General features: G+C 38.7%; 3 protein-coding genes and 3 pseudogenes across 9 annotated transcripts; 5 read left to right on the top strand and 1 right to left on the bottom strand.

Moving 5' to 3' along the window:
- Positions 1-7,317: 7,317 nt before the first annotated feature.
- Positions 7,318-86,994, top strand: STK38L (serine/threonine kinase 38 like). 2 transcript variants are annotated; one of them, XM_028113189.2, is made up of 15 exons: positions 7,318-7,406; positions 42,840-42,957; positions 60,770-60,914; positions 64,371-64,422; positions 70,334-70,456; positions 70,699-70,782; positions 77,490-77,613; positions 79,211-79,365; positions 79,730-79,832; positions 80,012-80,073; positions 82,434-82,551; positions 82,964-83,087; positions 84,270-84,365; positions 86,399-86,490; positions 86,597-86,994. In XM_028113189.2, exons 2-15 carry the CDS (start codon positions 42,951-42,953, stop codon positions 86,722-86,724), a joined length of 1,413 nt encoding a protein of 470 aa, XP_027968990.1. In that variant the 5' UTR covers positions 7,318-7,406; positions 42,840-42,950; the 3' UTR covers positions 86,725-86,994. The 2 variants fall into 2 exon arrangements, with proteins under 2 accessions (XP_027968990.1, XP_027968991.1); XM_028113190.2 differs by lacking the exon at positions 42,840-42,957 and having other exon boundaries at positions 7,329-7,406.
- Positions 71,380-77,281, bottom strand: LOC114216575 (large ribosomal subunit protein P1 pseudogene; annotated as a pseudogene).
- An 8,771-nt stretch (positions 86,995-95,765) lies between the features above and the next one.
- Positions 95,766-196,555, top strand: BMAL2 (basic helix-loop-helix ARNT like 2). Of its 5 annotated transcripts, none has more exons than XM_028113217.1 (17): positions 95,766-96,020; positions 132,197-132,347; positions 133,831-133,932; positions 144,412-144,453; positions 147,605-147,762; positions 154,685-154,764; positions 156,172-156,264; positions 158,278-158,395; positions 159,244-159,387; positions 177,694-177,934; positions 178,289-178,395; positions 178,527-178,677; positions 179,841-179,899; positions 180,638-180,746; positions 192,918-192,996; positions 194,649-194,757; positions 196,109-196,555. In XM_028113217.1, the coding sequence occupies exons 1-17, from the start codon at positions 95,990-95,992 to the stop codon at positions 196,240-196,242; spliced, it is 1,908 nt and encodes a 635-aa protein (XP_027969018.1). In that variant the 5' UTR covers positions 95,766-95,989; the 3' UTR covers positions 196,243-196,555. The 5 variants fall into 5 exon arrangements, with proteins under 5 accessions (XP_027969018.1, XP_027969021.1, XP_027969020.1 ...); XM_028113220.1 differs by lacking the exon at positions 196,109-196,555 and adding an exon at positions 195,117-195,365; XM_028113219.1 differs by lacking the exon at positions 133,831-133,932.
- Positions 188,492-189,460, top strand: LOC114216619 (small ribosomal subunit protein uS2 pseudogene; annotated as a pseudogene).
- Positions 196,556-201,693: 5,138 nt separating the features above from the next.
- LOC114216589 (secreted frizzled-related protein 3 pseudogene) lies at positions 201,694-202,646 on the top strand (annotated as a pseudogene).
- Positions 202,647-248,794: 46,148 nt separating this feature from the next.
- SMCO2 (single-pass membrane protein with coiled-coil domains 2) lies at positions 248,795-276,678 on the top strand. 2 transcript variants are annotated; one of them, XM_088025574.1, is made up of 10 exons: positions 248,795-248,810; positions 253,158-253,296; positions 255,839-255,956; positions 261,481-261,617; positions 262,807-262,956; positions 265,928-266,018; positions 269,102-269,158; positions 270,816-270,872; positions 271,888-272,063; positions 276,480-276,678. In XM_088025574.1, the coding sequence occupies exons 1-10, from the start codon at positions 248,795-248,797 to the stop codon at positions 276,676-276,678; spliced, it is 1,140 nt and encodes a 379-aa protein (XP_087881700.1). The 2 variants fall into 2 exon arrangements, with proteins under 2 accessions (XP_087881700.1, XP_087881701.1); XM_088025575.1 differs by lacking the exons at positions 248,795-248,810; positions 253,158-253,296 and having other exon boundaries at positions 255,861-255,956; positions 265,928-266,016; positions 269,049-269,158.
- Positions 276,679-288,358: the final 11,680 nt, after the last annotated feature.

Consider the following 288,358-nt stretch of genomic DNA (forward strand, 5'->3'; position numbering starts at 1 on the left):
TGTAATGTTAGTGAATTTCTAAGGTCAATGAAGATCATTTTCAGGAAACTGAAGACACCAAACAAATTTCTTTTTTTTCTTTTAGAACTTGATGTTAAAAATTTTAAACTGTATCTAATATAGCGTGTATCATCACAAAATATCATAGTGTCTTGTAGTTTTCCTTTCTTGTTATTTATTTTATTTATTTTTAAAGATTTTATCCATTTATTTGACAGAGAGATAGAGAAAGAGCACAAGTAGGCAGAGCGGCAGGCAGAGGGAGAGGGAGAAGCAGGTTCTCCACTGAGCAGAGAGCCTGATGCGGGGCTCGACCCCAGGACCCTGGGATCATGACCTGAGCTGAAGGCAGACGCCTAACTGGCTGAGCCACCCAGGCACCCCTCTTTTTTCTTTTTTTAAGATTTTATTTATTTGACAAAGAGACGCAGCGAGAGAGGGAGCACAAGCAGGGGGAGTGGGAGAGGGAGAAGCAGGCTTCCCGCGGAGCAGGGAGCCCGATGTGGGGCTTGATCCCAGGACACTGAGATCATGACCTGAGTTGCAGGTAGATGCTTGACTGAGTGAGCCACCCAGGCGCCCCTGCAGTTTTCCTTTCTTTTTTCTTTTTCTGAATATAACTTAAATATATTGTATTTGGTAAAAATTAGAAGTTAGGAGTAGTAAGAATAATTATATATATATATTTACATTTTTATTGTTATGTTAATCACCATACATTACATCATTCGTTTTTGATGTAGTGTTCCATGATTCATCGTTTGCATATAACACCCAGTGCTCCACGCAGAACGTGCCCTCTTTAATACCCATCACCAGGCTAACCCATCCCCCCACCCCCCCTCCCCTCTAGAACCCTCCGTTTGTTTCTCAGAGTCCATCGTCTCTCATGGTTCGTCTTCCCCTCCCATTTCCCCCCCCTTCATTCTTCCCCTCTTGTTATCTTTTTTTTTTTTCCTTGCTAAGAAACTGAAACTGTCGGCTTTTCTTTAGGAGGTGGGGATAAGAGAATCCTAATAGTTAGCATTTGGACAGTGGTTTTCCCATAACCAGTACAATTTCACTCGCCCAATATACAATGTGTGGTAGTCATTGGTACAATTGCCAAATATTTCTGGTTTTCTCTCTTTCCTGGAGAATCAAAAGATTCTATCACCTGGCTCCCTTTTATTTGCATAGGCCCATGCAACGACTTCTGACCAATGCGTTGTAAGAAGAAACCTCTACGTGAGACCCTCCAATCTTCTTTTCCTTCTGGCATGAGGACTAGCCGATGAGCTAATGATAATGTTCAAGACGATGGCTGCCCTACCGGCCCCAAGGCCTGAGTGCCTCCAATGAGCAAAGCCTTACTGACGACCTACAAAGGTCATAAAGCATAAACAATAAATAAATCCACACCATCTGAAGCCACTAAAATTCCATGATGGTCTGTTACTGCAGCATCACTTAGCCTCATCTTACTCATGCACTAGATTTCCTATTTCACAGATGGAAAATCCACTGTATCTGTATCTCCATTAATATCAGGAATTTCTAAGAATCAATGGAAAGCAGCCAAGAATCAAAACAGGAAAAGTCCGACAGGGAATCTTTTTCTCTTCATGGATGTTAACATCACCAAAATTGTTCCTTAAATTCAAAGAATCCATTTGACTTGTAGTTGACAAGAGAAAAGAGGGTTCCATTCTGAAATGTGTGTTTTTGTTATACTGCTGAATATTATTATTAGCAGAAATGGTAATTAACTTGAACTGAATGTGAATAGGTTCTGAGTCCTACACTAGGTGCTTAATTTATCTCATTTAATTTCGCTTAAGCCTCACAGTGATCCTAGGAGGTAGCTATTGATACTGAGATCTTTCTATCTTCAATCTAGTATTATTTCCATTATGACAACGGGTTTTATTGGTCTTAAAGTGCTTTTACCAGACGTAATTATATTTCATCTTTGTAGCAACTGTTGTGTTGAAATTCTTCACTTTGCAGATGCAGAAATAAGACTTCAGATAACTTTTTTGATCTGTCCTAGATCATACAGCTAGTAACAGAACTAGGTCCTTGGAATTAAAATCCGGTTTGGTTCTTTATTACCCTTTGCAGAGCAATAAACATAACGCAAAGAGATAGTTCAACATAATGTATTTTTTACTTTTCCTTAATGCTTCTCTTCAGGCATCTGATTTACATAGGTGCTTTTCACTTTGGGGGAGAAAGATCCCAAATCTGGGAATGCTTTAGACCCTTAGTGATAAATTGTTTGCCATTTAGTCAAGCAGGTTAACAATTAAAGCAGGGATCAATTAAAAGTCATTGTTTCCAGGTTTATAAAGTGCTTTGGGGAAGACAGTCTGATGAGAGTTCTGAATGGATTGTCATGTGTTTGATCAAATGGTCCAGGGAAAGGCCCTGGAAGCTGACAGAACAGAGCCTTTATTTTCAAAGAAACTCAATTACACTTAGCCTGGCTGAGCTAGAGCCCCTTTGAAAATCAGGACTATGAGAAGAGGAGCCAGGAATCAAACACTCTCAAGGTCAAACTGGAAAGGCATTATTCCATAAACTTCTCATTTTTTTCCATAGTAAGAAAAGTAATGGATTTCCATCAGGACAGCCTTCATGGAAAACTGAAAAGCACTTATTCTTTCTCTCTCTCCTTTAAAAAAAATTTAAAAAATCTACTGGCATAACATTGTACATCATAGTTTTTTTCTCATAATCACACTGAGAGAAAACTTTTATTTTAGTGTCTTTCTTTTCAGTCTTTAAATATGCATATGAACGTGCATATTATGAATGTCTATATATATACACATGTTATTTTTCAAATAATTTTCACACAAAGGATATTATTTTCTTGGCAACCTGCTTTAAAAGAATTCTCAAACCTAATAATATATCTGAACATCTTCCCATGTTAATCATTGATCTACTTATGATTTCTAACACATATGTGCTATTACACTGTACGGATCCACCGTAATTTATTGCACTGACCCCTGCCTTTAGGCATCTGGGTTAATTCCAACTTTTCATAGTTATGAATAAATAATGCTGGGATAAACATCCTTGAAAGTAAATTTCCCCTTATTTCTTGTGTCTTTGAGGTGGTATAGTCTTAAACCCATTTAAAGTACGGGAATTATCATAACAATAATAGCTAACATTCACCGTGCATGTTGTAAGTAGGCAAGTGACTTAAAACAAGTATCTCTGTCTCCAGATTTCTTGCTTTTGCTTTCGCTCAGTAGTGCTTCTTTTGTCTACTATTGGGAATCTGAGTGGTTGCCTTTCTCATTCACTATCTGGGATGACCTGAGCTAAGTCACTATAGCTCCCTGAGCCTCAGTTTCATTAACTGAAAACTGGGGATAATAGTACGCAACTCACAGGCTTATTGTAAGAATTAAATGAGATAGTACAAGCAAAGAACACAATGCTCGACACACAGACTCAGTAAATATTAGTTGCTCTTTAGTCTAAACGTGGAGTGAATCAGGAATTAACATTACTCTTTTATTCACACAGAGGAGAGTGCTCAACCAGGTTGTCTTAATAGTCTCTTTTTTAATCATAATTTCTTACTCTTTAAAAAAAAATCTCCATACCAGTTACATCTCCATTATCATTGTTACTGTTTGTGTCTTTTCTTTTTGTTCCTGAATTAGTCTTACCAAAGTTTTTCCTACTTCCTTGACTTTTCAAAGAATCACCTTTTGGTTGTTATAGGTCAATTTCAGTCTTTTTTAAAAAATTCCCTCTTGTGGGGCGCCTGGGTGGCTCAGTTGGTTAAGTGACTGCCTTCGGCTCAGGTCATGATCCTGGAGTCCTGGGATCGAGTCCTGCATCGGGCTCCCTGCTCAGCAGGAAGTCCGCTTCTCCCTCTGACCCTTCCCCCTCTCATGTGCTCTCATTCTCTCTCTTTCAAATAAATAAATAAATAAATCTTTTTAAAAAATTCCCTCTTGTATTAATTTCTGCCTTTATATTTTAGAACTGTATTTGAATTTGTTAATAATAATAGAATTTACACCCATTTGAAAAACAGTTATATCTAGGATTGATTATGTTTTGATCTGTAATACATGGTGCAGATAAGGGCCATGGACCCCTCGAAGGGATTCCGTACTAGTCTTTACATCCTTCTACATTCTTTAGATTTCTTTTCTTTTTCAAGTTAGAGTTAAGAGCTTGGTTCATCTGTTTTTACATTTTGCGTATTCTGTTAAATGCATTTAAAGCAATAAACTATCCTCCAAATACTGCTTTGGCCATATCCCGCAATTACAAAGCTGCATATATAGAAAAGCAGCTTTACTCACCCAGTGGGAAGATTTTATTAATAGTTTCCTTCTATTATTATTTACTGCCATCATTTGGCATTCATTGGTTACTTACTATGAGGCAGGCCTAGAAGAGTAAAGGTAATACTATAGAGTCACTTTGGCCAGGGAGCTTACGATTTCAGCTTACATGCTGAAAACAAAAATCAGGTGAATTCTGAGAGCTGTAGAAGTTTTCACCCACAATTTTTCTCACTTTCCAGCCTAAGATTTTTGCCTATCTATGTTTAGCATAGATTTGGAGAAGAGGGATTAAGTGAAAGAAAGGGGATAAAAATTCATGTTCAACTGTAGGTTAATAAAGTTAGCAGTGGCCATGGTCTATACCTGTTAACTGAGTTTATTACCTGGACTTTAATTCTAACGTCCGAGAGAGTTGATAGTAAGAGTTTTGGAAGAACATACAAATAATCTGTTATTTAGGCAATGAGTTCTTACTCTGCGTCTATGAAATTTGATGAAAAAGTAAATATATCCATAATATACATACTTATATTTTAACATATATGTATATTTATATATTTTTTCACTAAAGTCCAACTGTAAATGAGCATTTCTTCCATTATGAATGTAACCAGCAAACCACAGTAATGTTAGCAACCTGTGACTTCACCCCCAAGAGAAATCACACATATTTTCTACCACATTAAAGTTGTTGCAGACATCTAAAATATTGTTTATGTGCTTCGCTACTGCAAAATTACTGTAGGTCTTGATCGTGTTATTTAATGCGTTAATAAAGACACAAATATGTAACTGTTATCTTTGTGTAATAAATTACCACCCAGATTAGGGGCTTAAACAACAAATACTTATTATTTCACGTTCTCGGTGGGCCAGGAAGCTGACATGGTTCAGCTGGGTCTGTGGCTCAGGGTCCTTTCCCAGGCTGCAATCAAGGTGTCCGCTAGAGCTGCTCTCTCCTCAAGGCTCACCTGGGAAAGAATCTGCTTCCAAGCTCACTCAGGTTGTTGGCAGTTCTTCATGGGTTGTTGGACTGAGTGCCTCAATCCTTTGGTGGCTGCTGACCAGAGACCTCTCTCAGTTCCCTGCCAAGTGAGCCTCTCCATAAGATAGGTCACAGCATGGCAAGCTGGTTTCGACCACAGCGAGCAAGGGAGAGAGCAAGGGAGGACAGCAAGATGGAAGGCAGATTCTTTTTGTAACTTACTCATGATATGTGACATCCCATCAGTTTTGCTGTATTTTATTTTTCAGAACTAAGTCACTAGATCCACACTCAAGAGGAGGGGGTTGCACAAGACAGGAATACCAGAAATGAGGATTATTGGGAGTCATTTTAGAAGCTGCTGATCACATAACTATATCAAAAATTCCCTTTTTAGTATTTTGATAACTATATGTCAATAAAATCGATTTCCTTTGTAGCCCTAGACAGTTTATTTTATGCATTTAAGAACAATATTCTGAGAAAGGTCCCCAGATTTCACCAAGCTTCCTGAAGGGCATATGGCTCTAATTTATTTCAGTTTAGGCACTTTCAACAACTTCCTGTGGGAATTTGTTTAGAATAGCCTCAGTTTAGAAACTGGAGGTCAAAGCTTTAGCCTCCATATTATCCTACTCTGATACCCTGGACTAGTCCATATTACTCCCCAGTGTTATGAAAAATGTATGGCATATTTGAGAGCATAAATTTGCTATAGAACACTCCATAAACTGTTCTCCATTCTACTCATTTGAATTAATATATGTATGTGTGTGGTGGAGGGAGAGAGGTGTGGAGGGAGGGAGGTGTACAGGCCTCTGTCAAGCATGTTTGATCACAATTAAACCTCCTTATACTCATATATGGCAATTGTTATTTGAGTCTCAAAAGGACCATATATCAGTGGAACTGATTTCCTCGGGAATACACTAATTACCAAAGTAGTGCTTTTTCTGTTACTAAGCTATATATTTGAGAAAGCACAGGGTGTAAAAAAAAAGAGAGAGAGAGAGAGAAGTGATGTCATGATGCTTCCCTACCTCTTTTGCATCTATCACTTCCTCTTGGTGAAACTAAAGATAATTATGTTTTCTGCAAGCACAATACCAGCTTTACATATTGTCTTAGTAGTCTCTAAAAGCCAAGGGTATTTTGTAACACCTCCAGTATTCAAATTGAAGATAAATTTGTTGACAATAATTAGGAACGATTCTCTTATTTGGTTTGCCCAGTAACTTTTTTTCTCCAAAGTCAAATGCATCATCTTTACAAAGCCATCCCTTTTGAGTCATAATGCAGGGATTTCCCTCCTAGTTCTCAGATCCTACATAAAGCAGCCCAGTACTGTCAGTTTAGATTTTCCAAGACAACCTAAGCAAGTTTTTCGCGAATGCCTCCAAGTTTTCTGTGGCTTTTCCAATTTGAATCCAGTCTTTGCAGTGGAGTCACGGTGAGATGGAAAAGGGTCAAGGAACCTGGGTGGCTTCTAGATCCCACAGCTACAGATTAAGCAAGTTGGTCAGCCAAACCATCTTTGTTGGCCACCCTTTCCTAATCTGCAAAATGTGTGGATTCGTGGGGATTATCTCTAAACCCCTTTCCATTTCTTTGCATTACATTGTGACTTATTCTTTGCATTCTTTGCATTACATTGTGAAGTATTAAGAAAAAGTCTGTCACTTAGGACACGTGGGCAACACACTGGGCACTCTCACAAGAACCAGCTGTGGACCAGCTTTGAATAGAGAAGAGGTAAGTTAGGTGAGGTTGATGAATGAGGGAAGTAGGACTGTCCAGTCCACTCCTCCAGGGCCATCAAGAATTCACCAGGAGTAGGTGGGTGGGGCAGACGAGCCGGCGTTGACGACAGAAGACTACTTCCGGCTGTGGTGCGTATGACGTCAGGGCCGAGTCTGACCGGCCCAGCCACCGAGAAGCCGAGGAAGGAGGGCTCGCGAGAGTTCAGGAAGGCCGCCCCGAGATTCCGGAGCAGCCGCGGGTGCCACCTCCCGGGGGCGGGGCGAGGGCGGAGCGGGCAAAAGGGAGCGGACGGGCCCCGGACCGGCTGCGGACCGTGCGGAGGCTGAGCCGGCCGCGAGCGCGACCGGAGGCAGGTGAGTACGCGGATGCGGCGCGCGGCGCTTGCCGCCGCGGCTGGGGGGCCCCGCTCGCTGCGCCGGCCCCAACTCTGCGTGCAGGAGGCGGAGGAGATTTTCTGTGTCTTTGGGTGTCCAGGGATAGCCGGGCTAATGTCGGGGCTGGCAGTGTCTCTCCGGTGAAGCTCCAGCGACGGCCTTGGCCCTCTTGTTCCCCGAGGGGCTACTAGCCGCCCGTCCCCGGAGAAGTAGCCCCGGGCTCCGGGAGGAATCTTTGTGCTTCCCTGCTCCTCTCCCCTTCCACTCCTCGGCCCCCGAGCACCCCGATCCCGGTCCCTGCCTGGGCTACATAAACAATAACAAATGTCACGGAACCTCTCCTGGTGCCCCCCTCTCGCCCGTCCCGTGCCCTCCAGCCGATGTCACCGAGAAGAAGGATTCTAGGCATGGCTCAAATTGTGGGGGCTGCTTGTGTACCATTCCTAAAAACTGATGCGTCAGATCGCTAAACATTTCTCAGATCGACACAGTAAAGCCTCCCAGCTCTCAGAAGCACGGAGTGTTCAAACGCCGGTCTCAAAAATCTGTCCCTACCCCTGGCACCGTAGACCCTCTTTTCAATATCATTTTCTCCCACTCCCTTTTTTTCTCTTTACTGTCGGGGGCAAACGAGTGGTTGTTTGGTAAGGGAATAGGAAAGGTTGTACCCGATCGAGTAGGAGACGTTTCATCTTTAAAAAGTTATCAGGTTGACAGCAAAGGAACAAACTTTATTTTCAAAACCAGTAGCCTCCCGTTTACTGATGCTGCTTTTGTTTTGTGGGATCCCTTTTCGGGTTGCAAGTTTGGAGGAAGGATATTAAAAGAAATGGGGGAGGAGGGGCGGGAAGAGCAGGAGGTGCTGGAAGTGGTGGCTTGTCCAAAAACTGATGCTGTTGTTCTCACTTGGTAAAATGCAGAACCAACGTTCTTGTCGGTTTCACATAACTTGTGATAAGTTTTGATAGAAGCCAGTTACTCGGAAAAGGCGTCAGTATTAGCTTTCTTACGGCTAAAGTCTAAGGAAACAACTCTTAAGTGTTTTAATTTATGCCTCCTGGTTTTAAGATGGGAATGAGACTTTGTCTTTTAGGGGGTGGGGGTGGGGGCTTAACTTGTCAGGTCTCCCTACTTTAGGGCGGGATCTATTGTTGCTTAAGCCCAATTTTACTTACCCAGTGCAGATTTTTTGTGTCAGTCATATATGTATATAAGATACTGGGAACCTCTTTGTGTTTGACTGACCTTTCTTTGTATGCCTCAGGATATATAAAACAATTAAGTTTACTATACTCTACCCGGTAGCTGAGAGGTATTATAGGTGAATTAGCCATCATTGTGACGATTTGAGGAAGATAAATTAGTTCAAAATATGATGTTAAATTGTGATTACATTTGTTCATTGCATGGGTTCATTAAAGTACTTTTGTGTGAAAAATCCTCATCTAAAAAAAAAAAATATTGGTTTGATGTGGCGGAACTTTGTGTTTTTCTCCTGGTTAAGATGGCTGATAATGTTTTCCATTTGGCTGGGTTGTGTTTAGGATGAGAAATAAATTGGGTGTAGTTTTTGTGTAGCCTTTGAAAGGCCCTGCCACTGAGGAATGAAAAAAAATTAGACTTGGAAAAGCCACTTTAAATGGGTGCAATTCTTTTTCAGCTTTCTGTTTTTTAGTTTGTTTTAAAATGAATCAAAGAATAGAGACTAGGAAAATTTGTGCAAATGAATAGGTGTCCTCAGCAGTTTTTATGCTGAAAAATTAATTTCAAAAGGCAGGACACTATAAAAACAAAGGAAAATTTGTAGAAAATGCACTCAATTCAGCCATTTGTTTTCAGAAAAGTTCTGTTCTCTCACAGTAAGGGCCACATCATTGTGTGAGCGAAGTTGGGTAATACTTTAGAAAGTGCTTTCCCAGTGATCCGGAATGAGTTGGAGGCTTGTTGTGTGTGTGTGTGTGTGTGTGTGTGTGTGTGTGTGGCACTTTTTTTAAGAGGGAAAAGAGGGCACAAATCAAAGCCAGAAAGATTTGCATCTCAGTGTAATGTTAAAATGATTTTATTTTACATAAATAGTGTAGGGTGAATCAGGCACGCATACTGTCTTCTAGCATCCCCAGGATTACATTAAAATCAGCAGATGGGCAAGTTATGATTAGGTTAGACTTGACATATGCAGAAAGTATGCTACTGTATTTTTATATTAAAAGTACCATAGGCTTTTTTGAATGAAATAGTGCAAGTAAGCTTGTAGGCATAGACATTTTTAAAAAATAAATTAGTTTAAAAAATATTCTTAGCAGTTTAAACAAATTAATCCTTCTTTCCTCCCTCCCTCTCCCCACAAAATTTCGTTTAAGTCTTAAGAGATCCTATTTAGCAAGGTAAGACCGGTATTTAAGTGCGCTGGTTACATAAATCCCCTGTCTCCAGGTAAAGGTTTGCTAATTGACACAGTATGATTTTTCAGAACCTTTAGAGAGAGGGAAAAGAAGGACAACAGTGAACAATATTTGCTGTCTAGTGCAGTCAGATGAGCTGTTGTCTCTATCTTCAGAGAGATACAATCTAATAGGAGGGAAATGTACCCAAATAACTGTAATACACATGCATTTTGTGGAGAAGCCTAGGAGGGAGGGATTAAATTCTACTAGATCAATTAAGGAAGGTTTTGAGTAGGGAAAGGCATTTGTATAGATGATCTGGATGATCTAGTCATGATGATCATAATAAGTAAACACTTTATATAATGCTGATTGCTGCCAAAACCTTACATGTACTAATTTACCTGGGTTTAATTCCTGTAACAACCATACGGAGTAGGTATTTTTTAGTATTCCCATTTTGCAGACAGAGTAACTGAGGTACCAAGACCAGATAACTAGAAAATGATAGAACGGGTTCCAGCCCAAACATTCTGGCTTATACCTGTGTCCTTGTGCTTCATCTCTATCCTTATTTTCTCTTCCATTCTTGATGGTCTTTTTCAAAAAAATTGATTTAGGAAAATACATTTCTCTGGCACATAGATTTAGGGCTCAATTTTCTAGAAAGAGCTTCAAAATAAAGAACACCCAGGTAAGTAAGTTATTTTTGGAATGTTAGATAATCAATTTCAAAAAGTTGCTCTTGGTGCAAATTAAATGTAACCATTGAGTGGGACTCTTGATAAATTTGACATATTACCTAGTACCATACCCATAGGATTTAGAAATAAGAAATTGTAATTAAATTAACTCCTTTGCCTAATGGAATGTTTGAATCACTGTATATTTTGGCTTGTAATTTAAAAAAAATCACTTGGCACTGGGTATTTTTTGGACTGAATTGTGAGGTTGGAATTTAGTTAATGATTGGTAGTCTCAGCCCTTTTAGTTTTTATTTCCACAAATAGCTAAATATATTATGCCTGAATCAGGGTTTTTTTTTTTTTTTAAGATTTTACTTTTAAGCAATCTCTACACCCAACGCAGGGCTTGAACTCACAACCCCAAGATCGAGTTGCATGGTCTACTGACTGAGCTAGCCAGGCGCCCCATGAATCAGGGTTTTGAATAGAGTGTTGTACATGTATAAAATGAGAGAAGTTCAATCACTGATACTTTCTGTTAGGGCACCTTTGAGAGCTCTTTTGGGATTGTAAAATAAAAGGTGCCATCAAAATGCACTGTGCCTCCTATAGACCTACTCAGTAAACGCTTCTTTGTTGAATGAATGTTGCGAATGATTTTATTAATGAAGTTTCAAGAATAGTTCACATTTGCTATTGGTTATCAAAGTACTGGGATCACAATAAACGCAACTGGATTTAAAGTTTAGGAAGGGAAAGTATATCTCGGCAGTGATTGGGTACTGTCTTATCAAGATGCAGACTCTTCAGCTCCTTTGTGTCCTGATTGACCAAACTCATAATAGAGTTCCAGAGGCACATTTTCTGAGGTTGAATATAGTTAAGTGTTCTCTCCTTGTCCGAGTCAGGTAGAGTGTAGAAAACCCCCACAGTAGGTAATTTATGGTTGATGAGCTTAAAACCCAATAGGAGGGGTGCGTGGGTGGCTCAGTTGTTAAGCGTCTGCCTTTGGCTCCAGTCATGATCCAAAAAAAACCTAATAGGAAAAGTAGAAGAACTAAAGCCAGTATTTAAAGCTCATATATTTATATTATTACAATTAGACAAAAGTGGCAAAACAAATTTAAATATATATGTATTTGTAGATACATATCTATGTATTTTTACACAGCTTAATAGTGATGGCATATTATTTCCATTTACCATCACCTGATTGACAAAATTTTTAGGATCTTCAGCCCATAATTTCATGCATATACTTTTAAAAAAATTTATGTCTTATAAAAGATTTTATTAGAGAGAGAGAGAGAGAGAGAGAGTGCATGGGGGGAGGGGCAGAGAGAGAGGAGGAGAGAGAATCTTAAGCAGACTCCACACCCATTGTGGAGCCCGACTATGGCTCTGTCTACAACCCTGACGACATGACCTGAGCTGAAATCAAGGGTCGGATGCTTAACTGACTGAGCCGCCCAGGTGCCCCTCATGCAGATACTCATGAGACAATTATGCTTTGTTATAAAAAAAAGTTAACATTTCTCTAAGTACAGGTTTGGTTTTGAAAGGTTATTCTTAGTAAAGAGGAGTGTGATCTGGTGCCTTAGAGGGAAACCAGATTTACTCTCACCTCCTTGCTGGTAGAAATTTTGGAGCATCTTTTCCCCAGTAGACTAGTTTTGTCTGTGTTGAACATCCACTGAGACAGGTAGCTTCCCTCTTAGATGATGTCTGTACAGGTCTTAGAGAAGATCTTAGCTGTGACAGGTCATATGGTGAGCTAACCATTCACACTGAGTTGGGTAAATTCAAAAAGGCCTTGAACTTCGGCAGTTTTGTGGTAGTAGCACTTCTGCTATGCTCAGCTTTTAAACCGTTCAACAAGCTCCTTGCCTTCTCCTGAACTAACACCAGACCAGTTGACAACCCAAACTGATGTTGATTCTCTGGCCACACATGCACCTTTCTTGTTTTCCTTGTCTTTTGCTGATTCTTACTGATTCCACAGGTATAGACTTTATTACAACTGACACAAGTCTGATCCCGTATACACAGGCAGCATCCAGTGTTTTCCTACCTCTTATATCTCTTACCTTTCCCCTTATTTTTTTACCTTTTTATAATTACTTGCTATCTCTACATCTGATTCCTAATTTTGGAACACTTTCCTTACTTTTGCAGTTACTGAAGATGATGGAGTTAAAAATATTTAACACCTAAAATCAGCCACAAATACAACTTCCCCAGAATAAAGAACAAGATGACAGAAACCTAAATGACTGTGCATGGTTGTTAATGCCATCTATTTTTGGCAAGCAGAGTTGGTGTGCCTTTGCTATGGAGCCTAGCTTGCATTCTGTCTAGGAAAAGTTAAAAAATTGAAAGTTTGGAAACACGCTTCTGTACACATCAATAAGCACTTTTTGGGGGGGGGGGTCCTGCTCTCTCTCCATGTGGTCATTGCTCTTCTGCGTTTATGACTTTGAGGTTTTGGCTATAGTTCTGTAGATTCTTCAGCAATCCTGGAGACACAGTACGTCATTTGTACATTTAATATGAAAAATGCTTTGTGTAATCTATGTTTCTCAAACTTTGTATCCCAACAGGAATTTATAGATTTAGCTCTCTGTCACCTTCCCTTCTGACATGTTCTTGGCTCTTTTTTCTTCCTGAATGTAACCAATTAGTGTACAGGTCTAATAATAATTTTATCAACAGTAATCACTCATTTCTCACTTACTATGTATAAGACATAACGCTAAGGACTGTATATTAATATCATCTCATTTAATCCCTGCGGCAACCTTATGAGTTACTATTTCTGCTTACACATGAGGAAACTGTAGTCTTTGGAGGAGTGACCAGGGTCATGTGGGGAGATAGTAAGTGATGGAGTTAGAACCTGATCCCTGAGATACAGTTTGCTTTCTTTTGTATTGCTTTATTTTATTTAAAAAATGTCTCCTCTGCTGTTTAATTTACTTCCTTCATCTAGTCCCACCTGAATTTTCTTTCTTCCCTTCCTCCCATTTTTAGGAATTATTTACAGTTTTGCATGTCAAACATAAATCTTTTTAGGAGAAGTATACAGAAATAATTCAACTCAACTCATATTTCCTGTAGAGGGGGACTTGCTCTTGGAGAGAGCTTATTGTAAGAATACTAGTTGTAGCACCTTATATTGGTACTGTGCTTTAGAATTTCCTAAAGCATTTTTTTTCCCCACATATCCTCCTAGAAATCCTCCCTTTAACTCAGGTCCTTAGATTAAAAGCTGCTACAGGCACTTTCCTAAGGACTGTGCAAAATAAGTTAATGAGACACAGTTCCTGCCCTCAGCAATTTTAATGCTGAAATAAATGATATAATCAAATGTTCTGACTTCAAGCCAATTAAGAGCAGGTAAATACATTACAGCACAGCATTTTCTTTCTTTTTTTTTAAATTTTTTATTGTTATGTTAATCACCATATATTACATCATTTGTTTTGGTGTACTGTTCCATGATTCATTGTTTGTTCATAACACCCAGTGCTCCATGCAAAATGTGCCCTCTTTAATACCCATCACCAGGCTAACCCATCCCCCTACCCTCCTCCCCTCTAGAACCCTCAGTTTGTTTTTCAGAGTCTATCATCTCTCCTGGTTCGTCTCCCCCTCTGACTTACTCCCCTTCATTCTTCCTCTCCTGCTATCTTCTTCTTTTTCTTTTTTCTTAAAATATGTTGCGTTATTTGTTTCAGAAGTACAGATCTGTGATTCAACAGTCTTGCACAATTCACAGCGCTCACCGTAGCGCTGTGTCTATCACCCAGCCACCCCATCCCTCCCACCCCCAACCACTCCAGTAACACTCAGTTTGTTCCTGAGATTAAGAATTCCTCATATCAGTGAGGTCATATGATACATGTCTTTCTCTGATTGACTTATTTCACTAAGCATAACACCCTCCAGTTCCATCCACGTCATTGCAAATGGCAAGATCTCATTCCTTTTGATGGCTGCATAATATTCCATTGTGTATATATACCACATCTTCTTTATCCATTCATCTGTCGATGGACATCTTGGCTCTTTCCACAGTTTGGCTATTGTGGACATTGCTGCTATAAACATTGGGGTGCACGTACCCCTTCGGGTCCCTACATTTGTATCTTTGGGGTAAATACCCAGTAGACAGCACAGCATTTTCTTAAAGGGTGTTACAGTTTTGAGATTTGAGCTTCCTTTTTGGTCAAATTTGAGAAGTTGGAATTTTAGTTCTGCATTTTAAATCAAATTTCAAAGTCCTCCATTCTTGTGATTCAGGTGAATGGTGGTTAAGTTGCTGCCTACCTCATCCTGCATACAACTGTGGCATTTAACTAAAAGGATTACAGTGAAGGATTGGGGTGGAGGGAAGACAGATAATCATTTCAGAAGTGAAATTGGGAAATGGAGATCCTAACGAGGGCTTGATGAAGTATCTTAAAGTGTCACTATTGTAGGAAATTGGATGTCAACTTTAGAGAATGAACAGGCTACATGTATTGAACTCTGGCAAGTTGTATTATTTGAGAGATCAGAGAGCTTATTCAATGATCTATCTTTAAAAAGTGTATCTTGTGCCAGTATCTTGTTTTACTAAATTTAATTTTTACTAAACTGGATATTTTTTCTTAGTTAAGCGTTTGCCCATTGAGTTGGTTCCAGTGTGGGAACACCACTGTGCTTCACTGTTTTTGGGTATTTGTCAGCAGAGGCTGGTTGCCTGGTTTACAGTGCTAGGGAGTTGCCTTTTGTTGTGTTTTTACAATAGAGATCCATTTCATTTGGACACATCTTTCAAATCTGGTTGAGGATATTCTCCATATGTCCACTATTATCTAGCCAAACCAAAAAGACTTTTTCTATTTTTGTGGCTAGAGTGGAAAAATTTCCATCTGAATTGCATGTATTTGGCCCATTGATGTTCTTAATACTGGCAAATCCTAAAGGAATCACAGACTCATAATGTTTTAGTGAGGTTAATCATCATAATTCAACGTTTATCGTCTATTTGCAGGGCACCATGTGAGGTACTGTGGCAAAATAGAGATGAGTATAATATATTGCACTTCCACTTAGAAAGGCTCCATCCAGCAAGAGACATAATGTATGGGTACAAATAACTGTAATTCAAATAGAAAGTGATACGTGAGTGACAGGTCGCTGTGGGAGCAGAGGAAGGAGGGATTGCTTCTGGCTGGAGAGATTAGGAAGGCTTCCCATATAAAGTGAAATATGAATTGGCTATTTAAGAGTGAAGGTCAGGCCAGGCAGAGGGATTAGCATGAATTGGATATATCTCTATAACACCTGGTAAATTATGTTAATTATTTACTTCTCTCTCTGCCCTGGTTGGATTTAAGCCCACTGAGCTTTGAGAACAGGTGTTTTTCAGAAAGCTTTTCATTCTTGCATCATCAACTGTTCAACCTGATACATTTAATTAAAGTCATACTTTAGTAACATTACAGTGGCAGTAGTGTCTTTGGACTGGATTCAAGGGAAGAGGGACCAGCAATGAGAAGACCACTGAAGAGACTATTTTTATTTATTTTTAAATTTTCTTTATTTGAGTATAGTTGACACACGATGTTACATTAGTTTCAGGAGTACAACATAGCGATTCAATAACTCTATACATCACGCTATGCTCACCCTAAGTGTAGCTACCACCTGTCACCAACACAATGCTATTACAGTATCATTGACTGTGTCCCCTATGCTGTTTGTTTCATCCGCATGACTTACTCATTTCCTAACTGGAAGCCTGTGCCTCCCACTCCCCTTCACCCATTTTGCCCAGCCCCGCCCCTCCCCTCTGGCAACCATTGGTTTGTTCTCTGTATTTATAGGCCTGATTCTGCTTTTTGTTTATTCATTTGTTTTTTAAGATTCCACATATGAAGGAAATCCTATGGTATTTGTCTTTCTCAATCTGACTTATTTTGCTTGGCATAATGTCCTCTAGGTCCATCCATGTTGCAGATGGCATGATCTCATCCCTTTTTTTATGACTGACTAATATTCCATTGTATGGACACACAATATCTTCTTCATCCATTTATCTATGGATGGACACTTAGGTTGCTTCCATATCTTGGCTATTGTAAGTAATGCTGCAATAAACATAGGCGTGCATGTATCTTTCTAAATTTGTGTTTTTGTTTTGAAGACACTAAATGATCTAGGAGATAGATAATAAAAGTTCTAAACTAGGTGGGATTGGAAAAGAGAGACTTGCATCTTGAGACCTAGGAAGTTCTTTCACCGTGTGAATTACCTGTGAGGTACATGTCATGGGCCAGGAGTTACAGTGATGGAAGGACATGGTGCTCCCCCAGGCAGCAGGCAGGGAACTAGAGAGCCACACTCGCAGTGTAGACATGATTGCAATAGCACATAGCAGTTACAATGAAGGAGCAGTAGGAGGGGCAGCTAAGGAAAAGGAGCACCTATTTGGGAAAATCAGAGAAGCCTTCCAGGGAGGTGGTAGTGTGTGAACTTAGATTTGAAGGGTGAGTAGGAGTTTTTCAGGCCAGAAAGCAGCAGGAGGACATGATAGCATAGAGATCTAAGAGACTGTGTTATTTTAGTGTTGGGACGTGAGGCTAGTAGGAAAAATGGACTTCTCTTAATAAAATAGCATTTTATTTGCCATGCTTTTTTTAAGTCTTCTTTTTTAAAGATTTTATTTATTTCAGAGAGAGAGAGAGTATGTGCTCACGCATGAGCAGGGGGAGGGGCAGAGGAAGAGGGAGAAGCAGACTCCCCTCGGAGCAGGGAGCCTGATGCAGGGCTCAATCCCAGGACCCTGGGATCATGACCTGAGCTGAAGGCAGATGCTTAACTGACTGAGCCACTCAGGTGCCCCTGCCATGGTTGTTTTTGTTTTTTTTTTAAATATTTATTTTATCCAGCTCTAGCAATCTGAGCTTTTGTGAGGAAGTATTTCTATTGCCTCTTAGAGTTTAGCGGAAGTACCTCTGCTGTGCTTCGCACTCCCAGCCTGCAAGTATACTGCCAGTAATAAATTGCCTCTTGCTTCCATTTTGTGAAATTAAGTAGAAAAGGTAATGGGAGACAGAGAGAGAAAGCGATCCACTGAAAATTTTTTCTCTGATGAACGCCCAGAACCACCAGGGTTGTCTTATAAAGAGAATACAGCTTCGACGCACAGTTTCAAGAGCACTTGATTCAAGGAAGGGGATTGTGGTAGGAACACAGTTATTTACCTTTCCCATAAAGTTTTATGGAACCCGTGAAAATTTCCCAGAACTGTAATATCGAGTGCTAAAGTCCCTTTGTTCTGGTTCTAGCCTTGATTTTTTTTTTTCATCTTCTCTACTCTGACCCTTACTATACTTTATAACTTAGCATGACTTAAACTTTAAATGGTGTCGAACGTGGACTCTAGTTTACTCCCCTCCCATCTTTTCTGGGCATTCCGAAACCTGCATTGAGGTCTCCCTCTGCCCTTCCTGCCCCTTCGTGCCCTTCCTCTCTTCTCTCTGTGTCCCTGTCTCCCCTTCTTTCTCTCAAAATAAATAAATATAATCTCTTAAAAAAAAAGCTGCATTGGCAGATCATGATTCTGAACTGTGTGTATGTAATCTATATTAGACAGCCAGAGCTAGGAAGCCAGGTTTCTTTTTCACATAGGTTTTTTTTTTCTACAGCCATTTATTCTGTCTTGTGCATTGGGCCACTGAAACAGAATACAGTTGTTTTCGAAGGACAACCAGAAAGTTCTTTAGAATTATATCCACTGTATTCTAGGCTGGGACTTGGCAGCTGTGTTAGCTTTAGTGTCATTAGCGGTAATCATAAAAGTTTCTGGGCACTACCACGAGGAACGTGAAAGAGAAGAGGGACAAGAAAAAGGTGGCTTGCAGGTATCGGGGGAGCTGGAGCTGGAGCATAGGGTAGGAGCTGGAGAAAAGGTTAAAAGGGGTCAAATACCTCTGACACCTGTTCCAGGTGCCACTTCATGGGACGCGTGTCATATTTTAAGATGAGTTGAACCGCCAGTAGTCATGTCTGAAAATACGCTGGGTGTATTGTTATGCCAAAAATGACTGTTTTAATCAGATATTTCTGGATTTAATAAAAACAGAATTTGTGTGTATACCTGTGCCTCTGTTTTTAGTATTGAGTAGAGAGGGAAACAGAAACCAGCACATTTTAAATATTAGTCAAAGTTACAGTACATTGCTGAAAGGTAGTAAAACATTTAAGATTTAAACCCACAGATTATGTATGTAGCCCCCATCAGGCAGAGGTGGTAGAAAGGGAAGGGAAGCGTAAGTAGGAACACATGGTTGGATAAAACTGCATTTTCAAACTACTCATATAACTGGACCCACAGAAGGAAAAATAGGGTAAGAGATTAGATGTAGAGTGTGGTCTCCTGTCCAGGTAAACCAAGTACGTTTCACTTTCAGGAAACAAGAAGCTTTAATTCTTCAAAACGTTTTTCTGTGACTGGCTAACAAAGCAAAAGAATAAGAATAAGCACAATTTTAGTGTTTCTGTAATGGAGAGGTTATTTCTCAGATTGTGAGGAATACTGGATTGAATGAAAGTCTCTGGCTCATGCTCAGAGCTGAAAGCTGCTGTAGAGGTCAGATGGACTCCCTACTGTGCGTTCCCTCTAATCCTTGGCAAGGGGTCGGCTAGTCTTTGTCTACATATTCTAGTTCCTTGCTAGAGGCAAGGAATTCAGCAGTTTACAGGTTACCTAACTTTCATTCCTTTCAGGGGCTGGTGTTCTCTAGCCTTCTGCCCCCCATCCTCCTTTCTTCTCCCTCCACATGCTCTGGTTGCTGGATGATCTCATGTGCCCTGACGTCATTAGGGACCACTCTGTCACGATCACTTCCAAATCTGTGTATCTTGCTCAGACCTCTTCTGAGCTTGGGACTCCGTTGTCCATCCCTTTCCTAGCATACTTAATATTTAAGGTGTAGACCTTACTTTTCCAGCTCCATAAATGTGAATTGTGTGTGCCCAGAAATAGTCAGGAGTATGGAAATTTACTTACGTTTAGCAAGTGACCAAGAGACCGCTATATAAACACAAGAATGCCAGTTAATGAACTTATTAATATAACTGTGAGTAGAATGGAAGCATGCATCATTTGGTCAGTACACTGTTACCCACTAGGACAGCCTTCATGGGAAGCGTTGCTAAACCATGATAGCCTGATGAAGCGTCTTTTTTATAAGGATGCATCTGCCCACTGCTGTTCTGGATATGGGCAGCCCATTTTAATCTCGGACAGTGTCAGAGGAACACAGGCAAAATTTTGTATGTTAAACTCCTGCTTTCTTTCCCCCAGATTAATATAACAGTGTTCTGTTAACACAGTTTCTTTAGCCAGAAGAAAACAAAATTGACAACATTTCAGCTTTCTTTTCTTTCTTTTTTTTTTTTTTAGATTTTATTTATTTATTTGAGAGAGAGAATGAGAGAGAGAGAAAGAGAGAGAGCATGAGAGGGGGGAGGGTCAGAGGGAGAAGCAGACTCCCCGCTGAGCAGGGAGCCCGATGTGGGACTCGATCCCGGGACTCCAGGATCATGACCTGAGCCGAAGGCAGTCACTTAACCAACTGAGCCACCCAGGCGCCCTCTTTCTTTTTTTTTTTTTTAAAGATTTCTTTATTAATTTTGGGGAGGGGAGAAAACATGAACGGGAGGGGCAGAGGGAGAAAGAATCTCAAGCAGACTCTGTGCTAAGCATGGAGACCAATGTGGGGTTTGATCCCACGACCGTGAGATCACAACCTGAGCCAAAACCAAGAGTTGGACACTTAACTGAGACACCCAGGTGCCCCACAAAGTTTCAGCTTTCTTAATTCACATTCCAATACTGCCTCCCAGAAACTAGACCCTGTTCACTTTTGATTGGTGTGGGTATTCCAGATATTTTCAGCCACACATTTTTTTTTTTGGATTACTTATATTGATAACTAATTTCTACTGCTCTATTTGATTCATGTTGATATTAGTCCTAGAGGGTGATTTGATTTTCAAATTACGCATTTTGCTTTGTCCCTTTGTACTGACTATAAGGCATTGCCAACTATTGCAAAGTTCTCCAGGTATGAGCTAACCAATGCAGTGTACAGTATGACATTTACCTTCCTTGTTCTTGACCTTTTATGTCTATGAGCTTAGCCTATTATTAAGATTGCATAAATTTTGGGGATAGCCATTTCACATTTTTAATTTATGTCAAGTTTTGTTCAACAGAAATCTTTAGTTGTTCTTAATGTATATAACAGTTTGTCACCATATATGATAGCATTTAGTTTTTTTGAATCCAGATATAATTCTTTACCTTTTCTCTATTAAATTTCACTGGTTAAAGTTAATCTTCTGTTAAAATTGTTTTGGATTGTGACTCCACTGTGCCCCGTTTGATTATGCTCTCCAGATTCCAGTTCGGGATAAGGACTTTGAAAAGGATAACATCTGATAAGGACAGAACTGTATCCGGTTCATTGGTAATATAATTGCCTGCCCAGCGAGTCTCGCAGAACTTACTTAAGAGCACTCTGAGTTTTGTTGCTTCATCAGTTATAAACACATCCAATACTCAGCCCATTTTTCTTCATCTGTCTCCCTTCCTCCCACTAAAAAAAATTGGAGAGTGGGGCTTGATTGGTACCTTTCAGAGTCACAGAGATTATTTGTCCTTTAGATTCGCCAACAAAAGAAATACAGTTACTTGGCAAGACTTGTTCCTCCTGAATCCGTGTGGATTTTTAGTGATCATCCATCTTTGCCTGTTCAAAAGCCATCTGCTTTATTATCTGTTCTAGAATTTTCCTCAGGCTGGATGATAAGCACAACAGTGAGTGTTTTGTAACGTCCCTGTTCTTTTGTAAAGTTCATGTTCTTTCCTCATTTTGAGAGATGGGGCAGTTCGTCTCTTCAGCGCAGCTCTCTGGCACTCAAGAGTTCTTCCGCGTGCTTAGAGCACGTGGGTCTGAGATTCGCAAACCGATCAGCTGGTCAGGTGAGAAGATTTGCAGGGCGTTGGGGGCAGTTGTCTTATGGCCTCCTGTGTCCCGGGCTTCCGCTCCCTGGTTGGGCATCCACGTTTGGCCTCTTGTTTCCCACCCTCCGCTGAGAAGAGAAGTGGAGCTCCACTGGTGGGTGGCGGGTGGGCACCCCACTGGGAGTTCTCCTCTATAACACAGGGCTTGTACCTCCCCAGCAAGGATGTCATAAAATAGAAATATGTAAGCTGTAAAGGGGTACGCAAGTGTAATATTTTTTAAAAAGCAAAACAGAAGTGGTTTTTCTTTTATCTTTCTTTTTTTGTTCCTGCCCTGTGTTAACTACACCATTTCCCTGCACCAACTTACCCAGGCCAATTGCATATTTTCCCTTCCAGGTGGGAATTCAGAAGCTGCTTTTGTAGCCCTTGATGGGCTACAATTTCTTCAGTTCAGCTCATTGTGGGCACATCTGGCTTCCTGATACCATCCTCTGTTTCTTTTATACGCATCCATGTTATGTGTGCCTCCGCTCTGTTTCTCTTGTCTGCGTCTTTAAAATCTAAGTTCATTGAGGAGCTCTTTGTGCAGCCAGTCTTTTCAGAATCTTTCCCTTTTCTCTGTTTTTAATCCTTTGCGGTTTATAACCAGAGTTCTGTTTTTTTCATACCTAATCATTTTAAGTTTTACTTTTTTCCCACATGACTAGGATGAATAGGGGTAATACTGTTTGGTTATACTTTTCTTCCTCATGTTTTTCTGACTCCTTCTCTTTCTTTAATTCTCTCTCTTTCAGCTTTCTTTCCTGGATACTTCTAGTGATAAAATTTTAGGAATTATTTACTCTAAAACCTAGAAGTTTATTTAAGATTTTATTTATTTCTTTATTTTAGAGAGAGAGAGAGAGAGAGAGAGATCATGAGCAGGGAGAGGGGCAGAGGGAGAAGCAGGCCTCCTGCTGAGCAGGGAGCCTGATGCGGGACTCGATCCCAGGACCCTGAAATCATGACCTGAGCCGAAGGTAGACGCTTAATGACTGAGCCACCCAGGTGTCCCTTCCCCCAGGTTTTGAAACCACTTTTACTCACCTCATTCAAACTTCCTTCTCAAGGGACACAAGAGACAAACTGCCCCATCTTTCAAAATGATGACCTTATTTAAAATGTTAACGCCTCCCTCAGTCCCTGCACTTTCTATTCCCTCCCCAACTAGAGTGTAAGCTTCATAAGGGCAGGTGTTTTATGTCATCTGTGTCCTTACTGCCAAGAGCAGTACCTGGCCTATCTATAGTGGATGCTAGGTAAATATTACTCAATCAAAGCTAGTTTAACTAGAGTTGTATTCTTGAGAGCTTCCTAAAACATATCATGCAGATTTCCTTTTAAAGTCTCAGGCAAGATTTGCTTTTATTTTCTGTGAACTTTCTGTAATTTGTGTTCTCTAATGTCCCACATTCCCAGCCATTGTAACAAAACTTCAAAATTGCTGTCAGGTTTCCCAGTACTTCCATTTAGTCAACTAATTTCTTCTCATGGTCACATTTATATCTAGAATGTTTCTTTCCCTATTTGAGAGATGGAAGGCTTAGCAAGGCATTTATCAGATGCCTTGATTTTTAGCTGTGGAAGAATTCTAGCAGATATCCCAAAAGTTGAAGTCTCCATCACAGCTCGATTTATTTCTGTGTCAGTTTCAGTCTCTAGAATATTCCAAATCGGCAATCCTTTATGCTCTACCTTTCTACCATTGCTCTATTCCAGTTCAGAGTCCTATCCCATCAAATCCCAGTGATGCTTAATGGTATTGTATTTACGTATTTGTAAAATGGTAATTTTCTTTCTTTAATACTTATATTCTGGGATTGTGTTCGCAGGAACCTAATACCACATTGTTGCTAACACCCTTTCCATTTGTTTTTCTGCAACAAATAATTTGCTAGACCTTTCTCATTGTCATTTTTTTTTTTCAGAGCATGACCAGCTTCTTTCATAGTTACAATAATATCTAAACTTTTCCTACCTCTTCTTCGATTTTAAGCTTAAAATCCACTTGATCAATGAATCAAAATTACTTAGTGACTTCTGGGAATATATCCAAAGGAAACAAAAACACCAACTCAAAGATGTCTGCACCTCCATGTTCATAGCAGCATTATTTACAGTAGTCAAGACAACCTAAGCATCACTGATAGATGAATGGATAGAGAAAATGTCTGTGGGGGCACCTGGATGGTGCAGATGGTTAAGCATCCAACTCTTGGTTTGGGCTCGGGTCGTGGTCTCAGGATTGTGAGATCGATCCTGGTGTCGGACTCTGCACTCAGTGTGGAGTCTGCTTGGGTTTCTCTCTCCCTCTCCCTCTGCTCCTTCCCCTATGTGCACTCTGTCTCAAATAAATACATATTTTAAAAAAATAGTATATGTGCTGCCGAAACAAGCACCATATTTTAAAAAAATAGAAAAAAAATTGTGCATGCATGCGCACACACACACACAGTGCAATATTATTCAGCCTTTAGGAAAATGAGGAAATCCTACCATTCACAACAATATAGATGGACCTGAATGGTATTATGCTAAGTGAAATAAGTCAAACAGAGGAAGACAAGTACATAGGATCTCACTTATATGTGGAATCTAAACCAAAACAAAACAAACTCAGAAAAAAAAATGGTCAGATTTGTGCTTACCAGAGCTGGGGGGGGGGGGGGAAGGGAAGGATAGGAGAAAGGTGGTCAAAAGGTACAAACTTCCAGTTACAACATAAGTAAGTACTAGGGATGGAAGGTACAACATGACGACTGTGGCTAACACTGCTGTGTGGTATATAGGAAAGTTGTTCAAAGAATAAATCCTAAGAGTTCTCGTCACAAGGAGAAAAAAGTTTTCTTCTTTTGCTTTCTCTATTTATTGTATCTGTACGAGATGATGGATGCTAACTAAACTTATAACAGTGATCATTTCACAATATATGTAAGTCATACCGTCATGCTGTATACCTTAAACTTATGGAGTGCTATATGTCAATGATATCTCAGTAAAATAGGAAAAAGATTACCTAGTGATTAGAAAAGGCTTTGGATATACCATTTTAACTGTGTGGCCTGGAACAAATGAAATGACTTACGTCTCCTAAACTTGTTTTTGTATCTGTAAAAGGGGGAAGGGATGGGAGCTACAATAAAATCATGCCTGCTTCATAATATATTTAAATATTTTCATCCTCGTCTCAGAATCAAGTGACATGAAGATAATGATGATGAACTTTTATATTTGTTTTACTGTATTTGCCAGACATGGGTTTAAGGGCGTAATATATTAACATAGGGCATATCTGACGTTCGGTGTGTTTATTAGCATGTGCTCAGCCCACGGAAGCAGTCAGCAAATGCTAGCTCTCACTAGCCACAGCAGCAGTTCTCTTTGTGAACACATACATTTCTTAGTTTTTGCAATGGAAAACATCAGCCAAAAGTCTGTTACAGATGCCTGTATGCTGAGCTATGAATCAGGCATCCATCTGCCATCATATCATCCTTTAACACTGTCCAGTTGCTAAAAGAAAGCACAAGAACCATCACAGTAATCCCTTCTTATTTTAGTGTTAAGGTCCAGACAATAATAATGCCTTTATTGACAACCCAGGCATTACACTTTGAAATTGAATGCAAATTATTTCTTTAAATTTATTTGTTTTATTTTTTTGAAAGATTTTATTTATTGATAGAGAGAAGAGCACAAGCAGGGGGGAGCAGCAGGCAGAGGCAGAGGGAGAAGCAGGCTCCCTGTGGAGCAGGGACCCTGACATGGGGCTCGATCCCAGGACCCTGGGATCATGACCTGAGCCGAAAGCAGACGCTTAACTGACTGAGCCACCCTGGCGCCCCAAATTATTTCTTTAAATTTAAAGAAAAACCTTAACTTTTATAAATAGAAATGTTGTTGAAAACTGGTTTCTATAATTTATATTTAGTGAATTCCATATATGTTTTAATTGACTTGGCACAAAATGAGTAAGTTAAAATACCTCTTCTAAAAGGGAGAAAGCATTACAGAGATTATGGTAAGTGTTGATAGGTTAAGCGTTCTAAAACATTACCTTTTCCATAGAAGAAAACTCATAAAGTCATTGAATAGTCAGGTTCTGAAGTAGCTCCTAATTTCATAATGATGTGGATATGGGTACTTAAAGTAGACTCAAACAATATATGTTGTATATGAACTCTATTTTAATGTGATACTTTATATCCATTTCACCCTGTATTTAGGAAAGGTCAGATAATAACAGATGATGTAGAAAGTCCTTTGAAGACTCTTAAAGAACTTCATAAATATGGGCACTACTACTCTGCACATGAAAAATTTCTTATCAGTTGGCAGTTACCATCTCTTAACCAGTAGCAGCATGGCACCTGAGATTTGCTGATTTATGTAATAGCATTTTATGAATAGGTAGGACTATGCTCAGGTCTTTTGTTTTAATAGGCATTTCTCTTTGATGTTCACTCCAGTCAAAGCACTCTTTCAGAAGACCTAGCACCTGTTCTCATGGAGAATAGAAGGCGTTTGAGATCCTCATTACTATCCCCTTGGAAGAGACTTTGAGAACCCCAATTATCATTCCCTAGAACTCTGTCTCTGTTGTTCCAGCTTTGGAACATGGGGACCCCCTGTCATCACTACAGTGTTATATCTAATTGGACTTCCTAGTACTGTGCTGAAATAGTCTCCTGCTATATTCCTTAGGAGGGTGTTGACCTGCCCAAATTGCTACAATGTATGTAGCAGTGTATATAACATAGTGAAAGAGAAGTGAGGGCTGAAGTTGATTACTTCAGTCAACAAGTATTAGCCCTTTCTTTTTGTTGTGCATCCTGCTAAATGCTGTGGGGGACATAATAAGGTATGGCTCTTGTCCTCAAGAAATAGGGAATGTAATAGATGACTAACATACATGACAGTAAATCCACTTTACACAGGAGTATGGAATTAAATGCCTAACTGTGAGATTCATAGTAAGTGCTAGACAGGTTCTGAAGTGAAGCCTAAATGAGGTTGGAGAAATCAAGAACAGCTTTGTAGAAGAGGAAAAATTCATGAGGTTCTTTAAATACAAATAGAGGGGGAAAGGAAGGACTATTTTTAAGATATTCCAGGGTTTGGTGTTAGGGTTGATTATGGTATGTCTGTTGGTTGATGAGGGAGGAGACTGGCGAATAATGGAAAATAAAGTTAAGTAGTTAGGGTGGAGCCAAATTATGGGGTTTAATAAAAGCCAGGCAAAGAAGTTTAGATTGGAGTGGCAGAAAGGAGAAGGCTTTAAATGTTTTTGAGCCAAGGAATGACATCATCCAAGTTCTATAGAAGGAGCAGCGGTTTACAGATGGCAGAGAATGGCATCAGGAAGACCCCCCTGGAACGCTGCTGCAGTTATGTCACTGACATTGTGATCGGGGCCTGGACTGATGAGATGATGGAAATGAGAATGAAGAATAAGGTGGGATGGGAGAGAGACTTGGACAGTTTGTTAATGAACTTGAAACAGGAGAGGGAGAGTTGAATTGCTTTCCAAGCTTTCTGACTGGAAGAAAGGTGGGTGCCATGGACAGAAATGGGGTTGGCTGTGGAGGAAATGTATACATTTACTTTTGGACGTAATTATATATGAGTCATCTGTAAGGTGTTTAGGTTGAAATGTTCAGCAGAGAAATATGAGACAGCAGGTTGGATGAAAAGGTAGGGTGTGTTACTCATCCATGGAGAGTCTTGCGTAACAGCAGGCTAAAGGATGAGGTCTCTCAGAGAGTTCAAAGACGGAGGTTCAAGGACTGGCTTTCATGGATAGCTTCTAGTAGATAAATCTGAAGGGATCCTCGTATTCGTGTTGATTGAAATTACTTTAACAAGTAATTTTTCCCTTGGTGATAAAAGGCATGTCAAGCTATTTTAGGAAATTATAAAATTCAAAAAGGTATAAGGAAAAAAGATAACCATTAACAGTACTTGATTGGTTTTCTTTCTGGTCTTTTTCTTTTGCGTATAAAGGGATAGGAAATAGATACATACATATATATACATATATATGTATACATGTGATACATATATATGTATATGTTTATATGTATATACGATTGTGTACTACTATGGGCTTTTGTCACTTGCTTTTTCATTTAACATTGCATCATGATAATTTTCCCATGTCATGAATGGCTGCTTAAATACACCATTCTTAAAGAACTGCATTTTCTTTTTTTTTTTTTGATTCTTTTTTTAGAACTGCATTTTCTTTTATCATTTGGATTTGCCATTATTTAATCACAGTTCTATTGTTAAACATTTAGATTGCTTCCAAAATTTTTTTGGAAATTTTGTGCTTTCTCTGAAAGCTGAGATGTCTGTATCTCTAGCATCTAGGAGAGTGCCTGGACACAGTAGTTGCTTAATTTAAAGAAAGTTCTTTGTAGAATGAAAGAAGACCATTAAATACTCAATTCCTCTGACTTCCTTAATTCTAATTCCATGAGTACTCAGGAACTGTCCATAGAGGTCTGGCTGTAAGGAGAGTATTGGCCATGTACGGCCATAAACAGACGTTCTTGTTTCTGTCACAGCAATTTGTCATTCTCTATTAGAAAATTTGTATTCTGATTTCTCTTGAGGCTTATATTAATTTTTGTTTGCCTCTAAAAGATGGAGCTACCTTATTGATGCTGATAAAAATCAGATTTCTGAGCCTTTAAGGCTGTGGATTAGGCCTAGGTTGTGGTAAATCACCAAGAGCCCTCTGAAGAAGGCAGTCTGAGAGTCTTCACCTTATAAAAACCCATGGCAGTACCACATTTCCACATTTGAATCCTGGTGGTACCCTGAAAGGACAGATGTTTGACTCTTCTCAAATAATATTTTAATGTTTTTGAGATACAAAGACATTGTGTTCAACAACTTTTTCTTTCTTTCTTTTTTTTTAAAGATATTATTTATTTATTTGACAGAGAGAGACACTGCGAGAGGGAACATAGGCAGGGGGCGTGGGAGAGGGAGAAGCAGGCTTCCGACTGAGCAGGGAGCCCGACATGGGGCTCGATCCCAGGACCCTGGGACCATGACTTGAGCCGAAGGCAGACGCTTAACAACTGAGCCACCCAGGCGCCCCAACAACCTTTTCTTTAAAAATATATTTCACTGCCACCCAGAAGTTAGTTTTCAAGAAGAATAGTGTATGCAAAAGTTTATGATGGTCGTCTAATCATAAAGAAGTTTTAAAAATGTGCAGTGTTTATATTATCTTTCAAAGAGCATTATCATGTTATTTTCCTATGGTAATAAAAGCATATTATGAAGAATTTTCAGATTCAGTTCATAGATTCATTGTACCTAGGAAAAACTTTAGTAGAAAATTAGAGAATTTCTAATTTTATAGATTAATAGAAAAACCTTTTAACCAAGAGATCTGATTTGAAACCTAGATTTTTGTGCTTGACTCTACCTAAATCAAATAAAACCCTCTGCCTATTAATCTACCATGGCCCTAAAAGCTGTAGAAATACTTCTTTATATTCCATCTAGATCTTTTCTTTCGTACTTTGTGCCTACCTCATGTTTTGCCTTTTATCACAAAGCTGTGTTCATGTTCATATAACATAGAATGGTGGTTCACTTAGTTCTTAAGGGTTCTGTTTGGTTATGGGTTTTGCTTCCGACTGTCCAGGGTTTGGCTTGGACAGGTCAATTACGGAAGACTTAGACATCTAAGTACCTATTTACTAGACTATTTTCTCCTGCTCTCACTTCAGTCTTGGGGGTAGAATGTGTATCTAGAATGACCTCTGTATTATAAAATGTTTCCCAATTTGTATTATATGAAACACAGGTCCTAAAAGAACCACTATGTAATTCACCATGTTAAAAGATTCCAGAGTCAAAGAGTTGGGGAAATTCTGTTTGTTCTTTAGGAGATTTACTTGTTTAACCCATTATTCCCCCAATTTATTTCACTACTGGAACCCATTTTCCTTCAGACATCTAATAAGAAGTGTTTTGTAGAACACACTTGGACAAAAGATGCTTTATATCGTTACTTTGTTGTTTTTCTGCTGCAGGTTTTAAGTTATTTCTTACATTCTTTTTCCTAAATAGTTACTTTCCTAGTCTGAAATGTCTACATTGTTTCAATGATGAGTTCGTTATGTAGACTTACCCACAACTCTTTAAAAAAAAAAAAAATTTTTTTTTAAGTAGGTTCCATGCCCATGGTGGAGCCCAATGCAGGGTTTGAACTCATGACCCTAAGATCAAGACCTGAGCTGAGGTCAGGAGTCAGATGCTCAACCGACTGAGCCACATAGGCACCCCCACAACTCTTCTAAAAGGAATATGTTAAATTGTTTTTGTTTAAAGTGTATTATATACAAGAACATAAAATGTATCTGTGCAGTAATTTCCATGGAGGTTAAGAAATAGAACTTTACCAGTATCCGGCAGCTTCCCACATGCCTTTTCCTCTCTCAGTGGTAAACCAGTTCTTTCATTTTTGTTAAGCATCCCTTTGCTTTACTTATAGTTTCATTACCTGGGAGTATATCCCATTGAGTGAATATTATTTTTTAGTTTGTTTATTTCTGAACTTTATATAAGTGGAAACAAACAGTGTATATTCTGTGACTTGCTTCTTTTTTTTCCAACTTTGTTTCTGAGATTCATCCATGTAGTGGTACTTAGATCATTTTCACTGCTATGTAGTTTTCAATTATATGACCATACCACACTATTTTTTTTGTTCCACTCCTGTTGATGATCATTGTGTTTTGTTGTTGTTATTGTTGTTTGTCTATGGGGACAGTGCCCAATGACCATCATTAAGTAATTGTCCCCTGTACTCCATGTGTATCTTTTTGGCATATGTCTTGGAATGTAGTTGCTTGGTCATTGGGTATGTGTCTGTTCAGCTTTACTGAGAAGTATCAAACTGTTCCCCAAAGCAGTGTACCTTCATCAGCAGTGGATAAGAGAGTTCCTATTGTTCTACTCCCTCAGCAAAACTAGATATTGACAACCTTTTAAGTTTTTGCTGATCTAGGGATATGAAATGATAGCTCATTGGGGTTTTAATTTTCATTTCCTTGATTAGAATTGTAGTTGAGCATCTTACATTATATTTATGGACCATTTGTGTGTTCCCTTCTGTGAAATTCCTGTTTGGGGTTTTTGCTCTCTTTATTTTTTTTGTTTTTTTAATTGACTCATAGAAATTCTTAATGTATTTAAGATATACTGTTTAGAACAGTGCCTAATACGTAGTAACAAGTATATAAGAATAGCTATTCATACTATATTATCTTTGTTGTATTTAATTCTTTATTTTTAAGTGTTGCAAATATCTTAATCTAGTTGGTGGCTTATTTTTCATACTGTGATGCTAGTGTGTTGTTTTCTACCTTAGTATTTTAATATTGTAAATTTTAATATGCATAATTTTAATATGCATGAATTGTTTTTTACAAAATCTTGACTACATATTCATAACCATGGCATATTCATGGTGGATGTTATATTTCATAACCTATAATTTTTCAATCTTCAGTACCATTTTTTTTGTTGCTGCTATTTTTTCTTAACCCCAGGAAAAATGAACCTATTTAATCCCCTGTTCAAATTACTATAATTTTATTTCCTATATTGTAGCCTAGTTGTAGATGCATCTGTCTCTCCAAGTGTATTGTGATTATTTTGAATACAAAATATTTTTGGCTTCATAATTTCAAAAATTTAATACTTGTCACTTAGGGACTGCTTGAAATCTGTAACAGCTACCCATAAGAGATACAAATGAATCCTAAACTATGATTAAAGTTGAGTCCTTATGATGTCAAATCACAGACTTAAGTTCTTTGAATTATGTAACTTGCTGACCAAACTGTCAGTGTATCATTTTCTTTAGCTTAGTGGTAATTCAGAGATCTAATTATCTTTCAGTAGATTTTCCACATGCTGGAAGGATGGCAAAGGGACCTGTTAAGCAGTATAATTGTCAACTACAGTGGTGAGAGAAATGATAATAACAGTTTCTTCACTTATCATGTGTCACGTACTTTTCTAAATGTATTACTTGTATTAACTCACGAGAACCCCTTTGGTGGATGAGGAAACCAAGGCCCAGACAGATGAATTTACTTCTCCAAGATCAAACAGCTAACAAGAGTGCAATCAGGGATTTAAACTCAGTCTAGTTGCAGAGTCTTAGAAGTAGATTCATAAGATGTTCATCAACTGGTATCTGAAGAATTACTTTTTAAAAATTAATATTTGGTTTAAGAGAAGAATTCACCTAAAACTGTTCTGTTTTTTAATGTGATGGTGCAAGAATGGGAAACACATTTTCCATGTGGTAGATGGGATCGAGTACTTTTAGGTTAAGAGAATTTTCCTCCTCATAATCTTTATTTTGGATTTAAAACATTCTCATTGGTTCCTGAAACAGTTTTCTTTAGGTTGCTATTATTGCTTTGGCTATTGGTTATTTCAGATATATTTTTCACTCAGTTGTGGTTTCTTTATTCATTTCACTGTAGATTAAGTACTTAGATGAATTAAGGTCAGTGCATTTCCTCTAAAAATTATAGGGTTATATGACTAAGTGAAAAGAATGAAAACAAATTATAGCTTCTTACCCATTCTATTTTGAGTAGAATTAGCAGAGTTGGAACAACCACGTATAGGAAAGGTAGTTAGTACTGAGGTGATTGGCTGCAGTGTATTATGCTGATGACTCAGCTAGGGTGTGTATCTTAATGGAAAAGTTTTAAAACTTCGCTATGGGATTTAAATATTATGCTTTTTCCTCTATTGCTTCCCCCTCAAGGAAGGACTAGGAAGGTAGCTCTTTTCCCTCCCTTGTATGGTCATACTAAAGGATTGCAAATTAATTAGCCGCATTCAAGGCATCACACAGATTGAATTCCATATTTGTCTTCAGGGAAGTCCAGATTTCTGTTTGGGGTGACTGAATCTGTGCTTTGTGAGACTGTGTGCAACTTCCTTGTATTCAAGGGCGGGATCATCTTGTCAACAGCCAGATGCCTTATTAGTCGTAAGTCATTAAGAAGAAATGAGCCCCCCAAATGTAGTTTGTTTTTATCTTTTTTTTTAATTTTTTTTTTTTTAAGATTTTATTTATTTATTTGACAGAGACACAGTGAGAGAGGGAACACAAGCAGGGGGAGTGGGAGAGGGAGAAGCAGGCTTCCCGCGGAGCAGGGAGCCCGATGCGGGGCTCGATCCCAGGACCCTGGGATCATGACCCGAGCTGAAGGCAGACGCTTAACGACTGAGCCACCCAGGCGCCCCAATGTAGTTTGTTTTTAATGTTTCTCTCTACGCTTTTTTTTTTACCACCTCCGCCCCACATACATACAATGCATCAGAGAAATATTGCACCTGCTTGTTACTTGGCAGTAGATTCTGTGAGGATTAATTGTAGACATTGTTTACTCTGTGGGTTGGGGACAGAAAATTGCTCTTTAACCTTTTCCCAAGTCTCTGATAAGTACTGAAAACTTTGGCGGTTGAATGTGGCCTGTAGAAGAAACACATAAATAAATATTGGGAAAACAAAAGTAAATGCACACATTCGAAATTTGGAAAATCCTGTTTTCTAAATTAGCTCCTTTTATGATTTGAGTTAAAGGTGGTTTTTTTTTTTTTTTAAGATTTTATTTATTTGACAGAGAGAGACACAGCAAGAGACAGAACACAAGCAGAGGGAGTGGGAGAGGGAGAAGCAGGCTTCCCGCCGAGCAGGGAGCCCGATGCGGGGCTCGATCCCAGGACCCTGGGATCATGACCTGAGCTGAAGGCAGACACTTAATGACTGAGCCACCCAGGCGCCCCGAGTTAAAGGTAGTCTTGATGTGTCAAAAAGAAACTTTACTGTCTTCTGCCTTTTTTTGTTTTTTGTTTTTTTAAGAACCTTACGACCTTTGTGCTATGCTGACAGACATTTCGTGTTTGATTTGATTTGTTTTTCAACAACAGTGGGGATTTTCTACTTTGCTGATTCCCATGAAGTGGTTATGATTTCTTTCATGAAACAGGTGCAGTGTTAGAGGTGGAGTGTAGAGGCCCTGAACCAGGAGCCTAACTTGCTGGTTCCATTTCTAAATGTGTTACCTTAGGCAAGTTTTGTTAACCTTCTGAACCTCTCAGGTTTTTCATCTTTAAAATAGGAATAATAATACCTGCCCACCTACCTCACACGGTTTGGGAGAGGCAGTCAGGCCTATAGTGGCGGAGTCTGGGTTACTGACAAGCTTGTTTTGGTTGTATAACATCGAATAAGGTACACATCTTCTCTGAGACCAATTTTTTTTTTTCTACTGCAAAATGGCAGTAATTTTATGTACCACTTCTTAGGGTTAATGCAAGGGTTAACCTGTTAATAAATAAAATGTTAAGCCTGGCACACAAATCTTTTTTTAAAGATTTAATTTAATTTATTTATTTATTAGAGAGAGAGAGGGAAAGAGAGAGCAGGAGCATGGGTGGGTGGGGGAGGAGCAGAGAAGGGAGGGAGAGGGAGAAGCCTCCCTGCTGAGCACATCCCAGGACCCTGAGATCATGACCTGAGCTGGTTAGGTGTTTAACACACTGAACCGTGCAGGCGCTCCATATCGGGCACATAATTAATGTTCAGTTACTTATTATGAATTATACATTTGTTATTGTCAATGACATTTGGGGTGATATTAACATTCTTAGAGTTCTAGGTTTGGAATAGAATAAAACTGACAAGTTTTGATGTTTAGTACCACAGGCTTACTGCTGAGAAAATCTGAAATTATAAGAAGGTAATAATTAAAGGGCATAATTTTCTAATTTCAGAGTAATAGTCGTAACAGCAGGACATCGTCCAGATGATCTGCTTTTCTGTGCTTTACTTTTTGTTTAAGTAAAGATAATGGTTGTTGAGGGGAAAACATTGCTTTTGTTTTGTCAAAATCGAAACAAAAGTTTATATGGTTTGTGGTACCCAGTACTGACTGAGTACTTCTAATACTTTTCTTAGAAGTGCCCTTTTTGGTACTTAAAAGGTACTATGTAGTTTATAAGGGAAAAAATATCTTCTATTATAGTCTACACAACAAATTAACTATCCACTCTATTATTTTAAGAAATAGCAATAAGGGTTATTGCTGATATTGCCTAAAAGTTTGGGGGGATGGGAGGAGGGTTATAGAGGGTCACAAAAATCACCTGAAAAATATTTTTCATCTTTCCTTACTTGTGCTTTTTATCAAGTCATTGTTAATATGACCACACAGTACTGTCCGTTTCATTAGTTCATTAAAACTCATCACAGTAGATACATAACCCGCATTTATTAAGCATCTACTATGTGTTTGGCACTGTGCTCGAAGCTGGTACCCCACTTGATGAATAGATACTGTTATTTCATGCTGTAGCTTGTATATTATCTTGAAAGATGGGGAGAGAAATATAGTAGAGTACCTAAAATCTGCATTTCTAAAGCTGTAACAGTATCTCAGTAATCTCCACTAATACTGCCTTGGTTCAAGCTCTCATCATATCCTGCTGGGCCATTGTAGTACGCCTAACTACCAGGTAAACCTCCCTTCCCTTCTTTTACTCCCTCCTCTGTTCCCCAAACACCAGGAACCATCACCAAATCTATATTCCTGCTCCAACAGTTCATCTAAAATGGAAATGGGACTGCATCATTTCCAGGCTTACAATCTTTAAAATGCCTTCTTTATCACTTTTCAAGATACCATCCAAATTCCTTGGTATGGCATTCCTGGCTCTTTTCAGTCTGGTCCCTACTTTCTTATCCAGTGTCATCTCCTGCCACTTAACTTTCGCCTTCTGCTTATGAGATTATTTACAATTCCCTACTCTCTAACACTGTGAGGGCCTTTGGCATTTTCAGCTCCATCGTCCCTATCATCTCACTTACATTGTATTGTCATTTATTTATACATCTGTCTCCCATGATTAGATTGGATCTCGAAAGCAGATTCTGTGTCATTTTACTTTGTATTCTACCCACATGTAGCACTGCCTGGCACATCGTACGCATTCCCAGAGTGTTTGTCAAATATGTAAATAAATGAGGGATCAAAGAAGCTCCCGCTTGGCCATACTATATCACTAATAACATTAGCAGTTCTTAATTGTGTTGTACAGTAACTATAAGTCAGTTTTAGAAATCCAGTGATCATGTTATAGTTAAAAGGGAACTTAATATTATCTCATCCAACCCTTTCATTTTTTTTCAGTTGGATAAACTCAAAATCAAAAGCTCAGATAAGCTCTGACTAGCGGTCGTGTCACGACCGACCCTGGCCTGGCTGCCCGATCCCCTTGCCACAAGGGGCCTAACACATTGAAATGGGGCAGGACTTTTAACGTGGTAATCATTCAGTCATTTATTTTAGTTTGGGATTTTCTTCCTAAAAAACTTTATTGTGGAAAAGTTTAAATATACACAATAGGAGAGGATTATGTATTTCCACGCACCCTCACCAGCTTGAACAGTTAAGAAAGCATGACCAGTCCTGTTTCATCTGTACCCCCACCTACTCCCTTCATATTACCTTGCCGCAAATCCTCGATGTTACATTGTTTCATCCGGAAATATTTTAGTATGTATGGGATATGTTTTTAATCCTTTAAATATAGATCTCCCTGGTATTCTGGGAAGTCATGATACTTCAAAAACAGAATATTGAAGGCTCCCTGAAGACCTGGGTCTGGAAATCTGGTGGCCCCTCCTGCTGAGTGGTGGTCTTGTGCCCTGGTGCCCTCTCCTCCCCTTACCCAGCTGTTCCCAGGCCCATGGCCTTCACTGCTCCCTTCTCCCTGAGCCTCCGTTGTCCCTGGAGAGTGTGCTTTGTTATTGAAACTCTGTTAGATGGAAGTGGAAGGAAGACAAGAGATGGTGATGATATTAATAAGGAAAATAGTAGAAAATAAGATACTCTATATATGTATGAAGTTAAGTAGCTTTAAAAAAATACATCCACAAGAAACCTTTAAAATTCCTTGGCATCTTTGTCGTTTTTCTTAAGATTGCATTATAAACTAATAGTTGAATTTTTTATTAGGAATTATTATAAACATACACAGTTGCAGAGAAAAGTATAAGGAACATCATGTGTCTGGTGCACAGATATTAATATTTTGCCAGATTTGCCTTGGATTTTATTAAGTAACAAAACATTAATAGAGTTGGAGATGCCTTCTGTACTCTTTCCCTCCTTCCACAGAAATAACCATTATCCTGGATATAGAATTTTTATTGTTCCAGTGCATGTAATATTGAGTAGTGACTTGCCTTTTAAAAAACCATTTTGCCTCTTCCTTTTGACCCTCACAACTCTTAAAGTACGTGGGGAACTATACAGAGTATTTCATGTCTAAAAATGCACAACCCACCAACCTTCCCAATTTCACTTAATAAAAGCTATAGAGTATGAAGTGATGTTTTATGCTCTACAGTGTATCTGATTAGAAGCAGAGTTCTGAGGCTTGTGTGTGAGAACTGTTCACACCCTGCTGTCCTCTCTGCTTAATTTAAAGTACAAATAGTTACCTTTAAAAAGCATAAACAACATGGAGGACTGAAGGGAAAGAACCTCAGAGGGTTAAATAGTCTTAACTTCCAGATTTTAGTGAAACTGCTTTAATACCAATCACAGGTAAGTTTGCTACTCCTTTTCAAAGACAATACCCTTCCTAACATAATGCTCACTGGTATGTCAGTGTGGTAAAGAAATCACTGAGATGTCTTGCTTTGCATTATCTAATAATGATTTTTAAATTAAATAACTGTAGAGTTTGCATATGATTTAAATTAAAAAAAAAAAAAAAGGTTCCATCCTAAGTCCTCCCAACCAATATTCCCAGCTATGTTTAGCAGTTGTTTTTTTTTTTTTTCCTCCTTGGGAGGAGATACAGTGTTCATCCTGTTTATTCAACTAAAAAAAATTTTTTTTTCCTTTTTTTTTTTTTTTTAACAAATCTAGTGCTGGTAAAATTTTCTGACTCAGTAATTTTGGAAAGAACTACCTCTTTCCACAAATAGATGAGCCCACATACTAGGTCTTCTGAGTGAACTAGTAAATTTCCATGATGTTGGGAAACTGGGTGGAGGTTTTTGTGGATGCAAGTCCTATGGAATAGGGACTTTTCAGGTCGCAGAGAGGGGAATGGAATTAAGGTTCTGCTACCGAATAGTCCCTCGAGCCACAAAGCATTGGGATTTCCCATTGGGTTAATCTCTTGCAGGCCACAGTTTGCGCACATCATGGGGAGTAGCTTCAGGAGGAACAATGGGTGATGCTTGCCTATGGGGTCTCGGTCCTTCTATTAGGGTGTTGTAAGTTTGGCTCAGTCTTGATTTATCAAGCAAATTGAGATCATCACTATTTTTCTTCACATGGACTTTTAAATAGATGTCATTAAGTTTTGATTACTGTGAAGCATTCAGTGAAGCTAGAGCCGAGCTACCCAACCTACTAGTTTTTATTGGGCACTGCAGCCTGCACCCATATTTCCCTGTTCTGAAGCCCTGCTTATATCACAAAGGCCCACCCAGGCTTATTAGCCACATGCACTGATTGCTTCTATGAGTTAGTCTTGCTCTGTTCGAAAATATTATGGGATCTTAGAGTGCTCATATCATCTCTTACTATTGGCGTCTCTTCCTACTAGCAAAGAGTCAGGTGTATATCAGGTGATAATGATGCCAATTATTTGATCAGCCTTACCTGAAACCAGTGGAACTATGGCTTAGCTGGTTTCTTCTATTTTTCTATATTTGGCCACCCCAAGGCCCTAACTGTCTTGCAAACACCACTTAATAGGCTTATTGAATATCTTAGTTTGTTTTCTGTAATCAGTAACAGACACTGTAAGTTTGGATGCAGCTTTTTAAAAAGGACTATGAAAAACTGCAACCTTCAGTCTGGATACTTGTCCCCGAGGTGGCAGAAATACCTTGGCAAAGAACTGAAATCAAAATGGTAATTTGAAGCCCAAGGCTGATGCTGGGTTAGTTTAAACCATGTTTTTCCCTATTTTCAAAAAGACAATACATGGGGCATCTGGTGGCTCAGTTGGCTAGGCATCCAACTCCTGATTTCGGCTCAGGTCATGATCTCAGAGTCATGAGATTGATCCCTGCATCGGGCTCTGTGCTCAGCAGGGAGTCTGCTTCTTTCCCTCTGTCTCTCTTTCTCCCCATCTGCCCTGCCCCCTGCTCGCATGCATTCTCTCCCTCTCTCTAAAATAAATACATCTAAAAAAAAAAAAGATAATACCCAATCAAAATCCCAACAATATTTTTAATTAAACTTTATAAGCAGATTCTAAAATTCATATGAAAAAGTGTGTAAAAACTTGGGGGAGGGGAAACAAGGGTAAAGGGGAGAGGCTTGCCCAAGCAGGTGTCAAAAAATATTTTACAGCTCTGAAAATAAAATAGTTTGGTTTAGATGTGAAAATGAATGGATGGATGGATGAATAGATAGATTGATCGATAGATTAATGGAACAAGGAAGAGTCTCAGAATGGACTCTGACAAGATGGTTATCTAGTGCAAAAGTTCTGTAGGTGGTCATACTTACTCCTAAGTCTTAGTGCACGAATTTTTTTCTTAGTTTTTAAAAAATGTCCACTAGGGGTACCTGGCTGGCTCAGTCGGTAGAGCACATGACTCTTGATCTCAGGGTTGTGAGTTTGAGCCCCATATTGGGTGTAGAGATTACTTAAAAATAAAATCTTAAAAAAAATTAAAGGTGTACAACATGATATTTAAAAAATAATAAAAAATTTCTGCTGTATTCTTAAGTATGACTTTTTAGTTTTATGAAAGCTTAGGGTGCTATTTTTCCACACATTTTATAATGGAAAGAGGTGAGGGAAATCAAATTTATAATAATGAGCATGGTGCTTTCAGGAACAGAGTACTCTGTAAAGCGGGGCTTACTCATTTGAAAATAAAAGCCAGATGAGAGACAGTATAGTTAAATGGGTTGTGAGCTTGGGCCCTGATACAGGGCAGACTAGGCTCCATTTACTAGTTGTATGTCTTTGGGGTGGCAACTTAACAAACTCTCTGTTTCCTCATCTGTAAGTCTGGAAACATCTACTTCACAGAATTTTTGTGAAGATGAAACATTGTCATGCATGTGGAAAAAAAAAATCTTTTTTTTTTTTAAAGATTTTATTTATTTACTTGACAGAGAGAAACAGCGAGAGAGGGAACACAAGCAGGGGGAGTGGGAGAGGGAGAAGCAGGCTTCCCACTGAGCAGAGAGCCCGATGCGGGGTCGATCCCAGGACCCTGGGATCACAACCTGAGCCAAAGGCAGACACTTAACAACTGAGCCACGCGGATGCCCTTCTGTTTTTTAAATTCTTAAATAAATACGAGTCATCAAGATTTCAGAAGAGCAGCTTTATTCTCAAATCAGTTTCACGGTTTTTTTGAGGGAGACAAGCAGTTTTTCCCTTAACAAAATGGACTGAAAATTTAAGAAATTTGGATTATGGAATGATGAGAATCAAAGGAAATCAGTGCTGATTCTAGCTACCTTTTTCTTATTTGCTAGGAGAATTTGGGCGAGTTAATTGCTGCAGTTGAAGTTCTTCATTTTTATGGAGCACCTCAGAAAAATAAAAGTGTTTGAATTTCAGTAGGAGAGATTTAGGTTAGATGTAAGAAGAACTTTCTGATTGTAAGGCTGCCAAACAGATAAGAGAGACTCCTTTGTCACCACTGTGGAGACCTTTCTGGCTTTCTGAGGTTATTTCAGGGCTCCTGGGAACCCATCTAGAAGCAGCTTAAAGGTGGACTTCAACCCTAATATGGCAACTTTGCTGGGTTTCTGACTGCCACTCAGTGTTGGTTAATCCTCCCGCTCACACACTAAAGCATTCTGATACTTTCCCCCTATTTAGACAAGTAAATGATGACAGCATAGTATAGACAAATATGTATTTTAAATAATCTGTGAAATAATTGCAAATGTTCCCAAAAGATAATAAAACTCCTTAAACAGTTTGTACAGCTGTTTAGGTGAGAGAGTATGTTGAGTGGGGGGAAGGTTAACACAGCCTCGTTTCTGGGAGGATAGGCTAGTTGATTCTTTTAGTTACTGTAAAACCAGGAACTATACAGTGCTTTCAGATTTATTAAGAATAAATAAGGCGATCATGTAAGAAGAGACCAGTAATTCTTTTGGGTTGTCTTTAGGAGGTTAACATTTATTTTTGGCTTTAGCTTTGTTGAAACTAGTTGAGTCTGATCATAAAGGGTAGGAGTGATGTTAGAACAATAGCCCTGGAGTCAGACAGGGTTCAGAGCCCAGCTCTGCTACTTTCTAGTCCAGGGCCTCTGGCAAGTAACTTAACCTCTTGGAGCCTCAGTTGCTCATTTGTTAAATGGGGAAATAGTACCTACCACATACAGTTGTTGTGAAGATTGAGTGAGGTGATGTACACAGTATTGTCTGGCGTGGAGAAGGTTAGGTGCTTAGTGGTGGTAGTCATAAGCCACTGTGATGACAGTGATAATAATGACAATGACATTGGTTGGTTGCTTCCCAGAGGATCATTATCTATGCTGGGAAGTCTTCTGCTGAAGAGTAAATTGGCTTTATTTTAAAAAAGAAATTATATATGCTGGTCTAAATAAATAGGGTCCAAACAATAGGGTCTTTTTGTTTTCACTATTTTTAGATTTAATTTATATTCAAGTTAACATATTACTTTCAGGGGTAGAATTTAGTGATTCATCAGTTGTATGTAACACTCAGTGCTCATCACATCACGTGCCCTCCTTAATGCCCATCACCCAGTTACCCCATCGCCCCACCCACCTCCCCTCCAGCAACCCTCAGTTTGTTCTCTATATTTAAGAGTCTCTTATGGTTTGTCCATCAGTTCTTTTCTTAAATTCCACAAATAAGTGAAATCATATGGTATTTGTCTTCAAATAATAGGGTCTTAATGTCACATCCCAATAACAGAAAATCTTACTTAGTCTGGAAAACTCTTTCTACTTACATCTTCAACCTTTGAGTTGTGTGACAGTAGTTTTGATTTGATCTTACTGATTTGTAGGAAAGTGCCCTGCTTCTAATGTAATAACTACAGTTTCTACGTGAACTAAAGCATTCTTTGACTTTTTTCGTAGTTGGATAAACTGAAATTATTTAAATATTGGCGTTAAGGTATGATTTAAGCTATTTAACATAGCTAAAAATGGTCTATGATAATTATATTGTGAAAATATAGTCTCACTCTGTTAAAGAATGAATTTTTCAATACAAAAGTGGGCAAGGAACTTAGGCAGCTTAGAAAAGAAGAAATAATTATTTAAAATATATGAAAATATGCTTACCTCATTTTAGTCAGAGGAATGCATAAGCGAAAGTAGGATTTTTTTTTTAACCCATCAGGCTGGCAAAGATTAAAAAGATGGACAGTGCCCAATGTTGCCTCTTTCACGTATCTGTAGATGGTCAGTTGGTACTCCCTCTCTGGGAAGGAATCTTGCATCATGTATCAAAATTTAAAATGTGAATATTCTTTGATTCAGCAATTGCACATTGGAAGAATATAATAAGGAAATAAGAGATAGAGTGCACAATCTGTGATCGGAATATGTTCACTGCAGCATTGCTAAAAATACGTCCCTAAAATGGGATCCATCTAAGCATCTCTTAGTGGACATCGGTTTAAAACTATGGCACTACAGAAAACGGAGAGCGCTATGGTCACTAACTTCAGAGCCTGGTTCCACCACAGTTAGCTGTATGATCTTGGGCAAGTTACTTGATCCAGTTGAATCTTTCTTTCCTCCTCTCTATGTAGTAATAGTAAAAGCACACGCTTTTTAGGGTTCGTATAGGGGTACATGAGATGATACACATAAAACACAAAGCAACTCACTGTATGTTGGAAAATGTTATTACTGTATGGTCCTTAAGATAAAGTGGGTCTGTTTATGTTAAAATAGTAAGGGAAAAAGGGGGTAACAGAGCAGTTTATATGAGCCCATTTGTATTAAAACCATCTGTGTGTGTGTGTTTGTATACACATTAAAGTTTGGGAAGGTCATCAGAACAGTTGATGTTCAGTGAGCACGTGACTAAGGCCGAGGCACTGTTCAGTGCTCTAACATCTATCAGTCAGCCACTTTATTAAGATTTGTTAATATGTTTTAAGTGCTTGGAACAATACCTACACTTTGTAAACAACTTAATTCTCACACGCCGTCATTATCTCTGTTTTGTAGATAAGGACACTGACACCCTGAGAACTCTCAGAGTTCGTCAGTGACAGAGCCAGAATTTAAATCCGGGCAGTGGAACGCCAGTCTGGCACCCAGCAGTTAAAACTGGATGGTATGGGAGGTAGGAGTGCGAGGTCACTTTCACGTTGCAATTTATATACTTTTGGATATTTTCACATTTTTACAGGAAACGTTTGCTTTCATTAATAGAAGAAAGATATTTCCAGTTTGGAAAGAAAAAAAAGTGCATTTTTATATTTTAGAAATCTTATTCCATGTTACAGAATACCTGTGGCAGATTCCAGGCATCTGAATATATGTACACTTAGCTTTGCCCTCATGCTCAGGTGTCATGGACAAGGAGTACGCATGATTCCATGTAGTATATAAGATTTTTGAAAACCTCACTTGGGGGTTATTTTTACAAGGAAATAATCATAGATAGAGGTAGAGTCCCAGGCTGAATTTAGATCACTTCATGGTGGTTAACTTGTGTAAGCGAAATCCTAATCGCTTTGAAGAAGGCTTTAGTCATAATATTTTGGTTTTTAGAAAGTTTGGAGTAAAAATGTCATTCTTCAGTTATCTGAAAAGCAGGCAGAAACCAGTTATTTTGATCCACAGACCTGTAATCGTAAGACAGTAAACAGTGATTTAGCGGTGGACTTGGACATCAGTGTTAGAGCTCATAGACACCATGTAGACCTGACCTTGGCCCTGGCTGTCAGTGTCCTGAGAGCCAGCTTCTCCACAGGGTAATATGGACTCCTAGAGCTGCCACCGCACCATGGACTCTCCTGTTAGGCTGGGAGCTCCACCTGAAGGTCGAGTGACTGGTTCTAGTCCAGGCTTTTCCACCAGATAGCCAAATGACTGTGGGCCGCACTTTGTAAAATGAGGGAGACGGATTAGATAATACAGCTTCTGTTTTTGAGTTCTGTGATTCTAACAGTCTTGTGTGTTGGTGAACTAAATTTGCCACCTTAGACTGTTAGTGAAATCCAGAAAAATGCTGAACAGAATTGAACTCATAAACTGATTTATGGGAGGATTTGCCAGTATACTCACTTGAATTACAGGATATCCTTGATGACAACAAACTATACAGTTTACTTTTTATTCCATCTTAGGCATTTTTTCCCTCGCCTATATTTTTTTCCAAAAAAACCAGAATTGTGTTCTAACGATCACAAAAGATCACAAGTGAGTAAAGTGGTATGACCCCATGTGATACTTAGCTAATCAGCTGTTCAGATATCAATTATAAAGGTTAGTAGCACTGAAAACGTTTTTTTTTCCTGCCTTAAAGATTTGAGTGTCTTAAATGAGGTGGAGTACCTTCTGGATTTTCTCACAGTTGCAGAAGGCAAGTGATCTGTGTGTTTAACACAATGTCTGAATCTTATGAGTCACATGGTATGTCTGCTTTTAGCTGGGAGCAGTTTTTGTTGGTCACTTGTGATCGTCAAAAAGCCTCTTGGGAGAGTTTAAATGACTCAAAATAACTAAAAGTAACTCAGAGCTACTTACATCTTAAAATTGTAAGCTTGGTGATACCATGTTTTATTTTTAGTCTAATCCAATTTTTGCCCTCAAAAAGCATTGCTGCTTCTGGCTTTTACGATGTTAAATCAGTCTGATCTCTTTCAGTGAGTGGTTGTTGTTTCAAAAAGAACGGCAAATGAGATAACGCAGTAATAATTTTTAAAACTAAAATTAGGGAATATAAAAGGAATTGGTACAGTGGAGGAATCCACATCTCTCTTGAACCTCTTCAGTGACTTAGAAGCTTTGAATATTTTTGCGTGAATGGGAAAATTAAACTATGAGTTTATCTTTTTAATCAGATTCATTTTGGGGAAATTTGTATTTTACATTCTCACTTAAACTTAAGCCTATTTTCAGGTTTTGTTTTGGGTATGAAGGTCAGTCTGTTTCTCTCTCTCTCTCTCTCTCTCTCTCTCTCTCCCCCATTCCCATTCCCATTAGACGCTTACTTTTAAGAAAGTGAAAGGCAGGAGTTCGAAGATAAGCAGCTTCTGCCAGTTGGGCCACTGAGTGATGTATGTGTGTGGGCTGCTCTGCCAAGCTTGTTCCTCCCCTTTCCTTTACAGTGCATCACACCACCTCTCACCACTTCACTGGTGTTCTCTGGTCACACCAAACCTTCACCTTTTAGCACAAAATAGGCGTTTTTGGTTGTACTGGTGCTTTGAATCCGGCTGTATCTCCTTTAAAGAAGGAGTAAGGGGAGTGGGGATCTTTGAAGCTAGAGCGCTCATTTTGTCTCTTACGATTTTGGAGTAGTTCCCTTACCTTAAATAAGACTTGAAGTTAATTTAAGATTCATGCTGCCCTGTTTTTTGATTTTGAGATGGGCCTTTGGCGTCCCCAGTAGACAAGCTATTTAAGAGAGTGACAAACAGTTTTAGCCCTTGTAAACATGCACAAGTATAAGCCACTAAAAATCTGTTTTCCTAAAAAGAAGTGCAAGATATGACTGGAAAACTTTTCAGAATTCTCATTAGTCTTGTGGTTTGTGTTTAATTTTATTCTATGACTCAGACTCTTTTTGCTGTTCTTCATTATCCTCCACTAAACCAGAACTAAGAATTTGGTTCATAGGAAAAAACTCCCAAGTACAGTGGTACCTGGGAAACCACCTTTGTGGGCTGAAGAATTCAGTTTGATTCCCTTTTACTGCTCACACATCTGCCCTCACACAATTCCTCTGACGTACTTTTTTTTCTTATTATAAAAATCATTGTTTTCTCATTGTAGAAAAATTGGAATATTTAAAAGATGATAAAGGACAAAATTTATCCATAATTTACCCCCTTTTTTCCCATATTGTTGAGTTCATATTTTACGTGTAGATAGAGCTTTGTATCTTGTTTACTTTACTTCATATTATTTCTCATGTTAAATTTTTTGGGGGAAATTTTCTTCAGTGTTTCTGTGGTATTTTATGCTATCATCATTCCATCAATCATTTCACCTAATTTTAAACGCTTGTTTTATTTGCTATTTTAAATAATGCTTTGATTTAAAAACAACTCTATAAATCTTTGCTGCAATTTTTATTACTTTCTTATGATAGATTCCTAAAGGTAAAATTATTATGTCAAAAAACCCTACAAAACCTTAAGGTTCTTAATACAAATTACTATACTCCCTACCGGGAAGGATTATATTCCTATCAATTAACATAAGCACAGGGAGTGATATCATCAAGGTGGTGATTATAGATTGTTTCCAACTTCAGCCTCCCTTGTAAGAAGACCAACTAGCAACTACCTATAGACAACACCACTGTAATAATCCCAGAACCCAGGTATGAGGCTGAAGCAACCCCCTGTATCACAGAGACTGAGAAGGGCCACATACTCTGACCTCATTGCCCCCTAGGCCGGCACAGTGCTGTACTGAGAAGGCCCCCCGGGCCTATGTTTTTTCCAGTGGGAAAAAGAGCCCAACGTGGACATCCAGCTCCTCTGGCATTATGGGGATACATCCAGGGATGCCCACTCAGGTCTTACCTCACAGGGCTCACTGGGAAAATCTGCAGGGCTCTACTCCTGGGGATCAGATAGACAGAGAAGGAGGCTGGGTTTCTACCACCCGGTGCTCAGATCTTGGTGGACCATATTCCTGCTTACAGTGGTGCCTGAGCAGAGACCCCAGCCAGCTGCTCTGCTGATCTGCAGTGCCAAATCAGTGGCCTTGTTTATTAGGGAGCTTGATTGACAGCTCTGCCTTATTTGGGTCCCCAGCCAACAAGCTATACCAAGTATGGAGCCTGTTCTATGGCCCCACACAGGCAGGGAAGCACATTCACAACTCTGTTCCAGTGCTGAGTATAGCCTCCATTCCTACCTGGCCGAAGAATCTGTGCAGCCACAGGGCCTATCCTACAACCCCACTTGGGCAGGAAGCCAAGCCAGCAGCCCTGGTAAGTATACTATATTAAGGATAGCTTCTGGCACTGCCTAACCAGGGAATCTGAACAGTGAGCCTGGACAGCCTTAGAGCCCAGTCTATAGTACTGTCCAGTTGCTCAGCCCACACGACAGTCCTGCCCTGCAACAGAGCACAGCCTGTGGCTCTGCCTGATTGTTAAACACAGCCTGCTTCCTCTCCCAGGCGGGGAGCCCAGCCAGTGACCTGTCCAAGTGGGAGCGTAGCCTGCAGCCTCACCTGATGAGGAAGCCTGGACAGCAGCCCTGTCCATTTGCAGAGCACGATCTCTAGCCCATCTAACTGTAGAACACAGACAGAGCTCCTCCCAACCAGAGAACTCAACCAGCGATCTTCTCCAACAGTGGATGGAGCACAGCCAACAGCTTACCTGATTGTGAAGTGCAACCTGAGACCTTGCCCAACCTTGGGGCACAGCCTGTAGTCTGTTTGATTACAGAGCATAGCCAGAGGCCCTGTCCAACCACAAAGACCTGTTTGCAGCCTCCCTCAGCATGGAGTCCAGCCAGCACCACCACCCAATCAGGAAGCACAGTCTGAGACCCCATCCAAACAGGAGTGATTGCAGACCCCAGGCCATAGCCCTGCCCAATCTGGGAATCCAACCAGTGTTACCACCATGCCAGGGAACACAGTCTGTGACCTCACTTGACCAGATGTAATTGTAGAATCCAGCTAGTGGCCCCACCTGACTGTAAGCACAGCCAGCAGCTCCACCTGATCAGGGAGCCATCCCATTGCCCTTGCTTGAATGTGGAACCCAGCCAGCAGACGCACCCAACCACAGAACCCGGTAGTTGCACTCACCCTAACTTCAGAGCATGAGCAGTGGCCTCACGCAACTAGAGACCCTGATAGGAAGCCCTCCCTGCCCATAGATACTACCAGCTGATCTGTCCAGTATTCCAAGCTGAGCTGACTGGTGAAGGTCTTTCCATGCTGAACCTATAAAATCTGGGGGAAGAGACCAATTACCTAAATGGCAGATACCAACACAAGGAATCAAGGAACATGAAGAATCAGGTAAACATGACACCACCAAAGAAAACTAATAAAACTCCAATAATTGACCCTAAAAAAATGGGGTCTGTGAACTATCTAACAAAGAATTCAGAATAATCCTCTTAAAGAAGCTCAGTGAACTACAAGAACACACAGACACACAACTAAATGAAATTTAGAAAACAGTGCATGTACAAAATGAAAAGTTCAACAAAGTTTTTGATAGAAACTATTAAAAAAAAACAAATCCTAGAACTGAAGAATATAGTGAATTCAAGAATTCCATTGAGAGCTTCAACAACAGATTTGACAAAGTAGAAAAAAGAACTAGTGAATTGAAAGATAGGTTATTTGAAATTATCCAGTCAGAGGAAAAAAAAAATGAGTGAAGAAAGTCTACAGAATTATAAGACACAATTAGGAGATGCAAATATGTATTATGAATATGTATATTATTATGAATACCCAGAAGAGAAAGGGACAGAAATCTGTTTAAAGCAAGAATGGCAGGGGTACCTGGATGGCTCAGTTGGTTAAGCCTCTGACTCTTGGTTTCGGCTCAGGTCTTGATCTCAGGGTCATGAGATCAAGCCCTATGTTGAGCTCCACTCTCAGCACAAAGTCTGCTTGTCCCTCTCCCTCTGTTCTTCCCCCTCCCTCTGCTCTTCCCCCTGCTGTCTCTCTCTCAAATAAATAAAGTCTTAAAAAAAAATAAAGCAAGAATGGCAGAAAATTCTCCAAACTTGGGGACAGAAATGGACATCCAGATTCAGGAGGTGCAGTGAATCTCAAATAGATTGACCCCAAAAGGGCTATACCAAGATACATTGTAAATTGTCAGAAGTCAAAGAAAAAAGAGAATTTTGAAAGCAGCAAAAGAAAAACAACTTGTTTCTACAAGGGTGCCCTCATAAGACTATAAGCGATTTCTTAAAAGAAACTTTGCAGTCCAGAGTAAAAGGGATGATGTATTCAAAATATTGAAAGAGAAAAAGCCTGTCAACCAAGAATACTATATGCCCTAAAGCTGTCCTTTACAAATGGGAGAGAGATAAAGACTTTCCAAATCAACAAAAGCATTGCCCCTGGACCTAATTTACAGGAAATGTTAAAGTTGTGTTCTTCAAGTAGAAATAAAAGGATGCTAATTAACATCATAAAAACATATGAATGTGTAAAACTCACTGGTCACACTCTTTTTTTAAAAAAAAGATTATGTATTTATTATTTGACAGAGAGAGAACAAGCAGGGAGAGCGGCAGGCAGAGGGAGAGGGAGAAGCACGCTTCCTATTGAGCAGGGAGTCTGATGCAGGACTCGATCCCAGGACCTTGGGATCATGACCTGAGCTGAAGGCAGATGCTTAACCAACTGAGCCACCCAGGTGCCCCCATTGGTCACATTCTTAAATATTAATGGTGGCACATAATTCACAACTCTAGTTTAAAAATAAGCATCTTAAAAATAAGCATAACTCCAATAATTTATTACTGAATACACAATATCAAGGAGATGTAAATTAAAACACCAGTAACCTAAAATGTGAGGGGTAGAGAAGTCAAAGTATAAAGTTTCTGTCAGCTATTGAAGTTAAGTTGTTATTAGCTTAAAATAGGATGTAAACTAATGATATATGTTGCTAATTGAACATAATAATAAAAAAATAGGATGTTATCAATGTAAACCTCATGATAATCACAAAAAAACTATAGTAGAAACACAAAAGATTATCATAAAAGAGTCAAAGCATACTGCCAAAAAAAGAAAAAGTCATCATTCATAAAACAAGTAGCAAAAGAGGAGGCAAAGAAGAAAGGATATACAAAACAGAAAACAACACGATGGCAATATTAAGTCCTTACCTGTCATTAATCGCTTTAAACATAAATGGATTAAATTCTCCAATCAAAAGACACAATGGCCGAATGGATTAAAAAACAAGATCCAATGATGTGCTGTCTACAAGACACTTATTTAAGCTTTAAGGACACACATAGACGGAGAATGAAGGGTTGGAAAGTCATTTCAAGCAAATGGTAACTGAAAAAAGCAGGGGTAGTTAAACTTAGACAAAATAGACTAAGCTAAAAATGGTCAGAAGAGACAGAGAAGGTCATTATGTAATGATAAAGGGGTTAATTAAGAATATATAGCAACTGTAAATAATTATGTACCTGACATCAGAGTGCCTAATCTATAACACAAATACTAACAGAACTAAAGGGAAATAAACAGCTATGCAATAATTGTTGGGGACTTTAATACCCCCTCTCAATAATGGATAGATCATTCAGACAGAGAATCAATAAGCAAACAGCAGATATGAATAACACTAGACCAAATGGACCTAACAGACTAAAATAAAACATGCCATCCAACAGGCCACAACACAAGTCTTAAACAAACTCAAGAAGACAGGAATTACATGAAGTATCTTTCTGACCACAATGGTGTGAAACTAGAAATCAATAATAGGAGGAAAGCTGGAAAATTCACAAATACATGAAAATTAAACAACACACTCCTCGACAACCAGTGGGTCAAAGTAAAATCAAAAGAAAAATAATTTTTAAAAATGGGACAAGTGAAAATGGAAACCCAGCATACCCAAACTTATGGGATGCAGCAAAGGTGGTTCTAAGAGTTTATTGTAAGTTTATAGTGATAAATGCATACATTAAGAAAAAAGATCTTAAATATCATAACTTTACTCCTCAAGGAACTACAAAAAGAAGAATAAATTAAGCTCAAAGTTCGCTGAAGGAAGGAATTAATAAAGACCTGAGAAGAAATAAGTAGAGATAAGGGAAACAATAGAAAAGTTTAACAAAACTTTTGGTTGGTTTTTTGAAAAGGTAAACAAAAGTGAGAAACCTATAGCTAGACTAACAAAGAAAAAAAGAGAGGATTCAAGTAAAATTAGAAATGAAAGAGAAGATATTACAGCTGATCCTGTAGAAATACAAAGGATCATAAGAGACTACAGTGAACAATGAAACGCCAACAAATTGGATAGCCTTAGAAAAAATAGATGATTTCCTGCAAACATGCAATCTACCAAGACCAAATCCTGAAGAAATAGAAAATCTGACCAGACCAACACTGAGTAAGGAGATTGAATCAGTAATCAAAAAATCTCCCAGAAAAGAAAAGCTCAGGATGGAGGTTAATATATATAAGGAACTTATGTAACTCAATAGCAAGAAGAGTAAATAATCTGATTAAAAATGGACAAAGACTGGGCGCCTGGGTGGCTCAGATGGTTAAGCGTCTGCCTTCGGCTCAGGTCATGATCCCAGGGTCCTGGGATCGAGTCCCACATCGGGCTCCCTGCTCCTTGGGAGCCTGCTTCTCCCTCTGCTTCTCTCTCTCTCTCTCTCTCCCTGTCTCTCATGAATAAATAAATAAAATTAAAAAAAATGGACAGAGACTTGAATAAACATTTTTTTTCCAAAGAAGATATTCAGATGGCCAACAGGTAGATTAAAAGGTGGCTAATATCACTAATCACCAGAGAAATGCAAATGAAAACCAGTGAGGTATTAACTTCACGCCTGTTAGAATAGGTATTATCAAGAGATAGCAAGTGTTTGTGAGGATGTGGAAAAATAGGAACTCTTATACACTGTTGGTTGAAATATAAATTGGTATGGAGTTTCCCCCCCAAAACTAAAAATAGAACTACCCTATGTTCTAGTAATTCCATTTCTGGGTATGTGCAAATGAAACGAAATCATTGTCTCGAGATAGCTGCACCCCTGTGTTCATTGCAGCATTATTCACAATAGCCAAGGCATGGAAGCAACCTAAGTGTCTACTGATGGATGAATGAATAAACAAAATGTGGTATTTTGATATAATAGAATATCATTCAGCCATAAAAAAGGATAGCCTGCCACTTGTGACAACATGGATGGACCTTGAGGGCATTATGCTAAGTGAAATAAATCAGACAGGAAAAGACAAATACTGTATGATATCACTTATATGTGGAATCTAAAAAAAATTGAACTCAGAAATAGCAGTTTGGGGGTGCCTGGGTGGCTCAGTCCATTAAGCAACTGCCTTCAGCTCAGGTCATGATCCCAGGGTCCAGGGATCGAGCCCTGCATCGGGCTCCCTGCTCAGCAGAGAGCCAGCTTCTCTCTCTCCCTCTGCCTGCCTCTCTGCCTATTTGTGCTCTCTCTGTCAAATAAATAAATCTTAAAAAAAAAAAGGAAAGAAATAGCAGTTGGGTTGGTGGTTGCCATGGGCCCTGGGGTAAGGGCAGTTGGAGGGGGAATGGGTAGAGGTGGCTAAAGTGTACAAAATTTCGATTATAAATTCTAGTCATGTACTGTACAGCATGGTAACTATAGTTAACAATACTGTATTGTATATTTGAAAGTTGCTAAGAGTAAAACTTAAAAATTCTCACCACACACACCAAAATTGTAACTATCGATGTGATAGATAACTAACCTTACTGTGGTAATCATTTCATGATTTATGCATATATTGTATGTATGTATCAAATCATTACTTGGTATGTCTTAACATTACACAATGTTATATGTCAATTACATCTCAATAGAGTTAGAAAAAAACCACACTTTACACAAACACAGATGGTATATGAGAAGGTCATCTCATGATAGCCTGGACCAAGAGGGTTTCCCCCTAAATTATGGCTGTTTTCACATAGGAAACATATATTATTTTAAAGTTTCCATATCTTTGATTTACTTGGGAAAATTGAACATTTTCTAGATGTTAGCTGTTTTTATTTATATATTGTCAATCAGTATTATTTCTTTATTATTAGGGTCCTTATTTTCCCCTCACAACTTTAATGTTTAAAAAGCTGTGTTATAAGTTTTTCATACGTTTTAAGAAATGAATTTATTTTTAACATATAGCTTTATACTTCAATAAATACTTTTAACATACACTGTTATTTTGCAGTTTTCCCCCAAAATACTGTCTTTTAATCTTGCTTGATATCCATATATCCATATATGTATATTCCAAATTTTTACATAATGATATGTAGCACTATTTTTATTGTGATGATTTTTTTTTTAAGATTTTATTTATTTATTTGACACAGAGAGAGACAGCGAGAGAGGGAACACCAGCAGGGGGAGTGGGAGAGGGAGAAGCGGGAGCCCGATGCGGGGCTTGATTCCAGGACCCTGGGATCATGACCTGAGCCGAAGGCAGACGCTTAAACACTGAGCCACCCAAGTGCCCCTTATTGTGATTTTTTAATACAGTTCCTGTCAATTCAAAGATCAGATAGTTATTCATCTATATTTTCTTGTAATTTTTTTGAAGTTAAACTTTTCTTTTTACTTTGTTTCCCCTTTTCTTTCCGTTTTTTTCCTCTTTACTTTTTATGTTCACACTTTTGAACCATTTGAAATTTATTTTGTCCCTTGGAGTGGAATGAACATCTGGCTTGCTTAAATAGATAACCAGTTCCAACACCATTAACGGAATAATTCTTCCCTTCCTTCCACAATCTATGATTAGATTTCCTCATAAAAAGGCTAACTTTTTTTTTTTTTTGAATCAAGGTATTCCTAGGTATTTTATGAATGTTGTTCTCATCCCCTTCTCTTTGCTACTTTTGGGAACAGGATTATTTTTTTCATTTCTAAATGTAAATCTTTAAAATTCACATTTTAAAGCATAAATTTTAAACTGAGTCTGGTGATATAACTCAGACCGAATCAGACTTGAACTTATTTTCTTTCCCTACCAACGTAGCTCTTCTCATAATTCCTATTATTAATGATATCACCATTTACCCGCTCATCCCAATCTGAAACCCAGAGGTAATTATAGATTTCAGTCTTTCCAGCTGAATATATGAGCCCCTCTTTTAATCTTTTCTGTGCTACTATCTTAAATTGGGCCCTCATTATTTTATACTAAATCAAAGATTGTGATTTCAGATGTTTACCAGAAGGAGTCAGGTAATAAAATGTGTGAAGGATGTTGGGCAAAAGGGAGTAGAAAGTTGGTGGACTTGGGCAAGATGTTCTCTCTCGCAGGGGGGCTGCTGCTTTTCTGTTCCAGGCAGTCATGTGGGCTTATATTTGACCGAGCTGCTTTTTCAGGAGGACCAGAAATCTGAATTCTTAAGTGAAACCTTCATATTCTAAGTCACAGTGCAAGCCAAACAAAAATATGACTGCAGGCCACAAGTTTGTAACCCGTGACTATTTCTTATGGCGTCCCCCCAACCTGATTTACATTCCTTCAGTCTGGTCTACTCCCAGCCTTTTCGCTGTCCTCCCCGTACTAGCATCCTGTATCTGAGGTACCAGTCACATAGGATTTTAGAGGTAGTTATGTAATTGAACCAACATGAGTTAGCTCCTTGGTGACTTACAGATAGAAACTACATCAGGTAGAGTTGTCATACAAAGTCACCTTTATTTGCAGCAGATAAGGAGATCATGGGGAATAACTTCCAAAGCTGTGATTCCCCAAGCAAGTGTGAATGGGTTCCTTTTATTTAGGGTTAGGATGAATATTTATAAAGGGGATCCTTGTCATTGTATGTACAGGCAGGCATAGGGTCACACGTGTGCCTCAAGGAAACATGCCTATACATACATTGTATGTTATGTTAATGAGGCTCGTGCTCTTCCTTGGGTGGGGAATTTAGCATGATAATGAGGTAGAGGTCGCTGTTGGTCACTACCTGGTCCATTTGCACATGCACCTATGTGAGTCGGTGGATAAGCTCAAGCTGGTCTGGGTGGCCTGGGCCTCTGGAGCTCTTCCCCATGGCAATTGTTATAGCTTGAGGGGTAGTTTTGGTTTCCATCATGGGATGCTTTGCCCATTGGGTCTTTTGCCTGAGTTGAGAGATAACCTGGAAATAAGAACTTAAGGAAAATGGGGCACAAAGGTAGGTAGGTACATGCAGGTAGGCAGCAGAGTTCAGGTCTTAGGGTCTTGCTGGTGACAGGAGTTTTAACTGCATTAAAATATGTACCATTCTTAGGAGAGTTCTTGATACTTGGGTAATAAGCCCTCAGGAAATGTCATTTGTTGGCTGTTACTTTTCACTTGGCTAAAAGCCCTGAAGGGCTCCCATTTATGCTTAGTATACTTTAACATGGCAGAAAGGTATTTTATTATGACTCTTTACCTGTCCTTTCACCTTCATCTTCTGCTGTTTCACTGAATATACTCAAGCCATGTCTACACTCTTGTGTGTCACTCTGTTTCACACCCTTACACTTCCTCCTCTGCCCTGTTCATCTGACTTGTGAACCTTTAGTCCTTCCCACCCACCCTGAGATTCAGTTCAAGTATCTCCTCTTCTGTGAAACCTTTGACTACTCTTAAACCCTTGGAGAGCTAATTTCTCCCTTCTTTGCATCCCCATAAGATTGTGAACTCCCTAAGGCAGGGACTAAATTTTATCCATCTTAGTATTCTCAGTAACGTGTGCAGTGTTGGCACATAGTGTAAACCCACAGGATATGTTAGTTGGAAATGATCCAGTCAGTAAGAGTGAGTGCTACAACTTGAGCCTTCACCTGACCGAATTTCTTGCTCTTCTGAATGTACTGCCCAGAGGAAGGAAACTGTGGCTGCCTGAAGCTTAGGGACCAGGCGTATATAGTATCCAATCTGAGGACCTGTCGTAGCTTAGGGCATTATGGTTGCATTTTCTAAATGCATTTAGAAAAGTTTTCTGGGGTGCCTGCGTGGCTCAGATGGTTAAGCCTCTGCCTTCGGCTCAGATGGTGATCCCAGGGTCCTGGGATCGAGTCCCATATCCGGCTCCCTGCTCAGCAGAGAGCCTGCTTCTCCCTCTCCCTCTGCACCTGCGCCTGCTCATGCTCTCTCTCTCTCTCTCTCTCTCTCTCTATCTCTCTGTCTCAAATGAATAAATTTAAAAAAAAAATCTTTAAAAAAAAAAAAAAGAAAAGATTTCCTACTCCAAGGCAGTACGGTAGCATTAAGGATACTCGTTCCTCAGACATGTAGTATGTGGAAATTAAGGTGAAATCCCCAGTGAAGTAGTGTGTTTTGCCAGTCAGGTAAAGCAGTTCTGTTTTCCTACTTTAGAAGTTTGATGGTAAATGGTTGGAGACACCACATCTATTTATAGGTAGCTTGAGTGCCAGATTTGTTATCTCCTTTCCCCAGGCTTGATAAATGAAAGAATGTTGGACTTAACTATTGGTAGCGTCTCCATTAATGAATAGGGGAGTCTGGAGAAAACACGTGAACAGGAAATTCAAGGGCACCTAGTGTTGTTTTTATCAGTCCAGGAATTCTAGACTTGCAAATTGTATCCTGTTCTTTTTCTGACTAAAGAAAGGGCTTCAGTAAAAGACAAAGGACAGTGTTAAATCCATTAGAGGAATAAATTTGCAATATAATAAGTGCCAGTCATCTACATCATTCTTTGTAATAATTTGGTCACTTCTGTTCTTGGTTTTGTTTAATTTGAAAATTTTAAAGCCTATTTGTGTCTGATTAGAAGGAAATTATTTTTTCTTGTTTTTAAAGCTAATTTCTAAAGGATAGTATTTAATCAAGACTAAGGGTGTGGCTTTGGCTTTTTCTGCAATTATATCTCTCAAGTAGGGTTTTTTTCCTGAAGTTAATGTAACATTAAATGATTCTGTAGTTCTTAATCCAAAGGACACTATTACATATGAAACATGTAATTTCAACTCCATTAAATTTGAGTTCTGTTACCATCATTTTTTGAATGCCTACTGTGTGCTCTGCACCTTGCCAGGTGTTGTAATACTTTCATTACAAAGACGAATACAAAGGTGAATAGGTTTTGCTCTGATTTGTGTTTTAAACACAGTATACGTACTTGCAGGTATATATGTATAAAGCAGAGTGGAAAGAATTAATCATGATTAGATGATATAGTGTCTGGAAATTGTTTTTCATTACTCAACATCCACCTTTGGATTTTGGAATTGAACTCATTACATCTTCTTATGATGGGAGAAACCTGATTTTGTGTTTATCCCTCTTTTATAAAGATCTCAGGTTCTTAACATTTTTATCTAAAAAAACCTCATATTGCTCTCTACTGTTGATGCACACAATTACTGATGTTTAGAATTCCCTAGCAATTTTTTTTATGTTTCACAAAAGTGTCCCTCAAAGTTTTGCTCAGTAATAATTCTGCCCATATCTAGCTCCTCAGTTTTGCTTCATTCTGGGAGAGCCCAGTCAGCAGGAGAGCTTAATGCTGGCCATCTCCAGCTACTTTAAAGTACCGTGGGCAAGATAGTGATCTGTCTTTTATTTATTTATTTTTAAGAATCTGCCTTAGTCTGATGCCATTAAACATTTAAATTAAATAATGGTTCTCTTTGTTTTGATGCCATGCTCACCAAGCAATCTTCTGATCCTAATTAAGGCTTTATACCTAGCTTGCCTACAAGGATGGAATACATTTGCCAGAAGATGCAAGTCTCTGTTCCTTGTTGCTCTTATTGTGTAATTCAATAAATTGCTATTATGTCATACATATCAGTCCCTTGTGAACTCTGTTAGGCTAAAGTAGCTTCCAGAATTTGATTGCTCTGGGTCTCTGGAAGCTGAAGGCCAGAGCTTGCTCTACGAGGTCCCTTGGCAGCCAGTCAGCTGCCTTATAAGGCCATTCCCTGAGTTCATCACACATCTTTCTTTCTGACTTTACAAGCATTACTTAGGTGTTATTTCTTTGTGCTTTATTAGGAGGCACCACAGAAGATTTTGGTTGGTTGGTTGTTTTTTCACCACTCACTTTTTGAAAGGAACGTATAGACTTTGGACAGCCATAGTTGGGTCTTGGCCTTTTTTCCTCCTAGGAACTGGCAAACCAATTTGAAAATTCCTTATCAGGTACAGATCTTCTGGACAAATGAGAAAACACTATGAAATCCCTGGGTATTGCTCTGTGTTGGAGCTTCTAAGTTTTTTGCTCCCCCCACAAATGTTGAAAAAAAGTTACAGGCACTTCTTTGTGTTTGATGAGAATTATCTATGAACTTAAATTTCATATGCCTAAAGGAAGCTCCTTAGGATACTACTGCAGATTTTATATCTATCCCCTTTTTGAGGATTTAAGATGCATATTAGCATATTAAAGGTGCTGAGAAGTCTTAAAATCAGACACTTGTTTAACTCTGTTTAATTTTAATTTCCTAAATTTATTTGAATTCCTCAACTTCTAGTCCATCTTCCTCAGCCTTCCCTCCATCCTCAAATCCCAGTTATGTGGGGTTCAGGGTGTCTGCTGTATACCCTGCCTGTTCCACTTTTCCTTCTTTGACTTTTCTACATCTGATCCTGAAATACAGAACGTGAATCCATTGATTCTGAGGTTTCTAAAGATGGTGTGGCGGCATTGCCTTAGATAGCATTCCAAGAAGAGTGAGATCTGAGTACTCAAAAATCATTTGGCCATGATAATTGTTGAGTTCTATTTGTTTTTATTTTTTATTGTGAATATTATTGAATAATATTCATTATGTTAAAGGATTTAACACATTAAAAAATTGAACTAGGTGCCTCAAATAATGTCTTACATTTGTATAAGCCATTGTGGCTTTGCTGTGTATCATCTCAGATGGCCTTAGACTACGCCTGTGAACCAGACAGAGCAAATATTATAAAATCCCTCTTGAGTTCAGTGTTCTAGTGATTCGAATAAGACCTTACGATCATTAGCAGCAGGGTCTGGTTTAGGTCTCGAAATTCACACTTTTGTGAAATTGCTGACTCCTAGGTTCAGTAATTTCTTTTCCTATAGTTGCGTAGTAGCCAACCTTTATAGTGTACTTTATTTTTTGCCAATTGTTTCAGCTCTTCCTCCACCCCCCCATTGACAGGTTGACTCATTCATCCATTAAAGCCTACTATGTGTCAGATACAGTGCTATTGTGGTAAACACTCAAAAATGAATGCGGAAAAGTTCTTGCCCCAGAGGTGCTCCTAGTTTAGTGGAAGAGAGAAATGAGGGCTTAAATACCAGTATCTGAGATATATTGGTGCAGGTGCTAGGCAACACACATGGAAGAATACCAAATGTTATGCCTCTTTCGGTAGCGAATGTTAGAGAAGTCATCACAGGAAGACTTGAGCTAAAGTGGATCTTAAAGGTCAAAAGTGATTGGGGATAGGTCATGCAAGGGTTTGGAGGCAGGAAAGAGCTGAGTATGTTGGGAGAAGAGGGGGTGGGGGTGAGGCAATAGAGAAGGCTAGGCAGGCAAGTTGGAGACAGCACCTGGAGTTGGATCCTGACTCCACAGCACACTAGCCTTGTGACCTTTCTGAGCTTCAGTTTCTGTTGTGAGGAGGAAATGCGCTCGTGCATAGGAAGCGCCACTCTCTTAAATCCTCTGGAGAAAAAAGGGAGAAATCAGTGAATCAAATATCATACGATTCCTGATAGGCACAACCATTCAGTGTCTGTGAGTTGCCTTTGTTTATCATGCCAAGCTAATTTGATTTGCTATAGGCAGTGAGGAGAAGTGAATGATTTTTAAACAAGTGACACGATCAACTTCTTGTTCTAAAAATCTTTAGAGTAGTCAGCAGAGGCACAAGTTTGTGAGGCTAAAATAATAGATTCATGTTTAGACATAATGACTTTGAAGCTTATGCAGTACATTGAGGTATAAAGCCAGTAAGAGGGCAGTGGAACCGGGAATTTGCCTGAGTTAAGTTGTATACTTTCAGCCTATACTCGACTTGCTTGACATTGAAGAATAAGAAAGGTCTTTTGGTTCATTCCATTATCCCTGGAGTCTACTGAAGTTCAGGTCCATACCTGGGGTCTGTATCTTCATGTAATTAGGGAGAGGTGGGTGTTGGGGAGTAGGTATCAGGTTTGGGGGAATGCTTTCCAGCTAATAGTGCAATGTTGGATGCTCACTGTTGGCAGTCTGGATCTTCTCTAGGTCTGTTATGATCTCTATCCAGATAAGCAAAAACCTCTTTACTGTATGAAACCATTCTAGTCTTTTTTGGTCCTGATGTAGACTGTAGGAGACAAGTCTCTTAGGGTCAGTGCCTACCAGTAGCAGCCACCACAGTTCAGTCTGTCCCCTGCCCCCCCGCCCGAAGCAGCCATTTTGCTACATTCCTTGTCTTATTGTCCAAATTATCTTCTTCAAACCAGTACTTCATTTGGCTGGCCCAGTGTTTTTTCGAAGATGGCACTTGAATGGCTTTGAGTAGACACACGTTGCCCAGTTAAGGTCCCAAAACATCCCTACCGTCACCTGCCTTGATTCATTTGTCTTTTCTGCCTGATTCCTGTGGACATTTGAGTGTCATTTGGATATGAAATGGACCTCACAGTCTGGAGAAGTACACCTGACCTTGTTACAGCACTTTCTGAAATGACATAGAGTTCAGAATGAAATAGGGCAACAAGGGCTCCATTCAAAGGGGCTTGTTTTTAAAAGTAGTTTACCCGTAAAGCCTATGATATGTAAGAATTGCTTCAGACTGATGTTTGTGTGCAGATTTGATGCACTGCTTCGTGTTTCCTAGAATTTATATGGCAGAAGTTATTTCTTACTATTTAACTGGCCTGCATTAACTCTACGGAGACTTATGTTTAGTGCAGGCATATGCATTAACAAAATCTTGTGGATTTTATTTAGTGATCAATAAAACAAAATAGATCGAACCTCTTGTTTTGAATGCTTGTTGACTACAACCTTTTGTATAAAATGTGCCCATGTTGTGTGTGGACTGGTGCTTCTTGACTCTTAGCCCTGGTGGTGCTAACACAAAAATAATTTCTATTGCTTCCTCCTTCTTTACTAGCATTGTGTTATTTATAATGTGAAAGACTTGGATGTCTTAACTGTTAGGGTAGAATTGTGCTGAGCAGAAATTAAACCATCTCCAGAGTTTATTGTGAGGGATAGAAAGTGTTTTTCTACTGAACAATTTGTGTTTATGTGTTGTTTCAGTTTCTGTTACTATGGCAATGACAGCAGGGACTACAAGCACCTTTCCAATGAGCAACCATACCCGGGAAAGAGTGACTGTGGCCAAGCTCACGTTGGAGAATTTTTACAGCAACCTAATTTTACAGCATGAAGAGAGAGAAACCAGGTATAGTAAAGGCTGGTCAGAATTTTCTGTTTGTTTTAATAAGCCGTTAGGTTGCAAGTAGGGTGTAAACGTGTTGTCCATTAATAATATAAATATTGTGGATCCCTGTATGCTGTTTTTAGGTTTCCTATACTGACAGTGTCTCTAGTTATTTTCGCAGAATGGTTTCTTGTCCTGTGCACCCATATGCTTAAATCACATGTCAGCTGATATCTTCAGTAAAACATTTCTAATCATGAAATTATGATATATCTTTATACTTTATGAATAATTAATATTATTAATTATCCAAAAACATGTATAGAGTGTAAGTGGAGGGAGAAGAATAAAAAGATGAACGACGTGTTATTTTGCCTTCAGAAAACTCTGAAGAGGGAGATAAGGCCCATAAATATTACATGAAAGAGTGAACAGCATCACTAAGAGAAGGGCAAAGAAGGGAGAGATTGCTTTTGACTAAAGTAACTGGGAAGGCGTCATAAATGGTAGGGGCATTTATCAGGGCTCTCAAGGAAGAGTATTAATTATACATGCATTAATGGGAGAAGAAGGAGATAAAGGAGCAGGAGGAAGGATATTACAGACAGAAGAAACCGCCTTTGGTGCTGGGTCAGGCAGGAGCCAGTCTAACTCGAGCTGGATTTCAGCATTTCCTGGGAGCCTCAGATGCTTTGTTAATGTAGGTATTCTCATGGGAGTAGAAAGGCTTGAAGATTTTTGAACACAATCAGTGATCATGGGTGTTTCTCTAGAAAAGTACTTCAGTTGTGATGTACAGAATGGATTGTGGGTGGAGAAATAGGAAACAGGAAAGGCTAGTGATGTAGTCCAGGCACATAGAAAGAAGGCTTGAATTAGGATCGTGACAACAATAGAATAGAACTTAGGAGCAAGAAAGATTGACAAAAGTGGTGCCTAGCTGGGTATGAAATGTTGGACAGGTCTAACTACCGATCAGCCAAGCTGAGCAGAGAATTGAACTAGAAAATAAAACTTAAGTGATTATTCTGAAGTCAGCCTAGAGACACAGAGTCGGAAAATATGAAGGAGAATAGTGAGTAGAGCTAACATCTCTAACCAAAGTTCCTAAAGGAAGAGAGGAAAGAGGCTGGAGTGGAAGCAGGTTAAACTAAATTCACCATCAGCAAAACTTCCAGAAGATTCAATTTAGGCTGAAGGAAAGCGATCACAAACAGATCTAGATGTAAATGTGTGGATAAATCTCAACATGAATAGCATAAAAACAAAAACAATAATGATAATGTCTTATACCTTTTTTAAAGTAGAATTAAAATATTTTCCAGGAGTGGACTATCAGTCAGGAGGGAAGTAAGTATAATTAAAGTGTTCCTAGAGATCTTTGTATCTCTGCAATAGAGGTACAACATACAGAGGGGGTAAGGATTGATTCATTTCAGACTAATACAGTTTATAAATTCCAAACTAGTAGAGGGGAGACAATAGAATGAGGAAAAAGTCCTGGTTCAAAATAAGGCAAGGGAAAAAGAAAAACTAAAACACCAAAAAGTCGACACAAATAGAAACCACACAATCAGTTAGAAATGAATCCAAACATATGAGTAATTATACTAATTGTAAATACAATGAAAGTCTCTGGAAATCATCCAATCACCAAGGGAGAGTGAACAAAGTAGAAGAGAATCAGGCAAAGAAAGACTGCTTTTTCAGGAGGCAGACACTGAAGTTATGCATCAGAATTTTGAACGCTCCTTGTCTTTTCCTGATGAAATCTTTCAGTAATTCAGTTTTGCCCTCTATTTCCAAACAAAGGAAAGTAAGAATAAAAGTATCTGCTGTTATTTCAAGAAGAAAAAAAAAAAAGCAGTCTCAGCTTGGTGCCATGGAAGTCGTATTTCATATTTCAGCTCATATTTTCTAAAAGCTTATACTTTAGGACTACATGTGATGAATTTTTAAGGCTTAACTAATTGGATAAATACATAAGCCAAATAAAGTACCAATCAGAACAAAATGTCCAGGGCATTTAGGAGGAACACTGTTTTCTTTGCAGGTACAAGAGAAGCCACAGGTCTTCTCGTTTAGATATGGTAGAAACGGATGAAGGTTACTGCCTCTCTCTCCAGAGTAAGGGATGATTTCATGAAGTGTTAGTCTTGGCAACAGTGAGGGAAGGGGGCAGTAGAGATTTGACAGAAAAATGAAGTTGCCTATATACTCATGGGCCCTCCCAGATTAGTGGTCCTTCTCCACTGTGTATTCTGTCTGCAGAGGAGAGCACTCAAAATCCTTCAACGAGCAGCTCTGCAGGGCCCAGAGGGGCATGATGGCAGGCACAGAGCTTGCTCCATTCTGAGGGTTGGGCTTTGGAAAACAGTGTGTAAATAACAGATAAAAATCAGCGTGATAAGCATGAAGGTGTCTATTACAAATGTTGAGGAAGTAGGCAGGTGTCATTACCATTGGGGTGCTGATTTATGAGCAGCTTTAGATATTTTTGTTATGAATTTTCCATAAGAATAATGGGTTAGGAAAGAGCTTACCTATGGACATATTGTAAATGACAAATGCTAAAAAATGTATACGATGATTTCAGTCCTCAACCCTTATATTCCCGTGTAGGTAAATCCTGGAAAGTTAGTCTTATTCTAACATATTCCAAAACTAACTAGGAAGAGCTCTGTCAGGTTTATCTTTAGGAAAAACCAATACAGTAGAAGTAAAATAATGAATATTCAGTTGGGAGTGAGTTGCACAATTTGTATCACAACCATCTCTGTAGTTACTAGTTACTTCATCCACCCAACCCCTCCCCTTCTCCTCCCCATCCCCCTGCAGTGCTGTGCTTAACTAACTCCGGCGGTGTCATTTAAAAATGACGAATAACTGGACTTGGCTATACCTAGAAAAGCAAATGTTCTGGTGGTTACTTTTTTTTTTATGTACAGTTTTTGAAGAATTAGAATAAAATACACTCAATTGCATTGAACATTTTTTCTTGACTAATTAGGAAATCAAGCTTAGACTTTAAATGAAGGACTTCCGTAAGCTCATTTAGCTAATAAGTATTAGAATCAGGGTTCAAACAGGGATATCCACCTTAAATATTTATACTTTTAGTCACTGTAGTTACTTTTATATGCTTCTAATGTAAACACTGATAAATGTTAATGATTTTGGTGGTTTGAATATTAGACAACAGATTTTCCTTATTAAAACATTAGTCACCTTTGCTAATCATTGATTTAAGCAGCGTTAGAAGCAAATTTTTTATTTGGCCAATATGAGAAAGTGAAATCTGGGTTGGGTTTATATTTTGAGAAAGAAAACTATTTTTAATAATTATTTTGATTCAACTTGATTTTTTTTTTTTAGCATAGCAAACCGAGTCGTAAACTCAAATAAATAAGTGAACATTTCTTAAATGGGAGTAGTTAGGAATGTATTTAAAATTTAAATTATTTTTTCTTTGAAAAGGCAGAAGAAATTAGAAGTGGCCATGGAAGAGGAAGGATTGGCAGATGAAGAGGTAATGTTAGCTGTAATTACTGTGACTGTAGTTAATGATACCATGTACTTGAAAGTTACTAAGAGTGGATCTTAAAATGTTCTCACTATAAAAAAAAATTACTTATATGAGGCGATTGGATATGTTAACTAGCCTTATTGTGGTAATCATTTCATGATATGTATGTGCATCAAAACATCACATTGTAGACTTTAAACTTGCAGTGTTATATGTATGTCAATTATATCCCAAGAAAGTTAGTTGGGTGGGGGGTACTAATTACTGTATAATGGCAACTCCAGTGACTTTTTCATTTATTGATATAAGATAATTTTATAACTTAGGTAATGTGGATTTCATCATTTGAATATGGGCTTCTTACTTTGTTGCTGTGATGGAGATCTTTAAAAGGAGGCAGCTTTTTATTGTTTTAAATCCGAGAACATAGATTTAGTGAACAGGGTCTACAGTATCCTAAGTGCATGGAACAAGAAAAGTGGGCTCCAAGAACAATCAGTGAATCGCCAAATCTCCTCACATTTTTTCCTGAATATTTCTTAAAACCATCCAGTGCTCTAGTCCAGTGCCTCTCCCCTTCTTTAAGTTACTGTGTGTTTCACTTGAAGAAAAACTGCCCCCAGCTGGGCTCTCTTCCTGCATTCTGGGCCCCACTCCCACCCCCAGGTTTTCTGCACACTCCACCCAGAGTTCTGTCTAAAAACGGGTTTGATCACATCCCTCTTTTGCTTAATACCCTTCATTGGTTCCCGGGTACTCTCGGATGAGGGGAGGCCTTAACATTAACGTGCAAGAGCCTTCACAGTTTGGCCTCTGTGTTCTCGCTCTACCCTCATCTCTTGTCCCCCACCCCCATGCTGACCACCACTACTGAGTTACTTTAATTTCCACGCTCTTGCCTGTGGACCTTTCATAGGCTATTTCTGTCGCTTAGCACTTCCTTACTCTTGCCCAATTCCCTTTATTCTTGAGGAAACTCTGGGCCTCACTTCGGGCCTCAGTTCCACTAGGAAATCTTGCCTAATCTCTTGAGGTACTCTTCCTACATTCTGCATGAACACCGTTCCTATCCCTGCGGCAGCTCTAAATATCCTCTCCCCACAGTAGAAACTCCATAATGTCTTATTCAGCTTTATACCTCCACGGATGGCGGAGGGCTATAGGTATAATAACTGTTTGGTGACTAAAGACACAATGACCTTTCCCTCAAGGAATTTACCAGTTACAAGGAGAGATGATGTATGTGTGTGTGTAAAAATACATATACATGATAGAATGTGGCAAACTTTGAAAATACAGGGATTTTCTATATAGGATGGATCAGAAGAGGTTTCATGGAAGAGGTAGCAATTGATTTCAATCTTAGAAAAATAGGTAGATTTACATTAGAATCAAAAGATAAATACAAAATAATTGCAGAACAATGAACTATAAAGGATGCGATAAAGGAAATAGCAAGGTAAATTGACAGCACCTATGGAAAGGCTAGGCTGGTAGTAGTCTACTAAGAAATGTACACTTTGTTTTCTAGGCAATAGGGAAATACAACTGAGATTAATTAGCTTAACAGTTTTCAGTGATCAGAAAAAAATTTCTATACTTTAAGAGTGGTCGTCCAAATGGTGATTTGAAATCAAACCATTATTTAATCTTCCCTGTACCTTTCCTAGGACTGTTCCTTTATTTTTCTGCTGGCACTGTTCGAATAAAATGTTTTATGATTTGTACCAAACGTGGTTACCTTGTTAATCAGTTGACTCAATCTAGAAAACCCAAATTATTTGCCTAAAATTACTATGATAAATGTTTTAAAAACTCATTTAATTATATTCTTTAAACTTTAAATGAGAAAGGTAGCGATTTAGATCTGTATTACAATCAATAAAGAAAAAATAAAGCTAAGCAAACCTTTTCTTGTTTATTCATTAGTATTAAAAACTTTCTTATTAATAATCTTATAATTGTATTAATGTATATTGTACATCATTATATTTACATATTTCACATATATATTTGTAATATATGTATAGAAATCTTAAGCATAAGATCTTAATTGGAAATCTGGAGGGAGAAATTATAAAAACAGATGCTCAGGGGGTCAAGCAGGTAACATGAATGAGGGAAGCTGGCCGGGTTGTTTTTATGACATCTTAGGTTATATATTCTTTTGATCCAACACACTTTGTTTGCACATTCAACTCCTAAGAATATTTTTTTTCACTTCCAGAAAGAAATAGACTCTTTTTTTTTTTCTTTTTCTGAAATATCTGATCCTCACAGTTTATCTTTTGATAAAGACATACCCCTTTTCAACTTCACTGAAAGGAGACAGGAGCACCAGCCCCAGTCTACTCGTCACCTGATGACTGGCATCAATGGTGGAGACTGTGACCAATTAGAGACCTGATGTCCATCAAAAGGGGACTCACTGCCTCTTTGGCCCAGTGTGGCTGAGTTCCTGTCTTTCAAGAGAGGCTGGAAATCTGGACTTCTGTGTGACATCACCTGCTTTTTAAAAATATTGGCAAATAATTCAAGTGTTTTAAAACCAACTTGCAGGCCAAATTAAGTACATCTGTAGGTTGAATACAGTTTGTAGCTTTCGGTTCGCAACCTCTGCTCTGCACCAGGAAGTGCTAAATACATTTAGAGCTATTTTCTTTAATTCTTCTAATTAACTTGTAGAAAATGTGATATGATTTATATCTAAAAATAGTGGCCCATAATAACTATAAAACTTCTAAAACTTTTTTGTGAAGATATTTTAATTCCACAAATGCTTGTTAGGCCCTATGCTAGGTCTTAGATTATGTCAAATTCTACAGAATAGATACCATCTCTTAAACCTTGATATAAAATATGTTATAACTATCATTGTGTGGGGTGGATTTTTCTTTTTAAAGGTTCTATTTATTTGAGAGAGTGGGAGGAGGGTCAGAGGGAGAGGGAGAGGGAGAAGCAGACTCCCCCGCCGAGTAAGGAGCCTGACGTGGGGCTCGATCCTGGACCCTGGGATCATGACCTGAGCCAAAGGCAGACGCTTAACCGACTGAGCCACCCAGGTACCCTGGGGTGGATTTTTTAAAAAATAAAATTGTTTTATAAAAAATGTAGTTTTAAATTGAAAACTAGTATTTATCCTTAATTCATTCAAAATAGAAAATCTTTGTGAAATAATTCGTGAAAGTTATTTGTGAAAATTAAACCATGTGATGTGGTCATGTAGAGCATATATGCAGAGGTGGAGTTGCCAGCTGAACTCTTTCAGATCTCAGAACTTCTGTGTACACTGCCTGTCTTATATAAAACCTGAGCATCCCATAGATCGAGAATTTGAGGAACACCCATTTAAAAAGGAATGGAGAAAGGAAGAAAACGATGTATGTCTAGTTTCATCTCACTTAAGAAAATCCCATCAGACATGGAATATTATTCACTCTGATGGAAAAACAAAATAAATTTAAGCTGCAAAAGGGAGCCATGAAATGTTAAGCCTGCCCACAGATTTTGTTGTCCTCTTTGGCGAGAAAGGATATAATTACCACAAAAATGTTACTTGTTTTTCAAGGCTACTTAATCTACACAAGCAGATACATCAACATGTTTTTTCCATCAGTATATTTTTTTGACTTTATTAACTTTTTTATTTTAATTCTCAGTATAGTCAACATACAGTGTTATATTAGTTTCAGGTGTAAGTTTCAGTGATTCAGCAATCCTCTACATTACTCAGTGCTCATCATGTCATCAATATATTTTTTTAAGATTTATTTATTTATCTGAGAGAGAGAGAGCGTGTGCAGGAGGAGCAGAGGGAGAGAGAGAGAGTCTCCAGCTGAGCGCAGAGCCCTACACGGGGTTCCATCTGACAACCTGAATCAAAACCAAGAGTCTGATGCTTAACTGTGCCACCCAGGTGCTCCATCAGTCTATTTTTTAATGCTAGCTTGCTTTACCTCCCTCTGGACTGCAACACTGATTTGAAGACTAATATCATGGGGGGGCGCCTGGGTGGCTCAGTCAGTTAAGCTCTGGACTCTTGGTCTTGGCTCAGGTTATGATCTCAGGGTTGTGGGGCCTTGGGCTCCACTCAGCGGGGGGTCTGCTTTCCCTCTCCCCCTGCCCCTCCCTCGCTCACATCCACTCTCTATCTCTCTAAAATAAAAATAAATCTTAAAAAAAAAAAGACTAATATCATGGAATAGGTTTTTTTTTTTAAGTAATGTAACAATGGTATAGCGTGGTCTCATTTTTGTAGAATTATGTGCTCCGTTTACTTGTGATTCTCCCTTTTTGCCATTAAATAGCTGTGCCCCAAACTACATAAACATTGTTTACTTGCTGCATTACACAAGCTATTAAATATTAGTGAACATTATTTTCTTTAGTGGCCTCTCTTCTGTTGATTTTGAGCATGATTATGAAAGTGTGTAATGAGATCATCTTTTCCATTCAGATTAGACAAGTTTCTGAAACTACACCCAACCATACTCCATTTTATAGTCCATAAAGTCATAGACCCAGAAAGAGTTTCAGAATTCTTATATTTATTCATTTATGTAATTGAAACAAACCTCCCGAAACCTCTTTATTGCTTTGAAAGACATGATATTATAGTGCCACCATGTGGCCTTTTTAATTAGTCTTAAGCTGCTTTTTTGGGCTTGGCCTTTTGGCTAAGATCAAGTGTTGTTTTACTATAGTAATTCAGTTATTTTTTTTAAAAAAATCATTCAGTGGGCATTTTTGAACAAAAAAATAGTCTGTTTCCACCACTGATGTGCCTGAGTGTGTAACTTCCTTCAGCTGTTTAAAGATGTTTAAATCGAAGATAAAATTTCTTGATTGCATCTTCTTAGATTAATTTTGTTGGAAGTTTCAGAATTCCATTGCACTGGGATGCGCATTTACCTATTTCCAATTGATTGATAGTTTGCCATCCCTTTCTGAAAACAGATATACACAGGAATAGTGTAAGACACCATTCAGTGGTTATACCTTGAGCTGCATTTAAAAGCAGTGTTTCTGAGCTGCGATGGCCATGTCGACTTGCCTTTCCCTCAGAATGGAACTCCTGAAAACCTGGTAGGGTTCAGTTGACCATGAACAGGTGCTTAATTTTTTTGATTTTGTTTATTTCCTACTATATGTGACCTTTACCAGCACCTAACAGAAGGTCAACAGAGTTTTGTTTGGTCAGGGGGGAAATGACGTTTAGAACAGTGAAGTGAACGCCTCTTCCAAATATAACCTTCGGGTATTTCATAATGTTTCTTATCAGCGTTTGTTATTTTTTGGTGATCTTTGGAGAGTGCATTATGAAATTCCTGACTTGAATATTTTAATGAATTCTTTATTATTATTTTGCAATTTTATATTCTTAGGAAGTTGTGTGCCAAATCTCAAAGCAGTTTATTAAAATTTATCTAGGAAAAAATTCTATCATAAGTAAATCTCCATGGAAACACTGCTGTGGTATTATTTTGGTGTCCTAAATCTCAGGAGTTGTGACAGCACAACCTGGAAATTAGGGAATTGAAGCAAAGTAGATTGCCTGACTGTAAAATTCATGATCAGAATACTATTAGCATTTCCTAAAGCTTAACTTTTATGTATGAATTAAGTTAGCATATACATGAAATACGAGATAAACTTCACTAAGATGAAATATTAAAGGAGTCCACCTCAAGAATAAAGATTTATCAGTTGGTAAAAGTAAAAAATGTTTTCTTTAGATTGTTTTATTCTTTCCATGCTTAACAAATACTCAACTTTGGTAAATAAGTTCTAACATTCGTATATAATATTTAAGATACTTTGCCCCCATTTTACTTATCTTATCTTTTAAAACTACAGGCTTCCTTTAGAGCAATCTAAATTTAGAATCATCCTTTTAAATTGTCTTTTTTAATAGAAAAAGTTACGCCGATCACAACATGCCCGAAAGGAAACAGAGTTCTTACGGCTCAAGAGGACCCGACTTGGCTTGGATGACTTTGAGTCTCTGAAAGTTATAGGAAGAGGAGCGTTTGGAGAGGTTACTTCCTTTTTAAAGACACTGCTGTTGAAAATATGTAGCTTAAGATAGTTTAAAATAGGTATTTCAATAGGTTAATATGTATTAAAATAGTTTAATGTATCAGAATAGTTTAAGAATTCCTAAAATATAAGCAATGGCAAATTGCAACACTGATCCCTTTAAAAGAACTTACCTTTTGCTTCTAAATCAATAGTAGTGACTGTTTACCATTGATAGTATGGTCAATTTTTACACTCTAGGTGCGGCTGGTCCAGAAGAAAGATACAGGCCATATCTATGCAATGAAGATATTGAGAAAAGCTGATATGCTTGAAAAAGAGCAGGTATGAGTTCTTTAACACATATAACCGAAGGAATACCACTGACTAGGTGTTAGAGTAAATGTCAATATTGGAATTTGTAAAAAGGAGTCAACACATCTTACTGTATATGGTCTATTAATTTTTTGGTAGCCTGTTTTATTGTTTCTCGATTCTTATAGTTAAAATTTCTTCCAAATTTATAATCTGAAAATGTATTAGCCTGTTCAGCCTGCCATAACAAAATACCAAAGACTGGGTGGCTTAAACAACAGAAATTTATTTTCTCACAGTTCTGGAGGCTGAAAGTCCAAGACCAGGATTCTGGCACGGTTTGATTCTAGTGAGGTGCTCTTCTGGCTTGCAGATGGCTTGCTGCCTTCCCACTAAGGCCCGCATCGCCTATCCTTGCTGTGTGCACAGAGAAGGAAAGGGAGCTCTCTGGTGCCTCTTCTTAAAAGGACACTATCCGCCTCTCCTTCTATGGCCTCACTTAACCTTAATTACTTCCTTAGAGCCCCATCTCCAAATTCAGTCACCCTGGGGGTTAGGGCATCACTATAGGAATTTGGTGGAGGGGGACAATACACAAACATTTAGTCCATAACAAAATACCTTCTTTTCTGACTTCAGTGAAAATAAAGGACAGTTCTCAGCTTCCTTAATCCCTATCACATATAAACAAGACCAGTCTCCTGTGAATTGGCTGATTTTACATATTTCCAAAATCTGCAAACCACCCCCCTCCCCCAATTTCATACTCCTGGACTCTCTATGTTTGCTGTGACTTAATGCAGCTTAAGGGTAGGCCATAAATCCGAAAACAAAAATAGTATTATTTATGTATTCCCCTCTGTTTCTGGTCTGGGTAGAAGCTCTGTAGAACCCTAAATGGATTACATATGCTAGGGGAGGACTCAACAACAGAGTATAGAGGGAGGATGGCCCCTCTACCTAATGCTCTACTTCAGTCTTTTAGTCCCTGCCTAAAGCTTACTTAAGAGTTCAGCTTTTGACTGAACAGGTTACAGAAGAGGTTTAGTGAAAAAGACCAAAGTGCACGTCCTCATCAGACTCCTCTCTGATTCTCCTCTCTTTGCTTCCAATTCCTTCTCCTCAGTGGGGGCAGCCTTGGTGGAGGGGGCGGGACCTCCTGCTGGGGCAGCATCAGCCGCTGGGGAGGCTCCACCAGCCCCTTGCTTGCAGATGAGGCTCCTGATGTTGATGTTGACACTGGCTGGGGGCCTTTGTAGACAAACCTGGCCAGAAAGGTTCAACTTTTACACCCGCTGCTTTAATGAGGGCATTGATCTTATCCTCCATGACTGGAGGATGAGGGCTGAGTAGATGCAGGCGAGCCCGAGACAGCGCCGCGGTAGTGTGGGTGAGTGCTGTAGCCGCAAGGTGCTAACCGGAGGAAGTGAGAGTCTCACCCAACACGGTCCTAGCTTCCTCGGAAGGACCCAGGAAGGACCCAGCACCTTAGCCGCAGCTGAGAAAAGTCCCGCCTAAAACTTACTTAGTTATTACAGCAGTATAATATTGGTTTTTATTTAAATATGCCCCCCCCCCTTGAATTTTCACTGCACTCTTTCACTTTATTTCTATTTCATGCGTTCAACAAGTATTTATTGGGGGCCTATGATGTGCCAAATGGGCCTGTGGTGTTCTGGGTAACACATAGATGGGATTAACAGGACAAACCCGATCCTTATTTTTTTCTAGTAGTGGGGAAATAGGCAGGCAGCTATTTCAAATAGTCATGATTGAGAAAGACTACAAAGAAAGTTTTTACAAAAGGATGAATTGATGCAATTGATCTGGGTTTAAGAGGAAGAATTAGATCAGGGAATGTTTCTCTGAAGAGAGAATATTTGATGAAAGACTAAATAATGAGAAAGAATGACAGATAAAGATCAGGTAGAACAAATATCCAGGCAGCAAATGCAGAGGCCCTGAGGCAAGAATAATCTTGGCCCACTTAAAGAGAAAGAAGCCACTGTGGCTAGAATTCAGTGCAAGAAGAATGGTGGGAGAGGTAGACAAGGATCAGATCCCAGAGCTCTGAAGGCCAAGGTAGAGCGTTTGGGTTTTATTCCAAATGCAATGGGAGGACGCTGTTGTTTGAGGGGGAATGGTATGTCTGATTGATGTTTTACAAAGATGAATGAGTCCCTTTGCTTGCTGATGGAGGAAACAAGAGGTGAATCAGAAAAGCCACCTGAGAGACTGGTGTACCAATTCCAGCCAGGATGTGATTGTGGCTTATAGCAGAGAAACTGAAGAAAAGTCAGATTAAGTATGTGTTTTAGTGGGAGAGCCAGCAGGATTTTCTGTGATGTCCTGTACACTGGGGGATGAGACGATGGGTAAGGATAGTGAGGGGAAAATGGCAGAATCAGGATACTACCTAGAGTTTTATTTAGGAATGGGACACATTATGGTGTTGTTTTCTGATTTAGAAAAGACTGAAGAAAGAACAGATTTGGAGATAGTGGGAATGAAGGGTTCTCTCTGTGGTATATTAAGTTTGAGCTGCGTGTTAGATCCAGGAAAAGATATTAAGTTCACAGTTGGCTGGAATCTGGAGAGACGTTTCACTAGAATTATAATTTGGAAGCCACCAATATATTGATCATATACTGGGGACAAGATGAAATTGCCTAGAAAACAAATATAGTAGAGAAGGAAAGAGGGCGTGGATCCAAGCCGTAGGGAACAATAGGCAGAAGAGAAACCAGCAGAGGGAACCAAGAGGGAACATCTAATCCGGTAGGGGAAAACTGGGAGAACATCGTGTCATGGAAGCCAAGAGAAGAAAGTGCTTAAAGGAGGAGGTAGGTGGTCAACTATGTGGAATGCTGCTGAGAGAGTACAAGAGGAAGACAAGCCAGTGGATGTCACAATATGGAGATTTTTTAATAACTTGGCAAAGACATTGCCAGTGGATTGCAGGGCAGAAGCCTAACTGAAATGGTGAGAAAGAAAACGGGAAGCAAGAGTGGGGAATGTGAGTGCAGATAAATCTTCCATGTGAGGCAGAACAAAGAACAGATTGTTTGTTTGTGTTTTTTTTTTTTTTTTCCCCCAAAGAACAGATTTGTAAAGTGAGACTTAGGGTAAAAAAGGATTTTTTTTTTTTTTAAGACAAGAAATGTTTTGATGCTGATTAGAAGAATCCATTAGAAAGAAAAATTGAAGATGCAGGAGAGAGGGGACGGATAACTATAGGAATACACTGGAAGACAGAAGAGTTGATCTTTGAGAGGAGTGGACAGTACCTATCCATTAAAACAGGAAGGAGAGGCAGAGAAAATGGGAACAAATGCAGGGTGGTTGATCTGGCAGCGTCAGGTGCCAAGTTCCTGCCTGAGTGCAAATAAGTGAGGTCATCATCTCAGAGTAGAGAGGGACAGCTGGCTTGCTGGAGGTGTATAGAGAGAGAATTTGTGAAACAGTCACAACTATTGGCTTAAAGGGTGGGAGAGCAGACTTGCTGCGGAAATGCAGTTGAATACCCATTGACATTTGCAATCCTGAATGTACAGTGAAACCTGTTGGCATAGTTGGGTGACCTTTCTGTAGTAATACTTAGTTGCTCTGGGGTAGATAGAGAATAGACCGAAATTTGAGTCTAATTAGGGTTGGTGTTTTGCCAGGCAAATACAATGGAGGAAGGGGACAAGAGAGTTCAGAGTGTTTGCAAAAAGAGTGATCAGAATGATGGAATCTAGGCTGGGTAGAAAAAGAAATGAGGTTGTGAGGAGAGCAAAAGAGAAAAAGTTGTAGAATCCATGGAAGGAAGATTGAAATATAAGAATAAGAGATCTGGAAGGATAAAAGGTGGAAATAGAGTTCCTCAAAATGGAGATTTTAGAGGGGGTACAGTTATTGGTGATGAGAAGGCCAAGACGATTACCATGGGTGGCTGAGGTGCAGTGGTGGAAGAGATCATTGCAGATGAGAAAGAAGTCAGTAGATAGGGCATTTATTTGATGGTTCACCTTATGGATGTTGAAATCTATCCATGAGTGGAGAAGCTAGAAAGGAAGTTGGTGAGCCAGGAGCTGAAGTCATGAATGAGTGAGAGGGTGGACCCAGGAGCTCTCTAAATGATAGCCATGAGGATAGATGATGGGTGATGGAGTTGCCCAGTGTGCACTTCAAAGGAGGTGCAGAGAAGGAGAGGGTCACAGTGGTACAGAAGCAGCAGAAGAATGAGCAGGAAACCTACCCCCTCGCCAAGTAAGGCATGAGAGGAGAGCAGGTCATTCCTGAGAACTCACTGTGCAGGAAGACAGAACTGTCAACAGCCTGGTTTCAGTTAGAATGACAAGGTGAAAGAACCATCCAGAGGTGAGACGATATGGGACTTTTTTGAAGACACACTGATTCCAGAGGGAAGAGGTTGGTTTGGAACTCGAGGAAGGTCGAGGTATTGAATTGTATTAGAGAATTACAGATAATGATAAGAATAAAGGTCTGGGTCAAGATGTAGAGCCTCAGAGACAAAGAGATAAACAGGATCTAACTAAGCCGTCTGGGATTAGTCCTGGATAGGGTTTTGGCGGAGGGACAAAGGGAGCAGTTCGTTCCAGCTATAGTCTTCATCTTACTAGCCAACATGTGGCTACCAGGCACTTGAGTGTAGCTAGTCTGAATTGAGATATGCTGTAAATGGCAAATATATACCAAATTTTGAAGACTTCGTACAAAAAAAAATCTCAGTAATTTTTGTATTCATTACATACTGAAATGATAAACTGTATATAATTAAAAATATTTCATCTGTTTCTTTTTACTTTTTATGTGACTACAAATTTTAATTTATGTTTGTGGCTTGCATTGTATTTGTGTAATTTATGTGACTAGAATTTTAAATTATGTTTGTGGCTTGCATTGTATTTCTGTTGGACAGCACTGATCTAGAATATTTTGCCAGAAGTTGAAGAGTTTCTGACCACTGTTCGTTCCTATGCAGGGAAAATCTCACTGGAGCCCAAACATCAAGTCTGTTTTGCATTTTGTTATTGTTTTCCCCCTATATAAATTAACCTGCATTTGCTACCATTGAATTTCATTTTAGAAAACTTTTTCCCACTCAATTCTAATATGTCATTATGTGAAGTGTTTATTACATTTACTTTAATACTAACCAGTTCACAAAGTAGCAACTTATCTTCCTGATATTGTGGTACCAGATTACTATGTACGATAACTTCCTATTCTTTGAAAACATAGGCCCATTTTGAAAACATCCTGTAATCTGACTTCAAGATATTTAAAAACAATCAAGCCAAGTTGATGACATAGTTTTTCCTGACAGCAGCAGATGCAACATCAAAGGCTTAATGTTTTTCCTTTATTAATCTTAAAATGCTTTGTTGAAGGAAATAGGTAGGAATTTTGATACCATTATTCACTTTATGAAACAGATCCGGAGAAATTCTGAGGTTTTTTCATGCCCGAAAGCAAGTTCTTAGTTTTCAACTGTTTTTCCTGTGCTTTGATCTCAGAGCATTTATTGTACCAGGTAATAAATACAGTAATCCCAAATATGACATTTTAAGCAGATCATGTTTCATTACCATGAAAAGGCTTAGGAAATCTGGGTTCTCATGTGCTTTGGGCCAGAGTTCATAATGATGCATAATGAGAACAGCAAAGGGATAAAATCAAATATTATTGTTAATCTTTGAAGAGAAAATGTATAAATATATTAATGCAAAACATCTGAAAATTGATTATACCAACCCAATAAATTACTCAGTTTATACAATTTTCCAGTCTATAAAATGTTCATATGAAAGTATCCCTAGTATAATTGTATGTCTGACAAGTCAGCAGCAAAACCCCCAAAAGTTACACTAATTTGCTGTAGATCATGTTAATAGATATTATGGAGGTTTTATATTTAACAAAATAATATAAAGTTATTATAATTGACAGGATAATACAAAGTTATTATAAATGTTTCTGCTTGTTAAAAAACAAAACAAAACAAATGTTTAAAAACCACATAAGGCCCCCGTTTTTTTAACTAATAGCCCTTAAAAACAGTTTGCTGAGGACCCTGACTTTGTCATACCAACCTGTTAAGGCATTGCTTACTACTTTTAACTTTCAAAAGTCAGGCCAGGGGCACCTGGGTGGCTCAGTCAGTTAAGTGTCCGACTGTTGGTTTTGACTCAGATCTTGATCTCAGGATCATGATCTCAGGGTCATGAGATCTGACCCCATATCAGGCCCTGCGCTCAGCATAGAGTCTGCTTGAGATTCCTTCCCCCTTCTTCTCCTTCCGCATCTGCTCCTCCCCCTGCTTGCTCTCTCTCTCTTTCTCTTTCAAATAAATAAATAAATAAACAAACAAACCTTAAAAAAAAAAAAAAAAGACCAGGGGCTGAAATTTATATAACAAAGCCAGGATCCTTGGCGAATAAGGATTCTGGTTGGAAAGTTTTTGGACTAAGCATTTTTCTACCTCAGAGGCCTCAGCTTTCTGTAATGTACCTGTAGATCCCATCTTTTCAGGCCTAAAGATAAACTCTAAAATACACCATTTCCTGAGGTTCTCCATATATAATGAGGATCTGAACATGCGTATATATTTCAAATCTTTTCTAAAACTCCCCCTTTTCCTTCATGACTGTTAAGGAACTGGATGGTAAGAAATAAACTTGAAAAAATGTGTAATGTGTTGCAATTATTTTTTTCAAAATACATTCATCTAGGTGGCCCATATCCGAGCAGAAAGAGATATTTTGGTAGAAGCAGATGGTGCCTGGGTGGTGAAGATGTTTTACAGTTTTCAAGATAAGAGGAACCTTTATCTGATCATGGAATTTCTCCCTGGAGGTAAAAACAAATGTAATAGGATGGACAGACTGAACGCAAGCACATCTTTATATGTAATTATTATCCTGTTGGTTAGGTTTACTGTCCTGTTCCTAGCAGTCATGGTTTTCCAATAGTTCCTCCCATAATAATGCTAATTTTTTACCACAAATCAGATTATTTTGAAGGAATAATAAATCCAGCATATTTTAAACATTACCGGTCTGGGCTTACGGGGTATAATTAGTTAGATTGTTGCAGGTCCAGAATTAGGAACAATAAGTCACTTAAGAAAGACAAACAACCCAATGGGCAAGTGATAGACGATATATAGAAGAGAAGCTCTGGCAGGTCTATAAATATATAGGAAAATGTTCAACTCTGCTCATATTCAGGGAAATGCAAATTAAAACAAAAATGAGCTACCATTTCACACATATCTGATTAGTAAGAACATTAAGAGTCTGATGAGGCTGTGGGAGAAACTGGCCTCTCTTGTATCTAAATTAATCTCTACTCTTAGAGCAATTCATAGATACCACTGAAGTTGAAAGTGCATGCGTCCTACAATCCAGCAATTTTACAACTAGTGTATTCCCTAGAGATTGTCCCGGACACATGCACAAGAGACCTGTGAGACCACTGAAGCATTGTTGTGATAGTGAAAAACTGCAAGCAAGATAAATGCCCATCAGTAGAATGGATAAATAAAATGTGGCATAATTATGTGCTGAAATATTTTACAGTAGTTAAAAGTTGGGAGCTCTATCCCTTTCAATAAGAAGATCTCAGGAACAGTGGAATAAGAAAGCAAGCTGTAAAATTGTATGTACAGTTGATACCATTTATGTAATTTTTAAAAAATTTCAAAGACTATAATTTCATAGATTAAGATACATGTATCTGAAAACATATTTTAAAAATAAGCTAGAAAGAAACCCACCAAGCCAAGTCCATGATAATGGTTACTCAGCAAAAAGGGAAAGGGGAATAAATAAAATGGGATAGAGGACAAAGAACACCTTTCCGTGTTTTAAGACTCGATGTATTATAAAAAATATTAACAGTTGTCAGCTCTGAGTTGTAAGTTCACCATTGTTTATTCTTTGCCCCTTTTTAAAGAAAAAATTCCTTGAAAGTAAAAATATCTTTTAGTGGGACAATGTTTTACTTTTGATGGGCTCCATTGTTTATTCTTTGCCTCTTTTTAAAGAAAACATTCCTTGAAAGTAAAAGAATATCTTGTAGTGGGATAGTGTTTTGTTTTTGATGGACTGAAGAGCTCTGAACATTTTTGAAACTTGAATTTGAAAGAATATATCCCGTTTCCAGGTGTGCTTCCTCTGATTCATTTTCTCAGTTCAGCATATTTTCCTCAGCTACCTATTCGGGATGTTGAGTGGTGGATATTACTTCATTATCACCTGCTTTCTATCTTAAAAGTCATTAAATGTCGTGAAACTTCTGCTAATGCAATGACACTTTTTTTACTTGGCTCCAGAGATGGTTGGAGGTATACTGGGTGGGTCGCACAATGCAAAAATCAGGCATAGGTTGTATGAATACAGAGGAAGCTTGAGGTGTTTCTAATACATGATACTTGGTTTCCCTTATGTAGGTGACATGATGACATTGCTAATGAAGAAAGATACCTTGACAGAAGAGGAGACACAGTTCTACATTTCAGAGACTGTTCTAGCAATAGATGCAATCCACCAGTTGGGTTTCATCCATCGGGATATTAAACCAGACAACCTTTTATTGGATGCCAAGGTATGTGAAGAAACTGGTGAATTATTGGGTTGCTGATTCTTTAATGGAGTAATGGAGCTGATTTTGTGATTGAATGGACAACTACCATTTATATTATTGCTCAACTACGTGATGTCATAGAATGATGCGATGAGAGAAGACTCTGGAGTGAACTGACATCAAGGGAGGATGGCCGTCTTTATCTTCTTCCATTTTCTACTCGTAAAAATCGTCATCAAATATTTATAATTTTACTTATCACCTGTAGGAATTCTTATACTGCTAAGAGTTTTTATAATGATTGCATTTAAAAGAAGAATTTATAATTAGGCTTTTGTTTCAAAGTTAATATAATCTCTTGATTTTACTGGATTTTTTTTTTTAGGGTCATGTAAAATTATCTGATTTTGGTTTATGCACGGGATTAAAGAAAGCTCATAGGACTGAATTCTACAGAAACCTTACACACAACCCGCCAAGTGACTTCTGTAAGTCTGATTTTTTTTTCCTGGGTAACATAGTGTAGCCGGTTTAATGCAGTATTGTTGAGCACTGAAAGTTCTCTTCCTCTTCTCCTTAAACCAATGTATTTACGTGTATATTTGTGAATTTGTTTTTTGGTGGAGTTTTTTCCCTCATGATTACAATTCTCTCTTATTGAAATTAGCATTTCAGAACATGAACTCAAAGAGGAAAGCAGAAACATGGAAGAAGAACCGGAGACAGCTGGTAAGTTAGCCATGTCTTTAAGAAAGGTTGCCCTGGTTCTAAAATTTCATTGGCTTTGGTTGATCATTTCCTATCTTCACAATGATTAGTACTTACTTTGTAGCAGTGATAAAGCTGCTTCCTGGGTCACATAGTTCTTTTAGTTTGTAACCTTTCCTTGCCTGGAAAGTAAATGCTGATTTTTACTTCATGATTTAACTTTATAGCATTTTATGGCTCATACCTATGATTAAGTAATCTGTCTACTAGTAATTAGCACAATATAAAACTCACAGAGGTGAGTGTGATTGTAGTGAATGCCTTGTGTGTTCCATTTTTCATACTTGTTCTGAAACAACAAACGCCAGTCAGCATAAGTAAGGTGGTTGTGTGTTTCTAAGAACTTCTTCATGGACAAAGTAAATAGGAAGTTTGGCATGTTAACAGATAAAACAGAAACGGAAAGCAGACTTTACCACAGATAAATTTAACTACTCTTTTTAAGGACAGTGGGATAAAACTACTTTTGCCCCACACTATTTCTCCTTTATTACTTAGTGAATATAAGAATTGCTTGCCCCTTTCCCTCTTCCCTTTATCCTATTGCCTAGGTCCACGAACATTCTCAGGGTTAGGAATGTGCCTTTTGACTATGTTTTCCTGATCTCTTGTACAGCCCGGTACATACAGACACTATAAATACTTGTTAAATTCAACCAAGTGATGAAAGGGAAATTAATTCAGCATTCCCTCTGAGTACTGGGTGAGGTAAATAGACTGAAAGATAATAGTCTGATACACTCTCCAACCAAATAATAAGACCTTTGCATGGGTGAACTCATTCTGTCAATGGCCTGAGTAATTAACTGCAAGCTTCCTGTGCTTGTAAAACATTTCAGTGTTTTTAAAAGTTAAAAAAAAAAAAGTTTTAAAACTATGGAGCTATGAATTAATGACAAAAACTTCCTTCTACTTTTAAATGTGCCATTTTCAGATCAGATTTTACCACTGAGAGAAGAATTGCAGTATTTCCTACTTTTAAGGGGAAAAAATGAATACTGCTTAAAAATATGGTGGGAATTCGACTTACAGAGTATTCACAGGTGATTACTGCTGTCATGTTTTATATTCTTGTGGACATTATCATGACTTCTATCAATGTTTATTTACCAAGGGAGAAGTAGAGGGGATTCTTAGTATTTTGGGTAGGAAATCCTTTAGATCTTGTATCCCCCCCCCCAACTAAATGCCAATCAGCAACCTCCCACTCCCACCCCTCAGGTCCTTGAAATGACAAAGTCTGCTGGCACACATTTTCAAGTGGTCCCTAGCATGCTGCCTTAAATGAGAACTACTGCCTTAAAGAAATCATTTTTGTAAGATTTTATATGCATTAAGAATGAAATACTCCATTGCTTTCTAATGGATAAGCAGTGCCCGGGAATTAGGTTTATAATGAAAATACCTGACGTTTATATATACAGTAGGGTTGTAGTTTCTAAACCACATTCCTTTTCTTGTTTCATCCTCCTATCAACTGTGTTAGGACTATATTATTACTCCAGTTTTCTGTAAGCAGAAGCTGAGGCTCAGATGGGTTGAATCACTTGCCTGAGAACATGTTAGTTGTGAGTGGTGGACTCAGGCCCACTGGGTTCAACCTCTTTATTCTTTTTGAAATGGATTGTTAACCTTAAAAATAAAACAGTTATTTTACCAGCAAAAATGGGTTTATTCAGGAATAACAGAGAATTGCAATTTGGGACAGGCAAGCTGTGGCAAAACCATTGGCAACTCCAACAAAAAAGAAGAAAATTGGTATTTTAAGAGAAGAAGGAGGATTTGAAAGGAGCTGTTTTGAACAAAAGTCCATTGGAGAAAAGCAAGAGTTGAGGGTGGTGAAGGTCTCTCCTTGGCTGAGTTGCGGGGTAGTTGCTTTCTCATAGGAGATGCAGTGTACATCTTTCCCTGTTGGGGCCCATAATTGGTGATTCTTTCCCTGTTGATGATTCCTCTGTTGGGGTCTGCAATTGACAGCCCCTCCTGTAACTGACAGCGGGTAGTACAGTAGTGTAGCTCCCCCTTCTAGCATCCCGGGTCCATGTTAGTGAGCTGTCCTTTTATTAATTTTCACAGGATTTAGGGCTAAATATGTAAATAATTTAGTTGAGCTTCTTCGGTGGGGGGTCAGAAATCATATCTTAAATAACATATTATCTGACTTGGTACCTGTCACTAAGCTCTCTACATGATAAACATGCAAAACAATTATTAAATGAAAATTTAACAGCTGTATATATTGCTTTTTCCAGTAGTAAGCCATACTCAGATCGTTCAACATATATTTAAGAATGCTGGTTTGATAAGCTCTTCCTTTGCAGGCATATTCCACAGTTGGGACACCAGATTACATTGCTCCAGAAGTATTCATGCAGACTGGTTACAACAAATTGTGTGACTGGTGGTCTTTGGGAGTGATTATGTATGAAATGCTAATAGGTATGTCTTATCATTTGTTTATGTACATCCTATATAAATTTCGTGAGTGCCACTGATTGAACATATTACAGATCTCATGGGCTAAAATCACTGAGCTCTTTGACATCCCCCACTGTCAACAATGATAAATACCAGTGAGCTCTGTAGAGATTCAGGAAAAGGGTATTTAACCAGAACTTCCATGTGTCAAAATTGTATCTACATGGTCTTTCAGATAAACGGGGTGATGGTTTGAATCCTTTTATTTTATTGCCTTTATTAGCAATTTTATTATAAATTGATGAATGGTGACATTTTTTATTGTTGAATAGAGCACTTCTGGCTAATTCTCTTTTCCTATGGCACATACACAGTAGATAGAGTATATTTGATTATTAAGGATGATAAAACTTGTGTTTTATCTCATATGCAGGATATCCACCTTTCTGCTCTGAAACTCCTCAAGAAACATATAGAAAAGTGATGAACTGGAAAGAAACTTTGGTATTTCCTCCAGAGGTACCTATATCTGAGAAAGCCAAGGACTTAATTCTTAGGTTAGTGGTTAAATCCCTAGAGGAGTTTATGGTATTTTAAAATTTTACAGGTTATCTAAAAAGATCGAATTGCCCATTTTACTCTCGTGGGAGGAAAAGGGACCACCACTGAGCTATACAGTCAAAGAGATCAATAAAGAAAATGTGTTTTTTAAAAACTGCAAACAATTAAAAGGAAGCATGCAGTAAAAAAAAGTAAGAGTTAAGAAGAGGGAAGGTGTCTTGTATCATTTCAAAGGTCACTCCTGTTGATGCAACCATGCAATGACCCTATTTCATTAAAGAGAAAAGGGAAAATAAATTGTTAGTAGCAGTTCATATCACAAGTCTATCTATGAAATTGTTTCTAAGCAAAGGATTCCATTCTATTTCTCAACTAAGATGAAGTTTGGTATTGTTGTGAATGGCTGCAAGGAATATAAATTGGGACCACCTAGGAGAACAGCTAATTGATGGTATATTGTCAAAAATCTTTAAACTGTATATGACCTTTGACCCAGTGATTCTAGGAATTTTTTTTTTTTTAAGATTTTATTTATTTATTCATGAGAGACAGAGGGAGAGAGAGAGAAGCAGAGGAAGAAGCAGGCTCCCAAGGAGCAGGGAGCCCGATGCGGGACTCAATCCCAGGACCCTGGGATCATGACCTGAGCTGAAGGCAGACGCTTAACCATCTGAGCCACCCAGGCGCCCCAATTCTAGGAATTTTCTTATGCAGATAATTAGATGTGTGTAAAGATATAGGGAGAATATGTTTATCATATGTTTTTAGTAATGAACAATTGAAAACCAAGTGTTCAACAAGAGTGGACTGGCTAAATAAACTGTAATATTTCCACATGCAAATTTTAGAATATGAAGTTATAGAAAAATATACGATGACTTTGGGAAGTTTTCTCAGTATATTAAATGACAAGAATTGCCCTAAAACAGTAACTACTGTACTAACACGTATTTTAAAAAATTGCAATAAAAGACTTAAAGGAAATGGCTTGAAACTGTTTGCAGCGGCTCTCCCTGTACAGGGCAATTACAGAGGATTTCTGTTCTCTCCCACATTTCCCACAAGAAACAGAGCGGACTTTGGTAAACAGAAAAAAACGAAATGTTTGGGGAAAAAATGCAAATAGGGTACTTTAGATGTAATTTGCATATGATCCTTTCTCTGTTTCCATTTTCTAGATTTTGTATTGATTCTGAAAACAGAATTGGAAATAGTGGAGTAGAAGAAATAAAAGGTCATCCTTTTTTTGAAGGTGTAGACTGGGGGCACATCAGGTACGCTCGTAGGCTCTGGACGGGAGAGGTTTAAGTAAAAATGTTTGTTTTTTACTACGTTTAGCAATGAATTTGTCTTTGATTCTGCTAAATACAAGAAGTAACACTGTTACGATAAGCCCTCATGTTTGTCCTGTTCTATCATAATGTCTACTGTTCCTCTTTGTCCTATACCATCTCCTTTGTAAAGTCATAAGAAGACATAGTCTCTTTTTTAAACACTGTGGGAAAAGGGAATTGATGCAAGTAACTTTCAAGAATTTGCCTGTTGTTACTCGTAAGCACAACTACTTTGTCGTTGTTACCTGTAAGCATTGGCCTTTACTCAGTTTGTGACCAAAGTACCTTCAGTAGATCTGTGACAGTACTGAAACAAAACCGGCCGTGCTGTTTTCTCCCTCCCCTTTGCACTTAGAATAAAGTGAAGGCAGCGTAACTGCTTTCAGGACTGTGGGGTGTGGCTCTTCCCTCATCGGCCCCAGTGGCATCTTGTATGGCCCTTCCCACTCCTCCCACCTCAGGGCTTTACCATTTGCTCTTCATTCTGCCTGAAACGCTCTTCTCTCCCCACTCCTTCCTGTCCCCACTCCCGCCCCACCGTGCCAGCTCCTGTTCATCCTGCGAGACAGCTAATGGGTGACTCGCTCCACACAGGCCTTTACTGGAACTCCCACTGTGTGCCAGGCACTCGACCTGTTGTAATAGTAACTCATTTTTTTTTTTTTTGACCACTTATATGTCCAGCACTGTTCCAAGTAAGGGCTTTATGTGCATTTTTTCTCTCATCCTCATAATACACCTTAAAAAATAGGTACTATTATGATGTCTCTTTTACGAATGAGGAAGCTAAAGCACAGAGAAGTAATTTGCCTACAGTGCCACAGGTAGTAAATAATCTAGCTAGAATTTCTAACTAGAATTGGACCCCTGGGTGTCCTGGTTCTTAACTGCTATGCCGCATTATGCGGTATATACCTCATCTCATTGAACGGAACAACGATCCCCCACTTCTTACAGTTGGAAGGACGCTTAGAGCTCACTAGTGCAACCTCTTGCTTTGATAGTAAGGGAACAGTCTCAGAGCAGGGACTAGCCTGCCTAAGGTCATGCTGCTAGTTAATGACAGGAGATTCCATCTTAGGACACCAGAGTATATGGTTCTTGTCACTAAAGTAATATAAATTTATTAATTTACCACATTAAGTATAAATAAGTTGGAATGATTCTGAGAAAAATACTCAGGCTTTTAGATAACAGGCTTTGTTCACTTGTCACCTAATACATCCATTTAAGTGTATTTGTGAAAAAAATAGAAGCAATAAAAAATGGATAGCTTCTTTTAGCTATTTCTATTTTTAAACATTTTTAGCACGATAAGGTATTTTCATGACTGATTTTTTTTTAACCTAATCTCCCTGATTCCCTTAAAATTTATATGACAGAAGGTTTTGGATTTAGATTTCATTGCAAATGTGTAGTCCCTTTGCGCTCCTTAATTTCCCAAAGGGTTTTTTGTTTTTCAAGTGTCTTTATTTTTTAAAGTAATCTCTACACCCAGTGTGGGGCTCGAACTCATGACCCCGAGACCAAGAGTCAAATGCTCTACCGTCTGAGCCAGCCAGACGCCCCCCAGATGACTTTTAATTTATGGATCCTCTAGTAGAAGAATTCTGTTCCTGAGTTACTTAGCTAGGATCCAGTACCCACAATAGCCAGCATACATTACGTAATTATAAAATTGTTTGAACAAAATCTCTTCTGTTCTACTTTCCCTTTCATTAGCTCTTATTTTTCCCCTTTAAACAAAACAGCATGAGAAAGTCTGGGTACAAAGAAATAAAAATTCCAAGTAAATGGTCTTGTTTTCATAAAATATTATAGTCAACCATGACATCCACTTAACAGTCTTCAGGTCCACAATAAATTTCCTTGGCTCCTCTAATATCTATAGAACAGCAAGCAGAATTATTTTTGGAAAATTAAAGAGTTCAAGAAAATTTACCATGCTACAACTCAATCCTTTTTTTTTATAGGGAGAGGCCAGCAGCAATCCCTATAGAAATCAAAAGCATTGATGATACATCAAATTTTGATGACTTTCCTGAATCTGATATTTTACAACCAGGTAAGATCCTCTATGACACAGCTAACACTGTTCACCGTCTGTAAAGATGCCGACATGTTCACTAATGAAATTCCTTCGCTCTTGGTTAATTTTCCTGTCTTTCTAGTGCCAAACACCACAGAACCGGACTACAAATCCAAAGACTGGGTTTTTCTCAATTATACCTATAAAAGGTTCGAAGGGTTGACTCAGCGCGGCTCTATCCCCACCTACATGAAAGCTGGAAAATTATGAATAAAGATCACGTTCTCCCACAACCCAGAGAACTCAGGTAGCTGCATCACCAGGCTTGCTTGGCGTAGATAACAATACACTGAAATACTCCCGGAGACGGTGGTGCTTATGACTACAAGAGGAAATTCTACAGGACTAGGATTTCTAAGACTACTACAGGAATTGGTTGGCAGTGCCAGCTGGCTTTCTTTTTTTTTTAATATTTTTTTATTTTTGTTAACTTTATTATACGAAGGTACTGGAATAAAAGAAACGTACATCCCTTTGTAACTGCACTGCCTACACGCGTATTAAGGTCCATTCTGCCTGTGTGTGCTGTGGCTTTGTACTGTAACACCTCTGATCAATTCAGGAGAAACATATCATTTAAAGCAACATAGGCTAACCAGTAGGTAACGCTGCAGTATTGCTGTTTTACTGCAAATCTTATGGGTCTAGATAATCAAAAAAAAAGCCATCTTCCATAGTCGGTGTTAGAATACTTGCCCTACTGGTTTGGACATCTATAGAATGAATAGATAGGAAGACAATTTCTGTAATGGTTTTAAGAAATTTTAAAAAGGAAATACACTGGTTATTTAAAAAATAGAATTTATCATCATGTTATTTCACAAACTGCACAGTCGGGAGTGACAAGTTTATAATAGGGAGGAAGTTTAACATCTTCACTCAAGCACTCCACTAATATATTTACTTTGCATTCAGAAATACTGATGACCTTTATATACGTAGTCTGTATACTCATAGGGAGATGTACTGTATTATATAAAATGTAAAGTTGCTTTTCTTATGACGAAAGGACTTCTTTTTTAACAAGAGGACATGGCATTATTTTGATTTGATTATGGTGAGTTGAATTTAAGAAATGACCATGAAGGCTGCCTGTAGAACTGGTGTATTTTTATTAAACTATTTTTTTAAATGTCAAACTTCTGATCATGGAAATGGACTTGTAGAGAACAACGAGCTATCTACTTTGGTTTTCTAGAAAGTTGTTACATATCATGGCTGGTTAACTTTTCTTTCTTTTGGTGAAAATTTTTCCTTTGATAGTACTTGTATTATCGTGCCATTATTTTCTTACACTCCAAATGTACCAAAGATCCTGAACAGAGTGGATATTCACAATTGAGAATTTTCCTTTCCTGTGGGAATGCCATATTCAGACACGACAGATCTTTGATAGAGGTCAGCTTATTCAAGGGCAATATTCGTGTTCAGCCACATCACTGTGGTTAACGTACGTGGAATTACGGAAGTGAATGCAGGCGGAGGAGGGGGCGGGCATGGGGGAGGTTGTAATGAGGATGGGGGTGATGATGTCAGCATAAAATTCTTTAGCTGTTTCCTGAAGAATTAAGTCATCTTTTCTAGCTCAACATTTTATTCTGAAATGACTCTCTGAGGTTTTGGTTTCATAACTACTAGTTAAGGAACAATACTTTATCAAAGAATGGCCTAATGTTTGTCTTAACTGTTAATTGATAAAGAGTGTTTTAAAGATACAACAATTATAACCATGATCTGTGATCAAAATCGAAAGTGATGGTTTATTTGTAGCTATGTTCTTCTTAATGGGGAAGAACTGCCCAGGATCATTATGCAAATCTGCAGAAGCTTTTGTAAATGCTGCCACTAGGTAGCTCCACGATGTTTCAACAAGGCCATCCTGGTTGGTTGGTTGGTTGGTTGGTTGGTGGTTTTTCTCCCCCCTGTTCTCTCTCTTTTCTTCTTCTTTCCATTCTTTCTAGTATTTGTTTGGTACTTACTATGGGTTCATCTAATAGTTCATCTCCATTTTTCTCATTTGGATCATGTGGCTGAGTATCTAGGAGAGAGAACTATTAAAATTTTGGGGTTATCTCAATTTGACCAACTCTGGTTCTTCTAATTATAACTCCCTCTAATTTTAAAAAATCTGTAACTGCTGCTCAGTTTTATGAGATTTTCTCACCCCAACCTCATCCCCTCTTTTTAAAAAAAAAAAAAAAAAAAAAAAGGACTGTTTTGCTAGTGTGATAGTGAATGAGTAAGATAGGAGGAAACTGCATCATTCTCTAGTTATAATATGGTAATTATTCTAGTATAGAAAAATGTCATTAATTCAAGTTGACAGGGGTGGGGGGGTTCATATAATGGAACTGAATTACCTAAGTTTGCTTTTTAATCGAGTAAGAGGAGAGCATATTGGTTTTCATCTCCCTCATTTTTATTAGCAGGAGGAACTTGGAAATAGTTATGATTTCTTGGCAGTGGAAGGGCAGTTCTGGAAAGTTTACTTTGTTTAGAGTCTCATTTTTCCCTGGAGTTAACAGAGTGATTCACAATCTTTGGGGTTTCCTTCTCGTCACAAGCATTTCTTAAGTGCCTATCTAAAAGCAATTAAAGACTGTGTCTGCCCTTTGGAAGCTAAGAATTTGATTCATGATGCAAATTAGCCAGATAATTTGCAAAGTACTCTTGAGATTGAATTTTCTCTATTATACACTTACCATATTTCAGGTGAACCATTTAATTTAAAATGACAAAACCCTATCTAATCAACTGGGCATAATGACATTTTCTTTAAATTAGACTCTATTTTGAATTAAAGAGTTTTATTATAAACTGTGTGTTTTGGTTTTTCTAAGTATATAGAAAGCTTGTATAATTCAGATATATTGATTTCCAGATTTAATGTAGACTTTGACTTTTTTATTAAAAAAACCTTTGTATTAAAGCAAGTTACGTTATTTTTCTTTTATGCTTTTCTTACTAACATAGTTTAAATCTTTAAATTTATTGAAGCATAGTGCTATCTGAAAACAAGGAATTTCTTATAAATCAACCTTTTCTGAGTGAAATGGCTGATTTAATAAGCTAAGAGTTGAATGGAAAATAACATGTGGAAACTCCAAACTTCCTTTGGTTGCTAAGGCTTAAGATACGGTTTCATTTATTTCTATAATGGCATACTACTTCTGTTTTTAAAACATCTGTATATCTTAGTGTAAGTCTGTAAATTTAAAAATATTTTTAAATTCATTTATTTTTGATGTTTTATTGTAGACAACCTTTAGACAATCAAACAGTATCTACTGGTAAAAGAACCAGCTATCCATCTCTAAGTTAATGAGTTGAGATTTTAATCAGGAGAGAGGTCCCCTAGCAACTAAACACATTTGCTAGGAGGTGTTAAGTTTCAGAACATTCAGAACAACTGTTTTGTATAACGATGACGATTTCTTCTCGTCTTTATTTAACATTTATTTTCTCTTTAGAAGTGCACTTATTTCTGAAAAGTTTTAATGAAACACTTAGAACAAACATAAATACAAAACACTTGGGACTCCTAGATATATTTTAGATTTTTATGAAAAAAATGTGAGGGTATATTGCCACTTTAAGAAGAAATGAAGTAATAAAAATAGTTCTTAGTTATTTTTTAAAAAGCAATATAAATTATTCAGCAGTTGTCTAGAAAAAATCATCAGGCTGTCAAGTTCTGTGTTTAGTTACTGAATTTCAAAAAAATGTTTTGGTGGCATGAGGCCTTTTTCATTGAAGGTAAGAAAAGAATAAAAACTATGTTTATAATATTTCTGTTGGTGAGGTGTTTTGGTTTTATATTCAAGTTTCGAGACAGGTGTTATCCAAAACTCAAGAAAGACTCTTCTGTAAATATATGCAACCTTCACACTTAAATATCACATCAAGAATGCAATATTTGAAGTTTCAATTGTATTATGTTTAAACAATCAAGATAGTTGTACAGGTTTGTACATAACTACCCCAAAATCAATTTGCAAGCAGAATTGAAATTGAAAATGCCTCAGAATGGCATGGAAACTAGTAGTGAGAGTGGCCTAGGTACCCAGGTACCATTACGTCCTGTCCCGTGGCAGACACTGGTAAGCAGTCATGCTACTCTTTCCACCACGCTCAGAGGGGGCCAGTCAGAATCCTGCTCATCCTAGAGGTGTGCTCCTAACTGTTCCTGACTTACATCATCTCAATAATGCCATTGTTAAGACAAAACAGTGAAAGCACTGAATGTGAAAATTTGGACATTGGAGCAAACTTGGAGACTAAGTGCATCTTCTTTCAAGAGCATTTTCTGATAAAAAGAACTTACATGTATACAAAATGCTTTCACGTACACTATTCATTTTGGTTATTACCACTACTCTGAAATAAACATAATTATCCTCATTTTACAGATGATGAACGTGAGGCTGAGCATGAGTCACCCAGACACAGGTAATAAATTGCTCTTGAACCCAAGTCCAGTGCTCCTTTATTCCCCCCACATCATACAGCATGCTTCAGTGACAAATTGCCTCATGTGCTTCTACACCTCAGAAAAATACATGGGGAGCTAGTGGCAGATTTGTCACTTTGGGTACTTTGGACTGCAAGTGTCTGAAGACGCAAGTCAAGATGGCTTCAACAATAAGGAAAATGATTATCTCGTACAACATGAAGACACAAGATAGGGAGCTTCCAGGGTAGTCAACTTAGCAGCTCAAAAACAAGAACACAGGTTCTTTCCATTTTACTACTTTTGTCATCCTCGGAGTGTTAGCTTTGTCCCTTGTCTTGTTTTTCAGAGGGGCTAAATGGCTACAGAGACTCTAAGCATCAAGTCTTTCTACAACATGTAAGTCCCTAGAAACTACTTCTTGTGCACCCTCTTTTTTAAGATCAAGGAAGATCTTTTCTAGAAGCATTCTAAGCAAAGTAACCTCCACATTTTAATGGCCATGATTATGTCGTACATCCATTCCTACAACAGTACCTGGCCTGGGATGGACTTAAAACTAATCAGGATTCACATCCCTGGTACTAGGGGGAGGCTTACCTAAGCACACAGCCACCTGATACCAGAACCAGTTGGAGTTCTTTTAACAAGCTCCCAGGTAATCAAAAGGGTGCCACACATTTTTGTAGCAATGGTTCTTACCTTAAGCCACTATACCTGGATTTTCTTGCTGGTTCTCCCATTGCTATGTTTGAGCTGGAGGCTGATCCATCAACGTCCTTCCTGGCCCACCAAAAACAGGAGTACTAAGTACCACTGTGCTGGACCACAGCTCAGCTACTGCAATCCCAGTTTTCTTGTCCTTTGGAGAACCAAAAGTAGGGGTGGGTCTCTGGACCTCATACAGACAGAATAGATGTATGGCTCAATGACCAGAGTTTGGTCTGTTTAGTACTTTTGCCATCCCTCCCAACTCCTAATCATCTCTTCATTGATCCGTCTCCCCCACTGCTGTTACACCAGTAATAGAGACCCTCATCGATTTATTTCCCCAAGATCCAGCTAGGAGTGGGGTGGCCTAATTATTGGCTCAACTGCTTTGTCTAACTTGAGCAGATGGGCTTTGACTAATAGAAATCCAAACATTTCTCAGGTGAGATCGTGCTAACTACCACGATATTATCTTGGAATTGCTCTACTGTTCATATTAAGATGTTCCTTATCAAACTCTTAAGCATAGGATGACTTTTTTTTAAGATTATTTTTTATTTGGAGAAAGAGAGAGTGGGGGGGCGGGTAGGGGCAGAGGGAGAGGGAGAATCTCAGGCAGACTCCCTGCTGAGTGCAGAGCCCAACGCAGGGCTCAGTCTCACAACCCTGAGATCATGACTGGAGTCGAAACCAAGAGTCAGACGCTTAACTGAGCAACCCAGGTGTTCTAACATAGGATGACTTTAAGTCTCTACCAAAGGGGAAACCCATAACAGGAAAGGGAAACTGTCCTTTGCCTTTCTCGTCCTCTTGGGTAAGATAATCACGAACAGAACTTGAAGATCACTCCTGCCCAATTCCATACGATATGAGGAGGACTGAGGAGGACCTGGGTTACCATACTTGTTTTAAGAGTGTCCAAAACTTGAAAAAGTAAAAATTAGTTCAGCTTTTGAGACTTATACACACAAACAAATCTAAGGGAAAAATAACATTAAGCAGTAACTCCATATATAAAGAGATGTCTGCACAACCATTCCCTCGGGCTTGTCCTATGTTTGTTCCTTTTTGTATTTTTCTCAGAATTTTAGTTTATTGCTACTTCTGGCCTCTGGCTAGTGGAAATACCCAACTCACCCCCACAACAATCTAGGCTTAGGAAACCTGATTTTTGACAAGCTGAAGCAATATTTCCTAGAGTACTTAAAATGTCTCAAAATCAACTGATTTTGAAGTAGGGATTGAGAACTACTAGCTCATAATCTCTAGGGGTGGGTATGAAATTCTGTACATTATCATGCACATCCAACTTTGGGAACCACGGAGCTAAGGAGAAAAGGACACTGGCTGGACTCTTCCGAAATGAAATAATACCCACCTCATCAGTTGCTGTGAGAACGTCTATACGAAGTGACGGGGGCACAGCGGGTGCAGTACAAGTCAGTGCTATGGCAATGCCTGGCACATTGTATGCGCTCTAGAAATATGTGTGAACAAACGAATTAAATAACTGCATTTTTGGTGGGCAGCCCTACTTTCCATCTAAAGCTGATCTCAAAATGTTCTCATTTTTAATAAAAACATAACTCAAAAGCATTGAAAAGGAACGTAGCTTTACTAATTTTGTTATTTTCCAGGGAAATAATGTAAGAGGGTTTGCATTACACAGTGAAGTTCCCTTAATACCCTTTTAAGAGAACTTTCTCAACTTTCCACTCCCCGTTTACTCTCCCATGAGTAAACTCTCCTGCACTTACCTTCTCTGCATTCTCCCCCCCTTCATAAGGCAAGCTCAAGCTGATCTTCCCCATACCAGACACCTACTATAGGTCCATCTATTCATCCAAACTCATTTGACCTCCCTGTTTGTCCCAGCTGCGCTCCCACTCATCAACCTGCTTAGCAAAAACAAGGATCTTCCCCAGGATGGACCCCACCCCTATAGAATGGTGGGGGTGAAGGGACAGTGGCAGGGAAGAAGGGGTAGTTTTAAATATCAATAATTTAGTTATTTTCCCCAGTCCCTTAGGAGCTCATTAATGGGTAGTTATTTTTATATTTATGCATCACTGGAAATAGTATCTTCAATGTAACAGCACGCTGAAGCAGGTGGATTTTTTTTTTTTTTTTTTTTTTTTTTTGCCCTGGACCAACTAAAATATCTAACAGGTCTTAAGGAGCCCTCAAACTAAATTATATTGTTACAATCCCAGCAGGAAGTTGACAAGTATAGGAATTTATAGTTTTGAGGCAGTGGATACTAATTCCAGTACTGTTCTTGCCTGAGTACTTGGCAGTGAAGCAAAATTAGGAAACTAAGGTCACCCTGGGATTAGCAATGATTCCCGAAGAGCTACACTATCCCTTGGCTTTGGTGAGAAAAGGACATTGACCAGAAGGAAATAGATCATATGTTCTGCAAGTTATGTTTCAAATCACTTCTGTTACATTTTGCTCAAGGAGAAAATATTAGAAAATCACTGCCCGTAAATGAGAGATTACCTTCCTATCCATCTCTCAAGATACTGGTTTTCTATCTCTGTTTTATCCTATGAGGCACAATATAACTACTCTTTAAAAAAAAAAAAATCCTAGGAAGGAAAGCTCCAGAGCATAAAGAAAAAGTAGCAAGTAGAATTTAAACTTGAACATTAAGGGGGAAGGCATGTTAAGCTATGAGAGTGACTTGCCCCCGGAGAACCCTGTGGCCTCTTCTCCTTGAGCATTATTACTTCCTCCTATCGTATTAAGGTTCTGGATTCCTTTTCTTTGGCTTTCAAGCTCGAGTGGGAGTGAATCATCATTTCTAAGAAATGAGGACTGCAATGATTCACCAGCAAGCTTACTGGATACCATGGTATGAACGTCTAAGAAGATCTGGCTTTTACAGTCTGGCTTCTCCCATCCACTGAGTGATCCTGGCCCCAGTACTCATCTCTGAGCCTCTATGCATATGTACATAGTCTGTACTGTACATTTTAACCAGGGTGCTGCTTCACCAGGAAAGTGACATTTAACACATGCCCAGGTCTTTCAATGCCTCCCCACTTGGTAAAACATCCCCAAACAGCGCACATGTATCCGGAAAGCCAGGTTTGGACATATTCAGGGAAACCTACGCCCGATTTAAGACTATTTGCCAGGCTTTCTGTGGAACTTCTATTTTTGAGCTGCCAGCAGAAGCTGATGTTGGTGGATTTCAGGTAGAGCTCCCAGTCAAAGCTGGGATTGAGATGTTTCAAGAATGGTTTTGATGAGGGAAGTGCGTTGGTGTGCTTTACTGAGGGCAGCCACAGTTCTTAGCACCTCCTTCCACCTCCAGCCGGTAAAATCCCTGTCCCCACTTCAGAGGGCAGCAGTTTCCCCTGGTCATGCCTACTTCTTCCCCGGGAACGCTGTCCCAATCCCCTTGCCCAGGTTTGGCCTGAAGTAGCCCCCAGAACACATATGCAGCTAGTTAAGGCGCTATAATGAAGTCATGGTAGGAAAATTAATAGATTTGGGCGAGTTGATGCAAAGCTTTAGTGTTCTCTCTGCGGCTCCTTTCCTCCACTACCTTCCTCTACTAGACAAACTGTGACCAAGGAACGGGTCCAGTGGGACCAGTGGGCGGGGAGAGAAGCAGCTTATTCCGCACAGGATGGAGGGCTGTCAAATGATCCTCAGAGGATCTTGCTTCTGGATTTACCCAACCTTTGCGGGAGCCAAAACCGCTTTCTCAGTGACCCCCCTCTCTGTCACTTCGCTTCCTTGTTTCTGCCCCGAAGCCCTACCCTCGCCCTTCTGTGTACCAGTGAAGTTTCTCTTCCCGCTTCCCCTCCTCCCCCAGCACCCCCACCCTGCAATGATCTCCATTCATCCTTTACCTTTTACCCCAAGGGAAACAACTCCAACCCTCAGAACACTCACACAACGAATCCTTAAAGTGATCGTGGAAACCTGTTTTTAAAAAGCCTGGTTCCTGAAAGGCGCAAGGTGCTGCCTCGCCAGCCTTTCAGCGCTGTGCCTCCAGCCGCAGGGGTCGGGGGCGGTGCCGCCGTGACTCCGCCCACCACCCGGTCCCTTTCTCCGGCTGGGAGCCCCACGGCAGGCCAGTCCCAGGCCGGTGGCTCCGCTGTCCCGGCCGGCCGGGCTGCAAGTCGGCGCCGGCTGAGCGCCCAGGGGCCGCGGGGGTGGCCGCCGAGACGCGTGGCACAGCTCCCCGGGCGCCCGCGTCCGCGCGCCGGGGCCGCCGCCTGGGCCGGCGCAGGGCGGGCCCGGAGCTCTAGATGCCGCCAGTCCCGGGGCTGCGGAGCCGGCCGGCTGGTTCCTGCGATGGCGGCGGAAGAGGAGGCTGCGGCGAGAGGTGAGGCTGCGGGCGTGCGGCTCCAGGTGGGGGAGCGGCGTCGCACACGCGGGAGCATCCCGGGCCGGGCTGGGGGCGAGCGGCCCGCGCGCCGACGTTAGGCGGGCACAGTGTGCGCAGGCTTCCCTCCGCCCCCCCCCCCCCGGCACCTGCTCCGATTGGCTCCCGGACCAAGGTCGTCGCTTGGGGGCACAGGTGCTGCGCGGCATCCAGCCAGTCCTCCCGGGGAGTAGGAGGTGGGGAGTGCCCGTGCTCGCCGCCGGCTTTCGCGTTGCCCGCAGCCTCATTTTTGGTGCCGGCTGGACCTTTAGGCGAAGGTGAGTTGGCGAGGGACCAGCCACCTTATAATGGCGAGCAGCCTCCCTCGGCCGACCACCGGGATCCCACTTCGTCGTCTGTAGGGATTGTTGCGTGGACTTCTTAGATTTCCTCTTTTGTATGAAGCAGTTGTCATCAGCCATTGAAGGGACTCGGGTTCTGCGAGCCTGTAGCCTCTGTACTGGCAATACTCAATTCTCCGTAAACCGTTTCCAAAACTGCCCGGTCCTGGGGCGGGTAGGTGGGCAGGGAGCGCGTGGAGGCAGGTCCCCCGCACCTCTCGCTCGAAAATCACGGATTGCACCGCAGCACCGGTCCGTGAGCGAGAGGCGGCTCTCGTCTTTTACTGTTACTGCGTTAGGAAAGCCATCAGTGGAATGTTTGTGTTCTATTTTAGTGGAGTTTTTGTGAATTGAATTGCAAGAGTGCTATTTCTTGTTCCTTTCTCTACTATACACTGGCAACATTCCGTGGTCTCTTCCATGGGACTAGTCGCAATTATGGGACGGTTATAAAATATCTGTTAAGTCAAAAGGGAGGCAGGAAAAAAGATATAACTAAAGGAACACTGGCAGAATTTCAGGGAAGCAGTTGATTAAATCCGCACTTGCCTTTTGGAATATGGCGATGAGTTTTGATTCTTCTCTGAAATACAGCAATGAGAAGAGGTGCTTTTGAAAAATCTAAAACAGTTATGGGAACTTGGATTATGGGGAGATTTCCAACATTCTATCATTTGAATGTGTGCGGTTTTTCTGGATGATATAAAGATGCGAGTAAGCACTGTTTGGCAAAGAGAAGGCAGTATGTATGGTGTTAAGCTCAGTCGTGTCACTGGGGTTATTTACCCTTAGCCTTAGTTTCTTCATCTGTAAAATGGGGCTAATTATAGTATCTGTCTTATAGGATTGTTAGGATTAAATGAGATATAAATGCATTTAAGTACATTTAAAGTGCTTAGCCCAGTACTTGAGAAATAGCAAGTCCTCCATAAACATTAGCTTAATACAATTATTATTTTTTTAAAGAATTTATTTACTTATTTATTTGACAGAGAGAGACACATCCAGAGAGGGAACACAAGCGGGGGGGGGGGGGGTGGGAAAGGGAGAAGCAGGCCTCCCGCTGAGCAAGGAGCCCAATGCGGGGGCTCCATCCCAGGACCCTGGGGTCATGACCTGAGCCGAAGGCAGACGCTTAATGACTGAGCCACCCAGGTGCCCCGCTTAATACAATTATTAATTTACAGCTCCCATTTGCTTTGTGAAGTTAATGAGTCTTGTCTGGTTTTTTAAAATGTCATCCCACACAAGTCAAAATTAGCCAAACTGAAGGAATAGTTGGACTGTACTGAAAAAAGAGAAACACGAAAATGCACCTTACTCATTCAGAGTGGCTTTCACCACATAAGCCTTATGGACTTATAAGTTTTCAAACAGATGGTTTATTGCTATTTAGCTGACTATCAAATGTGCAGTTGGGAATGATTAAAATTAATCCTTCTTAGATAAGAGTAGCAAAGTTTCAGTAGGAGCTGGGAGGGCCAGCATTTCTTGAGGTCCTATTATGTACCAAGCATTTCATAAGGGATACCTTCCTTAGTGTCACAACAGCCCCGTGATGTAGGTGGTGTTACCTCCATTTTGCAGATAAGAAGAGAAAACAGGCTGGCCCACAGTTCACAGCCAGAGTGCCAAAACTGAAGTTAACATCTGTGCCTATGGGCCATGCAGCTTTTCTTCCTTTCCTGTCTCACTAGGTGGCGCTAATGAGCAACTAGCGCACTTTTCAGACACCGTCTTTAGCTAAAAAGGGTGAAAAAAATATGGTTACAAGTTCCCCCATCCCTGGAGGGAAAAACACAACAAAACAGGTCTCTATATCACAATCCATGGCCATGTTTTCCTTACACAAAATTCCTGAGGATTTCTTTTCCCTAGGCAGTTTGACATTAAGACCCTGGTAATACTACAAATCTAAAAGTGGTGGTGGGGAGAAACCCCCCTCCCCCATGGTGGTTACACAGCTAAAAATAACTTCAGGGCTGATTGTGAGAATAGCCACCAAAAATCAGCTGGTGCCTTACATAATTGCCTGCTCAATTTTTTGACAGGCTTATGGTAAACACCAAGATTGAGCAAGCTGCCAAGTGACTGGGCGTCCTGGTAAATGATTCCAGAATCCTTAGAGTCAGGGAGAGGGCAGTCTTGCAGGAGCAGCGCATTTTCAAGACTGACTGCCAAAGATGGTTTGGGTCTCAGCATTTGTGGGGCAGCTTTTTCACGTTCCCCGTTCCTTACCGTGGCATGTTTTCACCTGGGAGGTTATCAGACCACTCTTTCTGAGGTGGAGTTGTAGTTCTGCAATTATCGTGGCTTAAATTCATTTTTGTGACTCAGAAATAAAAAATCATGTGCCAATCAACTTTGCATAAGCTACCGCTCCTGGCCTGGATCCTTAGGCAAAGTCTCAGCCTGAGATGCATTACTCAACATAAACCAGGATGGACTAAAACTGCTTTTCACATGTTGGGGAAGGCGGTGGGGGGTGGGGAAGGGGACTGAGAGGAATGGAGAGAATGGGGAGAGGAAAGAGAGAGAGGAGGGGTGGAGTAAAGAGAGAACAGGGGGAGAGAGGGTAAAGGAGCAAGACGGAAGGAAGGTAGGAAGCGAGGGAAAGAGATGGGGAGACAGGAAGGGCGTAGAGGGGAGGGGAAGGAAAATGAGAGGGGGCAAGGCAAGGAGTTGGTGGGGGGAGAAGAGTGAGCGGGGAAGGGAAAAGAGGCGGGATGGAGGTGGGAGAAGGTTGGGAGGGTAGGGACTGCCAGCCCATCAGAGTTTGACTCCAGGAAAAAAGAAAAAGTAATTTAATGTTTAAAATACGTAGGGAGGGGCATCTGGGCGGCACGGTTGGGTAAGCATCTGACTCTTGATTTTGGCTCAGGTTAGGATCTCAGGGTCCTGAGACTGAGCTCCACATGGGGCTCTACGCTCAGTGGGGAGTCTGAGATTCTCTCTCTCTTTCTCTTTCAAAATAATAAGTAAAATAAAATATATAGGGAAAGCCAAAATATTAGCATAGGAAACACAGTCATTTCACTTTACTTTTTTCCTTGTGACAAGACTCCCTAGTTCTAAAAAGCATGATCTCTTTCTGTGCTGTGAACATTGATTATTGCATCCTTTTGAAATCTCTCCCTTTACATAGTGTTCAGGAACTCATAAAGAAGGTAATAACATCTCATTCTAGTAGCCCTGATTTCAGTCGTCTCATTTAGTTGAAGACCTTCAGTTTTCCACCATGGCAGCTGAGTGACGCAGGTGCCTGGGATCCGGGTCATGAGTCAGCATCAGGACCGTCATCAGCACTATCGGGGACTCAGTGACCAGGTGCCCTACAGGAGACGGGTGTACTTGAGACATCTGCCTGCTCTGTGAGACAGTGACGTCCTGTCCTGGTTTCTGCAAGTCTCCTCCCTGGAGTGGCTCTCCTCACCCCCAAATCCCAGCCCTTCTATACCCTGCCGGCCTCACCCAGTGCCTCCCTCCTTCCTACTGGCAGGAGGCTGTGAGAACTTAATTTAAATTCTTATTGGTGCTGGTACTACAGGTAGAAGATATTCTCTGCAGTAGCTTGTAGTATTTCTGGATATTTACTGATAATTTATGAAGCACTTAGCTGTGTACCTCCCGCCCCGCCCCCCCCCCCCCCCAGTTTTCTTCTCTTACTTATGTGAAGTCACATTTACTGGTCCCTCACACATACTATTTAAATTATATCACTTTAGGCTATAATATCTCACCCACCCCCAATTTTTAAATTTAAAATATTTTAAGGGGTGCCTGGCTGGCTCAGTTAAGCATCTTACTCTTGATTTCGGCAAAGGTCGTGATCTCAGGGCCGTGAGATACAGCCCCTGCACGGGGCTCTGCACTGGGTATGGAGCCTGCTTAAGATTCTCTCTCTCCCTCTCCCTCTGCCCCTCCCCCCTAATTTTTAAAAAAAATTTCTTAAAATATTTAAATCAGTCCAGTTATATAATCTTAAAACTCTAATTTGAAAATACTTAAATGTTGTCTGGCATGATAGGAAATTTGTCATTTATCCAAGTACATTATTGGTATTTTGTTTCTCTAGTTTTTAAAGTTTAAATCTCTAAATAATATCTTTACAGAGAGATAAAAACAAAAGCTGGAGGAAAAGGAAATATGGAGAGAATCACTCTTCCAGTCAACATGGTTTGCATTACAGGATATTATTGAAGGTCAAGATTATTGCCATAAAACAGTAATTGCTAATGTATTCAAAGTGTTTTACTTATAAAGAAAATGCTTTACTTATTTATTTTTTTTAAGTAGATAAGAAATACACTTTACCCTATGTTCCAAATATATCACAGGGAAAATGGAGAATCATCCACTGGCTTTCTCTCTCCATTTTGTCTCCCTTATATGTCCTATAATCTGTTATGTGAGGGAATCTGCCTTTCCCCATATTTTTCTTAAATTTAATTTAATTTTATTATGTTACATTATGTTAGTCACCATACAGTACCTCATTAGTTTTTGATGTAGGGTTCCATGATTCATTGTTTTCCCCATATGTTTTAAACTTTGCTACCTCCAGGCGATGCTCAGGCTATTGGCTGCTCCTGGAAGGATCCTGCCCTCCCTCCAGATACTCATGTGGAAGTCTTATGTCCTCCTGAAGGCTGAGCTCAGGTGTCACTGTGTTTTTACTTGCCTGTGGGGGAGGAGATCTGGTGTATAGGGAAATGAACATGAGCTTTGGAACCAGGCCATTGGGAATGTGACCGCCAGTTTCATTATTTACTAGCCATGTGACCTTGGCCAAATTATTTAACTGCTCTGAGCCCCAATTTCCTTGTCTAAAGAATGGGAGTAAAAAATGCCTAACTTGGAGGGTTATGTGGGAATTAAATGAGATGATTACAACCAGTTTAGTGAAATCTGACCTACAACAGATGATTTCCCCCCTTCTTTTCATGCAGTCTTCCCACAATCTCCCTTCCCCCAATGGAAATGCTTCTTCCCTTCTGTTTTTACACTGTGTGTGTGTGTGTGCACGCGCGCACGCACGTGCGTGCACGCACGTGCCTATTAAAACAATTGGCCTGCTTGCCACAAGTTATTTAGGTAGATTTCTTAGTTCCATTCCCATCCTAGGAGAGCAGGGTTGATTCTTACTCATCTCTACAATCTCCCAACTCCTTGTACCTATTAAATGCCAAATGAAGGTTTGTTGATTTTAAATGAATGATTGGTCTAAGGCATGGACAGGGCTGGTTCATTCATAAACTATCCATTAAATATACACTACTGTACTAAGCAAGCTAAGCACACTACTGTACTAAGACGGAGAAATGGATACAGCCAGAAAAAAGATTCAAGAGCTTATAAACAGGCAAAAAGCAGTTAAAATATGTGTAAGACAAGATAGAACCTAGTAAGATCTATAGTTTAACGGCTAGGAGTGAGCCTCCCCACCCAAAGTTGGCAGAAATTATATCTAGTTCACAGGGCAAGGACTCACTTTCAGAGAAGGTACCAACTTTAGTATCGATGGATAGAGAACTCTTGGGGAGGCAGTGAAGAAGATGGTCTTTGAGGACAGAACACAGGAACGGTATGGAAAGCCATTGGAAGAACTGGTGGTGGTATTTTTTTGGCTTTGGATAGGAAAAATGGAAAAGGAATTGATCGGTGAAGTTGCATTGTTCATGTTGCTGGGGGCTTCCCCTCCCACGCCTGTGGTGCAGCGCAGACAGTGGACCCAGAAAACCCACGGTATACCGGCAGTGATTTGCCTGCTCTCCAAAAGGAAAGATCCATGCATCTTCCTTTTGGCCCCGGTCACCAACAGAGCTTCTATGTCACCTCGAAAGACTAATTGTGGCATATTTCTAATCAGATAAAAAAAAAAGCACAAGTCCCGGTTCCTGCCAGGTGATTGGCTCTTAGGTCTTAGCCTTTACTGTAAATCCTTTGGACCACTTCTTTCTCTCTTTCATCTTTTCTTCCCTGAAAAAGCAGCTGCTTCTGTTTTTAGGTCCATTTCACAGTCATCTGAAAAGCATCGTAACTACTATTTCATTTATTCTCATTATAGCCTCTTGGGAAGCAGGTCTCTAGACTTCTAATGGCCTTTCCTACGTTGTTCCACTGTCCCCGTCGCTGATATACCCTCGGGAGGGATGTGTGCTCCAGGTGTGCTCTCAGACGCTTCCCTGCAGTTCCGTGGGACCAAGCTGAAAAATACCCTCAGCCTTGACTTCTAGACTTCCAACATAAACACTTAGTGAAGGTTTGTGAACCAAAAGGAATCTAGTGCCCAGCACATCTGAACATGCTGCTAATGTGAAGAGAGCACTCATGGAAACACCCATGTGTGATAACCTCACAAGGTGTTCTTATTTTGATTCAGATACAGTGCGGACGATCTCGGGTTTAGAAGATACTTAAAAGCAGAAGTTCTAGGGGCCCCTGGGTGGCTCAGTTGGTTGGGCATCTGCCTTCGGCTCAGGTAGTGATCCTGGGGTCCTGGGATCGAGACCCCCATTGGGCTCTTTGCGGAGAGCCTGCTTCTCCCTCTGCCTCTCTCTCTGTCTCTGTCTCTCATGAATAAATAAATAAGATCTTAAAAAAAATATTAAAAAAAGCAGAAGCTCTATATACATTAAAGTACCTCTTCACCTTTTTTCCTTAGGAGAGGAGAATATAAAAAGAATGGACAATTACTGAGCTAGGATAGTTCCAAAGCCATGTGTATTTTACAGAAACACAGATTTTAAAAGATCAACATACAGTAGATAGAATTGAAATTGAACACTTTATGAAGTAGATATTGATATCTAAATGAATACATGATTGTGAAGATTAATACTTGTTTTGTCAAAGATCTAGAGAAAATATTGAAATGTTGAACACAATTTCCAGCTCTGCATGTATTTCTTCCCAGCTCCCCGGTTGGAGCATTGGATGTCCTGAGTTACGAGGTAGCCCAGATAGGCTGTGTTTGCACTGCCAGGGAGGCCAACCCTATTGCTCTAATAGGTCATCCCTTCTGTAAGATTTATCCAGACAACCACACTCACCTAGAAAAAAAGAGACCAAACCCAATTTTCCATGCATCCTGCTGCTGGTAGCTTCTTAGGACAATTCTCCTTTTCTTTAGTTTTCAGCCTGAGTTCAACTAGCCCTTTTGGCTCATCAGTTTCTTTCAACAATAATCGTAGCTACCTCTGGGACATGTGTTTGGTTGTAAGCAAAGCAACCTGGACTTGGGAGGGGGGGTTCACATTCACACTTTAAATTGTAGAAGGCATCGAGGACAAATGATCTATCAAGAGGTTTAAAAATAACCATTTAGTAGCTCTTTGTCTAGGAAGAGCCCGGAAGCAGCTTTAGATTCTGATCATCATTGTAACAATGACATGTGAGGCCTAGATGGAATTAATGTCACAAATGTCACTTTGAGTTTTATTACTTTTAAAACTCCTATTGTGTTTTAGTTTGTGGAACTTGAACAGTTTGCCTGTTGCAGTATAATGCTTTCCCCTCTCCCCCACTTTGAAAGGGTCTTTTTCTAGAACAGTCACCATTCAGTGAAAAGATACACAAATATTTTTGTGAACACTGATGATTATTTTTCTCAAAGTTAAACTGAAGGCGTCTCATTTTGTTAATGCTTTAGTTGTCAGGAACCATTGTATCTTTTTTAAAAAAATTATCCACATTTATTAACAAATTTTAAGTAGTTGAGATACAATATTATGCAAGTTTCAGGGATACAACATAGTAAATCATTGACAATTATATAAATTACGAAATGCTCACCATGATGGGCGCTTCTCTCATACAAAGTTATTATAGTTATTATCAACTATATTCCCCATGCTGTGCTTCTCATCCCCATGACTTATTTATTTTCTAGCTGGAAGCTTGTACCTCTTAATCTCCTTCACATACTTCACGTGTTCCCCCCTTGTCCCTCCCTTCTGGCAACCACTGGTTTGTTCTCTGTATTTATGAGTCTGTTTTGTTGTTTGTTGTTCATTTGTTTTTTAGATTCTCCATGTGAGTGAAATCATATGGTATTTGTCTTTCTCTAATTTATTTCACTTAGCCTAATAAGTGACTAATAAGGACTTTCTAGGTCCTTCCATGTTGTTGGGAATGGCAAGATTTCATTCTTTTTTATGGTTGAGTAGTATTCCATTGTTGTGTATATATACCACATCTTCTTTATTCATTCATCCATTGATGGACACTTAGGCTGCCTCCATATCTTGGCTATTATAAATAATGCTGCAATAAACATCATGATGCATATATACTTTCAAATTACAGTTGACACTTGAACAACATGGGTTTGAATTGTGATGGTCCACTTATACACAGATTTCTTTTAAAAGATTTTATTTACTTGAGAGCAAGAGAGAGCACACGAATTGGGGGAGAGGGAGAAGCAGGCTCCCGCTGAGCAGGGAGCCCAAAGCAGGGCTGGATCCCAGGACCCTGGGATCATGACCTGAACCAAAGGCAGACGCTTAACCGACTGAGCTATCCAGGAGCCCATATACAGATTTTTTTTTTATATGTATAAATACAGTACAGTACTGTAAATGTATTTTCTCATGATTTTCTTAACATTTTCTTTTCTCCAGCTGACTTTATTGTAAGAATACAGTATATGATACATATGACATACAAAATATGTGTTAATCTGGTATGTAGTTTATTGGTAAGGTAAGTCAACAGTAGGTTGTTAGTAGTTGTCACTGTAGAGTCAAAAGTTATATGTGGATTTTTGACTGTGCAGGTGGCCAAGCCCCTAACCACTGTGTAGTTCAAGGGTCAGCTGTAGTGTTTTCATTTTCTGGGTAAATACCCAGAAGTGGAATTAATGGATCGTATGGTATTCTTATTTTTTGAGGAACCTCCGTACTGTTTTTCCTAGTGGCTGCGCCAATTACATCGCCACCAGTAGTGCACAAGGGTTCCCTTTTCTCCACATCCTTGACAACACTTGCTATTTCTTGTCTTTTTGACACTAGCCATTCTGACTGGTGTGAGGTGGTATTTCATTATGGTTTTAGTTTGCACTTCCCTAATGATTAGTGAACATCTTTTCATATGTATTAGTCATCTGTATGTCTTTGGAAAAATGTCTGTTTGGATCCTCTGCCCATTTTTTAAATCAGATTATTTATTTTGTTCGTGTTGAGTTGTATAAGTTCTTTATAAATTTTGGGTATTAACCCCTCATTGGATATATCATTTGCAAATATCTTCTTTTGTTCAGAAGGCTGTCCTTCATTTTGTTGATTTTTTTTTTTCTGTGCAAAACCTTTTTAGTTTGATGTAGTCCTGATAGTTTATTTTTGCTTTTATTTCCCTTCCATGGGGAGACAGATCCAGAAAAATGTTGCTAAGGCTGACATCCAAAGGTTTACTGCCTGTGATTTCTTCTATGAGCTTTATGGTTTCAGGTCTCACATTTAGGTGTTTAATCTATTTTGAGTTTATGTATTTTTTTTGGTTTGGTGTATGAAAGTGGTCCAGTTTCATTCTTTTGCATGTAGCTGTCCAGTTTACTCAACACTGCTTATTAAAAAAACTGTTTTTTTTCATTGCATATTCTTGCTTCCTTTGCCATAGATTAATTGACCATATAAGCCTGGGCTTATTTCTGGGCTCTCTGTCCCATTCCTTTGACCTATGTCCGTTTTTGTGCTGGTACCATGCTGTTTTGATTACTAGAGCTTTGTAGTATATCTTGAAACTGGAGTTGTGTTAAACCTTCAGTTTTGTTTTGCTTAAGATTCCTTTGGCTGTTCAGGGTCTTCTGTGGTTCTACACAAATTTTAGCACTATTTGGTCTAGTTCTATGAAAAATGCTGTTGGTATTTTGATAGGAATTGCATTGAATCTGTAGATTGCTTTGGGTAGTATAGACATTTCAACAACATTAATTCTTCCAATCCATGAGCATGGTATAGACCTAAAGTACAGGTCTTTCACATCCTTGGTTAAATTTATTCCTAGGTATGTATGTATGTATGTATGTATGTATGTATGTATTTATTTATTTATATGCAGTGATAAATGTGATTGTTCTCTTAATTTCTCTTTCTGCTAGTTTGTTATTAGGGTATAAAAATGAACCAGATTTCTGTATATTAATTTTGTATCCTGAAACTTTACTGATTTTATTAGTTCTAATAGTTTTTTGGTGGGGTCTTTAGGGTTTCCTATATGTAGAATCATGTCATCTGCAAATAATGACAGTTTATTTCTTCCTTACCAATTTGGATGCTTTTTATTCCTTTTCTTTGATTGCTGTGGCTAGGACTTACAGTATTGTGTTGAATAAAAGTGGTGAGAGTGGACATCCTTGTGTTGTTCCTGATCTTAGAGGAAAAGCTTTTAGCTTTTTACCATTAAGTATGATGTTAACTGTGGGTTTGCCATATGAGGACTTTATTATATTGAGGTATGTTCCCTCTATAACAACTTTTTTGAGGGTTTTTTCTTATGGATTGTGTTAGATTTTGTCAAATGATTTTTCTTCATCTATTGAGATGATCATATAGTTTTTATTCTTAATTGTTAATGTGGTATATCATGTTGATTGATTTGTAGACATTAAACCATCCTTGCATCCCTGGAATAAATCCCATTTGATCATGGTGAATGATCCTTTTAATGTATTCTTAAATTTGGTTTGCCAATATTTTGTTGAGAATTTTTACATCTATGTTCATCACAGATATTGGTCTGTATTTTTTTGTTATAGTGTCTTTTTCTAGTTTTGATATCAAGGTACTGCTGGCTTTGTAGAATAAATTTAGAAACATTCCTTCCTCTAATTTTTTAGAATAGTTTGAGACAGATAGGTATTGACTTTTTTATTTTTTAAAGATTTTATTTATTTTAGAGAGAGAGTATGAGCTGGGGGAGGGGAAGGGAGAGAAAGAATCTCAAGAAGACTCTGTGCTGAGCACAGAGACTGGTGCAGGGCTCGATCTCACAACCCTGAGATCATAACCTAAGCCGAAACCAACAGTTGGAGGCTTAACCAGCTGAGCCACCCAGGCACCTCTCTATTTTAAATGTTTGGTAGAATTCACCTGTGAAGAAATTGGATCCTGGACTTTTGTTTCTTGGTTTTTTTTTTAATTATTATTGATTCTATTTCATTACTAGTAATCAATCTGTTCAGCTTTTCTCTTTCTTCCTAATTCAGTTTTACAAGATTGTGTGTTTCTAGGAATTTATTCATTTCTTTTAATGTGTCTGATTTGTTGGCATACAAGTTTTCATAGTAGTCTCTCATAATTGTTTGTATTTCTGTGGTGTCAGTTTTACCTCCTCTTTCTTTTCTGATTTTATTTGAGCCGTTTTTTTCTTGATGAGTCTGGCTAAATGGTTATCAATTTTCAAAGAACCAACTCTTGGTTTCATTGATCTTTTTTATTGTTGTTTTTAGGGTATTTCCCCCCCCCATTTCATATTTTCTGCTCCGACCTTTACTGTTTCCTTCCTTCTACTACTTTGGACTTTGTTTTTCTTTTTTCTAGTTCCAGTAGGTATAAGATTAGATTGTTTGAGTTTTTTCTTATTTCTTAAGGTAAGTGTGTATTGCTCTGAACTTCCCTCTTAGAACTGCTTTTGCTGCATTCCAAAGATTTTGAATCATTTTGTTTCCATTTTCATTTGTCTCCATGTGTTTTTTTTTTTTTTAATTTCCTCTTTGATTCTTCATTGACCCATTGGTTGTTTAGTTACATGTTTAGCCATCGCATGTATGTGTTTTTTTTATAGTTTTGTTTTCTTGTAATTGATTTCTAGTTTTATAACATTGTAGTCAGAAAAGGTGCTTGGTATGCTTTCAGTTTTCTTAAATTTATTAACCCCTGTTTTGTGGCCTAATGTATGATCTGTCCTGGAGAATATTCCTTGTGAACTTGGAAAAAAAGTATATTCTGCTTTTTTTGGATGGGATGTTCTGTATATATCTGTTAAGCCCATCTGATCTAATGTGTCATTCGAAGCCACTGTTTGCTTATTGTTTTTCTGTCTGGATGATTTCTCCATTGATGTAAGTGGAGTGGTAAAGTCCCCTACTATTATGTATTTTTGTCAGTTTTTCCCTTTATGTCTGTTGATATTTACCTTATGTATTTAGGTGCTCCTATGATAGGTACATAGATATTTACGATTGTTCTATCCTTATGTTGGATCAATCCCTTCATAACTATGTAATGCTTCTTTTTGGTCTTTTGTTACACTTTCTTTTTAATCTGTTTTGTCTGATGTAAGTAAGTATTGTTATCCTGTTTCCTGTTTCCAGTTGCATGGAACATTTTTTTCGATCCCTTCATTTTCAGTCTTTATGTGTCTTAAATCTAAAGTGAGTCTCTTGTAGGTAGCATCTAGATGGTACAGCTACATTTTTTCACCCCATTCATTCACCCTGTGTTTTTTGATTGAAGCATTTATTCCATTTACATTGAAAGTAATTATTGAGAGATTTGTACTTGTTACCATTTTGTTAATTATTTCTTGGTTGTTTTTGTAGTTCTTCTGTGTTCCTTCTTTTCTTTCTCTCTTCACTTGTGACTTGATGATTTTAGTGTTACACTTTTTTTTCCATTAATTTTTTTGTGTATCTGTTATAGGATTGTGGTTTGTGGTTGCCATGAGGTTCCTCTCTAACATCCTATGTATATAATAGTCTATAATAAATTGGTCACTTAAGTTTGAACACAGTCTAAAAACACTACATTTATTTTTTAAATTTTTAAAAAAATTTTAAACTTTACAGCACATGTGGGGCTCATATAGCTACCATCCATCCCATCATATTACTGTTACAATATCATTGACTGTATTCCTTATACTCTGCTTTTTATTTCTGTGACTTATTCCATATCTGGAAGCCTGTATCTCCCTCTCCTTCACCCATTTTGCCCAACCCCCCGCCCCCTCTTAAGTTCATTCTCTCTATGTTTCTGATTCTGCTATTTATTCATTTTTTCTTAGATTTCATTTATGAATGGAATCATATGGTATTTGTCTTTCTCAGTATGACTTATTTTGCTTAGCATTATACCTCCTAAGTCCATCCATGTTGTCTCCAGTGGCATGATCCATCCTTTTTTATGGCTGTGCAGTATTCCATTGTAGATATATACTACATTTTCCTTTTCCATTCATCTACTGATGCATACTTAGGTTGCTTGCATGTCTTGGTTATTGTAAATAATGCTGCAGTAAACATAGGGGTGCAGATATCTTTTTTAGTTAGTGTTTTCATGTTCCCTAGGTAAATACCCAGTAGTGGAATTATTGGATCATATGTTATTTATATTTTTAATTTTTGGAGGAACCTCCATACTGTTTTCCATAGTAGCTGCACCAGTTTGCTTTCCCACCAACAATGCACGAGGGCTCCTTTTTATCCGCATCCTTGCCAACACTTATTATTTCTTGTATTTTTGATTTTTGCCATTCTGACAGGTGTGAGGTGATACCTCATTATGGTTTTGATTTGCATTTCACTGTTGACAAGTGATATTGAGTATCTTTTCATGTGTCTGTTGGCCATCTGTATGTCTTCTTTGAAAAAATGTCTATTCAGGTCCTCTGTGCATTTTTTAATTGGATTGTTTGGTTTTTTTGGTGTTCAGTTATATAAGTTTTTTATATATTTTGGACATTAACCCTCATTAGATATATCATTTGCAAATATCTTTTCCTATTCAGTAGGTTGTCTTTTAGTTCTGTTGATTATTTTTTGCTGTGAAGAAGCTTTTTATTTTGATGTAGTCCCAATAATTTATTTTTACTTTTGTTGCCTTTGCCTTAGGAGACACGTGTAGAAAAATGTTGCTATGGCTGATGTCAGGGAAATTACTGCCTGTGTTCTCTTCCAGGATTTTTATGGCTTCAGGTCTCATGTTCAGGTCTTTAATACATTTTGAGTTTATTCTTTTTTACGGTGTTGGTAAGTCATCCAGTTTCTTTTACATGTAGCTGTCCGGTTTTCCTGGCACCATTTATTGAAAAGACTCTCTTTTCCGCATTGTGTATTCTTGCCTCCTTTGTCATAGATTGACCATATAAATGTCAGTTTATATCTGGTATCTCTTTCTGTTCTATTGATCTATGTGTCTATTTTTGTGTCAGTACCATGCTGTTTTGATTACTACAGCTTTGTAGTATATCTTAAAATCTAGAATTGTAGTATCTCCAGCTTCATTATTCTTTCTCAGGATTGTTTGAGTATTTGGGGTCTTTTGTGTTTCCATATAAATTTTAGTATTATTCTAGTTTTGTGAAAAATGCTGTTGGTATTTTGATAGAGATTGAATTGGATCTGTAGATTTCTTTGGGTAATATGGACATTTTGACAATATTAAGTCTTTAAATCCATGAGCATGGAATATCTTTCCATTTGTTTTATCTTCACCTGTGTTTCTTTCACACATGTTTTATAGTTATTTGAGTACAGGTCTTTCACCTCCTTGGTTAAGTTTATTCCTAGGCATTTTATTCTTTTGTGGTGTAATTGTAAATGGTGTTGTTTTTTTAAATTTCTCTTCCTGTAACTTTGTTGTTACTGTATAAAAATGCAGTCAGTTTCTGAGTATTGACTTTGTATCCTGCAACTTTACTGAATTTGTTTATTACTTCCTGTAGTATTTTGGTGGGGTTTTTAGGATTTTCATTGTATAGTATCATGTCTGCAAATAGTGACAGTTTACCTTCTGTCTTACCAATATAGATGCTTCTTTCTTTTTTTTGTCCAATTGCTGTGGCTAGGACTTTCAGTACTATGCTGAATAAAAGTGGTGAGAGTGGACATCCTTGTCTTGTTCCTGACCTTAGGGGAAAGCTCTCAGTTTTTCACCATTGAGTATGATGTTAGCTGTGGATGTGTCATTTATGGCCTTTTTTAATGTTCAGTATGTTCCCTCTAACCCCATTTTGTTTAGAGTTTTTATCATGAATGGGTGTTGAATCTTGTCAAATGCTTTTTCTGAATCTATTGAGATAATGATATGATTTTTATCCCTTGTTTTGTTGATGTGGTGTATTATGTTGATTTGTGAATATTAAACCATTCTTGCATCCTGAGAATAAATCCTACCTGATGGTGGTGAATGATTTTTTTAATGTAGTTTGCTGATATTTTGTGGAGAATTTTTGCAACTATGTTCATCAGAGATATTGGCCTATAGTTTTTTGTTTTTTTTTTTTTCCTCTGATGTCTTTGTCTGGCTTTGGTATCAGGGTGATGCTGACCTTATAGAATATACTTGGAAGTTTTCCTTCCTCTTCTATTTCTTGGAATGGTTTGAAGAGAATAGGTATTAACTCTTCTTTAAATGTCTGGTAGAATTCACCTGTCAAGCCATCCGGTCCTGGACTTTTATTTTTTGGTAGTTTTGTTTACCAGTTCAATTTCATTACTTGTAATAGGTCTGTTTAGATTTTCTGTTTCTTCCTGGTTCAGTTTTGCAAGATTGTATGTTTCTAGGAATTTATCTATTTCTTGTAGGTTGTCCAGTTTGTTGATATGTAATTTTACATATTCTCTTATAATCCTTTGTATTTCTGTGGTGTCAATTATTACTTCTCCTTTCTTGTTTCTGATTTTATTTGAGTCCTTTCTCTTTTTTCCTTGATGAGTCCAGGTAAGGGTTTGTCTCTTTTGTTTATTTTTTCAAAGAACCAGCTCTTGGTTTCAATGATTTTTTTTCTTCCTTTCTTTTTTTTAGTCTCTACCTCATTTATTTCTGCTCTGATCTTTATATCCTTACTTCTACTCACCTTGGGTTTGGTTTGTTCTTTTTTTTTCTAGTCTCTTTAAGTATAAGGTTAGATTTTATTTGAGTGGTTTTTGTTTGTTTGTTTGTTTCATTCTTTTGTATGTAGCTGTCCAGCTTTCCCAACACCATTTGTTGAAGAGAGTGTCTTTTTCCTATTGCATATTCTTTTCTCCTTTGTCGAAGATTAACTGACCATATAATCATGGGTTTATTTCCGGGGTCCCTGTTCTGTCCCATTGATCTATGTGTCTATTTTTGTGCCAATACCATACTGTTTTGATTACTATAGCTTTGTAGTATAACCTGAAATCTGGAGCTACTCTTTTATACCATTGCTTTTTACAGAAAGAATAAAGAAAAAATAATAATAAAAGAAAAATATAAAACAAAAGAGAAAAATAAAATAGGAGTGGAAAAAAAGAGGAAGAAAAGGAAGAGAAAAAAAAAGAGCAAGAAATAAAAAACAAAACAAAACTGACCACAATTAAAAGCAAGAGAAAATTTAAAAAGTTAAATACAAAACAAAAGCAAACAAAAGAAACACAAAACCATGGCTTGTTCTGTGCCCCAGCACCACAGGGCAGCTGGTGTGGACTTGTGGATCCTGGGCTCCCTGATGTTGCAAGCTCATCCTGAGCTGGACCCTGCTCAGTGTGGGCTTTTAAGGTGGGGGGGGGGGTGTTTCTGTAGTTCCTTGGCACTTTTAAACTGTGGTTTTTCTCTTGTGCCTCAGCACAACCAGGGCTGATGTGTGCTTTAAGGTACTGGGCTTGTTGTGGTCACAAGCTCCCTGTGATAACCGGACCCACCAGTTATGGCATTTGGACCTGCCCTTTGTGGCATCCAGACCCTGCCTTGGTCTGTGCTTTAGGATGGAGCAGAGAGAATATTCCCACAATTCTTCAGCCCTTTTAAACTGCTGCTTTTTTTCTATGTTCCCGTTCAGTGGGCTGGTGTGGGCTTGCAGATCCTTGGCTTCCTGAGGTCACAAGCTTTCTGTGATGATCTGACTCACTGGTTATGGCGTTGTGACCCACTAATTATGGCATCTGAACCTTTGCCTTATGATGTCCGGATCCTGCTCTGGTTTGAGCTTTTAAGGTAGAGGGGGACAGAGTGTTCCCACCGCTCCTCAGCCCTTTTAAACCTGGCTTCTTTTTCTGTGCCCCAGCATGACTAGGGCTGGTGTGGGCTTGTGGACTCTAGGCCCACTAAAGTTGCAGGCTCACAAAGATGACCAGACTCACCCATTTTGGCATCCGGATCCTGCTCCAGTCTAGGTTTTTAAGGTGGGGTGGGAACATCAACTGTGCCCTTCTCCAGGTTCTCTAGACTGGAGAGTGTTCTGCAGCTCCTCTGTCTATGGGAGGAGGTGAGCTCAGGATCCTCCTACTCCACCATCGTCCTTAAACTGCAACCATTGCGTCTTTTATAGGTTCTCTGTGGCATCTGGCATACCTAGTCATGCCTGATTAATATTAAGCATGCACCATGTTTTCTGTTTACTCACAAACTGCAAGAATTATGTTTTCCCATGTGTAACAATGATATGGGTGTAGACCATCCAAATCTAAGTATGTTTTTGTGCTTTTTGGAAAAACATGCTGATGTTCAAAAAGCTAAACCCTGTATTCTTTTTATGCATGAGGATCAATCTGGTCTGGAACAAGTTAGGGGACTTTCCAGTTTCGACATGGAACTGAAATTCTGATGAAGCTCTGTTTCTTACTTTTGCCTATTCCTGGATTAGGTTATAATGCCTATGAAATGTTGGCTTTTTCCGGAATGGTCCTAGTCAGGGAAGCATTCTTCAGTGCTTATATCACTCTGACTATATTCTGCATCACAACTGAGTGGTTTTCCATGACTCCGATTTCCTCATAGTCATAATGGGTGTTTCTCCTACCCCTTGGCTCCATTTCAAAAGTTTAGCATAGTCTGGTCTCCAGAGCTTTAACCTTTTAACCTCTCCTTCAATTCCTGCTAGACATTTGGATGTGTTGCCATTTCTGTGAAGTGCTGATGTCCAAAACTGAACTTCTTCTGTTGGGAGGGAATGTGAAATAGTGACCTACTTTTGGCTTTGAGAGGATCTGAACTCTTTTACCTAATTATTGTGTGATGTTTGGCACGTGTATCAGTTTGGGTTCAACCAGAGGAAGAGAACTAGTAGGAGATGTGTATATTAAGAGGTTTATTGCAAGGAATTGGCTTATGTAACTGTGAGGGCAGACTGGGCAAAACGAGAATCCCCAGGTCAGGCTGTGAAGAAAGGCCAGCTAGAACTCTCAGACACAGGCTGAAGCAGCTGTCCATAGGTGGAGTATCTCTTTGGAGAAGGCTTAGCTCTGTTTTTAAGGTCTTTCAACTGATTAAATCAGACCCACCCAGATTATCTAGAATAATCTCCCTTATTAAGGTCAACTGATTATGGCCTTTGGACTTGAATCACATCTGCTAAATACCTTCCTGGCAACACTTAAGTGTTTGAGTAACTGAGGACTGTAGCCTAGCCAAGTTGACACAGCAAAAAGACCATCACAGCACGTTACTTCACTTCTCTAAGCCTGTTTCCTCATCTGCTAAACCACCACTGGAGGGTTGTTGTGAGGATTGTATAAGAAGGTAGGCAAAGGGTATAGTGCCTTGCACTTAAGGATTCAGTAAAGGATTATTCTATTTTTTGTGCTGGTGGCAGTATGTATGGGGGGGGTTGGTGACAGTGGTGGCTGTGGTCTCACCTACAAAAGTGCCTTAATCCCGGTTTTTGTCACTTTCCTGATCATTCTGCTTCATTGCGGTGGTTGGCTTCCTAACTGGTATTCCTCCCCAAATTTCTTCTCTTCCATCTTCATTTTTTTTCCCTCAAGGCTGTAATAGAAGCTTAAAGTAGCTCACTACTCTCCATCTCTGAAAAAAAATGTCTTAACTGAAATTCAGATACACTATGTTCAATGCTTTCCTCAATGTATCCGTCAATACTACAACTCCCTTTTCCAGAAAGCCCCCACCTCCTTGCTAAAAGCTAGTGGAATAGAGGACTGCCTTCTCCAGTGGCATCAAAATTCATTCTAGTATATTCTATTTTTTTAAATTTCTGTAGTAATTGAGAGTGGACGTGCATGAGAACTGTTTCTCTGTAAGACGCTGTTGTATTTACTTTTTTCTCTCATTTAAACTGCAGTATAACACATGGCTGGGCAAATAATTGCACACCCTGAGTCTCACTTTCCTCTGCTGTCTGGTGAGTGACTTGGACAAGATGATTTCCTTTGTTCCTTTTGCCTCCTCTTAATCTTTTATTGTAAATTAAGAAAACCAGGTATCTTTTTAGGATTTTCTCCAAAAATTTTATACTAATTTTTATCTTTAAGATCAAAAGCGGTTTGTTTTTTCCAGATCAAAACAGATACATAATAGGCAATACTTAAATATAGTTGAACAAATAATAAAAATTTACCTGGGAAAATCTTTCAGGTCCCCACTCCATCAATAAGAAACGATGTGTGGGGGCGCCTGGGTGGCCTCAGTCACTTAAACATCTGGCTCTTGGTTTCGGCTTCAGTCATGATCTCAGGGTTGTGAGATGGAGCCCTGCATCAGCCTCTGGGCTTGGTGTGGAGTCTGCTTGAGATTCTCTTTCCATCTCCCTCTTCCCCCCTTCTCTCTCTCTGTCAAAAAAACAAAAAACCGAAAACCAATGTGTGAACAAATGAATGCAGCTAGGAACTGTTATAGTCTATAGGAATGACATCTTTGGCATTGAATGTCACACAGGCAAGCAAGTGGGCCATATTCCTCATGGCTTAAAATGAGCCAGGGTGGATCTGGTTTCCTGTGGGAGGGGCCAGAGATTTCCCAGGCTTGCTCAGGGCAAAGGCGTTCCAGAGCGTGTATGAGGTAGGATATGCATTTGCTTATATTGCCCTGTGTACTAAAAAGAGCCTTAAAATGAGCAGGTGCCCTGGACCTCATGCACAGTGTATACTGAGGCTCCCCATATCTGGTTATGAGGGCACAGTGTTCAGAGTGGAACACAACTGTTGTTCCACTTGTATGGGTGTGAATGGGAGAGAGATAGGAAGTTTATGGCTTCCAAACCCTAGAATGAACTCAAAAACCTGTTCTCCAGTTTGTAGCACAACCAGGTAGAAAGGACATGGTAGGAAAGAGCTAGTGTATTCCCCTCAGCTGTGATCCTATCACGTCCTGCATATCATCCCAAGAGTACATATTCATCAAGCTACTTCGAAGTAGACATTCTGCTGTGGGGGCTAGGAATATGATATTGACCCAAAAGACTGCTCCTTCATGGAACCTAAAATCTAACAGGTCCTTCCGTGTATCCTGGAGTTCCACCAGGTATTAACCCAAGGCTGGAGTGCTGTTGGGGATGTGGTAAAATGGAGGGGAAGGACAAAATTGGGAAAAGGCATCATTTAGGCATATCAGTGAATAAAAGCTAGTGCACAATCTTGAGGCGACAAGGAATATGGCCCACTCACTTGCCTGTGTGACATTAAATGCCAACAATGTTATTCCTATAGACTGCAACAGTTCCCAAGTGTTTTTTTGTTTTGTTTTTAGAGCGAGATGGGGAGGGGGCGCTGAGGGAGAGGGAAAAAATCTTAAGCACGCTGGCATGGAGCCTGACGTGGGGCTCAATCTTATGATCCTGAGATCATGACCTGAGCTGAAATCAAGAGTTGGCCATTTAACTGACTGGGCCACCCAGACACCCCCACAGCCCCCGAAGTTCATTTAAGATGTGAAGCCCAACGCGCTTCATTACAACCCGAACAACCTAACCCCTGAGGCTCTCTGACACCGTGCATTGTTCACAGTCTTACTCCCAGAGCACTTTCCCCAACCCAATTAACTCAGTTTTCCTGTCTGCTGAGTGATTCTCTGAGTCCATTCTAACCATTCAGAGCTCTTCCCTAGTGTCAACATTTTGCTTTCCGCTGTAACTCTTACTTGGGCTCTCACTTTGCCTACACTGTATTTGATCACAGCGAGTAAATTTCCGGCTGTTCTCTCTTTGGTTTTTGGTTCCACGCGCCAGCCAAACATTTGGTTTGACGATGTAAATGTCATGCCGGTCACTTTTGCAGATGGCATATTTTGAGGAGGCTTTATTCAATTTGTTAGATATAATCTGAATCCAAGAAGATGCTGTTAGGGTGGTGCCAAAGAAGATTAAACTTAACCAATAAAAGGGCCAGTACCTAAGTATTTAAAAAAAAAAAAAAAAAAGCAGATGTATGAAAGGTAAAGAGGTAGCTTAACAACAGCCCGTAGAAAAGACAGATTTAGGTGTACTCAAGGAAAGCCCTGTTCAGGAGTCAGAAGACTCACGGCAGTCTGTCCTCCGTCAGTGTCTGGCTGTCTGAAAAAGGGCAAAGAACTTAATCCACTGTGGAACTCTTTTTCTTTCTTGGAAAAAGAGGGAGTTATATTAGACCATCTGTAATACCAGTTACAATTCTAAAATTACACTGTTGATTCATTCACTTATATAAAGGCCCAATATATGAAATAAAAGCTAATGCAGTCTTATAAATAACAACAGTATGTCAAAACATTATCAGTAAGAGTTCTGCTCCCCTCTCTGTGGGCCAGACAACTCCCAGATGTTATGTTCTGATCATTCCACACATCAAAGGAAGTTTTTGGTTAAAGTCTGTCCAGAGAGAGCAACCACGCTAGTGACAAGACATCCTATATGGGTGATGTTTGAGGGAGTCACATGGTTTGGTTTAGCGGGGAGAAGAATTTAGGGCAAAAGTATGGGATATTATGGTTGTCAACCAAAGTTTGAGGGGTTCTGTACTATATGGACTGCGTCAGATGACACCTCCTTCATGAGGCCATTATAGAATGTTGTGACCCAGACTTCTCCACTTTCCGTTCTCGCTTGCATTTGGGTTATTCCTCTAAGACTCAGTTATTTGAGAGCAAACGCCATGTTGTGCTCATCTTTGCATTCCCTCGAGCTTCTAACACTGCATTGTACAATAGTAAGTATGCAAATACTTGGCGACTGAACTGAAAATTTACTAGACTTTTTAGGTACAGGATCAATGGTTAGAAATTAAAGTGATATTTTGGTCTTCTGAGGAGTAAACTTTTCAAAGATTCAAAATGTCGTAAAAGTATACACTTATGGTGAGATAGCACACACAATGCATTCACTAGAATGAATCAAATTAAGAAGGCTGACAATGTCCATTGTTGCTGAGAATGTGAAGCAACTGGAACTCTCATACACTGTTGGTGGAAATGAAACAAAAAAAACACTTAGGGACACAGTTTAGCAGTTTTTCAAAAAGTTAAACATAGACCTGTCTTACAATCTAGTCATTCTGCATCTAAGTACTTACTCAAGACAAATGAGAACGTTTGTCTACACCAAGACTTGTACATGACTATTTGTAGCAGCCTTGTTTACAGTAGTCAAAGACTGAAAACAAGCCAAATGGCCATCACCAAGTGAATCAAATTGATGAACGAAATATGATACCCACCCAAAGGAGTAAGCAATAAAAAGGAGGAAACCACCATTACATGCAACAACATGGATGAATCCCAAAATCATTATGGGGCAAAGAAGCCAGCCCCAAAGGGCATATATGGTATCATTCTCTTTACAAAATACGTAGAAAATGCCAAAAACATCACTCTGCCTGGGGTTGGGATAGAGGGAAGGATGGACTGCAAAGGGCATGAGGAAGCTTTTCTCCAGTTTAGTTTATATGTGTTAATTTTATGGTGGTTTTGATATACAGAAATTTTAACTTTTTAATGTCATTTCTTTCATGGCTTTTACCTTTGGTATATCCTTCAGAAGTCCTCACTTTAAGATAAATATTTACAGATGTTTTTTCTTATACCTTTTATGATTTTATTTCCCTACAGTTAACTCATTTATTCATTACAAGTTTATTTTTGATAAATAGGGGGAAGTACAGATCTAATATTTTCTGAATAGTTAGGAATTGACCTAATATGAGTTATTCAGTAATCCATCATTTTGTCAATTATTGAGTGTGGGTAATGTGTCAGGGATTGTGTTAAACTGGGAATAAAAACATGGTCCCTGCCCTTAAGGAGTTGTGTCTAGTGAGGCAGGCTGACTAGTTAAAAGATAATTATAGTGAAGTAGAATAAGCTTAATAATGGTATCAATTACAAAGTGCCACCATATTACATAGAAGGGGCCCTAGTGGGATGGCAGGTTTTAGGGGCAGCGGGCAGAGAAGACTTCTTGTAGGAGTTAACATCTGACCTATGTCTTGACAGGTACGTTTATGTTACTCTGATTTGGGAACAGCATTCCAGGCAAGGGACAAATAGGCCCAGGGAGGCAGAGCCATGAGGGACTGAGATATGACTGGGGAGTGTCACCCAGTGCCCTGTGGCCGTTGCCTGGCTCATGAATGAGAGGGCAGCACAGGGTGAGCCTGGTAGGCAGACTGTGCTGTGCTATGCAAGATTTCCTATTACATGGCCTCTTAAGCTCAGTGGGGAGTCACAGTTGGATTTTGAGCAATGGAAAGGAATAATTAAATCTGTTGTGCAGCAATCACACTGCTAGTGGTTTGCATATTGAATAGTCTCTCATAGCACACAGCTTTTAATTCAAGCAGTCATCATAGTTTTGAATTATGTATCTGATTATTGATTGTCTCACATTACCTTCTTCAGAAGGGGTGGAGGAAATTTATTTTTTACTGATTGGAGAAGGATTTTCATGTGGAAATCTGAAATGTCTGGCACTATATTTCCTTCTTTCTTTCTTTCTTTCTTTCTTTTTTTTTTAAGTAGGCTCCACACCCAGCGTAGAGCCCAATGTGGGGCTTGAACTCACGATCAAGACCTGGTCGCTTAACTGACTGAGCCACCCAGGTGCCCCTCTGACACTGTATTTCTGATTTAATCCAGCTCCGCAGTCAACCTGACAGTTAATTTGACTTGGACCTTAGTTATCTTTAACATCATTCCATCTGACCATGCACAGGGTTGGAGATAGGTTCACATCTGTGTCTGTTTGGATCTCCTACTTTGCCATAAGCTCATTATACTCAATTCAGATAAGTACTGTACTACCTGATATCCCTCCAACAAAACTTCACAGATTCTAAAAGTCTTCAACATTTATCTCATTCTTTTTCTTTTCTTTTTTTTTTTTTTTTTTTAAGATTTCTTTATTTTAGAGGTGGGGAGGCATCATTTCCTGATCTGTTAACTTTACCCCCAATTTTTCCTATTAATATATTTTAAAACAAAGAACAAAAAACATAAAATTTAATATTTTACACAGTATTTACCATTTCACAAATAATTTGGAAACATTGTATTTAAAGGCTGTATAGTAGGCCACGGGGCGCCTGGGTGGCTCAGTTGGTTAAGTGTCTGACTCTTGGTTTTGGCTCAGGTCGTGAACTCGGGGTCGTGAGGTGGAGCCCCGCGTTGGGCTCCAAGTTCAGCAGGGAGTCTACTTGGGATTCTCTCTCTCTGCCCCTCCCTGCACTCACACTCTTTCTCTCTCTCTAAAATCTTTTTCTTAAAAAAAGAAGGGCTGTATAGTAGTCCATCCCATGATTACACTTAGATTTTTAGTTCCCTTGTTTGTTGATACCTTTAGGTTGTTTTCAGGTTTACACTGTTGAAATATTTTAATAAATTTCTATGTACAAAAGTCTTTATATCTTTAATAATTTTAGGGTAAATTCAGAGAAATAGAATTGCTGGGTCAAAGGATAGAAATATTCTTGTGTCCTTTGATAGAACTTTCCAAATTGCCTTTTAGAAAGTTTATATCAATTGTTATTCCCACTAGAGGTATATGAAACTCTGAGAATCTCTATTCTTACCTCCTCTTCTCCAAGGCTCCTTTGCCAGTAAACAATTTGTCAGGATTGATCAATTTGATAGGGGGAAGTATCTCTTTTTTTGCTTCAGTAATTCTCAGGTTATTTGTAATGTGGTCAGCCCGATTGTGAAGGAACTTATGATCAGGGAGTTGTAGAAGCTAATCACTCTCTTGTGTATTTCAGAACTAGGAGAGGAGGTTGGTATTATTTGAGCCTCCTTGCCATTTTCAGAAATGATTCCCCACTGTCACTTAATTATTTTCATTTAGGTTTTCTGTTCGTTTCACCCTCTTCTATCCTCATTTTAATCATCTATCTCTGGGATGTTACCTCTGTATATTCTTAGACATTTTCCTCTCCTGTGTACTCCCTGATGCCATCCTAGGTGACTTTGGTCTTTCTTCTCTTTTCCGCATGTTCTGTCTTCACGTCCCTGCAGCACCCCCTGTGGCACATCTTATGTCGACCCTCGAATCAGCTGGAAATGCTTTACCTATGAATCCCCAAGTCTGAACTTCTCCCTGCTCTTACTTATACAGACATTCCAGCCACCTGCCTGTTCTTTCAGCTCCTTCGGGGTGTCTCTTGCTTTCCTACCCAGCCTGTACACTGTGACGGACCATTTTACTACGATGCAGACATCATTTATTTGTCCTTTGACCTTCTGCATACTTCCCTGGCAAGGGACTGACTTTGGGCAAGTGAAACCATCTATTTTCTCTGCTTTGATTCTCCAGCTATTGTGTAATCATGGACAAACTCACGTGCCAGCAAAGCTCCACATCCACAGCATCTAGGAGCGTATGGTTTCCCCTTTACCATTTGGAACTCAAAGAAAGGAACAGAGTCTTAAAGTAAAAATTAACAGAGAAAATAAGGCTAAACGTGTTTTTGTTTATGAAGTCTGAGATAGCTATACTTTGACCCAGGGTCTTCTACCTGGGTTTCTTTCTCACCATATCTGAGCCTTCCTCCCCTGAGAAACATCCTCAGGACTTACCTCTTAGATATTCTTTTTTTTTTTTTTTTTTTTTTTAAGATTTTATTATTTATTTGTGTGAGAACGAAAGCGAGAGAGATCACGGAGTGAGAGGGAGAAGCAGAGTACCAGTTGAGCAGAGAGCCCGTTGCGGGGCTCCATCCTAGGACCTCGGGATCATGACCTGAACCAAAGGCAGATGCTTAACCGACAGAGCCACCCAGGTGCCCCATCTTTTAGATATTCTTGCTACTTTTGACATCATGGCCAAGAGAATAAAATTTCCTCCGTACATAGGGGAGATTGATCCTTCTGTGATGTTTCAACATCATATCTGGGACAGGTGGTGGTGGATCCACAGGTGGGGTCCTGATCCCCACTTGAAAGGGTTTTGGCTTTCTCTGCCTGTGCGTTGGCATCAAAGCCTTATTTTCCCGGCCCAGCTGGAAAGGGTTCAGAGTGCGGCTCTGAGTGCAAGCTTCATTACAGAAATAAATAGAAATCCAGCTAAGAAGCCAGCCATTCCGGTTGGGAAAGGTGGATGCATTAGGATGAAAGTTGTAGCTTTTAACAGGAAGACTAACTCCTAGTAGGGAGGACAGTGCAGATGGTACCCCCACCCTTCTGAGGCTTGCCCATGAAATGAAGGGGGCTGAGATGCAGCGCTAGGCCACTTCATTAGCTCTCTGCCACCTGGAAATAAAGCTCTCACTCCTCAGTGGGACATCCAGGGCCCTCTGGGAACAACTTTTCCATCTTGATTTCCTAATGTTTCACACTGTGTGCAGCCGTACTGATGTACTTGCTATTCCCCAACAGTCCACATATATATTCCCTTTTCTTGCTCAGTTGTATGTATGTCTTACAAAAGTAAGACACAATACTTACACAATTTTGGAACAATACAGAAAAGTAGAACAGGAAAAAAATCCTTTGATTGGCCATTCAGACAAAACACCTGAAAACATTTCACTGTGTCTCCTTCCAGGTTTTTTTTTCTCCCCTGCATATATATTTTCTTTGTTTCTTGTTTTTATGTAGTCTCTGTCTTTCATCCTTTTTTTTTTTTTCTTAAGATTTTATTCGACAGAGAGAGCGAGAGAGGGAACACAAGCAGGGGGAGTGGGTAGAGGGAGAAGTAGGGAGCCCAGTGAGCAGGGAGCCCAATGTGGGGCTCGACCCCAGGACCCTGGGACCATGACCTGAGCCAAAGGCAGATGCCTAACGACTGAGCCACCAGGCGTCCCTTTCATCCTGCTTTTTAAAGGAAACATTACATACCCATTTTCCAGGTTGATAAAACTCAGATGCATCATTTTCAGTTTATGTTATTCTTTATCAACAATAGCAGTTTATGTCTCACAGTTCTCCGACTGGAAGTGTGAGGGTTCCAGCAGAGTCAGATCCTGGAGAGGATGCTTTTCTGGTTACAAACTTCCTGCTGCGGCAAGAGAATGAGCTAGCTCTCTGGCATCTGGATAAGGGCACTAATTCATTCATGAGGGCTCCGCCCTCAGACTCTAAATACCTCCCAAAGGCCCAGCTCCTAATACCATCACATTGGGGTTTAGATTTTAACATATGAATGGGGTTGTTGCAGGAGGATAGTCAGGTAGTATGCAAGGGTCCCTCTGTTGGGTCTGCAACTGAGGAGTGGTAGGGTATCAGAGCATTGCTGCTGAACCTCCTGACTCCATTATTGTGAGGTTTCCCACTAGTTTTTACAGGGGCAAATACCAAGTAAAGCTTTGCTTCAAAAGCAGTAACCAAATGGAGATACAAGAAGATAAAACATTTTCCTAGAATATAACTTAGAATTGCTTCTCGGTCTTCCTTCTTCCAAGCCACACCTGGCACCTGATGGAATTGGGCAAAGATTGTACTAGATTAAGGTAGTATTAGATTAAAGTAGTCCCCCCAGTAGTTTGGAGGACAGAATATCAAGCTAAACAGCCAAAATGAATGTTTCCTATAGACAAATTTAATGTAAGAAGTAGAGAACTTAAAATAGAAAGGATGCATATGAAGGGATGGGGGAAGCTGTGATTTTCCATGAAATTCAATTGAATTGAAAAATAGAATGGATATTCTTAAAAATCAAACTAAAGAAGATCAAACAGAAAACTGCCTCATGATAACAAAAAACACCACTCACCAAAGATGTTGCACTTTGCAGCAAACAGAAAGGAGTAGCAGAGATGCCAGCAATACAGCCCTCTTATCATGGGAAGAGACAGTAAATGTCATTGTTTTTGACCTACAAAAACAGAATGCTAATTTATTAGTGGATGCAAAATATCTCTATCCGAAGGCCTTGTGTAGGCATCCATATGGTGTCCTTTATTTCTCTCCTGTATGTAAACCCACATAAAAACCCTGCTTTTAAATCCAAATTCTCCTCCTCTGCCAAGGTCACTGAGGCTGAAATCATGGGAAAACCAGGTTTTCATGGGAGCCATTTTTCTGTAATAGTAAGGTACGTGTTAGAGTCTGAAATGGAATACTTTTCAAAAATAGTAGCAGTATGAAGGGTCTGTCGACACATTCTGTCTACGAACAGATGGGAACTTGGAAAATGATACACTTAGGCCCCTGTATCTTTACTATCCCCTTTTTATCCCTATTTTGAGTAAGATATTTTGCTGGCTTAAGAGACAAATCTGGCTAAACATCTGCTCCTCTTCAGGGTTTGGTGGGATGTTTGGATCGACAACTCAAGGAAGGTGGTCACTGGGAGACTCTTTCCTGCCTTTTCTAATCATGGTAAAAAATTCAGAGGTAAATAAATCTTGAGGGACTTTCATGAAATCTCAGTGAATCTAAGCCCCATCCTTATTGAATTTTCTAGATAACCTGTGTTTCTGCAGGGTGAATAATGATCTGGGGGTCCGGTTTCTGGTCAGATACCAGATATTTAGCGTGTGTTTTGTTTCATATGTGAGAAGGTAAAATTTACATTGAAAAAGTCCAATTTTACCCATCAAACTTGTATGCGGAGACTCATTTTCTAAAACTTGACTCATATGTATTCATTGATTCAACAACTGAACGTCATTGTTAATGATGGCGTAGGATCTTACTGAATGCATTTATTTTGCCACCTGTTCATGATGTTCTCTTAGCCTGAAAAAATGCTGTTGTTACTGCCTCCCCCCAAATAGAATTAAGTGTTCTTCTGTCTGTGTTCTTGTAGGGTAAACTCATACCTGTCTCTAGATCTAATTTCACCTACATGTGCACAAACATATTCAGGATTATAAGCTTCTTGACAGCAGGTTACATTAGGCTCTTAATACATACTATGAAATAATAGAATGTTTTTTAATCTTTCCTGAGCAAAAGCCTTTTCATAATTTGTGTATAGTACTACCTATAGATGGTCTTTGTTCTTGAATGGTACCAATTGGTACTTTATCTATTATGTGACTAAGCATCTTACAGTAATATGTTAGTGATTATCTTACAATAATTTGTCAGTGATAAACGGTTTTTGATTTTCTCTTGTAACGCATTACCACAAACCTATACAACAGTTACCGCTTGTTGTTCTAGAAAGCTACTTCAGATTGCCAAGTCCCATGTCACACAGTACCTTTTTTCCAACAATCAAGTGTATTTTTCCCTCTGTGGGGAAGAAGTTGGTAAAAATGAAGTAATGGAAGGAAGTAGGCCTATTCGTTTGTGAAATAGGCATAGTGGGGAACCGCATATCCCTTATTGTGGGAATTTTATCATTTCCAGCAGTCTAGGAGGGTAAATCTGTTAGTTCAGATATCACATCTCTTTCAGTTTCTCTTTTGCATGTCTGGGGTTAATGAAATGCAGTTCATTCTTTCAACAAACCCTATTAGCGTGTGTCAGGCACTGTGCTAGGATTTGGGGAGAAGAGATGAAATGGTTCTCACAGCTATCCATATTGGAGCTTATAGCAGATCTCCTAAATCTTTCTTCTGCCTCTTCTTTTGCGTCTATGAGCTGAACACCTTTTGGAATCCTGAAGAGCGGGATCTCAATGAAGCAATAAAAAGTGCCGGGAGCAATAAAACTGAAAAGTGTGGGTGTTTAGCACTGAGTAGAACACAGCATCACTTTTGTGGCATTCTTGACAGAAGTTCATAATCTGAATTTAGTTATGAGTGAATAGAAGACAAGCTTAAACTGGGTGACATTCTATACAACTGGCCAGTACCCTTCAAAACCTCAAGGACAAAAGACTGAGGGACTGTTACAATTTAAGGGAAATGGAAGACATATAACAGACCCTAAATATTTCATGTGATCCTGGATTGGATCCTGGACCAGCAGAAGGACATTAAGGGGGGCAATTAGCAACATTTGAATATTCCTGGTCTTGAGGTTAAGTAAGACATTACCTTTTGGGTAATTTGATTTGAGGCATGGATTCTCAGAAATTAAGAAGCAAATGCTTACATTGCACAAATTGTTTTTAACACAGAGTTATTCATAGGTTAATTTATATTTTATATAAATTTTAACATAGAGCACACTACTGCAGTGAAGGTACGTAGTGGGACAAAGTTTCTAAGTTGTATGAAAAATATTTTTTTTCCATCCTGCCATTGCCTGCCTGTGAATGTGTGTGTGCTTGTGTGTATGGGTAGATGTATATTGTCTTTCAAACACAACATCAGATTCTAAATTTGAACCCTTCATAACTATGAGCCTAAACCAAAGGGCTGCTTGTTTTCTCCTGCTTAGGATTCTGAAGCAGCTGCTCATTTCCCCCAGTTTATTTTCATCTTTGAGGAACTGATACTAAATGGCAGACCTTTAAAATAATGTTACTTTGATGACCATCACCAGGGAGATACATGTAGAATGGAGTGAGATGTAATGCTAATGTCATTTTAAATAAACCACAGAACCGCCTTTATAAAAGACAAGCATACTATCTTTGTTCAATCTAAATTGTGAATTATTTTTATTGAGTTAAATAACATGTATTACCCAACTCTACATCAAAAAACCTAAAAATCCAATTAAAAAATGGGCAGAGAACCTGTTAGGAGTTGGGGAAGAGACAGTAAAATATCCCCCAAACTGAGAAGACACTTTGAGACTGGAAAATGAAGGAGGCCACTCCGTAGAGTTTACACAGAGTTTTATTCAGGTAACTGACTGACACAGAGGAGATCGGGCAGGAGGCGATCCGTGGTAGCTCTCACAAAGTCCAGACCTTAGTCCACAGCTTTTATAGAGCGAGAGGACAAGCAGAAGGGCACTGTAGTAGGATCAAAGGGTTCACATGCACCTCAAAGGGCTTGCATGCACCTAGTTGACAGCTACCCTTTCATTAGATCTTGTGGCATCACCTGTGCATCAAGAAAGAAGGAAGACTGTGTTATCTCTAACAGATTCGTGAGAGGCCAAAACAAACCTGCCCACCATCCCAGTCTTGGCTGACATCTCTAAGGTATGTATATTAATCTCCAACGGGCCCAGAACACACAGCCCAGGAGAGGTCATTGAGCAAACATGAGCAAGATGGAGGGTCAAAGATGGAGTCAGTATCGTCAGCACTCCTACAGAACTTGAATAGACATTTTCCCAAAGACCTCCAGATGGCCAACTGACACATGAAAAGATGCTCAATATCACTAATCATCGAGGAAAGACATGCAAATCAAAACCACAATGAGATATCACGTCACACCTGTCGGGAATGGCTAAAATTGAAAGACAAGAAATAACAAGTGTTGGTGAGGGTGTGGAGAAAAAGGAACCCTTTTTTGCACTGTTGAATACAACATAAATTGGTACAGCCATTGTGGAAAACAGTATAGAGGTTCCTGAAAAAAATTAAAAACAGAAATATCCTATGATACAATAATTCCTGTACTAGGTACTTACCCAAAGAAAATGAAAACACTGGTTTGAAGAGATATATGCACCCCTATGTTTATTGCAGCATTATTTATAATAGCCAAGATATAGAAGCAACCCAAGTGTCCATTGATAAATGAGTGGATAGGAAGATGTGGTGAATATGTATATACACACAGACATAAAAAAGGATGAGATCTTGCCATTTACAACAACATGGACAGATCTAGAGGGTATTATGCTAAGTGAAATAAGTCAGATTGAGAAAGATAAATGCCATACGGTTTCATTCATATGGATCTAATAAACAAAATAAGTGAATAAACAAAAGCAAAACCAGACCTATTAAATACAGAGGACAAACTGATGGTTGCCAGAGAGAAGGCAGTTGGGTGAATGGGCAAAATAGGTAAAGAGGAGTGAGAGATACAGGCTTCCAGTTATGGAATGGATAAGTTACAGGAATAAAAGGTACAGCATAGGGAATACAGTCAATGGTATTATAATAGCATTGTATGGGGACAGGTGGTAGCTACGCTTAGGGTGAGCATAGTGTGATGTATAGAGATGTGGAATCACTATGTCGTACACCTGAAACTAATGCGATATTGCACGTCAACTCTACGTGCGCAAATAAAATTTTTAAAAGTAGGAAAAGAGTATTATAGAAATGTATTAATAAAGTGTTATTTTTCTGGAAAAAAGTAACATGGATTTTCACCATGGAGAAGTGACAACTTGATGAAGAAAGACAATATCAAAATATTGAAGCATATACCTTCAAAATGAGTTATATAAAAGCAGAATTAACTTTCAATTCCTAACACATGGTCTCATCTTGTAAGTAAGTGTATGTGGATGCTGAAAGTAAATTGGGAGGTTAAAAATGAAATCTTCACTCTTTAAATTATGAGTTACCTTCTAACAAATAAAAATCTACATGAAGGCTGAATTGTTTCCAAAGAACAGATCTTTTCATCCAGAACTAATTAGTCCCACTAACCCATATTTTCCTTTTGTTTACAGAAAGCCCTCTTCTTTGAATACACTTCTACTGACATAGCAAACTTAAGCTTGATGGAACATAGCTTATTATGGGGCAATACTCCCCCACTCATTAGGGAACATACAAATAAAGACCCTTAGAGCTTTAGGTTTTGATTTTTGTGAAAAGAACATTATTTTGCAGCCTAAAGATGGTCTATTTCTTATTTTAAAGGTTAGGAAGTAGGATTGTAATGTGGAGATCATGCTTCCTAGAATGAGAGGCCAAAAAAAAATCTTTATTTTTGTTTTGAACTTATGTGAGGGAAGCAGTGTGCTTGCTTATGTTGGAGGACTGGAGGTGGGCGGGAGGGGTCTAGTATTATATATACCAGGGTGAACTCTGGTTCAGTGTTGATGAATTTTTCCTATTGATTTGTCATTTATTGTAAGAAACTCCCCACATTTTTCTGTGGAGACAGATGGTGTTCTGCCATTCAAAGTCCATTGGATTGAAGTCTGGAAGCTGAAATCAAAATTAATCTCATGTGGTATCTGTGGTGATCCTGAATCCTTCCCATTAAGAGAGTCTAAGCCTAGAAGTCTTCGAAAATCATAAATCAGAAACTTAATTCCCAGGTGGCCAAAAATCATTGATAAAATTATTCTCCCCACTTTTTTATTGTGAAATGTACTGTAACTTACTTAAGATTGTAAAAGTTATATGTGTAGTTTAAAGAATTAAAAAAAATCTGTGAACTCACACTGGGGTGAAGAAATAGAACATGAATTCTTAGAAGCCTGTGTGTGTCCTTCACTGATTGCATCCAGATGCACCTTTTCTTCTCTCAAAGAGAATTCTGACTTTTGTGTTAACTATTCCTTTACTTTTCTATATAGTGTAGCTACCTCTATGGATATTGCTAAAAAATATTGATTAGTTTTACTGATTTTTGAACTTTATGTAATTTTTTTTTTAAATTGTGCTGTGGGATGCCTGGGTGGCTCAGTTGGTTAAGCTTTGGACTGTTGATTTCTGTTCAGGTCATGATCTTGGGGTTGTGAGATGGAGCCTCATGTCGGGCTGCACTGGGCATGGAGCCTGCCTGGGATTCTCTCTCTCCCTCTGCCCCCCCATCTTTTTTTAAAATTAAAAATAAAAAAAGTGCTGTATGTTTTTAGCTATGACTTTTTTCCCCCCAGAATCACTAGTTTGAGATTCATCCATGTTGATATCAGTACTTCATTCATTGTTACTGCCATTAATATTCATTTAGTAAATAAACAATCCATCTGTTGAAGGAGATTTAGTTTCCAGTTTTCTGAGGTTTTTATTTTTGTTCTTCAGTTACAAGCAGTGCTGCTAATGCATTTCTTGTATATGTCTCCTAATATGCATGGAGTTTTTCCCTTGTACCTAGGACTGGAATACTGAATCACATGTTATATGGAATAGTCAACTTTTTTAGGTAATACATAAATGGCTTCCAAAGTGGTTGTACCAATTTATGTTCCCACCAGCAGAGCAGAAGACTTCCCATTCCTTCACATCTTCACTTACACTTGGTGTCCTCAAATTTCTCCATTGTAGCTGTGGGATGGGTATACCACTATAGTTTATTTTGGATCTTCCTAATTGCTAATGAACTCTGCTTTGAATGTGTTATTTGTGTATTTCTTAATTTTTAAAGATATAGGGACTTTCTAGTTATCTTTTTGTTACTGGTGTCTAGCATAATTACATTGAGTCAGTAAATGATGTAGGATGTCATTCTTTTGAAACTGTTAAGACTTACTTGCTTTTTGTCCAGTATATGGTCAGTTTTTATAATGCTCCATGGGTGCCCCAAAACAAACAGTGGATTTTGAACCTGCTAGGAATAGTGGTCTATAGATGTCTATTACACCAAGCTTGTCCATTGTGTGGATCAGATTTTCTACATCATTGTTTCTGAATGCTTGATCTGTCAGTTACCGCTAGAGGTATGTTAAAAATCTCCCACTCTTGTAGATTTATTGCATTTTCTTTGTTAATACTTCTTATATATTTTCAATCTATTTTGTAAATTACAGATGATTTTAAACTTGTTACATCCATTTTAATATGAGAAATATAGTTATTCAGGGAGGCCCACTTTTGGACTATAGGTTATTTTTATTTCAGTGATTCTGATTTTTATATTTTATAAAACATTTAATAAACCACACTTTATACAAAAAGGATTTTATTATCATATTTAGCAATTTAGGGTTAAAAATATTCACATCCTTTGATGTTATTCTGAGATATTATCTAAATGAAATAACCAGTAGATGAAAAGCTTTATGTACCACAATACATATTTGTGATGGTTAAAACAAACATAGATTGTAACAATAGAAGAATGTTTAAGTAGCAGGGCACCCAGTTGGTTAAGGTACCGACTTTTGATTTCGGCTCAGGTCATGATCTCAGGGTCATGAGATTGAGCCCCTCATCACACTCCACACCAAGTGCAGAGTCTGCTTGGGATTCTCTCTCTCTCTCCCTCTGCCCTTCCCGGAACTTGCACGTGCAATCTCTCACTTTTCAATAAATAAATAAATAAAATCTTAAAAAAAAGAATGTTTAAGTAGCTATGACACATCTACATGAGTGTGTATTATATAATCATTAGAATCATTTAAAAAGAATTTTATATATAATGCTTGTAATACGAATAAGTTATCACAGTGATTTGTAAATAAAGTAGAATATACTGTACACTATTATTTCAATTACTTAATGACAACTTTGGAAAAATTCTTAAGGGAAATACCTCTAAATAGTAACATCAATTGGTGACATATGATTTCCCCTTTCCTGTTTTTTGTGTTTTCCCTATTTTCTACAATTCTTTTACAATTAAATGGGGGAAATAACCTTAAAAATATGGACTAACATACATTTCTAACTAGTATTTAAGTGTACATATTTGTCTTTCATTCTATTTTATGTTATATCAATATAATTGATATATTATATTGTTATAAAATATCAAGATAGAAAAACCACTTAAAACGTGATAGGGGGTGCCTGGGTGGCTCAGTCATTAAGCGTCTGCCTTCCGCTCAGGTCATGGTCCCAGGGTCCTGGGATCGAGCCCCGCATCGGGCTCCCTGCTCCATGGGAAGCCTGCTTCTCCCTCTTCCACTCCCCCTGCTTGTGTTCCCTCTCTTGCCGTGTCTCTCTCTGTCAAATAAATCAATAAAATCTTAAAAAAAACGTGATAGGGATATGTATAAAGTAAAAGTTAATGTTAAAAATAGATGTGCTATTGGGCTTTTTCTCTCACAGACAGAATACTGACTGAAGAGAACCAGTGCATTTCTCCTGTGGTTTCCAGTCATATGAGCCCATGGACAAAACCAACAGCTATTGGATCCCTCTGCCCACATGTGGTGGAGTTCCCAAGAAAACGAAAAGGAAGTGATTCAGACCCATCCCAGTAAGTGAATTTATTCCTCTAACCCCATGAAATCTTTCATTCTAAGGACAAAAAGAAAAGATTTCTTTTTAAATCATTGATGATTTTCAGTTACATGGTAACATTTGGATAGGGACAATTATTTACCCACCCAGCTGCCACCTGTCACTGACTGATCTGTAACTTTTTCATCCACCTTTGAAGTTTTCAGTTGGAGTCTGAAAGACGGGAACATAAGGTTAAGTTGCTTAACATTTATGGTTACAGCAAAATACTTAACCTTCCTAATTGAATTGCTTAACCATGAGGAGAACATCTTCCTGCATGTTTCGCTTAAAGTAATAAACACCATGTTGCTTCTTACCTTATCCATCATTTATATAGTAACCAACCCTTGGTCATCTGTGGCCAGTTAAAATCATCTAAAACTCTTGTTTTCCATGTTTATTAAGCCAAGTAGATAATAAAGTCAATGTTGAGGATACTTGGTATCTCCTTGTTTTTGTTGCTTAACACAGCTTGCAGCCCCAAATATTCGTTAATAAACACCCCAAAGCTAGGGTTTGTATGGTGAAGATGGTAAGGCAAAGTAAATATTATGATCTAGAGTACTCCATTTTAGGCTGGTACTTTACATAAATGAGAAAGTTGATGACAGTCTTCATGAACGAAGGGAAAAATTTTGAGTAGGGGGACAAGAGTACGTACTAGTACAAACTAGCTCTTTTTAAGTCTGTTTTTCCCAGTATACTTTATGATTTCACTAAAACTCCTAAGACAGCAGTGTCACTGTTATTCAAATGTAAGTACCGCACTTCCCAAGCCACATATAAATGACTTGAATATTATCTACTATTTTGGGTTGTCCATATTCTCTTAGACTCTTCTATTAATGTGAATGATCATAAATAACTACAACTGACGAAGTGACTGTCTAGAACTGTTTACTGTGTTACATCCTAAATTATCAGTTTGCAGTCCCCACTCAGCTCAAGCTCAAAGTGATTGTAAGTCCTTTTTATTTTCTTTTTCTTCAGAATCATAAGCACCATTGTTCTTTCTTAGTATCTAAATAAGATTGTGGGCTGTTGAAATGGAGCCGTGAGTACTAGAAGTAACAGTTTTATGCCACATAGCGGGCATGGTTGAGACCTCACAGTGGTTTGGGGAGTGAATGGGAAAGTGGGGTCCATGGTAGGGGAAGTAATAGAAACATGCAAAGTACTGGCAGGTAGTGATTTTTTTTTGGCAGAAGACAACACTGAAAATTAGCCAATTGCCCACAGTTTAGAAAATGAAGAAGCCAGGATGCAGAAATATCAAGCGGCTTGCTGAACATTACACAACTAGTTAGATCGTTAGTGTGGTACTTTCTTCGCTATACCCTGCTTCCTGTCTCTCTGCAGCTGGACAGCGTAGGGGACTTTTGGCACATGGGGGTAATCATGCTGTCCATTTCCCAACATGTATGGGGAGAGGTGACCCAAGACCTCCTTCCTTCCAGGTCAGGAATCATGACAGAAAAAGTGGTGGAAAAACTCTCTCAGAATCCCTTTACCTATCTTCTTTCAACAAGGATAGAAATATCAGCACCCAGTGGCAGCAGGTAAGTGCTGGACTTCCATTTAACATAATTCCTACCTGAAGAAGCTGTATAATGGCAGTAGACAGAGAGTATATACCCCACTGATTTGCTCATTACCTACCGTAGAGCTTCTCCATTCTGCCGCAATCCTTCTTTCATTCCACCATTTTCCATTCCTCTAATGAAATGATTGAGGTCAAAGTACTTTATGGGTTTTACAAAGTGCTGACTGTAGAGCATCCTTCCCAGAGACTCAGGGCATGAAAGCCAGTCATTAGACATGAAGTTGATTTCCTTGGTGGAGCCCCAGAATATTGGGTATTTTTTTTAAAAGATTTTATTTATCTGACGGAGAGAGACAAAGCGAGAGCAGGAACACAAGCGGGGGGAATGGGAGAGGGAGAAGCAGACTTCCTGCGGAGCAGGGACCCTGGGATCATGACCTGACACAAAGGGAGACACTTAATGACTGAGCCACCCAGGCACCCCTTTTGGCTATTTTTAAACAAAGAAGAATGCATGAGAATGTTTACCATTTCTTCAGTGCTCTTGGTTTTGAGTGGAGAGCTGATTCTTTTAAAAGGGTCATTGATGAAGATTCCCTGGAATGTAGCCATTAAATATTTCCTGAGTACCTACTATGTGACACCCAGTGGACTAGGAGGGAGAAATACAGATGAGACAAAAGAAATGTGTACCAATTAGAAAGATACAGATAATTATTACACATTATGATAACTGCCATAATACACACCCTGGATACCATGGCAACCAAGACAGTTGGGCATTTAAATAAGACTGGGATTGGGAGGGTATCCCATTGTGTGTGTCTATATACACACACAACCTCTGCTTCCTGCAGAGGTTGACTTAAGGTAAGTTTTAAATGAAGAATGGAAGTGAGTCATTCAGAGCAGGGGTAGAAAAGGTATTTTAGGTAGAAGGAAGAACTGTGCAGAGGCATCGGGCATGAAATATGAAATAGCACTCTGCTATTCAGGAAACAAGTGGCTGGCACAATAGAGCAGAGGTGGGTGAAATGAACATGGACTAGGTTAAAGAGATCTGTTGAACTAAAGAATATAGAAATTATCTTGCATGCAGTCAGGAAAACAGAAGGATTTTAAGCATGAGAGGACTTGTCAAATTACATTTAAACAAAAATTGTGGGCCTTCGGACTTTTTTTATTTGGTAAAATACATATAACATAAAAATTGCCATTTCAACCATTTTTAATGTACAGTTCAGTGGCATTAGTCACAGTGTTGTACAACCATTACTGCTGCCTATTTCCAAAACTTTATTACCCCAACTAGAAACTCTGTATTCATTAAATAATAATACATACTCTACACCTCGTTTCCTTCAGTCCCTGGTAACCTCTAACCTACTTTCTAGCTCTATGATTTTGCCTGTTCTAGATATTTTATATAAGTAGAGTCATGCAATGTTTGTCCTTTTGTGTCTGTCTTATTTCACTTAGCATTGTATTTTCAAATTTCCTGTATGCTATAGCATATTTCAGAAATTCATTCTTTTTATGGCTAATATCCCATTGTGTGTGTCTATATACACACACAACATTTTTGTAACAATGTTACATTAATATCAGGTGTACAACCTAATCAACTTTTTTTATACATTATGCTATGCTTACCACATAAGCTATAATCTGTCACTGTACACTGCTATTACAATATCATTGACAATATTCCCTATGCTGTGCCTTTTATTCCCATGACTTATTCATTCTATAAGTGGAAGCCCGTATTTCCCACACCCCTTCACCCATTTTGCCCATCCCCCACCCTCCTTCCCTCTGGCAACCATTAATTCTCTGTATTTATATGTCTGATGCTGCTTCTAGTTTATTCATTTGTTTTTTTAGATGCCACATGAGTGAAATCATATGGTATTTGTCTTTCTCAGTCTATTTCACTTAGCTTAATACCCTCTAGGTCCATCTATGTTGATGCAAATGGCAAGATCTCATCTTTTATATGGCCATGTAATATTTTTTGTGTGTGTGTGTGTGTGTACACTACTACTTTATCCGTTTGTCTATTGATGGACACTTAGCTTGCTTCTATATCTTGGCTATTATAAATAATGTTGCAATAAACATAGGGTTGCATACATCTTTTTAAATTAGTGTTTTGGTTTTATCGGGTAAATACCCAGTAGTGGAGTTCTTGGATCATATGGTATTTCTGTTTTTAATTTTTTTTTTTTAGAACCCCTCCATACTGCTTTCCACAGTGGCTGTACTAATTTACGTTCTCACCAAAGTTCACGAGGGTTCCATTTTCTGTATATCCTCTCCAACACTTGTTATTTCTCATCTTTTTGTTTTTAGTTATTCTGACAGCTGAAAAGTATTATCTCATGGTTTTGACTTGCATTTCCCTGATGATTAGTGATTAGCATCTTGTGTCTGTTGACCATCTGCATGTCTTTGGAAAAATGTCTATTCAGGACCTCCGCCCATTTTTATTTATTTTTTATTTTTATTTTTTTAAAGATTTTATTTATTTATTTGACAGAGAGAGACACAGCAAGAGAGGGAACACAAGCAGGGGGAGTGGGAGAGGGAGAAACGGGCTTCCCGGTGAGCAGGGAGCCCGACGTGGGGCTCGATCCCAGGTCCCTGGGATCATGACCTGAGCCGAAGGCAGACACTTAACGACTGAGCCACCCAGGCGCCCCCTCCGCCCATTTTTAAATCAGATTGTTTGCTTTTTGGGTATTGAGTTGTATAAGTTCTTTTTAATTTTGGATATTGACCCCTTATTAGGTATGGAATTTGCAAATATCTTCTCCCATTTAGTAGGTTGCCTTGTTATATAAAAGTTGCACAACGGCTTTTTATTTTGGTGTAGGTCCAATAGTTTATCTTTGCTTTTGTTTCCCTTGCCTTAGGAGATATATCTAGAAAAATACTGTGACAGCCAATGTCAGAGAAATTACTGCCTGTATTCTCTTCTAGAATTTTTATGGTTTCAGTTCTCACCTATAGGTCTTTCATCAATTTTGAGGGGTTTTTTTTTGTGAACGGTGTTAGGAAGTGTTCCAGTTTTCCCAACACATTTGTTGAAAAGACTTTCTTTTGCCCATTGCATATTCTTGCCTCCTCTGTTGTAGATCAATTGACAATACACATCTGGATTTATTTCTGGGCTCTCTATTCTGTCCCATTGATCTATGTGTCTGTTTTTGTGCCAGTACCATACTGTTTTAAATACTATAGCTTTGTAGTGTATCTTGAAATCTGGACCTGTGATACCTTCAGTTTTGTTCTTTTTCAAGATTGCTTTGGCTATTTGGAATCTTTTGTAGTTCCATACCAATTGTAGGATTTTTCATTTTAGTTCTGAAAAATGCTCTTGGTATTTTGATAGGGATTGCATTGAATCTTGACATTGCCTTGGGTAGAATGGACATTTTTTTATTTAAATTCAATTAGCCAACATATAGTACATCATTAGTTTTTGATGTAGTGTTCAATGATTCATTAGTTGCATATAACAATATTCTTTAATTCCATGAACATGGAATATCTTTCCATTTATTTGTGTCATCTTTAGTTTCTGTCATCAGTGTCTCACAGTTTTCAGAGCATAGGTCTCTTACCTCCTTGGTTAAGTTTATTCCTAGGTATTTTAGGCTTTTTGGTGCAGTTGTAAATGGGATTGTTCACTGAAAATCTCTTTCTGCTAGTTTGTTATTAGTGTATAAAAATGCAGTGGATTTTGGTATTTTAATTTTATATCCTGCAACTTTACTGAATTTATTGGTTTTAATAGTTTTTTGATGGAGTCTTTAGAGTTTTCTATATGTAGAATCATGTCATCCACAAATAGTGACAGTTTCACTTCTTCCTTACCAGTACGATTGCCTCTTATTTCTTTTTCTAGTCTGATTGCTGTGACTAGGACTTCCAATACCATATTGAATAAAAGTGGTGAGTGGACATTCTTGTGTTGTCCCTGATCTTAGAGGAAAATCTCTGAGACCTTCACCACTGAGTATGATGTTGACTGTGGCTTTTTTCGTATATGGCCTATATTATGTTGAGGTATGTTCCCTCTAAACCCACTTTGTTGAGAGTTTTTATCATGAATGGATGTTGAATTTTGTCAAATGCTTTTTCTGTATATATTGAGAAGATCATGATTTTTTTAAAAAGATTTATTTATTTATTTTAGAGATTGAGAGCACAAGCAGGAGGAGGGGCAGAGTGAGAGGGAGACAAGTAGAGTCCCCATTGAGCAGGGAGTCCTACATGGGGCTTGATCCCAGGACCCTGAGATCATGACCTGAGCTGAAACCAAGAGTTGGACGCTTAACTGACTGAGCCACCCAATCATCCTGAGAAGATCACATGATTTTTATTCTTCATTTTGTTGATACGGTGTATCATGTTGATTGATTTGCAAATATTGACCCATCCTTGCATCCCCGGAATAAACCCTGTTTGATTATAGTGAATGATCTTTTTATTGTTGAATGTAGTTTTCTAATATTTTGTTGAGGATTTTTGCATCTATGCTCATCAGAGATATTGGCTTATAGTTGTTTAGTTTTTTTGTTTGGTTGGTTTTTCTGTAGTGTCTTTGTCTGGTTTTGGTATCAGGGTAATGCTGGCCTCGTAGAATGTATTTGGAAGCTTTACTTCTATTTTTTTGAATAGATTGAGGAGAATAGGTATTAACTCTTCTGTAAATGTTTAGAATTCGCCTGTGAATCCATCAGGTCCTGCACTTTTATTTTATTTTTATTTTTTTTCTTTTAAAGAGAGAGAGTGTGAGTGGGTTGGGGGAGCAGAGAGGGAGAGGGAGAGAGAGAATCCTAAGAAGGCTCCATGCTCAACGAGGAGCCGACATGGGCTCAGTCTCACAACCCTGAGATCATGACCTGAGCTGAAATCAAGGGTCAGATGTTCAACTGACTGAGCCATCCAGGTGCCCCTGGTTATTTTTTTTTTTAGTTACAGATTCAATTTCATTACTAGTAATTGGTCTGTTCAGATGTTCTATTTCTTCCTGATTCAGTTTTAGAAGATTGCATGTTTCTAGGAATTTATCCATTTTTTCTAGCTTGTCCAATTTTTGCCATATACTTGTGTAGTATTTTCTTATAATCCTTCCATATTTCTGTGGTGGTCTTACTTTTCCTCTTTTGTTTCTAATTTTATTTATTTGGATCCTTTCTCTTTTTTTCTTGATGAGTCTGGCTAAGGGTTTATCAATTTTGTTTATCTTTTCAAAGAACCAGCTCTTGGTTTTATTGATTTTTTTTCTTGTCTCTACATCATTTATTTCGCTCTGATCTTTATTATTTCCTTCTACTCATCTTGGGCTTTGTTTCTCTTTTTCTAGTTCTTTTAGGCGTATGGTTAGATTGAGCTTTTTTCTTGGTTTGTTTGTTTTGAGGTAGGCCTGTATTGCTATATATTTTCTTCCTAGAACTGCTTTTGCCACATTCCAAAGATTTTGGACTATTGTATTTTCATTTTTCTATATGAATTTTTTTATTTTCTCCTTGATTTCTTTGTTGACCCATTGTTGTTTAGCCTCCATTTGTTTGTGGGTTTTTTAGGTTTTTTTGTGATTGATTTCTAGTTTCATACAATTGTGGTTGGAAAAGATGCATGGTATGGATTTCAGTCTTCTTAAATTTATTGAGACTTGTTTTGTGGCCTAACATGTGATCTATTCTGCATAATGTTTCATGTGCACTTACAAAGAATGTGTACTCTGTTATTTTTAGATGGAATGTTCTATATATGTGTGTTAAATCCATCTGGTCTAATGTGTTGTTCAAAGCCACTATTTCCTTATTGATTTTCTGCCTGGATGAAATACCCATTGACGTAAGTGGGATGTTAAAGTCCTCTGTCATTGTATTACTGTCAGTTTCTCTGTGTTCGTTAATGTTTGCTTTATGTATTTAGGTGCTCCTGTGTTAGATACATGAATATTTACAATTGTTCTATCCTCTTCTTGGATTGATCCCTTTATCATTATGTAATGGCCTTCTTTGACTCTTGCTACAGTCTTTGTTTTAAAGTCCGTTTTGTCTGATATAAGTATTGCTAACCCGGATTTTTTTTACCCCACTTCCATTTGCATGAATATTTTTTCTATACTTTTGCTTTCAGTCTATATATGTTTTTAGGTCTTTTGTAGGCAGCATTTGTTTTTTATCCATTCAGCCACCCCATGTCTTTTGATTATAGCATTTAGGGCATTTACATTGAAAGCAATTATTTGTAGGTATGTACTTATTGCCATTTCTTTTTTTTTTTTTCCTGGCTGTTTTGGTAGTTCTTCTCTTGCTCTCTTTGTGATTGATGTGTTTCTGTAGTATCATCTTTGGCTTTCTTTTTCCTTTTTTTGTGTCTATTATAGGTTTTGGGTTTGTGGTACTATGAGGTTCATATATAACATCCTAAGTATATAGAACTCTTTTTAGTTGATGGTCATCTAAGTTCAAACACGTTCTTTAAAAAAAACCTTATTTCGCCCTTTCCTTCATGTTTTACGTATATGCTGTCATATTTTATATCTTTGTTCACCATTTTCTAACATCTAATTATGGCCATTTCTTTTCCACTTAAGTTCCTTTAACATTTCTTGTAAGGCTAGTTTAGTGGTAATAAAATCATTTTGGGGGGAACTCCAGTTCTGAATGATACCCTTGCTAGGTAGAGTATTCTTGGTTGTAGGTTTTTCCCATCAGTACTTTGAATATATCATGCCATTTTCTTTTGGCCTGCAAAGTTTCTGCTGAAAACTCAACTGATAGCCTTGTAGGGTTTTTCTTTTTTTTTTTTTTCCCCAGATAAAATTTTATTCAGAAGGCTAATTTTGAGTGCTGTGAATTATGTAAGACTGTTGAATAACAGATCTGTACCTCTGAAACAAATAATACATTATATGTAGGGTTTTTCTTGTAGGTAACTTTTTGCTTCTCTTTTGCTGCCTTTAAAATTCTCTCTTTATATATTTATTTTTAAAGTAGGCTCTGTGCCCAATGTGGGGCTTGAAGTCATGACCCTGAGATCAAGAGTAGTATGCTGTACTGACTGAGCCAGCCAGGTGCCCCCAAAATCTCTCTTTATCTTTAACCTTTGACATTTTATGTGTCTTGGTTTGGATCTCCTTGGGTTCATCTTGCTTAGAACTCTGTGCTTCTTGAACCTATATATCTATTTCCTTCCCTATGTTAGGGAATTTTTCAGCTATTACTTCTTCAAATAAGTTTTTTCCCTTTCTCTCTTGCTGCTTCTTCTAGGTCCCCTATAATGAGAATGTTTTTTCACTTGATGCTGTCTAAGAGATCCCTTAATCAACCTTCATTTGTTAATTATTATTTTTTTGTTTCGTCATTCAGCTTGTGTGCTTTTCACTAGCCTGTCTTCCAGATCGCTGATATATTCTGCATCCTCTAATCTGTTGATTCTCTCTGATGCATTTATTTCAGTTACTGTATTCTTCAATGCTGATTGGTTCTTTTATTATTTTTTTTATCTCTTTATTGGAGGTCTCACTGAGTTCATTCACTCTTCTCTCCAGCCCAGTGAGCATCTTTATGATCATTACTTTAAATTCTTTATCAGGCATATTGTTTATCTCCATTTCATTTAGCTCCTTTTTCTGAGGTTTTGTATTGTTCTTTCTTTCGGAGCATATTTCTCTGTCTCCCCATTTTGCCTGACTTCCTGTGTCTGTTTCTATGAATTAAGCAGAATAACTACTTCTAAATTTGAAGGAAAGGTCTTGTGTATGGTCATCCCCTATGTAGACCTTGTGTGTTTGGTGATTTTCACTGGCTGGAGATGTGGCTGGCATGGGCTGGGTGTCCCAGGACTCCACACAGTGGGCACCCTGGCAGGATAGCTGAAGTGGGTACAGGTCAGTGTGGTCCCTGGGCTCTCCCTGCAGCAGGTGCCCTGGCAGGATAGCTAAAGCTAGAGTGGGTGCATGCCGGGTGTCCCAAGGCTCTACATCCAGAGGGAACCTTGACAGTATAGCAGAAGCTGACATGGGTATTATTCGGAGTATCCTGGAGCTCTCCACACAGAGGGCACCCAAGCAGGACAGGTGAAGCTGAAGTGGGTGTATCCCAGGAGATCCCAGGGCTCTCCATGCAGTGGGCACTGTGTCCCAACAGCTAAAGCTAAAGCTGTTGCAGGTCAGAGTGTTTCAGGTTCTATATGCTGAGGACACTCTGGCAGGATGGCTGAAGTGAAGGTAAGCTGGGATTTCTGGGGGCATTGTTTTCAGGGGGTGATCTGGTGGGGTGGCTGGAGCTGAAGCAGTGTGTGGACCAGGAGACCCTTAAGTTCTTTGTACAGGGGGTGCCCTGGTAGGATAGCTGAAGTGGGTGCAAACAGGTATGTTCTAGGACTCTCTGTAGAGAGAATGCCTTAGAGGGGTGTCGGCTGGAGCTGAGGCAGGGTACATGCCTGGCCAAGGAGGGGTCCTGGGGTACTCTGCACAGCGGTTGCCATATATCACATTTTGTCTCTCCATTCATCTGTTGGTGGGCATTTAGGTTGTTCTTATCTTTTGGCTACTGTGAATAATGCTATTATGAACATTGATGTACAAGTATCTGTCTGAGTCCTTGCTTTAAATTCTTTTTGGTATATACCTGGGAGAATTGCTGGGTCATATGGTAATCCTATGTTTAGTTTTTACGGAACCACAGAAACTGTTTTCGACAGTGGCTGTACCATTTTACATTCCCACCAGCAATGTGCGAGGGATCCAGTTTCTCCATATCCTTGCTGACATTTGTTATTGTCCATTTTTTAAAAGAATATAGCTATCCTATCAGGTGTGAAGGGGTACAGACTTACATTTTCAAAGAATCACTTGGGAAACAGCATGGAGGATGGGCTGGAGGCGGAAAACCCAAGAGGCAGAGAAAATAGCTGAGAAGTTCTTGCTAGGGATTGTTTACTGACCATTGGTCTAAGAAGGTGGTCCTGGACAGCAGTGCATGGGAAGGGAAGGACATGTTATGACACACTTAAAAGAGAATTCATGATTGTTGGTTAAAGAGAGCAGGCATACAAGAAGTGTTCAAATTTTCTGACTTGGTTACCTATGTGGAGGATAATATTATATGCTGAGATCACGGGATAGATGGTGAATTCAGTTTTTGATGCAGTAACAACATGGTAATTCTGGGATCTTCAACTGGGCAGTTGGATATGAGAGTCTGGAACTTAGGGGTGATGCCTGGTCTGGAGATAGACATTCACACATCATTAATGTTCAGAAAGCCATTGTAGTGATTGGCATGAATTCAGTCACTGGGGGAAGTGTATGGAGTGGGAAGACTTGGGGGCTGAGGATATACTCTGGGGGCACTTGGGCCTAAACCCTGTAAAGGGAGGAGGGAAATCCTACCCCAAATGTGAGAAGACATGGTTCTGAAGCAGGAGTAGTATCTCAGAAACCAAAAGAAGAAGATTTTAAAAAGAGGAAGGCATGAAAAGGAGCAAATCTGGAGAATGTTTTGATAGTATTTGCAATTACCTAGGTTTGTGCTGCAAACAAGAAATGAATTGTTTGGCTAATACATGATTGTGCCTTTTTTTCTGTTCTACCAGGGACCATTAAACAATAGTATTTTTGGATTTCATAAGTACAGTAGGTTTGAATTTCACCATTTCTTTTGAGTTTTTTTTTCTTGTAGTTCAGTTGACAGTGTTATATTAGATTTGTGTGTATGACATAGTGATTTAACAATTCCACACAGGACTCAGTGCTCACTATGATAAATGTACTTACCATCTGTCACCATATGATGTTATAATATTATTGACTATATTCCCTATGCTGTACTTTTCATCCCTGTGACTTATTTATAACTGGAATTTTGTACCTCCTAATTCCCTTCACCTATTTTGCCCATCCCCTCATCTACCTCCCCTCTGGCAACCACCAGCTTGGTCTCTGTATTTAAGAGTCTATTTTTGTTTGTTTGTTTTGATACATTTGGAAATATATTTTTAAAAATATGTATTTTTAAAAACTACTCAGCCTGCATAATTTTTAATGTGGAATGTATTCTGTCACCATCAGTATATTTCATTCTAGTAGTGGTCTGGTGGTAACTACATTTCTTAAATACACATATACACACACGTGTGTGTATATGTGCATATATAGACACACACATTTAATATTATTCATATGAAAATTATATTTCTCAGGATTCGCATGAGATAATTTTTGTTCATTGTCAGTTAACAGTTTTTGTTGCCCTGTTGGGGATGATGTGCCTGTCAGCCTTAGGAGGAGAACTGCCACTTGTGTTGACAATAATAATCACTTCCGGTCATTAGGAGCTCAGGGTAGCATTTCTAACGAATGACTTAATAGAAATTAAGAGGATGGTACTTAATCTCACATTTATTTTCTTTCAAGAATTACGTAAAAGCTGTTTCCTGTAGTTTGACATTTTATTCTGCTTTTTTGTAGAATGGAAGATGGTGAACAACAAGGAAAAGTGAAGTCCTTCAGGTACATTGAACCACTGAGATTGATAGATGGTGGGTGGAAAAGGTTGCACCAAAGTAAAAGGTGACGTCAAGATAGAATTGATTCATGAATATTAGGTTTTTCTCATTTGGTACCTGTTACCTTTTCTTTCAATTTGAATAACATTTTGTCTTAATGTGCCTTTAAATTTTTCTTAGAGGGACTGTTTATTAAAGTATTTCCTTTAAGCCCTAGAGCAAAGCTGATTCATGCCATAAACAAATAAAAATTACTTCTGAGGAGCATCTGATTGTTAGGAATTCATCCTCATAAATTCTTTGGCAATTGTTTCAACATATTCTCAACGTCAACAAAAATTTTTCTACAACTGGCAACATGGCCAGATCTCAGTTTTGCTTTTCCTTCATTTATTCTGGTTTTTGATATGATTTACAAAACACTGACAGGGGTCAAAGTGGCAGTAACAGTACACAGAATTAAGAGCCAGCCCCTGCTGCTAAATTATCAAGCAGAGAACCAGCCTCTGGTAAATAAGGCTTTCTCGAATACAGTCCTCCGGTATTCTTTTCAGGTGCATCTCCTTCAAGTAAAGTGCCTTATTCAAAAACTAGCTATTTTGCCTTCCTCTGGGTTTTCTAGCTCCTACCATCATCATTCATTGTTCTCCACAGGGCCTTGCTCCCACCCGTTCTCACTCGTCTCTAACACCCTGCCTCTGAGACAGAACACCCCATCTGCTATGCATTCCTGGAAACAGGCATCTCTGCCCATTGCTCGTGTCTGTTGCTAGTGGGTAATACTGGTAGAAATGAGAGGTGATAACTCTAGCAAGAGGATAACTATAACATTCTTCTAATCATAAAATTTTAATCTAAAAATTACTCTTGAATGGACCAAAGCATAAGTATATAACTAAATTTTATGTGAATGTACATATAATTTGAATTCCATCCAGTTCACTCAAAAGTACATATTTTGTTCCAGGAGTGACGTGACCCAAGGGTGAATGGTTGTGGGGAGGCGGGGGACGGGGAATATTATCTCCATTGGTTTTCATTAGTGTTCTCCCCTCCCCCACTCTTTTATGTGGAAAAATTACATTTTCTTTCATCTGATTTAAAGTTGCCATAAAGACAGGTCAGAGCAAGTGTCCTTCTTTCCCATCAGACTGTCCTTTTTAAACTCTTCTTATGTGGAAATTCTGGAGGTGCCATGATCTGAGTGTTGTAGGAGAAACAGACAGATGTTTACAGTTAAGTGTGAAGAGTAGAAGAGCCTAACTCAAATGTAAGGTACAAATAAAAGATAGACATTTTCCCCCTACATTTTACCATCTATGAAAAAGGTCTTATCAATGCCCTCTTCCTGTTAATTGGCAATGTTTTTCTTTCCTTGTGACGTTTTAAATAATACTGAATTTTCAACAGATGGTGACTTAGGTCTGGTGACATGGTCACGGTGTAAAAGATACTGAGACAACTGAGAGAGGAAGGGGCTTCCTCAGGTAGTAGTCACAGATGGTTTCCAGGAAGAATAACTGAGCTGGGTGTTGAAGAAGGAAGAGGGTTTTTCCAATATAGAAGGGAAGGACATTCTAAGCTTAGCAAAGAGCAAGTCAGAGGAGATGTGAGGTGACTTGGCATGTGTGAGGACCAGCAAGTCGTTTGGCATTGCTGCGGAGTAACATGTGGAGCTGTAGGGAATGCACGGAGAGAGGAAACTGGAAATGAGGGCACAAACCAGGTCACGGAGAACCTTGGGGTGTCACGTGGGAGTTTGGCCCTTCCTCTTAGGCAGTGAAAATACATGTTAGCAGTTTGATGCAATGGAATTAGACGACTTTGTTTTTTTTAGAGTGATAATTCTGGAAGTCGGGGTTTGTATAGACTGGAAGAGGAAGGTGCGGGAAGTATAGCAAGTTAAAAGGCTTTTGGGGGTGGTGCAATGAGCTGTCACCTAAGGAATCAAGGTGGGGACGGAGTGGATGGGGAGGAAGACAAGACCTATATAAGAACCACTGAAGAACTAGAACCTATAGGAGTTTGTGATTATTCAGCTCTTCAGGGTGAAGAAGGAAGGGTCTAGAATGAGCCTAGTGATATCAGCAAGATAAACTCTACAGGAGTAAATCAGGGGTAATGGAGGAAGGAGGAATAAAATGAGGTAAATTGCAAGGAACGTCTTCAGTGTGGGCTTACTTGAGGTTTAAAGTACTTGTGAATCATTTAGGTGTGTAGTTCAAGTTCTGAAGGTCAGGAATGGGGTGAAGTATGAACGAGATAGAGATTTAATAGTAAGTAGCTTATGAACAGCTGTAAAGCCTTTGAGAGATAGTGCTATCTCAGGGTGAAGCTATAGGGTGAGGAAAGAGTAGAGCCAAGTGGGGAATCTTGGGGACACTGCTATTTAAGGAAAGAGGAAGAGCTGATAAAGAGACTAAGGGGACTGAGCAGAGCAGGGAGGACAGAGGAACAGGAGATGGTCACAGGAGCCATCGGAAGAATGAGGAATGTCCATCAAAATTCAAGGCAGGGATCGGCAAGGAGTTGCATAAAATAAGGATGACCTCTGCTAAAAAGAATGTCAGTGGGGCAGGGTTTGTGGCAGGTTGGTTTTAATAGATGGAAAGGTGCCTGCTTGAGAAGTGAGAAGAGTGGTGATGGTGATCTTCCAGGAAGCTGGCTGAGAACAGAAGACAGTAGCAAGGTAAAAACCCCTAGGACTGGGGAAAGGCGGGGGTTTTTTTCCCCAGAGGGCAAGATTTGCACACAGGTGCAGCCCCATGGGAAGCTGCTGTGGAAGAGAATGAAGTTAAGATGCTGAGGTGAATACCGTAGAACAGTGATCTGTAATAAGAGGAAGAGTTGGGTAGCCTTCTAAGACTGAGGGAGGTTCTAAAGCTACCCATGTGGCTCTCAGACACATCTTAGTTCTTGAAGGTTTCTGGAAATAAGATAGGGAGGAAGGAGCAGGGGTAGTTGGTGGGATGAGAGACGAGCCCCATTCCTGCGCTCAGCAGCTCCCTCCTCTTCCCTGAACCACGAGTGCAGGGCCAGAGTTGGGAGGGACGTGGGTGTGCTTTTGCCGGCCTCCTCAGGCTCCAGCCAGCGCCTCCCGGGTAACTCTGAGTCTGCTCGATGTTAAAAATAAAGGAGGTTCGTTTCCTTCTTAGAGAAGCTCATAGCCAAACCGAAAAGCGGAGGAGAGATAAAATGAATAACCTGATTGAAGAACTATCTGCAATGATCCCTCAGTGCAATCCCATGGCACGTAAACTGGATAAACTTACAGTGTTAAGAATGGCTGTCCAACACTTGAAATCTTTAAAAGGTGAGTTTGGAAATGGCTTCTGCATTTGTTTTGTTTTGTTTTTAAAGATTTTATTTATTTGAGAGAGGCCGAGATAGCGACATAGTGACAGAGAACATGAGCAGGGAGGAGAGGGAGAAGCAGGCTCCCCACTGAGCAGGGAGCTTGATCCCAGGACCGTGGGATCATGACCTGAGCCGAAGGCAGACGCTTAACCGACTTAGCCACCCAGGCACACCGCACTTGGATTTGTGAAGTCCTCCCTGTAATTGAGATCCTGGATTCATTTGTTTTGCTGTTGTTGGCTACTGAAATTCTATACAGATGTGTCTTTCAGCTTTATAGGCATCAGTTTGTTTATAGGCATCAGTTTGTTTATAGGCATCAATTTTGATGCTTGCTCATATTCTGTATGTGGAGAGAATACTAATCGGGGTATGGAAAATCTTGGTTTCACTAAAAGCTTTATCTTAAGTGCACACAGTATGTCTACATTTGTGTCACCTTCAATGTCTTTCATCAATGTCTTAGAGTTTTCAGAGTACAGTCCTTCCACTGCCTTGGTAAAATTTATTCCTAGGTGTTTTATTCTTTTTGATACCGTGGTAAATATGATTGTTCTCTTAATTTCTCTTTCTGCCGGTTTGTTAATAGTGTATAGAAATGCAATGGATTTCTGTATGTTGATTTTGTATTCTGCAACTTTACTGAATTCACTTATTCTAATAGTTTTTTGGTGGAGTCTTTAGAATTTTCTATATGGAGTATCTTGTCATCTGCCATGTATCTTGTCATCTGTCATGAGTATCACTCATCTTATAGTGAGCGTTCTCCTTCCTTACCAATTTGGACACCTCTTATTTCTTTTTCTTATCTGATTGCCGTGGCTGGGACTTCCAGTACTATATTGAATAAAAGTGGTGAGAGTGGACATTCTTGTCTTCTTCCCGATCTTAAGAGGAAAAACTTCCAGCTTTTCACCTCTAAGGATGAAGTTAACTCTGGGTTTGTCATTTATAAAGCATTTATTATGTTATGTTCCCTCTGTACCCACTTTGTTGAGTTTTTCTGAATGTTGAATTTGTCACATGCTTTTTCTGCATCTGTTGAGGTGATCATATGATTTTTATCTTTCACTTTATAATATGTGTTATGTTGATTGATTTGCAGATACTGAACCATCCTTGCATCTCTGGAACAAATCCCACTTGATCATGGAGAATGATCCTTTTAATGTATTGTTAAATTTGGTTTGGAAATATTATGTTGAGGACTTGTGTTCATCAGGGATATTGGTCTGTAATTTTCTTGTTTAGTTAGTGTCTTTGTTTTTCGTATCAGGGTAATACTGGCAACATAGAATGAATTTGGAAGTTTTCCTTTCTCTTGGAATGATTTGAGAAGGGTAGGTATTAACTCTTCTTTAAATGTTTGGTAGAATTCACCTGTGAAGCCATCTGGTCCTGGACTTTTGTTTATTGGGAGTTTTTTGATTATTGATGCAATTTCATTGCTGGTAATTGGTTTGTTCAGATTCTTCCCGATTCAGTTTTGGGAGATGGTAGGTTTCTAGAAATTTACCCATTTCTTCTAGTTTGTCCAATTTTTTTTGCATAATTTATGTAGTCTTTTTTAATCCTTTGCATTTTTATAGTGTCGGTTGTAATTTCTTTTGCATTTCTTTTTTTTTAAGATTTTATTTATTTATTTGACAGAGAGAGACATAGTGAGAGAGGGAACACAAGCAGGGGGAGTGGGAGAGGGAGAAGCACACTCCCTCCTGAGCAAGGAGCTTGTTGCGGGACTCAATCCCAGGACCCTGGGATCAAGACCTGAACCAAAGGCAGACACTTAACTGGCTGAGCCACCAAGGCTTCCCACTCTTGCATTTCTGAATTTGATTCTTTGTCTTGATGCATCTGGCTAAAGTTTTAACAATTTTATGTCTCTATTTCATTTATTTCCACTCTGATCTTTGTTTTTTTTCTAGCTCCTTTAGGTATAAAGTTAGATTGAGATTTTCTTCTTTCTTGAGCTGGGTCTGTATCATTATAAACTTCCCTCTCAGAATTGCCTTTGCTGCATCCAGGAGATTTTGAGCCATTGTCTCTATTTTCTTTCATCTTCATGTATTTTTTCCTTTCCTCTATGACTTCTTTGCTGACCTGCTGGTTGTTTAGTAGCATGGTTTTTTTGGCCTCCACACGTTTGTGTTTTTCCAGTTTTTGTTTGTGTGTTTGTTTTGTAATTGATTTCATTTCACTGTTGTAGTCAAAAAAAGATGTTTGATTTCAGTCATTTTTTTTTAAATTTCAGGCTTCTTAAATTTATTGAGACTTGTTTTGTGGCCTAACATGTGATCTATTCTGGAGAATGTTTCATGTGCACTTGAATGTATAGTCTCTTGTTTTGGGATGGGATATTTTGTGTGTGTATATCTGTTAATCCTGTCTATTGTAATTTGTCAGTCAAAGCTACTGTTTCCTTGTTTTCTTTTGGATGATCTATCCATTGATATAAGTAGGGTGTTAAAGTCCCCTACTATTGTATTACTGTTAATTTCTCCCCTTATGTCTGTTAATGCTTGCCTTATATATTTAGGTGCTCCTATGTTGGATGCATATTTACAATTGTGATAACCTCTTTTGAATCAATACCTTTATTATTATGTAATGGCTTTCTCTGCCTCTTGTTACAGTGTTTTAAAGTCTATTTTGTTGTTATAAGTGTTGCTGCCCCATCTTTTGTTTTGCTTTCATTTGCATGGAATATCTTTTTCCATTCCTTCATTTTCAGCCTGTGTCTTTACCTCTGAAGTGAGTTCTTTGGAGGCAGCATGTAGTTGGGTCTTGTTTTGTTATCCATTGCATCACCCTGTGTTTCTTGATTAAAGGTAAATAAATGTAATGCTCCAGAGTAATTATTGATAGATACATACTGGAATTTGAAAAATTGTTTTCTGTTTGTTTTTGTAGTTCTTCTCCATTCCTTTCTTCTTCTTTTGGTCCCTTCCCTTGTGATTTGAGGACTTTCTTTAGTGTTATGCTTGAATTTCTTTCTCTTTATTTTTCGTGTATGTATCATAGGTTTTTGGTTGTAGTAACCTTGAGTTTCATATAACTTCCTAAGTGTATAGCAGCCTGTACCAAGTTGATGGTCCCTTAACCTTGAACACATTCTAAAATACTACATTTGTACTCCTCATCTCCACATTTTATACATAGGCTGTCACATTTTATATCTTTTTATTTTGTGTATCCCTTAACTAATTTTTGTAGATATTATTTTACTACCTTTGTCTTTTAACTGTCATACTAGCTTTATAAGTGGTTGATCTACCACCTTCACTCTGTTTTTACATTTGAAATATTTTTTTGCATAATTTTCTTCTAGTCTTGGCCTTTTCTTTTCTGCTGAAGAAGTCCCTTTAACAAGAAAGATAATTTAAATCACCTTCCTTAGTCTTCTACATGCGGTAGAACAGTGGCTCCTTGTACTCCAACCTGCGGACTATGTGCAGACCTGGAGAGTAGGCAGTGGGGAAAGAAAGTACAGCCTTGATCCCTTCAATGCCAAGCAGAACAGCACAAGTGTGGGAACACTGCTTGGCAGGCTTCCTTTTGGGAGTGTGACAGGAGGTATCATTTTCCTAGTGATCCCTTGTGAAACAGGATTCTCTTTTACCCACAACTGGATCTTGCATAAGTTGTATGCAATATTTCCCTTAAATCTTTAAGCAGTGAACATTTGCAGGCCCTACTGAGGTCATTTGATTGCAACCCTAAAATTACCCAACAATTTTCACATTCGCAATGCCCGGATGGAGAAGGACCTAAGGGAAAAGTCATGAATCCATCAACTAATTCAACAAACATGCACCGAGCATCAAATAGGTTCCTGTCTGTGCTGGGAACTTGAAAAGGGAGGAACAAGATCTCTGCGCTCTTGGGATTCACAGTAGGCGAGGGAGACAGACCCAGGTAGAGATCATTAAAATCCAGGGTGCCAAATGCTACAGTGGAAGTAAGAGTGGGAGGAGCAGCAAGAGAAGCTCAGTAGGGAGGACGTACTGTCTAAATCCAGAGCAGATTCCTTGCACCAGAGCACAGGTTTTTGTCATTGGCCCTTCTGAGGCGGTCAAGGACCCATCACCCACCCTGAGCATACCCTTAAGTCAGTGCTGCCCACAAGTGAGAGGACTTAAGGCAACTGGGTCTGCCTGCATTCCAGGGCCCTTATAGGAGTAGACCATCCAATTTGCTCCGCAAAAGCCTGGACCCCAAATCATCGGAGGGCTGCATGTGGATCATGTTATTTTGGTCCCTACATAATTACTTTAAAGACAAATAGATCGTGAAATGAATTTTTGTAAACTTTAAATAGTGCTTCTGAAATTATCTGGGTGGAGGACAAGTGTTTCCCACCCCCCACCCATTATAAAGTACAGTTAATTCCTGGAAAAAATGATCATGGGCTGGGGTGGCACAACAATGTCACATTTCCATAAAAGTATCTGAAAATGCCTTTTTAAAAAGGATTGATCGATTGGACACAGAGGGAGAGCATGTGCCTTTGCACAAGCAGGGGGAGAGGGAGAAGCAGGCCCCCTGCTGAGCAGGGAGCCCAAAGCAGGGCTCCATCCCAGGACCCTGAGATCATGACCTGAGCCGAAGGCAGATGCTTAACCGACTGAGCCACCCAGGCGCCCCTAGAAATGCTTGTTCTTCATTTCTGTACTCACCTGCCACAGTTTGCTGATGACATTGGTCTGCAGACAGCACTTGGAGTAGCCCTTCTTCTCAGCATGTGCCTTCAGAGAAACTGTGGGCATTCTATATGTGTAGTCATATTACTGGGGCTCATTGGGGTGCAGTGGTCCATGCATGTAGCTCCCAGAGGCAAACCTCCTGGGTTCAAAGCCTGGCTCCCTGACTTAATAGCGGTGTGACTTATTCAAGTCACTTCACATTCTGATCCTCAGCTTCCGTAGCCATAAAATAGGGACAGTGCATTTACTGGTAGGGTCGTTAAGAGTAAAGAGTAACACCTATACAGGGCAAGCACAGAGTTTACTCAGGGTGGGGGTGGGGGTAGCAGGAGGAGGAATAGTTACTGTGATTTTGATCATTTTAACCTAATGAACACTGTAATAAAGGTAAGTGATCATGTTTCCTTGTTTGTTATCTCTCAGGGCGCCTGGGTGGTTCAGCTGGTTAAGCGTCTGCCTTTTGCTCAGGTCACGATCCCGGGGTCCTGGGATGGAGCCCTGCATCGCATGGGGCTCCCTGCTCAGCGGGGAGCCTTTTTCTCCCTCTCCCTGTGCTCCAACCCCGACTCGTGCTCTCTGTCAAATAAATAAAATCTTAAAAATTTTGTTATCCTCATTGGCCCATGCACAAAATATCACAGCATGCGTTTTATTAACACACCTCAGCCTGGCTTTGGCTCTGCCCTTACCCCCACCCCCCATTTCTCCTTAGCACGTCCTCGCTCACTGCCCAGGCTCGCCCGTTCTGGCTGATGGACATGGACAGGGTTTCCCCAGCATACTTCTGCCAACCTTCGGGCCAGACAAGCAGATAGCACTGCCTTGCTCAAATTGATTTATGGCTGTACCCTGGTCTGGAACTCGGTCTGTATCTTTCTGCTCTTTCTCAACTCCCTTCCACCAGTTGCTATGTAGTCCTTTATAATAACAAGAAATCATTTGAGGGAATTCTTGGAGACCTACCTAGAAGGTAGATTTCGACAGGGATTTTCATTTGCTTATGCCAGGCTTATAAGGGTGCTACCGGTCTGAAAAAAACTTTATCAAGTAAGACCATGAGGTATTTTTTATTTTCTGGGGTTTTTTTCTCCTCCAGCACTTAGGTATTTTGTGAGTTTGAGCTGCAAAGCCATTCAAGGGCCACTGTGTGGTTAAAATGTCCCAGGGTGGGGAAAACAACAACAAAGACCTCTCAGGGTATTAACCCATCTTTCTCTTGCAAAAGCAACTTTACTTGCGGTCCTCAGGAAGAGGGGCTTGGGGTTAGGAGAGTTGAGAAGTATAACAGAGGGAAAATTGATTTACCTGTGAATTACCCTTGCCTGGAGGTTACCTGGGGACAGGGCACCTTGGCTTGGTGGGCTGTCCCTTGCGCCCCCTTGTGGCCACGAACGGCTTTCTCCTGTTGAGGTGGGCAGATGCCTTTAAGGCAAATGCGATTTCGGTGCTTCCCTTGTTTCTCTCATTGAAACGTTTACCTAGGTCGTGATCTGCTGGTTCCTCATTTTGTCAGCTGTTCAGTTAGAGACTTTTAATACAATAAACTCTGTGCTAAGGGCTTAAAATGAATTATTTCACTTACATTTTATACATTTTTATATATTATCAGAAATCTCCATATGATTTTTAAAGCGCCATATGGGAAAATCGTATGAATCCATAGAAGTGATTTAAAGTTCCACAATCTTCCTCTTTAGGGTAATTCACATAATCAGTTCTTTTGTTTTGTTTTTTGTTTAAGTAGGCTCCATGCCCAGCATGGAGCCCAACAAAGGGCTTGAACTCATGACTCTGAGATCAAGACCTGAGCTGAGATCAGGAGTTGAACACTTAACCGACTGAGCCACCCTGGTGCCCTGGAGCAGTTTTAAGAAGCGGAATTATCGATTCTAGCTAGATTCTTGAATACTGTTGCATGTTATTATAGTGTTACAGAGAATCTAGTTCTCTTTTGAAATCCAGCTCCTACTGTCTACACATTTAAGTATAAGGGAGTAAGAAGTTCCAAGAACTTAGCAAGTATAAAAGCAGGACATCTTAATCTAGTAATAATGGAAGAATGATTACGATAAAGCCATAGGATGTGCTGAAAGTACCGTCTCCAATGCAGCAGCAACAGTGCGCAGTTTCCTACGTTTCCAATCTATTTTCCGTAACTTTTGGACTTATTTTTAGGTATGACAAATTCTTATGCAGGAGATAATTATAGACCTTCATTTATTCAGGATAATGAGCTCAGACACTTAATCCTTAAGGTAAGTCAAGAGTTATATTTGTCTAAGCTGTGTTTGTCCTTTCAGTTTTACTTGGATGGGAGGCAGATTTTCTTCAGTTTGCTTCTGGCTGCCAGCACCCAGGGCTCCCTCATACACCACAGCTCCCTTCCTACAAAAATAAGTTGCCTAAGTAACCGTGTCTTAGTTTGGGCTGATGGAAGTAGAGACAGAGGATAGGCACTTTCCAAAGTTTGGAGCAAAGCTCGTCTTTAATCCTAAACTTGCACTGCCTACGGGACTCACCTCCTATGCCATGGGGTCTGTTCCCCTCTGTCAGCACCTCCTTCAAAGCCATCTACCTTGTATCCTTTCTCTCCTGGATCCTGTTCTCTGCACATTAGCCAGTTGCTGCTTAATGAGCTATTAGTCGATGCTTTGACAATTCTCTTCTCATCATCTCATATGCATGGGTTTTCAGATTCATTCGTCTAGAGGTTTATTTGACCTGGAAAATATGACCATGTCATTGGCTTATCCTGCCCCCAGGAGGTGATAAATGTCTTGATCTTGTGCTGTGACTCCTGGGCTTTAAACTGCAGCATGATTAAACAGAAAGATTATTCATATATATACTTGTCTATTTTTCTTTTAAAATTTTTAAAAAGCTCTTTAATCTGAACAGCTGAATTTAAATATAATATTTCTGATAGGAATGTAAGGATTTTTTTTGAAGATTAAGATATTTAAAGTTAGCAAAATGTACAGTATGCTTTGGAAGCTTTCTCACTAATCTTTAAGTGTTTTTTTTTCAGGCCTAACATAACACGGGTTCTGCCCTTCTAGAATATGTCTGCCTAACTCACCTCATGTTTGTTGCCAGTTAGTAGAAATTAAGGGAATGTCCAATGGGGTGCTAGACTCATCCTGTGTCCATATATATCCATTTCCATATAGGTTGCTTCACAAGGAATATACTGGACAGATTTCAATGGGAGTAACTGATGTTAGAATTTTTTAAGTTTCATTTTAAATGAGCGACATCTTATTATCTAAAAAGTATATTGTAGAATGTCTTCTCTTTTCCTTGTTCCCATTCCACACATTCCCTTCATCTAAGCACATCCCTGGACAGTTGTTAATGCTGTGTTTTGATATCTTTATAGTTTCTATATGCACTATAGAATTTGGGATGGATCGTTTTTGTATTAGAAAACATCTCAACCAAATATTCCATAGCCAAACTTTCCATGTCAAAAACTAGTTTAGACTGGGGTTCAATTTGATGTTCTTTATCAATCCTTTTATAGCTTAAGAAAATGTCCTGATTTTACTAGCTCTTTGACCACTCTTTGTTTTATTGCTATAGGAATTTTCACAGTATCTGAATGTGTGTAAGAAAGACAGAAGATATTTAAAAATATTCACTTTTATATTTTTAAATCCTAGACTGCAGAAGGCTTCCTATTTGTGGTTGGATGTGAAAGAGGAAAAATTCTCTTCGTTTCTAAGTCAGTCTCCAAAATACTTAATTATGATCAGGTATCCAAAACTGAGGATATTTTCCACGCGATGTTTAACTTTTTTTGAATGAACACATATTTCCGAGTTCTCTTCCTGAACCCTATCCTCACCCTGGGCTGTGGGCGCTTAGGTTCTGCTAGGTTAGAACTCCCAGAGAGATGGAAATATATGGAAACACTATGGGTTTTTATTTTTATTTTTTTTTAAGATTTTATTTATTTGACAGAGAGAGAGACACAGCGAGAGAGGGAACACAAGCAGGGGGAGTGGGAGAGGGAGAAGCAGGCTTCCCGCTGAATAGGGAGCCTGATGCGGGGCTCGATCCCAGGACCCTGAGATCATGACCTGAGCTGAAGGCGGATGCTTAATGACTGAGCTACCCAAGCACCCCATGGGTTTTTATTTCTGATAAGGGTGTTCACTTCCTGACCTCCAGCAAGCTATTTAATTTTCCTGGGCTGCAACTTTCTCTTATGTAAAAAGGGGAAATGATGATTACACCTGTGTCTTAGGATGTAAAGACAAAATAACTGTCACATTTGAGACTGTCGGAACAATGTTAGTTGTCCTTCTGTTTCCTCCAAAAGACAGCATTATTATTTATTATTAGGTTATATGCATTACATAATAGTTTTTGATCTAAGCTCTGGCAACAAACTCTAAAATTCATCTTTTACTTAACTACCTTTCTAATCCTTTACCTCCTCATTCCCGAGCACCATTTAATTTGAACTAGTTACTCAAAAGCTCTAGCACTAACACTAATCCAATAGAGTGAAGAAACTATCACCTGTGGTCACCTTTAAGATATACATCAGATAGACCACAGCGTTACTCTTAAATAACCCCCAATAATTTCACCTATATTCTCCCCAAACATGAAAATTTGGGAGATATAAGATTCACAGATAATGAGTTAAATAACAGAATAAGAGGTATTATGAGCCTACATCCAGGAAATAGAGAACATCACACACACACACACACACAGATAACTTAAAATTCAGAATAACATTTAAGTTCCAAATTAGTGACATGGAATCTTGTCCCACTGGGCACTTACCTAGCATTTCAGACCATTCAAGAGATATAATGACTACTCAGGAGGCCTTTGGAATCCCCATGATGTAGGGTCTGGTCCTTAGCTTTTCAGATTCAGAAACCTGATTTGCTTTGAAACATAGAGTTCACACAGTAGATTGGTTTATAAAATGCTATTTTTTTAAGATATGAGATATCTAACTTCCAAGCTATCTTGGCTACTTGGTCATATGTCCAGCTGGACCATGTGTTCTGTCTAATATAAGACTGTCTACTTAGGTAATAAAGGATTTCACAAGGGCGGGGTGATCCCTGTGGGTCAGGGAAGGCTTCATATACAAAGTAGAATGTCTGCTTAGGTGTTAAGATGAGTAGAGAAGGGGAGGAAGACACTTGAAGTTGAGGGAGTCGGGGAGTAAAAGCCAATTGGTTAGAATGGTGCGGGAACTATGAGTTTGTAGAGAAGAGGTCATGAATTCTGGGTGATGAGACCGTACAAGCAAAGGCATAGACGGGGGAATGCTGTATCCTGGGATAAGTGGAATGGGAAGTGGAAGGTGTTCTAGGGTGGATTTTGTTTTTTAATAGTACAGTGATTTTTTTTTTTGAATCTGAGTCACACCCTAAAATCACAGATACTTTGTGGCTTCCATATTGCAATCTCTTTACTTTTACCAAGGATAAGAAGAATTTAAGTCATAATGTGATTTAGAAGCAACAAATGAATTGGGGGATGTTAACAAGAGTTCACTGAATATTAGTGATTAGGTATTTGTGATTTGTGTGTTTCCATATATGGTTTTGTGTGCATGTATTTCTATCTACAAGTATCACCCTGCTTCTAACACTAAGTTAATGTCACACCGTGTGGTAGATGTATCTCTGAGCCTAAGAAAAAGCAGTTTTAACAGTATTTACCATTATGTTTGTGTGAAGAAATGTAGAAAAATTATGGTACTGATTTTAAATGAACATCTACCTTATAAATAGGCTAGCTTGACTGGACAAAGCTTATTTGACTTCTTACATCCAAAAGATGTTGCCAAAGTAAAGGAGCAACTTTCTTCTTCCGATATTTCACCGAGAGAGAAGCTGATCGATGCCAAAAGTAAGTGGTCATTTCAGCATGCCCATACTTTTATGTAAATATAATTATTACTTAAAAGCGCAGCTGTACAATATTTTGAAAAATTAGCTAATTATGGTTTTATCATGAGGAGATTTAATAAACTTTACAATCATTAACCTCAGAGTTCAAAAAAACAATATAAATAGAGAATTCTTATACTCATATACACATACAAAACAAATATATTCATATGAAGATGCTTTGTTCGGGGGAGTATGTGATTGCTTCATATTTGCTGTTTTTCATATGCTAATAAAGTCTTTACAAGAAAGTATCATTTGGGATTTAAAAAGTTGCTGGGGTTTCCATTATTCAGCAATATGCTGAGACGGTTCTCTTTCTTATATGAGTTAGGTCTAGTCAGTATGAAAGACCTTGTATAATTGTGCTTTGGAAGTGTAAATATTCTTTATCTTCTCCTGAAAATACCTCTCTGAAAATGCTTAGTACCAAACAATTATTTATAATATAAAGTAATGATGCTTTATGCCATTGATTACTACTGTAAGTTGAGGATTTTTTCATTTAAAGAAATTTTTTAATTTCATTTCACTTAGATTACCTTTGTTTCCACCCCTAGGGAAAAAATGAAAATAAATTGCAAGTGTTTATAAATTATAAAAATATGATTGCTTGGTAAATGCTCTTTTTGGTATATTTCACTTTATGGTTTACCATATAATGATGTCATTGCTTTAAGTAACCATTTTTCTTTTTCAATTTATAAAAAAAAAGGAATAATTTTGAAATGTGTCTCCTGACATTTCTTACCATCTATATGAAAATATTCTTTCCACCTGTTCTCTTGCCTCCTCCTGCTATGAAAGCTGGTTTGCAAGTTCACAGGAATTTCCACAGTGGAAGGACTCATGTATATTCTGGCTCAAGGCGATCCTTTTTTTGTCGGATAAAGAGTTGTAAAATCTCTGTCAAAGAAGAGCATGAATGCTTATCCACCTCAAAGAAGAAAGGTATCATCATTTTAAAATATCAAGTGATTTAAGCATGGATATAAAATTAATGTCCTAAAAGCTTTCCATACAGAAATAATAAAGTGTGTGGTCAAGGCAAATAGTTGAGGCCAAAAGCACCTAAGGAAATATGATTGTTTTTTAACCAAAATTATTTAGATTGACTCGTCATAGCTTTCAAATTTATCAGGTAATTGCAGGCCTTTTACTGCCCAAGATTTTAATGGTGTTGTTGAAATTGCAGTTTGGGGGCATTCGAATGGGAAAATAAATGGGAAGAAATTGGAATTTCATAACAAAAGTTATATTTCATTGTTTTATAATATGAAAGTTAGGTCTTTTAAAAAAAAACTGCAATAGTACAAGAGCCTGACTTGATTAATTTTGGTGAAAGTTTTTTTTTAATTTTTTTAAATTTTATTATGTTAGTCACCATACAAAACATCATTAGTTTTTGATGTGGTGATACACGGGGTGAAAGTTTCTTAAGACATTCCAGGTGTAGTTTCAATGCTTTTGGTTCTTTGGTAAATATTTCTAGTTCTGTTTTCTTTTATAGATCTGTCTTATTTACATTTCTAATTAACACTCATCTATTTTACTTGACTGAGAAATTCTGGGGACTGAAAAATGTCTCACACATTTTTTTGCCTAAGAATATATTAACCTATTAGATACAGGATTTCCTATGCAAATTTTAATGTGAGATTTGCTTTCCCATCCTTTAAGAGGATATTTATACTGAGCTGCAAGATTCAATTTATTTACAAGTTTTGGTCAAATCTTTTTTGGCGACCACTTAAGATGATAATCACTCAATACTCATTAAGCCTGTACCTGTGCCAGATCAGAAACTGTACTAAGTGTTTTAATCTCCATGAAAACACTATGCTTACCACTGACTTAAATTGGTAAAACTCACACTCAAACCTAAACCCCCTACTCTTACGTTACACTATGAAGAAACAGAATGAACCAGCAGTCGTAAGAGAGGATCTATTTGTAAACCATCAGTTGCTGCCCTTGTGCCCTTGGCTCTGAGTGGGCAAGGGTTGTCTAAAGTCACTTGTAAGGCCTCCTGGGCTGGAAGTCATAGTTGACCTGGTGATTAAGAGGCTGTGGAATCCAGCTGACTGGGATCAAATTTTGGTTCTATCACTTGCTAGCTCTGTGACTGTGAACAAGTTTCTTAATCCCTCTGAGCCTCAGTTTCCTTATCTGTAAAACAAGATTATCCACAGCCTTGTATGGCTTTGTGGGGTAGGTAAATGCGTCAATTCTGGAGCCAAACTGCTCAGGTTTGAATCCTAACTTGTGACTAACTGTGTGACTCAAGATAAATTACTGAATCCTTCTGGGTCTCACTCTTTTTAACTGTAGAAAGAAAATAAAAGACTCTCCCTCCTAGGGTGGTTATTAGGATTAAAGGAGTTAATACATGTGATGTGCTTACCCTGGTTCCTAGCATAGTAACACTAGGTAAATGTTAGGAGCTGTTATGAATATTATTAGAAATAATGCATCTAAACTCTTAGGACAGTGCAAAGAGATGGTGTTGTCATTACCTCAGGGTGCCTGTTTCCTCTGCCTTCCTTCCCAAGTCAGTCATGTTAATCTCATATTAATCTTATATTTGACATGGCTAATAATGTGGAACTAGTCTCCAAGGGCAGGAATATTCCTTCTGTGTGGATGGTGTAAGGAGTCATACTCCATGCAGACCCTGGACTGTAGTCCAGGATTTAACTAGATTTAAGTAGAGGTAAATCAATACCATACTGAGTAGATCCAACCATAAGTGAATCACCTAATCTATACAGCAATCCATGAGAGAGAAAAACATGGCAGCCAATGCAACTATCTTAATGTGGCTGAAGTCTCTGTGGTGTTTTATACAAGTTATAAGTTGAGTAAAGTCTTAAACTATCAGGTTTTGTAAGTGTTTTAAAGATTACCAAATAGGGAGTAATAGTTCTGGTCCAAGATGGTGACATAGGAAGACCCTGAACTCACCTCCTTCACAGATACCAAACCTACACCCATTTATAGAGCAATTTCTCCTGAAAAAGATCTGAGGGCTGACTGAACAGCTTCCACACAATAAAAGACCACATACAGAATGGCACAGTAACAAAGGAAAACCCTAACACTGAGAACTGTAGTGGGAAGGGATAGTACTGAGGGACTGTGAGCAGATCTCTCTGCACTGGGGCACACAAAAAACCCACAGTCTAAAAAGGCAAATAGAATATACAGGAACCAGTCCTACAATGCTGCCAAAGGGCTGGGAGCTACTGGAACTCTCTCCAGGTCAGAGGGGCTGGTGAGAACCATAGTTTACATTCCCCCTCCACCTTGACCATATGAATGACAGCAAGGTCTGGGTGCCCGAGCTAGCCTTCTCTGTCAGTCAGTGAGCCCCAGAGCCCTAACCCACACCAGCCCTAAGGTTGCCCCACAATAGTGCCCGACAGGACATCCCTGGTCAGCACTCACTACAGCTCCACTGCCTTACCAAGGTGACACAAGTGCAAAGCATGCTGGAACACCCGAGGCCCACGTCACTTCAGCTCCAGATGGCTTGCAAGGGCATCCCTAGTGCATACTGCTCTGGAAACCCCCTCCCCCCCCACCTTATGCCTACTACAGCTCCAGCCAACCCACCAGGGTGCCCCTTGTGCAGAGTACCCTCAGAACACCTGGCCCATACCCATCTCAGCTCCATTTGCCCTCCCAGAGCAACTTCTAGGCTGAATACCCCCATACCCTGGCTTGTACCCCTTTAGCTATCCTGCCAGAGCACCCTCTGTGCAGAGCGCCCAGAGACCACCCCAGCCCATGCCTATACTTCAGTTTTGGCTATTCTGCCAGGGTGCCCACTGTGTAGAGAGCCTCAGGACCCACTAGCCTGCACCCACTTCAGCTGTCCTGCTAGGGCACTCTCTGTACAGATAGTCCTAAGACCACCTCAACTCCACTTCAGCTCTAGCCACCCTTCCAGGGCAGTTCCAGAATGGAGCGCCCTAGGGCCCCCACTGGTATCAGCTACAGTTCCAACCAGCCAAAGTCACCAGATACAGAATCTACACAGGGAAGAACCATACACAAGATGATTCCTTCAAATTTGGGAGAAATAGCTCTTCTGCCTAATTCATAGAAACAACACAGAAAGTCAGGGAGACAGAGGGGTATGCTCCAAATGAAACAAGAAGACAAAACCTGAGAAAAAGAACTAAGCAATATGCCTGATAAAGAGTTTAGAGTCATGATCATAAAGATGTTCACCAGACTGGAGAAAAGGGTGGAAGAACTCAGAACTTCAACAAAAAGATAGAAAATATAAAAGACAACTAATCAGAGTTGAAGAATATAATAAATGAAATGAAAAATATACTAGGGGGAATCAATAGATTAATGGCTGCAGAAGAATGGATCAGTAATCTGGAAGGCTAATGGAAAACACCCAAGCTGAACAGCAAGAAAAAAAAGGAATTTTTTTTTTTTAAGATTTTATTTATTTGACAGAGAGAGAGAGAGAGAGAGACAGCGAGAGAGGGAACATAAGTAAGGGGAGTGGGAGAGGGAGAAGCAGGCTTCCTGCTGAGCAGGGAGCTTGATGCCGGGCTTGATCCCAGGACTCTGGGATCATGACCTGAGCCGAAGGCAGATGCTTAACGACTGAGCCACCCAGGCACTCCGAAAAAAAAGGAATTTTAGAAAAAGTGAGGATAGGTAAGGGATCTCTTCAACAACGTCAAGCAAACAAACATTCACATTATAGGAGTCCCAGAAGGAGGAGAAAGGAGCAGAACACTTATTTGAAGAAATAAGAGCTGAACAAGTCTCTATCTCAGGGAAGGAAACAGATATCTGACACAGGCACAGAGAGCGCCAAAGAAGATGAACCCAAGAAGTTCTGCACCAAGACACATCACAATTAAAATGTCAAAGATTAAAGAAAGCTAAAGAGAGAATTTTAAAAGCAGCAAGAGATGGGGCGCCTGGGTGGCTCAGTTGGTTAAGCGACTGCCTTCGGCTCAGGTCATGATCCTGGAGTCCCGGGATCGAGTCCCACATCGGGCTTCCTGCTCAGCGGGGAGTCTGCTTCTCCCTCTGACCCTCTTCCCTCTCGTGCTTTCTATCTCTCGTTCTCTCTCTCTCTCAAATAAATAAATAAAATCTTTAAAAAAAATAAAATAAAAGCAGCAAGAGAGAAGCAATAAGTACCATACGAGGGAAACCCCAGAAGGCTATCAGCTGATTTTTCAGAAGAAACTTTGCAGGCCAGAAGGGAGTGGTATGATATATTCAAAGTGCTGAAAGGGAAAAAAACCAAGAATACTCTACCTGGCAAGATTATCATTAAGAGTTAAAAAAGAGATAAAGAGTTCCCAGGCAAACAAAAGTTAAAGGAGTTCATCACTAAGCTGGCATTACAAGAAAAGTTAAAGGGACTTCCTGAAGTAGAAAAGAAAAGACCATACTTAGAAGAAAATTTGAACAACAGGATGTAAAATATGACAACATATAAATTAAACATGGGGGAGGGGAGCAAAAAATCTTTCAGAATGTGTTCAAACTTAAGTGACCATCAACTTAATATAGACTGCTCTATACTTAGGATGTTATATATGAACCTCATGGTGACCACAAACCAAACACCTATAATATATACACAAAAATAGAAAGAAAGAAAGCCAAGCATAACACTAAAGAAAGTCAACAATCATAAGGGAAGAGACCAAGAGAAGAAGAAAGGAACAGAGAAGAACTACAACAACAACCAGAAAACAATAAAATGGCAATGAGTACATAAATATCAATAATTACTTTAAAAGTAAAGGGTCTAAATGTTCCAGTTGAGAACACAGGGTGATTCAATGTATTAAAAAAAACAACACCCATCTTATATGCTCCCTACAAAAGGCTCACTTCAGGCCTAAAGTCCCATACAGACTGAAAGTGAAAGCTTGAAAAAAGATATTCTATGCAAATGGAAGCAAAAGAAAAAAAAAAAGCTGGGATAGCAATACTTATATCAAACAAAATAGACTTTAACATAAAGACCATAACAAGTGATAAAAGGGGCAATGCGTAATGATAAAAGGATTAATCCACCAAGAGGAGAGAATTGTAAATATTCATGCATCCAACATAGGAGTACCTAAATACATAAAACAAATATTAACAGACATAAAGGGAGAAATGGAGGGTAATACAATAATAGTTGGGACTTTAATACCCCACTTACATCAATGGATGGATCATCCATGCAGATAATCAATAAGGAAACAGTGTCTTTGAATGACACATTAGTTTAGATAAACTTAACAGATACATACAGAACATTTCATCCAAAAACAGAGTACAGATTCTTTTCAAGTGCACATGGAATATTCTCCAGGATAGATCACAAAACAAGTCTCAATAAATTTAAGAGGATAAAAATTTATACACACATCTTTTCCAACCACAACAGTATGAAACTAGAAATTAATCACAAGAAAAAATTCTTAAAAACAAACACATGGAAGCTAAACAACATGCTACTAAACAATCAATGGGTAAATGAAGAAATCAGGAAGGAAATATAAAAATACACGGAGACAGGGGTTCCTGGGTGGCTCAGTCGGTTAAGCATCTGACTCTTGATTTAGCTCAGGTCATGATCTCAGGGTGGTAAGATTGAGCCCCACCTAGGGCTCTGCACTCAGCAGGGAGTCTGCTTGAGATTCCTTCCCTCTGACCCTCCCCCTTCTCATGTGCGCTTTCTCTCTCATTCTCTGTCAAATAAATAAAATCGTTAAAAAAAAAAACTTAACCAAGGAGATGAAAGACCTCTACCTCAAAAACCACAAAACATTGATAAAAGACATTGAAGGTGACACAAACAAATGGAAAGACATACCATACTCATAGATTGGAAGAATTGATATTGTTAAAATGTCCATACTCCCTAAAGCAATCTACAGATTCAGTGCAATCCCTATGAAAATACCAACAGCATCTCCACAGAACTAGAACAATCCTAAAATTTGTATAGAACCATAAAAGACCCGAATAGCCAAAACAATCTTAAGAAAGAACAAAGCTGTAGTTATCACAATAACAAATTTCATGATATAATACAAAGCTGTAGTAGTCAAAACAGTATGATCCTGGCACAAAAATAGGAAGAGAGAAGCCAGAAATAAACCCACATTTATATAGTCAACCTACAACAAAGGAGACAAGAATGTACAACAGGGGAAAGACAGCCTATTGAATAAATGGTGCTGAGAAAACTGGACCACTTTCTCACCCACACATAAAAATAAAATGGATGAAAGACCTAAATGTGAGACCTGAAATCCTAGAAGAAAACATAGGCAGTAATCCTTTGAGCATCAGCCTTAGCAACTGTTTGGTCTAGATATGTCTCCTCAGGTAAGGGAAACAAAAGCAAAAATAAACTTTTTATTTTGACTACATCAAAATAAAAAGTTTTTGCACAGTGGAGGAAACCATCAAAATGAAAAGACAGCCTACTGAACGAGAGAAGATACTTGCACATGATATATCCAATAAGGGGTTAATATCAAAATATATAAATAACTTACATAATGCAACATCAAAGAAATAATCCAATTTAAAAATGGGCAAAGGACCTGAATAGGCCTTTTTCCAAAGACTTAACATGGCCTAGGAATATTAAAAGATGCTCAACATCACTAATCATCAGGGAAATGCAAATCAAAGGCACAATGAAGTGTCACCTTACACCTGTTAGAATGGCTAGAGTCAAAAAAACAACTGTTGGTGAGGATTTAGAGAAAAAGGAATGTGCACTTTTGGTGGGAACATAAATTGCTGCAACTACTTGGAAGACAGTATGGAGTTTTCTTAGAAAATTAAAAATAGAAATGCCGTATCATCCAATAATTCCACTTCTGGATAATTACCCCCCAAATGAAAGCACTAATTTGAAAAAATATATGACCTCTATGTTCATCACAGCATTATTTACAATAGCCAAGATATAGAAGCAACCCAAGTGTCCATCAGTAGATGAATGGATAAAGAAGTGGTACACACATACTGGAATATTTTTTATTTTATTTACATTCAATTAACATTTGGTATATTATTAGTTTCAGAGGTAGGGTTCAGTGATTCATCAGTTGTATATAACACCCAGTGCTCATTACATCACATGCCCTCCTTAATGCCCATCACCCAGTTACCCCATCCCCTCCACACACACACATACACACACACACACACACACACACACACACACACACACACACACTGGAATATTACTCAGCCATAAAAAGGATGAGATCTTGACATTGCAAACAATATTGCAAGAATATGGATGGATCTAGAGGGTATTATGCTAAGTGAGACAGATAAAGGCAGATACCATAGGATTTCACTTAATATGTGGAATCTAAAAACCAGAACAAATGAATAAACAAAGAGCAGAAACAGACCCATCAATACAGAGAACAAACTGATAGTTGCCAGAGGGAATATGGGGAGGGGGAAATGGACAAAATGGGTGAAGGGGAGTGGGAGATACAGGCTTCCAGTTATGGAATGAGTAAGTCATAGGGATAAAAGGTACAGCACAGGGAATATAGTCAATAATCTTGTTACAGTGTCGTATGGCAGCTACACTTGGGGGAAGCATAACAGATAGATCTGTCATGTCCCTATGTTGTATACCCAAAACTAACGTAACTTTATGTATCAACTACAGTTAAAAAGATCTTCAGATTAATTTGTCATTCCTTCTGGGAAGAGAAGCGTTTCCATATGGTCTTACGTAGTACTGGTATTTTAGTCATGTCTTTGTCTTGGTGCATGGTTAGTGCCCAGTGTCACCATGTTTTACTTCTGTAAAACTTGACTTCACCCTCCACTCCCTGCTCTACCATCTTACTCTTTGCTTCTAAACTTGGCAGCCTCACAGTTTTCTCAGTCTCTCTGTTCTTTTTGAGAACCACTGCTTTAGACTCTTCTGTCTAGTAGGAGATTATCTGGGAGCAGAAGAGGAGGAAAGAGCAAGGAGAGTGGAGGAGAACAGATGGCCTGGGCAGCAGTGCCCAAGACTGGTGCTGAAATTCTGCTGGTGGAGATTCTCCTCCACTTGGGTTTTCTCATAGCTTCTATCATAATCTTGGTTTTAAAAACGCTGCATATTTGTTACACTTAAGTAACACTGGTAGAGACCAGCATGATATCATTGCCGGCACAGTAGTCTCTAATTAGATTTTCATCAGTCAATAATTATTTACTGAGTACCTACTATGTGCCAGGCACCACACCAAATGCAAAGGGTACACTGGAGACAGGTGGTCAAATCATTGCTCTAGTGAACATTATATCATAGTGACAGGAGGCAGCCGGTCCACATGTAAATTAATAAATATTTTAGGTAGTAGAAGGTGCAATGAAGTCAATAAAAGGGAGTAATGAGGACAGGGACTAGGAAGAGGTAATTACTTTAGAATACTCAGAGAACGTCTCTCTAAGGTGACATTTGATCTGAGACCTGAATAAGGAGCCAGCTATGTACAACTCCCTGGGAAGAAATTCCTGACACAAAGACAAGTGTGAAGACCTTGAGGAATGAAAAACTTGGCATTTGGGGGCACTTGGCAAAGAACAGTGTGACTGGATCTTACATACAGGAGGTAGTGACAGGAAGGGAGGCAGCTGAAACCACATTTGTAGGTCCACATAGGCTAGAGAGAGTGGTGTGCTGGTCAGTGTTTAACAACCAGCTCTGAGCATAGTTTTGATATGAATGTTGGTTGGCATTTTCCTTTACATTAATAAGATGCAAGTGAAATCATGAGGACTCGGTGTCAGAACTTAATGCGTTTTTTAAATGTTAAGTGACTTTGCTGAAATCGTTTAATATTAGAGGATTATTTGCTCAATTTTTGTGCTATTTACCATATAACAACTATAGGCACAACATGCTTTTTAGGTTTAATCTTCATTATTAATATTTTGTCCATGGTTTTCATAGGTGTAGACAACCAGGAAAGAAAATAAACAATAGGTCAAGCCCTGATTTGTAGCTGTGCTGATTTCTGTGGCATAAGTAGTCACACTTTTACCAACATGAAGCCACTGAACATAAAATAGGGAAGGGAATGCACAATAACACACCATTATATGGTCTTGTGTTCAAAAAATGTTTTTCAGTGAATACTTATTAACTACACACTATGGGCCAAACACTATTCCATATGCTGGGGCCAAAGCAATGAACAAAACAAAACCTTTACTGATGGTGATAAGTGCTATGAAGAAAAAGAAAATAGGACAAGTTAGATTTAGAACCAGACCTTCAAGTCACTGTTTCATAATGTGTTAAAACATGGTTTTTAAAAATAATAAAGCATATTTAATAGCTTCATTAAAGAAGATGTATAATTTTTAAAGAATAAGTTTTACCATTAATAAAATTTATTCTTAAAATGTTTTCATCTTTTTTCTATTTTTAATTTCAATTTTGTGTTTTATAATACACATATTTGTATAAGTTGATATATGAAATGTATGCACATGAAGGGTGCTTACATTTTTTTTTTATAGCATGCAAAATAAAAAAATGTTTCAAGGCCATTGCTTTAGAGATTAGAAAAATGACAAGCCCCTGATATGCCCCTAGGAACATCTCTGCATTTTTAGTAGGCTCCCCCCACCCCCAAACCTGATAGTAAGGAAGAATGTTCTGTGTTGTATTAGGCCCAATGGGAGCTAAGTGACCATGTCCATCACTACAGCAGATTATGAAATACCAAATTAGACATCCTGAGTATGCTCCCTTCCCCTTAGGACCTCATATTAACACCACAGAAGAGCCAAGACATGTAGACCAGCTGGGAGAACCCTAAGAAATAGTTCAAGGGATCTGTTCCCTAACAAGGCAGACTCTGCAGCACAATCAGTGGTAACATGAAAGATTTAAGAGGGCAAGTTGATGACTTGCTTCACCATAACAAACGTTTAATCCTGAATTGCGAAGTGCCATTATGGAAGAGAAGATTGAGTCTGTCAGGCCTAGGACTCAGGCACCCACCCAGATGGCCCTGGAGGTTTATCGGCCTTAGATCTCCAAAACAGAATACTAGCAGCAGCACTAGGCCATCCCACTGGAAGGAATGGAGAATGAAAGCCTGTTGGCAGATCCAGAACCATTAGAACACAGGCAACGCTTCTTTCCAGGATATTTTCCCTAACACCCTTCTCTCTCTGCTGGGTTAAGTCCCAGGTGCCCACTTTTGGTAGGTGACCTATTAATAATCCTGAGCTCTTTGCTGCACTGTATCAAAATTATTTTTTTTATATTTGCATCCCACATTAGAATGAGAGTTTCATTTGTTTCTGTGATGCCTGACACAGTGTAGACACTCAGACATCTATTGAAAGCGTAAGTGACCATCCTCTTTTTCTCTGTATTGACCACATAATTGCTCTCAGATCCACAAGAACAATTAAGAATCCAGTGAATTAATCTACATCATGATGTTTTGGTTTAACCCAAAATGCAATTTAAACATCTTAAAAGATTTGATCCCAAGAAGTTTCTGTCGTGAGGGTGGGGCCCTCATGATGTTGTTGGTGCCCTTATAAGAGAGCAGAGTTTATTGCTTATACAGTGAGGTGGTCACTATCTATAAGCCAGGACGAGACTCTCACCGGAACTACAAGTCACAGATCGGTGGGGGGGCTCTCTCTTGTCTAGGTTCCTCTGTCACCGTAGATTTTTTTATTTCAGCTTCCGTGGAATTCTAGGACAGCACACAACTATCTACATTCTTGGAGGACTTTTCTTAAATAAGGGAGCCCAAATAAGTCACAGATAGTAATCTTGGAAGAATGATACTTTCTGTGTCTAGTCTTTCAACCCTTTGCAAAGATGCGAAAAGGAAAGTAAGATGTCCTCCGTGAACTGCATAGTACCGTTACAGTATTTTGTAAGTATTGACTCTTAAGCAGAAACACGTGTCTAGTCGTAGATTAAAAAAAAGTCCAAGCAGCATTTTTGAAGGATGTAATAATCACACGTTAGTCTTTCTACGTGGTTTCTAAATGGAATTTTTTATTATAAGTTAGAAATTTATAGAAGAGGCAGAGAAGATTTTTTTTCTTTTTAAATAAATATTGATAATCTTACTGGAAAAATGTATTTCAAGTGGTAAATTAAAGCTAATTCATACTTTAATTTCATGATGAGCTAAAGGAACTGGCATATTATTAACTCCCTCCAGTGCTCCAAGTTCTCATATTAGGCTTTGCCTCACAACAGCCATGCTGGTGGTCAGACTTTAGGACAGAGTAGGAGGAGCCTGGACTCTGAATTCAATAGGGTTTTTTTTGTTTTGTTTTGTTTTTTAGTGTTATTTGAGAGTGAGCACGAGTGGCGGGGAGGGACAGAGGGAGAAGGGAGAAGCAGACTCCCCACTGAGCAGGGAGCCCGACGCTGGGGTAGGGGTGGAGGGGTGCAGGATCATGACCTCATGACCTGAACTGAAGGCAGATGTTTAACCAACTGAGCCACCCAGGCGCCCCTCAGTAGGGTTTTAACATCATGTCTGCTGCTTAACGACTGTGCAACTGGAAGCAAATTTCTCTCAATATATGGGAAATGGGTGTTATGGACTGAATTTCCCCAAAATTCACATCTTGAAGCCCTAACTTCCAATGTGACTCTATTTAGAGATGGGCCTTTAAAGAGGTAATTAAGGTCAAATGAGGTCATGGAGTAGATCCCTAACACAGTATGACCGGTCTTCTCATAAGAAGGGGGGGCCTGGGTGGCTCAGTTGGTTAAGCGTCTGACTCTTGCTTTCAGCTCAGGTCATGATCTCAGGGTCCTAGGATCGAGCCCCGTGTCGGGCTCTGCACTCAGCGGGGAGTTTACTTGGGATCCTCCCTCTCCCTCTGCCCCTCCCTCTCGCACGTGCTCACTCTCAAATAAATAAATCTTTAAAAAAGAAAAGAAAAAGAAGAGGAAGAGCCACTAGGGATGCACACACACACAAAGAGGTCATATGGGGACAGTGAGAAGTCAGACATCTATAAGGCAAAGAGGCCTCAGAGACACCAAACTTGCCAAGACTTTTGCCTCCAGAACTGAGAGAGAATAAATTTCTATTATTTAAGCCCAGTCTGTGTATTTTGCTATCACAGCCCTAGCAGATACAATGGGTATAGTAATAATACCACCTCATGGGAGTTTGAATTACATGCGGCTAACGCCACGCTTGGCTCCCAGTAAGCACTCAATAAACAGAAGCCCTTATTTGTGGCTCAGAAAGAAAAGAAGGAAAACAAAATAAAATTTGCTTCTTCAGCAAGAAAATCAGTGATTATTTAAAAGCATTTGCCAAGCACTTTAAGTAAATACCTAATTTAATCTGAATAACAATCCTGTGTAAACCGTCCTGATCTTGCACCTGAGGAAACAGACGCCAAAAAAAAAAAACAAAAAAAAAGTTATGTAATTGGTCTAAAGTCACCTAGAAAGAGGCAGAATCAGAAATACGGCTTTAAAATCTGTATTCTTTCCACTATGCCATACCACCTACTAAAGCAACTTCCTAGATGCCAAAAGGTTACTAATGAAAGAGACCCATTCTGGATGATTTCTGCAGCAGACACACAGCAAGGGGGCTGGCTTTTGGGGTAGGAATGTATTCCTGCCCACACACAGATGTTCACTCCCACGTCAAGCTGGACCACACAGATGCCTGCAGTGAGTCAAATATCTTTTCAAAAAAGACTTTTTAATCTGCTCAAGCACTTGAACCAAATATTCACTTTATACTCCAGAGCTCTGTGCCAAAGGCATACGGCCAGTTGGGCCGAAGAAATGGTAAGGGCATGTGTTAACAATCAGGATGGCCTTTCCTTGCAGCGCCTGATTTGAGGACAACTGCCAGTAGACAGACATGTAGACAGACCGCTGGGCCGGGGTAAGGTAACTGCAAAATTGAACCCTGATTGGCCACATGGATGGGTTCCCACACGTGAGATCATCTTGTATTCTATGTTAGCCAAGGAGAGTATCAAGTGAAATAATGGTATTTTACATATAGTTGCTCTGAAATGGTCTTACCAGTAATAATTAGCCAATAGGATTATGTTTTAAGACGACTCCCTATTAATGAGGAAAGCTCATAGTTAGTAAAGGTGTTTTTCTTATTTACCACGGCACAGCAGTTATATTTAAATTTTTAAATTATTTTAGTTTTAGTTTTACAATGAAACTGAGAGGGAGGGACAGAGATTTCCCATATACCTCTGCCCCCACGCATGCAGAGCCTCCCCCATTACCAATATCTCCCACCAAAACAGTATATTTCTTACCAAGGATGAACCTACACTGACACATCATCATCACCCAAAGTCCACAGTTTGTCTTAGGGTTCACTCACGATGTTGTACATTCTATGGGTTTCGACAAATGTATAATGACATGTATCTGTCGTCGTAATATACAGAGTAGTCTCACTGCATTAAAATCCACTGTGCTCTGCCTATTCATCTCCCCCTGCCACCTCCCCTGGTAACCACTCATCTCTTATCTCCATAGTTTTGTTTTAGTTACACTTAAATTTAAGAGACTAGAAAGCCCTTTTTATGCTAATTGAAACTGAACTTAAAATTTATGGAAAAGCCATTTCTCAAGATTGGCCATGAATCCCTCAAGTGGGGTTTCATTATACTGTTCTCATTTTGTATGTTTGAGATTTTCCATAATAAAAAGTTTAAAAATAAACAATATTGACATTAGAAACATTATTTCTGCCCTGATTCTTACATGAATGTTATAGATTCAAACTTTGAAAAAGCTTCTAAGATAGGGATAAAATTACTCCTGTATCTCTACTCGTGAAATCAAGGGCTGATGAAGGATGGATGACTACTACCAAATGTCTTGGGTGTTTCTCAAATTTATCTTAATGAGATCATCAGTAATACAGTAGTACACTCAGAATCCCTTTGGCTCCCTGTGCAAGTGTGGCAGATGCTGTCAGTACACCATGACCTATCCTCTTAGCACCTACCACTTGAAGGGATGCCACCTTGTTTCCAATGTCCAAACTCCATGACTCTGCTAGACCTTCTCTCTTCTTTAGAGATTGTTCTGCCTACAGTAGCTAGGGGCAGACCTCAAGTCCTTGGGAATCAGTGCTCCCTGTGAGCACCCCTCATCCACTGCCTGAAAGGAGCTGATGGATAAACATCCTAACTCTCTTTTTCTTCGGATTACTTAGTTCTGAGGCTCTTGTTCTACATTTTTTCCCAGAAGGTCCCCCACCCGGATATAACATTGATTTTCCAAAGTGGGAACTTGCTGGAGAACTTATCCTTTATCATCTTCCTTCTCTTCCCTGTCTCATCCCACTTCCCTACTAGTATTCCTGGGATCCTCTCTCAAATATGCTTCTTGTACCTGAATCCTTGTCTCAAGATCTGCTTCTGTGAGAATTCAAACCAAGCAAGATACCAAATTGAGAGACCTAGCCCTCAACCTGAAGAAAAATTTCATGAGGGATTTTGAAAAGATGTCCTATAAATGAAGGCAGCGTTTGGGTTAACATAAATTTTTCCCCCTTTCCAAAAATCACAGAGTAGGTTATACTTGAATCTACCCTGTGGAGCTGATGTAAACAGTTTGGTAAGGATTGGGGCCCATGACCCCAATATTTAGGTAAAAATTTAAAGAATTCTTTTTTTAAAATGATTTATTTATTTTAGAGGGAGAGCATGTGAACGGGGGTGGGGGAGGAGAATTTCAAGCAGACTCCCGGCTGAGTGTGGAGCCTGACATAGGGCTCAAATTCATGACCCTGAGATCATGACCTAAGCTGAAATCAAGAGTTGAATGCTTAACTGACTGAGCCACCCAGGTGCCCCTAAGAATTCTTGAGATAAGAGGTATCATATGGGATTTTAAAAAAGCCTAAGACAATTGATCAAATGGATTGCAGTGGATGGAATCACATAACCCCAACTAAAAATCTGCCAACTGAATAAATGTTCACAGTGAGAATTGTGAGTCAGATTAAATTGGAAATTTGGTTGGCAACCCTGTTATTAGAGAAGGATCAAAGTAAAATGCTAGGTTTTGTGTGATGAGATTCTGTATGAATGTGGAACTTTTTAAATCTACATTTTTAGTTGAAAAGAACATTTTTAGTCAGTATCATTTGTAAATTTGCAAGCAAATGCCATCAGAAATGCCAAACTCAGTGTATAAGCTTTTTGACTTTTGACTGCTATCTAGTTTTAATATGAATGAAAACCTTGTATTTACCATTTATCCCAATTTTAATTCCCTTAAGGTATCTTGGATGTTGTAAAGAAAGGAATCTGGTGGGACTCCCAGTTTTCTCATTTAACTAACTACCTGGGTTGATTATGGTGCCAATAAACAGAATAGGGAGTAAGTGATATAAAGGTGATTTGGCTGCATAATATTCCATAGCATACATATACCACATCTTCCTTATCCATTCATCTATTGATGGACTCGTAGGTTGCTTCCATATCTTGGCTATTGTAAGTAATGCTGCAATAAACATAGGGGTACATATATCCTTTCAAATAAGTATTTTGATTTTCTTTGGGTAAATACCCAGTAGTGGAATTATTGGATCATATGGTGTTTCTATTTTTAAGTTTTTGAAGAACACACTGTTTTCTACAGGGGTTGTACCAATTTACATTCCCATCAACAGTATATGAGGGTTCCTTTTTCTCTACATCCTTACCAGCACTCGTCATTTCTTATGTTGATTCTAGCCATTCTCACAGGTGATATCTCATTGTGCTTTGGATTTTCATTACCCTGATGTTTAGTGATGGTGAGCATCTTTTCATGTGTTTTTTGGCCATCTGTATGTCTTCTTTGGAAAATTGTCTATTCGGGTCCTTTGCCCATTTTTAAACTGGGTTTTTTGGTGTGTGTTGGGATGTAAAAATTCTTTATATATTTTGGATATTAACCTTATTGGATATATCATTTAAAAATATCTTCTCCCATTCAGCAGGTTGCCTTTTTGTTTTACCAATGGTTTCCTTCACCGTGCGAAACCTTTTTAGTTTGGTGTAGTCCCAGTAATTTATTTTTGCTTTTATTTCTGTGGAATATTACACAGCCATGGAAAAGGATGCAATTGTGCCATTTAAGACAACATGGATGGACCTAGAGGGTATTATGCTAAGTGAAATAAGTCAGACTGATAGACAAATACCATATGATTTCACTAATACACAGAATCTAAAATGAAAGAAGAAATAAAGAGAATTAGAACTGTGAACATAGGACAAACTGATGCTTGCCAGAGGGGAGAGGGTGAGGTTATGGGCAAAATGGGTGAAGGGGAGTGGGAGATACAGGCTTCCAGTTATGGAATGAATAAGTCATGGGAATAAAAGGCACAGCATAAGGAATATAGTCAATGATATTGTAATAGCATTGTAAGGTGACGGATGGTAGCTACACTTGTGAGCATAGCATAATGCTTAAACCTGTTGAATCACTATGTTGTATACCTGAAACCAATGTAACATTGTGTGTCAATTACACTCAAAATTTAAAAAAAATACATACATATGTGTGTGTGTGCGCACGCGTGTGTGTGTGTGTGTGTGTGTGTGTGGTTTTGGATTAGAACAGATAATGACATAATTTAAGGCATCTGTGGACCATGGAGGGGGTGATGTCTGTTAGGTGATGAGTGCAATGTCCTATGCATGGTTTACAAGGCTAACCTATCTGTTCCCTGCTTTATTCTCAAGCCACTTGCCCATCACAGACTATGCCCTCAGCCACATGTGACACTCTCTTGGCTCTAGGTTTACATTGGCTGTTCCCTCTGACTGAAACACCTTTTGTATCCACCCCACTCCATCACAACGTGGACAACCCATGTTTAAACACTTTCCAAGACAGAGCACTCACAGCTCCACCCTTTCTGCTATGACTTTGGTATTAACTCTCAGTTTCCTAAGACAATGGTGCTGATATAAGAACACCTCACAAGACTATTAAGATTAATTATACACTGAAAGCACTTAAAGCAACACGGCACACAAAGTGTTCTCCAAGTCTTTGCTTTGACTATTAGTTGCTGTCTTATAAGACAGCCCATATCATCTTCTGTTAAATTTTTTTTTTAAGATTTGTTGTAATAACAGTCTTACCAAATAGTGCTAATTTAAAATAATGAATGTTCTGGTCTTTTCTAAATCTTATCACAAACCACCGTTTTCAATAATTTTTACCTGTTTTTTTCCCCCTTCTTTTTAACACTTAAGTCAGCTTTGTGTGTGGATTGCCGTAATCTGTATACTGCCAATTTTTTATGCTTGTGTTGTATCTCACTGTTTTAAGAGTTTCCTGATATTTGAGCACATGGATTATTTCCAATTTTTTATTATTTTGATTGGGCCTGTTTGACAAACTTTTTCCTGTGAGTTAATTGCTTGAGAGTTTTCTGAAAAGTGAAATTTAATTCAAATTTTATTCTTACACATTTATGAATTTCTCCAAATATTCTCTAAATATTGTTATAAATCTATTATAACCATAGCTATCTATTCACCATTATAAGTGCTAACATAAGGAATTTAAGAATTTATGTGTAATTAACTGTCCTTTATGAATTTTTGAATATGAATTATACCCAAAATTATTAAGCTAAAAATAGTACCTTTGTGGCTAAGGGCAAGGATGCTTAAAGTTTAACTTTTTCTAACAAATAGGAATTACTGTAATTTTAAAAACTGGCTTGGAAATATATTAAGCCCTAGGCCTCTTTAAACCCAAATTAAAGCAATCTTTTACCTTTTTATTATAGTATGTATAATTTAGTTTATGAGAAAAATAATCCGTTAAGAATAAGGTTGTTAAGGGGCACCTGGGGCGCTTGGGTGGCTCAGTCGTTGAGCATCTGCCTTCGGCTCAGCTCATGATCCCAGGGTCCTGGGATCAGGCCCCGCATTGGGCTCCCCTGCTCAGCGGAGAGTCTGCTTCTCCCTCTCCCACTCCCCCTGCTTGTGTTCACTCTCTTGCTGTCTCTGTCAAGTAAATAAATAAAATCTTAAAAAAAAAATAAGGTTTTTAAATGAAATTGATGATTTCTTTTCAATGCAATAGCTTTCCCCTTTCGTATTTTAGCATGCTTAAAGAATGCTTTATAGCACAATTTTAACTATTATAAATGTCAAAGAAATTTAAGAGTTTATTCACAATGACTCAAATGTCCGTCTTTTAAACTTTTGAATTAGATCATAGAAAATTCTGTACTATCCACTGCACTGGTTACTTGAGAAGCTGGCCTCCACATGTTGTTGGAATGGAAGAAGAAAGGGACAATAAGAAAGACGGTAGTAATTTTAACTGCCTTGTTGCCATTGGAAGATTACATCCATATATTGTCCCACAGAACAGTGGAGAGATTAAAGTGAAACCAACTGAATTTATAACCCGGTTTGCAATGAATGGAAAATTTGTCTATGTGGACCAAAGGTGAACATTTATATGCCATAATGATTAGAGTTCGATGGGATACCTAAGGCTATTAAAGATGTGCCTAGTAGCACTGCTGGATAAAACTTGGAATAATATTTTTTAAGCCAGTAGTGCAGAAACTGAACATGATCTGTGGCCACAATTTTACTGAATGGGAGAAGAGCATACCCTGGACTGGGTGGGTGTCCATTCTATTGTGTACCTCTAGTCTGGGTCTCGGGCAGCCGAACGGATCCCAGGTTTACTCACCCCCCGTCCACTCTCCTACTCTCCTGACCATATATGGACCTACAGTACTCTGAAAGGGATTGCATTCACCAATCTGAAGTTTATTTTCAATTTTAAAATCAGGGCAACAGCAATTTTAGGATATCTGCCTCAGGAACTTTTGGGAACTTCTTGTTATGAATATTTTCATCAAGATGACCATAGTAATTTGACTGACAAGCACAAAGCAGGTATGCATTGAATGGGGGTAATTTGGGGGTAATTTTAATTACAGCCTCAACTCATTTCTCATTCCTGTGAAATCTGAAACTTTTAATGTAGTGGTAGAGTATTATGCTGATTATTATCTTTTCTTGTTAAGTTCTACAGAGTAAAGAGAAAATATTTACAGATTTATACAAGTTCAGAAAGAAAGATGGCTCTTTTGTAACTTTAAAAAGCCAGTGGTTTAGTTTCACAAATCCTTGGACCAAAGAACTGGAGTATATTGTGTCTGTCAACACTTTAGTTTTGTAAGTAATTTTTTATGTTGTTAAAACCTTTATGTTAATCTCAAATGAGTGTCTTTTCTCATCATTAAAGTTGTATGATCTTGTGGCTTTATAACTTGAGTATGTATTGTTTTGTAATTCATTCACTGTTCACTGGTGTTACTTCTCAGAATTAAGCTGTAAGTTTTCCCTTTTGTAATAAGTTTCTTTTTGCTTGGTATTAAAGGTGATAGTAAATGTATTCACTCAAGCTCCTCCTTCCTACCCTTCATGGTGGCCTTGTCTTGTCCCTCCACTAAATGATATAGTTGTAACTTAAAACTATATATCACTGTAAGAAATTGTTTTGTCCTGCATATCATTTTTGCATGCACATCTTTTTTTTTCTTTAAATTTTGTATTGTTATGTTAATTACCATACAGTACATCATTAGTTTTTGATGTAGTGTTCCATGAGTCATTGTTCGCGCATAACACCCAGTGCTCCATGCAGTATGTACCCTCTTTAATACCCATCACCAGGCTGACCCATCCCCCCACCCCCTCCCCTCTAGAACCCTCAGTTTGTTTCTCAGAGTCCATAGTCTCTCGTGGTTCGTCTCCCCCTCCGACTTCTAGGCCTGGGATACCACATGTGCTTGTGTGGGAGTATTTGGCTGAGGGAATAAGCAGAATTCCAGCCTAAGCATTGCTTGCCAAGTCCTGGCTATGGCTGTGTTAGCCAGCCTTAAAGAAGACCTAATTTTTCCTGATTTGCTTAATAAGCTAACATAGCCCATTCTAAGTATTATTAGCTTTCTGTAAGCTTTTCTTTATAATTACTGTAAGGTTGCATCAAACCAATTCTGTTTCCTGATCTATAGTTTTTTAAAAAGGCCCCCAAGGCTTGGTTTCTCCAGCAGGTTCCTCTGTTACTCATTCTAATAATCCTTGCCTTCTTATCATTAATATAAAAACTGAGAGTTTGCAACTGTGAGAAAATGTACTTCATAGGGTAATAGGGCATTGGGCAAATGCCCTGGTACTTAGCACATCAATACCTTGATATCTGGTGGTGACATTAACAGTGTGTATATATAAAACAAAAAGGCCAAGAATTGATAAGTACACAGAGCTTTAATGTAGTGGCTTTCACAATTTCCTTCACTTAAAAAAAAATCACCTATGGTGTTTCTTAATTCTAGGGGACATAGTGAGATGAGAGAAGTGTCGTTACTTCCTTGTAGCTCTCAATCATCAGAAGGTAAGCTTAGTTTTAAATGATCGAGATTTATTACTAGGACTGTTACTGTAACCATCTTTTTCTGTCTTGGAGAAGGAAACATTTCAAAGTAAAATGCAAAGACTTCTATGGCTTAAATTATCCTTTTCAGAATTTCTACAGTACTTTGAACACACTTCCATTATAATCTTACATCCTATTGCAATTAGTTGTTTGTTCGACTGGCCTGCCACTAAACTGAGTTCAAGAGTAGAAATGGTATTTTATCCATTATCTATCCCTAGAAGTTCCTTGTAGTTTGTGTTACTCAGTACATATCTGTTGGGTAAATTAATGGAAAGCATTAAGGGGGAGTTTTTGCTTATCTTGATTTTCCACCACAAGAATATTTTAATGCATTACTTGTATAAATAAAAATAGAAATATTAAGTAATATTAAAAAATAAAGCAGTATTGCTCTGGCTTTAGTGTGGAGATTAAAATGAGAAGGAAATATCTGTACTCAAGTGCTACAGGTTATAAATGTACCCTCAATGATGTTCTACACATTTGATTCCTATCATTCTTCATACGCATTTTAAACCATCATGAGTTATGTTTCTAATGCAAGCATGAATGGTTAGAATATTTTAGGATGTAGCTCTTTCTTTTAAAGAGGGAAATAGGAAGTATATTAGAGTTGAAATAAAAAATAATAACTGAAGTTATATATACATTTTGAAAGTCTTCATTTGAATTTTTCCTTTTGTTATTATTTAGAATCCTCTAAACAGTCTTGCATTAGTGTGCCTGGAATGTCTACAGGAATAGTACTTGGTGCTGGGAGTATTGGAACAGATATTGTAAATGAAGTCCTGGATTTACAAAGGTAAAGTTTTATTGCTGCATATATTTTCACAAGTGAAATTATATTTATAAAACCAATATTCAAAAATCAGTAAGTTTCCTATATGCAAACAATAACTAGTTCAATAATATAATGAAAGAGAAGATCATTTTTACAGTAGTAACAAAAAAGCTAAGTATTTAGAATTATATGAAAACAAATTGTTAATGATACAAACTATATGAACTATATGAAAACAAATTGTTGATGCTACAAAGATTCATAAAAGATGACTTGAATAACTTTCTGTATAGTTGTTTTTCAATGGGAAGACTCAATACTGTAAATACTGTACTGTAAAATACTGTAAAGATGTCAGTGTTTGTTAAACTCATCTATGAATTCAATGTGAATCCAGTCAAAATGGCATCTTGCATTTGTTTTTTAGAATCCAACAAATGGTACTAACCATATAGAGGAAAATTCTAAAAACTAAAAGTAATAGAATAAGATTAACCCTAACAGATACTAAAATATAAAGCTACAGGCACTAAAACATTTCACTACAACCCACAAATAGATTAATGGGAAAGAATAGATTTTAGAACTAGACTCAGACACATATGGGAATTTATTATATGGTAAAAGTGGCATTTCAAATCAGGGGAAGTGGATTAAATAAGGGCATTATAATAACTCTATATAACTATTTGGGGGGAAAAAAGCTGAACACCAACTTTATTCTTTATATTAAGATAAATTTCAGATAAACCAAAGAGTTCAAAGTAAAATTTAAAAACTAAAGAAATATTTCAAGAACAGAGATATGAGTTTTTATAATCTCAGTTTAGAATGTCCTTTCTAAACATCACAAAAAATCCAGAATTCATAAAGAAAAAAGTTGATAAATTATATAAAGATTCAAAACTTAAGCTAATAACCATTATGACAAAGGTAAAAGATTAATAAATTGCAAAAAATGTGTTTCATGTGATAAAATGGACTTAATATAGCTTCCTATATGAAGTTTTATGGTATAAGGAATAAAGTTATTAAGCTATTTAAACTTTATAAATAATCTATAATTTTATTAACTTTTATTTATATTAAACTTTATATAGAGCGTAAAGTTGTTAAGTAGTTTTTAAAAAATAGCTCAATAAAAAGTTGGAGAATAGAAAAAAATTATAAATGGTCAAGAACCTTCAACAATTGTTCAGCCCTCACTGGGTGTTGTATGTAAGTGATGAATCACTGAATTCTACCCCAGAAGCCAATATTGCACTGTATGTTAACCGACTAAAATTAAAACAAAACAAAATAAAAACAGAAAACAATTGCTCAACCCCACTCATAGTTACAAATATATACAGCTGACCCTTGAACAACATGGGGATTGGGGATATCAACCACCTTGCCAGTCAAAAATCTGCATATAGGGGCGCCTGGGTGGCTCAGTCATTAAGCGTCTGCCTTCGGCTCAGGTCAGGGTCCCAGGGTCCTGGGATCGAGCCCCACGTTGGGCTCCCTGCTCCACGGGAAGCCTGCTTCTCCCTCTCCCACTCCCCCACTGCTTGTGTTCCCTCTCTCGCTATGTCTCTGTCTGTCAAATAAATAAATAAAATCTTTTAAAAAAATCTGCATATAACTTCTGACTCCCCCCAAATTTAACTACTAATAGCCTACTATTGACTAGAAGTCTTACCAATAACATAGTCAATTAACACATATTTTTTATGTTATATGTATTGTATGCTCTATGCTTACAATAAAGTAAGCTAGAAAAAGAAAATATTGAGAAAAATCATAAGGAAGAGATTCTGTTCCAAGATGGTGACATGAGAAGACCCTGAATTCATCTCTGCCACAGACACACCAAATCTACACCTATTTATAGAGCAGTTTCTCCTGAAGAAGAACTGAGGGCTGACTGAAGAGCTTCTGTACAAGTGAAGATAAAGAGGCCACATAAAGAATGTTAAGAGAAATACACTGTAACAAAGGGAAAAAGGGAATCCCCACTCCTGACACTGCAAACAGCAGTGGGAAGGAATAGTACTGAGGGATTGTGAGCAGATTTGTCTGCCATGGGACACACACAAAAAGCACAGTTTAGAAGAGCAACTAGAATATACAGGAACCAGCCTGGAACTCTTTAGCTCCAGCTATCCCACCAGCACAGCCCTAGCACAGAGTGTCCTGGGATCCTCACCCAGGCTAGCCCTAGCTCTAGCTAGTCAGCAAAAGTCACCAGGCTCAGTCTACACAGGGGACAACCATACACAAGTCCATTCCTTCAAGTTTAGGAGAAGTAGCTTTTCCACCTAATTCATGGAAACAAAAACAGTAAGTCAGTCAAAATGAGAAGACAGAGATATGCACCAAACCAAACAACAAGACAAAACCCTAGGAAAAAAAGTAAATGGAGATACCCAGTCTATCTGATAAAGAGTTCAAAGTAATGCTCAAAAAGATGCTCACTGGACTAGAAAGAAGAGTGGATAAACTTAGTGAGAACTTCAACAAATTAATAGAAAATATCAAAATAATCAGAAATGAAGAACACAATGACAGAAATGAAAAATACAATAGAGGGAGTCAATAGTAGATTAGCAAATGCAGAAGAATGGATCACTAATTTTGAAGACAAGGTAATGGAGAGCATCCAAGCTGAATAGCAAAAAGAAAAAATAATTTAAAAAATGAGGACAGGTTAAGGGATCTCTTGGACAACATCAAGTGAACAAACATTTACATCATAAGGATCCCAGAAGGAGAAGAGAGAGAGTAGAGGGCAGAAAACTTATTTGAGGAAGGAAATACTGCTAAAAACTTCCCTAACCTGGGGAAGGAAACAGATAACAAGATAAACCCAAGGAAGTCCACACCATGACCCAATATCTTTTGTTTTGGTGTTTAAATTATTAAGAGAGGATTTTAAAAGCAGGAGGAGAGAAGCAACTAGAAATGTTTAAGGGAAACTCCAGAAGGCTATCAGCTGATTTTTCAGCAGAAAATTTGCAGGCCAGAAGGGAGTGGTATGATATATTCAAGTGCTGAAAGGAAAAAAACCTACAACTAAGAATATTCCACCCAGCAAGACTATCATTAAAAATTAAGGAGAGGTAAAGAGTTTCCCAAACACAAGTTAAAGGATTTCACCACTGCTAAACTGGCCTTACATGAAATCTTAAAGAGAATTCTTTAATCAGAAAAGGCCATAAGGAAATTACAAAAGGAAAAAATTTCACTGGTTAAAAAATATACACAGTAAAGGTAGTAGGGTCAACCACTTATAAAGCTAGTATGATGGTGAAAAAACAAAAGTAGTAAAATCAATTACATCAACAAAAATTAGTTAAGGGATACACAAAAGTAAAAGATGTAAAATATGCTGTCCTATACATAACATGTGAAGGGGGGAGTAAAAATGTAGTGCTTTTAGACTGTTGAACTTAGGAAACCATCAGCTTAATACAGACTGCTATATACTTTGGATGTTATATATGAAACTCATGGTAACCACAAGCCAAAAATGCGTAATAGATACAGAGAAAATTAAGAGAAAGGAATCCAAGCAAAACACTAAAGAAAGTCATCAAATTACAAGGGAAAGGACCAAGAGAAAAAAGGAAAAAAGAACTATAACAACCAGAAATAAGTGAACAAAATGGCAATAAGTACATACTTATCCATAATTACTTTAAATGTAAATGAGCTACATGCTCCAATCAAAAGACATAAAGTGAATCAATAGATTAAAAAAAAAAAAACAGACCTATCTATACGCTGCCTATAAAAAACTCACTTCAAAGCTAAAGACACATACAAACTGAAAGCAAAGGGATGGAAAAAGATATATCATGCAAATGGAGGCAAAGAAAAAAAGCTGGGGTAGCAATACTTATATTAGACAAAATAGACTTTAAAACAAGGACTATAGCAACAGATATAGAAGGCTATTACAGGGGCGCCTGGGTGACTCAGTCGGTTAAGCGGCTGCCTTCGGCCCAGGTCATGATTCCAGGGTCCTGGGATCAAGCCCCACGTTGGGCTCCCTGCTGAGTGGGGAGCCTGCTTCTCCCTCTCCTTCTACCTGCCACTCCCCCAACTTGTACTCGCTCTCTCTCTAATAAAAAATAAAAAATCTTAAAAAAAAGAGAGAAGGCTATTACATATTAATAAAGAGATCAATCCAAGAAGAGGATATAATAATTGTAAGTTTCTATGCACCATGATTATACAGTCAATTAATCGATGACAAAGGAGGGAAGAACATACAATGGGAAAAACAACATAGGAACACCTAAATATATAAAGAAAACATTAACAGACATAAAGGGGGAAATTGACAGTAGTACAATAGTAGGGAACATTAACACTCCACTTACATCAATGAATAGATCATCAAGACAGAAAAATCAGTGAGGAAACAATCACTCTGAACAACACATTAGGCCAGATGGACATAAATATATACAGAGCATTCCATCACCAAATAGCAGAATACACATTCCTTTTAGATGCAGAGGAAACTTCTCAAGGATAGATCACATGCTGGTCCACAAAAGAAGTCTCAATAAATTTAAAGAAACTAAAATTATATTGAGCATCTTTTCTAACTACAACAATATGAAACTGGATATCAATTACAAAAAACAAAACAAAACAAAACAAAACCGTGGGGAAAAAAAAAAAACTCATGGAGACTACACTACATGTTAAACCAGCAGTGGGGTCAGTGAAGAAATCAAAGAGGAAATAAAAAAAAAAAATACCTGGAAACAATAGAAAATAGAAACACTACAGTTCAAAATCTTTGGGACACAGCAAAAGCAGTTCTAAGAAGGAAGTGATACAAGCCTTCCTCAGGAAACAAGAAAAGTCTCAAACAATGTAACCTTCCATATAAAGGAACTAAAAAAAGGACAAAATCCAGAGTCAGTAGAAGGAAGGAAAAAATAAAGACTAGTGTGGAAATAAATGAAAGAGAGACTAAAAACTCTATTAAAAGATCAATGAAATTAAGAGTTGATTCTTTCGAAAGATAACAAAATTGATAACCCTTTAGCCAGACCCATCAAGAAAAAAGAGGACTCAAAATCGGAAATGAAAGAGAAGTTGCAACCTACACTGCAAAGGATTATAAGAAACTACTGTGAAAAATTATATGCTAACAGCAAATTGAATAACCTAGAAGAAATAGATAAATTCCTAGAAACATACAGTTTTACAAACTGAATCAGGAAGAAAGAGAAAATCTGAACAGATCCATTACTAGTAATGAAATGGAATCAATGATCAACAAAATCCCAACAAACTGAAGTCCAGGACCAGATGGATTCACAGGTGAATTCTATCAAATGTTTAAATACGTGTTAATACCTATTTCCCTCAAGCTATTCCAAAAAATAGAAAAGAATGTTTCCAAGTTTATTCTATGAGGCCAACATTACTCTCATACCAAAATAAGACAAAGATACTACAAAAAAACAAGAAACACAAAAACCCTATATGCCACTATCTCTGATGAACGTAGATGCAAAAATCTTCAGGAAAGAATTAGCAAACCACATTCAACAATATATTAAAAGGATCATTGAACATGATTAAATGGGATTTATTACAGGGATACAGGGATGGCTCAATACTTGCAAGTCGATGAACTTGATACACCACAATAACAAAATGAATATAGAAATCATATGATCATCTTAACAGATACAGAAAAAGCATTTGACAAAATTCAACATCCATTTATGCAAAAAAACTCAGCAATGTGGGTTTAGAGGGTATATACCTCAACATAAATAAAAGCCATATATGAAAAAACCCAGAGCTGACATCATACTCAATGGTGAAAAACTGAGAGCTTTTCCTCTAAGACCAAGACCAAGAACATCCCCCTTCACCGAGTCTTAACCACAGCTATCAGACAAGAAAAAAAATAAAAGTCATCCAAATTGGTAAGGAAGAAGTAAAAGAGTTACATTTTTGCAGATGACATGGTACTATAGATAGAAAACACTAAAAACTATTAGAATAAATGGATTCAGTAAGTTGCAGGATACAAAAATCTATAGAAATCTGTTGTTTCTATATCCTAATAACAAAGCAGCAGAAAGAGAAATTAAGCAAGCAATTCCATTTACAGTTACACTAAAAATAATAAAATATCTAGGAATAAACTTAACTAAGGAGATGAAAGTTCTGTACCTTGAAGAGTAGAAAATATTGATGAAAGGAATTGAAGATGACACAAACACAAGGAAAGACATACCATGCTCATGGATTGGAAGAATATTAAAATGTCCATGCTACCCAAAACAATCTATAGATTCAATACAATCTCTATTAAAATATCAATAGCATTTTTCACAGAAAATCCTAAAATTTGTATGAAACCACAAAAAATCCCAAATAGCCACAGCAATCTTGCGAAAAAAGAACAAAGCTGGAGATATCATAATATTAAATTTCAAGATATACTCTAAGTCTGTGATCAAAACAGTACGGTACTGGTGCAAATATAGACACATAGATCAACAGAACAGGATAGAGCACCCAGAAATAAACCCATGATTATATGGTCAATTAATCGATGATAAAGGAGGGAAGAACATACAATGGGAAAAACAGTCTCTTTAATCAACAGTGCTGGGAAAACTGGATAGCTACATGGAAAAGAACAAGATTGGACCACTTTCAGGGCACCTGGGTGGCTCAGTTGGTCAGGTGTCTGCCTTTGGCTCAAGTCATGATCCTGGAGTCCGGGGATGGAGCCCCACATCAGGCTCCCTGCTCAGTGGGGAGTTTGCTTCTCCCTCTGCCCCTCACCCCACTCGTGCTCTCTCTCTCTCTCACATAAAGAAGTAAAAATCTTAAAAAAAGATTGGACCACTTTCTTATATCATACACAAAAATAAACGAGATGGATTAGAGACCTAAATGTGAGAACTGAAACCATAAAATTAAAAAAAAAAAAAAACAACATAGGCAGTAATCTCTTAGACATTGACCTTAGCAACATTTTTCTAGATATGTATTCTGAGGTAAGGGAAACAAAAACAAAAATAAACTACTGGTCGGGGGGCGCCTGGGTGGCTCAGTCGGGTAGGCATCTGCCTTCGGCTCAGGTCATGATCCCAGGGTCCTGGGACTGAGCCCTGCATCAGGGAGCCTCAGCAGAGAGCCCGCCTCTCCCTCTCCGTCTGCCTGCCACTCTGCCTACTTGTGCTCTTTCTCTCTGTCAAGTAAATAAATAAAATCTTAAAAAATACACTACTGGGACTACATCAAAATAAAAGGTTCTACACGGCAAAGAAAAGCATCAACGAGACTAAAAGGCAATCTACTGAATAGGAGAAGATATTTGCAAATGATATATCTAATAAGGGGTTAATATCCAAGGTAAAGAATGTATACAACTCAACACCAAAAAGACCCTAAACACCTCAATTTAAAAATGGGCAGAGGATCTGAATACACATTCTCCAAAGAACACATCCAGATGGCCAATAGACACATGTAAAGATGCTCAGCATCAATCATCATCAGGGAAATGCAAATCAAAACCACAATGAGATACCACCTCATGCCTGTCAGAATGGCTAAAATCAAAAGACAAGAAATAGCAAGTGTTGGGGAGAATGTGGAGAAAAAGGAACCCACATGCACAGTTGATGGGAATGTAAATTGGTGCAGCCATTGTGGAAAACAGTATAGAGGTTCCTCAAAAAATTAAAAATAAAAATACCGGGGCACCGCTTTCCAAGCTACCTGGGGAAGGGTCCATATGGCGTTGTTTTGCGTTCCCGTCGTAACTTAAAGGGAAACTTTCACAATGTCCGGAGCCCTTGATGTCCTGCAAATGAAGGAGGAGGATGTCCTCAAATTCCTTGCAGCAGGAACCCATTTAGGTGGCACCAACCTTGACTTTCAAATGGAACAGTACATCTGCAAAAGGAGAAGTGATGGTATCTACATCATAAATCTGAAGAGAACCTGGGAGAAGCTTCTGCTGGCAGCTCGTGCCATTGCTGCCATTGAAAACCCAGCTGATGTCAGTGTCATATCGTCCAGGAATACTGGCCAGCGAGCTGTGCTGAAATTTGCTGCTGCTACCGGAGCCACTCCTATTGCCGGCCGCTTCACTCCTGGAACCTTCACTAACCAGATCCAGGCAGCCTTCCGGGAGCCGAGACTTCTGGTGGTTACTGATCCCAGGGCTGACCACCAGCCTCTTACAGAGGCGTCCTATGTTAACCTGCCTACCATTGCTCTGTGTAACACAGACTCTCCTCTGCACTATGTGGACATAGCCATCCCTTGCAACAACAAGGGAGCTCACTCAGTGGGTGTGATGTGGTGGAGGCTGACCAGGGAAGTTCTGCACATGCGTGGCACCATTTCCCGAGAACACCCATGGGAGGTCATGCCTGATCTCTACTTCTACAGAGATCCTGAAGAGATTGAAAAGGAAGAGCAGGCCGCTGCTGAAAAGGCTGTGACCAAGGAGGAATTTCAGGGTGAATGGACAGCTCCAGCTCCTGAGTTCACTGCTACTCAGCCTGAAGTCGCAGACTGGTCTGAAGCCATGCAGGTGCCCTTGGTGCCGATTCGGCAGTTCCCTACTGAAGACTGGAGCGCCCAGCCGGCCACTGAAGACTGGTCTGCAGCTCCCACTGCTCAGGCCACTGAATGGGTAGGAACAACCACTGAGTGGTCTTAAGCTGGTCTTCCACAAAGGCAAACAAAATGGAAGTAGAAATGGAAAAGGTTGACGGAAAATAAACAGTTTGTAAAAGTCGAAAAAAAAAATACCAGGTCACCTAGGTGGCTCAGTCGGTTAAGTGACTCTTGGTTTCGGTTCAGGCCATGATCTCAGGGTCGTAAGATCAAGCCCCCATTGGACTCTGTGCTCAGTGTGGAGTCTGCTTGAGATTCTCTCTCTCTGTCCCTCCCCCCACTTGCACACACACACTCTTTCAAGTAAATAAAATATTTAAAAATAGAAATACCTATATGACCTGTTAATTCCATTGCTGGGTAATCCCCAAAGAAAATGTAAACAGTAATTTGAAGGGTATGTGCACCCCTATGTTTATTGCAGCATTAACAACAATAGCCAGGATGTGGAAGCAACCTAAGTGTCCACTGATAGATGAATGGATAAAGTGTTATAATAGTGTTTACACAGTAGAGTACACTGATCAGTGGTTTGTCTGCGGTGCAATTATTGCTAAAAAGTGGTACACACACACACACACACACACACACACACACACACACTGGAATATTACTCAGCCATAAAAAAGGAATGAGGTCTTGCCATTTACAACATCATGGACCTAGTGGGTATTATACTAAGAGAAATAAGTCTGACAGAGAAAAATACCACAGGATTTCATTTATATGCAGAGACTAAAAAACAAATGAACAAACAAAAAGCAGAAACAGAGCCATAAATGCAGAGAACTGATGATTGCCAGAAGGGAGAAGTGTGGTGGGATGGGCAAAATGGGTGAAGGGTAGTGGGAGGCACAGACTTCCAGTTATAGAATGAATATGTCAGGAGGATAGAAGGTGTAGCATGGGGAATATAGTCAATGGTATTGTAATAACATTGTATGGTGACAGATGGCAGCTACGTTTGTGGTGAGCACAGCATAATGGATAGAGTTGTTGAATCACTATGTTGTATGCCTGAGACTAGTGTAACATTGTGTTTCAACTAAACTTTGATGTAAAAAAAAAGATGAAAATCATAAGATATATTTACAGTACTGTATTTATCAAAGAAAATTCATGTAAAATTGGACCCATGCAGTTCAAACACCTGTTGGTCAAGGGTCAACTGTATATACAAAATTAAACAATAAGGTGATGCTTTTTTCACTTATAAGGCTGTCAAAGATTTGAAAGTTTCATAATACTCAATATTGGTGAGTGTAAGTGTGAGTAAGCAGTAACTCAAACTGTAGGAAATAAACTAATGCAACTACTCTGGAGGGCAATTCAACAGTACCTATAAAAAATGTAAACGAATATCGTCTTAGATTCAGAAATTCTATCCCAGGAGCAAATATTCTTACACAACTGTGCAAAGTTCTGTGAATAAGACCATTCACTGCATGCTTGTTTATAGTAGTGATTCAAATATTTATCACAACCACAACTTGTTATAGCATACCCTTACAATGGAGTACTGTGCAACTGTTAAGAATTAGGTAGTTCTATTTATATTAATATGGAAAGCTCTTCACAATATAGAGTTAATAGAAAGCACAGGAATAGAAGAATAGTATGTATAATAACTCACCTGCGTAAGAAAAAAGTATACATGTTTATATATGTGAGTATGTGTATTTATAGGCCCATAATTATTCATCTAAAACCCTTGAGACAAATAGTCCTTGAACCTAAAATTTCTTTGGATTTTAGAAAGATCTTGTTTTGGAATTTGAATTTTTTAAAGAGAGCAATTAGTTACATCATAGGCCGCACCCCATAATCAATTAAATTAGTATTTATGCTTTGAGAAGTATTTACAGGTTAAATGATAAAATGTATGGGAGGAGAGGCAAAGAGTTTGGGGTACATACATTAAATAAGATTGGGGAAAGAATTATTGAAGCTGTTTGGTGGATAAATGGTCTTTCATTTTATTATCTACTTTTACATCTTTTTGAAGTTTTCCATAATAAAAGTTTAAAAATCTATTTCTGGAGTGAATTTTTGTAAATATTAGCAGGGTAAAGTTGGATAAAACATTAGCCTTATCAGGTCAGATTTTGCTGAGGTCAGATCAATTAGTGATTTTGCTGCCACATCAATCATGGAAAATCTTTGTTTTCAAGGCATTTTGGATTTTGGAATTGTAAAGAAAGAACCTAAAATTCCACAATCTATATAGAAAGTTTCTTCTCATATTTACACCTAGGTGTTGGAGGTTGGGAGATATAGAAGAGGGAAGAAAGTTTTGCTTTTTATTTTCTACCTTTTTGTAAGCCTGAATTTTTCAAGTTTTCAGATTAAAAACTTTACATTGAAGAAAATCACTGAGACATTGTCATCTTACTATTGTCTGCCCAATTTTATTCAATACTGAATAGTTGCAATATGCTATATGCTTTAAGTATTGAAAGTATTATAAATCATATGTACAAGGATATGCATTTAACCCATCATACACTTTGATCATAAATTTCTTTACAACACTAATATGTAAAACTGACAGTAGCATATAGTGAATTTTTAAATGCTCGAGTGTGTGGTTTGTACATTCTTGGTCTTTAATCCTGTACTGACTTTCACTATAAGATCCAGGTTTCCTTCCAGATTTAAGGTTTTACAACTGACTTAAGTAATGAAAAACACTGTATCAGTGAAGGACATTTTATTTTTGTAATTGTGGTAAAATATACACACAAAGTTTAGCATTTTCACCATTTTTAGGTATATAGTTTAGTAGCATTAAGTACATTTACATTGTTGCACAATCACCACCACCATCCATCTCTAGAACTTCTTTCACCTTGCAAAACTGAAACTCCTGTTAAACAATAACTTCCCATTTCCCTCTCCCCTTAGCCCCTGAAAATCACCATTCTACTTTCTGTCTCTATGAATTTGACTACTCTAAGTAGCTCATGAGTGAATCCTATAGTATTTGTCCTTCTATGATACTGTCAAAGTCTTGAAGAGACTAATATTGTCAATATTAACTCTTGAAGAGATTTATGATTAAAGCATAGGATTTTGTTTATGTTGTTTTGGGTTTCGTTGTTTATATACTTGGGCGTGACTTATTATAGTAAAAATATGACATTTTTCACTTAAATAGGTTGCAGGATATTAGGAAGATTTCTTTACTCAGTTCTGTTTTATTAAGGAACTAATAAGGAATGGATTCTTGATGTGAATGCCTATTCTGAACTATTATTTATTATTCCATTACTTTACCACATGCTGTAATAAGACAAGCAACATGATTTACTTAAGAGCTCTTACCCCAGAGTTCTATTGTTCCTATTTACCACAGGTGTTTTTCAGCAGTCCATAGTAAAAAATAAACATGGCACTGAACAAGTTAGTCTAGTTGTGAAAACTGTCATGACATTCATTCTCCTGTTTTTCACTGTATTTTTATCAGGTTATGTATTTAGAGGAAAAATCACCTTAGAGAAAATATTTATGTGTCATTTTTTGAAGGTTACAGTCTTCTTCCTCCCTTGATGACTCAAGTCCAACAGATTTAATGAAAGATTCTCATGCTATCAACTGCAGGAAAGTAAGTACAATAAGTAACATTCATGACGTAAGTGGGTGAAATTTGCTCCTTAATTATTTCTTTTGAGAAAAGATGCCATCCTATAAAATGAACTCTTTCCACGTTTTCAAGAGGCAATGTAGAATAGTGGTTGACCGCAAAGTTGCTGGGCATATACTATCTGGGTCCACGTTGTAACTCAGACACTTACTGCTAGGTAACCTCAGGCTTGTCATTTAAACTCTGTGCCTCAATTTCCTCATCTGTAAAATAGGGACAGTAATAGCACCAAACTCAGAGTGGTGTGTGAATTAGGTGATTTGATACAAAAACAAACAAAAACTTAACAGTGCCTGGTACATAATATGTGCTCAATAAATGGTAGCTATGATACTATTTTAAAGGGTTCCAATTCAGTGGATTAAATGTACTCCTTATGGTCTGGAAAAAAATTTTAATGCTATAAGCTACAAGTATTACATACTGTTTAATTCAATTTAATAAATACTCCGTTATGCAAAATACATTGTTGCATATACAAAACTGACTAAATATAGTGGTAAATATCTGAAAGAGTCACATACAATATAGTTCTAATGTATCCCAGGCAACAAAAAGATCTAAAGTAGGCCTATAAACAAAGTGGTATAAAAAAATAGAAAAGAGAAATTAAATCTGACCAGGGACAAAAAGGAAATTGAAAGAAAAAAACATTTTTATACAAATGTCATGTGTCTTTTGGTCTAGTATTTAGCTTTTGCTCATACATTTAGCCAGTGTTTATTAGGTACCCATTTTGTGCCAGACAATAGGCTAGAAGGAGGGAGTTAAGTCGTTCCAACATAATCTCCAAGTAGTATACATTATGTAGATATTTTGTAGATCAAGTTCATCAACTTAATAAAACAATATAGGTAAATGATGCATTTTTTTCCCACCAAGCATTATTGCATTTATTTAGTGTTCAAAATAAGGTTTAAGGTTTAATACCATACATTGCTTAAGGGTATTTATATAGATGCTAAAATTATAAAAGCAAAAAGAAAATTATTAACCTAAAACTCAAGATCGTGGTTACTTTAGTAGAAGAGGAAAGGGGATGTGATCAGAGGACAACTTCCAAGCTAATAAGTTGTCAGTAATATTATATTGGTAAATGATGTATGTTGATGAGCTACATGAACTATTGAATTGTTTGGTCTGTAACTGTGTAACAGTATGATAACTATTTGGAAAAGCCTCTAGTTTAATCCATTTCCCACTCCAAAGTACTATTTCCCATTGTAGTTTCGTGTGAGATAGAGTTTTACCATCATTTTTCTTAAAAACAAAGAGCTTTTCCTCCTTAATCCAGAACTTTTCCTTATATAACGTACATTCAGTTACCGTTACAAACAATGTAGACTTTGGAGTCAGGTGAATGGGTTAGAGTTATGGCCCCAACACTTGGGCAAGCTATTAGCCTCTTTAGCCCTCGGATTCCTGACCTCACAGCATTTGAAACATGAAATGAGGGGAAACCTGTGGACTGGCACACAGTCCTCGGTGAATGCAAGTGGTCATACCGGTGAGGGCAGTGGTGGCATTGCCAGCAGGCCTACGTCTGATCATTGCTAAGAAGTCTTTATTTCATTCAAGTAGAAACCTTACTATTTATTATTCTGTCTTTTCAGATGTCAAAAAACGAGTCGAGTCCACTAAATCCTTCTGAAATAGGCAAGCCAGAGGCTACAAGGCAAAACCAGAGTGCTGTTCCTCCCCATAGTCACGAGCCACTCCTTGGTAAGATTTCTTGGGCAACTGCCCGCCATTTTAGTTTTCCAAACACTTTCTTAATCATGATATTTTCAGACAAAGGAGACTTCTAAAGCAAAGATTTTTAAAACTAAGATTTTTCCATTCAAAATCCTAAATACAATAATCATCCTCGACTTCAAGGTGGATGCTACTCAAAGCACCTGTCATTAAAAATTCTGTTATCAATGGAATTAGTTATGGGTATTGTTAATACATACCATTTACATAAAACTGAGGTACTTATATTTAGGGAAAAATGTCCATTTCCAAAAATAAGAACTTTTAAATGTACTAATCATAAAGTGTTTAAGATGTAATTATTCACTTTAACTATGTTTATGTAGACTCAAACCAAGAAAATTGAAGTGAGAGTTTTATACCATCCATAACAAACATTGATCTACTGGAAATATATGTTAAAGAGAATCAAGAACTTGAAAGAAACTGGACTTCAGCTTCACAGAGAGCCACATATTAATCATCTCAAATTCTATTGTACTTTGGAAGATTTCTAGAGAACTTTGGCTAATCTGTAGCTGTGCGTTAATCCATGATTTCTAGATCCTCTTCCTTAGCTCTAACTTAAAACTTATTTCTGTGGTTTCTTATTATTTCCTTTTTTCAATAAAAAATCTGCGTATTATCCCTTTTATTAGATTTTTCAGATTTTCGGAAGCAGATGCTTTTGTGCCAGCCTTCTCTTTCAGATTAAAGTAGTGCAGTATTTTCACAAGGCAGATTAAAGTTAAGTTTATCCTTCCAGACTCTATATAGACACATGCATAAATGCTGGCCCCTAGCTTCCAACTGTCTGGGAGTCAGTACCTTTTAGTGCTGTTATTGTCTTTTCAAAAACTCATAGATCACCTCACTTATGTGCATCAAATGAATTCTGTGCAATTTCTCTGACAGCACATGGTTATAAAAATAGGTGACCCATTTAAAAATATATCAGCCTTCTGCAATTTAAGACCTATGCTTCGCCTTCAAAATTACCTTGTATACTATTGTAGCCTTGCGATTTTTGGTTTTTTTAAGTTTTTATTTTAATTCCAGTTAGTTAACATACAGTGTAATATTACTTTCAGGTGTACAATATAGTGATTCATCAGTTACGTACAACACCGGGTGTTCATCACGAGCGCACTCCTTCATCCCTACCATCTATCTCTCCCATCCGCCTGCCCCCCTGCCCTCTAGTAACCATCAGTCTGTTCTCTGTAATTAAGCCCCTGCTGCTTGATTTCTCTTTTTTTTGCTTGCTTTGCCATTTTTAATGGTATTTATCTTTTAACCTTCAAACATCCTTACACGGATCTGTATTTTAATTTGATAGGCGAAGGTGCCCAGCTGGATTTTGATGCCCTGTGTGACGATGACACAGCCATGGCTGCCTTCATGAATTACTTTGAAGCAGAGGGGGGCCTGGGAGATCCCGGGGACTTCAGTGACATACACTGGACTCTCTAGCATTTGATTTTTAATTCTTACAAATTAGGAACGTGTTAAAGTATTTCATTGACAAAAAGCTGTATAATCTTCTGTACTATATTGATACTGTTTTTATCTTTTATTCCTATTAATAGTCTACCAATTGTTATAGATGTGCACCTTACTTCCACAGCAGTAGGGGGGGAAATGTGATGTTTCCCTTCACAGAGAAGGGCTCAGAGTTTCCGACAGACCTCTTTTCTCAGTGACATGGCTTAAAACCCACTGGTTGCTATCTTTTTGTTAAAATATTTCTCACCAAGAATATCACATACATCTTGTTTTGGTTTTATTTTCTGATGCACTTTTTGAGTGTGGGGAATTTAATCTGTTGACATTTTCCTGTGTCTAAGATTCATTTATAATGGATTTATAATAGTAGATTTGTAGAAGTTGGGGCATCTCCATTTCTTGTATATTTCCTTAATTGAGGATAGGGCTTATACACTTTAAGAAAACTCTGAGCACTTGAACATTTAAAGAGATGGTACAATTGGTAGTCATAATTGCAGTGAATCCTGTATTCAGTCATTTTAAACTTGGGCAAGCGTAAAGCCAGGATAGTTTGGTCAAGCACTTGAGATGGGCTTTAAGTGAGAGGATTTATTTAAAACTCAGGAAAAAAAAAAGTTAAGGGACTTTTGACTTGGCTTTACAGAAAAGGAAAGATCTTGGGCCCTAGATCTTGGTAATTATCCTTTGCATGTAAGAATTATTGCTAATATACCCAATCAAGATTTTCATTACATATAAAACCAGTTGTTGGTACAGAAAATGTGCTTAGTAAAAGATTAGCCCTTGAGGAAAAAACAAGCGCAGGCAGGTTAAATGTCTTGTGTAAAGTCACAGTTAAATTCATATTTTTAAAATGTTTAATGTGTATAAGTCCATTTCCTTATACACATTTGGGAAAGCAACGGTCTCACTGGTTAAATGATTAGTTAACTGACCCAGGAACTAGTTGTGGCCTTCTAGAATAGGCAATTACAGTTACTGTTGTCTGTAACCAAAGGTAATTATACAAACGCTAAGTATAGTTTTGAAACTGAGGCAATAAGAAAGAATTTAAAAACCAATTTTCTAGCTATAATTACAAATTTGGAGATCAGTTTTTTAACTAATAATTGAGAGGTGGCTTATCCTGAGTACAAGAATAATATTTAAAATCGTATACGTATGTCTACCTTGCTGAAGGTCATACTTTCATAATACTGTATGTTTTCATAGTTCTTTCTAGTTTACCAAGTGTGTTTTCATCTATTTTCTTTTGTGCCCCACGAATGAAAGTACAATAGGCTAGAAAGCTAACGGGGAAGCCGGAGGCTCAGCTGTGGAGGATCCAATGCAGTTCTCTTCCTCCATGTGGTGCTACACTCTCCAGCAGATATCTTTCCAAGCCTTGCCCCAAAACAAAGCATTATTTTGACCTTGCATATTTCTTTAGGCTGTACGTAATAGGTTAGAACTTCTGTCAAACAGGTTAATGGCAAACATACCCACAGGCAATAGTCCAAAAGCACGTGTTCCCTTCAGGTGGGACCTCTACAGTAGCTACATGGGGAAGGATGTATTGGCACATTGTCCTCCAGCCGATACAGGGTTCCCGCGATATTGGAGGGTCAGCACCACTCCCAGTTCTGGCACTGAGGGACATGCAGGTTTACAATAAGCCAGAGAAACCCTACAAGATGGGGGAGATTGGTTTGCAGCAGGCTAAGCGTGATACTTTTAAGTCTGAAGAAGGAGGAACAATCACATCAGTTCTGTAAGTCTGAGGCCGTACCAATGTAACAGTTTAGAGTCTAAACCATTGTGGGTTGGCTTGGCCTCCAGAGTTGACCTAAGCCAGGGGTAGCAAGATGAGTCACTGTGGATGGATGGCCTTGAAAGCAGAGGGGCAAACCCTCCTGATCCAAGGATCTGGGAGGCAGAGTTTCTAGAGGCCATCGGTGCCACACACAGAAGCAGTTTTTTCTCTTTGCAAGAGGAAGGGTTAGTCCATAGACTGGTGGGCAGATAGCCAATTGAAGGCTTTGATCCTTTAAAATAACCCACTCAAGTATTTTTCTGTAGATCTTGTCCTGGACCCAGAATCCAATCCGCGCAAGGTAGGATAACTGTAGCTCTCCCATGTTTAGTGTTTTCTCCAAAGTGTGTTGCATTTACGCTGAATTGCTGTTAGGAGTGACAGATATTTTTATGGCTTACCCTATATTACTTTTTCTCCTACCCATTAATTTCCTGCATTTTGATGAAAAGCATCTACACATTGAATGAAATCATAAAAATATTCTAGTTCTGTCTCTTTTTTTTCCCCTAAGTCTAAGAATTACTTACAATGACATAGTGGAGTAGGGAAAAGCCTAGAATCAGAAGGAGCCCGCTCAGCCTAAATTTAGCTGTGTGACCTCAAGGAAGCCATTTAAACACTCTGTATGTGCCTCGGTTTCCTCATCTGTAACAAGAGAACTTGATCTCTCAGTTTACTTCCAGTTCTGATTCTGTGATTCTGATCCACGGGACTTGAGCTTTAGGGTCAGACTCTAGAACTGTGTTGTCTCGTATGACAGCCACAGGCCATGTGTGGCTATTGAGCACTTGAAATGTAGCTAATGCAAATTGAGATAGACTGTAAATGTAAAATGCATACCAGATTTCATACATTTAGTATAAAAAGGGAACATAAGACATCACATTAACAGTTTTATAATAGGGCACCCAGCTGGCTCAGTCAGTGGAGCATGCGACTCGATCTCAGGGTCGTGAATTCCAGCCCCATGTTGGGCATAGAACTTACTTAAAAATAAATAAAAATTTGAAAATAAATAGGAAAACTATCTTTTAAAAACAGTTTTATATTGATCATATACTCAAGTATTTTAGATATACTGAATTATATAAAACATTAACATTTTACTTTTTACTTTTTTAATGTGGCTACAAGAAAATTTTAAATTACCCATGTGGCATACATTATATTTCTATTGGACAGTGCTGCTCTAAAACATTTTATTAAGTGGATATTATTGAAGTAGACCAAAGGTTATACCATACTATGATATTTACCTCTAAATGCTATGGTTTAAGGAACAATTGTTTATTGATTCTTGATTTAGTATAATCAAATAACTGAACCTCTATCCATGTGTCAAGATTTAAAACTTTTTGAAACTAGTAAACCTGAAAATGTTATCAGTTCATTTCATTACATGATGATAACCTGAAATCAAATAAAACTTGGGGTATATGTTGACACCTTATTGCAGTCACTAACCCCGGAAATCCATTGAGAAATAGGAAAATAGAGAATGGATGCTTTTGTTAAATAAATGGGATTAAAGTATTTCATTACAGTGTCAGAGTGGGAAAAGGCTATATTTATTAGTCCTATTCTTTGAGGAATTTCTATAGCATCTGGGCAGAGTAAATGAAATAACCACTACCTAGTTATTGGACCACGTTTAGTAGTGTCATTTCAGATCCTGCTCTAAAGAAACATCTACCACTCAGGTAAGTGATTGTTTGTCTCTGAAATGGAAATTCAGATTTGCCAAGCACAGTTATGAGAAGAGCAGGGAAAAGATTAAAATGATCAGACGCCATCGAGGAAAACTGCCAAGTGGCCACTAGGTGTCACTTTTCCATTTCTAGAGTGCTTTGTTTTCATTAATTTTTCCAAGTTGTACAGGGCCTAGGGGAGGCATTTATGACTTGTATTTAGATTAGGTCTGCCTCCTGGTGTGGGTTATTTTATGAGAAATGCTTTTTAAGAGAAGTCTGGGAAGATGTTTCCCATATAATATAAGAACTTTGGTTTAAGATGCTTTCCAGATGTGGCTCCAGTAAAAGGTGACCATAGAAAGAAAACTTGTCTAACCTCGAATATGCTTTCTGAATTCACTTGAGAGTATATTGTATGTGTGTGTCACTGCTCCTACATTCCTGTGCTTAGCTTTGTTTTTTATACAATTTTTAGCTCTTTTCCAGTTTACTTGTCCTTGTCTGTATATTGGGATTTTTAAAATTTTTGTGGTAAGTAATGAAAAGAGTGAAATTAAACTATATTTTATAATAATTACTAGTTTGAAGTTTTTTAAACTTATTAAACCTCCTCCAAAAAAGTTATCTCCTTAACTACTTTCTAAAGTGGAAACATAGACTAGATGATCCAATCTTCTCAAACCACTAGGCAGAGAGGTATATTGAACTACATTAACTCTGTCTATATTTGTGTGTGTTTGTGAGGGTACGCTAACTGCTGTAACCATCCTCCTGTCCACAGTGGCACTCAGAACTTCCCAGTACATGTTCTTCTACATGGCAATCTCAGTGGAAAGAGAGCTTCTCTATTTCCTAGTAATTCACACAAAAATGTCCATTGTTTGGGCCTTTGGATCAACTTGGTTCACATAGATTTTCCTGGGGTCACCAGGCTGGAATACAGATTGGTTGGGTTTTGGTTACATGCCCAAACCAATTTTTGTTTTTTGTTTTTTTAAGATTTTATTTATTTGACAGAGACACAGCGAGAGCAGGAACACAAGTGGGGGGAGCGAGAGAGGGAGCAGCAGGCTTCCCTCTGAGCAAAGAGCCCGATGCGGGCCTTGATCCCAGGACCCTGAGCTCATGATCTGAGCCCAAGGCAGATGCTTGATGACTGAGCCACCCAGGCACCCCCCAAACCTGTATTTTAAAGGCATCCTTGAAAGGGAAAAGATATCAAAAATAGCCAGCTGCCTGACATTCTAGGGCCAATGGAAAGAATGGGGACATGTGCAGCAAGGACAATGGAAAACTTGTAATTTATGATGGTTGAGGATTTTGGAGGATTGTGGGGTTAGCTATGTGAACCTGGAGTCTTGTTTTTGGTTGTTCGGGGGGGGGGGGCGGTGAGAGGATAGTGAGTAGCAGCAAGGTGTGTCATGTGTTTGTAACATTGGTCATCTTTTTTAATACCCAGCCACCAGATGCTTTGGAGGACTCTGTCTATTGCTTCAGTCAGTGTGTGTTTAGAGACTCCATAAAGAGTTGTCTTAAGTTCTTGTCCAGCTGTGTGTCTCTGGCGTAGGATGTATTTTCTTAGGCACTCCTAGTTCTTAAGCTCACATTTAGGTAGTATTTTCCACATTTATTCTTGTCTATGAGGAAATCAGTCCCATTTTACCTTGCGAGTAAATAGGTCACTTTTTTTTGTGATAATTTTTTTCTTCAAAAGACAACACTAAAATGAGAAGGCTAGATTATGGAGATTTATAAGTTAATGGAACTCTTGAAAAATCTTTTAGTCCAGCTCAAAATGGTGATATAGGAAGATCCTGAATCTACCTCCTCTCATGGACAGACCAAATCTACAAGGGGTGAGAGGAGACAGTGAAGCAGACCTCTCAGAGTCCTTGACACTGCTGCATCCTACCCCATCCTGCCACAATCATGGTCTGCATTAGTCTAGGACAGATGCTACCGTGGGCTGGGCTTGGGCTGCTTGCCCTGGCTGTGCTCTGCCTGCTGTGGATTCCTGGGACCAGCCTGCAGCCTGCGAGCCTGTCTGCATCCCTACCCTAGCACACAACAAAGATATCCAACCACTTGTGCCACAGTACCCAGACCAATGCCATCCTGGCCACTGAGCAGTCTGAAGGTCTGCTGGGCACCGCCAGGAGCCCACATCTGCTCTTACTCTGTGCCATAGACATATTCATCTGCACCATTCCTTTCAACAAGAGCACATTTAGTTCTGTAAGTCTATGTGCAAGTGGGCCCAGAGGCCTGCAAGCCCATCTTCATCAGGTAAGCCACCTGTGGTCTGAGAGCCACGCCTACAAGGAACTGCCATTTATGACTGGGGCACGTACATCTTTCACAAGGCCATCATCACCGTGGACAGAGTGAATTTCCTATGGATCCTAGTAATGGAAACTGTAGAGGGGCAAGCAGTGAATGCCGCAAATGTAAACCTATTTGGGCTACATAGAGGATCTAGTTGCAAAGCAATTATAACTATGTCATTCAGGGAGGCTAAAGGTAAGAGATAAAAGACCAAATGCCATGGTGTGACTGCACTAATTGAGGTGAAGGAGCTTCTAAGGGCTTCTCTAATAAACATTCCAAGCACACCATTAACCTTTACACCAATTCTGGCTGCCTATGTCCTCATTCATATTAATGAGTAGTATATCATTATGTGTTATGAAGGTGAGTGATGCTCCAGATTACTCTTGGTGGAAAAATATTGCTGAGAAATGGAAGGATCAACTTTGTAAAAAAGTTAAGCACTGGGATATGAAGCTCTGTCATCTTAGAGTAAAAGTGATTCTAGCCATAGTAATTCCACTCCGAGTCAGACGTCTGGCAGGAACTCTAACCCCCTACAAGCACACAGCTAAAACCTGAACATGATAATCTGTTATTTACCATGTAAATGGGTATTACCTCCACTTTTCTCTTTTTTTCCTTCCCTTTTTTGTAGTCTGAGTTTGGATCCTTAAATATAATATATATATATATATTCAACTTAACAAAAAATACAGTTTATAACTAAATTGTGAAAAGTTAAAGACAGGGGGAGAATCTTAAAAGCAGTGAGGAAAACAAATTGTTACCTACAAGGGAACCCCCATAAGACTATCACCAGATTTTTGAGCAGAAATCTTACAGGCCAGAAGGGAGTGGTACCATATATTCAAAATACTGAAAGGAAAATAATTCTGCCAACTAAGAATACTCTATCCAGGAAGCCTATCATTCAGAATAGAAGAGATCAACAGTTTCCCCAAACAAAAATTGAAGAAATTCATCACACCAGGCTTATAACAAATGTTCAAGGGAACTCTATGAGTGGAACAGAAAGACCATAAGCAGGAGTAAGAAAAGGGGAAGGACCAAAGCAGTAAAATTAAGAATATCTATAAAAACCAGTCCAGGGATTCACAAAATAGAAGTATGTAAAGTATGACATCATCTACATGAAATGTGGCAAGGGAGGGAGTAAATTTTTCGTTTTTATTTTATTTATTTTAGAGAGAGAGCATGCTCGAGTGTGGGGGAGAAACAGCAAGGGAAGGAGAGGGAAAGGGAAAGAATCTTAGGCAGACCCTACACTGAGCACAGACCTCAGTCTCATGACACTGAGATCATGACCTGAGCTAAAACCAAGAGTTGGATGTTCAACTGACTGCGCCACCCAGGTGTCCCCAAACTTAGTGCTTTTAGAATGGATTCAAACTTAAACAACCATCAACTTAATATAGACTGCTAGATGCATAAGATGTTATGTATAAGCCTAATAGTAACCACAAATAATAAACTGGTAATAGATATGCAAAAAATAAAGAGAAAGGAATCCAAGTGTATCAATAAAGAGCCAGCAAACCCACAAAAGAGAGCAAGAGAAGAACTACGAAAACAACCATAAAGCAAGTAACAAAATGGCAATAAGTACGTAACTATAATAATTACTTTAAATGGACTGAACACTCTAATCAAAAGACAGAGGGTGACGGAACGGATGAAAAAGCAAGATCCATCTATACGCTGCCTACAAGAGACTCATTTCAGATCTAAAGACAACTGTAGATTAAAAGTAAAGTGATGGAGAAGCATCTATCATGCAAAGCTGGGGTAGCAATACTTACACTGGAAAAAATAGACGTTAAAACAAAGACTGTAACATGCAACAAAGAAGGACACAGCATTACAACAACAAAGAGAACAGTCCAATAAGTAGATATAACAACTGTAAATATTTATGCACCCAACATGGGAGCACTTAAATACCTAAAGTGGCTAGTAACAAACTTAAGGGAAGCAATTGATACTAATGCAATCAATAGTAGAGGATTTATGCACCCCATTTACATCAATGGATAGATCACCCAAACAGAAAAACAAGTATAAAGCTTTGAATAACACATTGGGCCAGATGCAACTAACACATATATTCAGAACATTCCAGAATACACAATCTTTTCTAGTGAACATGGGACTGTTCCCAGAATAGATCACATGTTAGACCACAGAACAAGTCACAACAAATTAAAAAAGATTGAAGTTATATCATGCATCTTTTCCAACCACAATGCTATGAAACTAGAAATTAACCACAAGAAAAAATCTGGAAAGAACACAAATACATGGGGGTTAAATCACATGTTACTGAACAATGAATGAGTCAACCAAGAAATCAAAGAGGAAATAAAAAATACATGGAGACAAATGAAAACACAATGATCCAGAATCTTTGGGATGCAGCAAAAGTTGTTCTAAGAAGGAAGTTTATAGCAATACAGGCCTACCTCAAGAAGTAAGAAAAATCCAAACAATCTAACCTTACACCTAAAGGAGCTAGAAAAGGAAGAACAAACAAAACCCAAAACCAGTAGAAGGAAGGAAATAATAAACAGTAGAGCAGAAATAAACAAAACGGAAAGAAACAAACAAACAAAATGACCAGATCAATGATAGCAGGAGCTGGCTCTTTGAAAAGATCAAAATTGATAAATCTTTATCCAGACGAGAGAGAAAGAGAGAGAGATTCTAATAAACAAAATCAGAAATGAAAGAAACACCACAGAGATACAAAGGATTATAAGAGAATATTATAAAAATTATATGCCAAAAAATTGAATAACCTAGAAGAAATGGATAAATTCCTGGAAACATAACCTCATAAAACTGAATCAGGAAGAAATAGAAAATTTAAATAGACCAGTTACCAGCAATGAATTGAATCAGTAATCAAAAAATTCCCAACAAACAGGGCACCTGGGTGGCTCAGTTGGTCAATGGCTGCCTTCAGCTGAGGTCATGATCCCAAGGTCCTGGGATCGAGCCGAGCCCGGTGTCAGGCTCCCTGCCTGCTTCTCCTTCTCCCCCGCTCGTGCTCTCTAGCACTCTATCAAACAAATAAATAAAATCTTTTTAAAAAATTCCCCAAAAAACAAAAGTTCAGGACCAAATAGCTTGACAGGTAAATTCTACCAAATATTTAAAAGAGGAATACCTATTCTTCCCAAACTATTCCAAAAAATAGAAGAGGAAGGAGAACCTCCAAATTCATTTTATGAGGCCAGCATTACCCTGACACCAAAACCTGATAAAGACACTACCAAAAAAAAAAAAAAGTGAACTATATACCAACATCTCTGATGAACAGATGTAAAACTCTTCAACAAAATGTTAGCAAACTAATCCAATAATACATTAAAAAAATTATTCACCATGATAAAGTGGGATTTATTCCTGGAATGCAGGTGTGGTTCAATATTTGCAAATCAATCGATGTGATACATCACATCAACAAGAGAAAGGATAAAAACCATATGATCATTTCAATAGATGCAGAAAAAGCATTTGACAAAACACATCCATTCGTGATAAAAAAACCCTCAACAAAGTAGGTTTAGAGGGAACATACCTCAGCTTAATAAAGGCCATATGTGGAAAAAACCCATAGCTAACATCATAATAGTGAAAAGCTGAGAACATTTTCCCTAAGAATAGGAACAAGACAAGGATGTCCACTCTCACCCCTTTTATTCAACATAGTACTGGAAGTCCAAGCCACAGCAAGCACACAAAAGAAAGGAATAAAAGGCATCCAAATTGGTAAGGAAGAAGTAAAACTGTCACTATTTGCAGATGACATGATACTATATATAGAAAACCCTAAAACCTATCAAGAAACTGAATAGATAAATGAATTCAATAAAGTTTCAGGATACAAAAATCAATATACAGAAATCTGTTGCATCTCTATACACTAATAATGAAGTAGCAGAAAGAGAAAGAAAAACAACCCCATTTACAATTGCACCAAAAATAAAATACCTAGGAACAAACCTAACCAAGAAGGAGAAACACCGGTTTCTCACCCATTAATCTGGCTGCCGTTTCACCAGTAACAAACTGCTTGAATTAATTAAATAACGGAGTTTGATATGAATCTTTTCATTATTTGATGGTGTATCACCGTTTCTTCTGAAGGGTTTCAGAATACGCCACCCCAAAATATGCCACTTTGGCATATGGATTATTTTGAGCTGAAGGCACTTGAGAAACCAAGGGTGGAAAGGGGTCCCTGGCCTCCCCCTTTCTACCTAAAAGCAGGACACAAAATTTCCCCATGAGAAAGGTACCCTCCCTGTATAAGAAAGAGAAGAACATTCTTACCAGCAGAGACTTGGAGTCGATGGTGAAATGGACTTTCACAAACAAATCTCTGAAAATAACCCTGATTTTCCATTAGTTTCCCCATATATTTACTAGTCTCTATTCCACAATTTATCAGCCCTAACCCAATTTATATCTTATCACATTCCCACAATTTATTGTTGTTTGTGTAAAAAGGTATGTAGCTTTGGGGGCCTAAAGCCTTCTTTAGTTCATCATTGTCCTTCCGAAGATCCCCATGTACACATAAAAATATTAAATTTGTATGCCTTTCTCCTGCTAATCTCTCTTACATCAGTTTAACTCTTAGGCCCAGTCATGGGACTTGGCTAAAAGGACGTTTTATTTTCCCTACACTTTTTCCCGAAAGTTTTTATTTTTTTAATTTTTTAAAAATATTTTATTTATTTATTTATGAGAGACAGAGAGAGAGAGAGAGAGAGGCAGAGGCAGAGGGAGAAGCAGGCTCCCTGCTCAGCAGGGAGCCCGATGTGGGACTCGATCCCATGACCCCAGGATCATGACCTGAGCCGAAGACAGATGCTTAACTATCTGAGCCACCCAGGCGCCCCTCCTGAAAGTTTTTAAAATAGAAATTTTCTATATATTTACTTATAAAATATTTTTAAGATAGTGAAAAGAGGAAATGTTAAAGTCAGAAAAAAAACTACTAAGTTTTTATTTTTATCAAGCTGCACATCAGTCACTTAAATCAATGAATTCCATTTCAGAAACAGTGTTGATGGGTTTAGCATTCTTCTATACTCACATTATATATAGAATATGTTGATATAGAATACATTTATTCTTGGAACAACCTATCCAATACTACAGTCTCTATTCTCTTGAGTTGTTGATGTTCTAAAAGAGAAACATCTAGCCTTTATTAAATTCTTTCTATGGCAGGCAACTTCCTAAGCCTTCTACATGTATTAATTTAAGCTGCCTAACAACTGTGAAGATAAATGCTGGTATTACCCCGTTTTACGCATGGGGAAACAAAGGCTCAGAGAGTTAGGTACCTTGACAATGTTACCCAGCTTTTGAGCGGTGGAGTCAGAATCCAGACCCATGCAGCCTACACTGGTGCTCTTAACCTTGTATTGTGGTAAACACTTTGATTTATTGTGGGACTTTCAGGGTCTTTCTGCCTTTCCCTCGCGCTCCTTAATTTAAGACACAAAAATCTCTAAGTTTTTTTTTTAATTATAAAAAGTCACTATCTTAACCATTTTTATGTTAGGCACACAGTTCAGTAGTGTTAACTATATTCTCATTGTTGTACAACAGATCTCTAGAGCTTTTTCATTCTGTAAGATTGAAAGTCTATACCCACTGAACAACTCCATTTCCTTTCCTCCCAGCCCCTGGCATCCACAATTCTTCTTTATAAGCTTGACTGCTTTAGATATCTCATCTAAATGGATTCATACACCTTCTTTTTGTGACTGGCTTATTTCACTTGGCAAAATGTCTTCAAGTTTCATCCAGGTTGTAGCATTTGACAATATTTCCTTCCTTTTAAATATTCTGTTTTATGTATATAACCACATCTTCTTTATTCATTCTACCTCTTGGCTATTGCAAATAATACTGCTATGAACATGGGTGTGCAAATAGGTCTTCAAGATTATTCTGCTCTCAATTCTTTTGGATATATATTCAGAAGTAGGATTGCTGGATCATATGGTAATTCTATTTTTAATTCTTAGAAGAACATCATACTGTTTTCCATAGTGGCTGCACCATTTTACATTCCTACCACCAATACACTAAGGTTCTGATTTCTCCACATTCTTACCAACACTTCTTTTTTTTTTTTTTTAATAATGGCCATCCTAATTGGTGTAAGGTGGTCTCTTGTGGTTTTGATTTGCATGGTGTTAACCATCTTTTCATATGCTTCTTGGTCATTTGTGTATCTTCTATGGAGAAATGTCCATTCAAGTCTGTTGCCATTTATTTATTCATTCATTTCAGTATAACCAACAGTGTTATATTAGTTTCAGGTACACAATATAGTGATTCAACAATTCTATACATCACTCAGTGCTTATCACGGTAAGTGTACTCTTAATCTCCTTCATCTATTTCACCCATCCCCTCACCCCACCTCCCCTCTGGTAACCACCAGTTTGTTCTCTATATTTAAGAGTCTGTTTTTTGTCTTTTTCTTTGTTCATTTGTTTTATTAAATTCCACAAATGAGTGAAATCATATGGTATTTGCCTTTCTCTGATTTCATTTAGCATTATACTCTCTAGGTCCATCCATGTTGTTGCAAATGGCAAGATTTTACTCTTCTTTATGGCCGAGTAATATTCCATTGTATAATATACACCGTATCTTTCTTATCTACTCGTCTGTGGATGGACACTTGGGTTGCTTCCATAATTTGGCTATGGTAAATAATGCCGCAGTAAACAGAGGAGGACAAATATCTTTTCAAATTAGTATATTCTTTGAGTAAATATCCAGTAATAGAATTACTGGATCATACAGTAATCCTATTTTTAATTTCTTGAGAAAACCTCCATACTGTTTTCCAGAGTAGCTGCACCAGTTTACATTGCCACCGACAGTGTGCAAGAATTCCTTTTTCTTCACATCCTCACCACACTTGTGTATTTGATTCTAGCCATTCTGACAGGTGTGAGGTGATAGCTCATTGTGGTTTTAATTTGCATTTCCCTGATGAGTGATGTTAAACATCTTTTCATGTGTCTGTTGGCCATCTGTGGGTCTTCTTTGGAGAAATGTCCAGGTCTTCTGCCCATTTTTTAATTGGATTGTTTTTTGGTGTTGACTCATATAAATTCTTTATATATTTTAGATATTAACCCTTTATTGGATATATCATTTGCAAATATCTTCTCCCATTCAATAGGTAGTCTAGTTATTTCCTTTGCTGTGCAAAAACTTTTTATTTTGATGTAGTCCCAATAGTTTGCATTTGCTTTTGTTTCCTTTGCCTCAGGAGACACATGTAGAAAAATGTTGCTACAGGGGCACCTGTGTGGCTGAGTCAGTTAAGCATCTGCCTTTGGCTCAGGTCATGTTCCAGGATTCCCAGGATCTAGCCCCGTGTCGGGATTCCTGCTCAGTGGGGAGTCTGCTTCTCCCTCTCCCTCTGCAGCTCCCCCTGCTCATGGTCTCTCTCTTTCAAACAAACAAATAAAATCTTATACAAAAAAAAAGAAAAAGAAAAATGTTGCTATAGCTGGTGTCAGAAATGACTGCCTGTGCTCTCTTGTAGGATTTTTTTTATGGTTTCAGGCCTAACATTCAGATCTTAAATCCATTTTGAGGTTTTTGAGGTATACAGTGTAAGAAAGTGGTCTAGTTTCATTCTTTTGCACGTAGCTGTCCAATTTTTCCAACATTATTTGTTGAAGAGACTTTTTTTCCCATTACATATTCTTGCCTCCTTTGTTATAGATTAATGGGTTTATTTCTGGGCTCTCTATCCTGTTCTATTGATTTATATATCTATTTTTTGTGCCAGTCCAATACTGTTTTGATATTGCAGCTTTGTAATATATCTTCAAATCTGGGTTTGTAATACCTCCAGTTTTGTTCTTCTTTCTCAGGATTGCTTTGTCTATTCAGAGTTTTTCTTAATTCCATACAAATTTTAAGATTTTTTGTTCTAGGTCTGAAAAATGCTGTTTATATTTGGATAGTGATTGCATTTAATCTATAGATGGCTATTATTAAAATGTCCACACTACCAAAAGCAATTACTCCAATCCATGAGCATGGTTTGGATCATCTTCAATTTCTTTCATCAATGTTTCATAGTTTTCAAAGTAAAGGTCTTTCACCCTCTTAAATTTATTCCTAGGTATTTCATTCTTTTTGGTGCAATTGTAAATGGGATTGCTTCCTTAATTTCTCTTTCAGCTACTCAGTTATTAGTATATAGAAACACGATGGATTTCTGTGTATTAATTTTATATCCTGCAAGTTTACTGAGTTTATTACTTCTAATAGTTTTTTGGTGGAGTATTTAGGGTTTTCTATGTGTCACATATCATCCACAAATAAGGACTTTTTTTTTTTAATAGTCACAGCTTAACTTTTTTCGTACAAATTTGGATGAATTTTATTTCTTTTTCTTGTCTGATTGTTGTAACTAGGACTCCTATTGAAGTGAATTTTGTAAACCTTAGGGAATTTCTTGAAATAAGTAAGGAAATTTTATTTACAAATCATTTTTTTGCTGAACTAATTTATACAATTGCATAAGATTATGAGGGAAAAAACCTGTCCCTCTAAATATTTAGAATATAGCAAATACATAGGTGGCATTTGTACCACCATTTTCTTTTTCTTTTTTTTTTAAAGATTTTATTTATTTATCTGACAGAGAGAGCAAGAGAGCACAAGCAGGGGGAACAGGAGAGGGAGAGGGAGAAGCGGGGCTCAATCCCAGGACCCTGAGATCATGACCTGAGCTGAAGGCAGATGCTTAACCGACAGAGCCACCCAGATGCCCCAAAAGGGATGTCATTATTTATAGGGTATCCACCTGGTATATTACACAAAGGAGGAACAGGCCACTCAGGTATACTAGCTGGAACCTGGCTCATTTTAGCTCTAGATATTTAGGTGTTTACATAGATATGGTTGTAGGGAGCACCTGGGTGACTCAACTGGTTAAGCAAGCATCTGCCTTCAGCTTAGGTCCTGATCTTGGGGTCCTAGGATTGAGCCCCACATCGCAGGCTCCCTGCTCAGTGGGAAGTCTGCTTCTCCCTCTCCCTCTGCCCCTCCTCACATTCTCTCTCAAATCTCTCTCAAATAAAGTCTTTTTTTTTAATTTTTATTTATTTGACAGAGAGAGAGAGATAGTGAGAGCAGGAACACAAGCAGGGGGAGTGGGAGAGGGAGAAGCAGACTCCCCGCTGAGCAGGGAGCCCGACACGGGGCTCGATCCCAGGACCCTTGATCATGACCTGAGCGGAAGGCAGATACTTAACCAACTGAGCCACCCACGCATCCCTCAGATAAATAAAACCTAAAAAAAAAGATGCAGTTTTGGTGAAAAGGACCAGTTTTATTAAACTGGTCGTTTTGAAGAGATTTTAGGAAATAAGTCATTAAAATTCATAGCAACAGTTGCTATGAACATGCAACTTTGCAAAACATCTTAAGGCTTAATGTTTTTCATTCTCAGATATGTATGTTCACAGGAATACCTGTTAAAAGAATTCAATGTAGCTTTTTTCAAACAGTAACATATTATATGGTACTGAAATGTAAGAGAGGATTTCTTAAGTATAACCTAGCATTGAAACAGAAGAATTCATGAAAATTCGTGTATAAATCCACAGTGGTTCTCCATATGTGATCCCAAATAAGCAACATCAGCATCACCTCGGAGCTTGTCAGAAATACAAATTCTTGGACTTCACCCTAGGTCAGATTCAGCATCTCTCTGAAGGGATCCTAGCAATCTGTGTGTTTTAACAAACCTTCCAGGTGATTCCAATACACACAAGTTTGAGAACTGTTGCTCTTGTTCCTGTCTGCTACTAGTTAGATTCCCTGAGGTTTGATCACTCCCTGTGATCTTGGTAATAATGGAATTTCCCCACATTTGAGGAGAATACAGAGACAATTTTCCAAATGTAACATCTAATGAGCAATTAGAAATGACCCTCCCTCTGTAGCAAAAATAGAGTACAGAGTTGTCTATGTATTTTTAAGACACAAAAAGAATTTGCTAGCATTTTCAGGAAAACAACCAACCAAAAACAATTCATTCTCTTTTGTCACTAGATTTAGATGATTGGTCTATAAATAACAAATAAAAAAATAACAGGATAAGAGTATAACTATGAAGTTGACAAGTATCTGTGGCACTTTGAGAAAATAATGGAGCCATTCCCCAGCTCAGAAAGAAATCACAACTTACGTAAATAGAAAGAGGACATTTTAAGTAGTGGGGATGCCTCCAAGTTAAATAAAAGGGCATCTTTGCTCTGCCGATTGGAGGGACATCCCACACCATGGGCAGATCCCAGTGGCTGAGCCTCTGTGGGAGGCTGTCTGCTATATAGCAGGAGGATCTGGTACCAGGCATCTGGTGGCTTAAAGTCTCCAGTCACAACCATGTTCCAAGGGATTCCTGAAAACTACCCACCCTTTTATAGACCTTCACATTCACCTTCATAGCAGTATGTGCTTTAAAAAAAAAAAAAGTCGGTTCCTTAGCTAGGCGGGTCTTGGGTGATGTTTCCATTTTGAGGGACATTTCATAATTTTCAGATTACAGTGACACTCTCTAGAGCAGGGTTTCTCTGCTTTGTCACTAGTGATATTTTGGGTTGGATCGTTTTTGATGTGAGAGTCTATCACATACACTGTAGGATGTTTAGCAGAATCCCTGGCCTGTAGCCACTAGATGCCAGCAACAAGCCTATTTCGACAAAAATGTCTCTGGACAGTGCCAAATGTCCTGAGGGGGAGGATACACAATCTCTTCTGCATCCCAAGTTGAGAACCACTTCCCCCAGAGAGCTATATTCTTTTTGTTAAAGAGGGTAGGAAAAAAATCCTCCCTTCTGTTCTTTAATCTTCGTTAAGATGGCCACTCCTCTGATAGCCCTAATTCTTTTCCTATTCATCCCCATTCCTCATGCTTCCTTCACCCCCTCCACATGCCCCTCCACACACAAAGTCTTTACTTCCTTCCGTACATGGACTGGTCCTCTAAGGCTATCATTTCACTTTTTTTTTTTTTTTTTTGTCAATGTTCTACACTTCCTGGCCCCTCTGCCCTTTGATCTCACTTAACTTCAGAAAATCCCAGCTCTGGATGAGTTCAGCTCTCTGACAACCCAATTCCTACCCCAGGTTACCAAATACTGCTTGAGAAAACTGTAGGTCTGCATCAATTCACGATCTCCCACTAATGAGCCTCAGTGAAGCAACACAAGGTTCTTGTTTCTCTTCACACACTTCAAACTTTCCCATCCCCACCTTGAGGGGGGAGCTCTTAATACACATAGAAAAGGTATTCGATATTAACAAAAAGTTTTTATTTGATTTGGCTTAGAGTCTACCTTATTAATACTTCACTTCGAAGAATGGAAAATGTGTGAGTGGAGGGAGAGGATCTTATGGAGAACTAACTATAAATAGTGACCAACCATGGGGATCCACCCTTACTCTGCCATAATGAGCCAAGAATAGCCCTTTCCCCAGCCTTGACCATGAGGGGCACACTCAGGATGGATTTATTAGAAGAGATGGGTAGACAAGAAAAAAAAAAAAGGAGATGTCAAGGATAAGTTCCATAGGGTTTTGTGAGTTCACTCTTTATTAGAAAATTTAAAACATAATAGCTGGCAGGAAAATGGAGGACCCTGAGCTCACTTTGTCCCACAGACATACTACAATTAACGACTACATCATACAACTAACTTTGACAATGCACCTGAACCCTGGAAGGACAGATCTTCCACAGCTAGTTGTAGAGAGAAGGCCAGATGGAAAACGAGAGGAGGGGTGTGACACCGGTGGGAACCAAACCTCCAATGCAACTAGCCACAAACAGAACGTACATCACAAGCACAGAGAACAGGATCAGAAATCACACCAGGCACTCTTGGTACAGGGACCCACATTAGGAAGATGAGTCCCCATTATGCCTAGCTTTGAAAAAAATCAGTGGGGTTTAACTCTGAGAACTTTAAAAATCATTGGGATTAATTCCAGGAGAGCCAGAGGGCAATAGAAAACCCAGTCCCTGCTCTTAAAGAGAGCATACTAAATAACTTAGCCCAGAAGATAGTGCAAAGCAGCAGTTTGAAAAGCACCTAGGGTATATGTGAAGCGGATTTATTGACTAATCTTAGTATGTGTGCTGGAGGGGCAGGGATCTGCAGACTTCTCCAAAAACAAAAGTGGTTGAGGGCACCATTTCTTTCCCCTCCTATGCACTAGAGACTGGCTGGATGTTTTTGGGAGCCAGTGCTAACACTCTCCATCTACCATGCTAGCACCACATGCAAGACCCAGGTGTTCCTCTGCAGAACTGTCCACCTTTGCAAACATCCCTTCAAAGTGGCTCCTGTCCCACCACATCTGAAAGGCAGCCATGGCCTGGATAAGGGACTGGGAGGGGGAGGAGATAACCCCACATACCAGCATGCCTCCAGTTCCTGCAGTTGAGAGGGCTGGCTGCTCAAGGAGCAAGCTCTGGCCTTGATGTGCCTGCAGCTGTGGCAGAGAGGCTAATTGCAGCTAAGTTGACTGCCCACCCACCCCACCAATGAGCCCATGGCAGCCACAGCCAGACCTCTCAACAGAATAGGAAGCAGACCCTGTGCAGTGTACTCACAGCGGGCAAATCAGGTCACTGCCGTCAGCTGAGCTAAAGGCATTCATGATTCAGCCACAATAGAAGGGCACATAAAATCCCACATAGGGGACACCCCGGGTGCACCTGGTTCTGCTGACCAGGGAATATTATTCTATAGGGCACCACAGGACTTCTTAGGCACAAGACCTACTTTCAAGACCAGGAGATGTAGCTGACCTACATAATACATAGAAATGAACACAGAGTTAGACAAGATGAGACAGGGGTATGTCCTAAATGAAGGAACAGGCAAAAAAAAAAAAAAAATCACAGTAAAAGAGCTAAATGAAATGGAAATAGGCAATATGCCTGATTAAGAGTTCAAGGTAATAGCTATGAAAATGCTCACTGGACTTAAGAGTGAATGAACTCAGTGAAAACTAAAATGAAGAGAAAATATATTTCAAAATAGTGTGGAAGAATTCAAACTAAAGAATAAAACACTAGAGGAAATCAACAGCAGATTAGAGGAGGTAGAAGAATAGATCAGTGACCTGGAAGACAAGGTAATGGAAAGCAACCAAGCAGAAGAGCAATAGTAATAATAAATAATAAATAATAATAATAATAAATGAGAATAGGTTAAGGGAACTCTACAACATCAAGCCTGACAGCATTGCATTATAGGGATCCCAGAAAGGGGGGGGGGGGGGGAAGGAGAGGAGAAAACTTATTTGAAGAAAGAGCTGAAAACTTCTGTTATCTGAGGAAGGAAACAGACATCCAGGTCCTGGAATCAGAGAGCCCTAAACAAGATGAACCCACAGAGGTCCACCCTATGACACATAATTAAAATGGCAGAATGGTAGTGTTGAGATAATCTTAAAAGCAGCATGGTAAAAGAAAACAGTGACATGCAAGAGAAACCCCATAAATCTATCAGCTGATTCCTCAGAAGAAGCTTTGCAGAGTAGAAGAGAGTGGCATGATATATTCAAAGTGCTTAAAGGAAAAAACCTACAACCCAGAACACTATCTGGCAAGATTATCTATCATTCAGAACTGAAGGAGAGATAAAAAGTTTCCTAGACAAAAGGTAAGGGAGTTCATCATCACTAAACCAGCCTTACAAATAATGTTAAAGGGAATTCTCTAAATTAAATAAGGTCATAACTAGAAGAAAATTATGAAAGAGAAATATTTCACAAGTAAAAGCGAACATACCATCAACGTGGTAGATTAACCACTTATAAAGCCAGTATGGAGGTTAAAACTTAAGAGCAGTAATATCAATTATAGTAAAATAAGAAGATGTAAAATATGACATCATATGCATAAAATCTGGCAGTGGTGGTAGAAATGTAGTGCTTTTGGAATGTGTTTGAACTTAAGTGACCAGCAACTTAATATAGACTGCTATAGAATACACAAGAATGTTATATATGAACCTAATGGTAACAACAAATCAAAAACCTATGATATACAAAAAATTAAGAGAAAGGAAACAAAGCATAACACTAAAAGAAAGCCAGCAAACCACAAGGGAAGAGACGAAGAGAAGAAAGAAATAGAGAGGAACTACACAAATAATCAGAAGACAATTAACAAAATGGAAACAAGTCATAACCTATTAATAATCACTTTAATAAATGTACTAAATGCTCCAATCAAAAGACATAGGCTGACTGAATGGATAAAAAACAAAACCCATCTATATGCTGTCTGCAAGGGACTCCCTTCAGACCTAAAGACATACAGACTCAAAGTGAAGGGATGGAAATGCCTTGGAATGGATGATGTCAATGGAAGCAAAAACAAAACAAAAACAGGTGGCAATAGTTATATCAAAGTACACTTTAAAACAGAGAAGTTGGCAGATTACAATGATCCTAAGCTAACCTCCTCCCATGAATACACCTAGATAGCACCACATCAGTGTAACAAACCCAGAAAATGACCCAAATACTGGCAGACCAGACCATCCACAGCTAATAGTCTAATAGTAGAGAAGAGGCCATGTGTAAAAAAAAAAAAAAAAAAAAAGGGCAGGGACACAGTAGGGAACCAAACTGGCTCATGAGACTATCTCCAGGAGGGAGGAACACCAAAAAGCATGGAGAAGAAAGGAGAGGAGCAGACCCCACTCCAGTCCCCTAGGCATGGGGATCCACACTGGGAAGACCAACCTCCATAACATTTGGCTTTGAAGACAAGAGGGAATTAACTTCACAAGTTCTTATAATCAGTGGGGCTCAACATTGAGAACTTGAAAAATCAGTGGGACTGGCTCTGGAGGAGTAGGAGGGCAATTGGAAAGTGAGTCTCCAACCTTAAAGGGCCAGCACAACAAAGAACCCTGCTGAGATACAGCATAGAAGCAGCAATTTTAAAAAATTACTGAGGTATATAGAAGGAAGATTTGTTTACTAATCCCAGAATGTGTGCTGGAGGGCCAGGGACATTTAGGAGACTTCTCCAAGAGCTGGTCAGTGCCATTTCTCTCCCTACTCCCCAGACTAGATACATGGATACCTGCAGGAACCAGCACATCACAAACACTCTCCACCTAGCTTGCTAACAGCACGCCCTGGCCCCTTGCCCTTCTGTAGACTCATCCCATCCATTCCAGCTTGGGCAGGAGTTCTTCCAGGCATCTACAGTTCCTCTCCTGCAGCAGACCATCAGGGACCTTGCTGGTACTATGGGTCTTACCCCTATGTTCTCCTGCAGGTCTGCCCCCTCCAAACACACTTGGCAGGAGTCCATCCAAAGTGGTGCCACAAGCCTAAGAGCATGGAAGCAGCCCCAACAAAGGGCCAGTACCATCCCAAAGTGACTCCTGCCCCAGGCACAGGGGAAGATAATCATACACACTAATCCAACTGCAGCCCCAGCAGTGAGCTAGGGGCAAACATCTGGTGACAGCAGGCCCTGGCCACCAATGAAAGATTCTCAAGGGACAACACAGGGAAAACACCTTGCACATTGGTGCTATGGCATCTCTGGCAAACACATGATCTGACTCAGCTCAAGCTCAAGTCTGCCCCAGACTAGCCCACAAGGACCAAACTCTGTCCACAACAGGCAAAGAAAGCCACTGCAGACAACAGAGCAGAAGGCAAATTTGGCTCAGCCACAACAGTAGGACACACATAACACACAAAGGAGACATGCCTGAAGGGCCAGGTTCTGGTAAACTGGTGATATTATGCAGCAGGGCACTATAGGACCTCTTCTTCATAAGACCACTGCTTTCAAGAACAGGAGACATAGCTGACTTTCCTAACACAGAGAAACAGACACAGAGTTAGACAAAATGAGGAGACAGGAGAATATGTCTCAAAGGAGAGAACAAGGCAAAAACCATAGCAAGTGGGTGAAACAAAATGGAGATTAATAATGTGCTTGATAGAGAATTTAAAGTAACATTCATAAAAATGTTCTTTGGACTGGAGAAAAGATAGAGGCTCTTAGTGATACCCTCAAAAAAGAGATAGAAAACAAAAAAGAAGTAACTTGGGATGGAAAACTCAGTAACTGAAATTAAAAATACACTAGGTGGAATAAATAGACCAGAGACAGCAGAAGAATGGATCAGTGACCTGGAGGACAAAGTAATAAAAAGCAATTAAGCTAAACAGGAGAGAGAAAAAATTAAAAAATGAAAATAGACTAAGGAAACTCAGTGACACCATTAACTCTAACAATATTCACATTATAGGGATCCCAGAAGGAGAAGAGAGAGAAAGGGAGACAGACAATTTATTTAAAGAACTAATAGCTGAAAAAACTTCCCAAATCTGGGGAAGGAAACAGACATCCAGATCCAGGAGGAACAGAGAACACCCGACAAAAACCAACCCAAGGAGGTTCCTCACCAAGACATAGTTATGAAAATGGCAAAAAGTAGTGATAAACAGAACTTTAAAAGCAATAAGAGAAAAGACATAGGAAAACCACATAAGACAATCAACTGAGTTTTCAGCAGAAACTTTCCAGTCCAAAAGAGAGTGGCATGATATATTCAAAGTGCTGAAAGAAAAAACCTGAGGCCAAGAATACTCTATTCAGGCAGGCCATCATTCAGAATAGGAGAGAGAAATTCTCTTCTAACAAAAGTTAAAGGAGTTCATCACTACTAAACCAGCCCCACAAGAAATGTTAAAGGGAACTCTTTGAAGATTTTATTTATTTATTTGAGAGAGAGAGAATGAGAGACAGAGAGCACGAGAGGGAAGAGGGTCAGAGGGAGAAGCAGACTCCCCGCTGAGCAGGGAGCCCGATGTGGGACTCGATCCCAGGACTCCAGGATCATGACCTGAGCCGAAGGCAGTCGCCCAACCAACTGAGCCACCCAGGCGCCCTAAAGGGAACTCTTTGAGTGGAAAGGAAAGACCATGAGCAGAAGTAAGAGAAGTAGGACACACAAAAGCAGTAAAACTAAATAGATCTATTAAAAAAAAAAATCAGTGAAGAGATTCACAAAATAAAAGGGTATAATGTAGGACACAATATACCTAAAACGTAGGGAGGAGAGGAGTAAAGAATGGGTTCAAACGTAAATGACCATGAACTAAATATAGACTGCTATTTGCAGAACAGGTTATATGAAAACCTAATGGTTAATCATATATTAATACCACTAAGAAATAGGCAAAGAATAAAGAAAAAGACATCCAAATATATCACTAAAGAAAATCAGCATACCATGAAGGAGAGAAAGACCAGAAAGGATCAGAGAAAATCTTCAGAAACAACCACAAAATAGGTAATAAAATGGTAATAAATATATATCTATCAATAATTACTTTGAATGTAAGTAGACTAAATGCTCCAATCAAAGACTCAGGGTAACCGAATGGATAAAAAAACCAAGACACATCTATGTGCTGCCTACAAGAGAATCATTTCAGACCTGACGTCATCTGCAGACTGAAAGTGAGGGGATGGAGAAACATCTTTCAGGCAAATGGATGTCAAAAGAAAGCTTGAGGGGCGCCTGGGTGGCTCAGGCAATCAGCATCTGCCTTTTGCTCAGGTCATGATCCCAGGGTCCTGGGATCAAGCCCCGCATCAGGCTCCCTGCTCTGCGGGAAGCCTGCTTCTCCCTCTCCCACTCCCTCTGCTTATGTTTCCTCTCTTGTGTCTCTCTCTGTCAAATAAATAAAATCTTAAAAAAAAAAAAGAAAGAAAGCTTGAATACTTATATTGGACAAAATAGAATTTTAAAACAAATACTGCAATGAGACAAAGAAGAACAATATATAATAAAGGGGGACAATCCAAAAAGAAGATCTAACAATTGTAAATATTTATGTACCCAAACACATAAAACAGTTAATAACAAACAAAGAACTAATCGAAAATAATAGTAGGGGACTTTAACACCACAGTTACAAAATGGACAGTTCATCTAAACAGATAATCAACAAGGAAACAATGGCTTTGCATGACACGATGGAACAGATGGACTTACTTAACAGATATATTCAGAACATTCCATCCTAAAACAGCAGAATATGCATTCTTTTCAAGTACACCCAGAACATTCTCCAGAGGAGATCACATATTAGCTCACAAAACAAGCCTCAACAAATTCAAAAAGATTAAAGTCATACCATGCATCTTATCTGACCACAATGCTATGAAACTAGAAATTAACCACAAGAAAAAATCTGGAAAGACCACAAATACACTGAGGCTAAATAACATGCTACTAAACAATAAATGGGTCAACCAGGAAATAAAAAAAAATAAGGTACATGAAAATGAAAACATAATGGCCTAAAATCTTTGGGAGGCAGCAAAAGCTATTCTAAGAGGGAAGTTTATAGCAATACAGGCCTACCTCAAGAAACAAGTAAAATCTCAAACAACCCAACCTTACACTGAAAGGAGCTAGAAAAAGAACAAACAAAACCTAAAACCAGCAGAAGGAAGGAAATAATAAAGATCAGAAGAGAAATAAGTGACATAGAAACCAAAACAAAAGCAAAAAACAAAACAAAACAATAAACAGATAAATGAAACCAGGAGCTGGTTCTTTGAAAGAAAAAAAAAAAAAAGGAAAGGAAAGAAAACTGATGACCTCCAGCCAGACTTACAGGGGGAAAAAAGAGAGAAAGGACTCAAAATCAGAAATGAAAGAGGAGAAATAACAGAAATATAAGCAATTATAAGAGAATATTATAAAGAACTATATGCCAACAAATCGGACAACCTAGGAGAAATGGATAAATTCTTAGAAACAAATAACCTGCCAAAACTGAAACAGGAAGAAATAGAGAATTTGAACAGACCTATTACTAGCAGTGAAATTGAATCAGTTATTCAGTAATTTAAAAAACTCCCAAGAAACAAAAGTCTAGGACCAGATGTCTTCACATATGAATTTTACCAAACATTAAAAGAAGAGTTAATACCTATTCTTCTCAAACTATTCCAAAAAATAGAAAAAAAAAAAAACTTCCAAGTTCATTCTATGAAGCAAGAATTACCTTGCTACCAAAACCTGATAAAGACACCACTAAAGAAAGAGAACTACAGTCCAATATCCCTCATGAACATGGATGCAAAAAACTCTCAACAAAATACTAGCAAACCAAATCCAACAATACATTAAAACAATGACTCCCCATGATTAAGTGAAATTTATTCCTGGGTTGCAAGAGTGGTTCAATACTCACAAATCACACCCAGAAGAGAAAGGTAAGAACCGTATGATTCATTTCAATAAATGCAGAAAAGGCATTTGACAAAGTACAACATTCATTCATGATAAAAAACTCTCAACAAAGTCAGTTTAGAGGAAACATACCTCAACATAATAAAGCCCATATATGAAAAATCCACAACATCATCCTTAATGGGGAAAAACTGAGAGCTTTTCCCCTAAGGACAGGAACAAGACAAGGATGTCCACTCTCACCCATTTTATTCAACATAATAGTGGAAATCCTAGCCATAGCAGTCAGATGAGAGAAAGAAATAAAACTCATTGGTAAGGAAGAAGTAAAACTTCCACTATTTATAGATAACATGATACTATATATAGAAAACATGAAAGAGTCCAATAAAAAAAATTCTAGAACTGATAAATTCAGTAAAATTGCAGGACACAAAATCAATATACAGAAATCTGTTGCATTTCTATACACTAATGATGAAGTAGTAGCAATTAAGAAAACAATCCCATTTACAATTAGAGCAGAAAAATTAGTATTCTAGTTCTGTAAAAAAAAAAATGCTGATGATATTTTGATGAGGATTGCATTGAATCTGTAGATTGCTTTGGGTAATAGGGATATTTTAACAATATTAATTCTACCAATCTACCATAAGCAGAAAATGTCTTTCAATTATTTGTGTCTTAAATTTTTCTCATCAATATCTCATAGTTTTCAGTGTACAATGTAAGTGTGCATCAATAGATAAAAGGGTAAAGGAGGGTGTGCGCACACACACACACACAAATATATACATACACACACTAGAAGGTGGGCTGGCATAGCTCTACTTACATCAAACAAAAAGGCATTAGGCCAAAAACTATAATAAAAGACAAATAAGGTCATTATATAATGAAGAAGTCAATTCTATTGAAGAATGTCTTCAAGAAGTTATATTGGTTTGAATTTCCCTGATGGCTAATGATGATGAAATTCAAATCAAAACCACATTGAGATACCACCTTACGCCAGTTAGAATGGCAAAAATGGACAGGGAAAGAAACAAATGTTGGAGAGGTTGTGGAGAAAGGGGAACCCTCTTACCCGGTTGGTGGGAATACGAGTTGGTACAGCCACTTTGGAAAACAGTGTGGAGGTGCCTCAAAAAATTAAAAATAGAGCTACCCTATGACCTGACAATTGCACTACTGGGTATTACCCCATAGACACAGATACAGTGAAAAGAAGGGCCATATGCACCCCAATGTTCATAGCAGCAATGTCCACAATAGCCAAACTGTGGAAAGAGCCGAGATGCCCTTCAACAGATGAATGGATAAAGAAGATGTGGTCCATATATACAATGGAATATTACTCAGCCATCAGAAAGGATGAATACCCAACTTTTACATCAATACGGATGGGACTGGAGGAGATTATGCTAAGTGAAATAAGTCAAGCAGAGAAAGTCAATTATCATATGGTTTCACTTATTTGTGGAACATAAGGAAGAGCATGGAGGACATTAGGAGAAGGAAGGGAAAAATGAAGGGGGGAAAAATCGGAGGGAGAGACGAACCATGAGAGACTATGGAGTCTGAGAAACAATATGAAGGTTTTAGAGGGGAGGGGGGTGGGAAGATGGGTTAGCCCGGTGATGGGTATTAAGGAGGGCACATACTGCATGGAGCAATGGGTGTTATATGCAAACAATGAATCGTGGATCACTACATCAAAAACTAATGATGTATTGTATGGTGACTAACATAACATAATAACATAAAAAAAATTTTTTTAAATAAATAGGAGGAAAAAAAGAAGTTATATTGGTAACTATTTCTGCACTCAATATAGGAGTACCTAAATATTAACAGAACTGAAGGAAGAAATAGACAGAGCTAGAGATACTCTAATCTCAGATTTTAAGATATACCACAAAACTGTAGTAATAAAAACAGTGTGGTACTGGCACAAAAATGGACACATAGATCAGTGGAACAGGACAGAGAGCCCAGAAATGAACCCACGCTTATATGGTCAATTAATCTATGACAAAAGAGGCAAGAATATACAATGGGGAAAAGATAGTCTCTTTAATAAATGGTTCTGGGAAAACTGGACAGTTACATGTAGAAGAATGAAACTGGACCACTTTCTTACATCACACAAAAATAAACTTAAAATGGATTAAAGACATAAATGTGAGACCTGAAACCATAATACTTCTAGGAAAAAACATAGGCAGTAAGCTTTTGGGCATTGGCCTTAGCAATATTTTTCTGGATCTGTTTCCCCAGGCCAGGGAAACAAAAGCAAAAATAAACTTTGGGAGTACATCAAACTAAAAAGTTTTGCACAGTGAAGGAAACCATTAACAAAATGAAAAGACAAACTACTGAATGAGAAGAGTTATTGCAAAAGATATATCTGATGAGGGATTAATATCCAAATATATAAAGAACTCCTATAACTCAACACCACAAAAACCAAATAATCTAATTAAAAAATAGAGGACCTGAACAGACATTTTTCCAAAGAAAACATACAAATGGCTACGAGGTACATGAAAAGGTGCTCAACATCACTAATCATCAAGGAAATGCAAATCAAATACTACAATGAGATGTCCCCTCATACCTGTTAGAATGGCTATTCTCAAAAAGTCAAGAGATAAAAGTGCTCATGAGGATGTGGAATAAGAATCCTTGTACACTGCTGGTGGGAATGTAAATTGGTGTAGTCACTCTGAAAAACAGTATGGAGGTTCCTTAAAAATAGAATTACTGGGGCATCTAGATGGTGCAGTCAGTTAAGTGACTGACTCTTGGTTTTGGCTCACCTTGTGATCTCAGGGTCATAAGATCAAGCCCTGCATCAGGCTCAGAGCTCAGTGTGGAGTCTGCTTGGGATTCTCTCTCCCTCTACCCCTCCCACTTGTGAGTTTTCTCTCTCTCTCTCTCTCTCAATCTCTCTAAAACAAATAAATAAATCTTTTTTAAAAATTTAAAAAAATAGAATTACCATGTGATCCAGAAATTCCACTTCTGGGCATATATTTAAAGTTAATGAAATTTTAAAAAATAAAGTTAATGAAATTAGTATCTCAAAAAGATATCTGCATACCCATGTTCACTGCAGTTTTATTCACAGTTGCCAAATGTGGAAATAACCTAAGTGTCTGTCAGTGAATGAATGAATAAAGAAAATGTGGTATCTATAATATTATTCAGACAAGAAAATCCTGCTATTTGTGACAACATCAATTAACCTGGAGGACATTATGCTAAGTGAAATAAGCCAGATGCAGAAAAACAAATGCTACATGGTCTCAATTAAATGGGGAATCTAAAAAATGGAACTCATAAGAACAGAGAGTAGAATGGTGATTACCAAGGGCTGAGGTGGAGAGAAAAAGGGAAATGTTCTTCAAGAAGTATAAACTGTCAAGGGGAAGAATTAAGATGGCAGAGGGGTAGGGAACCCTAATTTCATCTGGTCCCTGGAATTCAGCTGCATACTTATCAAACCATTCTGGACACCTGCAAAATCAGGTCTGAGAAAAGAAATGCTGCAATTCTACAAATAGAAAAGCAACCACTTTTTGGAAGGTAGGAAGTGCAGAGACTTGACTCTGGGGCAGAATATCAGAGGATATGGCTGAGGGGAGGGAGCTGGCTAAAGGAGGCTACCCCAAAGTATTATAAGTAGAGGGCAAAATCAGAAGTTTTAGAAGTCTGCTATAGTGGGGGACACACTTGGCTTAAAGGTGCTCAAGTAGAGAAGCCAGGCAGAATCCCAGGTGGGAAAGCATAGTCACAGGATCCCCAGGGTCACAAGAAGAACGGGGGTGCCTGAGTGCAGTAGAGTTCTAAAGCATCAGAGCTGAGAAGCTGGCTGCAAACTGAGTCCAATTATAGCTGAGAACTTCCTTAATCTGGGGAAGGAAACAGGCATTCAAGTTCAAGAGGCACAGAGAAGCCCCCTCAAAATCAATAAAAAAGGTCAACACCTCAACATACAATAGTGAAGCTTGTAAATTTCAGAGAAAAAGAGAAAATCCTGAAAGCAACTCAGGACAAGAGGTCTTTAACCTACAACGGTAGACATAAGGCTGGCAGCAGACCTGTCCACACAGACCTGGCAGGCCAGAAAGGACTAGCCTGATATACTCAATGTGCTAAATGGGAAAAATATGCCACCAAGAATACTTTATCTCTCCTTCTATTCTGAATGACAGCCGTTCTGGATAAAGAGCTTCCAGGACAAACAGAAACTAAAGGAATCTGTGAACACTAAACCAGCCCTACAAGAACTATTAAAGGGGTCCTTTGATCAAAGAGAGAGCCCAGAAGTAGCAAAGACCAGAAAGGAACAGAGACAATCTACTGGAACAACGACTTTACACGTAATACAGTGACACTAAATTCATATCTTTCATTAATTACTCTGAATGTAAATGGACTAAATGCTCCAATCAAAAGACACAGGGTATCAGATTGGATAAAAAAAAAACAAAACAAAAACATGACCCATTGATATGCGGTCTGCCAGAGACTCATTTTAGACCCAAAGACAGCTCCAGATTGAAAATGAGGGGGTAGAGAACTATTTATCATGCAATGGACATCAAAAGAAAGCTGGAGTAGCCATCCTTATATCATACAAACTAGATTTGAAACCAAAAAGACTGTAATAAGAGATGAAAAAGAACACTATATCATAATAAAAGGGTCAATCCAACAAGAAGATCTAACAACTGTAAATATTTATGCCCCTAACTTGGGAGCAGCCAATTATATTAACCAAAAATAACAAAATTAAAGAAACAAATTGATAATAGTACAATAATAGTAGGGAACTTCAACACCCCACTCACAGCAATGGACAGATCTTCTGCTTAGATGAAAGAAACACAGGCTTTGAATGACACACTGGAACAGATAGACTTCACGGATATATTCAGAGCATTCCATCCTAAAGCAACAGAATACACATTCTTCAAGTGCACATGGAACATTCTCTAAAATAGATCACATACTGGAATACAAATCAGGTCTCAACCAGTACCAAAAGCTTGGGATCATTCCTGCATATTTTCAGACCACAGTGCTTTAAAACTTGAACTCAACTACAAGAAAAAGTTTGTAAGGACCACAAATACATGGAGCTTAAAGAGAATCCTACAAAAGAATGAATGGGTCAACCAGGAAATTAAAGAAGAATTAAAAAGAAAATACATGGAATTTATGTATTCCAGTTACAGAATGTAACTTCCAGAAGTTACATTCCAGAAACAGACAGTTCACATCATTTGGGATGAAGCAAAGGTGGTCCTAAGAGGGAAGTATATAGCTCTACAGGCCTTCCTCAAGAAGCAAGAACAGTCTTAAATATATAACCTAACCTTACACCTAAAGGAGCTGGAAAAAGAACAGCAAATAAAGCCTAAATCCAGCAGAAGAGAAATAATAAAGATTAGAGCAGAAATCAATGATATATAATTAAAAAAAAAAAACAGTAGAACAGATCAATGAGACTAGGAGTTGGTTCTTTGAAAGAATTGATAAGATCAATAAACCCCTAGCCAGACTTATCAAAAAGAAAAGAGAAAGGGGGGAGCCTGGGTCCCTCAGGCCATTAAGCATCTGACTCTTGGTTGCAGCTTGGTCATAATCTCAGGGACCTGGCATGGAGCCCTGCATTGGGCTCCTTGTTCAGTGGGGAGTCTGCTTCTCCCTTCCCTTGCCCTCCCCTCCCCCACTCCTGCACATGCTCTCTCTCGTGTACTGTTTCAAAATAAATAAAATCTTAAAAAGAGAGAGAAAAGACCCAAATAAATAGAATCACGAATGAAAGAGGAGAGATGACAACCCACACTGAAGAAATACAAACAATAATGAGAATATTATGAGCAATTATATGCCAACAAATCCGGCAATCTGGAAGAAATGGATGCATTCTTAGAAACGTATAAACTACCAAAACTGAAACAGGAAGAAATAGAAAACCTGAACAGACCCATAGCCAGCAAGGAAATTGAAGCAGTAAGCAAAAATCTGCCAACAAACAAGAGTCCAGGCCTGGATGGCTTCCCAGAAGAATTCTACCAAACATTTAAAGAATTAATACCTATTTTTCTGAAACTGTTTCAAAAAATAGAAATGGAAGGAAAACTTCCAAACTCTTTCTATGAGGCTAGCATTACCTTGATCCCCAAACCAGACATAGACCCCACAAAGAACAATTACAGATCAATATCCCTGATGAACATGGATGCAAAAATTCTCACCAAGATACTAGCTAATAGGATCCAACAGTACATTAAAAGGATTATTTACCACGACCAAGTGGGATTTATTCCTGGGCTGCAAGGGTGGTTCAAAATCCACAAATCAATCAATGTGATACAATATATAAATAAAAGAAAGAAGAATCATATGATCCTCTCAATAGATGCAGAAAAAGCATTTGACAAAATACACATCCTTTCTTGATAAAAACTCTCTGCAGTGTAGGGGTAGAGGGAACATACCTCAATTATCATAAAAGCCATATACGAAAAACCCACAGTGAATATAATCCTCAATGAGGAAAAACTGAGAGCTTTTCCCCTAAGGTCAGAAACATGGCAGAGATATCCAGTCTCACACTATTGTTCAACATAGTACTAGAAATCCTAGTCTCAGCAATTAGACAACAAAAAGAATCCAAATTGGCAAAGAAGAAGTCAAACTCTCACTGTGCAGATGACACAATATTCTATGTAGAAAACCCGAAAGACTCCACCCCAAAATTGCTAGCACTCATGCAGGAATTCAGCAAGATGGCAGGATATAAAATCAGTGCACAGAAATCAGTTGCATTTCTATACAATAACAATGAGACAGAAAAAAAGAGAAATTAAGGGGTCAATCCCATTTACAATTGCACCAAAAACCATAAGATACCTAGAAATAAATCTAACCAAAGAGGTAAAAGGATCTGTACTCTGGAAACTGTAGAACACTTATGAAAGAAATTGAGGAAGACACAAAGAAATGGAAAAACATTCCATGCTCAGGGATTGGAAGAACAAATATTGTTAAAATGTCTATGCTACCCAGAGCAATCTATACATTCAATGCAATCCCTATCAAAATACCATCAACATTTTTCACAGAGCTGGAACAAACAATCCTAAAATTTGTATGGAACCAGAAAAGACCCCGAATAGCCAGAGGAATGTTGAAAAAGAAAAGCAAAGCTGGCGGCATCACAATTCCGGACTTCCAGCTCTACTACAAAGCTGTTATCATCAAGACAGTATGGTACTGGCACAAAAACAGACACACAGATCAATGGAACAGAATAGAGAACCCAGAAATGGACCCTCAACTCTATGGTCAACTAATCCTCAACAAAGCAGGAAAGAATATCCAATGGAAAAAAGTCTCTTCAACAAATGGTGTTGGGAAAATTGGACAGCCACATGCAGAAGAATGAAACTGGACCATTTCCTCATACCACACACAAAAATAGACTCAAAATGGTTGAAAGACCTAAATGTGAGACAGGAGTCCATCAAAATCCTAGAGGAAAACACAGGCAGCAGCCTCTTTGACCTCGGCTACAGCAACTTCTTGCTAGACACGTCTCCAAAGGCAAGGGAAACAAAAGCAAAAATGAACTATTGGGATTTCATCAAGATAAAAACTTCTGCACAGCAACAGAAACAGTCAACAAAACTAAAAGGCAACCTATGGAATGAGAGAAGATATTTGCAAATGACATATCAGATAAAGGGCTAGTATCCAAAATCTACAATGAACTTACCAAATTCAACACCAAAAGAACAACAACAACAAAAAATCCAGTCAAGAAATGGGCAGAAGACACAAACAGACATTTCTCCAAAGAAGACATACAAATGGCCAACAGACACATGAAAAAATGCTCAACATCACTCAGCAAATTCAAATCAAATACAAATACAAATCAAAACCACAACAAGATACCACCTCACACTGGTCAGAATGGCTAAAATTAACAACTCAGGGAACAGATGTTGGCAAGGATGTGGAAAAATGGGAATTATCTTACACTGTTGGTGAGAATGCAAGCTATTGCAGCCACTCTGGAAAACAGTGTGGAGGTTCTTCAAAAAGCTAAAAATAGAGCTACCCTAGGACCCTGCAATTGCACTGCTAGGTATTTATCCAAAGGATACAAGCATAGTGATTCAAAGGGGCACATGCACCCCAATGTTTATAGCAACAATGTTCACAATAGCCAAAGTATGGAAAAAGCCCAGATGTCCTTGGACAGATGAATGGATAAAGAAGATGTGATATATATATATTCCATTCCATATATATATATATATATATGACCTGCTCATTCTGGTGATATATATATAGAATATATCATATATATGATGGAATATAATGGAATATTACGCGGCCATCAAAAAGAATGAAATCTTGCCATTTGCAACAATGTGGATGGAGCTAGAGCGTATTATAGTCAGCAAAATAAGTCAGTCAGAGAAAGACAAATACCGTATGATTTCACTCATATGTGGAATTCAAGAAACAAAGCAGATAAACATGGGGAAAAGGAGTAAAAATAAAATAGGATGAAAACAGAGGGAGGCAAACCATAAAAGACTCTTAATTCTAGGAAACAAACCGAGGGCTGCTGGAGGGGAGGTGGGTGGGGGATGGGGTAACTGGGTGATGGGCATTAAGGACAGCACTTGAAGTAATGAGCTCTGGGTATTGTGTGCAACTGATGAATCACTAAATTCTACTTCTGAAACCAATAATATTGTATATGTTAATTAAATTGAATTTAAATACTAAATTTTTTTAAAAGTATAAACTGTCAGTTATAAGGTGAGTAAGTTCTGGAGACCTAACATACAACATGGTGACTATAGTTCATAATGTACTGTATATTTAAATTTGCTGAGACAGTAGATTTCAAGTTCTCATCACACACAGGCAAAATGGTAATTGTGTGAGGTGATTGATATTTTAATTAGCTTGGTTATGGTAATCATATCACAATGTACATATATATATATAAACATATATACCTTAAATATATGAAATTTTTATCAATCATAGAGCAATTAAACTAGAAAGAATTGTTGGAAATATACTAAAAACAAAACCAAAACCAAACACTGAATCACTTAAGAAATGGTAACATATGTAATTTACATTTTATTTTAACCGAAAAAGTATGCCTCCATTTGTTAGTCGTCTGAGTTAGGACCGTGGCATTTTGGAGGGGATCTGTTAATGGGAGTTCTGCAGAAATCACACCAATGATTTCTCATTTGTGTGTCCAGTTTGAATTTCTGTAGGTGAAGCAATATGGTGCAAAATCCTACTAGGCTTTTCCTTTTTTTTAAGATCCAAATGTTTACAGTTGTGTTATCCACACCTACTTTAACAACAAAAAAGTGCAATTTGCCATTTTAAGATTTTTCCAAAGCTTAGCTTTCATAAAAAGAACGATTTTATTTTAAACTCTTATTCCATCATTTTACATTATTCAATACAATGAGCACAACCAGAATGAGCAGGTCACAAAGGGAAAAGGGTTCCTTTGCCAAGAGACTCAATGCAGAGCTCCTGCCACAAGTCCATTTCCTTCCACAAAACCTACCAGTTCACCTGCATGCACAGCCATCCCCTCCACCCTCCTTCCTGTCAAAACGATGGGGGCTTCTCTTCTTGACCAAAGAGCTGTTCTAGGCTTACATCTGGTCTCCCAACACCTCAGATTCTTCAGTCTACATCCTATTTTCAACATCTCCCTCTTTTCTACCTATTTTCTGGGATCTCATCCACTCCTAGAGCTTCCCTACCATCTAATTGCTTATGATTCTTTTTTTAAAAAGATTTTATTTATTTATTTGAGAGAGAGAGAGAGAGAGAGAGAGAGAGCGTGCGCACATGAGAGGGAGGAGGGTCAGAGGGAGAAGCAGACTCCCCGCCGAGCAGGGAGCCCGATGCGGGACTCGATCCCGGGACTCCGGGATTATGACCTGAGCGGAAGGCAACAGAGCCACCCAGGCGCCCTAATTGCTTATGATTCTTAAACCTGTGATTCCAACCTGATCTTCTCTTTAGTTCCAGAACTTTATCTCCAAAGCCTACTAATTAAATCTGCATATATATTCCAGAGCGACCTTAATCTCCACATTTCCAAAACGTAATTCATCACTTTGCCCTTCCTCCCCAATCAACTATCCCTTCAGGGTCCCCTATTTTCCTATAGGGTATCAAGATTTACCCAGTTTCCAAACCAGAAACTTTCAAGGCATCACTGACTCATCATTCCCCTTACTCTATACATCTAATCAACCACATCATTCATTTGATAAATATTTCTTGATCTGTATTAATTTGTTACAGGTTAGAATTTCCAATTTAGTAAATAAAAATACAGGACATCCAGTAAAATTTTAATTTCAGACAAATGATGAACAATCTTTTAGAGTAATTATAACCCCTACACTATTTGGGACATACTTTTACTAAAAAGTTATTTCCTGTTAATGTGAAACTGGGCATCCTATATTTTATCTGGCAATGCTATTATAGGTTTTCAATTCCAATTACTCATACCATCCTTAGTTTAAGATTAAAAAAAAAAACATCAAACAAAAGCCACAATTGCAAAATTGATATTACAACACAAGCTATCTAGGCTCAATTTATTATGATTAAAACTAGTTCATGCCCACAAGTTCAAAGATAACTATTTTAACAGTAACTCCACAGTGACCCACGTGTCACAGTAAGATTGCTTACTGTCCCAGAACTGTTGTAGCATAGGCTGGCTGCCATAACAAAATACCATAGACTAGATGACTTAAACAACAGGAATTTACTGACTCACCATTCTAGAGGTTAGGAAATCCAAGATGGAGGTACCGGCATTGTCAGTTTCTGGTGAGCACTCCCTTCTGGCTTGCAGACAGCTGCCCTATCCCTGAATCCTCACATGTGATGAGAAAAGAGATCTTGCCAGCCCTCTGGTGCCTCTTTTTCTAATGGCAATAATTCAATCATAAAGCCCCACCCTAATGACTTCATCTGAACTTAATTACCTCCCAAAAGCCCTACCTCCAAATACCATCACATTGAAGCTTAGGGCTCCAACATATGAATTTGGGGGGACACAATTCAGTTCATAAGACAGAAGCTTACCTAGTTTATAAGTTGGACCTATCCCTGCCCAAATGTCAATTACTAACTTCCATCCAGAAACTACCCATGACTAATCGGCATGCTAACGTCCCTGCTTTGAGACACTACTGGGATTCCATAAAGATGGTATACTCCCTTGCTCAACAAGGTTAATAAAATAAAATCTGATTTAGGGCTAAAACAGCACCATCACCTCTCTGCTTCCTAACGGTAAAGTAGTAGCCTCTTTCTCTCTCCCTACCTTTCTCCCTCTAATCTAATGGATCTCAAACATTAGCTACATCACAGTCACCTGGGAGAGCTTGTTAAAATCCAGACTGCTGGTCTCATCCTCATAGTTCCTGATTCAGTAAATGTAGGTTGGAGTTAGGGAATCTGCATTTCTAACAAGGTCCCAAGTGATGCTGATGCTGCTGATCCAAAGACCACATTTTGAGAAGCTCTGCCTTAAAGATCCTCTGTGTCTTATGTGGGGATTGAGCATTGGTATTTTAAAGCTCTCAGGTAATTCTAACAAGCAACAGGGTTGAGAATATTGTCCTAAGGCATTTTCCATGCTATAGCCAGTATGCTTTTTGGAAAGCCTAAATCTGAGAAAGGAACTCATCAGTTGAAAACATTGACTGGCATATCACTTGCCCTCAGCACTAGACAGAGCTTCTTACCAAGTCTTAACAGAGCCTACATAATGTGCTTCCAGCTTACTTGTTTGCTGTTGCCTCTAGTCTCATGTCAGGCTAGCTCACCATTTCATGACATATAATCCAGGCTTACTGGATCAATGGCAGTTCCCTGAAGTTGCTCTTGTTCATTTTCTCTCTGAGTCTTTGCACGTTCTGTGTCTTCCCTGGGAAAGTTCTCACCAACACACATCTTCACCTGGCTAACCTTTCCTTTCCCTTTAGATCTTTACAACTAAGAAGTGTGATCCACAGACCAGCAGCATCAGCCTCTCTTGGGCACCTGTTAGAAATGCAGAATCTCAGGCCTCGCTCCAAACCTACTGAATCAGAACCTACATTTTAACAAGATCCCAGAGTGATTCATTTTTACATTAAAATTTGAGAAGTACTGTTTTTTAAACTCCTGTAGATGTATTTTCTCTGGCTTGATGTTTCTGATCCCCCAACACTCTGGCAGGTGCCTCTCCTCTGTGCCTGCATGGCAGTCTTCACTAGCACCTAACACACTGCACCGCGTGCCCCATCATCCACTGGACTGTGAGTTCTCTGGCGGCAAGACTGTATGTTTATTTATCCTTGTATTCTCTACAGTAGCACAGGACGTGGCACATAACGGATGCTTAAAAATAGTTGTTGATTAAATAAAAGCTTTTTGTTTAAAAGATTTATGTATTTACTTACTTACTTACTTAAGAGAAAGACAGAGAGAGTAAGGGGCAGGAGAGGGAGAGAGAGAATCTTGAGCAGATTCTGTGCTGAGCGGGGAGGCGGATGCAGGGCTCGATCTCACGACCCTGAGATCGGGACATGAGCCAAAACCAAGAGTCAGACACTCAACCAACTGAACCACCCAGGCGCTCCTAAATTAAAGCAAGCAGACAAAGCATTAGTGTTCCTAAGAGATTAGGACTTAAATTCTTGCTTTGCTGCTTACTAGGTGTAGAAACTTGGACAAGTGACTCACCTTTTAGAACTTGCTAGCCACTGGTAAAATGAGAATCACATCAACTATCCTATAAAGTTGTCAGGATTAACGATATAATACATAGAAACCCAGAACACAATGCCTGCCACATCAGAATTGCACAGGAAGTGGGAGTGGTCTTCTCCCTTAGTTCACCCAAGTGGTCAGACTTGGCTAAGCTTTTAGAATACTACTTATTGATATAGAAAGATGGGCTATACTTGAGTGAAATGCCATTTTTCTTCCTGTTCTTTTCCCCACTGCATAAAAGCAAAAACAAGTCAGTAAAAGTGAGAATTGACCTGGAATCAATGTTCTTTTCTGCTTTGTGTCAGAAAGACAAAATCCAAACTTGGGCCACCAGACATGCTGGTCTTTAAGGACCTACATAAGGGATCCCAGCCAGGTTCTGAGACCCCCTGGGTTTAATTATTTAACCCTCTCTCCCCATTTCTGTCCACCAATGTCCTAAAGAAAAGTAAATAAAGGAAATTTTTATAATGTGATTCAGGGTGGGGCAGCAAACAAATGACCTATAAGCAGAATACTGTACTTTAGATATATTAGCTGGAGGTTAATTTGCCTTAAGAAAAGTCACCATCTTTTTGATAGTCCACCCTGAGGCCACTCTTATAACCTGCTCCCTCATTCTCCAAACACATGATTCCAATCCCCTCGGTCTCTGGCTCTCAAGCTTTTTAATAGTTGAGCTAATAAGGACAGAGGGGTGAAATTATCAACACCAGAATCAAAGGGTTAAAAGGGCCGAGCGAATTAGAGGAGAAAGTGGGTAAGAGGAGAAAGAGAAGGCAAGGAGAGGAGACTTCTCGTCCCCCGAAGACTTGACAATACGTTGGCCATAAGGCCACCCCCAATCTTGGCTATGCTCTTGGTTTTGTGTGGGCCAGAAAACTGTATTACCTGACCTGAAGTCACATTCTCCTGAAGTGTTGTGCTAGACTGGCTAACCTGAAGATGGTTTTGTTGTAAATCATGCCACCCCCACTTCCACAAGAGCGGAATATAAAGTTAGAGTGACTAGATGAACCATAAATGTCTGAACAATGTTTCTTTCAACTGCTCTATACAAACCAAATACTTTGCTAGGGTCTTTGCATAAACAACATTTGGATACACAAACATTTTATGCTTTAGTTATCTTTATCTGTGTAAGGGACAAAGTCATCCATCATCCACTGCATACTTTTGAAAAATTAATGGGTAGAAACAATTTCACAATTTTTCTCAGCTACAAAAGCATCTCTGCAAAAAGTAAGTTATTGAAATTAATTGTAAATAATAGAGTGTGATGGTTAATTTTAGGTGTCATCTTGACTGGCTATGAGGTGCCCAGATAAAACAATATTTTTTTTAGATTTATTTCTGTTTTTATTTATTTGAGAGAGAGAGGACAAATGGTTGGGGGGGGGCAGAGGGAGAGAGAGAAGCAGGCTCCCTGCTGAGCAGGGAGCACGATGCTGGGCTCAATCTCAGGACCCTGGGATCATAACCCGAGCTGAAGGCAGACGCTCAACTGACTGAGCCACCCAGATGCCTCTAAACATTTCCAAGTGTGTCTATGAAGTGTTTCCGGATGAGATTGATATTTGGATTTGTGCACTCAATAGATTTCCCCCTCCATTGTGTGTGGGCATCATCCAATCCACCGAGGACCTGAAAGGAAAAAAGGTGGAAGGAGGAATTAACCCCCTTTTTTGGCCTCTCTAAGCTGGACATTTCATCTCATCTTCTCCTACCCTTGGACTTGGATTTACACCATTGGCTCCCCTGGTTCTCAGGTTTTTGGACTTAGACTGAATTATACTACAAGCTTTCCTGGGTCTCCAGCTTTGCACATGGCAGATCTTGGGTCTTCTCATCCCAAGATTTATTATGAGGAATTGGCTCATATGATTGTGGAGGATGAGAAGACCCAAGTCTGCCATCTACAGGCTGGAGACCCAGGAAAAAAGCCAGTGGCATGATTCAGTAACACCAATAGGATAAAACATATAGGTCCTATTGTTTCTGTTTTCTCTGAAGAACTCTGACTTATAAGACAGGAAACCGCTTATCGAGATTGGATTAAAAGACTGACAGAAAAGAATAATGAGGCTCTTCTCCCTGCTTTGCCTTCCTGGAAACTTCCTGCATAGAAGAAATTTGATTTAAAATCTATTGTGCATTGAGTGAGTTAAGGATAACTCTAGAGGATTTATGCAGACTTAGTTCTCATCTGCTTCTCCGAAGGGGGGAAATGTTAAAATCCCTGATACAAAGCCATCAAGTAATCCACCAGTAACACAAATATGTCTCACTCTCCTCTTTGCACATTGTAATTCCTTTTCTCTGGCTAGGTACTTCTATTCCTCCCATAGTAGAACCATATTTTTTAAGAAAACAAAATCAAAGAAGGCAATGGCCCAGTTGACTTAAATGCCTGACTGACTACCTGGGTCTCACATTTCTAGACAAGCCACTTCTATGGAATTTCTCAGGCCGGAGCAGCTGGCTCCATGCTTTGCTGCCTCTTCTCTCTCACTCACCTCTGCCAGCTTTGGCTCCTGGCCCCTACTCCAACCAGAACAGCCTCTTAAGGCAATCTTATCAAATTCAGTGAGGAATGAATGATGTGGACCTCGTGCAGGGACACAGTGTTCATCCAGGGCTCAGCTCCGTTCCTTTTAGGAGAGAAGTGTGTGGAGGTCAGTGCCCCAGGCAGCCTCAGCCAGGGCTGTCCTGAGGACCACTCAAGGCTGTTGAGCCTCTCTCTAGTGCTGATTTAGGCCTTATGGCTTCCTTGAGTATGAGACAAGTACCCTATTTCTTCCACGTTGGCCAACCCCACTCCACCCCACAACCCCGCCCCTGTGGACCCGGCCAGCTTGTCTGATGGGCACCACTTGACCTGACCTCTGTTTCTTCTGATGCCTGGTTTTCACTGAAGCACTTGTGTACTCATCATAAATGTATGTTATCAATCAGCTGAGGCTTCTTGTCTAAAGTTTGTTAGACTCTAACACTACAAAAGTTTAGGACTGCGGCTTCAGTATAAATTGCCTGATGGATATGTGGGTCAATACACATTCATCTACACATGCCCCCCCAACCCCTGGGAATCCATACTTTAGGCCTTGTAAATTAGCACGCTCAGGACTGTAATCCAGGGCCCTCACAGAAAGAACAGCACTTTGAATCTTTATCTAAGTCTGGAACAGAGAATTCCTTAATTACTGAAGAGATATTAAAATAATGTTTATTGGTGAAGGAGTATTCCTGTAGTTATTTAAAAATGGCATTTCAGGCAAATTAGACTGCCATATAAATAAAATAATAAAATTTTAGGTAAATGTTAAGGTAAAATGGGCTAAATCTTTCTAGGTAGAAGTTCCTTGGTATTTTTGTATTACTGGCTTCATACAGTAAGTACCCCAACAGGATGTCAGTGAAGGAGGTTATCCTCACAGGGAAAGAATCACTGCCCTGAACAATTCCTTGGGGGAAGTAAAAGAGAAATTTTAGAACCTTTATGAGATATTGATATATTCCAAGGAATTCTAGATTTTGATAAGCTTTACAAACAGCTACATTGAGGCTCTCAATAATCTTTTCTCATGTGAATAATAGGAATACATGTCATTTATTTTATCACTAAAGATAGCTATTTACCAGTTGCTCTTTCTTCTTCCAAAATTTAAGATCCCGGTTGATTCTCATTATTTGCGGTAGTTATATTCTATAAAGTCTCTGAGAATGCAGCAATTTAGCAAATACTTGAGAGTTTTCCTAGGGGAAATATAGGGTTAGGTTCCTGTGAGCTTCTGCTCACAACATCTTCATCAACCAATCAGTACATAACTTTGTTTTTTGTGTGTTTCTGTTTAAAGATACCATATTTAATGTATATTATTGATTCATTAACATTGAACGAGCAGCCAACAGCACTATATAATTCATACCTGAATGAAGTTTCCTTAACACATGCTTTTTCTCTATAAAGTACATGACAGCCTCCTTGTGCAAAGAAACACCAGACAGCACTTTAACACTATACTTGAGGGCCATCTAAACCATGAAATCACCAACCAAAAAAAAAAAAAAAAAAAAAAAAAATCACCAGTGTAAAAATTGGCACCATTATAGTCTGTGAAAAGGACACTTCATAGTATGAGAGCTGAAATAAGAAGGTAGAGCACCACCTTGTCCATCCTCAGCTTGGAACATGTCAGGTGACTCAAAGTTCTCATTGCTCTGTGAAAACCCACAAATGACCGCAAAAGCACCAAGAGGTTGATTTGGGGGGTTACGAATAAACTTTAGTGAGTAGGTCAATTCACAAATATGGAACTTGTCAATAATGAAGACTGACTGTCTATTCTTGGTCCCCAGGCCACCTCTCCCTTAAGTTTCCTCATTCTTGGGCTACTCAGTGGGTTACCTGATGGATTTAAATAACTTGCTTCTGGAACCCTACTGGGCCTGCTTTCCTGAAGCAAAGTCTTTAACAGGATCTTTTCCTTTACTCCAGTTAGTCACCTAATAACTATCACTCTCTGCAGCCAGGGAACACTTGTCAGCTAGCAGGAGTTAGATACGGTAAATTCAGTCACATTTAAGAGGTCATAGCTGATATGACACCTGTTCCAGAAAGCATGATAAATTTGCAAAATCTGTTTGTTCCTTAATCATAGAGAATGAAACTTTAATAGGATTTCAGAGTGGTGGGTAGATAATAGAGGAAATGAAGGTAAAGAAGGCACATTTCTGATATCATATCATATAAGGGAGCACCTGCTCTGGGAACTGAAGTTTCCCTCCTAGGCTCTTGGTTATAAAACACGTCCTGTGAAAGTCCGTGATTCTGGACTTCTGTTTGGTGTCAACAGTCTCAGAATATGAGAATCCACTACCTACTTTTCCTGGGGTCCCATGAGTATTTCAAGCTTCCATCCCAGTGTCCAAGGATATTGGCCCCAAGTTTTCCAACCAGCCTGGGGCTGAGCATCTATTATACCACAGGAGATGCCTGGCCTTGAGAGTATCTCTCCCAGGAGCTGGCTGGACAGGAAACTGTTCCAGGACAGCTTTCAAATGTGGTCAAGATTCTTTAGCATGGTTTGGGCCTGCCACCTATTGTTTAAAGGTTTGTCATTATGAAAAGATAACTCTAACCAGAGCCTGCCGAGATAAAAGCCGCTGCCCCATCCCACGCTGGGAGCTGTAAGTGGTATTTCAGTGGCTCTGTACACAGCTCTGTAAATCTAGACCTTGGAATCAAGCCCAGCTAGAGAGTGAAACATTCCCTTGTAGGTCTTCCCTGAAAACCAGTCACATAGGCTCACACATGAAAGAACAGCCTGGCGGCTCCCCACCTTGCAGAATTTCAGAAATGCCTGTGGCCTCACCAAAATGAACTTCCTGAACAAAAGGAGGTAGAAACAATGAGAGGAGACTGGATGCTGGCTGATTTCTTGGCCTCTCCTTCCTTCCGCCCCCAGCCTCCTTCGCTACAGATGTTTTTGCTGAGCTTCTGTCAAGCCTTCTTGGCTTACTCTTTGGCTTGCTCCCCGGGGGAACTCTACTCAAGCGAGTACGGCAAATCTTGCATGAATCAAGAAGAAAGATTGCCCTTTCCTAGCTAAGTGTCGTTTTAGTTTACTTTCCAAATAACACCGTTTTCTTTTCTAATTACAAAAGTTGTCAGGCCCATTGTGAAAAAAAATGTTGAAAAATGCAGATAAATAATGAAACAAATGACAGAAATCAAGTATGATCCCATTATGCAAATATAATCATTGTTGACACTTTTGTTGTTTTCTCTTAGCCTTTCTTTGTGAATCAATATGAATAAATATGTTTCCAGTGGGATTATATTGGGTATAATGTCTGTATACTGCCTTTTCCCCCCACTTGGCAATACATTCCACATATTTTCCATGATATCACATATCTTCAGACCATCATTTTTTTTAAAAAATAAACTTTATACTGTAGAGCAGTTTTTAGGTTCAGAGCAAACTTGAGTGGAAGGGGCAGAGATTTATCGTACGGCCCAGTGCCCCCACATATGCGTAGACTCCCTCATTATCAATATTCTCCAGACCACCAAGCTGCATGACCTTCTCATTTCCTAATTCTCTTAATCAATCCCCACTGTTGAGTTTTCACCTGATTTCCAGGGGTTATACTCAAAACACATAGAAGACATTTAAAAACCAACAGGCATAGACCAACTAATCAGAATGACCAGCCAGTCAGACAAGAGCTGGGTTCTGGAGGCCCCAGCCTGTGCCAGGCATGAACTTCAGTTTAGTGTTTAAACAGCAGGGGCCTATAGAGCAGGATCTAGAAAGCAGAGGAGGCCTTGCAGGGAGGGCTTCAGATAGCTCTATTTATCAGCCTAACAAAAGATTTTCAATATTTTAAGAATCCATAGGTGCTAATTTCCTGAATATCAGAATATTTGTTAAAATTTGTTAAAATTACAAATACAACAGCTATGAGCATCTTTGCACAGAAATATCTTTGTATTGATCTCTGGTTACTCCTCGATGGACATTTATTGGGTCAAAACATGTGATACATTCTTAGGCCCTTTAGGATATACTCCTAAATTGTTTTTCAAAAGTTAACACAATTTATATCTTTACCAAGCTTAATATCTTTTTTTTTAAACTGACTTTACCATTAAAACCTGTGTGCTGGGGGGTAAATCTTTGGCCACTTAATTCCTTTCAACCCAGTATTTCCACTTATAGATATGTATCCAAGAAAGCAGTCTTGTATGTACACAAAGAGGCATGTACAGGGACAGTCACTGTAGTGTTGTTCATAGCAAGATCAACAACCCAATTTTGTTCTTCTTTCTCAAGACTGCTTTGGCTGTTTAGGGTCTTTTGTGGTTCCATACAAATTTTAGTATTACTTGTTCTAGTTCTGCAAAAAATGCTGTTGATATTTTAATAGGAATTGCATTTAATGTGTAGATTGCTTTGGGTAGTATGGACATCTTAACAGTATTTGTTCTCCCAATCCATGAATATGGAATCTCTTTCCATTTGTTTATGTTATCTTCAATTTCTTTCATCAGTGTTTTATAGTTTTCAGAGTACAGGTCTTTTACCTCCTTGATTAAGTTTATTCCTAGGTATTTTATTCTTTTTGGTGCAATTGTTAATGGGGCTATTTCCTTAATTTCTCTTTATGCTACTTCATTATTAGTATAAAGAAATACAACAGATTTTTGTATATTAATTTTGTATCCTGTGACTTTACTGAATTTATTTATTAGTTCCAGTAGTTTTTTGGTGGAGTCTTTAGAGTTCTCTCTATATAATGTCACATCATCCACAAATAGTGAGTTTTACTTCTTCTTTACTGATTTTGATGCCTTTAATTCCTTCTTCTGGTCTGATTGTTGTGCCTAGACTTCCAGTACCATATTGAATAAAAGTGGTGAGAGTGGATGTTTTATCTTTTTCCTTATCTTAGAGGAAAATATCTCAGTTTTTCATCATTGATTATGATCTTAGTTGTGGAGTTTTCATATTTGGCCTTCACTATGTTGAGGTGTGTTCCCTCTAAACCTACTTTGTTGAGAGTTTTTATCATGAATGGATTTGTACTTTGTCCAGTGCTTTTTCTGCATCTATTGAAATGATCATATAGTTTTTATTCTTTCTCTTGTTGGTGTGATGTAACATACTGATTGATTTGCAAATATTGAACCACCTTTGAATCCTGGGAATAAATCCACTTGACTGTGGTGAGTGATTTTTTAAAAACATATTGTTGAATTCAGTTCACTAATATTTTGTTGAGAATTTTGCATCCATGTTCATGAGAGAAATTGACCTGTACTTCTCTATTTTGTGGTGTCTTTACCTGGTTTTGTTTTCAGGGTAATGCTGGCCTCATAGAATGAATTTGGAAGCTTTCCTTCCTCTTCTATGTTTTGGAATAGTTTGAGAAGAATCAGTATTAACTCTTCATTAAATGTTTGGTAGAATTCACCTGTGAAGTCATCTGGTTCTGGACTTTTGTTTGTTGGGAGTTTTCTGAGTTCAGATTCAATTTCATTGCTAGTAATAGGTCTGTTCAAAATGTTCTATTTTTTCCCGATTCAATTTTGGAAGGTTATGGGCTTCTAGAAATTTATCCATTTCTCCTAGGTTGTCCAATTTGTTGTCATATAATTTTTCTTAATGTCCTCTTGAAAACAAATTAAATATTAAAGAATTTGGAAACTGGATGGTTAAAATACTCTATGGAAGTTGATGGTATGAAATATTACACAATGATTAAAAAGAATGAGGAAGATGTAAAAGACTGACTTAGAAGGTTCTGAGACATATTAAAAAAGGAAAGCATGTGTGGGACATAATATACAGTATGAACACAGTAATATTTTATAAAAAGCATTTGAATATGGGGGCAGCTAGGTGGCTTGGTCAGTTAAGTGTCTGACTCTTGATCTCAGGATCATGAGTTCAAGCCCAGTGTTGGGCTCTGCACTGGGCAGGGAGCCTACTTAAAAAGAAAAAAAGCATTTGAATATGCAAGATAATGTATATATGAGTACATGAGTATCTGGAAAGAATACACATCAAAATATTGATGTCTCTGAGGAGGAGAAGGATTATAAGGCAAGTTTTCTCATTTTTAGTTTATGTTTTTTTATAGTGTTTTAATTCTTTTTTTTAAGATTTATTTATTTATTTATTTGTTTATTTATTTATTTGTTTGAGAGAGAGAGAGGGATGAGGGACAGAGGGAAAGGGAGAATCTCAAGCAGACTCCATGCTGAGCATGGAGCCTGCCCGGGGGCTCAATCTCATGACCCTGAGATCATGACCTGAGCTGAAATCAAGAGTGGGACACCTAAACAACTAAACCACCCAAGCACCCTGAAATCATAGCTTTTTTTTTTAAGATTTTATTTATTTATTTGACAGAGAGAGACACAGCGAGAGAGGGAACACAAGCAGGGGGAGTGGGAGAGGGAGAAGCAGGCTTCCTGTCGAGTAGGGAGCCCCATGCGGGGCTCGATCCCAGGACCCTGGGATCATGACCTGAGCCGAAGGCAGATGCTTAACAGACTGAGCCACCCACGTGCCCCAAGAAATCACAGCTTGAAATGACTGAGGATCGCAGGCAATATACGGGCTCTCATCTTTGCAGTCAAGGCATGCCAGTGCTAGACACATCCATCCCACTTGTGTTGCACAGCCTTTCATTCCAAATGTCTTCCTGATTTCTGTAGAAATTCCCTAAGCTTACAGGTAAAGCCAAAATCTGCCTATGACATAACAAATGAAAACTCTACCTAGAAATCTTGGTTAAACTTGAAATGTAATACTTTCATGTTATCTCCTCTCAGAGGAGGTAGGATGACTGATGTGTCAGGTAGAGGATGACTAAGAGAAAATCTGCAGGCTACGGTAGAATTTTTTTTCCATTAGTGGAAAAACTAAGTTTCCTTCTTATGACTTACTTTCTTGGGCTTCCAAATGATTCAATTTTTCTCATTCTGTGTCAATTGAATTGTTAAATGTTTGAGAGAAGCTTTTGTGCACAGAAAAGATGAATTGCATCTGTCATACAACAGGAAAGGAAATGAGTCTCACAGGGCTTGTCTTGGAAAACCCGCATCAGTGCCCAGAAACCACTGCTTCGTTTGCTAACAGCTTGCTTAGAAACCATCTATTCCTTTCTAAAATGCTGCCTGAAATTGCTGTGTTCCTAGAGCATGACTTGGGTCATGGCCTGTCCTTTCGCAGGAATCTTTGTTAATTCCCCATCACCGGCAGGCTTGTCTGCCTGCCTTCCTTTCTTACCTCCTCTCTGCAATCTGCACTGGACAGAAAAATCACAAAAATTCCCATTACTCCAAAAGAGCCACTTTTAACCTTTGGATGAACATCCTGTGCATTATTTCTCTATGAAAAGAAAAAATATCAATATGGCTATAAATATGTATTGACATAAACGTGTCTTTCATCATTGCCTTCTTTTCTGTTAATTGGTTAAAACAGCAATTAAATTACATCTGGATAAAATGCAATGAAATTTGTCAGGAAAACATCTCATCAAATTCTGGTTAAGCTCGAACTCTCTGCGTTGGCATGCCTATGTGTTTAAAACAGGTCCCATTCCCTAGAAAACTTTCTTCCCTATTCTTCATTTATCTGAACAACATTTGATGCAGTCATACTTATTATGGGAACCTCTTTAAAAGTAGTAAAAAATCCACCCTACCCCTAGGTAGGCGTCCTTCCAATAATCCTTTTGTTCTGCGATGCTACAACAATTTTGTAAATGCCACTCAACTCTTGCCATTCAACATATATTAATGTTACTGTTTTTATCTTTCTCTAAGCTGATGATAAAGACTGTCTGGCACATCCTTTCTTCCTCCGCCTTACTTAGCACAGTGTCCTAGATTCAATAAGCAGCTGATAAATATTTGATAGTAGAGATGAGGATGCTGTTACCACCATATAAGAGGACTTCACACTGATGTTTTATTCCTAAATATCTGGGAAGCTGTAGGCACTACTTTACCTAATCTTTCTCATTATATGTGTTCTCTACCACTTCATGTAGCTCCAAATCTGACATCACTCTTGTTTAGGGTCTCATAAGAGAGTCCTGGCTTCTGAGACCTTTCCTGAATATCACAGGGCACAGTAGTTTTCCTTTCTTTCTCTCTTTCTTTCAACTTTTTCTTTCTTAAAAACAGCGAGAATCATTTTGTTAAAGGGCTGGGAGCCTGGGGCTTCCCAGATGTAGGATGACTAATGCTCTTCTTATCTTGGTGGTCAAGACCTTCACCACCTGAGGTTTCACATATTTTATTCCTCCAAGCTCTCACTTCTCTTTTTCAGTGCCTGCTGCATTCCAGGGACTGGACCAAATGCTTTATACACAATTATCCCGCTTCCTATTCACAATAAGCCTGCGAGGTAGACATTTCCCTATTTTGTTCGTGAGAAAAGGGAAGCTCAGAGATATTAAGTAACTCACAGATATCTCTCTGTCCTGGCAAAGTTTAAAAAGAGGCACATTCAAGGCGGATTATTTGATCTGACTACTGGCTTCATAACAATGTTAGAGAGTGTGTTAAAATAGTACAAAACCCTCCATGGAAAGGTATTCATTAAAAGGTTCTGATTAATAAACACTTATTTACTCCTTTCTAGGTTTAATTCCTGAAATCTCTAGGTTCTCAATGAGGCCTTTTGCCAATACTTTCACAGCGTAGGGTTTTCACAGCAATCTAATGCCCCGCACTTTTTAAAAGATTTTATTTATTTATTTATTTATTTATTTGAGAGAGAGAGAGAGAGACAGAGAGACAGAGCACAAGCAGGAAGAGGGGCAGAAGAAAAGGGAGAGGGAGAGGGACAAGCAGACTTCCCACTGAGTGCGGAGCCTGACACGGGGCTTATCATGGGGTTCGATTCCAGGACCCCGAGATCATGACCTGAGCTGAAATCAGACGTTTAACTGACTGAGCCACCCAGGTGCCCCTCTAACGCCCTTCTTGATGTACGTCTATCTCTGGGCTGGAGGTGGCCTGGTGATGGACAGGGAGGTTAAACAGGGATCAGAACCAGAACCTCTTCCTGGGGTGGAACAAATGCTGGGCAGATAGACCTAGCTTCAGGCCTCAGGGGAAGGTTTTTTGAGCATTTAGAGATTATGACACTGGACTAGAAATAGTTCGAGAATGCTGCCCAGTCATGATATCCAAGATGCAACAATGGGGATGCCCTATGACGTCAGTAGTGGTTGTTACTGCTTACAAGACCTTCCTGTGTGCCTGGAACTTCACTTACATTACCTATAATTTTTAAAAAGGATTTCCTGAAGTGTGGTCCATGAAACACAGTGCTTTGAGCATGGAAAAACCTCTGGGATCAAATAAGTGTGAAAAACAAAATGTACTATTTCCACTCATCAAAGAAATTGGATTATTAAAGTAAATGCAAAAATCAGCATCCAGGGCACCTGGATGGCTCAGTTGGTTAAGCGTCTGCCTTTGGCTCAGGTCATGATCCCAGCATCCTGGGATCAAGTCCCACATCAGGCTCCTTGCTCAGTGGGGAGTCTGCTTCTCCCTCTGCCTCTGCCTCTCCCCCTGCTCCTTCTCTCTCTCGATCACTCTCTCTCTCAAATAAATAAATAAAATCTTTAAAAAAAAAAAAAAAGCATCCACTCCACCAAAGAAATTAGATTATTAAAGGCTCTAAAAATACAAAAAAAAAAAAAAAGGCAAAAAACCTTGTAATCAAGAAGCCATCTTAGAAACATTTAGGGTAAGAGTATGTAACAAACAATAGAAATAGCAACTAGAGGAAAACGTACGAATGTTCTGAATGGAGACGAGGCTACACAAGGGAGCTGTTTGGCAGTGGAGAGCACTCCCATCAGGTGGCCTCCATCAGTGCAGTAACGTGGGAGGCTGGGTCACTGCTCACAGAGGGAGCTGGCTGCGTTTTGGGAGTGGGGCAGAGAGGGAGAGGAACCAAGCAAGACAGAAAACAGCTGTTGGCCCCATATGTCTGGGAGGCAACAAGAGATGTGTAAAGTTTTGCTGGGTAACAGTGTGAACCCAATGTGAAGAACAGTCATATACAGTGGTGCTTAAGGGTATGGTTCTTGGAGCCAAACTAACCAGGTTTGGGTTTGAATCCCACATCCTCCCTTTTTGAAAGGTGGTAAGAATTGGATTAGGTAATATATGTAAAACACTTAGAAGAGTGCCTGGCACATTAGTAAGTACTCAGTAAGTGTTAGCTGTTATTGTTGTTGTTATTAAATTGTGGTGGAACCACTCATAAGAATCTTGTGATTTTTCTTTTTCTATCTGTTTTTTTAAATATTTTGTTTATTTATTTGAGAGAGAGAACACAAGAGGGGGAGCGGGGAGGGAGCAGAGGGAAAAGCAGCTTCCCCCAGAGCAGAGAGCCCAATGCAGGGCTCACACCCCAGGCCCCTGGGATCATGACCTGAGCCGAAGACAGATGCTTAACCAACTGAGCCATCCAGGCGTCTGTGATTTTTCTTAAAGAAGCATAGGGTTACTTGGGACAACCAAAGGTATGAGCATAGTCGTGTTATGAGGCAGGAACCCAAGACCGAAGATTGGCCCAGCAGGTACTATGGGAGGTCACAAGGTGATGGAATCTGGGTTTCTAATTAGGTGGAGAGCATAGAAAGCCCAGAAGAAGAAAGGTGAGGTATCTGACCTTGAGCTTTTAGCTGAGGAAATACTCAGGGTTATGACAAGACCTAAAATACTGACATAGAAAAAACATGGCTACCATATATGTATTCATTTCATTTCTTTGGCAAAATTTTTTTGAGTGCCTATTACCAGCCACTCGCCTAGTGCTGGGGTATAGCAGTCCACAAAGCACACAGCCATCGCTGTCTTCATAGAGTCTACATTCTAGCCAGAGCACTAGCAATCATCCATTATTGCCTTAATTATTGCCTTAATCTTCTTGACAAACCAAGTAGGCAGGTATTCTCAAGCATGTTTTTTAGACAACGAAATTATATTTTGCCACAAACCAAATAGCTAATAAAGGGCAAAGCCAGGTTTGAAACACTGACCTCATTCTAAAGTTCATGCATATAAAAGTTGTTCTGATTTCATCACCACGCTGCCGAATAATGTTGGTAGTTGTAGAGGAAATCTTTAAGAGTTGGCGGCTTAGGACCCCTGAAGTCAGAATGTTAGCCCTCTCCAATGGGTGCTGAGTTCCCCAAGAATGAGGGGAGAAGATGAGGTACCAAAGGAAATGTGAACTTGGCACCGAAGTCTTGGAAGAAGTGAAAGTGCATGTAGAGAATGGTAAGAGGAAGTATGGATTTCAAAGATGAATGGATGACAGAGCCATAAAGTAGGAGTAGCCCTGGTTTGCCAGATCAATGGCTTCCTCATTCCTGCTAAGTGGGGGGAAATGGGAGAAGTCATGTCCTCCATTGCAGAAGGTCTGGGATGCCTTGTTCAGAGAAGAAGGTGAAAGGAGCGGGCATGGCAGAAGCAGCTGAAGTTGGCAGAGCATCCCAGAGCATCGTCGTGTCGGTAGACAGATGGGCAGAGGGCTGGATTTAGTTTCCCAAGTGTTGACAGGAGAAGCAAGGAAGCTGGGAGACAAGCTGGAGATGTAAGTTAAAAGAAAGCAGGAGAGCTCTGCACCCCTGGAACCTTATGAGAGGGGGTTGAAGCATTGCATGTGCCACATTCCACGTGGAATGTCAGAGAGGGCAAGTCCAACTGCAAACTCTCCTGCCTAGGTGTGTACCACTCATAAATGGCCTCATCTCTGCCTTTGGTGCTGGGGAAAGGCGGACCTGGCATTACCAGAACTTTCCAGGGAAACTTAACTGTTGTTAGTCGACCCCACTGAATTGAGAGGTTATTTGTGATTGCCTAATCGGGAAGAACAAGATATCACCAGGCATAGATATTTCACAGCTGTACCATCTCACCACCACCTCACTCACCTGGCCAGAAGCCTATGGTGACATCAAATCCTTGATTATTTCAACCATGCTTTAAAATTTCTGGGAACCCAAATTGTCTGGCTAACAGGTACTGAAAAGGGTGATCTGAGTGGTCAGGCCTGGAAAGTCCCCCATGAAATGTAAGTGACAGATTTCACAAGCTGTCTTTTAAAATAGTTTATCTGTTCCTTTTGAATAATGTTTGTCCAAATTTATAATTTTATTTATATTTTTTAAAGATTTATTTATTTATTTTAGAGAGAGAGAGATTGAGCATGGGGTCAGGGGAGAGGCAGAAGGGCGGAGGGAGAGGGAGAGGGAGAGAATCCCAAGCAGACTCTGCACTGAACATGCAGCCCAACATGGGGCTCGATCTCAGGACCCTGAGATCATGATCTGAGCCAAAACCAAGAGTCAGATGCTTAACCAACTGAGCCACCCAGGTGCCCCACCAAATTTGTAATTTTAAAGGTTTTGATGAGGTTGGGGAAGGGAGGAGGGATTCATTCCAGTTGTACCAAACAATCCTAGAGGTTAGTGGTGTAAACATACAGGAATGAAGAGATAGGGTGTAGGATGGAGAAGACAGATTCGAGTTTCAAAGGTCTAGAGTTTGAATACTTCCAAACTTCAATACATATATGAATCACCTGGGATCTTGTGAAAATGCAGTTGCTGATTCAGTGAGTTTAGGGTAGGACCTGAGATTCTGGGTGTTTATAGCAAGCTCCCAGATGATGCTGATGCTGCTGGTCTGCAGACCATACTTTGAGTAGCAAGGACCAAAGCTATACGACTAGTCAAGAGTTGGCTTCAGGGGCATCTGACTGGGTTGGTGAGTAGTGCATGTGATTCCTCATCTCCAGGTCTTGAGTTCAAGCCCCATGCTGGGTGTAGAGATTACTTTAAAAAAAAAAAGGTAGCTTAAAAAGTAGCTTGTTTTTGAGGTGAGAAGGCTATTAAGTAACCCATTAAAACATATTGGGCATCAAATGTATGTATAATAGTAGGATAATTGCCACACTTGTAACCAAAACTTGCAGGTTTAAGTCCTGATTCTACCATTTTCTAGCAATAAAACTTTGGGCAAATCAGGGGCCCTCTCTGAGTCTGTTTCTACATCTAAAAAATAGAACTTATAAGATCTGCCTGGGTTGCCTGACCATTCAGGGCAGATGTGAGAATCAAATGAAACAACTTTGTGAAAGTTTTTTATAAACTAAAGGTGCTGCATATGTGTAAGCATTATTATTATTGTTGTTATTATTATTATTATTCTATTTGGAGCTAAAGAAACCTTACCAATAGCTCCCATCTCTACTGTTTTTATTTCAATAGATAACATTGCCAAGTGTTTGCATCTATCTGACACTGTGTTAAGTACAATAGGAATTATTTGATTTACTCCTCACAACTCTCGTAACACTAGTGATAGTAATGTTAGCTTAATTCTACCAATGAGAAAAGTAAGACCTAGGATATTAAGATTATGCCCAGCTGCTAAGGGTTGATGCTGTGATATGAACTCAGCCTGACTCTCCAAAACTCAAGTTCTTATTCACTACATCCAGTTGATTCATTGTAGAAAACACCCATCAACCCAGAAGAATGTGATGGTCTAGAACAGGGGTTGGCAAACTTTTTCCGTAAAGATCAAGTTCGTAACTATTTTAGGCTTTGTGTGCCAAATTTACATCTCTTGCAACCATTCAACTCTGTCTTAGCAGCACAGAAACAGTCATAGACAATAGGTAAAGGAATGGGTGTGGTTGTGTTCCAATAAAATGTTATTTAAGAAACAAGTGACTGGATGGATTTGGCCTACAGGTTATAGTTTGCTGATTCCTGGTCTAGAAAATTCTGAGTTGTTCAATATGGTAGCCACCAGCCACACATGGCTATTTGAATTTAAATTTATTTAGGTTAAATTAAAATTTCAATTCCTCAGTTGCAATAGCCACATCTCAAATGCTCAATAGACACAGGGGGCTGGTGCCTACTGTACTAAACAGTATAGAGATTTCCAACATAACGAAGTTTTATAGGGGAGCCCTGGTCTAGATCAGGGTGGAGGAGAAATCCCTTACAAGTAGCTGTGAGGACATGGAAATTCTGAGTCCTAGTTTTGCTAGTTAGCCAGCTGTATGACTCTAAGTCAATCACACCATCTCCCAGAGCTTCAGACCATACACACATAAAACAGGAATAATCCCTTCTTCACCATGTTGTTGTGGGAACTGAATAAGATAATATGTGAAAGGCACTGTAATCTATTAGGAGCTGTACAAACATAAGCCATCATTAGGATTCTGTTATTTGAAATAAGAGAAAATGTATGGACGTAGAATTTGTGTAGGTACTTGAACTGAGAGAAGCAGATTTTCTCTTAAATCACCCAATAGAAGCTATTAGGATGTCAAAAAATTACCAAAATAAGGAAATATTATTTGCACAGTATTCTAATTTTTGGACAGGAAAGAGACATGAAACCAGGCAGATTTCATGGCCATTCATCTTTCAGAGCTTGCATTTGCCTTAGTAATGCTTAACATTTTCAGGAAACAGATGAAACTGTCCAGATAGGAACAGTGATGAAATTGGGCAGTTCACAGTGTCTCTCCTGAAAGAGATCAAATTTTTATTCTTGTTTGTCACACTCAAAGTTAAGAAGTATGGAGCTATCTCACAGCAAACGTTCTAGTCTTTCCCTTTCCTCCTCCTTCACAGGAGTCCCCTTTGTACCACATCCACTGCAGATCCCCACACTGGTCAAACACAAAACGGAATTTTGCCACTGAGTGATGGACCAGGCCATTGGCTGCCCGGATCATTCCAAAATCTTGGGTTCCCCAACCCTCGATACTCCTACCATTCCTCTTCCAGGGAAATCCCTGCTTATCCCTTCCTTCCCATGAGTCTATAGTACCCTTGGTCCCTCAGGGACCCTGTCTCTTAGGGCCCTAGGGCCAGGCCACACTCCAGAGGAGAAAGTTTCCTCCTGTTTGGTGGTGGGTACTCCTTGTGATTCCTGCCAATAACTAGGAGTTATGTTTCATATGGATCCTTTCTTATAGCTTTTCATATGAGCTTTCTAGAACCTGTCTCACACCTCTCTACCCCCTTTCTATTTCCTTCCACCTTTCTATCTCTCACCACTTCAGTACTCTAACAGTTCACTCCTCTGCCACCTGCTAACACTTGCCTGCCTGGCTGGAACAAAAGTTCCCCTTCTCCTGTACAGCTGCTGGTGGTGGATAGTGGTTGAAACTTTAGAAAAGTAGTTTGGGAATATTTTTCTAAATCTTTACAGGGACACCTGGGTGCCTCAGTCGTTTGGGCATCTGACTCTTGACTTCACCTCAGGTCATGATCTCAGGGTCATGGGATCAAGTCCTGTGTCAGGCTCCGTGCTCAGTGGGGAGTCTGCTGGAGATTCTCTCTCTCCTTCTCCCTCTGCCCCTCCCTCTGCTCTAAATAAATAAATAAATAAATAAATAAATAAATAAATAAATAAAATTAGAAAAGCATATACACTTTGGGGTGCCTGGGCGGCTTAGTCAGTTAAGTGACTGACTCAGTTTCAGCTCAGGTCATGATCTCATTGTTGTGAGATCAAGCCCTAAATTGGGCTCCATGTTGGGTGTGGAGACTGCTTGAGATTCTCTCTCTCCCTCTCCCCCTCTCCCCTACCCCACGCTCTCTCCCTCTCTAAAAAAAAAAAGCATATACACTTGACTCAGTAGTTTTACTTCTAAAGAAGTATCCTAAGTAAATAATAGAGATACACTGAAAATTACTAAGCAAGGATATTCATTACTATATTATTTATATTAGTAAAAACTTAGATATAACCTATTTGTCAACAATAGGAAAAGAATAAGAAATATCAAATTTAGAAATGGAAATAAATACAACACAATATTAACAGTGGTTTTGTCTGGATATCTCCCTGGTATCTCTGGTTATCTCCAGAGTACCACTGATTTCTAGTTCCTTCTTTCTCCTTTTCTATTTTTTTTTACAATGTACATATATATATGATCAGAAAAAGATTATGAAAGTGAAGTTTCCCATCTCCCTAGCCTGCTTCTTTTAAATTGCTCTCTAATAGTCCCATTCAAAGATTCAAAATACACATTTGCAGGCTCAGACAACCCTCATGTTCACCAGAGATGTCCTAAGGGACAGCCACACACAGAAACTTTCCTGTATATATTTGAACAGAGTAACTTAAGAACTTACTCTGGGGTCCCTTACAATTGAAGGCCAGTTTGGGTAGGAGAAGGGTTAATACACCTGCTCTCAGTGTATCAGCGAAGGGCATATAGTTGCCAATCCTGTGGTGAAAGCCATCTTGTTGCCATCATTGTCCCTGCAGTGCTGAAGAAATGGCGCTCATGAAGCTAAGTGACAGGACATCTCTGCAGATGATGACAGTTGGGAAGGAACAACAGTTGACCAAGAAAAACAATGGCTTTCTCCAAAATATGGATGTGGCTGAAGGTGCAATGCAGAAGTAAGTGAAGCCTGGGCCCTGGGGGCAGTTTCTGTGGTCCTGTCCGGACACCTCCTCGGGACAGCAGGATGCAAATAACGAGACTGCCAAGTTCCGGGGTGGGGTTAACCGTCTTCTCTACGATTCTTCTAATTTTGACCTCATGAATATTTTTTGTGAGACACTAAAGGGACCTACGGTCATGAACCAGGTAGACATCAGCTGAATAGAAATGGTCAAGGCTCTAATCTCAATTTGCAAAAATACTTTGATTGTTTTGTGCCTTTATTATCTTCACCTGCAAAATATATAAACCATTTACAATGCTTTGTATAGTAGACAAAGCACAAAGGGTTCATGTAAATATACATATGCGTTTGTTAGTACATGATAAAAATGTGTTATAATATAAACCAATGGTTAACAACCTTTTTAAATAGGGTGAAATTTATTAAAGTAAAAGATTTTCCAGAATCCTTGTATGTCAAAAAAAGCTATTATGACATCAAAGATGTTTTTATTTTTATTTTTTAAATAGCTAAATAATCCTTTAATATAGGATTATGAATTATTAGTAATTATTTCCACAAGTGAAGATGAATCTATCAGTGTCATTAATGGTACTACATAACTTACTGTATTAGGGGAGATAATTTTTTTCATTAAAAAAAATTTTTTTATTATGTTAGTCACCATACAGTACATCATCAGTTTTTGATGTAGTGTTCCACGACTCACTGTTTGCGTATAAAACCCAGTGCTCCATTCAATACGTGCCCTCTTTAATACCCATCACCAGGCTAACCCACCCCCCCAACCCCTTCCCCTCTAGAACCCTCAGTTTGTTTCTCGGAGTTCAGAGTCTCTCATGGTTTGTCACCCCCTTCTGGTTTCCCCCCCTTCATTTTTTAAAATGCATTTGTAATTTATTAATAAGAGTTGTATATACATTTGGAAACTGAGCAGTATTTATTTATGTAAGCAATATTTATTCAGTCTATAGGAATATTTATAGATTCCCAAAACCCTTTCTATGCAGGGTAGGTGTAAAGTGCGCCCCACCTCCGGGTTGAAAACCCACAGACTGGAGACTCCCACCATAGACCTCCATCACAAATTGACTGTGATTCACTCAGAAGTATATGTGAGTGTGTGAGCATGTGTGTGTGTGTGTGTGTGTGTGTGTGTGTACATATACACACACGGTGCCCTCCAGGAAATAACAGTAGTCCAACAGGAAATGGGCAAAGGATATTAACACACCGTAGAAAAGGAAATACAGATGAGTTTTATACACAGAGGCAAAGATGCTTAACCTCACTAATAAAAAAAGATTAAAACTAAAATGAGATATCAGTTTAAGCATATGGAATTGGCAAAGATTAAAAACTTTAATGATACATGATTGTAGAAAAAGAGTGGAAAACAGGCACATTCATCATTTTTGCTGGAAGTATAAATGGGTTCATCCTCTTTAAGGCATAACTCGGTAGCATTTATCAAAATTGAAAACATATGTATCTATTGACCCAGCAATTCTATTTTTAGGGTTATTCAATAGATATACTTGGACACATATACATCGACACATAGATGTGTCGGGATGGTCATTACAGCACTGTTTGTAGTAGCAATTAACTGGAAAGAACCTACGTATGCATTAATAAAGAACTGATTCACAAATTAGCATATGGCCCCACAATGGAGTACCATGTAACCACTTTTAAAAATGAGGCAGGGGCGCCTGGGTGGTTTAGTCAGTTAAGTGTCCTACTCTTGGTTTTGGCTCAGGTCATAATCTCAGGGCTGTGAGATCAAGCCCCACACCCCGGGTCCACGCTCAGTGGGGAGTCTGCTGGAGATTCTCTCTTCCTCCCCCTTCCCCCACTTGTGGTCTTTCTCTCTCTCTCTCTCAAATAAATGAATAAATCTCAAAAAAAAAAAATAAAATGAGGCAGCTCTGCATGTACTGAAATGAAATGGACACCAAGAGGCTGTTAAAAAAGAAATATAGGGTACAGAATAGTGTGTATAATATTCTCTCACACCTATTTAAGAGACATGTATATTTACATAAACATAGCTGCTTATTTAGGCATGGAATCTCTGTGAAAGAAGAAACTAGCAAATGTGGGGAGGACATCTGGGGCCTAGAGGTCAAGATGGGATCACAGACTTAGTCCGTTCTGCATGGTCTTTGAACTACATGGCACTTTTTAACTCTACTTTTTTTTTTAAAGAGTATTTACTTATTTTTTGTTTATTTTGCACACATTTGCACACACACAGCTACACAGCTGCAATGGCTTTGGAATTTGAAATCTCACTGTTAAATCACTTCTAGATTCAGTCAGCAAATACTTATCCAGCCCCTCCATTCCTGTTTTGTGCAGCATACTGCGCCCGACGTGATTCACACAGGATCGGATCAGTACAGGGGCAGCGGGTGCTCCTGGGGGCCGGGAAAGAGTCCAGTGTTCTCCCTCCAGAAATGCTTAGGGCAGGCCTACATTGTACACCTACAGCATAATAACAGCATCTGTTTTGACTGTGTGGCTTACAGTTTGCTAAGGGATTTTACCAAAATGGACCACGTCTTGGACAGATCGGATGATAAGGACAACATTTTCTCCAAAAAGCTGCAAACCGACTTCCTTCATGAGACAGAGACTACAAAATGGGTAAGGGGGAGACTTAAATGTCACGCTGGGTGAAGAGAGTAACTTGACATCTCCTACCTCAACATGGTCAGGAAATACCTGAGGGTTTCCTTGTGGTCGGTGCAGGGTGTTTGGAGCTTGAAACCAGGAAGGAGGTAGTGTCTACTCTGAGGGTTGCTGCTCTCACATGAGGGACTTGCTAACCCTCCCACGCAATGACTTGTACATTATATGTTACTTCAGGCCTTGGGATTTGTGAAAACACTGTGACCTTTTTCACCTCGGAGTAAATTGCCATGTGTCAAATTGCCCCCTGCTCACAGATTGTCTTCCAACAGGAAGCATGAGAGAGATCTAGTTACTCTTCATTCAGTCTGAACATCTCTCTGTCTTTGAAATTCAGTCATCCAGCTGACGTGGAATGGAGGAAATTTCAACAAAAGCCTGAGATTATTCTGGAAAGGGTTTATGTTTTCACCACCATTTAGATCAAAGCAAAGTCATGGCTGAGACAGTTTATTATCATTGAGCAAATCTCTCCATAGATTCCCCAGGCCATTGACCACGGGTTTCAACCAGTCCAAAAAACATAAGGGAAGGATAGAGTGGGAACGTCCACTCCCAGGCCTATGCAGCCCCAAAAGGAAGCTCAGGATCGAGCTCATTGTCTACTTGAATACTCTGAATATATTTTGGATTCAGGGATGACTAATTCTGTCAATCCATAGAAGGAAAGGCCACCAAAGAGTATCCTAAACTGGACCTTATCTTTAAGGACTCTTCAGTAAGCAAACAAAGAAATAGAAGGGGCTAGAAGGCATGAGGGGATGGAATTAGAGATGTGGAGAATAGATAAAATGAGACAGACAAGGAGTGAAAGGACATACAGACAGACACCTTCTACGGGAAAAAAAAATAGGAACTGAATGAGAAGGGGAGACTTAGGGATGGGGTTTTGGGGAAAGCTGAAGATGAGAAAAGGAAATAGGGCAATTGAGGTATGAGGCCCTATGATCTTAGGGGACACAGGAATTGAAGGTATTATTCTGTAAATAATATCATCTGATTTTTTGGGGGGTGGGGCCTTGTCCAGGCCTTGTCCCTGGCCTCCAGGCAGGGGCTGCTACCATTAAACCCACTTTGCCAGGACACCTTCCCTGAATGCACAGTGTAATGTGCCCTGCTGAATCCTGTCTGTCAGTGAACATCACCTGTTGACCCAGTTCAGATCAGATCAGAGTAAGTCTAATTAGAGAATAAAATTATTCACTCTGTAAGAGTGAATTATTTTTACCAAATAGTCCACATGCTCAGGGTATAAGGCAAAAAGACTATTTCTTACAAACTCCAAGTCAGAGTACAAGGTTTGCCAAAAGGCTTTTTAAAAATTTTGGCTATATTTCTTTATGTGGCAAATTCTACAATTACATAAAAATAAATCACGTGCAATTACGTAATTAACCGAAGTATTAATAAACTCTCCTCTTTGCCAATAAAAGGACAAATATGTGACTTCTTGGGAAAGAAACGGTTTCTCATTCTCTGGAAGCAAAACAGAAGGTCTTTAATTTGTATAATCTCACATTTGTTTTTTTAATAAGACCATACTATTTAAAGGTTCAGAAAAAGGACAGAATTAACAGAAGTTTTAAAAAAAAAATCAGTTGGTTTAATTAACAAAATAGACCTTAGCCAGGCTGCCAAAATTGCCATATCTAACCATCAAAGCCATCAAAATGTTTAGAAGTGAATAGTTTGCTCTGGTTTCGCATTTTCCAATCTCTGGAATGGTATGTATAGTGTTGATTTCGGGTGCCCAGTGAGTGAGCAGACTTTCCTATTTCCTGCTTTTCTCTGCATCTCTCACAAGCAGAATGTATTTCCTTACTTCTGTAATCTTTTTATTATTTTTTTTCATAGCTGGAAGTTTGTACCTCTCCATCCCCTCCCCTACTTCACTCCTGCCCTCTGGCAACCACTAGTTTTTTCTCTGTATTTATAAATCTGTTTCTGTTTGGTTCTGTTTATTCATTTGTTTTGTTTTTTAGATTCCACATGTAAGTGAAATCGTATGGTATTTGTCTTTCTCTGACTTATTTCTCCTAGCATAATACCCTCTAGGTCCATCCATGTTGTCGCAATTGACAAGATCTCATTCTTTTTCATGGTTGAATAATATTCCATTTTGTGCGTGTGTGTGTGTGTGTGTGTGTGTGTGTGTGTGTGTGTGTGTATGTGTACACACATATATATGTGTATATGTGTGTATATATATAGAGAGAGACACCACATCTTCTTTATCCATTCATATATTGATGTATACTTAAGTTGCTTCCATATTTTGGTTATTGTAAATAGTGCTGCAGTGAACATCGGACGTCTATTTATTCTAATACCACGTATTGAGCAACCACTGTGTTCTAGGCACTGTAAAGTGTTGAGGATATCTCTGTCTAAAATCTTTTCCCTCGGTGAGCTCACACACTAGTAGGGACTCAGACAAGAAAATGGCTATGCCTGATAAATCCACGTTAGAAGTAGCAGACGTGCTACAAAGTACATGACGGTGCTCTACAAGCCGATAACAAGGAATATGAAAACTGGGTCTTGAAGGATAAACTGGATAGAAGAAAAGCATTTTAGAAAGAAGGGACAGTACATGCAAAGGCAAAGAGGCCAAAGGGAACTTGTGTTCTGAGAGAGGAAGTGTGAAAGAAAAGGCGTGATGAACAAGCAAGCAGCAAGGACCCTAAGGAGGTGGAGATAGCACAGGATGCAGGCTGGAAACCAGGATGTCGCTAGGAAGCAAGAAGTGGTGAGGACCGCAGCAAGAACTGACTGACAGCCATGGAGATGGAGAGAAGAGTATACAGGTATAAAAGATAGGTGCTATTGGGCTTGGACACCAAGTAGATGTGACATGAGTAATGAAGAGGGAAAAGAATATCTGCCATGCAAACTCAGGGACTCCTTTCCAGCTTCCTGCAGAAGCATCTGGATAAATCGGGGAAACATATGTAAGGATGGGAACCTGGACAAGGTAGAGAGGAAATATGATGAGTTCAGTTCTCTGCTTGCTGAGTTTGAGGTGCCTGTGGAACACTCAGAGACATATGAGCTTTTCAAAGAGCTGCACAAAAATGGAAAGTAATGCCTGTAGGCTTTGTATATCATGCAAGCACACTTTCAGTTTGTTATGAAAACACACACACACAACTCTTTATTTGTTCAATCCTGAAGCTTTTAAAAAATATTTTATTTCTACTTCCTGACTTTTGACTCTTTTGCAGTGTGCTAACCATTATGGTAAAATGATTGATGAAAACTAGAAATGTCATTGTAGATTTTTTGGACATAGAACTCTGGAGATGATCTGGTTCCCTTTTCTTCTTACAGAACAGGAAACTGAGCTTCAGAGTGGTTAGGTGGCCCAAGATCCACCGGAATAGAACAAGGCTTAGAACTCAGGTTCTCCATACCCAATGAAGTGTTTTTCCTCTATATCACAGAGTTCCTACTGCCTTCGTAAAAGATTAGGTGGGAAGAAATTGAAATTGTGAATGCTGTTTATTCACAAAGAAGTAAGATATAGTGGAGTCATCTAGTACTTGGAAAATCTAGCCTTCATTTGTTCATCTGTAAGTGTGATGATAAACCTTACCTCACTAGTAAGGTGCCACTGGGTTGTGGAAGTGATAGTGGTAGGGACTAGATATTTCTTAACGTGAATCCAAGGACTAGATAAGATGAAAATAGTCGCGGTGTTGGAATCAGAAAATCTACTTCAAGCTCTAGTCCACACACTTACTGGCCATATGTACTAGTTGCCCAAGGCTGCTGTAAAAAATGGCCACAAATTTGGTGACTTAAAACAACACAAAATGTATTCTCTCATAGTTCTAGAGACCAGAAGTCTGAAATCAAAGAGTCAGCAGGGCCACACTCCCTCTGAAGACTCTATAGGAGAATCCTTCCTTGCCTCTTCCAGCTTTTGGTGGCTCCAGGCATGCCTTGGCACGTGACTGCCTCTGTCTTCACATGACCTCCCCCTCTGTGTAGGTGCTTTCTGTCTCTCATTAGGACACTTGTCATTGGATTTAGGACCCAGGTAATTCAAAATAATCTCGTCTTAGACCCTTAACTCAATTACATCCACAAAGACTCTTTGAAATAAGGTCACATTCTCAGGGTCTTAGCATTAGGATATGGACATATCTTTTTTGGAGTGACCACTTAACTCACTACACCATATGACCTTGGACTACTCATTAATGTGACTGACCTAGGGGATTTCAATACCTGACTTTATCTACCTCAAGTCTATCATGGGAATTAAAAGAAAGAAGGCACATGAAAGAAGTTTGTAAAGAGTTACATGAATGTTAGTTATTCCTGGTGAATGTGGCCAGCAACTTATCCAGACATTTCAATAACAGCCTGATCTGCACTCCAACTTTTTCTCCTTCCAGTTTAAAAATAGTTTTGCTGAAACACAAGGATTTCAGACCAAACTTCTTCAAAGGACAGAGAAATATTTCACAATGTCATTACTAAAGAAGAGAAATGTTCAAAGATAAATTACTGTCAATTTTGTGCATGCATAGAAGTGAAATACCAGAAAATGACTTGAATATTTTTCTAGAAAAAGGCAAAGAATAAAGAAACAAAGAAACAAATTTTGTGGGTCAAGCTGATAAGAGTAGGCTTCCCCTCCCTTATTACTTCTTATTATGAAAAATTTTAAATAAAAAAAAAACTTAAGTGAATTATATGAAGATCAACCATATTCTCACACTTAGATTTTAAAATTGTTGCCATTTGTCACATTTGCTTTATCTTTACATATGTAAATAGATGGAATTTTTTGAACCATTTAAAAGTAGGTCAAAGACAGCATGAGACTTTATCCCTGTTTATTTTCAGACAGCATTTTTAAAAATAAAGACTTTCTTCTACATAGCCAAGATTCCATCATCACGTCAGGACAATTAACAATAATTCCATGATGTAACCTACTATCCTCAATTCTCTGAGAATTCTAATTTTTTCAGGTGTCCCTCAAATGCCCATACTTCTATTTATTTAAAAATTTTTTGGTGCCAAAACCCAGAAAATGCCTGTACTTTTAAAATCAGCATTGAAACAAGATTTATGCAATGTATTTAGCTGTTATATATCTCTTTAGACTCTCTTAACATAAAACAGTTCTATCCCCTTTTATTTTCCTTTCACATTGACTTTTTGGGAAACCAGTCATCTGGAGTGGGGTGCTAGAGTCCATGGTCAGGTGGAATTCTGTTACTCATCAGCACTGAAAAGACCTCTGCATGAGGCCACTGATGTTCTATGCATCCCCGCCCAGCCTTCCTCTGTCAACGGAGCGGGAGGGCATGTCTACTTATTTTATAAATGCAGTAGGAAGCCCCAGCCTCAGAGAGGGCTATGTGCTTGCCCCCAGAGAAAAGCACATAAATAAGCTAAAGAGATCATCACCTCTTGTTATAACCCTTTTTTTCTGCTTTGCTTCTTTCATAATCTTTATCAGAATATGTTGGAGCTGGAGGCTGAGCATCACCAGGACCTACAGAATGAACAGAATGAGCAAGAAACAAATCATGTCCAACAAGAGGATCCTCATGTATCCACATCTTTGCAGTTTTCCAAGGAGAACATCCCTGAACTGTAAGCCTTGACACATGCAAAAGGAATCATTTAATAATATTTTGTGGGTACAATGCTACGTGAAATAAGCCAGAGAAAGACAAATACCATAGGATTTCACTTATATGTAAAATTTAAGAAAAAAACAAATGAACAAACAAAAAAGACTCTTGAGTACAGGAACAAACTGGTAGTTGTCAGAAGAGAGGTGAGTGGGGGGCTGAGTAAAATAGATAAACGGGATTAAGGGTACACTTATTGTGATGAGCACTGAATAACATATAGAACTCTTGAATCATATCGTGCACTTGAAACTAATATAACACTGTATGTTAGTCAAACTTTAAAGAAAAAAATAAAATAATAGTATTCTGTGGAGAAAATGAAATTTAGCAGAGCACTTAGGGAAAGCCTGGAAGATTTAAAATCCATATGTCTTAAACCTTTAAGCACTCATGTGCACAAGTAACTACCTACGTATTCTAGTAAGAATATGGAGTAGATGTATTTCTACAGACGTGGGCCGAGCCATGGGTTTCTCTTTGCAAACTCTTCTTTGGAGACTGGAATTAATGCATATCTTGTCACTCTCAGATAATTTTCTGGATATGAAAAGAATTATGGGGGCTCCTCAGTGAAGCTCAGTGGGTTAAGCATATGCCTTTAGCTCAGGTCATGATCCTGGGGTCCTGGGGTCCTGGGATCAAGCTCCCTGCTCAGTGCGGAGTCTGCTTCTCCCTCTCCCTCCCCCACTTGCCTCTCCCTCTCTCTCTCAAATAAATAAGGAAAATCTTTTTAAAAAAAGAAAAGAATTATAATTATCAATAGAAATGTATTGTTAAGCTCTTGTAGACCCTTCCCCTGCTGCATAGCTCTCTGCTTCTAACAAGATGTGATCACTATCCTTATATTCATTAGGATAGTGTAATTCTTAACATTCATTCCATGCAGGAAAATTAAAAATATATCGTTATTTTTTACTAAATGTAAAATACATTTTATTTTCTCCAGTCTTATGAAGATCAGCTAAAATGGATATCAAATAAGTGCTCAAACTTTTTTCTTGAGGCCTAACTGTTTACCTGGCCCATTTTGGTGACAGGAAATGAATCAGCATACCAACTTGCCATTCAAAGAAAGAAGGTTTTGGGCCATTTGAAGATGTTTCCCATTTCTTACCTTAAAACTGATCATAATAATATTTCTGCAGGAGTCAGGAGAACACTTTCTTCCAGCTAAACTACTGGAATACACAGATGGGTCTACAAGTGAAAGAACTTGGAGCTGATCACATAAGCTGGATGGAGAAAATCAACAATATTATACAAAAAATAAACCTAACAGAAAACACAATGAAGAGGTAATTTTAGGGTATTGGGTTTGGTCAGAAAATATTGAAAATTTTCATAGCTTCAGAAACTCTGGGTTTAAGGTGGTAAAGTCTTTTAGGCATATCTTCAGAATAAGAAGTACCAAGTCTTACGTTTTGAAGTCAATATCACAAAATCTCAAAGCCTGTTGCAAAGTTATCTGCATCTTTGCTCTCTCTTCTCTCAAGGAAAGGACTTCTCTCATAGGCTTTTTTTGAAACTGTGTTAATGGTCAACAAAGGAAGGACTTCGAGTCTCCAATAACCCCTTGAGCTTTAGCCAGTATTGTCCAAAGGGAGCCAACGATATGAAAAAAGTATTAAAAAGTATGGTTGTTAAATTAATGCATTTCTGAATTTAAGTGGAAAGTTTTAAGATGAAACTGAAAAGGTAAGAGTAATTATTATTTTTCTAGTCACTGGTATAAAGAGAAGGGGCTTTGGAGTCAAAGAAATTCCTTTCATTGGTATTGTGATATGTTCGGGGTACAGATATATCACATTTTGTTAGATTTGTGCCTAAGTATTTCGTGCTCTTGGTGCCATTATACTTTAAAATTTTAAATTTCTAATTATTAGTTGCCAGGATATAGAAATGCAATTAGTTTTTGTATATTGGTCTTGTGTCTTGTGACCTTGCTAACCTCATTTATCAGCTCCAAGTAGTTTTGTAAGTTATTTGGGATTTTCCACATAATCATGTCATCTGCAAATAGAGAGAGCTTTATATCTTCTTTTTCTATCTGCATAGCTTTTACTTCTTTTTGCTGCCTTATCATATTGGCTAGAACTTGGGGTATGATGTTGAATAGGAGGAATGACAGCAGACACTAGACATATTTACCTTGTTTTCAGTCCTACAGTAAAAGCATTGTGATGTAAGGTGTTTTGCTTTTTTTTTTTTTTTTTTTTGAGATCGAGAAAGTGTTTTCTATTCTTAGTTTACTGAGATGTTTTTTAAAATCAGGTATTATACTAAATTTTTTCAATAGCTTTTGCTGCATCTATGAATGATCATGTTGTTTGTTTGTTCATAGTCTCCTGATATGGCAAATTATAATGACTGATTTTTCAATGTTGAACAAGCCTTGAGTTCCCAGAATAAACCCCATTTGGTCATAATATATTATTCTTTTTATATATTGTTGGATACTGTTTACTAAAAGGGAATGTTTGGATGAATGTCAATGAGAGATATTGGCCTTTTTCTTTCTTGTAACGTATTAGTATCAGAAAACTTGCCTTATAGTAAAAATTGGGGCATTTTCCCACTTGTTCTATTTTCTGGATGAATTTGTGTAGAACTGGCATAATTTCTTCCTTAAATGTTTGATTGAACTCACCAGCAAAGCCATATTGCCTGGATATTTCATTAGAGTAAAACTTTTAACTACAAAGTTAATTTCTTTAATGATATATAGGGCCATTCAGGCTACTGAACCGTTGGGTATATGTTAGTGGTAGATTGTATTTTTTGAGGAATTTGCCCATTTCATCTTCCTTCAGCTTTTCCAAATGGTAATATCTTATCCAACTCTAGTGCACCATCAAAACCAAGAAACTGACCTTGGCACTATGAATAGAGCTTATTTAGATTTTACCAGTTATATGTATTCTCACTTGTGCATGGGAGTGTGTGTATAGTTCTGTGCAATTTTACTATATGGGTAGCCTTACATAGCCACCACCACATCAAGAATCTCAGTTGTACCATTGCACAAGACTCCTTTGTGTTAGCCCTTTGTAGCCACACCTAAGCTGACCCCTAATCTCCAGCAATGACAAATCATTTCCACATGTCTATAATTATGTTATTTCATAAAGGTTAGCTATATCAAATCATGCATTATGTAACCTTCTGAGATTTATTTTTTTCACTCAGCATAATTTTCCTAAGGTTCATCCAAGTTGTTGCCTGTATATCAATAGTTCCTTTCTTTTTGTTGCTGAGTAGTATTCCATGGTATGGGGATATATATATAGAGAGAGAGTTTGGTTAACCATTCACCCATCAAAGGACGAGTATGTTATTCCTAATTTTCAACTATTATGAATAAAGCTACTTTGGACATTCATGTACAAATTCCTGTGTGAAAATAAGTCCTCATTTCTCTGGAATAATTGCCCAAGAATGAAATTTCTGGGTCACATGGTAAGTCTGTTTTTAGTTTTGACAGGAAGTGCCAAGCTATTTTCTGGAGCGGCTGTCCATTTTACATTCCCACCACCAATGTCTGAGTCATCCAATTTCTCCACATCCTCACTAGCAGTTGGCATTATCACTGTTTTGCATCCTAGCTATTCTGATAAATTTGTAGTAATATATCATTATAGTCTTAATTTGAATTTTTCTAATGGCTAATGGTGCTGAGCATCCTTTCATGTCTTTATTTGCCATTTATATATCTCCTTAGTGAAATGTCTGTGCATGTGTTTTGCTCATTTCTGAATTGGATAGTTTGGTTTTTTAATGTTGAGTTTTAAGAAGTTTTCATATATTCTAGATATAAGACCTTTGCCAGATATTGACAAGTGAATCCATTTAACAGAGTCATTGGCCAAACAAAAGCTTTGAATTTTGGTGAGGTCCAGTTTATCAATGTTCCCTCTTATAGGTAATGTTATTAGTGTCAAGTCTAAGAAATCTTTGCCTAGTCGTAAGTCCCAAAGATATTCTGTGGGTTTTTTTTTTCTAGAAATTTAGCTAAGCTTCCATTTTAATCATTTAAATTTTCTGCTCCTGTATCCAATTAGGCCTTACATTTCTTTACTATTATCTAGATTATTTAGTGTTTTCTACCTTCTTGCATTGCATTTGTGACATCCCATTCCAACACAACCACAACGCAAGAGTCCTCTTATGTAAGAATAGGCTATCATTCTTGAAAAATCAAAAAAGATTGTCTATTGGGTGATTTTTCTTAATCCATAGGACTTAGTCCATCTCTTGATCTGTTCGCAGCTTATTAAATGAGGTGATGTGTCTGGAGGACCAAATTGGAAAGCTGGAGTCACACCAAGACCTTGACCCTGATCAGGGAGCAAACATTGAGGTAAGCTGGAGGCTTGGAAAAGATAATCGGGGAGGTTGTGGGGACTCTGCCACCATTTCCCACCCCTTCTATTATTTAACCGACCGTAATAAGAATTAAAACCCATCTTTTGTCATGAGGAGGAGTGCTCTCTGGTGGTCAGGTCTGAGCACCTGTCATGTGGGTCCCACCACTTCTATTCTCTGACAACGCAAAAAGACAAGTTCTTAATTCTACCTAGAAACTCAGTTTGATAGGCTTATATCTTGATGCCATCTTAAGACCATGATGAGTACCTTAACAGAAGACTTCTCTTCTTGATCTTTGTATCCCAGCACCTAACAGTTCAAGAAGATATCCAGGGATTAAATATTTATGAATAACTGCAACCTTAAAATGTAAGAGATATATTTGTGCTCATCTTTGATGCTTTCATGAAGAGTTCTTGTGTTGGTTTTCACAATCTCCAGTTTTTCTGTTGTTTTCTTGCCTTGCACTGCCGAGAGACTCTTTTCTGAGAAAGGTTGAATTTCCCTTTTTTAAAGAGTCATAGGATGTTAGAAAGGTAGTGACCAACTTTGGATAAGAATTAGACTTCAGAGCCCTGGCTGACAGTGTTTCTAAACTTCATGCCTTTGAAAAACAATTCTCTAAGAAAGGAGAAACCCGTGTCTATCTACTTCCTCTGCTTTAGCTCAAGCCAAAAAGCTTAAATTAAGTGAATTTTGGAGGAAATAAAGAAGAAATGTCTCTTTTATTGCAGGAAGGTAATGTTTACTTAGACCCCTCACATACTAAAAGCCAACTACAGATCAGCACAAATTTAACACGGGGGGGGGGGGGGAAGGGGGAATACTTTTAGCCATGATTTAGTCCAAAATTTTGAAGTAGCAACCTCATTTTTAGCTGGATGAAAAGTCACGAGTTTTTTTCACTATCTTTGGGCTTTGGAAATTGCAAATTATGAGAAAAGGGAAGAGGACAAGGCCAAGAAATATTCTGCCTTGGAAAATTTCTCCAAGAGTCAGCTGTGTTACAGGGATGTGGATTTCAGTAGAAGGTAGGGTTAGGGAGGAATGCACATCAAAGGAATGAGGAGAAAGATAGAAGAGCACAAAGATAAATGAAAATGGGATTTAAAAAAGAAACCAACAAAGGCTTGGGATAATATGAAAAGGGAAGGCATGACAAATAGATATGGAGATTCTCTGGCCTGGAGATGCACAGCTTTGTTTGCACTTAAAAAAAAAACCAGCATGACTTAAAAATTATAAACACACCAAATATCCACCAACAGGTATGTGGATAAACTGTGGTACATGTTATATGATAGAATACTACTCATCGGTAAGAAGGAATAGACTTCTTACTCATTCAACAACATGAAATAATTTCAAGCGCATTATGCTGAGTGAAACAAGCCAGATCCAGAAGATTGCATACTTCATGATTGCATTTACATAACATTCTGAAAATGGCAAAACTATAGGAACAGAAAAGAGATTAGTGGTTGCTAGAATTGCCTGGGGAAAGGGAGCGGGGGATTGACTAAGGGGCACAAGGAAATTTGGGGTATGATGGAAATATTACATATCTTGTTCTGTTGATTATGTCATAATTCATAGAACAGTACACCTTTAAAAAGTGAGTTTTACTATATGTAAATTATACCTCAATACACATGACTTTTTAAAAATGGACACAAGGTCTGTCCTCAATAAGTCTAAAGGGTGATGGGAAAGGCCACATAAAAGCAAATGCAGTAATATAATAAGAAACTTCATTTACTTATTATTTTTTTTAGATTTTATTTATTTATTTGTCAGAGAAAGAGAGCTAGCAAGCGCACAAGCAGGGGGAGCAGCAGGCAGAGGGAGAAGCAGACTCCCCATGGAGTAGGGAGCTGGATGCGGGACTGGATCCCAGGACCCTGGGATCATGAACTGAGCCGAAGGCAGACGCTTAACTGACTGTGCCACCCAGGCGTCCCTAAAATAGAAATTTTAAATATAAGTATTACAGAAGCAAAGTCAGTAGGAATGGCTGTAGGTTCACTCTGGTAAAGGGAAATGGAGAGTTTTAGATATGGAAACAACAACCAAAGTGTGGTGCGGGCAAAGGAGAAATAAGCTAATAAAGTTAAAATAAAACCACATGTATTGGCTCATTTATATCTTGTGAAGAAATGGAACGACTCAGAAAGGAATGAAAGAGAGAGGAGGGAAAAATCGGTAAAATCACTTTAAAAATACACACACAGCAGAAACAAAATTAAAGAATTTTAAGATGAGGAAAGGACTTTGAGGTGGCCTTTGGCTGTTGCCTGATATTTAACCCCCAAATTCACGAAGCTTTCTGAGATCCCCATATCAACATGACTTGATATGAATGACAGACTTTCATTCTGCAACTGTCTCCTATCTATTATCTTTGATACAATTATCTTAGATAAGTACCGTGTAAAGATATTTTTATATAAATAAACCAGGGTACCAAGTAAAATGTGATTAGAAGATCACAACTCCTTTCTAAATAATTAAGTCACACAATTCAGGGGTTGGTGACGGATGAACTTGGTAAAAGAAGGGTGTAACTATACATTCTCTGGAAGCTTTTTTTTTTTTTTAAGATTTCATTTATTCATTTAAGACAGAGAGATACAGAGAGAGAGCATGAGCAGGGGGAGAGGCAGAAGGAGAGGGAGAAGCAGACTCCCCACTGAGCAGGGAGCCCAACACGGGTCTCAGGACCCAGAGATCATGACCTGAGTTGAAGGCAGACGCTTAACCATCTGAGCCACCCAGGTGCCCCTTTCTGGAAGCGGTTTGAGGGCAAATGCTCATTACATGTTTCCAACGAGCACAATGCCTAGCTCAAGGGCCACTTAACGTAGGATGTGGACAACTGTATCTTGTTGATTCAACTTAATGTTGATTTTGGAGATCAATACCCAGAGCAGTATCAAAAAAAAACACACAAAAACAGTTGCTATTAAATCTCAAACTTTTTGATCATGAATGAGCTTTCCTCTAAAAATCTCCACTTTGTTTCAATTCCACACATCATTCATTAAAACTTTTGATTTATGCCCTTTTGTTTTAAAGGAGAAGATCATGGAAATTAAAAAGCAAATAGAAGAAACAGATAACAAATATGTCCAGGTAATGACATAATGGTGTTACAATTAAGGAAGAAAACCAGTTCTTCAAGGGAATCTCAGATCTAGGGAATTTTAGTGAATGGAATCCAAAATTGGATGAAAGATAGACTCAGTGTTTTAGACCTAGCAGGGAACTGTCTTGTAGTCTATACCCTCATTTTCAGAGGAGAAAAGCATAACTCAAAAACATGACGTGATTTGCCCATATTTCTAGATGAAAAGACTAGTCTTGTTCTTGCTCTCCCATTAAAAAATGAAAATATGTGTATTTTTTCTAACAAAAGTAATGCATGCTTATTTTAATAATTAAAACATAAAACTATTTCATTTAGAAAATGAAAAATAATCCCACTCCTCAATGATAAACACAGTGAATATTTTATTATATTTATGTTCTTCTAAATTTTCCTATACAGGTACTTACATGTTGTTGTTATAATTTAAATAGGATTATATTATATATATTGTTTTGCAACTTGCTGTTTTCCCTTAGCATTTTTCTTCAGCAACTTTCTATGCCACTAGTTGCCATTTTACCTTTTCACTGTTTATATAATGCAGGATTTGATTTTTGGATTTATTAAATTTATTTCACTGCATATTTGGGGCTTTATAATAAATGTGTGCTATTACAAATTTTGCCTCACCAATCCATATCTTTGCTTGCTTTTGCAAGTACTTGTTTAAGGAAAATTTCTAGAAATGGCACCTCTAGCACCCATCTTTCTTGAATCCCAGAACACTGTTCTTCCTGCTATAGTTTTGCCTTTCAAAGTATCCTGCAGGTCTATTATAGAATGATTAATCAAAAACCTTACAAGAGTTATTTACCCCTGACATATGTATAATTGGCATCCATGTCTTAGAAAGTTTGCTTTCAGCCTGGCTCTTGAACTTACTGATAGAAACCACCCAAAACCATCTGTTATCTCTACCTGATGATGACCTACATGAGATGGGAAGAAAAGAGGAACCAGACATTTTTTGTGGATAGCTCTTTTGCTAAACTATAAAGTCCAAATATTCAAACTAACATAACAAGAACTTATATTATAAATTTTAAAATACTTAAAAGAAATACAATTTTCTTTTTTTCTCTGAAACATACTTTTTGTCCAGCTAGTGTCTTAGAAGATTGTTTTCTTTTTAGAGAGAAGGAGCACACATATGCACACAGGTGTGGGGAGAGGCAGAGGGAGAAGGAGAGGGAGAGAGAGAATCTTAAGCAGGCTCCACGTCCAGCATGGAGTCCAATATGGGGCTCAATTTTACAACTCTGAGATCATGACCTGAGCCAAAATCAAGAGTCAGACGCTTAACCAACTGAGCCACCCAGGAGCCCCTAGTGTCTTGGAAGTTTTTTAAGGCACAAGGAAAGAATAATGAATAGAGAAAAAGATGATTTATCATAAGCTGCTATTGTATAAATTTATACTTCTAAAGTGTTAAAAATAATTATACTAATCTTTTAGTTATTCCTCCTGCAATTTATCATGATTATATTATGAATTTGCTGTAAGAGGAAAGATTTTACTGAGTAAAAGTAAGCTTCAAAGAAGCCACTTTACAACTAAGTGGTGTCAACCTGAGTGAGGTTTTATGGTATAAACCAGAAAAATATATTTCTATTTTACCCAAAATTGTGGGTGTCTTTTCAGGAAGCTGCTTGTAATGAAGCTCATGAATTAAAGGAGAAACTCATTGCAAGAATAAAGGTAAGATTTCACAGTTACTCAAGTTCAAATAATGATAAAATCTAAATATAGGGATAATTCTTTTTCTAGAAGTTAGGGTTTTCCACCTACTGTTTTCTTTCTCTTTCATTATCACTTTTTTCTCCCCTTCCTGGCCCTCTGCTTTGGGTGGACAGAACATCTCATGGTCTGCTTCTACATCTCCTCCATTTACAGCTAAACCTCTATGTCGACAGTTTATGTATTCTTCAAGGCTCAGCTCAAATGTCATCTCCTCTTCCAGACCTCCCATAATCTCCCCTAGCCAGAAAAATAACTCCATACCTGAACTCCTCCCACAATATGTTGATGTAAATGTGAATGGGTGAAAGAAGCAATGAATGAGTGAGTCAACCTGTCACTTGTTCAGAGGTGCCTAATCGTCCTACCTATCTGATGTAGGTGTCCCACCAACAAACTTCAGCTACTCTATATCATTATCTTATTTATTTTCTCTTTAGCATGTATCCTAATCTATAATATCTAATGTGTCTGTGTGTGTGTGTGTGTGTGTATATATATATATATATATGTTTAGTCGTTTATTGCTTTTCCCCCAGTCCCTATAAACGTGCATGTAATTCCTTATCCATTTGGTTTGAAAATGCACATGTAATAGAATGCACATTCCTTATCAATTTTGTTAACCACAGTATCCTAGAATAGTGCCTGGTGGGAATCAATATGTTTTGCATAGATGAACAAATTGAACAGATGAATTCAATATAAGGATAATTATCTTCCTACATGAATAAGTCAGTAGTTAGAGATTAGCATGTGGGTCTACCATGCTGCTACCTTATTTTGTGAATGTTTAAGTTTCTTTCTACTAGGTGAGTATGCACTTGCCAATGATCTCCTCATGTGACTCACATGGGATTGGCAATGTGGGCTCCTGAGGTGTTCTGGAGGAAAAGCACCGTGCATCATCTACAATAAGACTAGCAGACCTCTAAAATCATTTTTTTAAGTGACAGTTGATTGCTATTTTTTTCAGAACTTTTACAAAGACATGACTCTGCTGAGTACAAAGCTGGGAATGTACCAAGGGCAAGAAAGGAAAACAGACTTTCAGAGTCCTGAAGAAATGGATATGGAAGAAATTGAGCCCCAGCTTCCTGAGGCTCCACCACCCCCTTTAGTCCAGAACACTCCTGCCAGCATTACAATGTGGTAAGTCAGAGAAAGGGGACTTTGGGGCTGGACAAAGGCCCCAAAATGTATGAAGCATAGTATGATGAATTTCTTCAAGGAATGACTAAAAATTTGTTTTACCTTCCTTTATAAATTATTTCTTCTTGTTCTTTAAAAGTCTATGTGTTTATTGGAGTCATAGTGTTTTTCATATTATTTTTAGCTGTAGATCTATTACATTAGATATATAGATATAGATTTCTTTATTATTGCTTTAGGTAACTATGTGTACATAAATCTTAAAAGATGGTGTCTGCAATCTATGATGCAGTTACCTCCACCAAAGGAACCTTCCTGCTAAGCAGATTTGAAAACCTTTGTTCACTGGACAGGATGCCTCTCACTTGTATGGTATTAAAAACATACATCTTAGCAAATTCTGACTCTTTGGATCCCTTTCTGAAGATGCCACACCATCATATATTCCTGGAGTAATACCCTCCTCTAAAAAAACTTTTCTGGTTCTTTAGCCCCAACTACCAATCCAAGTAGAATGTTCAGCAACCTCTCTTGTGTGTGCACTCTACCTTACACATAATCCTGACATAGAACCCACAGTATATTATTGCAATTAAATTATTTCAAATCTGTCTCCTCCTAATAATCCATGAGCTACCAGACGGCAGGTATCTTCATCATTTTGGGACCTAAAATATAAAACATCTTCACCATGCTGAGCAGATATTAAATTAATAAGTGAGGAGGGATGTCAATGAAAATAGTGGAGTAAAAACCCCAGAAAATTTCTTCCTCCATAAAAATCAATGAAAGAGCTTGAAAAAAATAGTCAGAATCAACTTTTTCAGAACCCTGGAAATTAAGGATTTAGTATCCAGAATAGATAAAGAAGTCTTATAACTCAACAACAGAAAAGGAAACAACCCAACTTTTAAAATGAGCAAAAGACTTGAATAGACATTTCTTCAAAGAAGATACACAGAAGGCCAACAAACACATGAAAAGATAGTCAACACCATCAGTCATTAGGGAAATACAAATCAAAATCATGAGCTACCACTCTACATCTTTAAGATAATTATAATTGAAAGGACAGGCAATAGCAAACATTGGAGAGGATGTGGAGAAATTAGAACCCTCAGACATTGCTAGAGGGATTGTAAAATGGTGCAGCCATTTTGGAAAACAGGTTGGCAGTTCTGGAAAATGTTAAATATAGAACTACCATCTGACCCACTCCTAGGTATGCACCCAGAAGAATTGAAAATATATGTCCACACAAAAACTTGTACATGAATGTTCATAGCAGCATTATTCATAAAAATAGAAACAATACAAATATACATCAACTAATGAATAGGTAAACAAAATGTGGTATATCCATACAATGGAGTATTGTTCATCCACAAAAAAGGACAAAATGCTAATGAATGCTACAATGTGGATGACCCTTGAAAACATTATGAAAGAAAGTCAGACACAAAAGGCCACCTATTACATGATTCCATTCCTGTGAAATGTCCAAAATAGGAAAATCCATGTAGATAGTAAGTAAATGAATAGTTGCAAGGCCTTAGGGTAGTGGGAAATAGGGAGTAACTGTTCATGGGTACAGGTTTCCTTTTGGGGTGATGACGATTTCCTGGAATTAGATAATGGTGATGGTTGTACAATCCTGTGAATAAACTAAAAGCCATGGAATTATACACTTTAAAGGGTAAATTTTATGGCATGCAAATTATATCTCAAAAATCAAACAAGTAAGTAAATGCCTTTTGATCATCACTTGATTGTGTTAAATGGGCAGATTACAATCCAGTTCAGTTGGCCATCTTTCATCACATCATTATATTCTAGTTAAGACCGCCTAAGGCTTTGACCAATTTCTTTCGAAGAACTGGAAATGTACTGGTTTATACATTATCTTTTTGAGGAGGTTTATCTTGCAGACTTAGTTAATCATTATGTATCGGTTTTGTTGTTTTTAGGCTCAGAGGGTACCTCTTCCTGTCATAATCCCCAATTCCACAGTTCCCTTATAGACCTTCCACAAATAATGTGAACATTTTGGAAAAGATTAAAGGTTTTATGCATGGCTAATCTTGAAAAATAAACATGTAAATAGATACATAAACAGTATTTAAAAAGTCAAAGGAATATTTTTATTCTTTAAAGAAGGTAAATTCAAAATGAATAAAATGTTTAATGACACTAATATTTGGTTCCACACAAGTGATATGAAAGAAATTATTTTGTTGTTTTTTTCAAAGATTTTATTTATTTATTTGTCTGAGAAAGAGAGCACAAGCAGGGGGAAGGAGAAACAGGCTCCCCACTGAGCAGGGAGCCTGATGCGGGACTCAATCCCAGGACCCTGGGATCATGACCTGAGCCAAAGGCAGATGCTTAACTGACTGAGCCACCCAGGCATCCCTCAAAGAAATTATTTTGAATTAGTAGCTATGATGTTTTCCAAAGAAAAATGTCTACACTTTAAAAAATAAATATTGCACATGTTCTTTTGCTTTATAATAGAAAATCTGAAAAATATTTTAAGTTATATTGACTTGTAAATCAAAATCAAATGACTCAGTAGTGTTAAAAAATAAATCCGAAAGATAAGTCAATATAAATAAATACATAAATCTGAACTCAACCATACCTAGAGTGTTCGGTGAAGGAAAGAAAAAACTGGAAGAGCACACTGTAAGCCAAAAGCAAAGCAAACAAAACAAAACAAAAAATTTAAAAAATTAATACAAAATGAAAGAAAGAAAGAAAGAAAGAAAGAAAGAGAGAAAGAAAGAAAGAAAGAAAGAGAAAGAAAGAAAGGAAGGAAGGAAGGAAGGAAGGAAGGAAGGAAGGAAGGAAGGAAGAAAGAAAGAAAGAAAGAAAGAAAGAAAGAAAGAAAGAAAGAAAGAAAGAAAGAAAGAAAGAAAGAAAGAAAGAAAGAAAGAAAGAAAGAAAGAAAGAGAAAGAAAGAGAAAGAAAGAAAGAAAGAAAGAAAGAAAGAGAAAGAAAGAAAGAAAGAAAAAGAAAGAAAGAAAACTGAGCTAATGGTATTAGGGTGATGAGATTATAATTTTTTCATTTCTCTGTTTTCCAAATTATCTGTAATTTAGAAAAACTATTTTTCTCTTTAAAACATAATGTTAAAATGTTTCTCTTTGAAAGTGTTCCAGTTTGGTATTTCCAAAGATGATTGATTTTAGAATTTAAGAAGAACAGTGTTTATTTACTAGCTATGTTTTGGTAGTGAGTCATTTTTCTTTTCATAAGAAAAAACACGTCTAGATTTAGCACTTCTTGAGGGCAGGGCATCTCTGCTTCATCTTAGCAGCCCTCAAAGCTTTTTCTGACTAGAGTATTTTTCAAAACATTGGCTCTTTCATAAAATGTGTGATAGGGCACCTGGGTGGCGTAGTTGGTTAAACAACCAATTCCTGGTTTTAGCTCAGGTTATGATCTTGGGGTCGTGGAATGGAGCTCCACATGGTGGTCCACACTCAGTGCAGAGTCTGCTTGAGATTCCCTCTCCTTCTGCCCCTCCTGCTCATGTTCTCTCTCTCTCCCCCTCTCTCTCTGAAATAAATAAATAAATCTTTAATTTTAAAAAAATGTGTGAAATAGAAGCAATTATTTGTGTAACTACCAAGAGACAAGCAGTGGCAATAATGCCAAACAACTTGGCTCAGGTTTACAGAATCCACTGAGTTGGATCACAAAATAGATCCATAACTAGGTGTAACTGTGCTCTAAATGTTCTCTTCTAAAATACGTTATTGATGGTCATTATCTCCAGGTAGCTGGATTATCTGTGGCATTTCTTTCCTTCTTTGTGTTTTTCTGGATCTTCCAGATCTTCTACCCTAATCATGTATTGCATTGATAATTAGAAAATAATAATGCAAGGATGTAAAAGCAAATAAATGAAATAGATCATAGGTCCAGCCTAGGAGGAGGAGTCCTGAAAGACTTGAGAAAGTTTATATTACTTTAAAAGGGTAAGTCTGGTACCAGAATAAAACTAGTGATAGAGCTAGACTCCATTTGTCACATTGCATTTTATATCCCCAGAAAATCTAACTGCCTGGTCCTTTATTTCCCTCCAAATCTGTGTCATATACCTCACAAGTGAGGAAAAGATGTCAATAGTCTGCTAGAGTGTGAGAAGAGTATTTCAAAGGAAAGAGTCTCATAATTTCCAGGGTTTCATTGTTTCATGGCTATAAAACCTTAGAATTCCAATGCCAGCCGTAGGAGGGACTTAAGTGCTCAACTAGTCCAAGCTCCTTCTTTTGTGGATGTCAACTGAGGTCAAGAGAAGTTCAGTTACTTCCTTGACATTATAGAACTAACTGGGTGGAGGAACCAGGAGTCTCATCAGTGTGGTTTTCTTCAGAATGTTCTTAACACAGATGTTCTCTTTCCTTGCAGGAAACGTGCACTGAGGATTTTCATCATGTTTTATGTCCTCACCTTCACTGGACTTTCATGTTACATACTATTTTTTGATGCTACATTTATCTTTGAAAGCTTGCTCCCAGCAATGCTTGGACACCGCAGAATGTGGGAACTACGGGAGATAATTGCTCCTTTCTTGAACTTGGAAGTGGAAGACTTGTTACCCTCCTAAAGTTATAGAAGTTACTGTTACCCTACTGACTCTCTCCTTAATAAAATTCTGGCTGTTCTTGTATTATGGTGGTTAACATATTTTTCCAAAAAATACTATTGGTTGTTTGGCAAAGGACACTGTAGTTCTATAGAAATTGCTTGTTCACAGACAGAAAACATGAAAACTGTTTATCTTTACCCTCATGACTCATAATTACTTCTTGAATCATTCCACACGTTGTTTACACATTTACTTCAAAGCACTAGCCTCTTCTCCTCCAACCCTGAGAACATTGAGACTACCAAGAATTAGCTGCCTTGCTTTTTTCCCCATTTTCCTCAAAAAGGAAAGCACAGAACTTCTGTCATTGTCAGTTTTACTTCAGTTGGATTGGGGCCATATTTTGGGAGTAGTGGACATGTCTTGGTTTTGATCCTAACATTCACTTTCCCTTTTGGTGACAGCACCCTAATTTTGTTTTCAAAGAACTATCTTTACCCCGTGAGCATAATTGTTAAGTGGTCTTTCAGTCAGTGTTCCCTGTGTTTCTATTAATAACAGTTGGGAATATGTCTAATTAATCATTCTCTAAGAATGAGAATTTTGAGAAGAATCATACAAAGAAGGGAAATGATTGAAACTTCAATTTTGTGAACTAGCCTATACCTTTTTTCTGCTTAAATTAGTCAGAGTTGGTTCTATTGCTTACAACGAAAGGAAGTCTAATTGATACAGAAGTTTGAATACTAGACTGGAGCATTTTTATCCCTAATTTATCGGTAACGGGGAAACAGCAAACTTTTATTTGCAATATGAGAAAACAGTTATAATTGAACTGTGCAAGATTAAAAGAACCATAAAGAATACATTGGAGTTAGGAGGACAGATGAAGCGGGAGGGATGAGTTTAAAGGCCATTCAGTGGTTCAGGTGAGCTAATGAGGGGGAGATGAGACTAAAAAGGAGATGAGAGGTGATGTGCATATTGTAAGGGTGGATTCTACAGTATTGGGTTGTGTAATGAATGTGGGGTTGGAAGGGTGCTGATAGGGAATGTGGTCCCAATTCTTCCCACATTTGAATGGATCTTGAAGGACAGACAATATTTTCATGGCAGAGATGAGGAAAAGGCATTTCTGAGAAAGAAACATCTGAGTAAAACTTAGGAACCATGAATATAAGGCAGAGTCAGGAAACTTGCTCAACATACCAGTTTATACATTCTTTTTAAAAAACTCTGCCTCACTCATTTTTATGGTCTCTGGAACAGTGATTCCCAAATAACTGGTCCATTGACTGGATGCACTGAAATCACTTCAGGAGCCTTGTAGACTAAAGATTTTCAATCTCACCTCCAGATATTTAGATTCAGTAAAGCTAATGTGAGGGTCAGGAACTTTATTTTTAAAAAATTTCCATAGCTGGGGGCACCTGGGTGGAGCAATTGGTTAAGCCTCCGATTCTTGATTTCAGCTCAGGTCATGATCCCAGGGTTGTGGAATCCAGCCGCACTTTGGGCTCTGCACTCAGCAGGGAGTCTGCTTGAGATCCTCTCTCTCCCTCTGCTCCTCCCCCCACTCACATGTGGGCTCTCTCTCTTTCTCTCTAAAATAAATAAATAAATCTTTTTAAAAAATCTCCCCAGCTGAACATAATACAAATCTAGATTTGGTTAACCATGCCCTGGTACACTTTAGGACAATGCTGTGCACATAGTAGATACTCAATAAATACCTATTGAAGTAAATTAAATTATGTGTTTTTATCTTTGTGGCCTCCCTATCACCTCATCCCGTGCTACATTTAATATTTGCTCAATAATTTCCATCAAAAAATAATAATAATAATTTCCATCATAGCCATTTTCCCAATGGTACCTTCAACCCCTTTACTCTCTTTTGGCTTTAGCATTCTAGAAATCACCGGGTCCTTCCAATTCTTCTACAGCAGTTTTTCTCAAACAACTCCCATTCTTTACATTTATAATGTTTCTATTCTGATAGGCCTTATTATACAAATGGATTACTTCTGGGAAAAGCCAGCCTATTGTTTCCTCCTCCATAGACTATTATATACACAATGTTAGAAAAGAATAGACCCCAAATGCTACTTTCATCCCAACCTTCTACAGCCAGAAAACTCTATCAGTTGCTAGAAATGTGAAATATACTTGTGAGTGGTTCTCAGGCTGTGATACTTAACAGAATTCCACAAAGAGAAACACAGTTATATATTTGTCTGAGCATCACCTCCAGAAATTCTGAATCTTTAGATCTAGGATGAATCTCTAATATCTCCTGTTGTAATAGATTCCCCTGACAAGTCTTAGGACTCAAAGTTTAAGAACCACCACGCTATGCTATGGGCAAAATCTACCTGGGATTACAATTTGGCTGAAATCCCACACAAGGTTAATCAAGAGGTGACTCTTTTTGCAGAGAGGGAGAAGGAAGTGAGTATGGATGAGGGAATTTCCAGGACTAACAGAAAAGGGAAAAAGCCAAAAGCTCTGAGAATGTTGAGTAATATATTCAAAAGGTCATGTGATTGTGAGATAATATGCTAACAGACTTTTTTTTTCAAAATTTTAGATTTATTTACAAATATTAAAGGGACTATTCAGACTAATTGTAGACAGAACTTGGCATATGTTTTTGATAATCTTCAGGAAAATTCCAGTATCAGCGGCTTTGTTTATAAAACCAAAAGAAGAAGTATTGAGTTTAATTAGCTCAAGTAAACCTAAAAGTCCTACAATAATCATATAACACTACTGATGAAAATAAGGTAGGGAACTAGATTCTTTTAAGGATAAAATTAATATTAACTTCTAAGATATGTTTTATTAATATCTAAACTAAGATGGAATAATTTTCACTAGGGCATGTATAGCCTTAAAGTGGGAATGGTACTATTTTCTCATCAATTTATTTTCAATTTGCCAACATCTCAAGCTGGAAAGCTGGAGGTCACAATGTTCTACTCTACTGAGAGAGGGAAACATTTGGTAAAGTACCATAATATTAAGATGATATAAATGTCTATATGTGGTAATTCAGTTAACTGCTTTGGTTGGTTGGGTTTTATTTCAGATCTTTTAAATACCATATTCAATTGAGTCAACCACTATGCACACAATCACTTACTAAAAATGTCAGAATCATTTTACAAATATGGTCTTGGTTTTGGATTAGGAGGACAGAAAATAAATGGTCACAAAATCTCTATTTGTCACTTTTTTTTAAGTGAAAACAGCTATACTGTCGTGGAAGGAGCTTTAAACTTGGATTCAAAGTTTACATTAGAGTCATGATGTGCTGCCAACTGTGTGTTTGGTAGGGTCATCTACTCTCCACCTTCCCCCGCCCTGAAGGTGATCCAAGCACTTGTTCCCCAGCTGCCCAGAGTGTTGGCTGCTGAGAGTTTAAAGCTAGGATCTCCCCTTGGACTTGCCTTTGGTCAAAGAGGTCTCCTTTGCCTAAGTTCCTCTCCTTTCCCAAGGGTACCCTGCGTCCAACAACTGATCCAGGTCTGGGTACATTTCTAAAGGGCCAACCTGACCCAGAGTTCCCCATGAGATTGGTTAAAGCTCTAGTGCAACTGTGTCACAGTTCAGCTTCTCTGTCTGCCCCATCTTGTCCCCATCATCCCCTTCATGGGGGGGCGGTGTCCCCAGTAAATCTATACTTGAGTCTGGACTTCAAAGTCCATTTCCCAGGGAACCTGACCTAAGACACCTGTAGAAATGAATGAAGAAAACCAAATGAGAACACCCAAAGACTAGTTATTTCAAACTTGCTATAGCAAGGAAGTCAGCCACCATGACTTATATCTTAACAGAGACTCAAGAAAGGCAAAAGAGTGGGAAAGCTTTACAGTGAAAAAAGAGGAAGACTTAGGTATGTCCTGATTGAAGGCTATTGGCATGAGGGAAATGTAGGTGCGCTAACTAGAAGGGGGCATCCCACATAATGGTTAGGGGTGCATATTTGGGCTTTACTGGTTGGTCCTAAGTTGGAAGTGAGGATAAAAATTAGGGAAGCTGTCAGTTATTAATCTTGTCTTTGTTCATGCATGTATAAATAGTGGAAAAATAATACCTGCCTCATGAGATAGTTGGATTAAAGGACTCAACACTTAATAGGTTGTAGAGTATTATTATTATTATTACCGTGGACAATATTTTTAAACATGTGAGATGACCTAATTAAGAACTTTGGATCTGGTGTGCCTGGGTGTCTCAGTTGGCTGAGCGTCTGCCTTTGGCTTGGATCATGATCCCAGGGTGCTGGTATCGAGCCCCACATCCAGCTCCCTGTTTGGTGGGGAGCCTGTTTCTCCCTCTCCCTCTGCAGCTCTCCCTAATTGTGCTCTCTCACTCTTGCTCTCTCTCTCTCTGTCAAATAAATGGAATCTTAAAAAAAAAAAAAAAAAGGACTTTGGATCTGACCTAATAGGAAAGAAGTGAATCTGAATATACTTCCTGACATACTATTTCTAGAAATGAAAGTCACAGGGGGTGCCTGGGTGGTTCAGTCAGTTAAGCACCAGACTCTTGATTTTGGCTCAGGTCATGATCTCAGGGTCTTGAGATCAATCCTCACATCTGGCTCCGTGCTCAGTGGGGAGTCTGCTTGAGATTCTCTCTCCCTCTCCCTCTGCCCCTCCACTCCTTCTCACTCTCTCGAAAGAAAGAAAGAAAGTCACTGAGCCACAGATTTTGATTCCTTTCTTTCTCATGTTCCACTTGAGGTCTGGCAGGAAATCTTTTGGTTCTACTTTAAAACATATACAGAATTCAAACACTCCTCACCACCTCCCTGATATCAACTGCCCTGTGTGTCACTGTTATTGCAAAAATTTACCAATTCTCTCTTTGATTCTTCCTGATTCCACCCTGTCCACACATAATTCAGCAGTCAGAATGATACTCTTATGATGTAGGTCAAATCACATCACCCCTCTGCTCCAAAATCCTTCAATGGCTTCCCACTTCTTTTAGGGTGAAACCAAAATCCTTACAATGGCCTTCAACAACCTGTACTTGGCCCTCCATTGGCTCTCACCTCATTCTGCTCTACTTGCCCCCTTGATCACACCACTCCACTTTCACTGTCCATCTTGCTATTGCTGGAGCACATCTGGCACACTCTCACCTCAAGGGCTTTGCCCTGGCTGCCCCTCTACCTGCCAGTCTCTGCCCTGAATACTCATACGGCTCACTTCCACATTGCCTTTAAATTTTGGCTCAAATGTCATCTTATTGGCTATAATAAAAAAGGCAGATAATAACAAGTGTTAGTGAGGATGTGGAGAAATTGGAAACTTGATATATTACTGATGGCAAAGTAAAAAGAAATAGTCTCTTAGAGAAACAGTTCCTCAAAAAGTTAATGTAGAGTTACCACGTGACCCAGTAATTTTACTCCTGGGTATATAGCCAAAAGAATTAAAAACATAAGTCCACACAAAAACCTGTAGATGAATGTTCCTAGCAGCATTTCATAACAGCTAAAAACTAGAAACAATCCAAATATCCATCAACCGATTAGTAAACAAAACATGGTATATCCCTACAAGGAAGTATTTGCTCAACCACAAAAAAAGAATGAAGTATTGAATCATGCTACAACATAGATGATCCTTGAAAACATTATGCTAAGTGAAGGAAGCCAGACACAAAAGGTGACATATTGCATGATTCCATTTACATGAAATGTCCAAAATAGGCAAATTCATGGAGACAAGGTAGATAAATGGCTGGGAGCAGGCGAGGAGGGGGTGACTACTAATGAGTACAGGATTTCTTTCTAGAGTGATGAAATATTCTGGAATTCAGTAGTGGTGATGGCTGCATAGCCTTGTCAATATACTAAAAATTACTGAATTTGTATACTTTAGAACAGTGAATTTTATGGTATGTGAATTATATCTCCACTTTTAAAAATGGCATCTTAATGAGACCTATATGACCATCATGTTTCATATTGCAATCCTCCCATCCCTACTCTATCCCTCCCAATTGTTCTTTTCTGCTCTCTTTATTTTGCTATGATTTCTAACATATATAATTTATTCATTTATTAGGTTTATAGTTCATCTGTCTCTTCCTGTTGAAATGTAAGCTCCACAAGAGCAGAGACTAAACTAGGACTATATGGATACCACATTACCCATACAAGTCGTATCAGAAAATATGTCCATGTCAAAGTGGGGACACTAGCATCATAATTACTAAGAAAAATTCCCTGAGAGATTATTTTGCTCTGAATGCTAAGAGGCTGAAGAGGAATGAGCTATATCTAGGGTGAAAGAGTCAAAGTTTAAAAAGGATAGGTAATCATGAAGGAAGAAAAGGTTAGATCTGTGAGAGGTTTTCACCTGAATAAAGGATTAGAGGAAGATGAGAAAAACATGCTCCGTGTAGGGCAAATGAGTTTCCCAGTTAAGATGACTGAACTCATTCACATAGACTATGTAATCACCCTACACTAGTGAGGAGAGAGCAAATTGGTGGGAACAAATGTACTAAAGTGTCTGGGACTTATTAAGTCCCAAGGAAGCAAAATTAAATTCACTGGCAGGTGGAACTGAGCCCAAGGTTACACTGCTCACCTTGGAGTAGAAGTAGATGAGACAGTATCTTCAAATTAAGGGTCCCCAGGCCTGTCGCCCAGCAGAATTAAGGAAAGGTAGGATTTCCACAGGACATCTAGTTTGCAATGAGAGGTGATGTGTGTGAGGGTGGGTGGGTGTGAGAGAAGACAGCCCCTCTGTCAGAGGGCCTGTTAGTCACCTAGAAGATTAGCTTCAATTTTGTCATAACTTCATGAAGTCTGAAATCATCTTAGTATTTAATTATTTTTTTTTTTAAATTTCAGTTTTTTGAATCTCTTTTTCTACGTGTATTTGAGAAGACTCATTAATATTCTATGTCATAGAATAGTCACTGACCAAGTGACACATCAGTTTTGTTTGCTTGGGATGATGGCTTTTTCTCTCTTTCTCCTCAATTTAAAATTGACTGATGTTACTGGTATAATCTCCAAGTGATACAGCCTAACAAATAAGGCAAAGTTCAGAATAATGTAGCAATGCCTATCCAGCCACCATGACCCACTTCCCCTTCTTACTGTTGTGAGAGGTACCCTTCCTTGCCCTGTGCCACTGGGGATCAGATCCTAATTGGCCTAAGCAAGCCCTGATCTCTTTGTTAATGATTGGTTTAGAAGTAAACATGTGATTCAGTTCTGACCAATGAGACCTGAGGGTGTATCTACTAGGGGAGGGGAAGTGTCTGAGCAAGTTTCCTTTACCTTAAAAAGAGATAGTAGAAGGAAAAATCTCTTATTTTATTTTCGGATTTCACTGTGCACACATTTGATGCTTGAAATTCCTTAGGTCGTCTTGCAACCATGAGAGGAATGTACAATTTAGTTTGGCCTTACAACCCTTAGGGCAAGGCTGATGGATACCACAAGAGATAAAAATAGCCTGGATGCTCAATGGCATCAACGAACCACTAACAACCTAATCTACAGCCTATTGTATAAGCCTTCTTATTGTTCCAGACTTTTAGTTTTAGATCCAAAGAGGGGAACTGAGAAGGTGGAGACAGAGGTGGATCAGATAATTACTTTTCAAAGTCCAGTTTGATTTAAAAAAAAAAAGAATATATATATATATATAAGATGAGTGAGTTTTATCTTCTTTCGTGAGTAGAGCCAGAATAATTTTACTTTATGGGTAACAGCCATCTTGGAATTAAATGGTAGCAAATAAAAGTTTTAATAAGTGTATCATCAAGTACATAATTAAATGCATTTGAGTGAGATATGGCCTAGGTAGAGGAAGAACCTATACATGTTTGAATTAAGGGAGTTCCTTTAGACCTTTACCAAATGCCCGTGTTGTTTGTGTGGTTATTTTCCTTTCCTGAATAAGAACAAGTAGTAGTGTCTAATGTGACATTTGAGTTTCCCAAATGAAAAGCTCTTGACTAATAAGCAGTCTCATACATGGCCAAATGTCCTCCTGTACTTGTGACTTGATGAGATCCAGGCCTTTTCAAAATAATACCACATGTGATATTCTGTCCACACTGCACAGTGAATGTACTTATGTGTGGATGTAAGAATAATTTGTTCTCATTTTCTTATTTTCTTCCTCAAAAAATATGGTCAGTGAAGCATTAGGGAGAAATAGAAAGATCTTTCATAGCAGATCAAGTGACTGAAAAGCCCCTGGCTTTTGGAATTTTTAATGACACAAATTCCTTCCCAATGTGAATGGTATTTTCTTTATATTTGGAAACGTGCATTGTTACGTCTCAGATGGAAGTAATCTCTCCAGGTAAGAATACGGCTGATTTGAGGAAAGAATAGTCCTAGGGCTTCTGAGACCCTCACAGCCTCTCACACTCAAGCTTTCTTGTGCTTATGTGAAAGGTGTTGAGGAAAAAAGGGTAGTGAGTGCTTTTTGACAGCAAGACTATGAACACATCAACCTCACCTCTTTCGTGGCTTTGCAGATAAGGCTACACTCAGCTTTATCAGAAAATTCTACACAAATGTAAATAGTAACAGTAACAATGATTGTTATTAACTGATAATATAACAATAACCACACATACAATAATAAAAAATTAGAATAATGTTGTTTATCAAATGATTACTATGTTTCATGCACTATGTTAAACACTTCATATACATTTTATTATTTAATCCTCAGAGTTAATTGATAAGCCTGGTATTGTTGTTATCCCCATTCTTTTTTGTCTTTTTTTTAAGATTTATTTATTTATTTTAGAGAGAGAGAGCACATGCAAGCAGGGGGTGGGGCAGAAGGAGAGGGAGAGAAAGAAGCAGGCTCCCCACTGAGTGTGGACCCCAACGCAGGGCTTGATCCCACAACCCCGAGACCATGACCTGTGCCAAAATCAAGAGTAGGATGCCCAACCGACTGAGCCACCCAGGCATCCCATTATCCTCATTCTTCTACATGAGGTAACTGAGGCACAGGGAGGATAAATCACCTGTCCGTGGTCCCACTGTAAATGGTAGAGTCAGGATTTGAATTTAGATCTGTCTGAGCACAGTATCTATAGCCTTTTCATGTGACACACAGCCTTCCAAAAATGGATTGTAAATTCTGTGAGAGCAGGAACAATGCCATGTTAAGCCCTGTATTTTCAGCATCTAGAACATTACTTAGAACAGAGCAAGTGTTCAATAAATGTTTGGTAATGAATCAGTGAGCTAACATTGACTGTCAAGTGCAGCAGCTTTCAGACACCACCTGCCATGCCACATTGCCATTCTCTGGCATCATCTCTGCCACTGATCACTACATCCAGAAGTCACACGGATGCAAAGGTCATAGGCTTGGAATGGCCAATGGCCTGCTTTTCACCCAGCCTATATGTGAGGCACAGACACTAAAGCTATAGTTTTTTCTACTTCCTCCACTTCGTCTACTCCCCACATTGAATCCCCCTCTGGAAGCCAAAGCAAGTCTAAATCCCATTAATTATTCGAGACTCAGAGGTGCACCAAAGAGTAAGTTTGGCCCTCCCATTCTCAATTTCTGGGCATGAAGCCCATACCACCTGTCGCAATCTAGAAACTTGTGTTCCCTTTAGCTTCTGGCTAGTGACCTCACCACATGCTCAAAACCCAGATTTGGTCCCATGACTTTTTTCTTTTGCAAGAGCTTTTGCTACATGTGATTGATAAGTGAGCACAGCAAATGGCCACACTATCTTGTTTAAAAATAGAGGTTTAACTGTTGGGATGCTTTTGTCTGTAACAGAATACCTAAGCAATATTGGCTTAAAGAATAAAGACATTTATTACATCATATGACAAAATTTCTGCAGCTAGACTGTTTCCACGGTTGGTTATTTAAGCAGCTCAATGATACCAGTGCTCTGAACCATCTTATTTTCCATTCTCTTGGCTTTCCCTTCATGGTCCCAAGATGGCTACCACTGCACCAAACGTCTTCATGCATTACAACATGCAACAAAAGAAAAGAACAGGGAAAAATCTTTCCTAGAAGTTTCCAGCAGACTTCTTGAGAACCATTGGCCACAGTAGATTACAGGCCCTCCAAACCAATTACCGGCCCTGATCTGCCACCCTTCCTACTCCCTAGTCCTTGTGAGCTTAAGCACAATGAACACTCTTCCTGTCCAGCTGTCATGAAATAATTCTTTCCTGTGAAATAAATAAGGTACACATAAAAGGTCAACAGTTATCTCTGGGTGGTGGGATTGCAGGTGATTTTTCTTCAGAAAATTTTATGCAATGTACATGTACTACTTTTTAAAAAAAAACTTTTTGTTTTAAAATAATTTCAAACTTACAGAATATTTGCAAGAATAGAATGCAGTACTCCCACATATCCTTTGCCAAATTCAACAATATTTAATATTTTGCCACATTTGGTGTTTTTTTAAAGTATTCTTATTTATTTATTTTTTAGAGAGGGGGGAGAGAGAGAGAAAATGAGCCGGGGCGGGGGGGCAGAGAAAGAAGCAGGCTCCCCGATGAGTAGGGAGCCTGATGCGGGACTTGATCCCAGGACCCTGGGATCATGAGCTGAGCTGAAGGCAGACACTTAACTGACTGAGCTACCCAGGCGCCCCTTGTCACATTTGTTTTATTAATTTCTCTTTTTTTGGGGAACCATTTGCAAGTCTGTATATATCATTCCCTTTATTTCATATTTGAATGTGTTTATCCCAAGAACAAGAATATTCTTTCACAGGCCAATAGTATTGTTATAAAATTTAAGAAATTTAACATTGATACATTTCTTTGATCAACTACCTATGTTTTAATTTTGTCAATTGTCCCAATATTGTCCTTTATAGACATTTTTCTATACAGGATCTAGTCCAGGATCATGTATTATTTATCTTTTTTAAAAATTGAAGTATAATTGACATACTTTATTAGTTTCAGTTGTACAACATAATAATTCAATATTTGTATATATTGTGAAATGATCATCACAATAAGCCTGGTTAACATCTGTCACCTTACATAGTTACAGAATTTTTTTATGATGAGAACTTTCAAGATCCAGTCTCTTAACTTTCCAATATGCAATACATATTATTAACTATAGTCACATATCCATTTCCATGACTTATTTATTTTATAAGTGGAATTTTGTACCTTTTAAAAATATATTTATTTATTTATTTTGGAGAGAGAGAGAGAGAGAGCGTGGCAGGGCAGGGACAGGGAGAGAGGGAGAGAGAAAATCTCAAGCCAACTCCCCACTGAGTGGGAAGCCCCACGCAGGGCTCAATCCCACGAACCTGAGATCATGACCTAGAGCTGAAATCAAGAGTTGGATGCTTAACCAACTGAGCCACCCAGGCACCCCTGGAAGTTTCTTCCTTTTGACTCCATTTATCCATTTTGCCCACTCCCATCCCCAGCCTATGGCAACCACTGATCTGTTTCTATGAGCTTGGTAGGGTTTTTCTGTTTGTTTGTTTGTTTGTTTGTTTTCAAAGATTCCACATATGAGATTATAAGGTATTTGTCTTTCTCTGTCTGACTTACTTCACTTAGCACAATGCCCTCCAGTTCCATCCATGATATCACAAATGGCAAGATTTCATTCTTTTTTTTTAAGGCTGAATAATATTCCATTGTATATATACCACATTTTTGTAATCCATT

The sequence above is a fragment of the Eumetopias jubatus genome, unplaced genomic scaffold, assembly GCF_037043125.1.
Source record: "Eumetopias jubatus isolate StellerSeaLion01/CBP00866 unplaced genomic scaffold, mEumJub1_p1.0 scaffold_8, whole genome shotgun sequence".
Taxonomy (NCBI): domain Eukaryota; kingdom Metazoa; phylum Chordata; class Mammalia; order Carnivora; family Otariidae; genus Eumetopias; species Eumetopias jubatus.

Coding starts and splice junctions, on each gene's coding strand:
- STK38L (XM_028113189.2), top strand. Junction 79,366..79,729: donor ACCTTTTATTGGATGCCAAG/GTATGTGAAGAA, acceptor TTTTTTTTTTAG/GGTCATGTAAAATTATCTGA. Junction 82,552..82,963: donor TATGTATGAAATGCTAATAG/GTATGTCTTATC, acceptor TCTCATATGCAG/GATATCCACCTTTCTGCTCT.
- BMAL2 (XM_028113217.1), top strand. CDS start 95,990: ATGGCGGCGGAAGAGGAGGCTGCGGCGAGAG. Junction 154,765..156,171: donor TCAGACACTTAATCCTTAAG/GTAAGTCAAGAG, acceptor TTTAAATCCTAG/ACTGCAGAAGGCTTCCTATT. Junction 178,396..178,526: donor GACTGACAAGCACAAAGCAG/GTATGCATTGAA, acceptor TTTCTTGTTAAG/TTCTACAGAGTAAAGAGAAA.
- SMCO2 (XM_088025574.1), top strand. Junction 269,159..270,815: donor CAGATAACAAATATGTCCAG/GTAATGACATAA, acceptor GTGTCTTTTCAG/GAAGCTGCTTGTAATGAAGC. Junction 272,064..276,479: donor CCTGCCAGCATTACAATGTG/GTAAGTCAGAGA, acceptor CTTTCCTTGCAG/GAAACGTGCACTGAGGATTT.